We start from the raw sequence: 286,138 nt of genomic DNA on the forward strand, positions 1-286,138 counted from the left end.
GTGGGGGGGCGAGGTGGGGAGGCGCCTTGGGTCCACCGCGAGGAGCTAACCGACAGCGCCAAATAATCTGCGTATGGCCAATAAGCACGTAAAAGATGCTCAACAGCCTTACGAAAATGCAAATCAAAATCGCCATGAAACAGCACTTCACACGCACTGGGGTGGCTATGCAATGCTGGTGGGAATGTAGAGAAAACAGAACCCTCATGCACTGCTAGGGGGGAAGTACAACAGTAGCACATGACCCAGCAATTCCACTCCTTGTCTATGTGCCCAAGGAAATTAAAAACATGTCCACACCAGGAGTGTACGCTTAGAAGCACTAGAGGCCCATGCACGCCCTCCCAGCCCAGCTGCCCCCCCCCCCCCCCCCCCGTCTGCCATCTGGTCTAATTAGCATATTAGCTCTTTTTATATAGGATTATTTGCTGGGGTCCAACCCCAGCAGGTCCAGGGGTCCCCAAAGGTGTAGACGGAGTCGGGGAAGAAGGAATGACACGGAGACAGCGTTCAGTTGATCAGCAGCCTAGCCAGGATCTCTAGCCAGGATCTCCAGCCAAGTTCTGGTCTGGATCTCCAGGGAAGTTCTGGTTCAGGATCTCCAGCCAAGTTCTGAGTCCATGTTCTCTTGCTAGGTTCTCCAGGTTCTCCAGCCAGGTTCTGTAGCCATGTTCCCTCGCTAAATTCTCCAGCCAGGTTCTGTCACCAGGTTCTAGTCAGGTTCTTTTGCCAATTTCTGTAGTCAGGTTCAGTCCAGGATCTTTTGCCATGTTCTCTCTAGCGAAGTTCTTCTGTCTGTAGGTTCTGTGTAGGTTCTGTCTCCTGTTGTCTTGTTACATCTGTATTTATACCAGTTGACTCCAATCCTATCAATCTCTATTCCAAAGGTTAGGGCGTTTCTTATCTCCATTCCAGGGAGTAAAGATTATGTAGCTTAAGCATGATTGTTCGTAGTGAAAGTGATTAATTACCCGCCTGGCACTTAGTTAAGAGGTTTTATTCCCTCCCTAACTTCAGGGGAAAATCCCTACCTGGGGAAACAACCTTTCTCAGAGACCTTGGTTAAAACACATAGTGCCAAGAAGGTGAGAAAACATATTAAGAACAGTATGCCATATATGCCAGGTCCTTTGAAACAGCAAGGATGGACCGGCTCCCGGCAATTATTCATAATAGCCAAAAAGTAGAAACAATCCAAATGTCCATAATAAGTGAATGGATGGCAAAATGTTATCCATGAGCTATTAGTCATAAAAAGGAATAAAGTACTGATGCATTATACAACATGGATGAACCTTAAAAATGTTATGTTAGCCCTGACCGGTTTGGCTCAGTGGATAGAGCATCGGCCTGCGATCTGAAAGGTCCCGGGTTCGATTCCGGCCAAGGGCATGTACCTTGGTTGCAGGCACATCCCCAGTCGGGGGTATGCAAGAGGCAGCTGATCGATGTTTCTCTCTCATCCATGTTTCTAACTCTCTATCCCCTTCCCTTCCTCTCTGTGAAAAATCAATAACATATATATTTTTTAAAATGTTATGTTAGCCCTGGCTGGTGTGGCTTGGTTGGAACGTCATCCCAGCACACGATTGGTGTTTATTTCTCACATTGATGTTTCTCTCTCTCTTTTCTTCCTCTCTCCTTTCCTATTTGTAAAATAGCTTTTTAAAAATGCTTTAAAAAATAAAAAATATATATAACATTAAGTGAAAGAAGCAAGTCACAAAAGATAACATCCTATATGATTCGATTTATATGAAACATCCAGCCGAAACCGGTTTGGCTCAGTGGATAGAGCGTCAGCCTGCGGACTGAAGGGTCCCAGGTTCGATTCCGGTCAAGGGCATGTGCCTGGGTTGCAGGCACATCCCCAGTAGGAGATGTGCAGGAGGCAGCTGATCGATGTTTCTCTCTCATCGATGTTTCTAGCTCTCTGTCTCTCTCCCTTCCTCTCTGTAAAAAATCAATAAAATATATTTAAAAAGAAAAAAAAAGAAAAAAAAAGAAACATCCAGAATAGGCAAATTCATAGAGATAGAATGTAGGGCTGTAAGGGGGTGGGAAAGGGGAGGGAGGAGAGTGAGTTTTGGTTTTTGGAGCGATGAAAATGTTGTTTTGTTTTTGTTTTTTTGTTTGTTTGTTAATATATTTTATCGATTTTTTTACAGAGAGGAAGGGAGAGGGATAGAGAGTTAGTAACGTTGATGAGAGAGAAACATCGATCCGCTGCCTCCTGCACACTCCCTACTGGGTATGTGCCCACAACCAAGGTATGTGCCCTTGACCGGAATGAACCTGGGACCCTTGAGTCCACAGGCCAACACTCTATCCACTGAGCCAAACCGGTTAGGGCAGAATGGGTTTTTTTTGTTTGTTTGTTTTTTGGTTTTTTATTTTAAATATATTTCTTTATTGATTTCAAAGAGGAAGGGAGAAAGAGAGAGATAGAAACATCAATGATGAGAGAGAATCACCGATTGGCTGCCTCCCGCACACCCCACACTGGGGATGGAGCCCGCAACCCAGGCATGTGCCCTTGGCCGGAATCAAACCTGGGACCCTTCAGTCCTCAGGCTGATGCTCTATCCACTGAGCCAAGCCGGCCAGGGAGGGGCAGAATGTTTTTGGAGTGATGAAAATGTTCTGGAGTTGGATAGAGGTGATGATTGCACAACTTTGTGATTTGCAGTACACTTTTATTTATTTATTTTTTTAAATATATTTTATTGAATTTTTTACAGAGAGGAAGGGAAAGGATAGAGAGTTAGAAGCATCGATGAGAGAGAAACATTGATCAGCTGCCTCCTGCACACCCCCCACCGGGGATGTGCCCGCAACCAAGGTACATACATGCCCTTGACCGGGATCGAACCCGGGACCCTTCAGTCCACAGGCCATGCACCATCTGCTGAGCCAAACTGGTCAGGGCTGCAGTACACTTTTAAAAGGTACATTTTTATGGCTTGTAAATCACATCCTTTTTTTTTAAGTGTGCAGGAATCAGGGCAGTTACCGTACATTTTGTAGTTGAAGAAAATTATGACAAGTTTAATACATTTACCCAAAGTTCTAGGCCAGTATATAACAGAAGCAAGGGTCAAATCCACTCTTCTGTTGTGTTGGTAGTAATCCCATGCCAAATGTCATGCTTAGAGCATAAAGGATTTAGCACTTACCCCTATATCATTTATCCCATATCACTGACTAACTCTACAGCACTCATCCATTGCTGCAGTAATGGATAAACAACAAACTCTTGTTGAGTGTTTTTTATAATTATTATTTATTTTTAGAGAGAGAGGAAGGCAAAGAGAGAGAAAAAATACATCAATTTGTTGTTCCACTTAATTATGCATTCACCAGTTGATTTTTTTTTTAATCCTCACCCAAGGAGTGAGGACGTTTTTTCCATTGATTTTTAAAGAGAGAGTGGAAGAGAGGGAGGAGGGGAAAAGAGTGAAAGAGAAACATTGATGTGAGAGAGACACATCGATTGGTTGCCTCCCACTCCCGCAGGAGGTCCATACCTTTGACTAGGAATCGAACCTCAACCCTTTGGTCCAAAGACTGAAGCTCTAACCACTGAGAAAACCAGCCAGGGCTCCAGTTGATTCCTGTATGTGCCTTGACGGAGGAGGATCAAACCCATAACATTGGCCTATGGCCATGGTTGGCAAACTGCAGCTCTCTAGCCACATGCGGCTCTTTGGCCCCTTGAGTGTGGCTCTTCCACAAAATGCCACGTGCAGGCGCGCACGTACAGTGCGACTGAAACTTCGTGGCCCGTGCGCAGAAGTCAGTTTTCGGCCTGGGCGAGTCTATTTTGAAGAAATACTGTTGATATTTGGCTCTGTTGACTAATGAGTTTGCCGACCACTGGCCTATGGGGACGACACTAACCAACTGGGCTACTTGGCCAGGGCATGAATACTTACTTTGTGTCTGGCACTTGACACATATTATCTCTTATCCTTTACAGCAATTCAGATAAGGACACTGAGGATCAAATAAGTTAAGCACTTGTCCAGACTCACAAAGCCAGTAAGGCAGTGGTTCTCAACCTTCCTAATGCCGCGACCCTTTAATACAGTTCTTCATGTTGTGGTGACCCCCAACCATAAAATAATTTTCGTTGCTACTTCATAAATGTAATTTTGCTACTGTTATGAATCATAATGTAAATATCTGATATGCAGGATGTATTTTCATTGTTACAAATTGAACATAATTAAAGCATAGTGATTAATCACAAAAACAATATGTAATTATATATGTGTTTTCCGATGGTCTTAGGCGACCCCTGTGAGAGGGTTGTTAGACCCCCAAAGGGGTCGCAACCCACAGGTTGAGAGCGCCGAATCCTAACCACTAGACCACCAGGGAACCTACAACCCACAGGTTGAGAACCACTGCAGTAAGGGATAGAACCAGGATTCAAACCCAGCTTTTCTCATTATGACACACCTGCCTCTCTATATCTCCTGTGTATTCCTTAATATTTATTAAGCACTTATAGTATACCAAGCATCACCCTAAATTATTCACCTAGATTATCCCATTTAATCCTCACAAGAATTCTTGGAGGTAGAACTATTAACATCTTTATTTTACAGGAGGGAAAACCAAGGTACAAAGAGGAAAACTAATCTACCACAGATCTCAGGGCAAGAAACTAGCAAAGCAGAAAAAAACCAAGATGGCGACATAGGTAAACACCGGAAATTGCTGCCTCCCACAACAAATTCAAAAATACAACTAAAAGACAAAACAGACATCATCCAGAACCACTGGAAGGCTGGCTGAGTGGAAATTCTACAACTAGAAGGAAAGAGAAAAGCACACTGAGACTCAGAGAAGGTGCAGAAGTAAAGTGCAGAGGTACGGAGGCGCACGCTGCAGGGGCTGGCAACTGAGGACATGGCTGTCTTTTTGAATCGGGAGGGAGTCACAAGCCCCCGACAGCTCTGAACTCCAGTTCCAGGTGAGTCTCTGGGGACCCAGACTCATACAGGGAGAAACTGGACTGTCTGGAAGCGGGCAGAACTCGGAACTTGAGGGCAGGGTTCTCTCAAAGGTGCTTGCAACAATTACCGGGACACTGAGATGCGGGGCCCCTTAGGGCAGGGCTGAGGATCAGCCATAGCTGCTTGATTCCCTGAGACCTCGCCCCACCCAAGCTGCGGCAGAGGCTTTTACATATGAATGCCCTGGCCCTTTGCAATCTGAAAATTACCTAACAAACTGCAGCTGGGCCAGACAGACCCAGAACTTCCAAGAGAAGGCCCAAGGCCCCACAGCAGCTTGCATTGCTTCACAGCTGGGCCTCATTTGGGCACCTCCAAACCCCAAACAAGGAAGGGGAATCTGCAGATCTCTTCATAGCTCCTGCTGGGTAGCCTCAGGCAGAAGCTAAATTAGCACCTCCTTAGAGATCCAAGAGCCAGTGTACCCAGTGGTCAGAGTGGGACCATCCAATTACAACTCCTCAGATCCATAAGGGACACACTCAGGGGGCAGACTCAGTGAGCACCAAAGCCCCACTGAAGGAAGTCTTGCCTCATAAGGGTGTCTTCAACACAGAAGTTCTCCCACCGTAGGCACAGGTGATTCTCACTGCCAATTGGCCTGGAGTTCAATTCCTCCCAGTGATAGCTACAACAATCAAGGCTTAACTACAACAAGACTGTGCACAAAGCCCACAAAGGGGTGCACCAAGAGTGTCCACCTCACATAATTGGGGAGGCTGAGCCACTGGGCCCTACAGGACACCTAGCACACAAAGCCACTCTACCAACACAGGGAAGCATAAGAAATGCGGACACAAAGAAACCGGTCACAAATGACAGAAATGGAGGAAAGCAAACAACTGGATATAGAGTTCAAAACCACACTTTTAAGGCTTTTCAAGAACTTTCTAGAAACCGCTGATAAATGTAGTGAGACCCTCAAGAAATCTAGTGAGACCCTTGAGGTTATGATAAAGGATGAACTAGAAATTAAGCATACACTGACTGAAATAAAGGATATTATACCGAGATCCAACAGCAGACTAGAGGATCGCAAGAATCAAGTCAAAGATTTGAAATACGAAGAAGCAAAAAATACCCAACCGAAAAAGCAAAATGAAAAAAGAATCCAAAAATATGAAGATAGTGTAAGGAGCCTCTGGGACAGCTTCAAGCGTACCAAAATCCGAATTGTAGGGGTGCCAGAAGAAGAGAGAGAGCAAGATATTGAAAACCTATTTGAAGAAATAATGACAGAAAACTTCCCCTATCTGGTGAAAGAAATAGACTTACAAATCCAGGAAGCGCAGACCCCAAACAAAAGGAATCCAAAGAGGACGACACCAAGACACATCATAATTAAAATGCCAAGAACAAAAGACAAAGAGAGAATCTTAAAAGCAGCAAGAGAAAGACAGTCAGTTACCTACAAGGGAGCACCCATACGACTGTCAGCTGATTTCTCAAGAGAAACTTTGCAGGCCAGAAGGGAGTGGCAAGAAATATTCATAGTGATGAATGCCAAGAACCTACAACCAAGATTACTTTACCCAGCAAAGCTATCATTCAGAATTGAAGGTCAGATAAAGAGCTTCACAGATAAGGAAAAGCTAAAGGAGTTCATCACCACCAAACCAGTATTATATGAAATGCTGAAAGGTATCCTTTAAGAAGAGGAAGAAGAAGAAAAAGGTAAAGATACAAATTATGAACAACAAATACACATCTATCAACAAGCGAATCTAAAAATCAAGTGAATAAATAATCTGATGAACAGAATAAACTGGTGATTATAATAGAATCAGGGGCATAGAAAGGGAGTGGACTGACTATTCTTGGGGGGGAAAGGGGTGTGGGGGATGAGGGAAGAGACTGGACAAAAATTGTGCATCTATCAATGAGGACGAGGTGGGGGGGGGACCGGGTAGAGGGGAGCTATGGGGGGAATAAAGAGGAACTGTAATAATCTGAACAATAAAGATTTAATTTAAAAAAAAAAAGAAACTAGCAAAGCTAGAATTGGAACAAAGGCTGCTCAACTTCAGAACCTGTGACCTTCACCACTGCACTACAGAATTCTCACTCTTAACTCCTTTCAAATCTATCTCCAGTGGCTTTCCAGTAGCAAAGCTTCCATGTTTTAAAATTTTGCATGTCTGAAAGGATATATGTCAATCTGCATTGTTCCCTTTGTATAAAAAGCACAATTTTTTTTTTCAAAAAGATGAACATGTTCTTAATTCTTTTTAAAAAGTAAAAATCACCCAGCCAGTGTGGCTCAGTTGGTTGAGCTACACCCTGTGCACCAGGGCATTGCTGGTTCAATTCCTGGTCAGGGTACATACCTGGGTTGCAGGTTCGGTCCCCAGTTCAGGCGAGTATGGAAGACAATTTTTTCTCTCTCACATCAATGTCTCTCTCCCTTTTTTTAAAAAAATATATTTTTATTGATTTCAGAGAGAAAGGGAAAGGGTGAGAGAGAAACATCAATGATGAGAGAATCATTGATTTGCTGCCTCCTGCACACCCCCTACTGGGGATCAAGCCCAAAACCCAAGCATGTGCCCTTGACTGAAATTGAACCTGGGACCCTTCAGTCTGCAGGCCAACACTCTTCCACTGAGTCAAACCAGCTAGGGCTCTCTCCCTCCTCCTGTATCTCCCTCCCTTCCTCTCTCTAAAGATGTCCTCAGGCAAGGATTAAAAAAATAATAATAATAATAAATCTATCTATCTATCTATCTATCTATCTATCTATCTATCTATCTAAAAGCCTAAGCGACTGAATGACCGAACTACTAGTAAACTGGTTGTTATGATGCACACTGACCACCAGAGGGCGGGTGCTCAACACAGGAGCTGCCCCCTGATGGTCAGTGCACTCCCACAGCCAACCTTCCATGGCTGGCCAACCTCCCAATCAGCCCCGATCACCGGCCAGGCCAAGGGACCCCACCCGTGCACGAATTCTTGTAGCAGCCTCTAGTAATAATGATAATAATAAGCCCTGGCCAGTGTGGCTCAGTGCATGAATGTGATCCCCTGCACTGAAAGAACACCAATAGGGGGCATGCAGGAGGCAGCCAACTGCTCTTGCATTGATGTTTCTCTCCCTTCATCTCTCTCTAAAAGTCAATAAAGATATTTAAAAAATAATAAGTAAATAAATAAATAAAAGTAAAAATCATGCTTGGAATTATTGTTTTATTGTGAAGACTTTCAGAGCCTGCAATGCAGACCACCAAAGCTCTGAAAGACCAATTGATACCGGTTCTTTGGAAATATGACATTAGCTGAATTAAGTTGTATAAGCAAAGCACCCCTTTGAGCATGCTTTGTGAGGAGTTCCTGGAGGCAGTGTGTCATAATGGTGAGAAGCAGAGACGTGGGAATTAGACTGACCTGTGTTTGACTCCCATTTTCAGCACTTACTAGCTGAGTGCCTTTAGGCAATTCCTTTAATTCTTCTAAGCTTTAATTTCCTAATTTGTAAATTGGCAGCAACATCTACCATAAAGTTGTGAAGAAGATAATCCTATATAATAAAAGCGTAATATACAAATTTTTCCCTTAGGCAGTTGTTTGACCTGGAATTTGACCAGGAGACAGGGAGTTTGACTGCTCGCTATAATGTGTGCTGACCACCAGGGGGTGGTGCAGAATATGGTGGGTGCTGGCAGCGGGAGGCAGTGGAGGTACTGCCGGCCCCAACGGGCCCGGATGAGGGCGAGAGCAGGACCGTGGCGGGATGGTGGAGCAGGTGAGTGGGTGGCACCAGGCCAAGGCAGGTGTGTGAGTGTGGGGGCAGCGGAGGTTGAATGGACCCATCAATTGCCCCGCAGGCAGCGACCAGCAGAGGTGGCGGGGGCAGGGCTGCCGCCCGGCTCTCAAGTACTGAGGGAGAAAGGGCAAATAGCAATATTAAAATATTCTAATTATTTTTCTTTCAATGTGCACAAATCTGTGCACCAGGCCACTAGTATCCTATCTAATAAAAGACAAAAAGGGTAATTAACCATACCTCCACTACGCTTCCCATTGGCTAATCAGGGTGATATGCAAATTAACTGCCAACCAAGATGATGGCCAGCAGCCACACAGTTGAAGTGAACAGGAGGCTTGCTTGCTCCAGTGATGGAGGAAACCAGGGTTCCCCGCCTGCCACGGTCCAGCTCTGAGCCCGCAAGCAACAGAGTTTCAATTATAGTAGCTAAACAAACCCCAGATTCCTGCTTTCAGCTGGCCGCGGCCTCAGAACTGGGAGCGCCAGTGATGGCAACAATGTTTTAATTATAGAAGGTAAGTAAATCCCAGAATAAAAAAAGAAAAGAAAAAAGGAGAGGCTGGGAGTTTCAGTCGCCCGCCAGCCTGAAAACAGCCCTCAGCCCCTCACCCAGACTGGCCAGGCACCCCAGTGGGGACCCCCACCCTGAAGGGGGTGTGGCCAGCTGCAAACAGCCATCAGCCCCTCACCCAGGCTGGCCAGGCACCCAAGCGGGACCCCCACCCTGATCCGGGACACCCTTTAAGGCAAACCAGCTGGTCCCCACCCGTGCACAGGCCTCTATCCTATATAGTAAAAGGGTAATATGTAAACTGACCCTAACAGCAGAAAGACTGGGAATGACTGGTCACTATGACACACATTGACCACCAGGGGGCAGACACTCAATGAAGGAGCTGCCCCCTGGTGGTCAGTGCGCTCCCACATGGGGGAGCTCTGCTCAGCTACAAGCCAGGCTGATGGCTGCCAGTACAGCGGTGGTGGTGGGAGCCTCTCCTGCCTCCTCAGCAGCACTAAGGATGTCTGACTGCAGCTTAGGTCTATCCCCGCTGGCAAGTGGACATCCCCCGAGGACTGCCGGGCTGCCAGAGGGATGTCTGATTGCCATCTTAGGCCCAATCCCCCGGGGAGCAGGCCTAAGCCAGCAGGTGGTCATCCCCGGAGGGGTCCCAGACTGCGAGATGGCACAGGCCGGGCTGAGAGACCTCCCCTTTCAATGTGCACAAATCTGTGCACCAGGCCACTAGTATATTAATACATAAGATTATATAATCTAAGTACTCCTACTTAGAAAGTGCTCAACAATAAATATTCATTATTAGCAGTAATAGATTACAAAAATTTTTAAAATATGTTGCAGCTCCATTTTTAAACAGAAGTCTCAGAAGAGGTGTCCCTCATTTTCCTTTCTTTAACAAAAATATTTTTTAAATTTATTGATGAGAGAGAGAGAGATCGAGAGAGAGATCTGCTGCTCCACTTGTTCAAGCGTTCATTGGTTGTTTCAGACCCAGGACCTTGGGTCTGAGGATGATGTTCTAACCAGTGGTTCTCAAGCTTCTGGCCCTTTAAATACAGTTCCTCATGTTGTGGTGACCCCCAACCATAAAACTATTTTCGTTGCTACTTCATAACTGTAATGTTGCTACTGTTATGAATCGTCATGTAAATATCTGATATACAGGATGGTCTTAGGCGACCCCTGTGAAAGGCTCGTTTGACCGCCAAAGGGATCGCGACCCACAGGTTGAGAACCGCTGAGAGCTACCCAGCCAGGTCTCATTTTCCTTTTAAAACCACTTTGACACTTTCCTCTGGCAGGTATTCAGGGTCAAATTTCCAATCTTCTTTTCTCTCTCTCTCTCTCCCTCCTCCCAAATGGCTGTAGTTTTGAAATATTTGTTCCTTACATCTTCCTTCACTCATTCCTTCACCCGCCCAATGAGTACCTTTAAAGCACCTAATTTATGCAACGCACTGATGCTATGAAGATCTTAAAATTAAGCAGACACAGATCTTGCCCTAAAGAAGCGCAGTCTTCTCTAGCGAATGAACATACGGACACCAGGTTAAACTGGAATCTCAGGTAAACAAGTAATTCGTTAGAAGCGTGTCCCGTGCAATGGGACACCATGCCTGCGAAGGCCTCTAGTGGAACAGAAATGGAAAGAGAACGCACCAAGAGTCGTGGGACTATTCCTTAAAGACGCGGCTTACATTCTGAGCGGACCGATGCATGAGGAAGGAAATGTATGCCCCGTGGTACTGACGTGGGTATCCCAGATGGAGAGCGCCCTCCATGCACCTACCCTCTCGCCTTCCCACCGTGACCGCAGGGTGTCGCCACAGGCGCCCAGAGAGGCTGCTTCCCAGCCGTCTCCGCCTCCGCGCTGGCGCGGGCAGAGCGGGCGCGCCGGGAGGAGAGAAGGTCTCGCGAGAGTGAGAGCACCGCGAGAGCTCAGAGCTGCTTGTGTTCCCCTAGCGACCGGCCGCGGACCACAGGCGGGTCTCTCCGGGCGGAGTCCCTCAAGTGGCCTGGCCAGGGTTGGAGCGAGACCCCAGCCGCAGGCCGGGGTGCCTTCCAGGCAGAGGAGACGGATTCAGCGGGGCTCCAGGTAGGCGGCAGGCGGGGGACCGCTGCCTCTCTCCCGCCCGGGAGGAAGGAGGAGGACGCCTCTTCCCGCCGTCCAGGAGCCCCCGTGTTGCTCGTCTCCGTTACAGCTGCTCCTTGACTCCCTCCCTCCCGCCACTCACCATCATCCTGCTGCGTTTACTGCCCAAGAAACTGAGGGGGATTCGACCTGCAAGACGGAGGTGGGGTGGAGGTGGGGGCGATGCTCCCGGGGTTATTGGACGGGACTGAGACGGGAGTGCCCCCGGCGCCCGGTCGACGAGGGAACCCCAGGGACAGGCCTCTTCTAGAGCCGGTACGGCCTCCCTGGGGAACCTGGCCAGCCTCGGGGGACGCACGGAGCCCGGGAGAGAGCCGCCATCCCCCAGGAAAGCTATGCCCCTGCGGCGGGGCTTGACCGTCTGGGGAGCTGGGGAGACGTCAGCCGCTGTTCCCGCCAGGCGCCGCCTCCTGGCCGCAGGCCCTACCGGGGCTGCCGCAGAGGAACTCCCTGCTGGACCTCGGGCCAGGGGCCTGAAGGAGGGTGTGAAAGGGGGCGAAGTGGGTGTCGTGGGTAAGGACGAGGATCAGTGCCCCTCTCCACGGAGTGCGTAGTGTCCGATCATATGCGCTCTGTAACCATGTCTCCTTTTGCTTAGACCAAGATTGTTGAAAACCAGACATATGATGAGCGCCTAGAGATTAACGACTCCGAAGACGTGGCAAGTATTTATACTCCAACCCCAAGATACAGAGGTAAGAGAGGAATGAAAAGGAAAGAAAGAAAACGGTCCTCAGAACAAAGAGCAGCTGGACCGATGACTGTCTCCAAGAAGTCTGTTTTGTAATAGCAGATGTCCACGTTCAGAGCCAGGTTTCTTCACTTGCCATTGCTCCTGTGTTGCAACTAGTTAAGGGGGAAGAAAACACAGCCCCCAGGTTTCGGGGTCTTCCTCCAGTCTGATCAGTGTTCCCAACTGCCACTTACTTTAGGCTGCTGCTCTGCTCACAGTCTGTCAGGGGCCTGGTGTGTGTGTGTTTTAACTTATTAAAACTGTTTTGCTCATTTTTGAAAATGCTTCAGTAACCTGCCCTTAACCTGCAATCCCAATAAAAATATCAATGGGATAGTTTAAGAGGACCTGACACTGTCATTTATTCAACAATGCATTATATATATACTAGAGGCCCATTGCACGAAGAGATTGGTGCAATAGGCCTTCCCTTCCCCTGGATGCCGGCACCAGTTTTCCTCCGGAACCGGGACCCAGGCCTTCGCTTGGGCTGGAGCCTTCAGTCTTGGCTCTGCCATTTCGCCCCTACTTATGCAAATTAACCACTATCTTTGTTGGGTTAATTTGCATACTCTCCTGATTGGCTGGTGAGCATAGTAGAGGGATGATTAATTTACATGTTTGTCTATTAGGTAAGATATATACACACACACACACACACACACACACACACACATACATATACACACTAGGGGCCCGGTGCATGAAATTCATGCACTGGGTGTGTGTGTGTGGGGGGGGGAGTGTCCCTCAGCCCAGCCTGCCCCCTCTCACATACTGGGAGCCCTCAGGCGTTGACCCCCATCACCCTCCAATCGCAGGATCGGCCCCTTGCCCAGGCCTGACGCCTCTGACAGAGGTGTCAGGCCTGGGCACGGGACCCTCATTTCTCCCCATCACTGGTTCTGCCCCCAGCCCAGGCCTGATGCCTCTGGCCCAAGCGTCAGGCCTGGGCAGGGGACCCCCAGACCCCTCCGATTGCTGGCTCTCCCCCTTGCCCAGGCCTGATGCCTCGGCCAGAGGCGTAGACCCCCATCACCCTCCGATCGCCTGATCGGCCCCTTGCCCAGGCCTGACGCCTCCGCCAGAGGTGTCAGGCTTGGACAGGGGACCCCCATCTCCCCCCGATCACTGGCTCTGACCCCCGCCCAGGCCTGAGGCCTCTGGCCCAGGAATCATGCCTGGGCAGGGGACCCCCATCTCCCTCTGATCGCTTGCTCCACCCCCGACCCAAGCCTGATGCCTCTGACCCAGGCTTCAGGCCTGGGCAAGGGGACCATCATATCCCTCCAATCCCCGGCTCTGCCCCCCACCCAGGCCTGATGCCTCTGGCCCAGGCATCAGGCCTGGGCAGGGGACCCCCAGCCCCCCGCCCAGGCCTGATGCCTCGGCCAGAGGAGTTGACCCTCATTACCCTCCGATCACCAATCACCGGATCGGCCCCTTGACCAGGCCTGAGGCCTCCGGCAGAGGTGTCAGGCCTGGGCAGGGGACCCCCAGCTCCCCGCGGTTGCAGGCTCCGCCCCTGCCCAGGCCTAACGCCTCTGGCTGAGGCATTAGGCCTGGGCAGGGGACTCCCAGCTCCCCGCGATCTCCCGCTCTGCCCCTGCCCAGGCCTAACACCTCTGGCTGAAGCATTAGGCCTGGGCAGGGGACCCCCAGCTCCCCGTGGTTGCAGGCTCCACCCCTGCCCAGGCCTAATGCCTTTGCCCTGCCCCCCACCTCTTAGCTCCCGCCTGGGTTTCCGATCACTGTCAGTGGCAGGGGGCTTCTTCCTGCTTTCCCTTTCGCCTCCCTGCATTGTGCCTACATATGCAAATTAGCCGCCATCTTTGTTGGCATTTAACTGCCATCTCAGTTGGCAGTTAATTTGCATATAGCCCTGATTAGCCAATGAAAAGGGTAGCGCTGTACACCAATTACCATTTTTCTCTTTTATTAGTATATATATATATATATATATATATATATATATATATATTGATTTCAGAGAGGAAGGAAGAGGGAGAGAGAGATAGAAACATCAATGATGAGAGAGAATCATAGATCAGCTGCCTCCTGCAAGTCCCCCACTGGGGATTAAGCCCACAACCCGGCCATGTGCCCTTGACCGGAATCGAACCTGAGACCTTTCAGTTCGCAGGTCGATGCTCTATCCACGGAGCCAAACCAGCTAGGGCCAGCAATGCATTTTTGAATGCATACTGTGCATCAGCCTTATGCTCGGAACTGCACATACAGGTATTAAAAGACATTGCTTCTGCCACCCTGAGGCTTGTAATCATGGGAGACATGACAAATGAATAAATGAACATACAAATGTGGTAAATGCATTGATGGAGGCAAAGAACTTGATGTTAGGAGGAAGAATAATGGTGAGGAGTGGGATCTATTTTTTTTTTTTTTAAATATACTTTATTGATTTTTTACAGAGAGGAAGGGAGAGGGATAGAGAGTTAGAAACATTGATGAGAGAGAAACATCGATCAGCTGCCTCCTGCACACTCCCCACTGGGGATGTGCCGGCAACCAAGGTACATGCCCTTGACCAGAATCGAACCCGGGACCCTTGAGTCTGCAAGCCAATGCTCTATCCACTGAGCCAAACCGGTTAGGGCGAATCTATTTTTTTTAAATATATTTTTTTATTGATTTCAGAGAGGAAAAGAGAGGGAGGGAGAGAGAGAAACATCAATGATGAGAGAAAATCATTGATCAGCTGCCTCCTGCACACCCCCTACTGGGGATTGAGCCTGCAACCTGGGCATGTGCTCTTGACCAGAATTGAACCCAGGACCCTTCAGTCCACAGGCTGATGCTCTATCTACTGAGCCAAACCGGCCAGGGCTGGGATCTACTTTTGATAGATTATCAGGGATGGCCTATGAGGTGACATTTGAGACTGAAAGATGGGGGGATCCAGACAGTGAGGAAAAGTAGGCCAGGAAAAAAGAACAGCAAATGAAATGTGAAAAGGCCCTGATGCCAGAAAGAAATTGAGTTTGAGGACTTGAAAGGGACCAGCATGTGAGGGGAAGGAGTGATATCAGAATAAACATGCAGGAGGGAGGCGGAGAGGGGCAGCAGTGGGCAGCAGAGCCCTGGAGGCTGTGCTACTGCCCTAGAATGGTTGGAAAGGTGAAAGCAGGAAGCAGTTGGAAGGACTGTTGCAATGGTGAGTTGAGTGATAGTGGCTTGTATGTTGTGAGGAAGCTGAGAATAAAGAGAAGAAAAATCACTAAAACTTGTCCAGCCGGTGTGCTCAGTGGTTGAACATCAACCCATGAGCCAGGAGGTCATGGTTTCATTCCCAGTCAGGGCACATGTCTGATTTGCGGGCTTGATCCCCAGTGTGGGGGGATGTGTAGGAGGCAGCTGATCAGTGATTCTCTCTCATCATTGATGTTTCTGTCTCTCTCCCTTTCCCTGCCTCTCTCTGAAATCAATAAAAAATATTTCAAAAATCACTAAGACTTGATTATGGATTGGATTTGGCTTTTGAGTTAGGAACAAAGGGTGACATTTAGGGTTGTTTGTTTTTTGTGGTAAATACCGTATACCTAATATAAAATTTACCATTTGAAACCTATTTTAAGTATATGATTCAGTGACATTAAGTAAATCCATATTGCATAGCTATCTCACTATCTATTTCCAGTTCTTTTGCACCATCCTGAACAGAAACTGTACCCATCCTATCTAATAAAAGAGAAACATGGTAATTGGCGTACGACTGCTACCCTTCCCATTGGCTAATCAGCAAGATATGCAAATTAACTGTCAGCCAAGATGGCGGGCGGCAGCCAGGCAGCTTGAAACTAACATGAGGTTTGCTTGCTTCAGTGACAGAGGACTCCAACGTTCCCCGCCTGCCCCTGCAGGCCTCTGAGCTGCAAGCAACTATGTAACAAACATAGAAGCTAAACAAAACCCTAGAAACCTGCTGGGCTTCAGCCAGCAGGATCGCAACATTGTAAGCAAAGGCCAGAAACCTACTTTCAGCAGCAGAGGCCTAAGAGCTGGAGCCAAGCCTCAGAGCTAAAGCTGGCCCAGAATAAAAAAAAAAAAAAGAAAAGAAAAAAAGGAGCGGTTGGGAGCTTCAGTCACCCCCAGCCTGAAAACAGCCCTCAGCTCCTCACCCAGACTGGCCAGGCACCCCAGTGGGGACCCCCACCCTGAAGGGTGTGTGACCAGCTGCAAACAGCCATCATTCCCTCACCCAGGCTGGCCAGGCACTCCAGTGGGGACCCCCACCCTGAAGGATGTGTGACCAGCTGCAAACAGCCATCATCCCCTCACCCAGGCTGGCCAGGCACCCCAGTGGGGACCCCCACCCTGATCCAGGACACCTTTCAGGGCAAACCAGCCAGCACCCACCCATGCACCAGGCCTCTACCCTATATAGTAAAAGGGTAATATGCCTCCCAGCACCGGGATCAGCGTGACAGGGGGCAGCGCCCAAACCCCCGATCGCCCTGCGGCTCTGTGTGTGACAGGGTGCAGCGCCCCAACCCCCTGATCGGCCCTGCTTTGTGTGTGACAGGGTGCGGCGCCCCAACCACCCACCCCACCCCCCGACCCCTGCCCATGGGCCCTGCTCTGTGTGTGACGGGGTAGAGCCATAACCTCCCAATCGGCCCTGCCCTGAGTGTGAGAGTGGCGGCACCCCAACCCCCTGATTGGCCCTGCTCTGTGGGTGATAGAGGGCGGTGCCCCAACCCCCTGATGGGCCCTGCTCTGTGCATGACAGGGGGTGGCGCCGCAACCTCCCCATTGACCCTGCCTTGAGTGTGACAGGGGATGGTGCTCCAACCCCCCAATCGGCCCTACCCTGAGTGTGACTGAGGTTGGAATCACAACCTCCCAATCGCCCTGCTCTGTGTATGACAGGGGGCGGCACCCCAACTCCCCAATCAGCCCTGCTCTGAGCCCGACCAGGGGCTGCACCTAGGGATTGGGCCTGCCCTCTGCCACCCGGGAGCAGGCCTAAGCCAGCAGGTCGTTATCTCCCGAGGGGTCCTAGACTGCGAGAGGGCACAGTCCAGGCTGAGGGACCCCCCTCCCCCCCAGTGCACAAATTTTTGTGCACCGGGCCTCTAGTTAAATAATAACTCCCCATCTCCCTCTGCCTCCCAGCTCCTGGTAGCCTCTATTCTACATTGTCTCTATGAATTTGCCTACTCTAGGTACACATAAGTGGAATCTTACAATATTTGTTCTTTTGTGTCTGGCTTATTTCACTTAGCATAATGTTTTCAAGATTCATTCATGCTGTAGCATGTGTTAGAATTATTGATTGGCTGCCTCCTGCATACCCCCTATTGGGGATCAAGCCCGCAACCTGGGCATGTGCCCTGACCAGGAATCAAACTGTGACCTCTTGGTTCATGGATCGACACTCAACCACTGAGCCACATGGGCCAGGCTGATTCAGATTTATATTTGTGACTAATATTTGACAGGAGCTGGGTTCGTTTCTTTCATCTAAGTTCTTTCATTTGATCCTTACAACAGTCCTGAGTGAGAGGTATTACGGACCTCGTTCAGAGGTAGGAATACTGAGACCCAGAGAAGGGGTCATTTTGTCCAAGTGATAGAATGTCCTCCAAACTCAGTATTTTGAGTATAAATCCAGTACTCTTTTCACTTTATTAATTACTAACCTCATTTTATCAATGTGTATGTAAACTAATGGCAGATTTTATACTATTTATGTAACAGCAAATAATCAGTTAGTATAATGTCTAACCCAGTGCCTTAAGCACAGAAATGCTTAGTAAATACATGTTTGAATTGAATTGAAAAGCCATGGCTAGGGTTCAGTCTCCTATCTTTTAGCTAGATGCTCATATAAACTGTGGTCAGATTATAAAATATTATAAACTAGAAATTATTTGTCCTTAAAAATTCTTTTAACAATAACCTAAAGGGAAAACTTTTCTTCTAAGGACTTGCTCGTTCTGCCCATCTTCCAAACAAGACTATGGCTGATAACAGCAGTGATGAGTATGAAGAGGAAAATAACAAGGTGCAGTATAGCCCAGCTTCTCCTGCTTTGATTGTTTAGTAGTTACAGTTGACACCAGTTCAGTAGTAAGCATTTCTTGGATGGTCACCTCCAGTGGTCTGGTACCTTTGAGCTCATGGAGGATAATCAGGAAGAAAAAAGCTTAAGATTTTTGAATCTCCTTTGGAATAAAGACTACTATTACAGCTGACTTTTTAAAAAGATTTTTAGAAATTGAGTTTTAGACAGAAAGGAAGGGAGAGAGAGAAACATTAATCGGCTGCCTCCTGCACTCCCCCTACTGGGAATCGAGCAGATAACCCTGGGGATGTGTGTGCCCTGACTGGGAATCGAAACTGCAACTTTTCTATGTAGGGACAGCGCCCAACCAACTGAGCCACATCAGCCAGGGCTACCGCTGACTTTCTGGTGAGGAATTTCATATAATATAGGCCGGTGTTCTGCAAACTTTACTGATCATAAGAATCAACTGGAGACACTTAATTTTTAAAATGCAGATTCCCAGTCCCCATCTAGAAATACCAAATCAGAGTCTTGAAGGTAAAAGCATGGGGGTTTATATTTTTAGCAAGCACTCCAAGTAATTTTCTTTCTTTTCTTTTTTTGAAAATATATTTGTATTGATTTCGGAGAGGAAGGGAGAGGGAGCGAGAGATAGAAACATCAGTGATGAGAGAATCATTGATCGGCTGCCTCCTGTGCCCCACACTGAGGATCAAGCCCAAACCGGGAATGGAACCCTGACCTCCTGGTTCATAGGTCAGTGTCCAACCCCTGAGCCTCGCCAGCCAGGCCCAGGTCATTTTCTTTATTAAACAAGTTTGGAGTCATTGTTTTAGGCATTCGTTTATTGTCAATATTTTGTGAAAGATACTTTAATTTTGAAGTCTTAAGACCCAGATGTTACTTTATTGTTGTTCTATGAACTGTTTCTGAGAGAAAGACAGAAAGATGCCTACAGCTCTAAGCCAGGTGAGGCCTTAAAGTAGTGCGTGTGCTCTTTTAGCACCATTGTGTTCAGCCTTAGCCTGTGGTCCACTGGTCACAGGTTAGCTGTCCGTGAGGAACAGGAGCCTTCACAGCTCTATGAGAGAGAACATTTGAAGCAGCGCAGAAAGCTTTGGTGATATAGACTGATTTCGTAAAAGGCCTGAGAGGTGCCATTTTAATGGAGCCCCACTTTGTGAGTAGTGTGCTGTGTTTTTAATAGTGTGCTGTGTTAACATCTAACCCACAGAGTCATTTTTCAGGTATTTGTATAATGCTATGTTATAAAAAAGTATCCAAGGCCATGTATAATAAATCTGTGTTGTGCTGTGACCAAAAGAAGTTTTTGTGTTTGTGTGTGTTTAAATAATTTTTTATTGATTTCAGAGAGGAAGGGAGAGGGAGAGATAGAAACACCAATGATGAGAGAGAATCATTGATCTGCTGCCTCCTGCATGCCCCACACTGCGGATCGAGCCCACAACCCAGCATGTGCCTTGAGTGGGAATTGAACTGTTACCCCCTGGTTCATAGGTTGATGCTCAATCACTGAGCCATGCCAGCTGGGCCCAAAAGCAGTTTTTGATGTCCTTTAATGTGTCACAATTTTATGTGCCAGTAGCTGCTTTACCATGAAATAAATCTACAATAATAAAAGGATAATATGCTCGTTAGACCCAACGTCCTTCTGGACAAAGCTGGGGGCCAGAGGGAAGCTACCCAGGTCTCAGGTGCCGGAGGGAAGCCGGTGCCAGCAGCCAGGGGAAGGAAGGCCTACTCTTGCACGCATTTTCATGTATCGGGCCTCTAGTGTTATATAATTTAAAAACTAGAACCAAAATCTATTAACCTTAGTATAAGCCATATTGCATTTGGAAACCAAGCTTTCAAAATCTACTTTTTTTTTTCTTCATATATTTTATTGATTTTTTACAGAGAGAAAAGAGAGAGATAGAGAGTCAGAAACATCGATGAGAGAGAAACATCGATCAGCCGCCTCCTGCGCATCTCCCACTGGGGATGTGCCCGCAACCCAGGTACATGCCCCTGACCGGAATCGAACCCGGGACCTCTCAGTCCGCAGGCCGACGCTCCATCCACTGAGCCAAACCGGTTTCGGCTCAAAATCTACTTTTAAAGGGGGCCAATTGGTCATCCTTCAGGTCCTAAGTGAGGGCACTTCTCAGGCTCCAAGCCACAGAGGCAAAGATATGGACCCCATCCCAACTGCCCCTCCAAGCACCATCAGATCCCTTCTCATGGCCTTGAGAGGGTGGGATGGTACATAGAGAACCTGAAGCTCAGAAAGATAGGTTGTAATGCCAGTAACAGAAGAGTCTCTTGAGATACAATGCATAGTCGTTGCATTTTTTGTATTTAAAAAATTATTGATTGATTGATTTTAGAAAGAGAGAGACATTGATTTGCTGCTCCACTTATTAGTTCATTCTTATATGCTCCCTGACTGGCAATTGAACCTGCAGCCTGGGTGTATCAGCACGATACTCTGACAACTGATCCACCCAGCCAGGGCCTAATCCTTGCATCTAACTTAAGGGGGAAGGGAAGGGAAATTTGGATCAGTTAGATACCCTTTAAAGAGAATGGAAACAGAATACCTGTAGTCTCCGGAACTGCTGATCAGAATTCAGGCACAGAGTTGGTCATGAACTTTCTTTTGATAGTTACAAGCAGCCTACTCTGGGCAGTCTTGCAAATTAAATACTAGATTTCCTCCTTAGGACCTCTGAATATTAAGATCCCCTAAAGTTTGTCTTCACACTTCACTTTTCCTCATTTCCTTCCAATATAACAATTTAGAGGTGCCTTTCTCCAAAAGTCCCCAAGTTTTAGGGTTGAATCTACCGGGTAGTTTATGCAGAGGTCTCAGGGTCTCCTAAGTAACAGGTCAGATAGATATATACTGGATAAAATTTATGCCTAAACCTCAAGCAGAGAACGAGAATATGGTTATAGAAAGTGGGGACCAGTGTGTAGTCAGCAGGAGCAGACGGTCTCGAGGCCTTTCGGGGACTGCTGCCTTCTCTCTGATGTGGCGCCAGGAAGGAGGGACGGGTTAGAGTCCTGGGAGAAAATGACATAGGTTCACTCCTGTTTCCTTACCTGGATCTCTCTCGCCTGCTGTGCTCTCTCCCAGGAGAAGAAGAAGACCTTGCAGCTGACGCCTCAACAAGGCTTTAGTGAAAATGACGATGATGATGATGACTCATCAGAAACGGATTCGGATGAAGATGATGATGATGAAGAGCACGGAGCCCCACTAGAAGGGTGAGGAAAGCACCTTCTTCAAAACATGGACTAGGAGAGTATCAGTTAAAAGTGAAGTTCCAGCATCTCCTTTGATCTCTATTTAGGATTTCTATGTGTCTCAGAAACCCATCTGAGTGAGTTTTCATTCTTTTCTGATCCACTGCCTCACTGAGTCTCAATGTCACTTGCACTGTCGGAAACATTTGTGGACTCAGGTCATGTGGATTCGCTGAGTAAATCCAAAAGATGGTCCCTGACTTCGGGGAGTTCACATTCTGGGGCAAAATAAAGTTATGTACATACCAAAGCATTTCTGTTTAGCAAGGAAGCACATGTGCACAGGAGTAGAAAACTCTCAGCTCAGACCCTTTATGGACGGGTTCTTCAGGGCCCACATGAGGCAAAACGTTCCTGAATGATGCTTAAGTACAAAACCTCTCGCCCTGTTCCAAACCCTGTTGTTAGATTAGTCATGACCCATCCCTATAGGTTTTAATCAAAGTGGATTCTAAGACCCATCCATTTAAAATATAATTACCGGTTAAATAAATGATGATATAACCAGTCAGTGGAACTTTATCTAGCCCTGGAAAACAATGAGGTAGCATTCTTTGCACTGGTAAAGAACAGTCTCCAGGCCCTTGCTGGTGTGGCTCAGTGGCTAGAGCGTCGGCCTGCAGACTGAAGGGTCCCAGGTTTGATTCCACCCAAGGGCATGTACCTCGGTTGCAGGCTCAATCCACAGCCCTCATTGGGTGTGTGCGGGAGGCAACCAATTGATGTATGTGTCTCACATCCATGTTTCTCTCTCTCTCTCTCCTCCTCCCTTCCATTCTCTCTAAAAATCATTGGAAAAATATCCTCGGGTGAGGATTAACAACAAAAAAGAGAACAATTTCCAAGTGATACTATTAAATTTTTAAAAGGTATAGAAGTGTTCATGCTTTGCTACCATGTGTATAAAACAGGGGTGGGCAAACTGTTTGACTCGAGGGCCACAATGGGTTCTTAAACTGGACCGGAGGGCCGGAACAAAAGCATGGATGGAATGTTTGTGTGAACTAATATAAATTCAAAGTAAACATCATTACATAAAAGGGTACGGTCTTTTCTTTCAATAGTTTTATTCATTTCAAACGGGCCGAATCCGGCCCGCAGGCCGTAGTTTGCCCACGGCTGGTATAAAACAAACATTACATAGACTATGCATAGGATACACTAGAAATTAATAATAGTGATTATTCTTGGAAGGAGAACTTGGTGGCAAGGGGACAGGTGTGGAAGGGAGACATAACTTTTCATTGTATGCATTTTGTACCTTTTATTTTGTACCATATGCATATATCATTTATTAAAGTACTTAAATAAAAATAAAAATAGTTACCTTACCTTTGCATTATCCACCTGCAGGTTGACATTAATTAAATGAAGCAAATGTTTAATACCATACTGACTTTTCATGCTTCCCAACTTACTTCCCTAATTATAATTAGGGAAATGTAAACTTTAAGTCATTAATCTACTTAATTTTTTATTAAGCAACTCTCCCCAGAACGACTTTATTAATAACTTTCAGTTAATTATATGCTTTGTCAATGTTCATTGCATTTTACTTAATTATAATTAATATATATTCTATTTTTTATTGTATGCATTTCATGTGTCAATACAACTATTTTGTTGTTGTTGTTAATCCTCACCTGAGGATATTTTTCCATTGATATTTAGAGAGAGTGGGAAAGGGCGAGAGACAGAGAAACATGGATCTGAGAGAGACACATTGATTGGTTGCCTCCTGCACGTGCCCCGATTAAGGCCGGGATCCAGTCTGTAACCGAAGTACGTGCCCTTGCGAGGGGGTGGGGGGCGGGGCGGACTGTCCCCAGTGCTCCCCAGGCAAAGTTGCGCGGTCAAAAAAAATAATAATAATAATACTGTGAAAAACATCTTTACAAAAATAACTTATTTTCTTTTTTTAAAAAATATATTTTATTGATTTTTTTACAGAGAGGAAAGGAGAGAGAAAGAGAGTTAGAAACATCGATGAGAGAGAAACATCGATCAGCTGCCTCCTGCACATCTCCTACTGGGGATGTGCCGGCAACCCAGGTACATGCCCTTGACCGGAATCGAACCTGGGACCTTTTAGTCTGCAGGCCAACGCTCTATCCACTGAGCCAAACCGGTTTTGGCTAAAATAACTTATTTTCTTGAGGCAAATTATTTTCATGCCAGAAATTAAAATCTCATTCTACCTTTTCTCTTCATCCCTTTCATTCATAAAAGGGGAGGCCCAGCTGATGTGGCTCAGTGGTTGAGCATTAACCTATGAACCAGGAGTTGACAGTTTGATTCCTGGTCAGGGCACATGCCTAGGTTGCAGGCTCGATTCCCAGTAGGGGGCATGCAGGAGGCAGTTGATCAATGTTTCTCTTTCATCAGTGATGTTTCTGCTATATTCTAAAATGTTTAAAAATTATGTTTTGGATTTTCTGCAGCTCTGTTCTTTATTGTCAGAGATAAAGCTAATTTTAATAAATTTTATTTATTTATTTTTTTCTTCTTTCAAATATATTTTATCGATTTTTTTTTTTACAGAGAGGAAGGGAGAGGAATAGAGAGTTAGAAACATTGATCAGCTGCCTCCTGCACACGCCCCACTGGGGATGTGCCTGCAACCAAGGTACATGCCCTTGACCGGAATCGAACCTGGGACCCTTGAGTCCGCAGGCAGACGCTGAGCCAAACCGGTCAGGGCAGCTAGGGCTAATTTTTTAAAAAAATATATTTTATTGATTTTAGAGAGGATGGGAGAGGGAGATAGTAACATCAATGATGAGAGAGAATCATTGATTGGCTGCCTCCTGCACACCCCCTACTGGAGATCAAGCCCGCAACCCCGGCATGTGCCCTTGGCTGGAATCAAACCTGGGACTCTTCAGTCCGCAGGCTGACGCTCTATCCACCGAGCCAAACCAGCTAGGGCTAATTTTAATAAATTTTAAATTTGCCTTGCAAACCACCCAGGAAAGGCAGATGTGGGTGGAGCATAATCTAGGTTTTGAGTCCAGTGCCCAATGAGTGTAGTAGCCCAGGGGCTGAACCCGGGCTGGGCGGCATCTGCTCCTCTCTGGGTGGAATCATATATTTCTTTCCCCAGGGCCTATGATCCTGCCGATTATGAGCATTTGCCAGTTTCTGCTGAGGTTAAAGAACTCTTCCAATATATAAGTAGGTGAGTATTAGGTCTTCTTACCATAACCCCCTGGCCCTACCTTGCCCTTTCCTGCCTCTAGTCTGAGGCCATTCTCCTTAGATTTTTAAAACCTAAATAGTAAAGTAAGTTTCTGTTTCCATCTTCCCTTGGCATTATCTCCTAGGTATACACCTCAGTTGATTGACCTGGACCACAAACTGAAACCTTTCATTCCTGATTTTATCCCAGCTGTTGGGGATATTGATGCATTCTTAAAGGTACAGTCAGAACATCCTAAACATGAGTCCAGAGGTGTTTCTTCTGACACCTCTATTACTCTACCAGTTCCACTAATTTTCTTGACAAGCATTGGCTACCTTGATATATAACCTTCATTTCATTAGAATTCTTAACCTTGCTCTCTACTCCATGTTATATTCATTGCTAGTCTGTAGTACTTGATTATCTCATTATATGTTAAAAATTGTCATATATTTGCTGCCTAATTATCCATGACTTCAGCTTTCTATTTAAGGTCCTGTAGATCATGTATGTTTTCTTTTTCTTTTTCTTTTTTAAAATATATTTTATTGATTTTTTACAGAGAGGAAGGGAGAGGGATAGAGAGTTAGAAACATCGATGAGAGAGAAACATTGATCAGCTGCCTCCTGCACACTCCCCGCTGGGGATGTGCCCGCAACCAAGGCACATGCCCTTGACTGGAATCGAACCTGGGACCCTTGAATCCGCAGGCTGATGCTCTATACACTGAGCCAAACTGGTCAGGGCTCATGTATGTTTTCTAGGTAGGATTTTAGTGCAGTATGGCAGACAGGCATGCTTTTTGATACTAGTAGCAGTGATGAAGCAGAATAGTTCTTCCTCTTGAGCTTATTGAAAACAAGATGCATGGCCTTTTTATGTCTGTCTCATTTTTTTCTCTGTTTTCTCACTTTTCTCTTACCCAGGTCCCACGTCCTGATGGGAAGCCTGACAACCTTGGCCTCTTGGTATTAGATGAGCCTTCTACAAAGCAGTCAGACCCTACAGTACTCTCACTCTGGTTAACAGAGAATTCCAAACAGCACAACATCACAGTAAGATGCTAGTATAGTACAGGCCCAATGGGAGAGGGCCAGAGTGGAGGCCTTGTTGGTGTGTATATGGTTGATTTACTGCCTACTAGAAGTGATGGCTGTGGTTTCAGGACAGTCCTATTTTTTACGTAACAGTTTTATTGAGATATAATGTACCTACCATAAAATTCATCCTTTAAAATTGTACAGTTTAGTGATTTTTAGTATATTCACAGAACTGTAGAAGCATCATCATCTAAGAACATTTTCATCATTCCAGAAAGAAACTGTGTACCCATTAGTAGTCACTCCTCATTTCCCCCTGCTCCTAGAATCTGGTAACTGCTTCATTTTTTTTTTTTTTTTTTTAATGGCTGAACACAATTCCATTGTATGGAAACTTCACATTTTGTTTATCTACTCACCAGTTGTTTCCACTTTTCTTAATTATGCTGCCGTGAAGATGTACAAGTTTCTGCATGGACACATATTGTTATTTCTCTTGGATATATATGTAGGAATGGGATTACTAGGCCATATGGTATCTGTTTAGTATTTTGAGGAACTGCCAAACTGTTTTCCAAAGTGGCTGAATCATTTTACAATTTGCTACCAGTGATGAATGAAAGTTACAATTTCTCCACATCCTCATCAGCACGTGCTACTCTCTTTTTCACTCTAGCTATCCCAGTAGGTGTGAAATGATGTGTTATTATGGTCAGTCCTATCTTATTGACCTTCTCCTTTCCCAGGGCTCTAGAAAGTTTTATCAGGGTTTCCTATAATCTTCATTTGGCTGCCGTGAAGCCTCCCTTTTCATCAGCTACTTTGTGTATGAAATAGCAGCAGCATATGATGAGTCACTCTGTGAAAACGAGAGCTACTTCAATGCCACGAGTCAGGCTTTCCCCTTGATTTTCTAGCAACACATGAAAGTAAAGAGCCTGGAAGATGCAGAAAAGAATCCCAAAGCCATTGACACATGGATTGAGAGCATCTCTGAGTTGCATCGTTCTAAGCCCCCTGCAACTGTACACTATACCAGGTAAGAAATGCTACCTTCTTCACCACTGTAACCCATGGCAACCTTCACCATGTGGAAACCCATTGCTTTTGAGAAGAGGGCCCAAAAGCTGGGGACATATTTGATCAACCTGAGGTCCTATAGATCATGGCAGCTACTGGCTGAGATTGCAGACATAAAGATTGTGATTTATCTGATATTACTTAGCCAGCTTCTCCAAACCCCAGGTCCAGGGTAGGTTTGAGATGCCCAGTCTGTATTCTCTGGAAATCCTAATGTGCCAGATCGAGGACCTCTCAGAGATTGCTCATGTCACCTGTCCATGTTTCTTGTTCATATTTACCTCTCTACTCTTAGACCCATGCCTGATATTGACACGCTGATGCAGGAATGGTCCCCAGAGTTTGAGGAGCTTTTGGGCAAGGTGAGTGGAAGGTAGCAGGAGCTAAGAAAGTATGGCATTCACTCTAGGGCCCAGTGTTTTCTTCCTATGTCATTATCATTATTAGCTTATTAATTGAGGTAAATTACATAATCAGAAAGGTACACATACTAATTTTCACAGCTGAACACCTATGTGTAAATCAACACATTAGATAAAAAAGCAGAACATTGCTAGCAACCTAGAATTCCCCTCATGCTCAGCTATCCCAACATAACCACTATCCTGACCTTTTCTCTTCCTTTTTTTCTTTTCTGTCTTTTTTCTTCCTAATTTCTAATTCCATAGATTAGGTTTGCCTATTTTGTATTTTATCTAAATGTAATTGAACTCTTTTGTGTCCTATTTCTTTTGCTCATCTATATTGTTCATCCATGTGAAGATGCATCAGTACTGTTTCTTACATTGTTGTCCTTTTTTTCTCATTACTGCATGATACTACATTATTTGAATATGTGACAGTTTACTTATCCATCCTATGGTAGCCATTTGGATAGTTTCCAGTTTTGGGTTATTATAAATGAAATATTATTACAATATTATGTTAATATTTCTAAGAACATTGTAACATATACCTATTGGTAAACATGTATATATATTTCCTGTATTATTACTTTAGACTCTACTTTTCCAGAGATATTTATGCTATTCTTAAGTACCCCAAATTTCAAAAATACAGGAATAGAACAATCAGACTGCAGGCAGAGGCAGCTCTCTGGAGGCTTTGAGTCTTTGCCTGATCTCCTTCTGGGCTCAGGGATAGGAAAAGCAGAGCCTGGTGCATACCTTGGTCCTTTCCAAAAGCACCCAGCCCCAGCAGAGGGAGCCACAAGCTGTGGATTGCTGATAGCTCCAAACAGGGGACTCAGGGCCTATCAGAAACAGTGTCTGACATTGTTCTGGACTAGAGATTGGGCACTGTAGCACATCTACCTAATACACAGATACAAATTCAAACAGACAGCCAAAATGGGGAGACAAAAAAACAATCCTCAAATGAAAGAACAAGAGAATTCTCCAGAAGAAGCTCTAAACGAAATGAAGATAAGAAACTTATCAGATAGAGAGTTCAGAATAATAACGGCAAAGATGCTCAACAGCATGAGAAAAGGTATAGCAATTGTGAAAAAGACCAGAGGTCCTTAATCTGGCACATTAGGGTTTCAGGAGGACACAGACTGGGCACACCAAACTTACACGGGGTCTTGGAAATGAAGAATGAGATAGCACTAATAACATTGGAGCTTGGCCAACATGGCTCAGTGCTTGAGTGTCAACCTATGAACTAGGAGGTTACAATTCAATTCCTGGTCAGGGTGCATGCCCAGGTTGCAGGCTCAATCCTCAGTAGGGAGTGTGCAAGAGGCGGCTGATCAATGACACACTCTCATCGATGTTTCTATCTCCCTCTCTCTCTGAAATCAATAAAAATATATTTTTTTAAAAAGAACACATTGGAAGGAATACACAACAGATTAGGAGAAACTGAGGATTGGATCAGTAAATTAGAAGACAGGGAAGAGGTGGTTAGGGGCAATCAGGCAGGCAGAGGCAGTTAGGGGCGATGAGGCAGGCAGGCAAGCAGGGACTATCAGGCAGGCAGGCAGAGTGGTTAGGGGCGATCAGGCAGCCAGGCAGAGGGGTTAGGGGTGATGAGGCAGGCAGACAGAGTGGTTAGGGGCAATGAGGCAGGCAGGCAGAGTGGTTAGTGGTGAGCAGGCAGGTAGGCAGGCAAGCAGTTAGAGCCAGTGGTCCTGGATTGCAAGGGGGCTGTCCGACTGCCAGTTTGGGTCCTGCGGGATTGGGCCTAAACTGGCAGTCGGACAGCCCCCGAGGGGTCCCAGATTGCGAGAGGGTGCAGGCTGGATTGAGGGACCCCCCCTCCTTCATGCACGAATTTTGTGCACCGGGCCTCTAGTATTCATATAATAGGTATGCCAGGAGGAGAGAAAGTGAGCAAGAGATAAAGAATGTGTTTGAAGAAATAATGGCAGAAAACTTCCCTAACATGGTGAAAGAGAAAGTCACACAAGTTTAGGAGGCACAGAGAGTCCCAAGCAAAAAGAATCCAAACAGGCCCACGCCCAGGCACATCATAATTAAAATTCCAAAAATTAAAGACAGCGAATCTTAAAGGCAGCAAGAGAAAAGTAATTTGTTATCTACAAAGGAACTCCATAAGGCTGTCAGCTGATTTCTCATGAGAAACTCTACAGGCCAGAGGGACTGGCACAATGTACTCAAGATAACGAAAGCAAGGATCTAAAACCAAGACTCCTATATCCAGCAAGGCTGTCATTCAAAAATAGACGGTGAAATAAGAGCTTCCCAGGCAAAAAAAGGCTAAAGGAGTTTATCACAACTAAACCAGCACTGCAAGAAATGCTAAAGGGACTGCTGTAATGAGAAGAAGAAATAGAGCCCTAGCCAGTTTGACTCAGTGGATAGAGCATCGGCCTGTGGACCTACGGGTTCCAGGTTCAATTCTGGTCAAGGGCATGTACCTCAGTTGCAAGCTCCTCCTGGCCCTGGTCCGGGCATGTGCAGGAGGCAACCAGTCGATGTGTTTCTCTCACATTGATATTTTTCTCTTTCCCTCTCTCTTCCACTCTCTTTCTCTAAAAATTAATGGAAAAATATCCTCGGGTGAGGGTTAGCAAAATAAATAAGATAGAATCTTAAAAAAAGAGAGAGATAGACGTAGATATAAACAAGTGGAAGAATATACTGTGTTCATAGATTGGAATAATTAACATAATTAAAATGTCTATACTACCCAAAGCAATCTACAGATTCAACACAATTCCTATTATAATACCAATGGCATACTTCACAGAGCTAGAACAAATATTCCAAAAATTTATATTGAACCATAAAAGACCCCATATAACTGCAGTGATCTTAAAGAAGAATGAAGTAGGAGGGATCACAATACCATAAAGCAAACTATACTACAAAGCCATTATAACCAAAATAGCCTGGTACTGGCACAAGAACAGGCATATAGACAAATAGATCACAACAGCGACCACAGAAATTGGCCCACACCATTACAGTCAATTAATATTTGACAAAGGAGGCAAGAACAAACAATGAAGTAAAGACAGTCTCTTCAAAAAATGGTGCTGGGAAAACTGGACAGACACATTCAAAAAATGAAGCCAGACCATCATCTTGCACCATACACAAAAATAAACTCAAGGTGCATAAAAGACCTAAATGTGAGGCATGAAACCATAAAAGTCTTAGAAGAAAATATAGGCAGTAAAATCTCACATAGCAATATGTTTATGGATATATCTCCTAGGGCAGCAGTTGCCAACCAGTGGTCTGTGAGGTCCAAAAGGTTGGCAACCGCTGGTTTAAGGAAACCTTTGAAGCAGTGGTCACCAAACGGTGGTCTGCACACCACTAGTGGTCTGTGAGATCTGAAAGGTTGGTAACCGCTGTCCTAGGGCAAAGGAAACTAAGGAAAAAATAAACAAATGGGACTACATCAAAATAAGTTTCTGCACAGCAAAAAACCACAAACCATTACATTGAAAAGGGAACCCACTGAATGGGAGAACATATTTGTCAATGATACATTTGATAAAGGATTAATACTCAAAATATATAAAGTATTCATACAACTCAACAAAAAGAAGACAAACAATCCAATTAAACAATGGGCAGAAGACCTTAATAGACATTTCTCCAAAGAGGACATACAAATGCCAAGAGACACATGAAAAAGTGCTAAAAGTCACTAATCAGAGAAATGCAAATTAAAACCACAATGAGATACCACCTCACGCCGGTCAGAATGGCTATCATAAAAAAATTAACAAGTGCTGGTGAGGATGGGGAGAAAAAGGAATACTAGTTCACTGCTGGTGGGAATACAGATTGGTGCAGCCACTATGGAAAACAGTATGGAGTTTCCTCAAAAAATTAAAAATGAAACACCATTTTTAATTTGATCCAGTGATCGCAATTCTGGGAATATATCCTAAAAACCACAAAACACCAAACCGAAAGAATATGTGCACCCCTATGTTCACAGCAGCATTATTTACAATAGCTAAGATTTGGAAACAGCCCAAGTGCCCATCAGCAGATGAGTGGATAAGGAAGCTGTGGGACACTTACCCCATGGAATACTGAGCAGCTGTAAAAAGGAGGGAGCTCTTACCCTTTGGGACAGTGTGGGGGGACCTGGAGACTATCATGCTAAGTGGAATAAGCCAAACTGAGAAAGACAAATGTCACATGATCTCACTTATTTGTGGAAACGAATGAACAAAATGAATTGACCAACAAAATAAGACCTGAAGCAGGGAGGCATGGAGCAGACTGAGACACCTCGATGTGGGGTTGTGGGGATAAGAGATAAACCAAAGAACTTCTGTACTTACATGCACAGCCCATGGACCCGGGCAATAGGGTGGTGAAGACCTGGGGGTGGGTAGGGGCTTGGAGGAGGGGCATAAGGAAGATATCAGTAATACTGTTAACAATTAAAAATATATTTTTAAAAACCCTGCAACCCAGGTACATGCGTTTCACCAGGAATTGAACCCGAGACCCTTTGAGGGCCAGTGCTCCAACTACTGAGTAATGCCAGCCTGGGCTAACACATTGATCTTAAATTTCTAACCTCTAAACTGAGAAGATAAATTTTTCTTTTTGAAGCCACCCAGTTTGTGATATTTCGTAACGGCAACCCTAGCACACTAATAATACATCACCGAGAATTTAAATGACCAAGTATTTTTAAATGACCCACAGCTAAATGCCTACCAATAAGAATAGAAAATAATCACTTCAGGAACCTTGCAAATAATTTACTAGAAAATGATAAACTGATTCTATACATAGTAGCAAATAGAATGACCAGTGGGTCTGGATGCTTTAATGACTACACCATGGTTGAATTGACTGCTTCCAAACTGGACCACATTCACAGTTATCATGCTAATCGCTATCCATGGATTGGGACTAAGCCCAGAAGAGACAGGGAAACCACACTTCCTCTGGGCACCACACTGCCTCTAGTCTTGGCCTGATGGAGCTTTCTGCTTCCGAAGAGATACTTAGGGGCATCTGTTCTATTTCTACTTAAAAAAGAACATACAGTGGAGTCAAGACAGTCTCTTCAATAAATAGTGTTGGGAAAATTGGACAGATACATGCAAAAAAATGAAACTAGACCACCAGCTTACACCATTCACAATAATAAACTCACAATGGATAAAAAAAGACTTAAATGTAAGTCAGGAAACCATAAAAATCCTACACAGCAAAATCTCAGACATCTCCCATGGCAGTATGTGTATGGATACATGTCCTAGGCAGTGGTTGGCAAACCGAGGCTCACGAGCCACATGCAGCTCTTTGGCCCCTTGAGTGTGGCTCTTCCACAAAATACTGGCTCTTCCACAAAATACCGACTTCTGCGCATGGGCCACGAAGTTTCAATCGCACTGTATGTGCGCGCCTGCACATGGTATTTTGTGGAAGAGCCACACTCAAAGGGGCCAAAGAGCCGCATGTGGCTCGCGAGCCGCGGTTTGCCGACCACGGTCCTAGGGCAAAGAAACTAAGGAGAAAACAAGCAAACGGGACCACATCAAAATAAAAGGCTTCTGCACAGCAAAGGAAACCATCTCCAAAACGAAAAGGGAGCCACTGTGTGGGAGAACATTTGGCAATGACACATCTGATAAAGGGCCAATACCCAAAATGTATAAGGAACTCATACAACTTAACAAAAGGAAGACAATCCAATAAAAAATGGATAAAGGACCTAGAGAGACACTTCTCCAAAGTGGACATAAAGAAGGCCAAGAGACATGAAAAATGCTCAAATCACTGATCATCAGAGAGATGCAAATCAAAACAACAATGAGGTATCAGCTCACACCTGTCAGATGGCTACCAGCAACAACAAGTGCTGATGAGGATGCGGAGAAAAGCGAACCCTAGTACACTGCTGGTGGGACTGCAGACTGGTGCAGCCACTATGGAAAACAGTATGGAGTTTCCTCAAAAATTAAATATGGAACTGCCATTTGACCCAGTGATGCCACTTCTAGGAATATATCCTAAGAAACCCAAAACACCATTCAGAAAGAATGTATGCACCCTTATGTTCATAGCAGCACAATTTACAATAGCTAAGATCTGGAAACAGCCCAAGTGCCCATCAGTGGATGAGTGGATAAAAAAGTTGTGGTACATTTACACCATGGAATACTATGCAGTAGTAACAATGAAGGATCTCTTACCCTTTGAGATAGCATGGAGAGACCTGGAGCGTATCATGCTAAGTGAAATAAGCCAGTCAGTGAAAGACAAGTGTTACATGATGTCACTCATATGTGGAATCTAATGAGCAAATAATCTGATGAACAAAATAGATCCAGAGACATAGAAGCATAGAACACATTAGAAATCTCAGAGGGAAGGTGGGGGTGGGTGGGAAGAGATCAACCAAAACTTGTATGCATCTATGCATGACCCACGGACAGACAGTAGGGTGGTGAAGGCCTGGGGCATGGGGCGGGGGTGGGCTAGAAGGGTCAGTGGGGAGGAAAGGGGGACATACGTAATACTTTCAACAATAAAGATTTCACTTAAAAATACAGGCATAAATTTCATAAGAAATTGGTAAAATTAAAAAAAAAATTACAAAATGGTAATGAAAGGCAAACACAAGATCTGGATGGCTGAGGACTCATGACCCTTTCGTCCAAAGGCCAACACTAACCACTGAGATAACTGGTCAGGGATTAAGAAGCTAATGGTTTTTAGATTTACAGTATAACTTGTTTACATCCAGAGCCTGTCACCTGAGATGTCATGTCCAGTTTTTCTGTTCCTTTGGTGGCCAAGGACCATGAGGCCTTTTGATGCCAAGTAATTATTAATATTTGGACATAGCATAGTACCATTTTCTTTTACACAAATACACACAGAAGGGTAGCATGGCAGTGTATTTTACTTATAAATCTTTTGGTTCTGTTAGATTGTGTGCTACTTTGGTGGTTAATGAATAGGCCCAATTCCATTTCACTGATCAGAGAAAAAAACAAGCATATTGTATTATTCCCTGGGGCTGCCATAACGAAGTACCACAGGCTGTGGCTTAAGCAACAGGTATGTATTTTTTTTTCTCACACTTCCAGAGGCTTGACATCTGAAAGCAAGTTGTTGGCACAGTTGGTTTTTCCCAGAACCTTTCTTATTGGCCATCTCCCTGTGTCTTCACGGGGTCTGCCCTCTGTATGTGTCCGTGCCTTTATTTCCTTTTTTAATAAGGACACCAGTCATACTGGCTTTGGGTCCATCCTGATGATTAATTATCTCCTTTAAGACTGTATCTCTAATACAGTCATGTTCTGAGGTGCTGGGAGTTAGGATTTCAACATAGGGATTTGGGCGGGGGGGATGCCATTTAGCCCATAATACATGTGACTATGGTAACAGCTCTTAGAGAGAGTCAGCTTTTGACCTTGGCTCCTCCTTTGCCCCTCCCAGGTGAGCCTGCCTACGGCCGAGATCGACTGTAGCCTGGCTGCGTACATCGACATGATCTGCGGTAAGCTCTCCCAGCCCTTCCTTGTCCCGACCGGGGAGAAATGCATGAAGGGCCGTGTTTGGGCTTGTGCCACTACCTGCTGGGTATTTCACTCCCAAAGCCGTGGTAACACATCCCATCGGAGGGGATCGGCTCTCCTCAGCAGGTGCCCCGTAAGTCCTAGATTTTTGTGTGGTTCTGCTCATGGGAGGTCTTGGTTTCAGCCATCCTAGACATTCCTATCTACAAGAGTCGGATCCAGTCTCTCCACCTGCTCTTTTCCCTCTACTCCGAATTCAAGAACTCGCAGGTGAGTCCAGCACGAGGGATGGACTTGCAGTGAGGGCTGCTGCCGTCTCACTGTTCTGAGTCAGCTCTGATTGTGTCCTGGAACCAGGGAGGCTGTCTCTGCCCCGTCCCCGTTACCCTTCCCCACAGCAGGCCGGCGGGGCTTCTAAGGAAGAGGGAGGGGAGGGGAGGTGGGCCTTCACTGAGGTTACAGAGGGCACTCATTCTTACAGGAGAGCCAAGTCGCCTATTGAACAGAAGCAGGAAGGAAAGGAAAGGGTTTATTTTTATAGGAAGCAGGACAAATTTCTAGCTGTTTTTCAAAGACAACACCAAGGAATTGTTTTGAAAGCACAGTTGGGAGAAAATTGGAGCTTAAAGGGTTGTAAAGAGGTTAGTTCTTGCTAAAATGCAGCAATGAGCATATTCCAAACACTCCATGTTCCCTCTCTTTCCTCACAGCATTTTAAAGCTCTAGCTGAAGGCAAGAAAGCATTCACCCCTCCATCCAAGCCCACCTCCCAAGCTGGAGACGCAGAGACAATAACCTTCAGCTGAGGCACCTCCTCGCACTTTGTCTCCAAGGCCCAGCCCCTCCTCCAGCCCAGCGGAGGGGACGCTGTCGTCGGGCACCTGGCTCCTGGCCTGTGTCCTCTGGACTCGGGCAGTGTATGCCCTGCCACCCTTCCTGCCAGGAAGCCCTGCACACTCGCTTCCTTCCTATGGGAGCTTGTACCTCTACCACCCGAGGGATTTGATCAGCAAACTGGAATTTCTGGGACCCTAGGATGCTCAGGTTAGAAGAAAAGTTAAAAGATGTTCTTACAGCAATGGAATTATTTTCTTTCATTCTTAAGTGAGTTGGCAAAGATTTTACAAATAAAATGCTCTTATCTTTCAGGTTACCCTGCTGTTCTATCTATAATACGAGAAAGAAAAGGCAGACTGAGCATAAAGCAGAGATAAGGAATTTGGCCTAGTGATAGGCTTTCCGTGAATAATAGTTTAAGCAAAACAACTTTGTGGGATAAAATCAGCCACCGGTCCTCCGAGGTTGGCAGTGGCGGGGCCCCATTTTTCTCCCAGAGCTCATTTTCCTGTGGGTCACTCTCCAGGGAATGCTGCTGCCTTAGGCCCTCCTGCCTGACTAGCTCCAGGCCTGCTTGGCTGTGCCTTAGGAGCCCAGCTGTGCAGGAGTCCAGGGGTGAGATCACTGTGCCAGGGTTAGAGTGGGAGTTGTGGCAGTAGTACACGGGTAGATTTGGGAAATATTTGCGGGTTATATGCCCCCAGCTCTAGCCAGGAAGTCAGAAACCATGCTAGTTACTTCCAACAAAGGGTGTTAAGTATGGGAAATTGGTTACAAAAGTATTGGAAGGGCTGAAGAAACAAAAGGGAGGGTAGAGGGTGCTGAAGGGATGCAGGTTAAAGGGGTGGCACCCACTGCAGTGCAGGGAGAGGTGCACAGTGTCGAGTGGCCGTGGAGGGGCCACATGAGCACGGCTGATGCGGAGACCTCGTCCCACTGCTGCAGAGAGCAATGGCTGCCTGTCCTTCCTCCCATCTTCGCACGTCTTGCCAGGGCTCCCATTGCCAGAAATTAACAGCTGGCAGGGAAATCTGGAAAATCCAGCATATGAAGCATAGTATAGAAGGGAGAGGGTCGGGGTTGAGGCAACAGAGAAATAACCAGGAGAGGAAGAACCGACAAAATGTGGTGATAGATTGGATGTGGGAGGTGAAAGGAAAGAATCGAGGATGACTCCCAGGTTTTTGGGCTTGAGGAACTGGATAATAGGGGAAGGTGGGGCAAGAATTGATTGAGGGAAAAATTACATTAAAGTGCTAGACTGTCTGCCTAACATACATGATAAACACATAGAAAGGAGGGGAGTCATTTCTTAGAATCCTAAACCAACTATGAGGCTCACACTATGCTTGAATGTGAGGAGCAGGGCTTTGGAGCTCAGGCCTCCTGACACCGGGTCTGCACCAGGTGCTGTGCTCTCGGTGGATTCCATTAATGCTCACACTTAACTCGGGGAAAAGAGAAGCAAATGTGATGGGAGCTCAGATTCTCCGCTGGATTGGCTTCTTTGGCTGGAGCTGAGTGAGACTCCGCACTGGTAGATACAGTTGCTGTCTGTCATTCATGGTAGTTCTGTTCTGTAAGTCACCATGAACACTGAATTAACAAGTACTGAACCATTGCTCCTGGGGAAATACGGGGTTAGGTTCCTTTGTGCCTCGGGTCGAAACATTTTCATCTGCCAGCCATTGGTTCATTGAGTTCACAGCCACCAGCACTTGTCCAGTGAAACTTGTCTCACACTCTCTCCGCCAGGCACATCACATCCTTACACTTAGGAACACTAGACAGCCACTCGGAACCATGCCCGGGCCGTTTCAAACCGTCAAGTCATGCATTGGCTACCAGGGGTGGGCAAACTTTTTGACTGGAGGGCCACAATGGGTTCTTAAACTGGACCGGAGGGCCAGAACAAAAGCATGGATGGAGTGTTTGTGTGAACTAATATAAATTCAAAGTAAACATCATTACATAAAAGGGTACGGTCTTTTTTTTTTTTTTAGTTTTATTCATTTCAAACGGGCCGGATCCGGCCCGCGGGCCGTAGTTTGCCCACGGCTGGGCTGGGCTAGACCTTGACAAGGGTCCTGCTTACAATGTGAGAGCTGGAGCCCGGGGTCCTGGGGTCCTGGGTAGCCTCTAAGTTTCACTGCTGTGAGCATGTTTGCAGATAATCACGAAAACACACTGCACACATTGGCTTTGAGGTTGCAAATAAAGTATAGCGTGTGTGTGAATTCACAAATATGGAATCTTCAAATTATGAGGATCAACTGTACCTCCTCCCTACCTTACTGGTTAACAGGCAGGCCTTGTAGCTTTTCTCCCTGCTTCAGCACACCCGCCCGCCATAGCTCCCCAGTGACCGTCTTCAGACAATGCTTTCACCATGGGCTCCTTTCTCCCCTTTAACAGTCTGTAGTTACTCCCCTTTGGCTTGCTCTGTGGCCTGGGGAAAATCAATTTAACTTCTATGCCTCAGTTAATCTATCTATGAATCAGTTACAATAAACACTAACAGCCTTAGCCGGTTTGGCTCAGTGGATAGAGCGTCGGCATGCAAACTGAAGGGTCCCAGGTTCGATTCCAGCCAAGGGCACATGCCTGGGTTGTGGGCTCAATCCCAGTAGGGGGCGTGCAGGAAGCAGCCAATCAATGATTCTCTCTTATCATTGATGTTTCTATCTATCTCTCCCTCTCCCTTCCTCTCTGAAATCGATAAAGAAATATATTTTAGCCCTGACCGGTTTGGCTTAGCGGATAGAGCGTCAGCCTGTGGACTCAGGGGTCCCGAGTTCGATTCCCATCAAGGGCATGTACCTTGGTTGCGGGCACATCCCCAGTGGGGGGGGCGTGTAGGGGGCGGCTGATCGATGTTTCTGGCTCTCTGTCCCTCTCCCCTCCTCTCTGTAAAAAATCAATAAAATATATTAAAAAAATAAATATATTTTAAACACTAACAATTCATAGTCTTGTCCTGTGAATAAAAAACATGAAAATAGTATGTGCCACAAAAAGTGAGATATAATAATTCTGTTACTAAGTATACAGTTTCAATTTGGCCTTTTAGACTTTCCACTGGGCTAGTCTCTCCGTACCCCAAAGTCCTCACATCCCATAATTCCCCACTGTGAACTACAATCCCAGGCACTTGCCATCACTCATACATTCCCACCTCTAACCAACTTCTATGCAGGCTCTGTTCCTGGCTTGAAGTGTCCCTCACCTCTGCCAATCCTAGGTTCTCAGCACTTCCAGATAAACAAACGTAAAACAAATATTTACATCTTCATTTCCTCCTTTCACCTTATTAAAATGACAATATAGGAATAAAAAACTCCCAAACAAGGACAAATAGTAAGAAAAAGTTACAGCAGACAAAATAGCAACAATTTTTTAAAGCTTTTTTTTAATGCTCCAATTACAGTTGGTATACATTATTATATTAGTTTCAGGTGTACACTCCAGTGATTAGACATTACATGACTTACTAAGTGATCATCCCAAAAAAACTCACACCCATCTGATACCACACTTAGTAATGAGAATATTATTAACTATATTCCCTAAGCTGTACTTTACTTCCCCATGACTATTCTGTAACAACCAATTTGTACTTCTTCTTTTTTTTTTTTTTTTTTTAATACATTTCATTGATTTTTTACAGAGAGAAAGGGAGAGAGATAGAGAGTTAGAAACATCGATGAGAGAAACATCGATCAGCCGCCTCCTGCACATCTCCCACTGGGGATGTGCCCGCAACCCTTGCACATGCCCTTGACCGGAATCGAACCCAGGACCCCTCAGTCCGCAGGCCGACGCTCCATCCACTGAGCCAAACCGGTTTCGGCTAATTTGTACTTCTTAATCCCGTCACCTTTTTTTTAAAAAAAATATATTTTATTGATTTTTTACAGAGAGGAAGGGAGAGGGATAGAGAGTTAGAAACATCGATGAGAGAGAAACATCGATCAGCCGCCTCCTGCATACCCCCGACTGGGGATGTGCCCGCAACCAAGGTACATGCCCTTGGCCGGAATCAAACCTGGGACCCTTCAGTCCACAGGCCAACGCTCTATCCACTGAGCCAAACCAGTCAGGGCCCTGTCACTTTTTTAACCCAGCCTCCCAACCCCCCCCCCCACCCCCCCCGCATCTCATCTGGCAACCCTCAAAATGTTCTCTGTATCTATGAGTCTGTTTCTGTTTGGTTATTTTGTTTTTTAGATTCAATTGTTAATATGTATTTTTTTGCCATTTTATTGTTCATATTTTTTATCTTTTTCTTCTTAAAGAAGACCCTTTTATACTCTGGTTTCTCTTCAGATCGCATAAATCTTTCGCCTTTTAAAGAAGACCCTTTAGCATTTCTAGTAATACTTGTTTGGTGGTGGTGAATTCCTTTAACTTTTTTTTTCTCTGGGAAGCTCTTTATCTGATCTTTGATTCTAAATGAGAGCTTTGCTGGGTAGAGTCATTTTGGTTGTAGGTCTTTCCTTCTCATCACTTTGAACATTTCTTGCCAATCCCTTTTGGCCTGCAAAGTTTCTGTTGAGAAATCAGCTGACAGTCTGATGGGAGCTCCCTTGTAGGTAATGAACTGTTTTTCTCTTGCTGCTTTTAAGATTCTCTCTTTGTCTGTAATTTTTGACATTTTAATTATGATGTGTCTTGGTGTGGACCTCTTTGGTTTATCCTGTTTGGGACTTTCTATGCTCCCTGGACTTGTATGTCTATTTCCTTCACCAAGTTAGGGAAAATTTTCTGTCATCATTTATTCAAATTGGTTTTCAATTTTTTGCTCACTCTCTTTCTGGCACCCCCATGATGTGAATGTTGGTTTGCTTGAAATTGTCCCAGAGGCTCCTTATACTACCTCATTTTTTTGGATTCTTTTTCTTTTTTCCTTTTTTTTTAAATTAAATCTTTATTGTTCAGATTATTACATTTGTTCCTCTTCCCCCCCCACCCCATAACTCCCCTCCTCCCAGTTCCCACCCCACCCTCGGCCCTCACTCCCCACCCACTGTCCTCATCCATAGGTGCACGATTTTTGTCCAGTCTCTTCCCGCATCTCCCACACCCCTTTCCCCCCCAAGAATAGTCCATTCCCTTTCTATGTCCCTGATTCTATTATGATCACCAGATTATTTATTCACTTGATTCTTAGATTCACTTGTTGATAGATGCATGTTTGTTGTTCATAATTTGTATCTTTACCTTTTTCTTCTTCTTCCTCTTCTTCAAGGATACCTTTCAGCATTTCATATAATACTGTTTTGGTGGTGATGAACTCCTTTAGCTTTTCCTTATCTGTGAAGCTCTTTATCTGACCTTCAATTCTGAATGATAGCTTTGCTGGATAAAGTAATCTTGGTTGTAGGTTCTTGGTATTCATCACTTTGAATATTTTTTGCCATTCCCTCTGGCCTGCAAAGTTTCTGTTGAGAAATCAGCTGACAGTTGTATGGGTATTCCCTTGTAGGTAACTGAGTTTCTTTCTCTTGCTGCTTTTAAGATTCTCTTTGTCTTTTGCTCTTGGCATTTTAATTATGATGTGTCTTGGTGTGGTCCTCTTTGGATTCCTTTTGTTTGGGGTTCTCTGCGCTTCCTGGACCTGTAAGTCTATTTCTTTCACCAGGTGGGGGAAGTTTTCTGTCATTATTTCTTCAAATAGGTTTTCAATATCTTGCTCTCTCTCACCTTTGGCAATTCTGATGTTGGTACGCTTGAAGCTGTCCCAGAGGCTCCTTACACTATCTTTGTATTTTCGGATTCTTTTTTCATTTTGCTTTTCCGGTTGGGTGTTTTTTGCTTCTTCGCATTTCAAATCTTTGACTTGATTCTTGCGCTCCTCTGGTCTGCTGTTGAGAGTCTGTATAGTATTCTTTATTTCAGTCGGTGTATGCTTAATTTCTAGTTGGTTCTTTATCACAACATCGAGGGTCTCATTAGATTTCTCGAGGATCTCATTAAGTTTATCGGCGGCTTCTAGACAGTTCTTGAGAGACCTTAAAAGTGTGGTTCTGAACTCTATATCTTCCATTGACAATTTTGTCCTGTTTCTTTGACTCCGCATTTTGTTATGCTTTCTTGGTGCACCCCCTAGTGGTCTTTGTGCGCAGTCTTGTAGTTAAGCCTTGATTGTTGTAGCTAATACTAGGGGGGATTTGACCTCCAGGCCAAGTGGCTGTGAGAGTCAGCTGTGTCTGCAGTGAGAGAACTTCTGTCCTCTAGGGAGGTGCTAATCTGGCGTTTGCCTGAGGCTATCCGGCAAATGCCTCTGTGCAGGGCTTGGGCGGGGCGGGTGGGTCGCACGGGATCAACAGGGTGGGCCGGAGAGAGCAGTTATGGCTGCTCTCAGTCCTGTCCCCAGGGGCTCTGCCTCTCTGAGTCCCAGCAACCGCTGCAAACCTCGGAGAGAAAGCTGCACTCGCTCCGACCGAAGCCAGACAGTCCCACTTTTCCCATTTGAGTCAGGGTCCCTAAAGACTCGCCCGGATCTGGAGCTCAGAGTCTGCGACTCCCTCCCGATTGAAAACACCAACCGCGCCCTCAGCCACCAGCCCGCTCTGCATGCACTCCGCACCTCAGTATTTGACTTCAGCACTGTGCCTCCTCTGAGTGTCCGTATGCGTTTCTCTTTCCTCCTAGTTGTAGGACTTCCACTCAGCCAGCGTTCCTGTGGTTCTGAATGATGTCCGTTCCGTCTTTTAGTTTCACTTTTGAAGTGGTTGTTCGAGGCAGCAAACTCCGGAGTTAACCTATGCCGCCATCTTGGTTCTCCCCCTTTGGATTCTTTTTCTTTTTGCTGTACTGATTGATTTTTGCTTCCTTATAATCCAAACTAGAGGCCCGGTGCACGAAATTTGTGCATGGGGGAGGGGTGTCCCTCAGCCAAGCCTACACCCTCTCCAATCTGGGACACCCCCCACCAGCATTGGGCCTAAACGAGCAGTCAGATATCCCTCTCACAATCCAGGACTGCTGGCTCCCAACTGCTTGCTTGCCTGCCTTCCTGATTGTCCCTAACTGCTTCTGCCTGCCATCCTGATCACCCCCTAAACACTCCCCTGCCAGCCTGATCAACGCCTAACTGGTCCCCTGCTGCCCCAATTGCCCCTAACTACCCTCCCATGTCAGCCTGGTCCCTCCCAACTGCCCTCCCCTGCAGGCCTTGTCCCTCCCAACTTCCTTCCCCTGCAGACCTGGTCCCCCCCAACTTCCCTCCCCTGCAGGCCTGATCATCCCCAACTGCCCTCCCCTCAGGCCTGGTTGCCCCCAACTGCCCTCTCCTGCCAGTCATCTTGTGGTGGCCATCTTGTGTCTGCATAGGGGCGGCCATCTTGTGTGTTGGAGTGATAGTCAACTTGCATATTGCCTCTTTATTATATAGGATTGCTGATTTGATCCTCAGCTTCATCTACTCTTCTGTTGATACCCTGTAAATTGTCCTTTATTTAAGTTCATGTACTCTTCATTTCTGACTGGTCCTTTTTCATACCATTGAGGTTCTCACTACATTCATTGGACATCTTTATAACCCACTGGAGGCCTGATGCATGAAATTCATGCAAGCATAGGCACTCACAGCCCCAGCGGTCTCGGACCTTGCGGGCCCAGATGCTGCCACCCTCTGCAGAGTGATTGATCATGGAGCCCCCCGCCCCCATCGATAGCCCTGCAAAGGGTGGTAGCAGCCCCGTGGCCACGCCCCCTGCCCACTGGTCATTCCAGAAGGTCATTCTGGGAGGTCATTCTGCTGCCCGGTCTGTTAGTATATTAGCTCTTTATTATATAGGACGTTATGAACTCTACAACTGGTAGATTACCTGTTTCCATTTTGTTTTTCTGGAGTTCTGTTCTTTCATTTGGGACATATTTCTTTGTCTTCTCATTTTGGCATCCATCCTGTGTTTGTTTCTATGGATTAGGTAGAGCTGCTATGTCTCCTGGGCTTGGTAGAGTGGCCTATAGTAGTAGGTGTTCTATAGGGTCCAGTGGCATAGCCTCCCTTATCACCCCAGCTGGGCACTTGAGTGTGCCCCCTGTGTGGCTGTGTACCCCTTCTCTTATAGTTGAACCTTGATTGTTGTTGGCATGTCAGTGGGAGGAATTTACCGTGAGGCTCATCAGCTGCAAGGACTGGCTACAACCACTTACCACCAACTTCCAACCATTGGATTGGATCAGCTGTGCAAAGGTCCACCCCACAGAACAGGACTTACTTCAGTGGGGCTCTGGTGCCTACTTAGTCTGCCATTTGAGTGTATTGTTTATGGAGGTGGTTGGGTGGTGGTGCTTGACATGGTCTGAAGCTGTCTACTGGGTGCATTGGCTCTGGGGCCTCCCTGGAGGTGCAGGCCAAATTCAGTCACTGCTTGTGACTCACCTGGCATGAGCTACAAACAATATGCAGATGGCTGCTACTTGTGCTGGGCTTGGAGGTGCCCAGAAGAGGCCAAGCTGTGAACCAAGGCCAGCTGCTGCTAGTGTCGAGCCTGGGCCACTTAGTGAGAGGGATGGGGCATGGCCAGGCCAAATGCTGCTTGTTTGAGAGATTTTAGGAAAATCTAAAGCATGAGCCAAGACAGGCCATTTGTATGGAAAAGCCATTGGAAACAGCTTGGATGGGCCCGAAAGTTGGGTGTGGTGGGGTCTCAGGAAATCACCAGGACAGGGCTAACAGTGTGAGCCAGGTTGATGGAGTCTCAGATATGACACCTACCTCCAGCTCTTTGGGAGAGGAACAATGGCCTCTGCCAGCACTTGTGTCTGGGAGAAACCTGGCCCCCCAGCTCTCACCCTGATATGGGACAATTTAGTTCCTCCTTGTATGGCTCTGGTGCCTTTCAAGCTGCTGCCCCTGTGCTGTAGCTAGAGGGAGTGAGTCTGAGTAAAGATCATGTGTGTCCCTTTAAGAGAAATGCCTGGGACTTTAGCAGCCTCCATCTCCTTCAGCATCAGTCCCCTCTTTTTTTTACAGCCAGAAGTTATGGGGAGCCTGGTGTGGGGCTGGTATCCCTTTCTCCTTAGGGGAACTCCCCAGCCGAGATATCCATCCCAATTTTTTTTTTCCATCCCAATTTTTTTTTTAAATATATTTTATTGAGTTTTTACAGAGAGGAAAGGAGAGAGATAGAGAGTTAGAAACATCGATGAGAGAGAAACATCGACCAGCTGCCTCCTGCACGCTCCCCACTGGGGATGTGCCTGCAACCAAGGTACATGCCCTTGACCGGAATTGAACCTGGGACCTTTCAGTCCGCAGGCCAACGCTCTAGCCACTGAGCCAAACTGGTTTCGGCATCCCAATTTTTATCTGCCACACAAGGCTGTGGAAGCAGCCTGTTCCTTGTTTCCATCCCTCCTACCAGTCTCAATGTGGCCTCTTTACCTTTAATTTCCTAGTTGTAGGACTTCCATTTGGCTAGATTTCCAGGGTTCTGAATCATGGTTGTAATTTTGACATGGTTGTGGGAGGAGGTAACACATTTACCTATGCTGCCATCTTGACCTTCAGAAGTTGTAGCAACACAATTTTGGAAGACGGACAAGTGATAGCTGATTTTGTAGCAGGATGGGGTAAAGCCTGCAACATGACTGCCTGTGAAGGAGAGGGACAGAGAAACTAAGAAGTAAGCCATCTGACACTACAGAACCCTTGAAAAGATCAGGAATTAAAAGTGGGGAGAGTCTGCCAAGTGATAGTGACCCAGAGACTTGGTCACTGGGTGGAGCTCTGATCCCAACCTGCCACTCTCAAAACAGAACATGCCATCATTGCCACTGGAAACAGTGCAATTAGAGAAATAGTGATTTTTATTTGATCTTAGAGAGGAAAGGGGGTGGGGGGAAAGAGAGACAGAGAGAAACATCAATTTGCTATTCCACTTATCTATTCATTTATCTGTTGATTCTTATATGTGACCAGACTGGAGACTGAACCCACAATCTTGGCGTATCGGGATGACACTCTAACCAACTGAGCTACCCAACCAGGGCAATATTATTTATTTAAAAAATAAAAGATTGGCCGAAACTGGTTTGGCTCAGTGGATGGAGCGTCGGCCTGCGGACTGAAGGGTCCCAGGTTCGATTCCGGTCAAGGGCATGTACCTGGGTTGCGGGCACATCCCTGGTGAGAGATGTGCAGGAGGCGGCTGATCGATGTTTCTCTCTCATCGATGTTTCTGGCTCTCTATCTCTCTCCCTTCCTCTCTGTAAAATATCAATAAAATATATTAAAAAAAAAAAACTTAAAAAAAAAATAAAAGATTGAGCCCTAGCTGGTTTGGCTCAGTGGATAGAGCATTAGTCTGCAGACTGAAGGGTCCTGGGTTCGATTCTGGTCAAGGGCACAGGCCCGTGTTGTGGGCTCCATCCCCAGTAGGGCATGTGCAGGAGGCAACCGATCAATGATTCTCTCTCATCATCGATGTTTCTCTCTCTCTATACTTCTCCCTTCCTCTCTGAAATCAAGAAAAAATACATTTAAAATAAATAAAAAATAAAAATAAAAGATTGGAAGCAAATAAAGTGGAATGTTAAGATTCAACAGTATGGTAGGTACATGTTTTCTCAACTGTGTGATTTAAAGATCTCATTAAGAAATCTACTTGAAAGAATGAAACACATGTAACATTCACTCAGTCAAGGTTATTGAATTTATTGTGTGCTCAGCACTGTTCTAGGCTGTAACATGAGAAAAATTACAAAAGATAACAAGGGAAAAATATACTCCGCACTATATTGATTTGCAGGCATTTCCATGTCGCTTTGTAAAGTGTTCCTAGGTTGTTTTGGGGTATGTGGTCTCCTCCTCCATGTCCCCCGAAAGCTTCCAGCACTGTTGAAGTATGTGCCACAATGGACGTCCCCTGAAGAACAGGGGGTGGGACAGGAAGGGTGGCCTCCTGCTGATGGGTCAGAACTGAGGTCTCCTAAAGGGGAGACATGTTGAGGGAAACCACCAACCCTGAGGGCTCAGGGTCCTCAGTGAATCACAGGAAGGCCAACGTGGGGAAGCCACAGAGAGGCCCTGGGACCCGCACTGCCCCTCCTAGGAGATATGCTTGAAGTGCTCACTTAAGAAAAAGATGCATAGCTACATGCTGTACAGGGTGCCGCCTAGCTCATCTTCTCCCTTCTTCCTGATTGTGCTAACACCAGGCACTAGCACCACCAGAGGCCAGTGGGGAAGTCTAGTGCCCAGTGAAGAAGTGGTAAAGGTCCAACATATAACCTATGATGCTCAAGAGAAGGGGGGACAGTGGGGACAGAGGTACCAGCAGAAGGGACTGGTCTGTGCTTGGCCAACGCCCTGAGCTGGGCTGCTCCCTGTGCACAGGGTATTTTATTTCTATGCAATGAGCAGGGCTCTAAATGTTCAGAGTGAGCAAAGCTACACAGCATGGGAAGGAAATCCAAGACATGCAGGCCTTTCTAGTCCCACACCAGGCATGTCCCTGTGCCTGCTGTGCAAGGTGCTGAGGAATACTGGTGGGAGGCACAGAGCAGGCCCAAGTCACCAGGGCCATGCCACACGTAGATGCCAAATGACATCAGAACACCCAGGCAAAAAGCTCTATCCACTTGGCACAGGCATCTCATGCAGGCCCCCAACCTGAATAAGAACAAGGGCTTGGGTCCAGCCAGCAGCCTTGCCAAGGATACCTGTGCCCTCAGGGTCAGATCCAGTAGAACCCTCCTGTGGATGACAGAAGCACCCCAGCCAGGGATGCAAGCACAAGTGGAAGTGGCATCTCACTGGCAACATGGCCAGGCAGAGGATGCCTTGGAGGGGAGGGTGCCCAAGGGCATGGCACCCTCCGTCTCACCCTCAACTCAGAGCCAGATCTCCTCACTGCTCACACTGGACACTCGGTAGATGTAGCCCAGCATTGGGAGACGGATGAAGCCTGCCGGGTCAGAGATGCCCAGGAGTCTCAGTGACCCTCATCCTTGGAAGTCAGGAAGCTCCTCCCTGCCCCTAGGGACTCAGAGGCATAAGTAAAGGGCGGAGGAGCAGGGGAGGAGGGTACCTCGGCTGGTGAGGAGGCCACCGGGCTCTGAATCCAGGAGCTCTGGCTCTGGCCGGCTGTTATTCCAAGCCGTCTGTCGGTCTGCTGGTTTCCCTGTTGGGTGACAAAGGGGGGGGGTGGTGCCAGGACAAGGAGTGTGCCTGATGGGGCCTTGCCCCTCCGAAGTACCAAGGTCTCTTTTTCTCTTAGAAGCATCTCTGAAGCTCAATTGATTAGAGCATTGTCCCAATACACCAAGGTTGCTGGTTCCATCCCCGGTCAGGGCACATACAAGAATCATCCAATGAATGCATAAATAAGCAACAAATCGATGTTTCTTTCTCTCGCTCCTGCCCCCCCTTCCCCTTCCTCTCTCTCAAATCATTTAAAAAAAAAAAAAAAAAAGGCAGCACCTCTGAAGATAAAACAGGGGCCTCAGAGAGTCCTGGATGTACCTCTGGAGTCTGGAGTGAGGTCGTTGAGCTGAAGGTTGGACGGGAGGGACATGTTCTCCCGGGGCAGGCGCACGTTGTTGAGCTTCAGGTTGTTGGAGTCACTGCAGGGTGGACAAAGCCTGGGATGTGCCCTGGCTCCAGCAGGATGAGTCCTGCTTTGGAGCCAGTTCCAGGACTAGCAATAGCTGCACCTCCATTCAGCCCAGCTCCCCAGCCCAGGGGCAGTTACCTAGAGAGCAGAGATGGGCGCCGGGAGGGGCCTGAGGAGAGAAACCATACCACCACTTCAGTGTGCCCTCCCACACCGGCCTTTGCCCCTGCCCTTCCAGACCCAGGACTCTCAGGCAAGGAGTCTCTCAAACACCAGCCCTGGCTCTGGGACCAGAAATGCCGTTCCCAGTGCCTGGCCCTGCCTCCTGGATTACCCGAGGCCACACCCCGGAGACACCTGTCCTGCCACTTGTCAGATGACTTGTTCTGCCCGCCCCTAGTTTCTGCCCTGCTGCTCACCCTGCCCTCCTCTCCACTCTCCCAGCCACCCATCACCTTGGCCTTACCTTTGGTCGTCTTCTCTTTCCTGCAGACCAGGCAGGCCACTAAGGTGCTGAATGCCACCAGGGTGCCCAGCGATAGCCCTCCGGCTACAATGATGCCCAGCAGTGGCACTTCCACCCACGTGGCCAGGAGTCCTGCAGGTGGTCTTTTGGTTAGGTTCCAGGAAGGCAGGGCCCCCAACTCTCAGATGCCACAGGTCCGACTCTGTCCTCCTTGCCCAAGGTGGCTGGGGACACTCACTCACAAGCCTCATCCCAAGGGCAGCAAGTCCTCCCGTTTCTGTACTGACGCTCATCGCTCACCTTGGGCTGGGAGCGAGGCACTGGTGACCCCCACATCGTTGGCAGCGACCACAGAGAGGTTGTGTGCCAGGTTGCGAAGCTGCAGCTGCACTGTGTGGTTGGTGAGCCAGGGGTAATGCTGGGCATCCAGCACCAGGAAGTCTGAGGTGTTGACAGTCACCGGCCCATCCTGGTCGATCCAGGTCACATTGGCAGGCGGGTTGGCACGGACCAGGGCAAAAAGAACAACCAGGAGGCCCTGGCCCTGAGCTTCCTGGTACTTGGCCCCGACCTGGGCAATCTCCGGTTTAACTGGGGCAAAGCAGAGGCCAACGTGCTCTCACCACAGCTCCTCGTACTCCTGCCCTTTCCTCCCAAACCCAGAGGGACTCCTAAGGGGACACTAGGAACTAGGAGGGCTATGTCCACCTCAGAGGCAGCATTTTGTAGTGATCAAGAGTATAAACACAAGGCCGGTCGGTGTGGCTCAGTGGTTGAGCATCAACCTATGAACCAGGAGGTCAGAGGTTCGATTCCAGGTCAAGGCACAAGCCGGTTTGGAGGGCTCGATTTCCCCAGTGGGAGGCAGCTGATCACTGAGTCTCATCACTGTTTCCATCTCTCCCTCTTTCTTCCTCTCTCTCAAAAATGTCACTAAAAACATTTTTAAAAAAGAGCATAAACCAGCCGTGGCAAGCTACGGCCCGCGGGCCGGATCCGGCCCGTTTGAAATGAATAAAACTAAAAAAAAAAAGACCGTACCCTTTTATGTAATGATGTTTACTTTGAATTTATATTAGTTCACACAAACACTCCATCCATGCTTCTGTTCCGGCCCTCCGGTCCAGTTTAAGAACCCATTGTGGCCCTCGAGTCAAAAAGTTTGCCCACCCCTGGCATAAACACTAGAGCCAAAATGCATGGATCTGAATACTGGCTGTGCTTCTTACCAGCTTGCGGTGTGATCTCGGCCAGATTGCTTAACTTCTCTGTGCTGTGTTCTAATTTGTAAAGTGGGGATAACAACAGGGATTCGCTCATGGGATTACTGTGAGGACTGAAGTTAGTTAATATTTGCAAAGCGCTCAAATGTGTGTTCAATGTCCTGTCAGACCATCTGCTACGTGGGTGCCGGGGTCCCCGGGCAGAGGACCTCGCCCCTGCCCGCCTCGGGGACACTCACATTGCACATTGAGGATGACCGAGGCGTTGGCGGCCGGGCCACGGCCCGGGTCCTGCAGGGAGCAGTTGAGCTCATGCTGGGACCGCTGCGCAGTGACAGTGAGGGTGCTGGTGCCCCCCGAGAAGGCCTCCCCGCCCACACGCAGCAGCCGTGAGGTGCTGGCCTCCTGCAGCTGTCCATCCAGGTACCAGGCCAGTCGGGGGGTGCCGGACACCCCCGCCACTCGGCAGGTGAAGGGGTGGCGTTCATTCTCCCGAAGTGCCCGCTCAGCCCAGGCCTGGCCATCGATTTGTGGCGCCAACTCTCCCCAACCTGGAACACGACAGAACGTTCTGGGTCGGGCTGGCACTGCTCTGTGGCCACGAGGAGGCCCAGTTACCGAGGGGCAGCCGGCGGGGAGGTCTCCCACAGGCCGTGGCTGCACCGTGGGCACGTGGGTCGGGAAACCCAGCGCTGGAGCCGAGGGCCTGAAGGCGCCCCAAACCGAGGTGCAGGCAAGGAGGGGAGAGGAGGCGGCCCGGAAGTGCCTGCAGAGGGGTGTACCTGAGCTCAGGAGGGCTGGCAGGAGCAGCAGTGTGTGCGGGAGGGCGGCTGGGCCTGCGGGCAGCGCCATGGTGGCCGCGGCCGGGCTGCCAAAAGAAGGGGCGGGCCTCGACACTAGCCAGGTGGGAGCGGGCAATGTATTCCTCCAGAACTAGTTCTCCAGAACAAAAATAAACCACGCACGTAAGCCAGTGTAGACCGACCCACCGGGCGAAGGCCGAACTGACTCGCCGGCGAGCAGGCACAGCTCCGAAACGCCCAGCCCCCTGCGGCCCGCCCCAGGCGCAGGCCCCCCCCCCCCCCCGCAACCCTCCCCCGCAGGGGCCGCCGGCTCCAGACCCCGTCTCGCCCGCCCCCCACCCCATCCTTCCGGCTGCGGAGGCGAGGGTGGGCTGAGGAGAAGGTGGTCCCGCCCGCGGAGGTCGCGAAGAGCGCCCACCCCGCCTCCCGGCCCTCACCTCGCCATCGGCCCAGCGCAGCCCAGCGCAGCCGCAGGCAGTGACGGACGCCAGCCGGGCGGTGCCGCGCTGGGCTGGACCAATCAGCGCCGGGGCCGCGGCCGCCTACTTCGCCCCGCCCCGCCCCCGGCCCCTGCCGCGCAGGCGCTTCCGCCCTGGGCGCCCGAAGCCCCGCCCCCGCCCCTGCCGTCTCTTCCCGGCTGCGCAGGCGCCCCCCGCAGCGGCGCAGAAACAAGCGGGAGACTGGCGAGCCCGCAGCTTTATTGGTTCGGGCGCCCCTCCCGCCCGCGGGGCTCAGCGCGGGGTGCGCTCCCCGCGCAGCTGCCCCATCATGTCGGCCAGCATGCGGTTGCACAGCGCGGCATACGGGTTCAACAGCACCAGCTGGCGCCGCGCGAAGGGGCTGCCCAGCCGCGCCGCCCGCTCGAAGTCCCGGCGGGCGTCGTCGTCCCGGCCCTGCAGCCGCGCCAGCAGCCCGCGCTGCACGAAGCTCTGGCGGGCGGCGCGGCCCCGGCCGCCGCTCAGCGCCACGGCGCGCTCCAGGTCCTCCAGGGCCCCTGCGGACAGCGAGGACAGCCCGCGCTCAGGCCTGGGCCTGGGCGCGGGCCGGGCGGCGGCGGCCGCTATTGCATCGCACAGATGGGGAGACCCGAGAGCCGGAGACTCGCCCTGGCTCCTGGCCGCGGCCAGTGGTGGCAGAGCCCTCGCCCCCCACACCCAACACCCAACACCCGCACAGCTGGGGCTTCCGGAAGTCACCGTGTACCTGAATCCAGCCCGTGGCTGGCCTGTGTCTTCCACGTGGGTGGTCGTAGTTCCCCATCTACCACGTGCCGGTGACTGAGTCCCACAGCCCCAAATAGTTACAGTTTCTTACAAACACAGGCAAGTCCTTTTCCCTTTGAAGGCTTTTCGCTCCACTTTCCCGTGGTGTGACTTTTGACAATGAGGAAGGGTTCTGCTTCCTTACTGCCTTTTTAAAAGGCTGCCTCCTGCAGCCCCTGCAGGGGTGGAGCCGCAGCCGAGGCGCGTGCCCGGCGGGGAACTGAACCTCCCGTGCACGGCGCGATGCCCGCCGGCTCAGCTACACCGGCCGGGGCTCCGTTGTGTGATTTTTAAAACAGCGTTTCTCCACTGACCGCCTTTCCTCATTCTTTATTTCCAGCGTCTTCACCATTTTGTATCTAACTTTTTTGAAGGGGCCTTGGAGCCAGAGTTGGCCTGCCGCATTTCACTTTATTGTCCTCATAAAATACTGGGCATGTGAACTCAGCCTGGGGAGCCTGCGGCATCTGCTGCAGGGCCCACCGAGCTGCATTTCTGGCTTCTCATTTCACTCGTGTTCTCTGTAGTCCAGACGAGAGACCCCGCCAGGATGGTTGGGGAGCTCACCGTCCTAGCAAGGCTGAACTGCCTTCTGGCCGTTTTGGTCCCCGGAACCCAGCGGGGGCTCTGGACCTGGGCCTTTGAGCAGCTCCCTGATGGCGGCGTTTCTCGGTTTCCCTCAGAGGAGCTGATCTGGGGGAGTGGCAGGCCTCCAGGCGAATGGCCTCTGGTCCCCTCTGGGGTTTCGGTCAGTAGGCTGTCTCCAGGACCGTTACAGCCCTGCCGGACCCTGCCCTGCCTGGGCCAGGTGACAGACCAGCCTGGAGGAGGGACCCTCGAGGTTCTTCGCTGTTCCCATAATGGAGTCCAGACCCCCAGCCTGGCAGTACTGGTCCCAGGAGCACGCCCACCACCAGGGGTCTTAGCAGTCTACTAGACTTCTGCGGCTCACCACTGGTCGGCCTGCGCTCTGGTTCCTAGCATGGCCCCTTTTGTCCCACTGTCCCCGCTCCGGCTAGAATGACCTAAATGCCACAAGTCTGATCCAGTCACTCCCAGTTAATCCTTTAGTGATTCCTGTTTCCTTCCAGGCCCTGCCCCATCCTTCCACCACTCCCTGGTCCAGTCAGCTTGGAGGTATGACATTCCCTGTACTTTTCTTTCATGCCTTTCTGGACCTCTACAGGCTGTGCCTTCTCCACTTCCTCCCCTCCATCCAGCGAACTCCTACTCATCCTTCAAAACCCACTCATCAGGAGCAGATGCTTCTCAACCTGTTATGGTATTGTAATCATGTCTGTCCTGGCGCCTGGTCTGCAAGCTTGAGAAGCAGTATCACTCTGGAGCCCTGACACCTGGTTCCAGTCCCAGTTCTGCTACGTCTCAGCTGTATGAGAGCAGCATGCTACCTGACCTCCATGCTTCAGTGTCTTCATCGTAAAACGAAGGTAGGACTGCATACCTTCCAGGGTTGTGAGAATTAAATTAGTTACTACAGCTTACATGTAAAGTGCTTAGTGGCTGGCACATAGTAGTAGCTGTATCTTTTATCTTTGTGTCCTCAGCACCTGGCCCATTATTACAATAGTAGATTCTCATGAAATGTTAAATAAATAAATGGAATGCAATCTAATCTGACTTTCACAATAGCCCAAGAGGTTAGCAGGGACCATAATCTCTCTTATAGGTAAGAATGCAGATTCCAGAGGGGTCGAATGACTCCCCACCCCAAACCCCAACCCTACAACCACTTCATCTCAGGTCTGTGCATGGCAGGGCCCCTTCTGTAGAGGCTCCAGGGCACCTCCCCTCACCTGCCACGTCTCCCTGCAGCCGCCGGGCCTGGGCTCGGTTGTTGTAGGCTGACGCCCTCTCGGGCAGCAGGTTGATGGCTTGGCCAAACCTCTCCAGCGCTGTGCTGAGGTCACCAGCCTCTGCTGCGGTCACTCCCTGCAGCTCCAGGGCCTTGGACTGCTCCAGCTGTGCTTGCGGGAAAACTCCACCTGTGCCAGGGAGGGAGCCAGGAGGGCAGGTGTGCAGTCGGGAGCAAGAAGCAAAAGCCACCTCAGGCTCTGGACACGTGAGCCAGAACTGCCTGGGCTGAGGGGTGGTCACAGCTGGAGTGAGATGCGGTATTTGGGACGGGGGAGCCGAGGTCACCCAAGGCTAAGAGCTAGCACTGCCTAAGCCCCAAAGGAACCTGGGAATGAAGCTCAAGCTCCTTAGCCTGCAGCTAAAAGGACTTGCTCAAGGCCACACAGCCTGTGGGTTGCACAGCTTGGATTTGAGCCCAGGTCCTTTCCTGAGTGTGCCCCTGTTTTGCTCGACTGCACTGCCTCCAACACTAAGGCCTCCGTGACACCCCCAGGTCACAAAAATCCCTCCCCACATATCCCCAGCTTTTCCGCCTGAAGTCTCAGTAAGGCTTAGGCGTCACCCCTTTAGAAACAAGGACATAAAAACCTCGATGGGGACCCACGGAAAGCTGGAGTGCATGGTGGGAGGATGGGCTCAGAGCTCTTGTGATGGCACGCGGACTGAAGGCTCGCTTAGCTTGGAACCTGCAACAGAGCCCTGCCCTGCCCTCCTCCGCTCTTTGTGGTGATGTATTGTTAATAGCACCCTCCTACCCCCCAACACAGTGAAGCTTGGATGATGGGGAGCATTGAGTGGTGAGGTACATTCAGAGGTGTGAGGGCTGAAGGACTGAGACAGGCCCTGGCCCTTTCCTCTTGGCAGTGACTCTTGTCAACCCCCCATCAGTGTTCTAGGGATTTTCCGATCTTTAAGGCCAATTTCAATCCCAAGGGTCTGGAGCAAACATGGGGTTTTGTAAGATCACCTACCTTGGCCTCCCCAGGAAGGCCTGCAGACCAGCCAATGTTGAGAGCTATCCTCCAAGGTCAAATACTCACCTTCATCTTCTTCCTCAGCTTCCTCTCCCAGGTCCAACCCAACAACGTCTCCAAATGGGGTGTCGGGGTTGAAGATGGCCTGCAAAACTGCCTGATCGTTTAGCGTCCCCATGGTGCTCAACTCCAAAACTCCAAAAAGGTGACTCAGGATGAGAGGGAGAAACGGTGGGTGGGGCTGAGCTTTGCAGCCAGTGGATCTGAGGGAGGGAGGTTGTTTGAGGACCATCCCCATTTATAGGAGTGTCCTGTTCTTTTGGTTACAGGGTAAACTGGACGTCCTCTGGCCCTGGGCTCGTGACCCTGGCCTGGCAGAACATTTACAGCTATTTCTCAACCGCCTTCTCACCAGCACTCCCGTCCCAGGAGAAACAGTAAATACAATTTCAGGCTTAAGGTGGAGGGGTGAGAGCCCTGCTGTCCAGGTTCTCTTTTTCGTGCTTTTATTCTATTCAGATCAGGAGGAAACCAACAGAAGCCAGGGCTTGACTACCCATGGGTCAGGGAGGGGTATATGCAGGCAGTAAAGGAACCATTTCTTTGTCCTCTTGAGCCTTTCTTCAAGTCCAGAATTAGGTGCCGAGGAGACATCATTGATAAGGAAAGGAAATGCTGTGAAGAGAGCCGGTGTGGGAGGCAGAGGACTGTGGCAGGCATCCTGTTCCCCTCCCCCAACCCTCCGCCCAAGAAGCCAAAAGAAAGGTCCACCACGTGCAGCAATAAACTTGACATGTTTATTAATTAAACTATCACTTAAATAAAAAAAAGTGCATAGAAAATAAACATGTTTAAAAACTCCTTTTTTTTTACAACTATGTACACTTTTTACTTTTACATTCAGTCTTTCGTAGAGAGCTTTCAGCATTATTATTTTTTGAACTATTAAAGTTATTTTCCTTCATCCCTGTCACAGGGAGTTAACACTGATGGACTTTAGACACATTTTTTTCCCTTTTTTTTTTCCTTTTTTTCTCTAACCAGAAGCTTGGAAGAACACAAGGAAAGAAAAAAAAAACAACCGAAAGATCTGTTATACATGATAAAGGTATCAAGAAATGTCATTTTTAGAAGAGAAGCTTGTCATCTGTTGAGCTTTTGAAACAATTATTCAACTACCTGTATTTACTAAAGAGACTGTTAAAAGTTCAATGAAAGAAACACCACGAGTCTATTTTCTTGGTTGAAAGACAGAACTAGAGTACCTGGGAGCAAGATACCAGGAAAGCACAGAACACAATTTTCCCCTAAATGCAGGTGGTAACCCCAACATTCATAACCAAAAATAGAAAAACAAGGAGTACAGATACTGCCTGGCAACATCCACTGGCAGAAGAGCATCCAGGTGGCACCTCCTGCGTCGCTGACCGCTGGGCCCGCTGTCCGCCTCCCCGCTCCCGAGCATCAGAAGGGCCAGCGGCTTTTCCCGCCGCCACTAGCAACTGGAACACACCCCTATCTATAGTGTTAAGAGAATGAAAGCCATGGACTGCACGAGGCTTTGTTACACGGTGCATTACTATATTAGTTCCTATATATATCATATTTATACTTATTTGAAAACCAAAACACAAAAGTTGCAAGTTTAGAGAGTGAGTCTTGACTGGTGTTCGTGATTCGGCATAAAACCATCTGCTCAATCACCTTGTATTGCTTTAAAATGGAGACGAAACAAAATCACACCCAGCCCTTTGCAATGACCCGCTTTTCCTTAAAAAAAAAAAAAAAAAAAAAAAAGGAAAAAATTTTTTTAACCTAACATACCCCAAATCAAACTTAAAAGTTATCATCTGACAAGGTTTGGACCTTTAGTAGTTTCGGATATTTGATTGAACGTCAGTCCTTTAGAAAGATACATTCATTAAAAGATTTGTGTTGTGTTGTTGTGTTTTGTGAAATCCAGGTGCCGCGACGTGGAACTCCGCGTGGCTGGGGATCTGCAGGCAAGCAGGGGGGGCCCGGATCGCGGCGAAGGAGCCTGGGCAGAGCAGACAGCTGCCAGGGCCGCCCCTAACTCGTTACTGGTCTAAACCAGGAGGGTTGTGCTGAAGGTGGCGGACAGGAACAGCGGGACCGAGTTCTGACCAAGGGTCAGCGCCGCAGCTACTCTGGTGACACAGCCGTCTCTGCCGCCAGGAGCGGCGGCCACCGCAGCAAAGCCGGCGGGTGCCCGCGTTCACGGAACCACCCAGGTCGCAGCCTGTCCCTCCTCAGGGACGTGGGGTGCCCTTGGAGACTCAGGAGTGACCCACCGCAGTACCTGTCCACCCTTCTGTGAGGAGACTCCTTAGCTCACTTTCAAAACAAATGTGGGCGTTTTGGAGGCAGCTGTCCCATCTTCTGCCTGCTTAGCTCACTCCCCAAGTCCCTGGCAGGTTGGCTGAAGTTTGGCAATGAACTCAAGGCTGAGCTGTGGGAGGGACTTCTCGTTTCCGTGGTTATAACCAGGGAGGGAAAGGCCAGGCAGACCACCTGCAGCCACAGGAGGAGACAGATTTGGGAGAGGAGGGGCTCACAGTACGCGGCCTAGCAGAGCAGTAACTGGATCTGCTCAGCTGAGTCCCCCACCCCAGGCTGGCCTTTGGTGAAGTCGTGACCCATCAGTGCATTAATCATTCCAGTAACAAATGCAGCTTAAAGTTTTCTTCTAAAAAAAAATTTAAAAAGTAATTAAAGGATTTACAAAAACCTCACACAGTGCAATAATAAAGGAAACCAGACAGTAGTGAACCCTCGGGCCACCATGTCTTGTTCACCGGCAAGAGGAAGGGAGGGAGGTCTGGGTGGAGTGCCTTCTCCACGTCCCAGGGCGGTCTCGGCACCCTGGCCACAGTGCTGGGCCCCAGGCAGGGGAACTGCATCTTTCAGCAGAGCCACCACACGAAGTTCTTAAGGGCATGGGAGCCCGGGAGCCCGGGAGCCCGGGGCGAAGGCACAGCAGAGCTGTGAGCCGGCAGAGCTGGCGGAGTATTGCTTGGCTGGACTTCCCAGGGAGGGCTCCGGGGAAGGGACTACACGCTCTGAACCCTCGTGCGGACGAGGCGGAGAAACAGATCTGCTCCCTCGGGAGCCGTCAGACTGCTTCAGCTTCAGTGGGGTCTCTGCAGGAGTGAGGGCTCAGCGGGCAAGGGGGGAACGAGGTGATCTATGAGGCAGAGGGTGATGGGGATGCCAGGTGCCATCCGCTCGGTCGCTGTGAAGCGGGAAAGGAGAGGAGCAGGGGTCACCGCTCGGGGCCAGAGAGGGGCCAGTGCAGGAAAGAGGAGGAGCGGCCCCAAGGGGCTGGGTCACCTTCCTTTCCTTTTATTGTCGAAGAGCAAACCCAGGAAACGTTTATGTCAACAGGGCACAAACGAACTACACACGGAACAACAGAAACTTCCAGGGGGAGCTGGGCAGGAAAAACCAGACTTTGCATGTACAGCTGAATAGTTTCTTTAACTTCATCCTATGAAAATAAAAACATTTAAAACCGATCTTTTAAATTAGGATAATACCGCGGTTTAAAAAATAGCCTTGTCATAAGTGCTTCTCCCTATGAAGTGCTTCTCATAGAAAAATATACAAAATATATTTACATTTATAAAACCTTAAATAGTAAACTGTAAACAGAACAGAGTAAAATCTGATGACTTAATTTAATAGGTCGGGACACGGTCTCGGGAGGGAGGAAGCAGAGGGTGCGGGTGGCCACATCGGAGGGCGCAGGGCAGTAGTGTCATGAACTCACTTAGCCGTGGAGTTTGCATAGGTGGCAGTCCCCTCAATGCAAGGTGCTCAGTCCCCAAGGTTTGGGCCTTGAAATCTGATTAGTGTTGTGCCTTCAACTGGACATGGACCCTTTAAAGATCAAGTCTTCCTATGTCGTCACAAAGGGAAAATGGTCACCGTGGCCTAGGAATGGGGCCCACAGGCACCCTGGCCCGATGCTCTGGTTGCTGCATGACTCAACTATTGAAACAACCTTTCCCTCGTCTCACATATCAGGCTCCAGACGTTTCTCTAAAACTCTCAGCGGAGTTTTGAGAAAACGCCTCATTCTGTCTGGTTCTGGCCAAGGCCTCCTGTCCACCTCCCACTGGGAGTGCCTCCAGGCTCAGGGGGCGTTCGGAGGCGCACAGTATGCCCACAGGGAGTGTCCTGGAGCAGGAGTCACGGCCTCCTCCACCCAGAGAGAATGGGAAAGCAGTGGAGGCCGAGCAGGGAAAACGAGGGAAGTGGAGTGAAGAGGAGTGAGGAGGAAGCCGCTCCTGCGGTCAGGGAAGGAAACTGGCTGAGATAAGGCTCATGGGGACGGACTCCCACTTACAGCCACAGGCTCGGTGTTTGGTAATTAATTGGCACAACCCCAACACAGCCTTCAACACCAAAGGTGCTGAGAATCCCCTTTCCCAACCCGAAGCGAGTGCTCCCTGGGAAGGCAGGGAGACCACCCGCTTCCTGTTGGTTCCCCGCCGGCTCCAGCTGGGCCTGCCGGCCAGCGGTCAGGGACTAAACCACCCCCACCCAGGGCTCTGCCTGGCCCCTGGCTGCAGGGCCTGGGAAAGGGCCACAGAGAGGACGGCCACTTCTCTCTGAGGAGAGGCTCAGGCCCAACCTCCCAACGCAATGAACCCAGAGCTCCTTCCAGGCAAGTCTACCAGGGACCCCTCTCCCCATTTCTGAACAGCACACAACCAGGGGGCCCCAGCAGAAGGCAGGTCCCGGATCTTCTCCGAGACCTCCTCTCTCCCCAGGACTGTGATCACATGTCTAACGTGAATACGGGACACAGGGCTCAGCCACCTGGGAGGCCCCGCAGGCCCCACTCCCGGCTCTGGCGAAGGTGGCCCCGGTCTCGGTACTGGGGAGAGGAGCAGCTTCAGTTGAGGAACTTCCGGCATTTCTTGGCGCCGCAGTTGCAGGGCAGCTTGTTGCTGGCATCCTCGATGGGAAACTTGTAGTCGTAGGTGAGCTCCTCCCCGCGGTAGATCTTGCGCATCGCGAAGATGACGATGTGCTTCTGCCCGTCGATGTTGATGACCCGGGAGTAGCAGTTGGGCTCGCACGAGTGGTTGATGAAGCGGGCGGCGTTGCCATGCATGGTGGCGTCCACCACCTCGGAGTCGTCGATGCGGAACATGTAGCAGCCGATGCCCTGCATGCGAAGGCGGGCATCCGTTTAGTACAGCTCAGATCTGAGAGCATCTCCCAACCTGTTTCTTTCTTTTAACTGAGAAATACGTGTTTTTAAAATAATTTTTGTGCCGAAACCGGTTTGGCTCAGTGGATAGAGCGTCGGCCTGCGGACTGAAAGGTCCCAGGTTCGATTCCGGTCAAGGGCATGTACCTTGGTTGCGGGCACATCCCCAGTGGGGAGTGTGCAGGAGGCAGCTGGTCGATGTTTCTCTCTCATCGATGTTTCTAACTCTCTGTCTCTCTCCTTTCCTCTCTGTAAAAACTCAATAAAATATATTAAAAAAATAATAATAATAATTTTTGTTAGCCCCCACCGAGGAGATTTTTCCATTGCTTTTTAGGGAGAATGGAAGGGAAGGGGAGAAACATTGGCGTAAGAGAAATACATCAAGTGGTTGCCTTCCACACTTGCCCCGCCCAGGGTCGGGGATCGAGCCTGCAACCAAGATGTGTGCCCCCTGACTGGGATCTAACCGGAGACCTTCCAGCTGGGGGCCGATGCTCTATCCACGGAGTCAAACTGGCCAGGGCCAACCTTTTCCTGATGTGACTTATAGTTGCTGCTGCTGAACATTTCTTCTGGTATAATTTCCAGATTCCTCCCATCTCTCAAGACACTTCCATGATGAATTCCTAGGTTATAGACACTAGATTACTGGTGTCAAAACCACACAGCAACACAATGCCCAGGTTTCCCTTTCCTGTTGGCTGGAACATCAAAAAGAAAAGAAAAAAAGAAACCAGTAATGTTCCAGCCAACAGGAAAGGGAAACCTGGGCATTGTGTTGCTGTGTGGTTCTGACTCCGAGAGCCATTCAGACAAACCTTCAACGAGTATTTTGTACACAAATCCTTAGAGTAGATTATGAACTTTTACTGGTCCCACCACAAATTTCAGAGGATATAGAAATGTTGAAAAAAAAGTGTCTTTGAATCAATAAAGTACTATTTTTAAAAAACTGATCTTTTGAAAGAGAAGAAGGGAGAGGGAGAGAGAAACATTGATGTGAAAGCACATCGATGGGCTGCTTCCTGCATGCCCCCAACCAGGGATCGAGCCCGCATCCTTTCCGTGCATGGGACGATGCCGACCAACTGAGACACATCGGCCCGGGGAATACTATTTATTCTTTGATCTAGAGATAGTTATAGTTGGTGGGCACTTTCTATAACAAAACGAAAGAACAGGAGAGAGAAAGTGTGAGACGCACCTTGCTGTCATAGTACTTCTCTCTCTTGTCAGTCTGGATGGAGCGGATGACATTGCCGGCGTACTCGATTACCATCTCACCCGCATCGATGTTTCTCTTACAAAAGAGACCCCGGCCATGGATAGGAGACCTAGAACAGGAAGATGGACAAGATCACTCACACGTCCTGCAATAAGGTTAATTGTATGAACACATGAACAAATGAGTAACATCCCGTTAGTCCCCCAAGAGGGACCGACACTTGAGGAAAAAAGAACCTGGCCCCACCTGATCTGAGGGCAGGAACTTTCTGAGATGGCCAAGGACAAAAGTGCTCTCCATTCTGCATACAGCCACTGACGCAGCAGCAATGGGAAACTTTGCTGGGTTAAATGCATTGTTCAGTGTAAGAACTGCAGGACCCAGGGCTCAGGTTCAATGGCTGTTACCTACAAACCCAGCTTTCCGAGGGGGGCATGCTCCAGCAGTGGGCCCATTCCGATTTTGGAAAAGATCACTAGTTTCCTAGCAGTCTCTCTAGAACCTGTCATACCTGTAGACACCAACAGCCTCTTTAGATGTCTTCTTCAAGTGCCGGAAGCGCATGGGCATGGGCAGGTCCATGCTAGTCGCCCTCCTAAGGAGACAAGGATGTAGTAATGAACTCCACTCAGTTCTGAGTCTTAGACTGAAGGGTCCTGGAGCAGAGGGCTCAGTGTTCTTTGCTCAGTGCCAAGCAAACAAGTACCTTATAAAATTAGGACTCTTTTAAATACTTTCTTTTTTTTATCCTCACCTGAGGATATTTTCCAATTGATTTTAGAGAGAGTGAAATAGAGAAAGGACAGAGAAATATCGCTGTGTGAGAAACACATCGATTGGTTGCCTCCTCCACACCCCCTCTCCCCTCCGACTAGGGCCCAGGCTGGGAGGAGCCTGCAACCAAGGTATGTGCCCTTGACTGGAATCGAACCCAAGACCCTTCAGTCTCCAGGCTGGCGCTCCAGCCACTGAGCCAAATGGGCTCGGGCTAAACCCTACAGTGTTTGCTGAGCAGGGTGACTCCCGCGTGCAGCCAGAGCTGGCAGAGTGCACTACGGCCGAAGGAAAGGAAACGGACACCCGAGAGTTCCTTCCCTTCTCCGCTAGCACGCTGTCCCTGCAGCAGCCCTGCCACTTCACCACGTGGCCTCGTCCTCTGCGAGCTCCCGGGAGTCTGGTCCGGCCACGCAGCGAGGAGCCAGCAGAGAGAGGCAGGGTCTGCTAGCGCGCACCCTCCCAGACTCACCGGGCCGACTTCAGCTGCACCTCCTCCTCCTCCTCGTCGTTGGGGTTGTACTCAGGCGGCTGCCGGTGCTTGGAAGCCAGGAAGTTAAACATGTCAAACGCCGACTTCCTGGAGCCAAGGGATTAGAATACATTTAGAGAAATAACTCAATCGAAGTAGTAGAAGACGCAAACACTGAACATCTCCCGGTTATGTGGGAAAATAATTACATCGTCGGGTAATAAACTCGGACCCCAAACTGCTTCCAGAAAAGGACGGGACTTGCCTCAGGTGCACCTCGGCCCGGGCTGAGCCGTGAGGGTTCAGGGGCGGCTCATTGGCCTCCTCCGGTTTGTGGAAACGGAACTTGTAATTCCTACAGTGCTTGGCGCCCGACAGCTGCTCGGTCAGGAACACGACCGCGTCGTGCAGAATCCCCAGCATCCGCAAGCCATTCACACCTGCGGGCAGAGGCACGGTGAGGAGCGGAGCAGGTGCGCGGCGGCCACCGGCCCAGCCAGGGGGCACCCGCGAGGCCGCTCACGGGCGAGCTGAAGACCAGCCAGGAGTTCCCATTAGATGGCCACTCGAATGATGCGGACACAGCCCTGGCCAGTGCGGCTCAGTTGGTTGAGCACCGTCCCATGCACTGAGAGGTCACGGGCTCGATTCCCAATCAGGGTGCCTGCCCAGCTGGGGGGCTCAATCCCCAGTAGGGGGTGTGCAGGAGGCAGCTGATCAATGTTTCTCTCTCTCCCTTTCCTATCCCCTCCCTAAATCAATCAAACATTTTTAAAAAATAATTTATTGATTTTCCACAGAGAGGAAGGGAGAGGGATATAGAGTTAGAAACACCGATCAGCTGCCTCCCGCACACCCACCATTGGGGATGTGCCCGAAACCAAGGTACACGCCCTTGACCGGAATCGAACCTGGGACCCTTCAGTCTGCAGGCCAACGCTCTATCCACTGAGCTAAACCAGTCAGGGCCAATCAAACATTTTTAAGTAAAATTATGCGAATACAGATCTATCAATATGGACAACATTCGTGCCAGATAAAGTGAAAACAGCAAATGAAAACTATGGACTCTTATCTCTGCTCTGTGTACACAGAGATGCTATATGCATGACTTCACTTTATGGTCCTAGTGACCACAGGGGCCAGAGTCACTAGCTTCATCTCCAGAGAAGTAAACCGAGGCTCACAGAACGTAAACACCACACCCGGCCACGCAGCTGATGTGGCAGGATCTGAGCCGTGGACGGTAGTAGTCCAGCCAGGCTCCCTTTCTTTCTTTTTTAAAAATATGTTTTTATTGATCTCAGAGAGGAAGGGAGAGGGAGAGAGATAGAAACATAAATGGCAAATAAGCTTCCTATTTAAACCAGTCAGGAGGTGGGGTTTCTATAGGGATAACGGTGACAGTGAGTATAGAGAAGAGTGGTCACAGAAGGCTGAGGTCTGCAAGGACTACCGGAAGGCCATTCCCGGCCGAGGGACCTGCAGGGCCCATGGTGTGCTAATGCGAAAGCACATGCACTGTCAGCAACGAGAAGTCCTTGGGGTACATGCTAACAACTCAGCCTTCACGTTCCCAAGCCCAGAGTTGTGGTTCATGAGCTGGGGGGGGGAGCGGCTGGGGAGAGGTCAATGGGGGGGGGAAAGGAGATTCGTGTAATACTTTAAACAATAAAGAATTTCAGTTAAAAAAAATGCTGCAATCAAAAGACATAGGGTTACCCTAGTCAGTTTGGCTCAGTGGATAGAGTGTTGGCCTGTGGGCTGAAGGGTCCCAGGTTCGATTCCAGGCAAGGGCACATGCCTGGGTTGCGGGCTCGATCCCCAGTAGCGGGTATGCAGGAGCGATCAATGATTCTCTCTCATCATTGATATTTCTCTCTCCCTTCCTCTCTAAAATTAATAATGATGATGATAATAATAATAATAATAATAAAAATATATAATAAGACAGGGTAGCTGAATGGATACAAAAACATGACCCAACTATATGCTCTACACAAGAGATCCATCTCAGAACAAAAGACTCACACAGAACGAGAGTGAAGGGATGGAAACCATGTTCCATGCAAATGGAAAAGAAAAAAAAGCTGGGGTACCAATACTCATACCTGACAAAATAGACTTCAAAATGAAGGCTATCATAAGAGACAACAAAGGTGAATACACAGTACTGAAGGGATCAATCCAACAAGAAGTTATAACGCTGGGAAATATATATGTACCCAATGTAGGATGGAGTTAAGTGACATTTACAGAACATTTCCCCCAAAGCTACAGAATATACATTCTCCTCAAGTGCACATGGGTCATTCTCAAAGATAGACCACATGTTAGGACACAAAACAAGTCTCTAGTTCAGGAAGACTGAAATCATATCAAGCATCTTCTCAGATCACAGTGGAATGAAATTAGAACTCAACTACAGTAAAAACACCCCAAAACATTCAAACACATGGAGGCTAAATAGCATGTTATTAAACAATGAATGGGTTTCCAATGAGATCAAGAAAGAAATAAAAAACCTTCCTTGAAACAAATGAAAATGAACACACAACAACCCAAAATCTTGGACATAGCAAGAGCAGTCCTGAGAGGGAAGTTCATAGCACAGAGGCCCACTTCAAAAAACAAGAAAAATTAACAATAAACTATTTAACCCTACAATTTAAAGAACCAGAAAGAGAACAAGAAAAGCCAAGTAGAAGGAAGGAAATAATAAAGATTAGAGCAGAAATAACTGACAGACTAAAAAAAAAATACAAAAAATATCAATGAAACCAAGCTGGTTCTTTGAAAGGATAAGATTGAGGAGCCATTAGTCAGACTCATAAGAAACAAGGACCCAAATAAATAAGATTAGAAACAAAAGCGGAGAAGTAACCACTGACCCCACAGAAATACAAAGAATTTTAAGAAAATACTATGAACAACTATATGCCAACAAGCTGGACAATGCGGATGAAATGGACAAATTCCTAGAAAAATACAGTCTCCCAAAACTGAATCAGGAAGAATCAGAAAACCTGAATAGGCCAATAACAACTGATGAAATAGAAGCAGTAACCAAAAAACTCCCAGCAAACACAAGTTTCACAGGGGAGTTTTACCAAACATTCAATGAAAAACTAACACCTATCCTCCTCAAACTATTCCAAAAAACTCCAAGAGGAAGGAACACTTCCAAGCTCTTTTTATGAGGCCAGCATTATCCTAATCCCAGAACCAGATAAAGTCACTACAAAGAAGGAGAATTACAGGCCAATATCCCTGATGAACACAGCTCTAAAATCCTCAACAAAATATTAGCAAATTAGATCCAGCAATATATTAAAAAGATTATACACCATGACCAAGTGGGATTCATTCCAGGGATGCAAATCTGGTACAATATTCGCAAATCAATAAACGTGATACACTGCATAAACAAACTGAAAGACAAAAATCACACGATCATATCAATAGATGCAGAAAAGCATTTGACAAAATCCAACACCCATTTTTTAAAAGAAATGTATTTTACTGATTTTTCACAGAGAGGAAGGGAGAGGGATAGTTAGAAACATTGATTAGAGAGAAACATCCATCAGCTGCCTCCTTGACGCCCCCTACTGGGGATGTGCCCGCAACCAAGGTACATGCCCTTAGCCGGGATCGAACCCGGGACCCTTCAGTCCGCAGGCCAACGCTCTATCCACTGAGATAAACCAGTTAGGGTCCAACACCCATTTTTGATAAAAACTCAGCAAAGTCGGAATACAGTGATCATATCTCAACATAATAAAGGCCATAGATGACAAACCTACAGCCAACATCATACTCGATGGGAAAAAATGAAAACCATTTCCCCTAAGAACAGGAACAAGACAGGGATGTCTGCTTTCACCACTCTTATTCAACTGAAAATCCTAGCCACAGTGATCAGACAAGAAGAAATAAAAGGCATCCAAATTGGAAAGGAGGAAGTAAAACTGTCCTTATTCGCAGATGACATGATATTGTAATAGAAAACACTAAAGACTCCACCAAAAAACTACTAGATTTAATAAATGAATTTGGCAATGTAGCAGGATACAAAATCAACATCCAGAAATTGATGTGTTTTTTTTTAATACACCAATAATGAATTCTTAGAAAGAGACACTAAACAAATAATCCCATTTACCATTGCAACAAAAAAAAGTAAGATAATTAGGAATAAACTTAACCAAGGTGGTAAAAGACTTGTACTCGGAAAACTACAGTTAATATTTGATAAAGGAGGCAAGAACATACAATGGAGTCAAGACAGTCTCTTCAATAAATGGTGTGGGGAAAATTGGGCAGATACATGCAAAAAATTGCTAGAGACCACCAACTTACACGATACACAAGAATAAGCTCAAAATGGAAAAAAGACTTAAATGTAAGTCAAGTCGTGAAACCATAGCTATCCTAAGAGAAACCAAAGGCAGCAAAATGTCAGACATCTCTCATAGCAATATGTTTACCAATACACCTAGGGCAAAGGAATCTGAGAAAACAAACAAATGGGACCACATCAAAATGAAAAGCTTCCACACAGCAAAAGAAACAATCGCCAAAACGAAACGGGAGCCCACTGTATGGGAGAACATATTTGGCAATGATACATCTGGTAAAGGGTCAATACCCAAAATATATAAGGAACTCATACAACTTAACAGAAGGAAGATAAACAATCCAATTAAAAAATGGCAAAGGACCCAAACAGACATTTCTCCAAAGTGGACATACAGAAGGCTAAGAGACATATGAAAAAAGCTCAAAGTCACTGATTATCAGAGAGATGCAAATGAAACAATAATGAGGTATCACCTCACACTTGTCAGAATGGCTACCATCAACAAATCAACAAATGACAAGTGCTGGCAAGGATGCGGAGAACAGCGAACCCTCTTGCACTGCTGGTGGGAATGCAGACTGGTGCAGCCACTGTGGAGAACAGTATGGAGCTTCCTCTAAAAATTAAATATGGAACTCCCATTTGACCCAGTAATCCCACTTCTAGAAATATATACTGAGAGACCCGAAGCACCACACAGAAAGAATGTATGCATCCCTGTGTTCATAGCAGCACAATTTACAATATCTAAATGCCCATTAGTAGATGAGTGGGTAAAAAACTGTGGTACATTTACACCATGGAATACTATGCAGCAGCAAAAAAGAAGCATCTCTTACCCTTTGAGACAGCATGGAGGGGCCTGGAGAGTATCATGCTGAGTGACATGTCAGTCAGAGAAAGACAAGTGTCACTGATCTCACTCATATGTGGAATCTAATCAACAAAATATATCCAGAGCCAGTGAACAGAATGTGGAATCTGAGGGAAGGCGGGGAAGAGTGGGTGGGTGGGCGGGAGGTGATCAACCATAGAACTTGCATGCATGTCTGTGTAACCCATGGACACAGACAACATGGTGGTGAGGCCTGGAGCGGGGTGGGCTAGAAGGGCTCAATGGGGGAAATACTTTCAATAATAAAGATTGAATAAAAGAGAAGATGCTATAAAAAGTGCTAATATTCAATAATTTCCCTGAATTCGGTTCCAAATCCCTTTAGTCAGGATAATGCTCTTCACTGGCACATTAGGTACATTCGGGTACATAAATACATAGCTACATGTAAATGAAGAGCTGCCAATAATGCAAGACTCATTATATATTTTTTTAATATTCCTTTATTGAATTTCAGAGAGGAAGGGAGAGGGAGGGGGGGAGAGAGGGAGGGGAGGAGAGAAAGGGAGAGAGAGGGAGAGGGAGAGGGAGAGGGAGAGGGAGAGGGAGAGAGAGAGAGAGAGAGAGAGAGAGAGAGAGAGAGAGAGAGAAACATCAATGATGAGAGAGAATCACTGATCGGCTGCCTCCAGCACGTCCCCTACTGGGGATCAAGCCCACAACCCAGGCATGTGCCCTTGACTGGAATCGAACCTGAGACCCTTCAGTCCGCAGGCCAACGCTCTATCCACTGAACCAAACCAGCTAGGGCAGGTTCATTATTTTAATTAATCCTCACAACAAAGATCAAAAGTTGGATTAATATTATGACCTTATAGATACGGAGATCCAGACTCAGAGAAGTTAGTTAGCTGCAAACAATATAATATCGATAGCAACAGGGCAGAAATAGAGCTTGGACTCAGCTCTATCTGCCTCCAGAGCTCAGGGTTTCTTACACTGCATATTGCAGCACAAGACATGGATAAACCAAAGAAATCTTTGTGCCACTAGAGAAAGAAAGGGCCAGACTATTCAATCTGAGGAGGAGAACACTGAGCCAAACCCTCCAATAGAATTACACATTACCAATAACTAGTTCAGAACAACTAAGGACGCATTTAATTATAGTTCATGCAGTGACAACCAGTTGGTCAGAGCCAGACCCATGAACCCTATTTTCTTGCCCCCAAAATATCTCCCTCACCATCTGCAAAAAATGGGAGGACACTATCCATACAGTAAAAAGTCACAGAATGAGAGCAATTATTTGCAAACATGTATCTAATAAGAGATTAATATTAAGTAAGCCAAGTGTCCATTGACGACCAATGGATAAGCAAAATGTAAAATACGGACACAGTAAAATATTATTCAACCTGAAAAAGTAAATCCTGACAGATGCTACAACATGGATGAACTTTGAGGACATTATGGTAAGTGAAATAAGCAAGTCACAAACCGTATGATTACATAAGGTGCTTAGAGTAATCCAACTCATAAAGCCAAAAAATACAATGGTGGTGGCCAGGGGCCAGGGCAAGGAGAAGACTGAAGAGTGACAGGCGGCCACGGCTGTACAACACTGAGAACGTACTCACCACCGCTGAATTCTACACTTAAGAATGGTTAAGACGGTAAATGTTACGTGTGCTCTGCCAAAATTCATTTGTTAATAATAAAAAAAGATGGGAGTGCTGAGGCCACGTTACAGCAGAGCACGGTATTAAGTGAAGGAAGCCAGCCCCAGAAGGCCACATACTGTACGATTCCTTCTTTGGGCACTGGATGAACTATAATTAAATTTGAACAGTCGTTCTGAACTGGTTACCCCTCTAGTTGGACAGCCTCGCCCTGTCCCACATACGAAATACACAGCAAACCCACCGACACAGAAAGTGGATTCGTGGTCGCCAGGGGCTGGAGCTGAGCAATGACTGCCGATGGGCACGAGGTTGCTCTTGGCGATAATGGAAACGTCCTGGCGTGACACAGACAGGACGGCTGCTCCTTGGTGAGCATACTCAAAGCCACCGAACTGTGTGCTTTAAAGGGTGAACGTACAGTAAAAGAATACTGTCTCAATAAAGTTGTGAAAATTCATTTTTAAAAAAAGAATGTTGCTGTGGTTTTTGTTTTGTTTTTAGAATCAACTCCGTAACGTAGACCCAGCTACCAGCATATTCTGAGACAGGAGCAGAACGAGCACCCGCGCCGTTACCTGCAAACGACAGCTGCTTCAGCCGGGCATTGGATCGCGCTTCCTGGACTTTGTCTGTCAGCGACTTCCAGGCATCTGTGAGGAAAGACAGCGTTCCAGCAGCGGCTGCACCCGCGGCGGCGCCAGCACTGCCCTCAGAATCCCGCGGCGGGAAGCGCATGCCCCTGCGGCGGCAGGTTTTGTTTTGTAGTTTCAATCAGCTCAGTGCATGAGAAGCTGAGAGGGAATGTCTCTTTCTCGAGAAAGGACAGAGGCAGTGAGGGGATCCAGACCGCCTGAAATGACGAGTCCCCAGAGCACTGCCACCCCGCGATGGCACCTGGACCCTAAACCCAAGTGCGGGTGTTAATTCTGTTCCCTACACTCTGACCGATGCAGTAACAGTGAACAGCTGAACCAAGACTGTGGGGACACCGTGACCTCTCAGCGCCTTACAAGGACGAGTTGTAACTGGAAACCTGCACAGTCCCCCTCAGCTCGCCCCTGAGGTCCCATCGTCTCTCACTGTCACAGAAGTGAGTGTGGTGTGGTGGGGAGAAATCCACGTGGATTTCAGACTCAGTCTAGTTCTCTTAACATTTTTCTTTCTTTCTTTCTTTTTTCGTTGTTAATCCTCACTCGAGGATATTTTTCCATTGATCTTTAGGGAGAGTAAATAAGAGAGGGAAAGAGAGAAACATCAATGTAAGAGAAACACAACGATTATTGATTGATTGCCTCCTGTGAGTGCCCTGAACAGAGCAAGGGCCAAGGAGGAGCCTGAAACCAAGGTACGTGCCCTCAAATGGAATCGAACCCAGGACCCTTTGGTCCGCAGGCCAGCACTCTACCCACTGAGCAACACCAGCTCGGGCTTTCATGTTTTTTTTGATAACTCTCGCTGACCCACAGTGACCTTCTTCCCCCTGAAACTCCTCTAGTACCTGTTGCCTACAGCACATTCACTAGTCCTTCAACAGCTAATGAACAGGTACATGTTAGGGGCACAAAAATGTTAAATCTCTATACATGAAAGCCCAGCGACTGTTATGGCACAACCAGAACTGGGCGCTATGACCTGCACTGGCCACCAGGGGGCAGATGCTCAACGCAGGAGCTACCCCCTGGTGGTCAGTGCACTCCCACAGCGGGAGCTCTGCTCAGCCAGAAGCCAGGCTCACGACAGTAAGTGCAGCGGCGGTGGCGGGAGCCTGTCCTGCTTCCGGGGCAGCGCTAAGGAATGGCGAGCCAAGCGGTAAGGAGCGAGCAGGCAAGGAGCGAGCAGGTGGGTGGTTAGGAGCAAGGGGTCCCGGATTGTGAGAGGGCTGGATTGCAAGAGGGTGCAGGACAGGCTGATCCCCACCCCCCCACCCGCATGAATTTTGTGTATCAGGTCTCTAGGAAGAACATAAGCTTCAAGCCCTTACGGGAAGCTGCCTGCTGAGTAAGACATAAAAGTAAACAGATGTTTATAGAGGTGAGGGAGAACAGCATTCAAGATGTACAGGAAGGCCCTGGCCGGCTTGGCTCAGTGGGTAGAGCATTGGCCTGGGGACTACAGGGTCCCAGGTTTGATTCTGGTCAAGGCTCATGCCTGGGTTGGGAGCTCAATCCCAAGTGGGGGGCGTGCAGGAGGCAGCCGGTCAACGATTCTCTTCTCTCATCTTCAATGTTTCTTCTCTCTCTCTCTCCCCCAGCTCCCTTCCTCTCTGAAATCAATTTAAAAAAAAAGAAGAAGAAGGAAACAAAACAGGAAGTGGTAGGAGAAAAGTGAGAGACAAGCAGAGATCTCATGTGCTATGCAGGGTGTGTGTAACGTTCAAAACATAATCTGTATCCCTAACTTTTCCCATAAACCACGGACTGTTTCTCAAGAACACTAACTTCTAAGGACAAACCACATGTGCAAAGCCCCACCACCTCCCAGCACAGCTGCACAGCGCTGCCCTGCAAGTGGCACACACATGGACGGTGCAGCTCAGGCCGGACAGGCCTGTGCCGGGGCAGCCCGAGCAATCCACTCGCCTTCAATGCTCTCCGCACAGATCTGGAAGCCGTCGTCACTGGAAATTTCAAACACCAGGCCTTTCTTGGGCTTTTTCTCAGTGATGTTTTCCTTGCGCTTCTGTTCCTGCTGCAGCCAGAGCATGAGTGGCGAGCTGAAGCCTCCGTCTTCCTCCTCCGCCGCCTTCGGGTCTGCGAGGGAGAGCGCAGAGCGTCAGCAGCTGCAGCAGCAGGCTCGGGGAGCCCAGACTACGCACGCCATCGCGAAGCCAGTGGCATCCAGAACAGGGATTATCCCAGACAGGCAATCAAACGGAGTCTCAAGGAGGTGAGCTCGCTACTCAGGCCTTAGCTACACACGACTGACTACCAGCAAAACTAGAAAGAATGGTTTGAACAGAGTCATGCTCTTTGTGGCAGAGCTTCTAGTATGACAATTTGATAGTTTTTCAGTAAGTGACTGCCCTCTGTAGGTTAAAGTAAAAAATAACACTGCTAATGTGTATGAAGCAGCGTGTGCCAGGCACTCTCCCACTCTCTCAGGTACGGTCCCTTGATCGTAACTCACCAGCCTCACAGAAGGCCGATGGGTAGGTGAGGGAACGGAGGCAGAGAGCTAAGTGGCCCAGCGCCCAGGCTCAGGCAGCCGATAGAGGGCAACGCCGCCCTTGAGCTCCTGCGGCTCAGAGCTGCACGGTTGGCCCCTGCTGGCCTCCCACACAGAGACCGACCCACCTTCTCGAGGATCGGCCAGGCAGCCGTGTTCCGACACCCCAAAGCTGGTGTCCAAGCAGTTTCCCCACCGGGTTCTCCTCTGGGGAAGACAGGCCCTTTAATGGAAACGGGCAAAGCCTGACCCCAGAGCTCCCAATCGGAACAACATGACCTGCTGTTACCGACCAATCAGCAGGACAGACCGTGAGGGCTCTGGAGGCGTGTCTGGTGGCACAGCCGGATCTGGCTAGCTTACAGAGTAAGAATGCTTCCTGGCTTTCTTCAGTGACAACCAGGGGTGAATGAAGTCAGGTTATCACGAGCTATTTATTTACTTTTTATTTTTATTATTATTTTTTAATTCTCACCCAAGGATATTTTTCCATTAATTTTAAAGAAAGGGAAAGACAGAGAGAAATATTGATGTGAAAGAATCACATCGATTGGTTGCTTCCTGCATGAGCCGCGACCATGGCACGGGCTGGGGAGGAGCCCGCAACCGAGGTACGTGCCCTTGATCGGGATCAAACCCGGGCCCCTTTGGTCTGCAGGCCGACGCTCTATCCACTGAGCCACACCGGCCCGGGCACACTAGCTATCTGCACCATACTGCTACTAAAGCAAGTCGAGCAGGAGCATAAAGGTTTCAGTCTTGTGTCCTTTCCTTGACAGACGGCCACAGAATATGTAGTGGACAAGCACGGGACGGAGAGATGCTGTGAGGCTCAGGCTACAGTTTGTTCCCTCACTTCACTCTGTGTGACTGTTTGTGGGGGGGGGCGCGTGGGGGCTGAGGGAGGGTTTAAATCTAGAAAAACCAGTAGGTAACGTAGGTGATTTTTACAGCACGTTTGGCTGTGAAATTCTGATTCGGACCAGTTACCCACCCACATACCTGTGCTTTCTTGTTCATTTGCTGGATTTTGTGTTGTCTGAACCTCAGGAAGAACAGCCATTTGCCTAAAAACACACACACACACAAAAACAACCCAAAACACAAGTGTGAGATTTATCAGTGAGGGCTTCAGTTCAAAGCTAAAGCTGTGTCAGTCCCACAAAGCCCTGCCGGAGACCAGCCCCTGAACGAGGACCACCACCCGCCGCCGTGCGGCACCGACAGCCATCTTCTAGGCCGGCGGTCGGCAAGCTCATCAGTCAACGGAGCCAAACATCAACAGGACAATGACTGACATTTCTTCTGAGCCAAATTTTTTAAACTTAAACTAGGTAGGTACTTTGGTTTTTTTTTTTTTTTAAATATATTTTATTGATTTTTTACAGAGAGGAAGGGAGAGGGATAGTTAGAAACATGGATGAGAGAGAAACATCGATCAGCTGCCTCCTGCACACCCCCTACTGGGGATGTGCCAGCAACCAAGGTACATGCCCTTGACCGGAATCGAACCTGGGACTTTTCAGTCCGCAGGCCGACGCTCTATCCACTGAGCCAAACCGGGTAGGGCAGGTACATTGTTATTAACTTAATTAGGGTGCTCCTAAGCTGGCCTTTGCTAAAAACGTCCTCAATCTGATTGAGGTACGTTTGCTGAGGTCGACCCCTTCCAACTCTCCCATCCACACTCGTCTTGTGTATTTCGTCGATCTCCTTTCTGAAAACCGACTTCTGCGCGTGGACCATGAAGTTTCAATCACACTGTACGTGTGCGCCCGCACGTGCTATTTTGTGGAAGAGCCACACTCAAGGGGCCAAAGAGCCGCATGTGGCTTGCGAGCCGCGGTTTGCCAACCACTGTTCTAGGAGATTCCCCCCCAAATACTGACATTAAATTTTTATTTATTTATTTTGTTAATACTCAACCAAGGATATTTTTCCACTGATTTTTTAGAGTGGAAGGGGGAGAGAGAGAGACTGAGAGAAACATCGATGTGAGAGAGACACATCGATTGGTTGCCTCCTGTACACACACCGACCAGGGCTGAGGAACCTGCAACCGAGGTACATGCCCTTGACCGGAATCGAAGCCGCAGGCCAATGCTCTATCCACTAAGCCAAACTGGCTAGGGCGACATTCAACTTTTACTTTTGGGGTTGTAGATTGTGTCCTTACATTTTTTTCTCACCCTTAGTATTGGGAAAAGGATTAAAGAACACTTGCTAGAAGCAGTTCTGGAATCACTTAAGAGCAGCTTAAGTTGGCTGCTTTCGGTTGCTTCCCACAATGGGCCCCAACCAGGGATTGAACCCGCAACAGTGAAATATATACTAAAGGGGATAGTTAGGTAAATTACTGTAGATCACACATGGGAGCCAGAGGCCGCCATTAAAATATAAAGTGCATCTATAAACACTGTACAGAAATGCCCACACAATTTGGTAAGCGATAAAACCAGGTAAAGAACAGTATGTATAGCATTACTCATTCTATGTAAAAAGAAGTATATACATGTCCTTATGTATGCCACATATATCTGTGTGTGCATACAAAGGTCTCCCAGCCCGGCCGGTGTGGCTCAGTGGTTGAGCGGCAACCTATGAACCAGGAGGTCAGGGTCTGGTTCCCGGTCAGGGCACACGCCCAGGTTGTGGTCTCCATCACCAGTAGGGGGCATGGAAGAGGCAGTCAATGTTTCTCCCATTGATGCTTCAGTCTCTATATCCCTCTTTAATTCAAATCAATAAAAACGTATTTTAAAAAATGTCACCATGGATGAAAACAAATTGTTAGCAATGTTACCTCTAAGGAATAGATTGGGATGGGGTCAGGCAGGATGAACAGGGAACCATTATCCATTATTTAAATAATCCTATACTGTATGACTTTTATTAAAGGAACTTTGGCACCCTGGCCGAGTAGCTCAGTTGGCTGGAGTATCGTCCTGTGCACAAAAGGGTGGCAGGTCTGGTTCCCGGTCAGGGCACATGCCTGGGTTGCGGATTCAATGCCTGGTCGGGTAGCGTGCGAGAGGCACCTGATCGTGTTCCCACATGGATGTCTCTCTCTCTCAAATCAATAAACATTTTCTGTAGTGAGGATCAGAACACACCGGCCACACAGATCCACACGCACAGGCTCTGGTGAGGATCAGAACACACCGGCCACACAGATCCACACGCACAGGCTCTGGTGAGGATCAGAACACACCGGCCACACAGATCCACACGCACAGGCTCTTGTGAGGATCAGAACACACCGGCCACACAGATCCACATGCACAGGCTCTGGTGAGGATCAGAACACACGGGCCACACACGCAGGAAGAAGGGTGTTTGATGAGGACTTGGTCTTGGAGACCTTCCTCTGCTCACCCCGGGGGCTGCCCACACTCCTGTGCCGCCGGCTCCCCATCAGCCGTGTCCTGCTGCTCAGCCTCTGCTGCGGGGGCCCTGAAACAGAACCGTTAGCACATATGCACCAGGGTGGGGGTCAGGCCACAGAAACGACAGTCAGGCTCTGGTAACTTCGTGAGCGGAACCCCAGCCCGTGGCGATGCAGGGGGTGTGGGTGCCCTGCCCACGGCACCAGGAGTCTCTGGAGCACTAGGGAGGTTTTCTATCTCGATCTGAATGGTGGCTCCCTGGGCGCATATATATGTAACATTCACTTGTGCACATCAGACACGTTACACTCTGAGCAGGAATAACCATCCCTCGGCCTCAGCAAAGAGGCAACAGCAGCCAAACAGCAGCCCGCAGCGGCACCGTGTTACATCAGAGCTGAGCAGAGACGTGGTTCTACGCAGGAGACCCACTGCTCACGAAGGCACTGAAGTTTGCTCTATACGTCACCACCGTGAGTGAAAAAACAATCATTTAAAACCCAGAACACACCTGAGCACTGCAAACGTGGCAGAAGGCTGTCCCTCTCACAGACAGCCCCTTCCCCAGCCTCTGCTCGGGCCCCGCCCCCACAGACCCAGCACGGCCGACACTGGCTCTCACCCTGTGGACGAGGTCAGGCAGGACGTGGGGGCCTCCTGGTCTGGAACGTGTGCTTCCGAGGAGCTGGTCCGCAGGTGGGAAACCTTGTGCTTCTTGCCATTCCCTTTGTCCAAAGGCAGCTGGATGCGCTTGCTTTTTGGTTTGGGGTGAGCGCCTGGCACGGAGGGGCTTGCGGACTGGGGTCCAGAGGGGGAGCCCACAGGGGAGCCCACAGGGGAGGCCGCGCGGGCCTGTCCGGCAGAGGAGGCCGCCCTCTTTGGCTCCAGCCCCAGGCTGTTAGGAGCGTCTGCTGTCTGCGCCAAGCCCGGCCCCTGGGTCCCTGGAGCAGCTTCAGGATCCCGCTGGGAAGGGAGAATTCCCGCTTTGCTGGCCAGGAGCTGGCTCACATGCTGAAGCTGATAGTGATCTTCAGCGTCCCTGGAGGGGGAGGCGGCCGCTAGGACCCCTGTCTGCGTCGAGGGGAGGACGCAGACGCCAGATCCAGCCGTCATCGCCGCGGTAGAGGGGGTCTGCAGCGACCCCAGCTGGGGAAATATTCCCGAGCTGGGTGGCAGAGCCCCGGGCTGGTCCTGGATCCCCAGGCCCTGCTGGCTGGCTTTAATCAACAGGTTGCTTATGGGGCCAGTGTCTGGGGCACCCAGCAACCGCGGGTTGGTCAATGCAACATGTCCCGGAACCGATGCACTACTCGTAGGGGTTGTCGTTTGCATGGATACGACATTCAAGACTGAGGAACCGGACGCCAAGCCGGCCACGGGCCCCGAAGCGAGGTGGCCAGTGTCCTGGCTCCCGGTCGACGTGCCCGTCGCTGTGGCAGGTCCGCCCACCGTCTGTGGTAACAGGGGTGCCTGTTCAAAATACATGACGCCCGACTTAGACCTTTTTATGATGTTGGGGACAGTCCGGTGAGATGACGTGTTAAGTGACCCCAAATCTAACAGGTTGGGGTGATTTGGAAGCTGGGAGGGTGTGAAGTTAATCAGTGTCATGTTAGAAACCACATCGGAGGGGGCGATGTTTGAAGGGGTGCTAGAGGGAGCAAGCTTCTTATTCTTTCGGGTCTGTAGGCGAGATATGGGTCTTTTCTTGAGTCCAGAGGACGGAGTGACTACCGTGGTGCTGAGGTCTGTCCTCTGGCTGGCTTCAGACACCAGAAGTTGGGGATCTGGAGGAGGCTGCACCCCAATGAGCAGGCCTGGAGGAGAACTGCTGATGGTGGGCGGGAAACTGCCCTGAGCAGCTGTGGGGAAGGGGTGTAAGTGCTGGTGGTGAGGCACGGGCAGCAAGCCTTTGCCAGCAGGAGGGAAAAGAGGCTGAGGTGCCTGCAAGCCTGGGTTTAGCCCCGTGGTCAGCGCGAGGCCACTGCCCATGGGCCCCAGCACGGAAGGGTTTGCCTCCATCACACTGGGTGCAGAACTAACGGAAGAGGTCAGCTGGATTTTCTGGGTCACGCCGTTCGGCAGAGTCTGGAGCACGTAAAGTGGTTGCATGTTCTGGTTAACGACAATGAGCTTCTCGGTGGGCGGCTTCAGGTGGGGAGGCGTGGTCTGCACCGCCGCATTAGAGATCTGAGACGGGCCGGGGCTCTCGGCAGAACTGGGCCCGTATTTCTGGTTCTGGATGGGCACAGAAGGGGAAGCCGGTACCTGGAGGCCAGGGGTGCTGCTGCTCCGAGTTAAATCCTGACTGCTGCCACGGCTCTGCTCCACTGCGCCGCACGGGGGGCTGGCGAGGTCGGCATCCATGTGTCCCTGGATGAATCGGTCGGGAGTCATGTGGCCTTCGGGCGCGGGGTCGACTCCCGGGCTCAGCAGCGCTGGGTCATCCTCGGAGGCGGCCACGGGCTTCTCCGGGATGGCGACTCTCTTCTCTGCTGCGTCGGCGATGACGGCTAGCCTGCCGGGGTTTTGGCCGGGGACCGTGGGGCTCCGCGTGGTCAGCACCGAGAGGTCGGACGGCAGCTCTAGCGGCAGCTCGAACTGCTCTTCGGCTGAGATGGACGAAGAGACGCTGCTGTCCACAGGCTCCGCGGTCGGCAGCTGCTGAGAAAACACTTCAAACAGACCCATGTCCTTCTCACGGTTGCTGTCGAGGCCCAGGCCCTCGCCCAGGGTCAGGAGTTCTGAGGACGAGGACTCTGGGCTCTCCCCCAAGGCCTGCATGGAGGGCGTGTTCTTCAGGACAAAGTCCATGATGTCTGAGGGCAGGATGTTCCCGCAGTCATCGCTGTTGTTGTTGTCGGAGTCCGACTTCAGGAGCTCGGGGTTGTAGGTGTCCAGCAAGGCCTTGTCCGAGGGGGCGCTGGGGTGGACCCTGCGGCTGGACTCCAAGGAGCTGAGCTGAGCCTCCAGGGAGTCCTGGCCCTGGGTCTTCCCTCGGCTCACCGAGTGGCAGTTCTCCGCCTTGGGCTCGCTTTTGTGGCCCACAGAACTCTTGATGACATGTTCCTTCTCCCCGTCTTCGGGCCGGTCCAGCTTGAGGCTCTCTGTCCCGTTCTCTTTCCCGTTTCTTTTTGGAATCTGGCCGGTCTTCCTCGTGGTGGCCGTGACACTGGTATCGCTCTCTGTCCCGTCGTCAACACCATCCAGCTGTGAGATTCTCGGGAGATCACACTGCTCCTCCTCCCGAAATAGGTTGTGGGCCGCCAGCCGCTCCTCCGCCCCCGCCGCGATCACCGTCCGGGTGAAGTTGTAATAGTACAGGTCGTCCTCGTCGGAAGTGCTCAGGTCATCAGCCCCGTCCACCTGCCCTTCGGCCGACCTCTTGCCTCGTTTCTTCCCCGCCGAGCTGCTGTAGAAGGGAAGGTCTTCCTCCCCGTAGGACCGGACTCCGTAGAGGGGGGTGAGCCCGAAGAACATGTTAGAACGGGCCCGGGCGCTCCGGCGGGGGTACCTCCTTTTGAAGGACCCGTCCTCCTGGGGCTTGGGGCCGTCAGGAAGCATGAGGCTCCGGTCCTGGGCGGGAAGAGTCTGGTAGCTGTTGCTCGGAGGCTCCTGGGAGGCGTTGCTGGGGCTTGGCTGGGCCCCTGGCCCAGCTCCTGGACTCCCGGAGGCTGACGCGGGCTCTGCCGGCGAGGCTGACTCCATGTGCAAAGGGGAAGCAGGGCTGCTTTCCTTCAGGGCATTTCTGGGCTGACTCTCACCTTCCATCTTCAGGGGTGTCAGTGTGACTTTGACCGTGCGTTTTCGGGGTGTCTGTAATTCCGTGGCAGGGCCTTCTCCTTGCACGGACGGAGCTTTGGGGACTCCAGGAGCAGCAAGGACTTTGTCCCCAATCTTATCAGAAGACACGCTGTTACATGGCCGTTGCCCTGGAAACTCAGGAGTCAAACCTTCATCTGCAAACTCCGCCTTGAGGTGCCCTTCCTCACCAGCGGCGACCTGACCAGGCTCCAGGAAGGACTTACTGGAACGCTTTTCTCTGAAGGTTTCTTTACACGACCTTTTCCCTTTCTGTCTCCTGTCTCTGGAGCTAGGTCCCACCTGTTCGCTGATGATAGGCGATCGGTGGCTCACCCCCGACAGCTTCGAGGTTTTGGCGTCCGTGTCGCCCTCGGCGGGGGGACTCCCTGCCTGGGTGGGGTCTGGACGTGGGTCCCAGTCATTCCTCTGCCCTCTCGGATGGAGCTGGGGGAGGGGGAGGGCCTCTCTGGAGGAAAACGGCACCGAAGAGAATTCCACGAACGTGCCCGTTTTACTAACATTTGGTTCGCCAGATGGTGGACTATGGCGCTGCGGAGCCGGTTTAGGGAGGCCGGGGTGGGCCACGTTATGAGCGGAGCCCTCGGAACTCTTGGAACTCAGCATTTTGGTCTTCTCTCCTTTCGAAGAGGAGCTGCTGGAGGCCAGGTCTGAAGCGCTGGGATGCTTCATTTCTGAAGATGGAGAGCCATCCACGTGACTGGCTTTGGTGGCCACCATCACCACTGTCCTCTGCAGACTGGAAGAGGTGGGAGTGTTTTGCCTTAAGTTGGTATTTGAAGTCAGTGGCCCTAAGACATGATCCACTGCTCTGGCACTTGGCTCCAGGTCCGTAGTGGCCCCCGGGGTGGAGACGGAGGAGCCACTATTCTTGGAGTAAGTGCTCCCTGTTCTCACTGGAGACATCATCCGGAGTCTCGACTGCTGGGGTGCTGAGGAAGGAGCGCTGTGCCGCCTGGAGCCGATGCTTCGGAGCCCCGAGGAGAGTAAGGGGTCGCCCACCGTGACGATTTCGTGAGTGGTTGGAGTAGGGCTTCCTAAAGGAGAAAGTGACAAAGTCTATTACAGACAGAACTGTGGGTAGCCACTGGTTTAAGTCTTGGCTATGTATATTTATAGGTAACGAAAAATCAACATTTTCAGTAAGTATAAGTCACTAAAATAAAATGGCCTGAAAAAAATTACAAATTCCCGTCTGAGCTGACCTTGGAGTCAATGAAACCCTTTACCTGCAGAAGGCAGTGGCCGACAGCCAGGGGACCTCTGTGTTGGAGAATAACTGGGTGTTCGAATCCTAGGAACCTTTGAGATGACATGATAAAAACAGGAACCAGAGGTTTGCGTATGAGGAGGTCGGTCTGGTGATGAAGGACTTACAATTTCAGCTGCGTTTTGACTTTCTTTAGATGACATTTCTGTGGTAGGATATAAAAACCCTTACTAAAAACAGTCCAATTAAGGTATCAAACAAATGGCCCAATAAAAAACCAGCTGTTAAGGAAATTTTCAAATGAGACCTCCCAAAGAAGTGACATTCTCCGCATGCTTCAATCCCAGGATTCCCAAAAGTCTCATTCAAGTGACACCTTGGCTAAAGACCAACCTGCAAAAGATGTTGGACTGTGGGCAATGGTCCTGTTTTCGTCATGCTCGACGGTGCTGTTGATGTCTGGCTCCACGGCCGGCGGGCGGCACTCCACGATCTTGCACGTGTACACGCAGCGCTTGCGGGCGTCCGTGGTGCTCCAGTACACTCGGGAGCACCTGCGAAGGTTTGTCGGGACCAGCAGTGGTGAGGGTCCAGAAGCAAAGACTAGCATTTGTCAAAACCTCTTCTTATTCTAGATCCCCTGGTCTCCTTGATTTATAGAATTTAGCTTTCTTTCCTGGACTTTTACAGATTTCCCAAACTAGGATGTTCCAAGCTTTCTATTTTATTAAAAAAATATTTTTATTGATTTCAGAAGGAGAGAGAGGAAGAGCGAGATAGGAATATCAATGATGAGAGAAAATCACTGATCAGCTGCCTCCTACACGGCCCCTCCTGGGGATCGAGGCCCCAACTTGGCATGAACCCTCGACCGGAATGGAACCTGGTCCCACCAGTCTGCAGGCTGACGCTCTACCCACTGAGCCAATGTTCGAAGGCAGAATGTTCCAAGCTTTTGAAAGTCCTTTTTTCCTCGTCCCTCAGAAACCAACATCAAATCTTTTTTAAAAAAAGTGTATTGTAAGCAGGGGATGAAAGCAGTAAAGTGTCCTAAAATGCAGAGAAAAAATACTAACTCCTGCAAGAAACAGTACTGGCCCTCAGGAGGGACCCCTGGCCCACAATATGTACACAGGGAGGAAAGAGCAAACCTGGGATGTTTCCTTTGGGAGAAACACCCCATGAGACAAGGGAAGTGTAACTGCTTCAGACGTGCTGGATGCTCAGGGAGCCTCGTTCACACAAAAAGTTGCCAGCTAAGTATGGAACATAAACTGTCGTCAGAATTGGGATGTAGACTAAGTTGAAGTATATATAGCAAAATAGGACTCTAAAGGGGGAGCGATAGAAAGGGAATTTTGAATTTATATTGTCAGCTTGTTAGAAGTTTAAACAATTTACTGCATATGGGAAAGATTATAAATTCCTACTGGAGAACCTGATTATTTTTGTGGGGGTTGTATTTTTAGAAGGACCTGGAAAATGTAAACCTGAGGACAGAGGCACAAGGTGTGTGTGACCCATGACAACAATCTGGACTTCTGAACCCACATGAATGGAATCTCAAGAGACTGACACCGTGTTTTCTATTTAGATTTTATTTATAAACTAGAAGCCCGGTGCACAGATTTGCGCACTGGTGGGGTCCCTCAGCCTGGCCTGTGCCCTCTCACAATCCGGGACCCCCCCCAACACCAGGGGATGCCAGACTGCCAGTTTCGGCCCGATCCCCGTAGGCCAGGCCGAGGGACCCCACCAGTGCACGAATCCGTGCACCAGGCATCTAGTATGTATATAAGATTTTTGGTTAATCTCTTTCCATCCTCCCTCCCCCCCCCTGAGATTCATCAGTCTGTTCCATGTTTCCATTCCTGTGCATGGAGTGTCTGCCCCCTGGTGTTCAGTGTGCATCATAGCTACTTGTCAAATAGTCGCTTAGGCTTTTATATACATAGATTATTCTGAAAAACAATTTTTTAAAAAAATTTAAATATAGTTAGCTGGTGTACAATAGCATATCAGTAATATTAGTTTCAGGTGTACAATATAGTGATTTAACTTTTTTTAAAAAAAAATATTTAACTTTATTTTATTGATTTTAGAGAAAAACATCGATTTGCTGTCCCACTTATTTATGCATTCACTGGTTGCTCCTGTATGTGCCCTGAGCAGGGACTGACCCTGCACCCTTGGTGTATGGGGACAATGCTCTAAGCAACTGAGCAACCGGACCAGGGCAGTGATTCAACATTTTTATCCCTTACAATGTGACCACCCCATTCGTTCTAGCGATCAACTGCTACTGTGCAAACTTATCATGATATTACTCAATGCTTTTCTTCCATAACTGGATTTAGCTGACATAAAATGATACTTTAGTCCTCATCTATAAGAAGTAGCAAAAAAGTAATTAAATTTTAGTAGCAGTTAGAAGTAACTCCCAAGAGTGGCTCTACACCTAACAACATGACCAGTGCTTCAGGGTGCTAAGGCTGTGGGGCGGCTGTCTTCCCTGTGTGACGGTACTTACTGGTATCCAATTGGAAACAGCTTGTCCTCACAGTCAGACAGATCATTGAGAATTCCCAAGCAGTCGATTGTCATGGAGCCTGGCCAAGGAGAGAACAGTGATTAGAGGAGATAATGGTACATCTATCTATCTATCTATCTATCTATCTATCTATCTATCTATCTATCTCTATATATAACAGTCTAAGTGACCGTTCGACCATCTGACAGGTATCTATGACACGCACTGACTACCTGGGGGCAGACACTCAACGCAGGGGCTGCAGAGCTGTGGTGACTTGGCAGCTGTGGTTCTTGGGTGACGTACCCAGAACCAGAGAAGGGAGCCCGATTCCAAGGTGCGTCACCTGAGAACCACCCTTTCATGATCCAGGACCCCTCGGGGGATGTCGGAGAGCCAGTTTTGGTCCGATCCCTGCAGGCCAAGCCGAGGGACCCCACCAGTGCCCAAATCCATTCACCGGGCCTCTAGTATAAAATAATTTCATAACCAAAGACTAGAAAGTACCCCAATGCTACATCCAGCCTCCCCTACAACCAAGGCCCATGTCCTACCAATCATCATGTGAATATTTTCTGGTTCCAAGCCATTAAGGAACTTCCTCCTCAAGCTGATTCCTTCAAAGTCCACAAACACTCTTCTAAAGACTTCAAATCCATTCTCGGGAACCACCTAAAATGAAACCCCAGAGGAGCTGTTACTTGGCTTTCCCTTTGCAGATTATGCTCACAATACGGCCTCTCTCAGAGGGGCAGCGCACAGTTCTCAGAATCACTTCTTCCACCAGGAGAGCTCCTGCATCCCGCTAAGAGGAGCAGGTGATAGGGACAGCTACAGAAGGTAAAGCCAAGTTACGACTTGCTTGCTATTTTCCATCTCTTCTCCCTGAATTCCCGGAGAATTCAAGAAGCAACGCAAGCTCTCTCACCTCGCCTCTGATCATATCACGGTGCCGCTGGCAGTACACCTTCTTATCGTCCAGGAAGACACAGTTCTTGGCCCGGGAACACATGAAGTGGTAGTTGCTGGTGCAGGAGGTGAGGCAGCAGCCCACAGTGGCGCCCGGCTTTTGGCAGAATTCGCATCGCTGACAATGCAGAACAAACACAGCCCAGGTCAGATGTTCAAATATATTTCAAGCCATTTTCTACCTCCCCATTCCAGAGTTTCCTAGAAGCAATTTTGTTTATTGATAATAATCTGCTGAATCACAGGGAAGGGATAGGAGCCATAAAGTCTTCTCCACAAACCTTCTTTCTCCCACAGTCCATGGGGCCCTGTAACTACTAAAGTTAAATATTATAACTTGATTTAGAATTTGGACCAAAACAGTTTTTCTTCTAGGATGCAAGATGGATTTAGAGAAGAGGAAGCTTTGAAGATCAAGGCTAAAAACATCATCTCTCTAGAGAGCTATTCTATCCGAAAGAACTCCGTTCTAGAAAGAGCGTACGAGCCTGAAACATAATGGTGTTCTAGTCACCAGGCTTAACAGACACACGTATCACGTAGTTAACATTTCCCTGTCACTAGGCTGTGTCACCACCTTATTCTGTCAGTCACAATTGGGGCGCTTCTACAGGGAGGACACTGTCCTTTTTCGCCCATACTCCAAGGGTCAGAATAATCAGCTGCCACAGTGGACACCAGTACTCGGTATGGCTGACCACCCCAAAGGCAGATAGACGGGAAACAGCTGCGAGGCAGCACCTAGCCACAGACAGCACGTCTGGAAACCGAGGAGCCTCTTTGACGGCATTCCCGTGTCCTTACCAGCTGCTTGCCCCGGATCACAGCCATGTGCACGTTCTTCAGTGACCCGTCGTCGTCTTCAAACACTTCTGCCGACCACAGAGCGCAGTTCACATGTGTCCACTCATTCTGGCCAATGTACAGCAAGCGGCCAGCATCCTGGAAAACAAAGAGGTTTCTTTTCTCTTGAAAGATTATGTCAAAGAAAGTTTTCCTTGATATTTGCTTTACCTCAGTCAAGACAACTTCAATAAACTAAAATTCTTTAGGTGAACACACACATTAAAAACAACCACACTTCTTTTTCACTGTTCCTGATTCCACTTCTGTCCTTTCTGATCGCCTCTTCCACAGACAGGAGAATTAGAAATAAGCTATGTGCCAGGCAGGGCACAGGCCTTACACCTCACCTCTTTCGGTCCTCAGAACCACTCCGAGGTAAGGGTTCTTCTTCTTATGCTCATTTTAAAGGTGCAACTGAGGGTCAGAGAGGTTAAGCTCCTTGCCAAGGTCAACAGCACAGAAATGGACCTTAACCATTCTGCTCTACTACATTAAATACATACAAGGCATTTAATGTGCAACTTGTATTGTACTGATTTTCAAAAAGGCTTTTGGAGAAGATAGAAATTATAGACCTCAGCAGGTTAATTTAAGGCAAATCATCTTTCAAATCAGTTATAGAAATAACCCCAAGTTCCAAAACACCCAGGCATCAGGCTTAGACACCAAGGTCACACAGCTCATGCTGGGCATCTAGCAAGCAGGGCCCGTGGCCAGGTACTTACATTGGCACTGTCATCACCGTAAGTCAAACACAACGCACACTGTCTGTTATCTTCTATGCCTGGGGGTGGGTTCAGTTCTGGACTATCTTCTCGACTCCTATCAGTACCTTGGAATCCAAAGACACCCAATTAAAACTGGTGATACTAATTTTGATCTCCAGGAAAAAGAAAACAATTCGGCTCAAATAGCCCATAACCTGTAAAATGAACACTTTCAGAAAGTGTGCAAAGTTATGCGATCCTACCACTTTAAAATTAGAGTATTTCTATAAATTCCTTGTTAACATTCCAAGTGAAGCAAAAAAGAATGATTATTACATTTAAGGATCATGTGAAAATTTCTAATGCGCAAGGACATTGAATTTAGATTCACAAGCCAATCACTGGCATCCTTACTCAAAGCCGGCGGCGTGGGAGGGTGCAGGGGAGTGGGCGAGTCCGGTTCTCCAGGCCCTTTGGGTTTGGGAGCCGGAATGATTTTCTTCATTAAAGGAGGCTGCTCAGTGTGGCCGTTGTCCTCTCGCTCCTGCCACTGAGCATAATTATGGTCAAGTGAAGGTGGAAGCACTGCGTTGGGTAGCATCCCACTGCTGGAAATAATCGATTCGACAGGCTTTACTGACTCCATAGCGCACCCAGAACTGTATACAATAATGACATTCTTGATCTCATCGGGTCTTGGCCCGGGCACGAGCCAGTCACAGAACGTAAGCACAAGTCCCAGTCTGTAAACCGCCTCATCACACAGGACTTTATATTATTTTAAAAACATAACCTCAATGTATGACTCTTGATTACACTTCCAGAAGCAAGTGATAACTTTCTCAAAGGCTCAAAAGGATTCACCTGAATAAAAATGTAAGATTAAACATGGGGACTCAGAAGGTAGAGAACACCATTGGAAGTGAATAATAGGACCCAATTCTAACAATAGACCATGACATACACCGTTGTCTCTAAGCCGGCACTCAGAGCACTTCAACTGACTCAGTTTTTACTGTTACAGCCTACTCTTGAGAAACCTCAATCTAGAAATGGATTATATGAGAAAAAGAGTAATACAGAATTTACTTACTTGCTTAATACTTTATTTGGTTCCCAAAACCTGGACTTTTTGACACTGAACCATGGAAAAACACGTTCCATTTGCTAACAGAAAAACAAACAAACAGCATGTAAACACGTGAACATTCATGTGGAAACCACATAAAAACAACGTCACACAAGCGCCCGCCGGTCCGAGCACGACATGAGGCCGCCGAGGGAGACCACCCACTCCGGGGCCTCAAAACTCCCCGCCAAGGAATCAGGAGTGACTACAACCAGAAGATGCCTTATCCATAGAGCAAAGCACCAGGCAGAAGAGAAAAGGTCTGCTCTATTCCGGGGCAACTCCCCGCAGACAAGCATGGAGAAGGGGGCTATTAAGGTAGTTCACCCGAATGAAGAAGGACTTGACCATGCTGTTGGCTTTTTTAATCTCCGGCTGCCCTCCATCTGAATTAATGGCTGCTTGGATGATCTTCACGATATCATCACTGAACTCCAACTGCAGACAAAAACAAAGCATTAATTATTCAAAGAACGGGGTGCTCTCAAAACCACTTCCTTTCCCTCCTAACCACCCAGCCCAGAGGGCCCACAGGAAGCTAACGCCTTATTTTCATACAGTGCAGTTTCTATTAATATTTTTTCTTTTTAAAAAAATATATTTTTATTGATTTCAGAGAGGAAGGGAGAGGGAGAGAGAGATAGAACATCAGTGATGAGAGAGAGTCATGGATCGGCTGCCTCCTGCACGTCCCTTACTGGGGAGAGCCTGCAACCCGGGCATGTGCCCTGATCGGGATCAAACCCAGGACCCTTCAATCCATAGGCTGATGCTCTATCCACTGAGCAACACCAGCTAGGGCCAGTGTGGTTTCTCTTTAGAGGAGGCATTTGAGATTCAGTTCACGATTAACTTGTGGAAGTCAAGAGATGAAGGCTAATAAAGCAAGAATGCAAACAAATGAGTTGTATCACGGTAAGTTACACCCAGCAGGGCTACGATATTTTATTTAGACTAAAATGAATTAATAACTAAAGAGCAAATATGGACCATGAGTTAACAATCGTTTCCTACATAGTTTAAAAACCGTAAAATTATAATGCATCTACCTACAAATGAATATCCTATACAGAAAGACATTGTTCAGATGTTATCTCAAAAAAGTCAAGCCAGTTAACTTCACACTGTCATTTTTTCCATAAAATTATTTAAAAAGTATCTTTTTACTGGTTTGAGAAAGATAGAAAGGGAGAGAGGGAGAAAGGGGGGCGGGGAGGGGGGGGGGAGAGAAACATAGATGACAGAGAACCACTGATAAGCTGCCTCCTGCACACCTTCCACCAGGGATCAAGTCTGCACCCTGGGCAGCACTGCCCTGAGTGGGAATAGAACCAGCGACCTCTTGGTGCATGGGACAATGCTCAACCAACTGAGCCACACCAGCCAGGGCCATAAACAGTTTTAATACAAAAATGACTTCAATATGAAAGTAATTTTCAGAGAACTCAGATGAAAGCCAAATAAAACGAACCACTTAAGACACTGATCTTCTGAAACAAAGGGCTAAAACAACCCACATCTTTTTAGGTATTTAAAGCCACATGACATTTCTAAATATAAGTCATCTTTTAATGCTTATCCCGCCTCATCTTCCACCAAGAGCCCAGGAAACTGACTTGGCACTGGAAAAGTTGGTAGTTGGCTGCAGACATACCACAGACGTGTAGCTCCCTTGGTCCATCTTCCGCCTGACCCCTTCCAGATCTACAGGCTGCTGGTCCTCCTGCTTGCTGACCTCCGTGAGCACAGGCGGGTCCGGGCCCTCTGGGGAGCTGCGGGAAGGTAGGCTCTCCTCTGTCTCGGGGTTTAAGTCTGGAGGCTTGGCAGCCTGTTGCCAGGAAAGACAGGTTCACTAATCTAACACTGAAAACGAGGCATGTAGGCAAATTCTATAAAAATTAATAATGATGGGACTGATTCATAATATAAAACGTAAAGAACATGGAAATAAGAGATTTCTCCAATTTCAGAAAAGGAGAAGTTAAAATGAGCCAGCTATCTAGGTTAATTTAAGATTTTGCTTGGTAAATTCCAAGCCTAGTATGAAGAAATAGAAACTGCCCGGCCAGCGTGGCTCAGTGGTTGAGCGTTGATCTATGAACCAGGAGGTCAGAGGTTCAATTCCTGGTCAGAGCACATGCCCAGGGCGCGGGCTTGACCCTCAGTAGAGGCCATACAAGAAAAAGCCAATTGATGATTCTCTCATCAGTGATGTTTCTCTCTCTCCCCCTCTCTCTTCCTCCCTGAAATCAATAAAAATATGTTAACCCCCCCCCCACCAAAAAAAAAAAAACAACCAGAAACTCTCCAGTTGCTTTTGAGTAAGTCATAAATGGCAGCTAATTTTCTTTTTTTTAATATACTTTTTTTGTTTGTTTGTTAATCCTCACCTGGGGGTATTTTTCCATTGATTTTTAGAGAGAGTAGAAGAGAGGGGGAGAGACAGAGAGACACATTGATGTGAGAGAGATACATCGACTGGTTCCCTCCCACACAAGCCCCAACCAGGGGCCAGGGATCAAGCCTGCAACCGAGGTGCGTGCCATTATCCACAATCGAACCAGGCCCCTTCGGTCTGAGCCCAACCAGTAGGGCACACCTAATCTTCTTGCTTAAAAAAACTAAGCTCTATTAAGGAGAAAGCAGCAGCCTAAGTCTGAATTAACGCTCCCACGTGGTTCTGCCAGCCATCACACCTGTGTTCCCAGTGGCTAGTGTAGATGTGCAGTCCACAACTTGTATGGCTACACAGTAGCAGTTTTCAAACTGTACCCCGAGGAGCCCCAGGGCTTCCCCAGAGCTAAGGCATCTCTAGCCACCATGCTCTCTCACACCGCGGTTACAGAGCTGCCTCTTAACCACTCTCCTGCTTGGGTTCAGACGTCTCCAACCCTTTCCCTCTCTCCAGTCAGAATCATTTTTTTTTCCTAAAAAGCAACTCTGATCAGGTTACTCTCTTTATTTTAATCCTCAGCACAGGATATGTTTTTATTGATTTCAGAGGGAGGGAGCGAGAGAGAAAGGGAGGGAAGGAGGAACAGCGAGAGGGAGAGAGAGAGAGACACCAATCGGTTGCCTCCTGAACTTACTTCAACTGGGGATCAAGTCTGCAACCTGGGCATGTGCCCTGACCGGGTATATAACCTACAGCCTTTTGGTGTGTGAGATGACGCTCCAGCCACTGAGCCACCCGGCCAGGCTCGGTTACTCTTTTGGGTGAAGGCCTTCATTGACTCCCCATAGCCTTTCGAGTATAAAGTCCAAACTTCTTATAACAGTAAGGCCGTTGAAATATGCCTCCTTCCTATTTCTTACCCCAAAGGAGGACCTGTTCTTTTTAAAATGTTTTTATTTATTTCAGAGAGAGGAAGGGAGAGGGAGAGAATGAGAGAAACATCAATGATGAGAATCATCAATTGGCGGCCTCCTGCACACACCTCACTGAGGATGGAGCCGGAAACCCCAGCATGTGCCCTGACCGGGAATTGAACAGTGACCTCCTAGTTCATAGGTTGGGGCTCAACTACTGAGCAACACTGGCTGGGCTAGAAGGTTCTATTCTTGGCTCTAAAAATATTTTTAATGATTTTAAGGTCAAAACAAATCACCTAAACGACTGAATGAAGCAAAACTTTTTTTAAAAAAGGAAAAACTCCCAACCAACCAAAAACCATTCTGGAAGTAAAAGCCACCTAAGAACAAACTCTCAGCACCCAAACGGAGACGCGGGCCTACCTGTCGGTAGCGTAACAAATGGCTGGTGGTCCGAGAGTTCAACAAGGCCGTCAGCACCTGCTTCAGGGAGCTCTGCAGCGCCTTTTCGAGGGCCAGCCGCCACTCCGCAGGGTGCCGCACGGTACAGTTCACACACGTGTAGGCCACGCTTTCTGGCAGACTAGAGAGAATCTCATACATCTCATCTGGGAAAGCAAACACCTACCATCATAAGGCGCTCTGCAGAGCGGGAGGGAAAGAGGAGGCTAGGCCACTGCACTGCAGAGGAAGCTGTCAGTTAGAAACGGCACTAAGACTAACGTCCCCTGGGAACTCGCACCTATTGCTCTTCAGAGACGTTATCAACACTAAACCAGACTCTGGTTATCGCGGGATCAATAGGTCATGGTACCCGCAAAGGACAGCAAGTAGCTATTTCAGAGGGACATGTTCAAGGTAAATGGGCACAAACTCCACACACTGTTGTTGAGTCTAAAGACCAAGAAATTAATTACAAAAATTCAAACAACACTGCCATGATTTTTACATCGGTAGGACTTTGGGGGCTGTCAGTGTCGCTATCAGAAGAAGGAAACGGTAATAAAAAGACTCCAACCTTCTGTACCTGAAAGGCTCTCACATTTGGAGTGGACCCAGCGATCACATTTCCCACATTGCATCATCTTGCTCTCATAGTCGTCATCGTCGTAACACTTATCGCAGAGCGGGCAGAAGTTTCCTGAAAGGAAAGCAACGTGTTCCGCTGAGTGCTTTGGCTCACACGCCACTGCGTCCCCAGGCCTGGACTTCTGTATGCGAACCTGACCGAACAGGCAGGACCCGCCCGGCCGGCGTGGCTCAGTGGTTGAGTGTCAACCTAGGAACCAGGAGGTCAGTTTGATTCTGGTCAGGGCACATGCCCAGATTGCCGGCTCAATCCCCAATAGGGGGCGTGCAGGAGGCAGACAATCAATGATTCTCTCATCATTGATGTTTCTCTCTCTCTTTCCCCCACTCCCTTCCTCCCTGAAATCAATAAAAATGTATTTTTTAAATGAAATAAATAAATAAAATGCAGGAACTACTTAACACATGTCAGCATGGACCTACCAAGGAATGTGCACATACCTGGAAAGCAGCAAGATTATCCTGAGCTCTTAGAACAGGCCACTAGTTCTCTAGGCTCATTATTACAGGCCATGAGATAGATTTTACAGATAACATAATAGAAAAAGAATGGCAGAGAGAACTTTCTCTTAAACATTCCAAAGAAATGCTTAAATTTTAAAAAGAGATGAGGGTATGGGAGTAATTTACACTTTTCTTTATTCCCAGGGCTTTTATAGAACGCTTCTAAATTTCAGCACAATAAAGTACCTTCACTAATTTGCTTTATCCATGTATCCCCTATTATTTTTTACTTAATAGACTATAGAGAACAAGACTGTCCTTCTCAAACTCCTCCAAAATATTGAGGAAGAGGCAATACCTCCTAACACATTCTATAAAGCCAATGTAATCCTCATACCAAAACCTGGCAAATATAACACACACAAAAAAAAGAAAACCACAGACCAATATCTCTGATGAATACAGATGCAAAAACCCTAAACAAAATACTAGCAAATAAAATACAACAGTACATTAAAAAAATAACACATTATGATCAAGTGGGGTTCATTCTAGGGCAGCCGTGGGCAAACTACGGCCCGCGGGATCCGGCCCGTTTGAAATGAATAAAACTATTGAAAAAAAAAGACCGTACCCTTTTATGTAATGACGTTTACTTTGAATTTATATTAGTTCACACAAACACTCCATCCATGCTTTTGTTCTGGCCCTCGGTCCAGTTTAAGAACCCATTGTGGCCCTCGAGTCAAAAAGTTTGCCCACCCCTGTTCTAGGGGCACAAGGATGGTTCAACGTATACAAATCAATGGAATACACCACATTAACAAAAGAAAGGATAAAAATCTTTTGTATGATCTTATCAACACTTGCAGAAAAAGCATTTGATAAGATACAATATCCATTTATGATTAAAACACTCAATAAAATAGGGATAGAAAGAAAGTACCTCAACATAATAAAGGGCATCTATGATAAACCCTCAGCTAATATCATGCTCAATGGTGAAAACTGCAAGCTTTTCCCCCAAGATCAGGAACAAGACAAGAACGTCCACTCTCACCGCTCTTTCCACACAGAGCTGGAAGGCCAGCCGGAGCAATGAGGCAAGAGAAAGAAATAAAAGGCATCCATCTACATAACAGGGCAGGAAGAAGTCAAACTGTCACTTTTTGTGGATGACATGAGTCTGTATATAGAAAACCATAAAGATTCCACCAAAAAAATACTAGAAACAATAAATAAATACAATCAAGTTGCAGCATACAAAATCAATGTGCAAAAATCCATTGCCTTCCTGTACACTAACAACAAAACTTCAGAAAAAGAAATAAAAAACAAAACCAAAAAACAATTCCTTTTGCAATTGTAACCAAAGGAATAAAATTTCTAGGGATAAACTTAACAAAAAATGTGAAAGACCTATATGCTGAAAATTACAAAGCATTATTGAAAAAGACAAACAAAATGGAAAAATATCCCGTGCTCATGGATTGGGAGAATCAATAGAGTTAAAATGGCCATATTACCCAAAGCAATTTACAGATTTAATGCAATCCCTATCAAAATACCAATGTCATTTTTTAAAGAAATAGAACGAGAAATCATTAGATTTGTATGGAACCACAAAAGACCCCAAATAGCCAAAGCGATCCTGAGAAAAAATAATGAAGCTGGAGGTATCACACTAACTGACTTCAAATTATACTACAGAGCTACGATGATCGAAACAGCATGGCATTGGCAGAGAAAGACACACAGATCAATGGAACAGAATAGAGAACCCAGCTATAAAACCACATGTATATGGACAGATGATTTTCAACAAAGGAGCCAGAAACACACAATGGAGTAAAGATAGTCTCTTCAATAAATGGTGCTGGGAAAACTGGAAAGCCACATGCAAATGAATGAAACTGGATTAATTTGCCCCATGTACAAAAATTAATTCAAAATGGATCAAAGACCTAAATATCAGACCCAAAACAATAAGTTACATAGAAGAAAATATAGGCACCAAACTTAAGGATCTTGGTCACAGAGAGTATTTTATGAACTTGATCCCAAAGGCAAGGGAAGTAATGACAGAAATAAATGAATGGGATCACATCAAACCAAAAAGCTTCTGCACAGCAACAGAACTGACAACAAAACAAAGAGGCAGCCAGCCAGATGGGAGATGGTATTTGCAAACAGTAGTTCCTACAAAGGTTTAATCTCCAAAATATATAAAGAACTCGTAAAACTCAACACCAAACAAACAAACAACTCAATCAAAAAGTGGGCAGAGGACCCGAACATACGCCCCTCCCAAGAAGACATACAAACCAACAGATATGAGAAGATGTTCAAGCTCACTGGCAATGAGGGAAATGCAAATCAAAACCACAGGCAGCTACCACCTCACACCTGTTCGAGTGGCCATTATCAACACGACAAGCAACAACAAGCGCTGGAGAGGCTGTGGGGAAAGGGAACCTCGTTCACTGCTGGTGGAATGTGGACTGGTGCAGCCACTATGCAAAGCAGCCTGGCGATTCCTCAAAAAATTAAGAATTGAGCTACCATATGACCCAGGCATCCCTCTCCTGGGTATATACCTGAACAACTCGAAATCATGTAATCACAAAGATATTTGCACCCCTATGTTCATGGCAGCATTATTCACGGTGGCCAAGACACGGAAGCAGCCACAGTGCCCTGCGACAGAGGACTGGAAAAGACGTGGTCCATGCACGCAGTGGAACAGCCACCAGAAAGGATGAAGTAGCGCCATTTGCAACAGCATGGAGGGACCGTGAGAACATTATGCGAAGTGAAATGTCAGAAAAAGCCAAGAACCATCTGATTTCACTCGTATGTGGGATATAAAACTGAAACCTGTGAACACAAACAGCAGTGTGGTGGTTGCCAGAGAGAAGGGGACAGGGGGAGAAGGGGTCTAATATATGGTGACCGAGGATTTGACTGTGGGTGGTGGGTACACAGTGCAATATACAGATCTTGTAACATAGAAACCCACACCTGAAACCTTTATGTTCATGTTGACCAATGGCACCCCAATTTAATTAAACATAAAAGAAAATAAAGTACAATGGTTGCCTCAGTACCACATAAAATCATTTCTGAAACAATCAAATATCTATGTACCTCACTTTGGGAAATAATGGCTCAGAGAATTTCTTTGTGTTTAGTTAACTTTCATTAAAAAAATTACAACTACTTAATTCTTCCCATAACCTAATAAAACATGCCTCGCTGCTATAATTCTCTGTGTAAAAGAAAGACCAGAAACTTAGTAAATGTGCCTAAAGGGAAACCTTGAAAAGACGTGTAAGACATTTATCTTATGCCACATGAGTGTTCAGTTCGCCTCCAAAACATCAAGAACAACATCCAGGCGCCCCGTGCTCGCCATCGATATTTGGAGTTCTTAACAACATGGCAGACATTGACAACAAAGAACAGTCTGAACTTGATCAAGATTTGGATGATGTTGAAGAAATAGAAGAAGAAGAAACTGGTGAAGAAACAAAAATCAAAGCGCGTCAGCTGACTGTTCAAATGATGCAAAATCCTCAGATTCTTGCAGCCCTCCAAGAAAGACTTGATGGTCTGGTAGAAACACCAACAGGATACATTGAAAGCTTGCCTAAGGTAGTTAAAAGACGAGTGAATGCTCTCAAAAACCTTCAAGTTAAATGTGCACAGATAGAAGCCAAATTCTATGAGGAAGTTCATGATCTTGAAAGAAAGTATGCTGTTCTCTATCAACCTTTATTTGATAAGCGATTTGAGATCATTAATGCAATTTATGAACCTACGGAAGAAGAATGTGAATGGAAACCAGATGAGGAAGATGACATTTCGGAGGAGCTGAAAGAAAAGGTCAAAATTGAAGATGAGAAGAAGGATGAAGAAAAACAAGACCCCAAGGGAATTCCTGAATTTTGGTTGACTTGCTCAGTGATATGGTTCAGGAACATGATGAACCTATTCTGAAGCACTTGAAAGATATTAAAGTGAAGTTCTCAGATGCTGGCCAGCCTATGAGTTTTGTTTTAGAATTTCACTTTGAACCCAATGAATATTTCACAAATGAAGTGTTGACAAAGACATACAGAATGAGGTCAGAACCAGATGATTCTGATCCCTTTTCTTTTGATGGACCAGAAATTATGGGTTGTACAGGGTGCCAGATAGATTGGAAAAAAGGGAAGAATGTCACTTTGAAAACCATTAAAAAGAAACAGAAACACAAGGGACGTGGGACAGTTCGTACTGTGACCAAAACAGTTTCTAATGACTCGTTCTTTAATTTTTTTGCCCCTCCTGAAGTTCCTGAGAGTGGAGATCTGGATGATGACGCTGAAGCTGTCCTTGCTGCAGACTTTGAAATTGGTCACTTTTTACGTGAGCGTATAATCCCAAGATCAGTGTTGTACTTTACTGGAGAAGCCATTGAAGATGATGATGATGATTATGATGAAGAAGGTGAAGAAGCGGATGAGGTAATGTTTACCAAATGAGCAAATAATACTGTTTAAAACATTGAGAAGCATATTGAATGACTTATGTATTCCTTTGCTATAATCATTATTCTGTGATAAAGCATAAAAAACATTTTTGGAAAAATTATGATTTTAGAATCTACAGCCAAACAATGTATGTATAAGGTTTCAATAAATAAATTGTAAAACTCAAAAAAAAAAAAAAAAAAAAAAAAAAAGAACAACATCCAAAATCCAACAGAACTCTTCTGGGAGGTACCTTTAGCAAAGAGTTTGGCACAGTCGTGGCACAGTGAGAAGTCGTGGGACCACTGTGCGTCCCAGCCTTTGCCTGGGGTGGTAGATCCGCAGCTCTTGCAGCGCACACACTTGGTGCAGATCTGGAAAGGAAGGAAAGAAATGCAGTAGAATTTCTTATCTTTAGTAGCTCCTAGAGGTGACTTCTCTACTGGGATGGCTTTTTCTAATAACGAGGGCAAAATAATTGTTACACTGACATCCTCAAGCAAGGACATTCCTGTTATAAGTCACCCAAGCCCACAGGTGCACGACGATCCTCTCTGAAACGGCACACGGTGCGCACTCACCCAAACTTTCTTTTTCTTTGTAGGTTTGGTGGGGTAGTTAGGTCCTAGGCACTCAGGGTGATAGCTGTTTCGGCACTTATTACATTCCAGCAGCTGCTGTAAGAAAAACATCAAGGCAAGAGGATGGGGTCACCTCACCGTCACTAAACACCTGTCGCTGCCCACCTCATGTCATCTTTCTCTCCAAGTAAGTATGGCACGTCCATCTAGCAGGCAAGTTTCCTCATAAATTATTACTCCCCATTAAAGCCCATGAATTTACTTCCTGCCAAAGGCACTCAGCGGTGAATATCCTTATCGGGTAGACTTGCCATATTTGGGGGATTTTATCCAATGCCACGTCTTGTGCAATATCCCCAAAATTAAAACACAAAAATAGGCAACTGATTATACCCAATCAAACAGTCAAAACAGACTAAGCCAAGAGAAAAAAATAGATGCAAAATCCTAAAGGAAAAGGCAGGAATGGAGACAGAGAGCAATCCTCCAGGCAGTTCTATTGCTTAGCCGTGTACCTTTGTGGCTTGATGCTGCCTTCCACACACGTGACAGAACTTGCAGCGACGGCAACACCAGTTTTCCAGCTGGTCCTCCAGGGGGCGCTCGTTCTCCTCTAAACAAAACCTATGGAAGGGCTCACAGCAGACTTGGCAATACACAAACTGGGGAAAGATGGAGAGAAAAGTTATAGAATAGCATGCAGATATGTCAGCCAAATCCTACACACATCCTTTGGGAGTTAGGAGTATAGTGCTCTCTATATTCTATTCAGCATATAGTCATTAAGCAATCAGTATATTTTTCCATAGCACGTACAGGGCATTGCAGGAGAGTCAGGGAACTAATGTGGGAGTAATAAAATTATAAAGTAACAAAATAAATACAATTCAAGACTTCATATGATGTGCTAAGTGACATAAGATAGCTATAAACAAAGAGCTATAGGGATGGTGTCAAAGATTTTCTACAATATTCTAAACAGTTGTAGGTTCTGGCTTATCCTTTCCGTGTCTAATTCTAGAAACAAATTATTTTCATATCAATATTTTTAAAAATTCCAATGAGGGTGACCCAGAATTTTCTTTCTTTTTAAAAAATATTTTTTTATTGATTTTATTGATTTCAGAGAGAAAGGAAGAGGGCGAGAGAGAGAGAAACATCAATGATAAGAGAGAATCATGGATCGGCTGCCTCCTGCACACCCCACACCAGGGACTGAGCCCACAACCCAGGCATATGCCCTGACCGGGAATCGAACTGTGACGTCCTGGTTCATAGGTCGATGCTCAACCACTGAGTCTTGCCGGCCGGGCCAGAATTTTCTTTTGCCTAAAATAATTATTGGGACAACTGGTAAAACCTAAATAAGGTCCATAGATTATCAGGGGTGGGCAAACATTTTGACTCGAGGGCCACAATGGGTTCTTAAACTGGACCGGAGGGCCGGAACAAAAGCATGGATGGAGTGTTTGTGTGAACTTATATAAATTCAAAGTAAACATCATTACATAAAAGGGTACGGTCTTTTTTTTTTAGTTTGATTCGTTTCACGGCCCGCGGGCCGTAGTTTGCCCACGGCTGGGTTAGATAATAATAATGTACCAATGTTACTTCCTGTTTTTTAAAAAATATTTTTATTGATTTCAAAAAGGAAGGGAGAAAGAGAGAGAGACAGAAACATCAATGATGAGAGAGAATCATTGATCGGCTGGGAATTGAGCCCCCAACCCAAGCATGATCCCTGGCCAGGAACTGAACTGTGAGCTCTTGGTTCATAAGACACCAGCCAGGCCTTATTTCCTCATTTTGGTAATTATAATATTTAGAGGTAAAATGGCACATGTCTGGAACTTGCTCTCAATTTTTTAGGAAAAATATGTCTACTTATATAAAAATGGATGCATATTTTATTTATTTTGTAAAATATAAGAAATATTTGTGTAAAAAATACACAGAGAAAAGAAGAAAGGCAATGGAAACTATTAACATCTGGGGACTCCAGGTGAAGGGGAGATGAGGGTTCTTTGTACTACCCTTGTGACATTTCTGAAAATCTGAAATCATGTCAACATAAACATTTTTTACAACGTGCATGGTGGGAGACGCCACCAGGCACTGGTTATATTGTCGGAGGCAATGAGGCCGTGCGCCATCCATCCTCCAGTTCCGGCTTTAGGAATTCTGTGGGATTGCTGCGCGCAGCCGTGCAATTTAAATTAGAGCAACTACACTCTGAAAAAAACATGTTTTATCACAGAAGTTTAAGTCCCAGTGCTTAAGTAATTCCTGTGGGTAGCATATGTGTGAATACAAAGCATTTGATTAGGTAAAAAAAAAAGAGGTACAGTGCCCCTGGGGACTTGCAGACTGAATGTTCTTGGTTTCAATGACATCTAAAGCAGCCCTAGCATAAACAATACTGAAGGAAACCCTTCTATTTATTATGTATATACATATAGAAAGGTTTGTTTTACATATGTACTAGTGGCCCGGTGCACAAAATTTGTGCACAGAGGGTGGGGGTTACCTTAACCCAGCCTGCACCCTCTCCAATTGGAGACCCCTTGCGGGATGTCCGACTGCCAGTTTAGGCCTGATCCTGCAGTCGGACATCCCTCTTACAATCCAGGACCACTGGCTCCTAATCACTCGCCTGCCGGCCTGATCACCCCTAACCACTCTGCCTGCCAGACTGATGGCCCCTAACCACCTCCACCTGCTGGCCTTACCCCTAACCGCCTCTGCCTCAGCCCCGTCACCATGGCTTTGTCTGGAAGGATGTCCGAAAGGTCTCCGGAAGGTCTCCTGGTCTAATTAGCATATTACCCTTTTATTAGTAGAGATAGTATAGATCATACACACACATACATACATATATATATATATGTGTGTGTGTGTGTGTGTGCGCGCATACATTTACATATTTGCCAATTTATCCAGTTACATTCTTGAGATAAATGCCTAGAGCACAACTGCTGGGTTAGAGGGTATACCCATTTAAAATTAAGTACATACATACTTCCAAACAGCCCTCAAGAGAAAGGCTGTACCTAATTCAGCTTTCCACCAAAGAGAGTGCCCATTTCCACAGGATCCTTTTTATATCATGCAGTTCCCCCTTTATATCATGCTTTCATTCCCATCGGAAGGCTCAGCGCCTCCGCCCACAGTTTTTATTTCTCATTTCATGCATTATATACTCGCGTCCTTCAGCCTATTTCTAGCGGGTGTTATTCCTTTTTTTACTAATTGTTAAAGAGCTCTTTAGAGACAAGGGGGTTTGGATATTCAATATAAAATCACCATCAAAAGCATCTCTTTTCTCGAGGAACACTGTATTATTTTTCTCCATGTTTAAGCATCTAGCAGAAAAACCAGGCCTCCAGTCAACAGTAAACTTTTCTCACTCAATATCTTTGTTACTCTACTATGAAGCAGATTCCTTCCTAAAATCTCTAAAACACTTCAAAAATACTAGCATTTCATTAACTGGTTTATTTTTTAATCTTCACCCGAGAATTTTTTATAAAGTTTTAGAGAGTGGGAGAGGGAAAGACAGAGAGAAACATCGATGTGGTAGAAAACACATCGATTTGTTGCCTCCTGCATGGGCCCCAGCCAGGGCCCTGGGCCAGGGAGGAGCCTACAACCGAGGTACAAGCCCTTGACCAGAATTGAACCCGGGATAAGGTCTGCAGGCCGACGCTCTATTACTGAGCCAAACCAGTAATTAACTGGGCTCATTAACTGGGTTAAACAGGGGGTAGTACCTGCTGCCTATCAATAAAACAGAATCCTATCTAACAAAAGGCCAGCGACCATAATGGCATAACAACCAGAACGACTGACTGACCAGTCACCATGAAGTAAACTGACCACCTCTTGGTCCCTCCCCCAGCCCGCAGGCTCCGATTGCTGGATGGCAACGGGGAAACCATGGGGTACCGGGGTGGGTGGTGGCGGGGCAGGACGAGGGACTGGCGAGCAGGCGGAAGGCAGACCTCGTGGTCCCTACCCCTGGCCTGCAGGCTCCAATCAGGGTGAATGGGGAACTGGGGTGGGCGGCGGTGGGGCGGGACTGGGGACTGGCAAGTGGGCAGCAGATGGCCCTGATCCCAGGTTAGGCCTAGGGACCCCACCCAAGCAGTTTCGTGCTCTGGGCCTCCAGTGTGATGATATTTTCATCAAAGAAAACTAATCGACATTACACCTGCTACATTACACGCCAGGCACAAGCAGCAGCCTCTCACCTCCACGTGCCCGCTGCTGGCACAGAGGAAGCACACCACCCTGGGCGTGATGGGGAGCGAGGTCAGGATGCCCAAGCCGCCCATCTCCCACACGGTCTCGGCTTCACAGTCCTCCTGCGGAGAGAGAACAACCATTTATCCAAGTTTTACAACGACACAACTTTGGACTGAAAATAAGGTTAGAAACAGTAAAATGAGAATGCTACAAGAATGTCAAGCATACTTCCTTTAATGAGTTCAAAAACAACTGCTGCTTTAAAAAACTTTACTATCAGATGCAAACTGTTAAAACAGTCACCTCTTTATGGGTTTAACTCACGCTAACAATAGTGCAAAGTAACCCTGGGACTGAATTCCCGTTAGTTTTACTGATCCAAGCTATCATCAGCCTTCGATAATTCCCATGGGAAAGAACAATTTCCTCAGACACCATTCTCGTGTAAATGTACTTTCTCACTCACAAACAGGGGCCAAAGCTCTCACAACACGTGAACCTATCTGCTGGTGGTGGTTCTTACGCATTTCCCCACTGTGTGCTGAATTTCCTTGCTTTCAACCCCTCTGGTATCATCGTTATCTTGATTGAGTCAGGAACACTGGCTTCTGATCAAGGTCCCACGGCCATGTATGGTGGTTACAAATCGGAAGGGAATCTCGGCGGCCAGGGGAGGCCCAGCCCCACACTGGGTGCCCAGCCCAGGGTTCCAGGGCTGGGAAGAGGAGTCCCGTAACTTCTGGCTGTAAAGACCAGTGAGGACTGTGGATGAGTGAGCCCCAGGCTGCTGGAGACCCAGGTGTTCTTCTTAAAGGGCCTGCACACGGACTCATTTCCCTCTGAGCTCCAGCTGTGCGGAGTCCCCCACTGCAGGTGCAGGCGGTACCATATCTGACTCTCCATCAACTTGGCTAACAGGTTTGCCTGCCCCAGTGATTCCGAGACCCTTGCCCATCCAACTTGCAGGCACACCAAGACGAGTCCAGGGCTTTTCCATACCAGCGGCCTGCCCTTGCTCATCTCTCAAAGGGTCCCCCAAACCCCAAACAAGCAGCATCTGACCTCAGCAGGCCCCGTACTTGCTGCTAAGCAGCCCCAACCTCAGCAATAGCAGCAGCTGAACTCAGTTTACAGCTCAGCCTTCTCCCAGGCATCTCCACGCCAGGCACAAGTAGCAGCCATCAGCAGATCATCTTGTTGCTCATGCCGGATGGCTCCAGGCAGGGTAGAGGCAGCAGCTGACCTTGGTCAGCACCTCCCAGGAGACCCCAACACCAGCACATCCAGTGGACAACCTCAGACCACACGGAAGCACCACCCAACCACCAGCACATTCAGGGATAGGCTGGGCAGGCACCAGAGCCCCGCAGAAGGGAGTCCTGTTCCATGGGGTCGGCAACTGCACAGCAGCTCCTCCGCTGTGGTCTCCGCAGCCTACCAGTCAATCAGCCTGGGGGCACCTACCTCCCACTGATGTACCAATAGCCATCAAGGCTCCACTACAACAGGGGCAAACACAGCCCACACAGGGGCACAGCAGAGTGCCTTGCCCTGGTGCCCAGGGAGGCTGCACCACCGAGACACCTAACACACTAGGCCGTTCTACCAAGACCAGGAGACACAGCAGCTCTACCTCATCCACACACACGGGAGGCTGCCGAACGAGGAGACAAAGAAGCATGTCCCAAGTGAAAGAACAGAAAACTCCAGGAAAATAAATTAATAAAATGGAGACAAGGAATCTACCAGATGCAGCGTTCAAAACACTGGTTATAAGGATGCTCAATGAACTTAGGGGAAGAGTAGAGGAACTCAGTGAGAAACAAAGAGATAGTAAACATGAATGAGACAGAAAGTAGAAAAAAAATACCACAGTCAGAAATGTAGGATACACCAACTGAAATGAAGAATACATTATAGGAAATCAATAATAGATAAAGCAAAGCATCAAAACATAGATTTGGAATATAAGGAAGCAGAAAACACCCAACCAGAACAGCAAAAAAAAAAAAAAAAAAAAAAAAAATCCCCCCAAATGAGGATAGTGTAAGGAGCCTCTAGGACAGCGGTTCTTAACCTGTGGGTCGCGACCCCTTTGGGGGTCGAACGACCCTTTCACAGGGGTCGCCTAAGACCATCAGAAAACACACATATATATATATATATAATTACATATTGTTTTTGTGATTAATCACTATGCTTTAATTATGTTCAATTTGTAACAATAAAAATACATCCTGCATATCAGATATTTACATTATGATTCATAAGAGTAGCAAAATTACAGTTATGAAATAGCAACGAAAATAATTTTATGATTGGGAGTCACCACAACATGAGGAGCTGTGTTAAAGGGTCGCGGCGTCAGGAAGGTTGAAAACCACTGCTCTAGGACAACTTCAAGTGAGTCAACAGTCGAATCACAGAGGTGCCAGAAGGAGAAGAGAGAGAATAAGGAATTGAAAAGCTATTTGGAAAAAATGACAGAAATTGGGGGCCATCTGTAACACTGTAACAATAAAAAAGAAAAAATTGACAGAAAAATTTCCTAACCTGGTGAAGACATACAAGTCTGGGACATACAAGTCCCAGAAGCACCGAGAGTCTCAAATTAGTTTAACCCAAGGAGGCCCACACCAAGACACATCATAATTAAAATGACAAAGGTTAAAGACAAAGACAGAATCTTAAAAGCAGCATGAGAAAAGCAGTTAGTTACCTACAAGAAAGCGCCCAAACGACTGTCAGCTGATTTCTCAACAGAAACTTTGCAGGTCAGAAGGGAATGATAAGACACATTCAAAGTGATAAAAAGCAAGAACTCCACAACCAAGATTACTCTATACAGCAAAGCAGAATCGAAGGATAGACAAAGAGCTTTCCAGAAAAGAAAAAGCTAAAGGAATTCATCACCACCAATGAGTATTACAGGAAATGTTAAAGGTCTTCTTTAAGAAAAAGAAGAAAAAGATCAAAGTCTGAATAATAAAATGGCAAGAACTATGTATCTATCAACAATTACTTTAAATACAAAGGGCTTAAATGCTCCAATCAAAAGACACAGGGAAGCTGAATGGATAATAAAACAAGACCCTTACATATGCTGTCAACGCGAGACTCATGTCAAATGGAAAAACACAGAGAAAATAAAGAAATGAAAAAAGATATTTCATGAAAATGAAGCAAACAAAAAAAGCTGTGGTAACAATACTTATACCAGACAAAAGAGACTTTCAAAGATTTTAACAAGAGACAAAGGATTCAGCAATTCCTATTCTGGGTATTTTTCTGAAGAAACCCAAAACATTCAATCAAAAAGACATCCATCCGTATGTTCACTGTGGCATTATTTACAATAGCCAAAGTGTGGAAGCAACTTAAGTGCCCATCAACAGACAAATGGATGAAGAAGAAGTGGTGAATTTACACAATGAAACATGACTCAACCATAAAACAGAATGAAATCTTGCCAATTACAACAACATGGATGGACCTAGAGGGTACTGTGCTGAGTGAAATAAGTCAGACAGAGCCAAATACCAGATGCTTTCACTTGTATGTGGAGTCTAAAGAACAAAATAAACAAACAAAACAGAAACAGACTCATAGATGCAGAGAATATTTTGATGGTTGCCAGAGGAGAAGGGGACTGGGGGGATTAGTAAAAAAAGTGAAGGCATTAAGAAGCACAAATTGGTAGTTACAGAATTGACACAGGAATAATACTGTAATAACTATATGGTGCCAGATGGATACTAGATTAATCAGGGTGATCACTTCCTAAGTTACAGAAATGTCTAATCACATGGTCGTACACCTGAAGCTAACATAATATTCAAAGTCAACTGTAAATGAAACATAAAAAAACTATTTTAAAAATATAAAGTCCATGACTCGATATAAGTATGTGGTCACTCAACACTTTTACCTTGAAGTCCACTCTGATCCTGTGGACTCCATCTGCTGGGACCTTCTGCTTAGAGCTGCTGCCGTTGGAGAGAGCGCTGAGGATGTTCAAAGTGCCTGCGCTCTCCTGCTTGCTCACGGGAGGTGGTTTTTCCTACAGGGATAGAAAACAAATAAAAAACAAAACCACACTCTATTTGCCTTCACTTTTTAAAAAATATTTTTTAAAATTGATTTTTAGAGAGAGAGGATGGGAGAGAAACATCGATATGAGAGCGAAACATCGGTTGGCTGCCTCCTGCACGCCCCACACCAGGCATGGAGCCTGCAACCTTTTGTGCACAGGCCCACGCTCAATCAAGTAAGCCACGGCGGACAGGGCTTGCCTTCACTTTCTTTGCAATAGAAAATAATGCAAATGACAAATCTAATTAATAGAAGGGAAAACGTTTCCAACACAAGTATCCTATAGAAATAGTAAAGTACTTTTCAAAATTTTTTTTTCATTAAGGCATTTTATTTGCATGTACGTAATTACATTCCCAGAAAGAGAATCCAGTATTTTTTCTCCTGTGTGTTTTCATCTTGCTTCTCTGTGGTCCATGATGCCAGATGAAGTGGTCAGCACAATGAAACCAAACTTATGGGACAGGAGCGGGTTATTCTGCAATTTTTCTGGATCTCCCAGTTATACATCAAATTTGGGCTGATCACTCCACATTTGTTCAACTTGCCCATGAGGTTCACAGCAATTTTCCCAGCTCTGTGATCATCGATGATTTCAAATTTGCCAGTGGAATCATGCTTCATCATCACAGGCAGAAACCGGACGACGACTCTGGAGCGTGGCCTAATAAAAACCTAGCATTCGGCCCTGGCGGGTTTGGCTCGGTGGATAGAGCGTCGGCCTGCGGACGGAGGGTCCCAGGTTCGATTCTGGACAGGGGCACATGCCTGGGTTCCGGGCTCAGTCCCCAGTGGGGGGTGTGCAGGATGATTCTCTCTCATCATTGATGTTTCTATCTCTCTCTCCCTCTCCCTTCCTCTCGAAATCAATAAAAAATATTTTAAAAAAATAAAAACAAAAAACCTAGCGTTTGCCTCCCTTCTTGACATCATGGATGCTCTTTAGAGCATCAGACAGAACAAACATGTGTACCATTGTGATGGCATGGAAAGAACCAGAAGATTCTTAAAGATCTCTATCCACATCATAAAAATAGTGCACACAGGGAAGGATGGTGATTACAGACAAATATTGCTAAAGGATGGCAAAACACTATTCCACTAAGCAACCTATAGCATTCACTTGTAGGGTCACAAGGGACAGAAAACAAGGGGAAAGAGACAAAAAAAGGGTACGAGCTAAAGCCTAAATTCCACTGCCACCTACGAAGAAGCAAAAACGCGGGTTCATCCACTGAATTACGTCAAGAATAAGGCTCTTTTCCTAAAGAACAGAACATACCCCTGAGAAATGGCAAAGAAACACAGCTCTCACCTTTTCTTTTGGTTTTTGTTTTACAGGAATGCTTGGGCGAGGAGCCACTTTTTTCTGCTTGCTTTGCTCTGGACCTAAAAAATTCAAAGTAAATCGCAGTCAGAGGCTACTGCACTCACAGTTAATGTTAGAGCAATGACTACTTTAGGACTGATTGGCCTGGAAGAAGAGGCTATTGGAAAAAAGAAAATGACTTAAACTCTAGGCCAGACGTCCTCAAACTTTTTAAACAGGGGCCAGTTCACTGTCCCTCAGGCATTCCACACATGCGCACTGCGGGCCGGGGACGAGTCGGCTGCTAAGCAGGACGGGCAGCGGCGGCAGAAACACCCGGCGGGCCGGATAAATGTTTTCGGCGGGCCGCCTGTGGCCCGCGGGCCATAGTTTGAGGACCCCTGCTCTAGGCATTGAAGAGGAAATTAAGACAGTATCTCCAACTTAACTGTTTTTTGGCTTCTACTTCTTTATTACTATGCAATGGTTAAAGCTAATTTTCTTACACTGAAGATGTACACATATCTATTTCAGGTTTTGCAGGTTTCCAAATGCTGTTTAAGACATCGGTGCTTTTTGTTAGTCCTTCTGGCTCGGCGGCTCCCTGCCGGCCTCACTCACCTGAGTCCGGCGGTGGGGGCTGCTTCTTCTTGGGCTCGCTAGGAGCTGCCTTGGGGACGTCTTTCCTGGGTGGCGCTGTGCTGGGTGACGGTGGGGGGGGCGCTGGCGCTGGCTGGGAGGCCTGCTTGCTGGACTTCCTGGAGGCTGGAGTGGTAGCTTGTTTGGGCTCAGGCCCCGGAGCAGAGGCGGACCCGTCCTCGCTCTTCTCGTCTCCGTGCTTCCGCGGGGGAGGCTCACTGCTGCTCTTCTTGGGGACAGGGTCCTCGCGTGCTGATGGGGGGGGCTTCTGATTGGCGTCCACTACGCTCTTCACAACACTGTTCTCTTTACTGCCCTCTTTCTTTTCAGTGGTCTTGGACTTTTTCTCTTTCTTTTTCACAGCTAGGGGAAAAACATGATTATCTATAAGCAAGAAAAATTTTATTTAAAATAGAAGTATAGGAATGTAACCATCTTATTCTCAATTTCCCGCAGCTAATGTTAACACTGAAGAGGCTCAAGAAAGTTAAGCTGGTCAGGTAAAATAGCTATACTTTCATTGCTCTAGGAAATGGAAGAAACTGTAATCTTTATATGAATTTTAAAAATGCTTTTTTTTTTTTTAATGGAAAATTTCAAACAAACTCCAAGGTAAAGGGACAGTAAAATGAACTCCCAAGTACTCATCACCCGGCTTCAACAACCTCGACTCTCTGGGAAAGAGTACTTAACCCGACTGGTGTGGCTCAGTGGTTGAGCACCAACCTATGAACCAGAAGATCTTGGTTCAATCCCCAGTGTGGGGTGTGCAGGAGGCAGCCGATCCATGATTCTCTCTCATCACTGATATGTCTGTCTCTCTCTCCCTCTCCTTTCCTCTCTGAAATCAATTATATGTATATATATATATATATATATATATATATATATATATATTTTTTTTTTTTTTTTTTAAATAGTAGTACTTAAAAAGAAACCAAACCAGTCTTCCCTTTACACTAGATGTGCACAACTATATGGCATTAGAGCAAGAAGCATGCTGGGGAAGAGCTCTTGAGATCACCTTTTGCTTGCTTCTGAAGATAGGCTTTGGAAGGCATCCACTGTAGATTCTGACACTTCCTCATCCTAGGAGAACAAGGGGATCATAAAGTGAGTGGCGCTCAGAAGAGAAGCAACTCGGACAAGTGTTAATTTGTCTGCAAGAACCAGGGAATCTTATCCGGGGCCCATCTGAGAGCTGAAAAAAGGATGGCTCATCACACACATGAAACCGGAGCCTTCGACGCCTTCAATCAGTGACGGGGCCTATCTTTAAGTCCTAAAAGGAGCAAATACCAAATTATGTTTTAAATGAGACTCAAATTTCTTAAAAGCTAGTACAAAACCATCGGTTGATATTTCTTATACGCAAATCAGTTCTGTTCCCTTATGACAGCGGTTCTCAACCTGTGGGTCGTGACCCCTTTGGCGGTCGAATGACCCTTTCACAGGGGTCGCCTAAGACCATCCTGCATATCAGATATTTACATGACGATTCATAACAGTAGCAACATTACAGTGATGAAGTAGCAACGAAAATAATTTTAAGGTTGGGTCACAACATGAGGAACTATATTTAAAGGGCTAGAAGGTTGAGAACCACTGCCTTATGAGATTAATATTCATTTAGAATAACCTGATTACAAAATGGACTAAAGTTATCCAGCAAGTCCTCTCTGCCACCACAATGCTATATCAGGTCTATATCAGGGCAATGCACTAAATTCATGCAAGAGTAGATCTTCCTTCCCCTGGCTGCCAGCACCGGCTTCCCTCTGGCACCCAGGATCCAGGCTTCCCTCACAGCCCTGGCTTTGTACGGAAGGCTGTCTGATCTAATTAGCATATTACCCTTTTATTATTTTTCACACACACACACACACACACACACACACACACACACACACACATTCTACCCCTCAATTTAATGAAATTCAAACTTAATCTGAAGTATAAAATGTAACAGTCCATTTCACCCCCAAAATTCGGTGTGATTTTACCTTTGGCTGATCTGTGAATTCTCGCTCCTTTACGTGAATGAGGCGGAGACAAGACTCCTGCTTACAGCCAGACTGACTAGACCAAAGCACAGAACTACCCGCTGTCTCCTGGAGACTGCCTCCCGGAAGTGAGGGCGCAGCACTGCTCCCATCGGTGTTACAGAAGTCACTTCCACGTTATTCATTCAGAAAATGTCTACTGATAAAATCTACTCCTGATTCCACGTACTTTGAGATGCTCAATTCCCAAAAAGTCTGTCTGTGCAACTCTTCCGATCCACTTTAGACCAACTGCCCAGAGGGTGAAAGTGCACCCACAGACTGACCCAGAAAGGGAGAAAAGATCATCACAACGTCCATATCACAAATCCCACAGGCGTGAAGCTACCCCGAGAGACAGCAGAGACATGGGCAGATAGCACGAACACTTCCCGAAAGCCATAAAGATAAAGGGAATTTTGGTTAACCTGACAAATATGCCTAAATTTGTCAGTTTCCAAGTAGAAAGCCCCTTGGGCTGCACTGAGATGGCAGCCCGAAGCACGCGTGGCTGTGTGAATTAATTAAAATAAAATTTGATAAAAAATGTAGTTCCTCGGTCATTCACATTTCAGTCGCTCCCCAGCCAATGGCGCTAATGGCCAGCACAGTGCACTGGACAGCTCAGAGCACTCCCAGCGCTGCAGAGCATTCTACTCGTCAGCCTGCCCCAGAGAGCTTCTTATTTAAAGCACAGCTCGGCCTGGCCGGTGTGGCTCAGTGAATAGAGCGTCGGTCTGCGGGTTGAAGGGTCCCAGGTTCCATTCCGGTCAGAGCACATGCCCAGGTTGCGGGCTTGATCCCCAGTGTGTGGCGTGCAGTAGGCAGCCGATCAATGATTCTCTCTCATCGTTGATGTTTCTAGCTCTCTCCCTTTTCCTTCCTCTCTGAAATCAATAAAAATGTATTTTTTTTAAAAAAAATAAAGCACAACTCACACCTAGCCACACTGCCCAATCCAACTGTGCACCTAACCTTGAAACCCAAGAACTGAGTACAACCACGTTCAGTTTTTGGATTCATCTTTGCAATGAATCGAGCACACGCAAACCCCTTCCCGGAGGGGACGCCGACCCTCCAAGCAGAGCCCACTCACTTGCAGCATTGCTTCTTTATGTTGCGGCCACCGAACTTGGGCTTGTCCAAGCAGTTAGTACAGACACCGCAGTCCTCGGGCACCTGGCAGCCGGGACACTGCCCACACCGCCTGGAGCGCCGGCCCTTCTTCACAGGGGGCTCCTGGGGCGCCTTGTTTCTGGTGACGGGTTTGATTGGTTTGATGGGCGGAGCCAGAGGTTCGGCATCTTCTGAGCCAGCGATTGAGGACTTGTCTGTTAAAGAAACGCATCATTAGTTCTGAGGGAGGATCTGATTCCTTCTTGGGAGCAGAGGTGGAGATCTTCAAAATCAATTTTTATCATTAGATACATTCAAACTTTGTTTTCACTGGGACTCCAAAAGTGAAATGGAATACATTAAAAAGCGTCATATGCAGAACTCAAAGCCTGTTTAAATAATGATTTAAATGTTATTAAATGCCTATAAACTTGTAGCTTAAAGAAAGCAGAAATCCAAATACTGAAAACAAAACATAGTCTAATCCGAAGTTCAAGAAAATGAACTGACTGCTTCAGAGGACTGCCTACACCTCTACGTTTTAATGAGCAGTTACCCATCATCTAGGAGCTATAGGGGACCATGAGAATGAGCCTCACTAACTCCCAAACACATGACTGACCCCGGGCCCCAGCTGCTGAGCCCTGAAAGCCATGGCACCGAGTCCTTCACCACGGGAGGCCTCCCAGGCAGTGAGCATGGCAGGAATGCTCAGACAGACCTGTTCCTGAGACACATTCCTCTAGTGGTGAGCTTTTGCTCAAGGACTGTCTTGCCAAACCTTTTTACACTGCATGGCCGTCTAGGAAGGTTGTGCCCTAAGATTCCCTCCCTCCTTCATTGACTGACAGCTCCCCCAGCCTTCCCTGGCTCCCTCCCCATTGTGCCTCACAGGCAGTTCCTCATAGAATCCTTGTTCATTGAACCCCACCCCTTGCCATCTGTTTTTAGAGGATCCAGACGAATACATGATGCTATTGCCAGCCTACAAGGCACCCCAAGAATGATCAGCAGCAGATCACCTGGGTGCTAGGACTTCAAGGCTGACATCTGGACCTACCATCATTCCCCATGGAAGACAAGATCTTTTCTCGTTCTTCCCACGGTAAGGCACTCAGGGTGGGCATGTCGTCAGGAAACACAGCGCGTTTCCGGCCAAGGGCAACGGCAGCTCTTCTGCAGACGTGTTTAATGCGGGGTCCTCGCACAGACGTCTCTGATGAATCACTTTCTTGACCCTAAATAGTAGGTGAGGCAAAACAACCACACATGTTGACAATATAACTAAATGAAGCCAGGGTATTTTGGGCTAACTTATTATACTCTGGACTCACTCTAGTTATTTCCAGCTGATAAGCCATATCAATTTGCAGGAATCAACTACCTCTGCATCCTAACATTGGCAGGAAAAAGACAGAAATCAACTAAGTTCCTATTCCCAATTATACTACTTCTTGAATATTCCCCTCAAAATTCAAGTTGCCCATATATTATCAAGAAGTTCAGCCTAACCACAATTTCCTGTATTTCCCTGATCAATAGGGAAGTAGGAGGAATAACCTATGAATGAAGTATAAAAGACTCCACATGGAAAGGTCTCCCATCTTAAAGAGCCACTCAGAGGCTAACCAAAAAACACCCACAATGGTGTCAAAGGAAGTCCCTGCTTGAACTATCAACTGGCAGAATTCGTAGAATATGCCCCAGGTTGAGTAACATTAAAAACCTAGGTCTGTGTTCACTGCAACCTAACTTGAGATGTTGGCATAAATATGCATCTACTACATGACAATTTTTTAAAAAGAACCTAAAGATCGGTATGCTTTCTCAGAAAAGACCAGTGCCTAGTTTACTGTGTAAAAAGAAAAAAAAACCCCACAATGCTGTTCTTTGTAAAAATATGTTTGTCTTCATTTTAGTGAACTCAATTCGACAGCTTTTCTGTCCCACAGCCTAAGGCCAAAGGCTTCTCAGGTGTATTCTGCACACACCCTCTATTCATGTATTTATTTATTGCTCTAAACACCCCACCCCTTAGAGCAGCGGTTCTCAACCTGTGGGTCGCGACCCCTTTGTGTGTGTGTGTGTGTGTGGGGGGGGGGTCGAACGACCCTTTCACAGGGGTCACCTAAGACTATCGGAAAATACATATATAATTACATATTGTTTTTGTGATTAATCACTATGCTTTAATTATGTTCAATTTGTAACAATGAAATTGTCACCACAACATGAGGAACTGTATTAAAGGGTCGCGGCGTTAGGAAGGTTGAGAACCACTGCCTTAGAGAATGAGACTCCTCCCCATCCTGTTTTCTACCGTAAACAACAGTGAAACAACTGGACTACAGAAAAGCACCTTTGAAACTGCCACAGGTTCTAATCCACCAAATCCATTAAGTACAAACTCGCATTCTCTGTCCCGTGGCCCCAACCTACCTGCGGGCCTCGGCTCACCGCTCTCCTGCCTGTACAGCCTCGCTACCCACCGCCCCTCAAGTGTGTCCCTACCTCCCCTGCTCCTCTCCTTGCAACGCCCTCCCCACCGCTGTCTACCTATCAGAACCCCGCCTGTCCTTACGGGGTCACTGCAGATGTCACCCCTTCCCCTGCCCTTCCCTGGCTCCCGCGACTGGACAGACCGGGCCCCTCAGCCTGAAGCTCGCTCCTAGCAGGGCTGGACACGACGGAGGTCACCAGGCAACACGGAAAAGAGTACCTGTGCTCTGGGCTGGTCGGTTTGTTTAAGACTCTTGCTCTTCTCGATCTTGCAGAGCTGGGCCTTGGCCTTTTTGAGGAGGCTGGCGACCCTCTTGTCGGTCATGGGGAGCTTGTCCGCCTGCGCCAGCATGGAGCCGATGGAGGACGCCGCATGCTTCACGCCGGGCGCGGGCGCGGGCGGGCAGGGCGCCTTCTCCTTGTCCAGCGCGGCGGCGGGGCCGAGGTCCAGGGCGGCCTTGTCCAGGCTCCCGCGCCCTTTCTTGATCAGTATTTTGGTTTTGACAGCGGTTGTGTCCCCAAGGGTCACGGCGGCCACCTCGGGCCCAGAATCGAGGGACGAAGACTTCTTCCGCCCCGTGACCTTCTTGGCAGACGACGGCGCGGCCCCCTCCTCCGCGCCCACCTTCTCTTTGGAAACCCTGCCCGCGGGGTACAAGGCGGAGCTGCCCTGGGGCTCGGACCCCTTCTTCCGCTTCTCTTTGCGGGACTCCCGCTTGTTCTCCTTCTCCCGCTCGCGGTCCCGCTCTCGGCTCTTGTCCTTCTCCGCGCTCTTGTCGGCGTCCCGCTCCCGGGCCGGCTCCTCGGGGGCCCGGTCCCTGGTCCGGCCCCGGTCGGGCTGCGCGCCGGGGGTGAACCAGGGGAAGAGCGGCGTCGGGCTGCCGGCGGCGAAGGGCTCCGCGGGGGCGCCGGGCGGCTTCCGCGGCCTCGGGGTCTTCTCGGCGGCCTCCCCGGGGGCCAGCGGGTGCGCGGGGAAGGTGAAGGCGGGGTTTAAGGCACTGGCGGCGTGAGGGCTCACGGAGAGGCTCAGGGAGGAGGCCACGGAGGGCGGCGGCGTGAGCGGCGACAGCTCTGCGGTGCTCAGCCGGCCGCTGCGCGTCCTCATGGAGTGCGAGGGCGACCGGGGCTCGGCGCGCAGCGGGCTGAACACCCTCCTCTTCCTCTTGCGGCTGGACGCGCCGGGCGCGGCCGCGGGGGCCCGGCCGCCGGGCAGGGTGACGGACTCGAAGATGCGGGAGTGCGCCTCGCTGGGCGTGAAGCGCGGCGCCCGCAGCAGCGGGCTCCTCTTGTGCACGTCGAACCGGGGCCCCGCGTGCAGCGGCGAGAAGAGCCGCGCGGCCGCGCCCGGCGCCGCGAAGCCCGAGGCGAAGCCCACGTCCTCGGGCGTGAGCGGCGGCGGCCGGAAGTTGTCGAAGACCGGCTTGCGGATGAGCCCCTCCTTGGCGTACTTGGCGGAGGAGAAGAACTGCGGCTCGGCGCGCGAGTGCTTCAGCGACGTCCAGCGGAACGTGGGCTCCCGCAGGATGGACTTGCGCTTGCCCGGCATGGGCGCGGCGGGCGCGGGCAGGAAGGGCGACGCCAGCGGGATGGTGGGGGGCAGCAGCCAGGGCGTGGGGTCCGAGAGGCCGGCGGCCGGCTGCAGGGGCGGCGGCGGCGACAGCAGCGGCGGGGGCGGCGAGGCGGAGGCCGGCGGCGGGGGCGCGCTGGGCAGCTTCTTCGTTGTCGCCGTCCTTGAGCTTGACCCAAAACTCCTCTCGGACACCGAGTACCTCCTGCCTCTCCGGTCGTTCCGGTCGCTTTCCGGGGACTGGGCAACGGGCAGCGGGGCGTGCGCTTCGGGGGCGTCGCTCTGCTCCTCGGGGAGCCCCTGGATCTCCTCGGAGGCCTGGGAGTCGGTGGAGGTGTCCACGCTGGGGCTGCTGGAGCGCGACGAGTCGGAGGACAGCTGCGAGGAGTGCTGCGAGGCGGCGCTCGACTTCTCGGAGGACCCGCAGGAGGCGGCGCCGAAGCGGCTGCTGGGCGCGGGCTCCAGGCGCGCGATCTTGATGGGCGGGTCGTAGTCCTCGTCCTCGATGAAGCGGCGGGGGGTTTTGATGATCCGCGAGGAGATGGCGCTGACCACGGGCATGATGAACTGCCGGATGTTCTTGACCTGCGTCTTCACCTTCCGGCCCTGCAGCTGGGCCGCCTCCTTCTCGATCTTCTTCTGCGCCCCCTTCTTCGCCCGCTGCAGGAGCTGCTTGGCGATGGTGGCGTCCGTCCTTTTGGAGGAAGGGATGATCCTGACGGGCTTCACCCGCCGCGGGCTCTGTCTGACCACCGCCTTGTCTTCCTTGGCCAGGGCCGGGGCCGCGTCCGCGTCCCTGCGCACCTTCTGGGGCTTGTCCAGGTGCGAGTTGAGGAGGAGGCCGGCCGGGGCCTTGACCCTCTCGGCGGAGGGCGGCCTCCCGCGCCGCCGGACGATCTGCACCCCCTTCCTTCCGATCTGCAGCTTCCCCGCCTTAAACTTGGACTTGAGCGGGGAGAGCTTGCCGGCTCTTAACTTTTTGATCTTGGTGGCTTGCTGAAACGTGGCGGACGGGGTCCGTTTGAGCTTTTTCAGGCTGTCGTCTTTGCTGCCCTTCGGTAACTCGGCAATGTCCTTTCCATGCGTGATTTTGATTTTTACTCCAGGGAAGGTGGGAGGTCTTCCTCGCTTCTTTTCTAAGCTTTTAGAGTCTTTCTTCTTGATCTTATCCCCAGGTCTGGTCTCTGGTTTACTGAGAGGGGGGAAGGCGGGCGGGTCTGGGAGGAGCGGGGTCCGGTCGGAGCCGCTGCGAGGCCGGCCGCGAGGTTTCCGAGGGCTACTCTTAGCTGCGTGTGGAATCAGACAATGGAGAGCGGTTTAGCGATGCCGTTCAGGCTCACGACGCTGAATATAATTTAGCACAAGCCGCCTGGTACCGAACTCTAGTTGCGCCTAATGAGTCAATATCACATTTTAATTGTGCTTAGTCTCTTCCCCCCAAAACTTGCTTCAGAAAATCAGCTAAATGACATTCCACTTAAAAGAACATTAAGTACTTTTTTGATTAAAAAAAACCCAACATAATAAAAGGTTTTCAACTGAGCAAGTTATAACATCCAAAACTGGCTTTACTACTTTAGGTGAGCAAGGTTTATCTTCTGAATACAAAAAAATGGTTAAAAAGAAATCTGTGCTACCTTTTTCCAGATCTTCACCATCAAGATTAATACTTGAGAACATGTTCATAGCAACTCATCTTTTCAATGCAGAACTTCGGCTTTAATAGATTTGGACAAAGTGCTCTTCTATCAATGGCACACCAACTTCTACAGGAAGTGGCCCCCGGAAGCTCGAGCTGATTGTCGGCTGGTTTTGCCATAGTAAACTGAATGCTCACTGAACTCAGCAGCATGTAAACTAATCACAGAAGTGACCTGGTGATGTGCCCATTAATGAACCCCCCACATACAGGTTCTTGAACTAACTAGTCTCAAATTACAAAAAAAAAAAATTTAACCTTAATTGACTGAAGAGCAAATTAACAATTTATTGAATCAGATTTCTTCTAAATAAAAGGAAGTTGCCAATTTATAAATCAGCTCAATCTGCTATTTATCAAGAGACTCAAGAAAACAAAATTCTTTTCCTAAAATTCTTTGTATAAACCTGTATTTTCTAAATGTCTTGAGTTCCCTAGTCTATCATGTCTTCTCTTCCCACATGAATTTTTAATGTTTTATATGACTCAATATTCTTCTAACACTAACACCTCTCCTAATAGGCACCCAAAGAGATGTATGCCATGGTGATGAACGTTTTAGACCATGGAACCAACTTTCTATCAGAACAGACATCAACAAAGAGCTTACTGTTGTGCTTTTGAAATAGAGAGGTTTCCCTTAATAGAAGCAGGAGTCACAAATCCATTCTCAATATGTGTACCAATGGCAACAAGAGTGAAGAATATCCATATGGCTTTAAACAACCAAGACAACATTCCAAGCACACGGACCGCCAAGAACACTTCCGAGGAAACTATTAAAAAGTGGGCTCCTACCAGAGAAGGGCCTCCCCAGACTCCTGATCCACCTGCTGGAGCTGAACCTGGCCACCACAGGCCTGGGTTAATTCTGAAGGCCTCTTCTACCCAACTTTTAAAAGAAGCTTTTGGTGAAGCAGAAAAGGCAGAGCCTTGCCCTGCCGCCAGCTCCCACATCCACAGTCGCAGAACTCACAGACCACCTGCAATAATTGCTCATGTATCTTCTGGGCCTCACTTTGTCATTTACTAATGAAGGGCTAGACCACATGATCTGTAAAATCACTTTATGACCCCTAGTTGGCTTGGCTCAGCAGACAGAGCGTCGGCCTGCGGACTAAAGGGTCCCAGGTTCAATTCAAGGGCACATGCCTGGGTTGCAGGCTTGAACCCCAGCAGGGGGCATGCAGAAGGCAGCCAATCAATGATTCTTTCTCACCATTCATGTTTCTATCTCTCTGCCTCTCCCCTCTTCTAAAATCAATAAAAGTATTTTTGAAAATAAAATAAAAAATCACTTTATGATATGAAGGTTTAAGATTTCACCACATATTAATGAGAACAATGCCACTGTCTGAATGGCACAGATACTGGGTTCTTACTGGCTGATTCCCCACTATAATAGCAATACCACCCCCACCTGGGAAAGGAAAAAATGTCCACTTATGTGTCTGAATCAGATTACTGTATAGCACATGACTCTTAAGTAACCCAACTGCTAACAAACCTCACAAACTGAGTCAATGTCAACGAGCAAAAACACCGCCCATTGTCTATCCACATAAAGTCAGAGAATCTTGCAAGAATGCAGAATAGCAGCAGAGACAGGGAATGTTTTCTCCAGCAAAAGATCGATAGCCACCCTGCCTGATGTTGCTCTGCAAACCAAAGGGTCGAGGGTTCGCTTCCCGGTCAAGGGCATACACCTCGGTTGTGGGTTTGCTCCCCACATGCGGGAGGCAACCAATAATGATGTGTCTCTCTCACATTGATGTTTCTCTCTCTCTCCTTCTCCTTCCTCCTTCCCTCCCTCTCTAAAAATCAATGGAAAAAATATCCTCAGGTGAAGATTAAAAAAAAAATCTATAGCCCTCTCCTATTAGAATGGCATTCTGCAAGGCATTAAATGTTATTTCCACTGATAACTGTCTATCAGAAAACTACTGTAAGTCTAGAACCTGAAGACAGTCTAGATATTTTCTTGGTGAAAACAATGACAAAAATATTGCTTATAAATGGAGATATACCATATCATTTTTGTTTTATTTTAATACAGCCTTTCAAGAATCAGGCAAAACATTCACATTCACACAGTGCTAATATTTTGTTGTTAGTTCTTTGACAATAATAGACCAAACTTCATCTGTAAAAAACAATGGCCAAGTTATTCCCAAAGTCATAGATAGGGTGGGGCAAAAGTAGGTTTACAGTGTTCATATGGAAAATAATATATTACCAAAGAATAATATAAGAATAAACTGTTTCATGTACTCACAACTGTAAACCTACCCTGTATACTACCATATCATCCCAAATATATAAATCTGAGGTGCTGTATCAGGTTCCCTCACGCCATGGAAATCGACCTCCCAGGCCTCATGGGTTCCCACAGAGAAGCCTGGTGGAGAAGTCCCAGAAAGAGGTCTGTTCCATAAGCCTTGTGTTACTTAGTGTGAGGGAAAAGGAAGGGTGTACCCCAAAACCCCTCGTATTTAAGACCATCCTTTCCATGCAAAGAAGGAAAGGGGAAGCCACAGTCTCTTCACAAACAAAAAGTAAAGGCGCCATGCGCATGCTCAGCCGTACCTGAAGGAGACCTGGTGGGACTTCGTACTCTGACTTCTTCATCTGAGCCAAAACCTAAGAACTGCTCATCCTACAACAAAGGAAAATCATTTTAAAGTCAGAAACCAAAGCATGAACATGAACAAACCCTAAAGAAATGCCCAGAGGAGACAAAAATAATTTTGAAAATTAGCTTTTATATATTAATCATCATCATTCACATGGATATTTAAAATAACTGTTGTTGAAATGAATGGACCCAGGCATTACAGCTTCATCACAGACCAATGGGAGCTGCGTGTCACTGAGCAATGCATGGACATAGCATCTCTGATGCCCAGGACCCAAGAGACAATCCTACATTTCAATCTAGAGATGCAGCCCAAAGCAATTGAAGTCATCAAATCAGCACAAAGTCAATAAAACAAATCTCTTCAACAGGTAGTTATATCTACAAACATATAAAGAGTAACATAAACAATATCATAATCTCTGGTTTACTCAATATTAATAGAGACTGAAGTGGCCATGATCGTCAGTTCCTTAACTCAGGAACAGACATCTAGATGTGATTTCTGTTCATTTGAGATCCAATGATTCTCAACATGCATTTTGTAGCATCATTTTAAAATGTCCTGTGATGAGAGACGTAATGGTGGGCAGCAGCATCTATGAGAGCGATCATGAACTGACCACAGGGCGGTGAAATTCATTCAAAAAGAAGGCAGGAAAGCACCTTACTTTCAGTTCTACTTCGGGCAAAAACTTCTCCTTACTTCTCAGTTTTAACCTGCCCTTTAACAAATAAATACCAAGGAATGAACCTATTTTGAACAAGTTCTCACAAAGGATGGTCTATTTAGACAAACTGATGAATAGAAATTCACTGAGTCCGAGAGTAAGAGTTCCTTCTAGAGAGAGATGAGAAAGAATTTCAAATTCCAGAAACAAAATCCACACAAAACAAGAACAAAATAAGGAAGGAAAGGCAGATATTCTTGAACCTCCAATGTCTACCGATAAGCCCCAAACTAAGTTCCAACAATGAAAGCCCCAAACTTTCCTCTCGGGAGTGAAGACCGCGGGGTGCGGACCCGGTGCACGTCCTGAAGCTGCTGCCTGGGAGCGTAAAGCCCGAGGCGGGTGCAGCCTGTTCACCCTGATTAACCAGGAACAGATGAAAAGATACACACAACCTTCTGGGCAAATTAGCAGGTTCAGTTCTTAAATTTAAATGCTTTTAAAGAGCAAATGTTTGGGGTCAAGACTTGAGATAAAATGCAACAGAGATCATTCGCATTAGAATCTAAAAAGGTTCTTGCTCTTAGACTGTTAAAATTCTTGAAGTATTTAAGGAAAAACGATAATTATCCTCTTCAAAGATATTTCTTTGTACAGTACAGTGGGGCCTTGACTTAAGAGTGTCCCGACTAACGAGTTTTTCGAGATACGAGCCATCTCTCGGCCGATTTTTTGCTTTGAGTTGCGAGCTAAAATTTGGGTTACGAGCCAGCTTCAGATACCCCACCGCTAGTTGGTGCAGCGAACGTCACAGTGAACGCCACAACATCAGCCCAGCATCGCGTGTCTCACTCATTCACTGTTGATTTGACATACGAGCAATTTGAGTTACGAGCTCCGTCACAGAACGAATTAAACTCGTAAGTCAAGGCCCCACTGTATTATAATTCTAAGAATTAAACCTAAATTTAAGGCATGCTAAAGTACTTTTTACACAATCTCTTCTTTAATCATTAAATAAAATTTAAAGTAAACTCTATTTGAACATCATTTGTGAATAAGAAAAAACCCTCTGTCTTCATCCTAAAACAAGTTAGGGCAATCTAGGACAAATGGGGCTTCACCCCAAATGCATTTCTTGAATGATTTTAAGAGTTACCCTTGTCAGATACAACATTATAAAAAAAAAAGTCCAAACTCAAAAAAAATGAAATAATCCAAAAATATTTTCACAATTGTGGAAGTCCCATCTTGTTAATTTTTAAAAGTACTTCTGGGCCTCCGCCCAGTGTGGCTCAGTTGGCTGGACATCATCTCATGCCGTGAAGGTTGCCGGTTCGATTCCTTGTCAGGGCACACGCCAGGGTGACAGGCTTTATTCTGGGTGTTGGGTATGCAGGAGGCAGTCAATCCAAGTTTCCATCTCTCACATCCATGTTTCTCTCTCCTCTCCCTCTAAAAAAAAATCAATAAAAATATATTTTTTAAAAAGTACTTTTATTTATTTCTTTAAATATATTTTATTGATTTTTTACAGAGAGGAAGGGAGAGGGATAGAGAGTTAGAAACATCGATTAGAGAGAAGCATGGATCAGCCGCCTCCTGCACACTCCCTAGTGGGGGTGTGCCTGCAACCAAGGTACATGCCCTTGACCGGAATCGAACCAGGGACTCTTCAGTCCCCAGGCCGACGCTCCATCCAGTGAGCCAAACCGGCTAGGGCTAAAAAAGTACTTTTAAAAAAGAGATTTAAGTCCTAAAACTAAAAAAAAAAAAAAGAAAAAAAAAAAAGACCGTACCCTTTTATGTAATGATGTTTACTTTGAATTTATATTAGTTCACACAAACACTCCATCCATGCTTTTGTTCCGGCCCTCCAGTCCAGTTTAAGAACCCATTGTGGCCCTCGAGTCAAAAAGTTTGCCCACCCCTGGTATAGAGCATCGACCTGCAGACTCAAGGGTCCCAGGTTCGATTCCAGTCGAGGGCGTGTGCCCAGGTTGTGGGCTCAATCCCCAGTGGGGAGCGTTCAGGAGGCAGACAATCAATGATTTTCTCTTATCAGTGATGTTTCTAACTCTCTCTCCCTCTTCCTTCCTCCCTGAAATTAATAAAAATATTTTTTTAAAAAAAATATATATTTTATTGATTTTTTACAGAGAGGGAGAGGGATGGAGAACTAGAAACATTGATGAGAGAGAAACATTGACCAGCTGCCCCCTGCACACCTCCCACTGGGGATGTGCCCGCAACCAAGACACATGCCCTTGACAGGAATCTAACCTGGGACCCTTCAGTCCGCAGGCCGACGCTCCATTCACTGAGCCAAACCGGTTAGGGCAATAAAAATATATTTTAAAAAAACACATTTAAAATAGTAATCCTAACAGGTACTTTGAGAAAAAAGCAGACAAATAAAATAGGCCATGATAAATTGCCTCAGATGCAGTAAAAACACACACACACAAAACAACAACGGCAATATGTTAGAATTTTCCGGGGGCAGTCCCGTCTGCCATCTACTGCACGTGACACCCTGAGAGTGAAGACCTGTCTGCGGTCTCAGCTCTAGCACATGCAGGTTCAGTGATATTAGTCACGTCACTCACTACTTCCATATCTTAATTTCATTATTGGAGTGCTGTCCCGAGTAAATAAAATGAATTAGGTAAGTTACGTAATTTATGTAGTCCTAATTACTGAAGTTTTGAGGGACCAAATGACTTGCCTAAGATCAGGTACAATGGACTTCCTACCATAATAGTTATAATTTAAAACTATAAATATTTAAAAGAATCAAATAAACCAGCTGCAGTACAAAATTTGCTATTCTTTCAGCTGTTAAAGTAAGGTGATGCCCATTTTCAGACCCTTACATTTCTGCTTTTGTTCATGCTTCTCCCGCATTATCCTATCCTCATGGAACAGCCTGCTAATGTGTGCATTTCGAAGACATCTGCGGACTTCCCAACACTTACCAGGGGACTGCAGTGCTAAGTGCATGAATTTCATGCTCCAAGTGCTGCCAGGGGAGACAGTCCTATCAACTATATTCATGACAGCCAACAGGCGAGGCAATAAAAGACGACTAATCTGGCTCAGCGGGTTGGAGTGGGGTCCCGTACACCAAAAAGTCGCGGGTTTGATCCCCGGTTGGGCACATGTGGGAGACGACTGGTGGATGTTTTCTCTCTCACATCAATGTTCCTCTCTCTCCCTCTCTCTCTAAAGTCAATGAAAACCCATCCCTAGGTGAGAATTTGAAGAAAAAAACTGTAATCTACAAAGGGAATATCAGAGATCCATACTGCTACGTTTATTACCAGCAACCGCAGTGAGCACACTTTCTACAGTTCACTTTCACTAAATGTAAGAAACTCTGATCCTAATTGCAATGTGCTCCAAGGCAGAGTATTGCCGCGCTGCCCAGCAGTAACGTAACTGACGCTGCCAACGGTTAAAGTTTGCAAGTGCTCTACTTTCCAAAATGGCAAACCAGTAACTCGTTCCCTATGGTCGTTAATTAAATAAGAAAAGAGTAGGCAGTCCAAAAAGACGGTATTTCCACCCAAGAACTTTCTTTTCACTTTAAACATTACCAGTTGACTTATTGAAACATGCTTAAAATATTAAGTGCCTCTTGCTCACATAAACCAGACGGGTTAGCCACATTCAAAAGCCTCACAGAGCTGAAGAACCCCCTCCCTCTCTCTCCTAACTCAGAACTCCCAATGCCAGATATAAGAGCCCTGAAAACTGTTAAGGAAAGCCAAAGCGAGACAGCGCTGGGAACGCATGGCTGCAAGAGGTGCTGAAGCAAGGCCTTCCCCGCTCTCCTCTAGATCCCATCACCCACTTTACTACCTTTTTTTTTATATATATATTTTATTGATTTTTTACAGAGAGGAAGGGAGAGAGATAGAGAGTTAGAAACATCGATGAGAGAGAAACATCGATCAGCTGCCTCCTGCAAATCTCCCACCGGGGACATGCCCGCAACCCAGGCACATGCCCCTGACCGGAATCGAACCTGGGACCTTTCAGTCCGCAGGCCGACGCTCTATCCACTGAGCCAAACCGGTTTCGGCCCATCACCCCCTTTAAACACTGGGTTCCAGAAAGACTTAGTAACAAGACAACAGTTCTGGATTCCAGAGGATTTAGACTTTCCTAGAAATTAAAGACGACTGCAAAATATCTACAAAAATATCTACAAAAAACAGCAACAGAAAGAACCCCGATTAAATCCATGTTTGGTTCTGTGGCAAACACCATGGCCCTGGGCACCCTGAGGAGGCAGGCTGCAGGAGAGACCCATGCTGCACATAACGAAATCTTCCTAAGAACTGGGCCTGAACAGCCACTGATCACACACATTCCCTTCTAACATTGCTTCCTCTGATGAGCATAGCATTCCACGAGAGAGCATAAGCAAGAGCCATCCAACCTCAGAAACACCAATCAGAAAGGATATATGCACCCCTCTGTTCATAGCAGCACAATTCACCATAGCTGAGATCTGGAAACAGCCTAAGTGCCCATCAGCAGATGAGTGAATAGAAAACTGTGGTACATCTACACAATGGAATACTACACTGCTGTAAAAAAGAAGGAATTCTTACCATTTGCAGCAGCATGGATGGACCTGAAGCGCATTATGCTAAGTGAAATAAGCCAGTCAGAGAAAGATAAGTATCACATGATCTCACTCATTTGTGGAATATATGAACAACAAAAACTGATAAACAAAAACAGATCCAGAGACACAGAAGCATCAATCAGACCATTAAACCTCAGAGGGAAGGTAGGGGAGGGCGGGGGTAAGGGGGAGAGATCAACCAAAGGACTTGTATGCATGCATATAAGCCTAACCAATGGACACAGACACTGGGGGGGTTGGGGGGGGGGCATACGTTGAGGGGTAGGAACGGCTGAGGGAAATAAGAGACATATGTAATACTTTAAACAATAAATTTTTTTTTTCAAAAGCCATTCAACCTCTTTCTTCTAAACAATGATGGCCCTGGAGACTAGATCTCCCAGATTATAACACTTTCCCATCTCCTTGTCAAGCGGAGCACGTAAAACGCCGTTAAATCGTATCTAGCTTCCAGAGATTAAGATGCAATGGAGGAGTGCCCCGTCCAGATGGCGGTGCAGGTAGACATGGTACTCCAAACCTCCACGACCACATCAAAATCACAACTAAACAACAGAACAATCATCTTTCAGAGCCTCCTGAAATCTGGCTAAACTGAAGTCCTATAACTAGGACACAAAGAAGCCACATTAAGACTGGTAGGGGGGTGGAGAGGCACAATGGGCTAGTACCCATGTGTGACAGTTAAAAATCAGAAGGGATGCCTTGGCTAGGTAGCTCAATTGGTTAGACTCTAACCGTTAGAGCATCATTCCAAAACACTAAGGTTGTGGATCAGATCCATAGTCAGAACACACACAAGAATCAACCAACAAATGCATAAATAAGTGGAACAACAAATCAATGCTTCTCTCTCTCTCAAATCAATCCATCAATCAATCAATTGATCAATTTTTTTAAATTAAAAGGGATATTTTGGCTGTAGAGCCCCACAACAGGGCCAGGGTTCCAGTGCTGGGAATTGAAGTCCCGGTAAATTTTGGCAATAAAAACCAGCAGGGATTGAGGCTGAGGGAGACTCAGGCTGCTGGAGTCCCAGGCAGTTCCTCTTAAAGGATCCATGCACGGACTTATTTGGATTCACTCCCTCTGAGTTCCAGCACTGGGGCAGCAACTTGAAAGGATCAGGGACATACAGGGAGGAACTAAATTGTCTGGCGTTAGGGTGAGGTTTAAAGGGGCAGCTTTTTCCCAGACAGAAGTGATGGCAGAGGCCACTGTTCCTGTCTGAGCCCTCCCCACCACAGAGCCAATAGGCAGTGCAATATCTAAGTCTTCAGGAATCTGGCTCACTATTTGCCCAGCCCTGGTGATTCCCTAAGACCCAGTCCTCCCCACCCCCACCTGCAGGTCCACTGAAGCCCCCTCCAGTGGCTTTTCCATAGAACCGGCCTGTCTTGACTTACGCTGCCAACTTTCCTAAAAATCTCTCATGCAAGCCACATCTGTCTTCAGCATGTCCCATACCTCTCTGGCTAAGTGGCCCCAGGCTCGCCACTAGCAGCCGTCCGTCTTGGTTCGAAGCTGGGCCTCTTCCAGGCACCTCCAAGCCCAGCGCAAGTAGCTATGCCAAGTGGCCCTTGGCAAGGCACAGGCAGCAGCTGACCTTGGCCTGCACCTCCCGGCAGGCCCCAGAGCCAGCGCACCCAGTGGACAGCTTCAGACCATGTCAGAGCACCACCTAACCACCTCCACGAGTGACACACTCCAGGGGCGGACTCAGCAGGTACTGAACCCACTAACGTGAGTCCTGCTCCATGGAGTGACCTGCACAGCTGACCCTCTAAAGTGGCGGCAGCCAGTCCCTGCAGCCGATCAGCCTGGGGGTAAATCCCTCCCATTGATGTGCCAACAGCGATAAAGGCTCAACTACAACAGGAGTTGCAACTACACAGGGTGCACCTGGAGCAACCCGCTCAGGTGACCTGGGAGGCTGTGCCACTGGGCCCCGCAGATCACCTGCTACATAAAGTCACTCTACCAAGACTGGAATACATAGCAGTTCTCCCTCACACATAGAAACAAGCACAGGGAGGCTGCCAAAAAGTGGAGACAAAGAAGCATGTCCCAAATGAAAGAACAGAACAAAACTCCAGAAAAAGAACCAAACAAAATAGAGACAAGCCATCTGCCAGAGCAGAGTCCAAAACACTGGTCATAAGGATGCTCAATGAACTTAGGGGAAGAGTAGAGGAACTCAGAACTTCAACAAAGAGATAGAAAACATAAAATAGAACTAGAAAACATGAAAAAGAACCAGTCAGGAATGAAAAATACACTGACTGAAATGAATAATCTACAGGGAATCCACAGTGGAGCAGATGAAGCAGAGGGTCAAATCAGCATTTGGAATATAAGCAAGCAGAAAACACCCAATCAGAACAGCCAAAAGAAAAAAAATCCCCCGAATGAGGATCGTTTACCATACTCGGCTAGCTCAGTTGGTGAGACCATTGTCCCAATACCCAAGGTTGTAGATCTGATCCCCAGCCAGGGTGCGTACAAGAATCAACCAATGAATGCTTAAGTAAGTGGAACAACAGCGCTGGCCAGTGTGGATCAGTTGGTTGGGTGTCATCCCATGCACCGAAAGGTCAGGACATATCTGGGTTGCACACTTGATTCCTGGTTGGGTTGCATGTGAAAAACAACCAATCGATGTTTCTCTCTCAGATTAGTGTTTCTCTCTAAAATCAATAAAAATATATATTAAAAAAATAAGTGGAATAACAAAATCAATGTTTCTCTCTCCCCCTCTCTACCTATATCTCTCTAAAATCAATTTTTTAAAAATGAGGATAGTTTAAGGGACCTCTGGGTCAACATCAGGTGTACCAATATTGGCATTACAGAGGTACTAGAAGAAGAAGAGAGAGCAAGAGATTGAAAATGTATTTGGAAAAAATGACAGAAAACTTCCCTAACTCAGTGAAGGAAAGACACACAGAAGTCCAGGAAGTGCAGAGTACCAAATAAGATAAACTGAAAGAGACCCCAAATCAAGACACATCAAAATTAAAATTCCAAAGGTTAAAGACAAAGAAAGAATCTTAAAAACAGCAAGAGAAAAGCAGTTAGTTACCTGCAAGGGAGCTCCCATAAGACTGCCAGTTGATTTCTCTAAAAAAACATTTCAGGCCAGAAGGGAGTCCCAAGAAATATTCAAAGTGAAGAAAAGCAAGGACTTACAACCAAGATTACTCTGCCTAGTAAAGCTATCATTCTAAAATCAAAGAACAGATAAAGAACTTCCCAGACAAGAAAAAGCTAAAGAAATTCATCACCACCAAACCAGCATTACAGAAAATGCTAAAGGGACTTCTTTAAAAAGAAGCGGGGAGTGGGGGGGGGGGGGGGATAGATTTAAAAATGTGAATAATAATATGGCAATAACTACATACCTATTAACAATTACTTTAAGTGCAAATGGCTTAAATGCTCCAAAGACATATGGTGGCTCCCTAACTGGTTTGGCTCGGTGGATAAAGATGGGTAAAACGTTGGCCTGAGGTCTGAAGGGTCCTGGGTTCGATTCTGGTAAAAGGGCACATGCCCAGGTTGTGGGATCGATCCCCAGTAGGGGGTATGCAGGAGGCAGCCGATCAATGATTCTCTCTCATCATTGATGTTTCTCTCTCTCTCTCCCTCCCATCCTCTCTGAAATCAATAAAAAAATATATTTTTTCAAAAAGACATATGGTGGTTATGTGGATAACAAAACAAGACCCTTACATATGCCATCTACAACAGACCTGCTTCAGATAGAAAGGCACAAACAGACTGAAAGAAAGGGATGGGGAAAAAATATTTCATGAAAATGGAAACAAACAAACAAATGCTGGGGTAGCAGTACTTATACCAGACAAAATAGACTTTAAAACAAAGGCTATAACAGGAGACAAAGGATCCAGCAATTCTACTTTTGGGTATTTATCCGAAGAAACCAAAACACTCAATTGAAAAGACATGTCCATCCATATGTTCACTGCAGCATTATTTACAATAGGGACTTCAGTGCCCACCAATCGATGGGTGGGTAAAGAAGTGGTGCATATATACAATGGAATATGACTCAGGCATGAAAAAGAATGAATCTTGCCATCTGCAACAATATAGCTGGACCAACAGGGTATAGTGCTGACTGAACTAAGAGAAAGACAAATGCCAGATGAGTTCGCTGATATGCGGCATCTAAAAAAAACAAAAACAAAAGAAATGAACAAGTAGAACAGAAACAGACTCACAGACACAAAGAACATTTTGATGGCTGCCAGACAGGAGAGGGTTGAGGGAGTGTGGGGGAAAAGTGAAGGAATTGAGAAGTACAAGTCGGTAGTGCCAGAACAGTCATGGGGTGGTACGTTTACACAATGGAATACTACTTGGCCGTAAAAAAAGGGAATCTTACCCTTTCTGACAGTGTTGATGGATCTGGAGAATATTATGCTAAGAGAAATAAGCCAGTCAGAGAAAGACAAATACCATAGAATTTCACTTATATGTGGAATCTAAGGAACAAAAACAAAGCAAAACAGAAACAGACTCATAAAGAGAAAGGACTGACTGCTGTCACAGGGGAGGCACGCTGAGTGGAAAAGGTGAAGGGATTAAGCAAAAAAACCCGCAAGCAAACAAACAAACAAACACACAACCTCATAGACAGACAACAGTCTGGTAACGGGGGTGGGGGAAGATAGGAGAGACTAACAGGTGGATAAATGGTGATGGAAGGAGATTTGACTTGAGATGGTGGGCACACAATATACAGAAGATATATTATAGAATTGTATCCCTGAAACCTACATAATTTTATTAACCAATGTCATCCCACCCCCAAAAATACGAACAGTCACAGGGATCTAAACCACAGCACAGAGAACATAGCTAATAATATGGTGATAACTATACGGTGTCAGATGGGAACCAGATTTGGCGGGGTGACCGCTTTGTAAGTTATATAAATGTCTAATCACACAGTGGTATACCTGAAACTAATATAATATTGTACAGCAACTGCAATTTAAAAATAAAAAATTTTAAAGAACACAATTAATGTCACTTCCTAAGTGAAATCTAATTATATAAACAATAAATGTATAGAATTTCTTTATTACTCCTATCTCTAACTCTAGGGCAACCAGTTATTTGAGAGTTTCTAAACATACCTTTATTTGTAAATTCTACTTTATTCATAAGTATCTTAAAATTGGATAACTTATATTTTAATGCAGAATTTTAATTCTTTAATAGCTGGTTATATTTGTAAGTGATGAAGCAATAGGAATATTTTTTCCATTAAACATAAGTGAACCCAAAATAATTATTAAAGATAATGTTTACATATAAAATATAATGAAGACATTTTATGTTATTTTTATTTTTTAAAAATATATTTTTATTAATTTCAGAGAAGAAGGGAGGAGAGCAAGAAACATCAATGATGAGAAAGAATCATCGATCAGCTCCTCCTGCATGCCCCACACTGGGGATGGAGCCTGCAACCCAGGCAGGTGCCCTGACCGGGAATCGAACTGGTGACCTCTTGGTTCATAGGTTGATGCCAGCCGGGCAATATAATGAATATAATGAAGGTGTTTTAGAAAAATACATAAAATTCTGTGTTTAAAAAAAATTATGTACCACTAGTCAACTTTTCAAATAAGCGCTATTTCTTTTACTTGTTCATTCACTCAAAAACCATTCAGAATCTGTCAGTGGGACAGTGATGCTATCCGCACCACATGCAGAGATCAGTAAGACATGGCTCCTGCTCCCAATAAGCACAGAAGGCAAGCAGGCCTGGGACCGTCTCGGCCTCCGTTCACAACCAAGTGGCAGTAGAATGTCGGTGAAAATGCCCTGGCCCGTGTGGCTCAGGGGGTTGGGTGATATCCTGTGCACTGACAGGTGGCAGGCTGGATTCCTGTTGGGTCAGGGCACATGCCAGGGGTTTCGAGCTTGATCCCCTGTAGGGGGGGCATGCAGAAGGCAGCCGACTGATGTTCGGCTCTCACATCAATGTTTTTTTCCTCTCTAAAAATTAATACAAAAAATTTTTTTTAAATGTCAGTGAAAAATAAAGTACTATGTTATTCATATTCTGGAATTTAAAATTTGTTTAAATCTTGGAAGAGTTCATTCTTCCTCCTATGGTTTGTGGAGAAATATTCAACAAATTTCAAAATTCTTCCTAAGAATGGCACTATCTCCATCGCTCAGTCTGTCAAGTAGGCACCTCTCCAGCATTAGAAAGCAGAGTTTAGGTCATCACGATCTAAATCAAAGGCAGTGATCAGGTGTGACACCGTTTCTAAGAATACCGGTGACCTGCTAGACCTCAATGCCTTTTTCTCCCTACACCCAACCACATCGATTTTAGTTCTTTCCAAACATTCTCCCCAATGTACCGCAGTGAGAGCAGAACTCACTCACCTCGAGCTCCTCGCCTGTCGGGTGAGGGCGGAGCCCAGAGCTACTTGGAAACTCTTCTGCTCAATGAGCGCCACTGCTCTGGCCTCAGGGCTGAAAGGCCCGGGACACCTGCTCACACCCTTCCTTCTGTTTTAACAAGAGACGCGGCAGGCAGCTCTCAGAGCCTGGAGTCGCGGGCAGCTCAACCACGCCCCGTGGCACCCTCTCGGCACCCTTATGTCTCTACATTGTTCCGTCTTAAGAGTTTGAAAAAATCAAATTTCTTCAACTATAAAGGTTTATTGATCAATCAACTGAAAGTAACATCAATAACCACACAGTGAAGTATCAAAACCACCCTGATACCGTTTAAAACTCTTTGTTCTGGAGACTTCTAGTTTTGCTATCATCATACATGGTGTCACCACAGGAGGAGGTCACAGGAGAACTGAGGTGACTGTGGACAACCAAAGACGAAGAAACATGAAGACGTAGTGTCATCTCAGCAGCTCCAATTAAGAAAGAGGGCGTGGCGGCGAGGCTCAGCGATTGACGGTCGACCTATGAACCAGGAGGTCAGGGTTCGATTCTCCTCAAGGGCTCGATCCCCAGCAAGGGGCGTGCAGGAGGCAGCCAATCAATGATTCTCATTATTGATGTTTCTCTCTCCCTCTCCTTCCTCTCTGAAATCAATAGATATTTTTTTAAAAAGAAAAAGGAACCCCTCTGCTTTGGGAATTTACTCCAGTTCATCTCTGCTGGCATATTTCCCTTTGTGTCTTGCTACAAGCTCTAAAGGACCATGGTCTTGAGGTTGCATTTTAAAGACATAATAGTACACACACAATTACTAATACTTAATTAGCACAGGGGACTAAAAATGTGGTCACGTTTGTGTCCTCTAGAATGTCCCCTCTCCGAGGCACGCAGTTCCACTTACTCATCCTTGTATTCCTAGCATTCAGCACAAAGTTGGCACTCAATAGAAGTTTGTAAAATGAAAATAAAGGAAAAGCAATCCATAACTTTAAAAAACATTAAGTACCTACTGTGGTAACAGCACTGTAAGATATACTATGGGCTCCAAAGAATTAGACAATGTGACTGTCCTTTTAAGAATGCATACAGAGCACGCTCAGGCTTGGAGGACAGACCCATTCATTCATTGACAGTGTATGTGCTCCCTCTCAGGGTGAAGGGATAAACAGATAAAAGGCAATTTCTGCCTTTAAGGACCTGGTAGTCTATCAACAACAGGTGAATAAATTATATCTGTTACACAGTGTGATGCCCGCGATGCCAGAGGGACGGATCCAGATGCACAGCAGAGAGCTACCTACCCTGGTTAAGGAAAAAGGGCCAGGAAACCCACTGCAGGAAAAATAAAACCTCAGCTGACTTTCGAAGGATGGCAACGTGGGGCGGTTCACGCTTGGCGCACAAAGCTGTTGTGTGAAGAACAGCCGTTAGTGAGGTGAGAACACAAGCGAGGAGATGCCCAAGGAGCCAAAAGACTGTAATGGCTAAGTGTGGGGGTTGGGGGCAGAACTGACGAGAGGTTGCGTTTATGGTATTCTGGAGGTCATGTAGAAACACTCTGCTGATGGGTTATTCGGAATATGAATAAAAGAGAAATCAGGGATAACTCTTACATTTCCTGCCTGAGCAACTGGGTAAGTAGCAAAGTCATTCCAAAGTGAGGAAGGAGAGAGCCGAAAACAAGACTCGGTGAGCATGCGAAGTCTAAGACGCCTATTGGATCTTCAGGTGCTTCGCTGCATACCTGTCCCCTTGCCGGGGAGACAGTGGCCACCTCAGAGGGCGGTCAAGATCAGGTGAATAACCCATGTGAAGTACTCGAAATACTGCTGGCCCACAATAAATATGAATAAATGCTGACCATCGCCATTATTAGCCAAACGGAAATGTCAAGCAGGCAGATGGTTACACACGCCTGCGCCTAGAGACAGACAGAGTGACGATCCTCGGCCCGGAGATGAGACCCGGAGACCACGCAGCAGGAGCGTGCCTCCGCCCTCTGGACAAGCAAGCCGAGGGAGCCACACCGAACACTGGGAACTAGGAACCGCGAGGTGAGAAGAAAAGCAGGTTAAGCGCAGTGTTGCAGAACCCAAGAAAAGACGCAAGAAGCCAGTGGTCAGCCGGTCCGAACGCTACCCAGGGGTTCGCTAGGACGAGAACTGAGAGTGATGTACTCAGTGTGGCCAGAGAGAGGCCCTGCGGGCTTTGGTGAGAGATTTCTCAGTGGTCACGGGGGTAAAAGCCCAGCTGGAGTGATTGAGGACAGGATACACGGTGAGAGAGTGGAGACCGCATTTTCAAGAAGTTTTGCTGTGAAAAGCTGCAGAAAATTGGGTATAAGCTAGAGGAGGACATGGGGTCAGGTTGTTTAAAAAGGATTAGAGCCTGGCCGGCGAGCCTCAGTGGCCGAGCGTCGACCTATGAACCAGGAGGTCAGGGTTGGATTCCCGGGCAGGGCACACGCCCGCACTGCGGGCTCCATCCCCAGTGTGGGGCGTGCAGGAGGCGGCCGACCAATGATTCTCTGTCATCACTGATGTTTGGATCTCTCACTCCCTCTCCCTTCCTCTCTGAAATCAATAAAAGTACTTATTTTTAAAATGTACTTTAAAAAAGGATTATATTAGGATAGTTTTATATGTTGATGAGACCAAGCCAGTGGTGAGAAAGCCGATGCGGGAGAGAGGAGGTAAGTGCAGAGACGAGCCCGAGTAGCTGAGCAGGGATGGGACGCAGACACAGTGGCGAGTGCAGAAGGCAGCAGAGGACACGATGGCACCTAAGATCCCTTGTGAAGGAAGGGACAGCTACCACCTTAAGAACAGAAATCTATCTTGACTCCCGTTACACTTGGTGTCACTGCCCCAAGAATCAGTAAAGCAGTCGACGAGAGCACTACCTGAAATACTCCCAACACTGACTGTTACATGCGATTCCCAAAGAATCTTGCAAAGCATCATACATAATCTTAGGACCAACAGTCGTGCTGTTTTAAGATGAGCTTGGTGAGAAGAAATTACACAGTAATTTCCATACGGGAAGGGACTTGTGCAATGCCAATGCCCTGGCACTTGGTCCTCTATGAATGCCACTTAGGGGGAAGAGCAACTTCTTTGCAAACACTCTTTCATCATTTGTTTTAAAATATATTTTTATTGATTTCAGAGATGGAGAGGGAGGAGATAGAAACATCAGTGATGAGAGAGAATCATGGATCGGCTGCCTCCTGCATGCCCCACACTGGGGATCAAGCCTTCAACCGGCATGTGCCCTGACCGGGAATTGAACAGTGACCTTCTGGTTCATAGATTAATGCTCAACCATTGAGCCACACGGCTGGAAAATATAGTAGCATCTGTATCATTTCCAAAAAGTGGAATATAACAATAATGCGGTTAAATCTATAAGAAGGGAACAGTATAATATAGCCAAGCACTGTCAAATATACAGGCACCAAGAGATAAACTTCGTAAGCCAAGATAGTTTTGAAACCCAAATGCTCAAGAAAGTTATGCAGTTACTGAACTAACGTCTGTCTTGTCAACAGATTGGCAGGGGTAGGGCAAATCCAAATTCTCTGCTCTTGGTGCACGAAAAAGAACAATGGTTGCTTGAATGCATAACAGATAGGAAGAGATTTAAACTGTTTTATTATTTTTTAAATATATTTTTATTGATTTCAGAGAGGAAGAGATAGAAACATCAATGATGAGAGAGAAGCATTGACCAGCTGCCTCCTGCACGCCCCTAACGGAGATCGAGTCTGCAACCTGGGCGTGTGCCCTTGACTGGAACTGAACCTGGGACACTTCAGTCTGCAAGCCGACGTTCTATCCACTGAGCCACACCAGGTAGGACTAGACTGTTTTCAATATAATTCCTGCCTGATATTGAGAAATGATAACCCCAAAAGTCACCTAGGATTGAACAGTACAAAGTCAAAACACGGTTCTTCAGTAACAGTTGGTAAAATTTCCACCCACACAAGAATGATGTGTTTTCAAATATGTAACTGAATTCTACCTAGCAACTCTCACGTGCCCCTCACCCTCACTTCAGCTCAACAAGAACAAGAAGCAAAGACGCTCAAACAGGTAAGCAAATGGCAGGTGTACTCTGCCCACCCTGCTTCAGAAGGGGGAGCTGGAAGCTGCTCATTTGTCTTGGGAAAAAGAAACAGCAAAATAAACTCATTACATCAGATAGTAAGCTATACAGGTTCTTGGCAATGCCCCAAATTACTTGCCAGGATCCTGAAAAACCAAAATGAAATAGCAAGAAAGGTGTATGTGCAGACTCCTAGGCTCCAAGCCTACGCTGGTCTACCTGCTGGCATCACCTTCACAGGCTTTCTCCTCGGTGTAATAGGAAAGGAGCAGAAATGCCCAGATCCACCTGAACAGGCGGGAAAATTAAACACCAGCACTGTTCTCAGGGACGGCTTTTATTATAAGAGGCTGTAATCCCCCGGATGCCAACTGTAAGGAGCTAACTTCATTTTGCACTATATGTTCATTCAACTACAAAGTCCGACTATAGATTTCTAATTTTCCTCCCAGCTTGCTGTTCTTATCCTGGAGCAAACTTAGATCGCATCTTTCCTTCTGGGAAGATGAGCTGCTGAATGAGCAACAGCAACAAGAGTAACCCTGAGGAATTCACTCTCCTCTGCAGGTGAACAGTTCTCTGTCAGGAGTCGGTTTTCTGAAGCCATGGTAAGTTAGATGACAGAAGTAAACATTCCCTTTGCCAACAAAACAAAGCTACCAAGTCAGCCAACACAATTTTGACCTAATATTCTTTAGGAATTAATGTTCAATGTATGAATTGGGAAATTTTATGTTCTTTTTAAAATTCATTGTTACTATGTTTTATATTAGAGAGGAAGGAGGAGAGAGAAAGAGATAGAAACATCAATGATGAGAGAGAATCATTGATTGGCTGCTTCCTGCACGTCCCCCACTGGGGATTGAGCCCGCAACCTGGGCATGTGCCCTTGACCGGAATTGAAGCCGGGACCCTTCAGTCTGCAGGCGGACACTCAATCCACTGAGCCACACCAGCCAGGGCTATGTTCTTAATATCTCGAAAAACCAACAGACTTCCTCTGACTACCAAATCATAGCTGGAAGTTCGCCGTCACGTTCTGAGGAGCTTGCATCATGGGCATTAACCTGTTTTTTCCAAGTCCCTGATATTTCTTTTTTTACTCCAACACTAGTCGGTCAAATAGAATAAAGAATCATAAGAGTTATCCTCTGCTTTCTGAATTACACCTGTATGAGCCATTAAGTTATAGAAAAAGTATGAATCTTCCATATTCCCAATTCCAGGAGTTTCCCAAAGGACACCCAATTTTACAATTAGGGCATCAGCCGCCCTTCACTCTGCCACCACTTGCAGAATTCCTGTGCCAGTCCAGCTTTGCCTTCGAACTCCATTTTATGAGGTTATCTGGTTAAGAGTGAGCAGCATTTCCTATCATGAAACTTAGAAAATATTCATTATATGTAAGTAACCTTAAGTAAATGAAGTATCAATTCACCAATAGAAGGAATTTATGCACAATTCCAGTACTAAATTAAAAGGTCCTAAAGCTTCAATAACCCAATCAAGGTTTCAGAACTAAGAGTTGGTAAGAAACAAGTTGGTGTTTAACAGCCGTCTGCCCAGACCTTTGGTAATCTACATGAATAATCCCAACTCCGTTTTCAGTCTGACTGTACAGGAAATGCGCTCTGCAACCCTACCTCTCCTCAAGGTTTCATTCTGAGTGACGCAGCCCTCCACACAGCCTCGGAGCTAAGGGTCAGAGGCCTTGGCAATCCTCACTCACAGGAGGCAAATTCACTTCGGATGGGAAAGGGTTTACAAAGCGCTGGCTAATAATGCATCCCCGAGCAGCGAGGGCCTTACCAGCACATCTCTCTAAACTACACCTGAAAATGGGCATAAAAGCTACAGGTGCTTACTCGTTTCCGATACTGAAACCACACCGACTGTTCGCCCTGGCTTCTCCTAATGCTTAGGATTTCTCTCCTAGCCCCATTTACTAAAACCTATAAAACCACTATAAAATCATCCCATAGCATTTCTCCGGCATTTACTACTGAAAGCTCATTATGCCATAAATGGACAATTCGAACAAATACTTCTTAGGGAGCCAATGAGGCCCAAGGACCCTTGGGTCGACATCAGTAAGTACAAAACCTGATCCATGCCCTCCAGGATCAGAATAAAAATATACTTACTGACTCACAGAATGAGAAGTTAGCTTGAAAGGGCATTTTATATCATACATACATAGGCAGGACTGTACTTGAAAAATTCACCTCCAGAGAAGATCGTAAAATCTGGGAACCTTACAGCTACCACGGTTACTATTCCTAATAATGGATCCATTCATGTTTTTTGAAGAGTTATGAAGCTGCCTCTCAACCTTCCATTCTCCCAACCGATCCTCCCAGGACTGACGTCCAATTACGTAGCCGTCTTTGGGCGTCTCCTCAGAACCGTCTCCGAGGTGTCCTCCCCATGTAAGCTGAGGAGCCTAGAGATGGAAGCAGCACTCCAGGAGGCTCAGGGCCCGGTTACCTGTGGGCGATGGTGCCAGCCCATTCGGGCAGCACGACATCACTTTTAAACCCAATCAGTACAATGGCTCTAAAGACTCTCCTCTGATACCTGTCAGTTTACTATTGTTTAAAACTTTCCCGCCTTGGCCTGGCAGCTCAGTTGGTTAGAGCACTGTGCTGATACGCCAAGGTTACGGGTTTGATCCCCGGTCAGGGAACAAGAAGCAACCAGTGAGTGCATTACTAACTGGAACAACAAACTGATTCTCTTTAGCTCTCTCTAAAATAAAAAAACAAAAACATTTTTTTTCTCAAAATTGCGCTGCTGCCCGGCCGTGTGGCTCAGCTATTAGGTGAAGACCCAGGAACCAGGAGGTCACCAGTTCAGTTCCCGGCCAGGGCACATGCCAGGGTTGCAGGCTCGATCCCCAGAAGGGGGCATGCAGGAGGCAGCCAATTGATGATGTTCCTCTCTCATTAATGTTTCTGTCTCTCTATCTCTCTCCCTTCCTGTCTCTCTAAAAACACACTAAAAAAATTATCCTGCTAATAGACTTGTACATTACAGCTTATGTTAATATGTCCTTGCAACGTACTCTTAAAAGTTGTTAACGACATCAACTTCCAATTCAATAAACATTCACTGATAAACTATATGAAATGTCACCATTGTAAACAATATACAACATAAATGACTTAGAAATGGCCCGTCTTCAAGAAGTCACAACCTAATGGAGGAACGACAGATATAAAAAACCCACCAGACGCTGTGGTTTGAGTGGGATCGATCCCCTCGGGCAACTGATCGATGTCTCTCATATCAATCAATGTCTCTCACACCGATGTCCCTCTCTCTTTTCCTTCCTCCCTCTCTAAAAATCAACTTAAAAAAAAAAAATATCCTGAAGTAAATACTTTAAGGGTACGTGTAAAGTACCAAAAACAAACAAGCAAATAAAACAGGAAATAAGAAGTTGAGTTTCAACCAGCAGTGGTATCTGTAAAAACTCCATGGAGCTGGGATCTGGATCTGAGCTGAGTCATGAAAGCTAAATGAAATGAGCCAGAGGGAGGGCATGATGGGAAAGGCTTAGGGCCCAGAAGAGGCATCAGCAGGTGTAAAGCAGGTACACACAGGTGTGGAGGCCATACAACCGACTGGTAGTCCAATATGATGGAAGCACATAAATGTGAATGTGTGTTCAAAAGATAATGTTCAAAATGTACAACTGCAGGGCTGATCATTTTAAATCTTACTTTATATTCAGTGAGAAGTCAAAGGATTTTAAGAGGGAAGTGACATAATCAGAAGTGAATTTAAGAAAACCATGAGTAACACTGTGTACAGTGAAAAGGGAGGCAGCCAGATTATGGTAACAATCCATGCAAAAGCCATGGAAATTTAAAGTAGGCAGTAAAAACAGAAAAGCATGGCCAGATTACATAAACACTCGCAAACAGCAGGGACAAGCTCAGAAGCTGACTGTACGGTGTGAGAAGAGGAGTTGAAGACAGCACAGTACAGAGAAGATGAGTGAGCGTTCAGATAAACACAAGGTTGGATTTGAAGCCTAGCTCTGCCGCTTACTGGCCGCATGACTGAAGGAAAACTGTTCACTTGTCTGTGCCTCCGTTTCTGCCTCTGTAAGAGAGTACATTAAGTGTTTCAGCAAACCTTTTTTTTGAGAGATAAAGCAGAACTGTGTTTTTCCTTCTTAAGCATACTATCCGCTACTAGTTATTCTTAAACTTTAATCTGTGGGGATGTAAAGCACAGCATACGGAATATCGTGAATAATAACTATTTATGGTGTCAGAGGGGGTACTAGATTTATTGTGGGGATCACTTCTTAAGTTACACAAATGTCTAACCACTACGCTATATACCTGAAATTAATATAATAGTGAATATTGCCCTAGCTGGTTTGGCTGAGTGGATAGAGCATCAGCCTGTGGACAGAAGGGTCCCAGTTTTGATTCCCGTTCAAGGGCACATGCCCAGGTTTCGGCCCGATCCCCAGTGTGGGGCATGCAGGAGTTAGCCGATCAATGATTCTCTCTCATCATTGATGTTTCTCTCTATCTCTCCCTCTCCCTTCCTCTCTGAAATCAATAAAAATATATTTTAAAAAATAATAATAATATAATAGTGAATATTAACTGTAATTGAAAAATCAAAAACTTTAATGCTTTCGACTCTTCTATTTGTGGTTATTTTTCTCCAATTAAGTTCCAACCCCCAGAAATTGTAACTGACAGCTTAGCATTTCCTCTGTAATTACACTGTTAATTGCACGGCTCTCTGTAGACTTACTCCCCGCAAGCAGAAATCTGAGAACAAATGTCAAATAGTTCCCAAGTATAGACTAATGGGTCTAAACCTGGGGACCAGAAACCCTGAAGAGCCTCAGAGTTGCTGCAGAGGGTTGTCAAGTACTCACAACCGTAAAACATAAGGACACTATGAACATAGGGGTGCATATATCCTTTCTGATTGGTGTTTCTGGCTTCTTGGGATATATTCCTAGAAGTGGGATCACTGGGTCAAATGGCAGTTCCATTTTTAGTTTTTTGAGGAAGCTCCATACTGTTCTCCACAGTGGCTGCACCAGTCTGCATTCCCACCAGCAGTGCAGAAGGGTTCCTTTTTCTCCACATCCTCTCCAGCACTTGTTGTTTGTTGATCTGTTGATGATAGCCATTCTGACAGGTGTGAGGTGATACCGCATTGTCATTTTGATTTGCATCTCTCGTATAATTAGTGACTTTGAGCATGTTCCTATGTACATAGCAGCACAATTTACAATAGCTAAGATTTGGAAACAGCCTAAGTGCCCATCAGCAGATGAGTGGATTAGAAAACTGTGGTACATGTACACAATGGAATACTACGCTGCGGAAAAAAAGAAGGAATTATTGCCATTTGCAACAGCATGGATGGAACTGGAGAGCATTATGCTAAGTAAAATTAGCCAGTCAGAGAAAGATAAATACCACATGATCTCACTCATTTGTGGAATATAGAGAACAACATAGACTGATGAACAGGGACAGATCCAAAGACAGAGGAAACAGCAATCAGACTATCAATCCCCAGAGGGAAAGTAAGGGAGGGCGGGGGTAAGGGGAAGAGATCAACCAAAGGACTTGTATGCATGCATATAAGGCAAACCAATGGACATGGACAACAGGGGGATGAGAGCATGAGTGGGGGGGGGGGGGGGTGGGGGTTAATGGGGGGATGAGGACACATTTGTAATACCTTAACCAATAAGGAAATTAAAAAATATATACATTAAAAAAACACACAACAAAACAAAACATAAGGACACTGGTTACAGCGACCAAAGCAGCACTCCCACACAGCTGTCCTGACGGACAACTCTGTACCTCGTGGAGGCTCTGTATTCGCAGGGTTCCACCTTCCTATTTACTGTCCCGTTCCTGCTCCTCCCTTTCGGCCTTAGCTCTAATTATGCTCTAGGTGGGCGCCAATGTACACAGTTACCAAGATGAATGGCTGGCCTTCAGTGTGGTTCTAGCTTACTGATGAACTTAATAATCAGACTAAAATCAAGAACATTCTAAGCCCGACCAGAGTGCTCAGTGGTTGAGTGTCAACCTATGAACCAGGAGGTCACGGTTCGATTCTGGGTCAGGGCACATGCCCGGGCGATCCCCAGTGTGGGGTGTGCAGGAGGCAGCTGATCCGGGATTCTCTCATCATTGATGTTTCTATCTCTCTTTCCCTCTCCCTCCTCTCCGAAATCAATAAAAATATATTTTAAAAAAAGAAAGAACATTTTAGCCCTAGCTGGTTTGTCTCAGTAGTTAAAGCGTCAGCCTGCGGGCAGAAGGGTCCTGGGCTCATTTCCTGTTCAAGGGCACGTATCTCGGTTGCCGGTCCAGCAGGGGCATGTGCAGGAGGCAACCAATTCATTCGTTGGATGTCCTTCCGTCCTTCCTTCCTTCCTTCCTTCCTTCCTTCCTTCCTTCCTTCCTTCCTTCCTTCTTCCTCCCTCCCTCCCTCCCTCCCTCCCTCCCTTCTCTCTCTCTCTCTCCCTCTCTCTCTCTCCCTCTCTCTCTCCCCCACCTCCCTGCCTTCCACTCTCTAGAAATCAATGGGGGGGGGAATCCTCCAGATCCTCAGGTGGATTTTTTTTAAAAAAAAGAAGATTCGAAAGTCATGATTATAGCACTCAAGTAGGTATACTAGTATCTGTACACCTCAAAGTCATGAAAACCAGTTATCTTGGTGAAAAAAAGATTGTAGCATTCATGTCATTTAAATCTCTGAATCCTAATAATAATGAGGGGTTTCTACCACCAGGCAAAATGCTAAGTACTTTGCATGCATAATTTCAACTGATTTTCACAATAATCTTATTAAGCATGATTGCTGGTAATTTACAAATGAGGAAACCGAAGCAGGGAGAGGCTTAGAAATTTTCCGAAGGTCATTCAACTAATCAATGGCGGAGTCAGGATCTGAACCTAGGCCGCCTAAATGCAGAGCCCAGGATTTTAACAGATCTCAATGAGACCACAGTGTCATATTATCTCATACTATTGCAGCTTAGATAATGAGTCTCCCCCTTTGCACAGGTATTTATATATGCATAAATAAAAAATCCTAGCTGGAGAGATTACAAAAGGATTTCCTCATTAACTAAACTTGAAGAGATGCTATCCACATGGTTTTACTGCTTATAATTAAAGGCAATAATCTAGGGACAATGTTGCACGTTTGTGTTTGATCTAAAAATTCGTTAATACTCATGGAGGACAGAATTTGAATATAGGCGCAAGTAAATATTCATTCCTCTCAGTATAGATATTACAGATATTTGTGATTAATTTCTCCCCAGTTTTAAGAAATGAGATAGTACAAAGGAGAGCTTAATGAAAAAATTTTCTCCAAAAACATTCCTCACAAGTAACATTACTCTCCTAGTTTAAGACAGAAAGCCCCAATTCCTGTAATGCCATAAAATAAGAAAGCATGGGTGCCAAGGGTGGCTCTCTAAAACAGCTCGCATGTTAGAGGTTCACATTTCTTAGCTAAAAGACATCAACAAGTCCATGCCCAAACATTCCCACCAAATACAAAAACAGAAATGCAAGGAAACAGAGATAATATATGGGAGAACCCGCAACTCCAGAAATAAATGTCTGTAGGATAAATCCTACCCCAGTACCACACAAGGCACTGCTGCAGCAGTATGAAAGGCAAGCTATCTGGGGAAATCCCTTCCGTTTATTTGTCAAATAGAAAAACAACTACTCATTTCAAAGAAAGGGGAATTTTCATACAGAGCACAGAAAACTGTCAACTAACTCTTACATTTCTGTCTTTAACTGTTAAAACTCATTAGGGTAGTACATTCACCATCTAACAAGTTAAACCAAGTCTGGCCTCTGACAAGTTCTGTACTAACCCTACGAGGGAGTTTAGGTCACCCAACACAACGTCAAGTCACACACCAAAATCCTCCTTTCAATGTCTTCAAAACGTCGTGAAAAGTCAATGTCTGGCAGAGTCTACCGCCGGTGGCTTCCCCTGCCGTGTAACCTGACAAGGTACAAAGCTCCTTGAAATATTTAACAGTGGTAGTATGGATTTCTTTGGATAGGTCAAGAAAAGCAGCTCATCCTTTTTAAAAACATAAAGAACCATTTTATGGGATGTCATTCCCTGGTCCAAGAGTCTGTGCCTTTCCTCGGGGCTTTCTAAGAGACCTGATTGAGGGGGAAATGAAAAGAGTAACAAAAGACCCCTTTTCCCTCTCCGTTCCCAACGTAATCCACCTCAGCCACAGGGCCAGGGGCATCCGCCGGTCATAAATGCCAGCAATCAGAGGCGGCCATGAAGCCACCCGCTCAGGTGAAGGGGCAGCCAGCTCTCTGTAAGGCATGCCATAAAGCTCCTGTTCTTCACTCTCCCGGCCTTCTTCACAGCCAGCGAATGACAAGAACAAAAAAGTAGCCCTTTGTCTGCCTGCCTCACCTCTCATCTAGATGTGATCGATGAATCTTCTGGGCCCAGGTGAAGGCGCTAAGACCCCTTTTTCCGAATAAGAGTGCGTTTCCTCCAGCCGGCCGCACATCGACCCACCAAAGGACAGGCTGTGTTTTGAGCACTGACATAACAGAAACTAAAGTGAAGCTCCATTTTCCAGAAAATGTTTTTTGCCTATTCTGAACCTACGCTAGAAGCCTCTCCAGTTCCTGAACTTCCCAAGAAATATTGGAGCCTACAAGAGTATTAACAACTCAGTAATTTCTAGAACTTCCCAAAGAATTTTCTAATCAAAAAGTTCATTCAGCCGAAACCGGTTTGGCTCAGTGGATAGAGCGTCGGCCTGCGGACTGAAAGGTCCCAGGTTCGATTCCGGTCAGGGGCATGTGCCTGGGTTGCGGGCATGTCCCCGGTGGGAGATTTGCAGGAGGCAGCTGATCGATGTTTCTCTCTTGTCGATGTTTCTGACTCTGTCTCTCTCCCTTCCCCTCTGTAAAAAACCAATAAAATATATTTAAAAAAAGAAAAAGTTCATTCAAATCTCAGTTAACTTTCATTCAGTCTATGTTTTAAAACCTGATACAATTTATTTTTAGGAGCAAGTAATATTGCATTGATTGATTGTCTTCACAACCTACCGGTCCATAAAAATCACCAGCCTGGGATTTACTCCAGATAAGTTTTTACTTATCAAGCTTTAAAAACAAACTGGTTAAGACCCAAACAAATACTTTTTTTTTTTAATATATTTTATTGATTTTTTACAGAGAGGAAGGGAGAGAGAGAGATAGAGAGTTAGAAACATCGATGAGAGAGAAACATCGATCAGCTGCCTCCTGGACATCTCCCACTGGGGATATGCCCGCAACCCAGGTACATGCCCTTGACCGGAATCGAACCTGGGACCTTTCAGTCCGCAAGCCGACGCTCTATCCACTGAGCCAAACCGGTTTCGGCCAAACAAATACTTTTTAACGTGAACTCTTTAGCCCCCTCTTTCCTCCTAGTGCCTACAGGGTTCAGAATCCTATTAAAATGTAGATGCCACATGTCAGAGTAATTGAACTTTCTTAATACCGGAAAGCAACATATGCATAAAAAAGGTTCCCCCCCAGCAACCCTAGAACAACTCCTCCCCAAACTAGTGACAGGCCCAAGCTTCCCCCTCCTCAAAGTCTGTGCCCTGGACTCTCCACCGAGGCAGAAGGACGGGAAGTGACAAGAAGGCTTCAGTTAAATCTAGAAAAAGTTCCCTGCCAACACTAGGGGAAGGTGGGCAGGCACAGAGAGCTCCTAATTAGGAGACCTACAATTAAACACAGTCTCAAAGAGAGGCATGGAGTGAGGATGTGGTGCCTGGGAGCAAGCAAAGACCGAGGCACCCCTTCCAGGGCACCCCCCAGCCTCGGGCCTGGAAGGGGTGCGAGTGGAGTCCGCACAGCTCGATGCACAGGGCTCCACGGTGAGTGGGCAGGCGAGAACTGAGTCGGGGCCAGGGTATTTTCTTTTCCCAACTTCCAGGCAGAAGATGAATCATGATTTTGTGAATAATGACTTCCTACAGGAGCCTGTGCCTTCAGGTAATTAGATGGAAGGTAAACTACCTCGCGCGGTGCTCAGTGAGAGGGATGTTCTAAAGACCACCTTCTGATGCTCGGTACCTACCAAAGCACCGCCTCTCAGAGCACAATCACAGCCACCCCCTGGTGGCCATCACGTTGGATTCACAAATACATCCGTTTCGGGATTCTTCTTTTCATTGAGAAGCTCACACGTCTAGACTCTAGGACACAACACCGAGTCTGAAAATAGCTTCCCCTTCGAACCATGAATCCACAACACTGAACCATGAAGACAGATTTAACCAAACAAGAGGGACTCTAAACACCAGATGAATTGTTTTTAAAATTTGATCTTCGTTTTTCTTATACTTAAAATCAGTCAACTTCAGCAAAGAACTTTTCCCAACAGGTAAGTCCTTATATTTTGTTCACTCAAAGAAAACTTTCCTACCATTGATAGTTCCCCTCCCAATGATGCCAGTTAAACGGGCAAATGTACAATCTGACATTAAAAATAACCAAAGACCTAGCCGGTGTTGCTCAGTGGGTAGAACGTTGGCCTGCAGACTGAAGAGTCCCGGGTTCGATTCCCATCAAGGTCACATGCCCGAGTTGCAGGCTCAATGCCCAGTAGGGGGCATGCAGGAGGCAGCCGGTCAATGATTCTCATCATTGATGTTTCTCTCTCTCTCTGTCTCTCTCCCTTCCTGTCTGAAATCAATAAAAATATATTTAAAAACAAGAAAAAAATAGAGGCTCCCTGACTCTGACTCTAAATAAACTCAGAATAAGAAATTCTGACTTCACCAAAAAATTAAGATAACAGAAAGCAATCAGAGCACTGGGGTAGAAAAGGACTGATGAGCTGATAGGTGAAGCTCACCTTTTCATTTCACAGGTCAGAAGTTCGAGGGTAAAAATCAGTGAACTGCCTGAGGCCCCACGACTGCACGAGATGAGTGAGGAGGGCCGTGCCCACTGGCTCCCACTGCGGCCGAGCGTCCTCGCCGCCTTTTCCTTCTCCCTGCGTAGCGGTTGCTGCGCGGGCAATGGAGGAGCAACGCCCACTCTTGCCCATGTGCCCGATAAACAGGGAAAGAACTGCAGAATTCTCCATCTTTCCGAAGCACAACCCAAGCGCGCACCTCAGTCTCCCTCAAATGAAAGCAAACACACACAACGCGCGCACTGCACTTCAGCTTCCCTTCTCTGAGTGCGTGCGGATCAGGCACAACTGCAATTCGGAGTCCGCTAATTTCTAATTAAGCTTTGCCAAATTTTATGAGCAGGGTGGAAAGTTTGCTTTTAATGTTTTGTGAGGTGGTAGGGGAAGTAATTCAATTATGAAGTTACTAAACAGAGACTCATTGTTGATAAACCATTTCTGGGGTTTATATCAAAACAGCTCCAATTCCAGCTGGCGGAGATGTGTCCTATGTATTAAGATGGCAGAGTAGTGACATTAACACCACCTGAGACAACCCTCAGTGCCGCGGGGCGCTGACTCTGGGCAGGCGACAAGAAAGGCCCAAAAACACGGCTCTGGGATTCCTGCATGACAGCGCTCAACAAACACCAAACTTTATGCCCGGCCTGTATGGCTCAGTGGTTGAGCATCGACTTATGAACCAGGAGGCCACGGTTCGAATCCTGTCAGGGCACATGCCCAGGTTGTGGGCTCGATCCCCAGTGTGGGGGAGGGGAGAGGTGTGAAGGAGACAGCCGATCAATGATTCTTTTTTTAAAAAATATATTTTATTGATTTTTTACAGAGAGGAAAGGAGAGGGATAGAGAGTTAGAAACATCGATGAGTGAGAAACATCAATCAGCTGCCTCCTGCACACTCCCCACTGGGGATGTGCCCACAACCAAGGTACATGCCCTTGACCGGAATCGAACCTGGGACCCTTGAGTCCGCAGGCTTACGCTCTATCCACTGAGCCAAACCGGTTAGGGCGCGATCAATGATTCTTATTGATGTTTCTATCTCTCTCTTCCCTTCTCTGAAATCAATAAAAATACATTTTTAAGAAAATCAAACTTTAATGCTACTTCCTAGCTGTCACACAGAAAGCCAGAGCAGATCAGCAACACCTGTGTTTTTGTAAATAATCCCATTCTGACAGAATGTGGCCCTCAAGAGCTCATGTGCAGCTGCCACCGAGAGCGCGACCGGAGGCGGGGCGTTAGGAACGCGCATCAACGCAGGACGAGCCTCCGGGGCTGAAGGAGTTTAAACAGGGAGGCGGCCTGGAAGTTCTGTTCCCCGTCACCCACCTCCGCTCACTCGTCCTCTTAGTATTAAGTCAGGTTTTGTTGTGACCAAGTTACAATCCTGATTCATGGGTCACAAGCCACGTGTTCATGAATCCAAGTGAGAGGACAGAGCTGCGCACGAATCCGGAAACAACCGTGGGTTTCTGCGGGGGTGCTGCCCAGGGAGCTCCCAGCACCCCCTGTCGGCCTCACCATCGATCTGTGAGACCCTGTAACAAAATGCTTGGTTTCTACACTGAAGACGACGCGGTCAGAGGGCATCAGCATGGTGGGTTAGCAATAAGCCAGACTCTGGGTTAGCGCTAATCCAAACCACCAACCCATGCGCGGGCGCCTCAGCCATCACGTGAAAAGCGTACCCACGAAACAACAGCGCACTTCAGCCCAAGGCAGAAAAAGGACGGGCGTCTGAGTAAGCAGCTGGCCACTCTGCTCAGAATGAAGTAGCAACTACTGTTCAGGCAAAACCTTACTAATATGAAATAACTTATGTGGAACAACTGCAATTCCTGACAAGGCTTCCCTCGCTGGATACCGCAGCGGCGCACAATGCCGTAGGTGAGAAGATGTGAGCTCGGACGGAAACTTGAAAGGTGGTACATCGAAGACCAAAGATGGAATATCCTGGTGCCCAGACATTAGGTCCCTGAATCCAGGTGGCTCTTTCTCGACAGTCTCTTAAGATGCTGTCTTTGGGAACTGTGGAAACCCTGTTTTTGAATATGTGATAACATTTGGGATGTGAACCTGATCCTTCTGTACAAAACACATAATCATGCTAACCCAGAGGAAACCACTTCTCAGGGCCCCTTACAATAGACTAACTTCTCCTAGTAGGGACTTTCTTATCATACGCAAATATACATGGGGCTAAAATTCCACATATAGCCAGGCAAGTCTCCATTTTAAAAATAAGCAGGTAAATGATATGTTTTTTTTTTTTTTTTTGCTGCTGTATCTTTTAGAAAAGCAAAATCAACTCACATTTAAGCACCAACTCCATGCAAGTAACCTGAACGGTTCAGTCTTTTTGTCATGTATGAGGCCTTTGGTTCTCCAACTACATGGGATCTGTGTTGTTAGCTTAAAAAATACAGAATTGGCCTTTCAAAAAAAATAGTCATCTACAGCATCCAACATAGTCTCAAGCAACCCTGCTGACTACAGCTGCCTTCTGGAGGCTGGGAAAGGAGGTGGAGAGAGAGCAGAGAGGCAGGGAGAGGGAGCCGCAGCCAGCCACACAGCAAGGAACACGCCCCCATCATGTCCTCCTCGCTCCATCACCAGGCGGGCTGCAGTCAGCCTCCGGATCGGATCGAGCTGCCTTAGAAACGACTTTTAAAAGGAGGCAGGAAGGCTAACAGCTGGGAAAGGCCAGCTCCTTGGAGGGAGGGGCCGGGAGATCTGGGATCTCCTCCCCAGGGTCTGTGCGAAATCTAAGGGGTGCGGGGCACAGCCGTGGCCAGGGGTTTGCCCAGGATCCTCTGTGCGCCCCAACGGCAGGCACGCAGGAAATGCCTGGTTATCTTTCCCTTTCTGTTTCAATCAAAAACACTCGGAGCAGAACCCCATGCCCTCCTTCGTGTGAGCCCCTAGCAACTGCTCTTCTTCCTAGCCCCCCTCATCCTCTCCTCCCGCCCAACTCAGACTCCCCCCTCCTGCATCCAACGGAAAATAAATGCCTAAGGCCCTGGCTGAACCTGAACTCAACTTCCCCTCCCAGGGCAACTTTCTATTTTGCTGAAGGAGGCTGAGCAGCGCTCATCAAAGCTCCCCTCTCCTCACCCCCGTCCTAATGGGAAGGGCAAGGGTCTCGACTGGGAGGGAGAACCCTAAGTCTTCCTAAGGAATAACTGTGCTTCCCAGCCCCGCTTTTCCCAGCGAAAGCCAACCACCACCACACACTGAAGGAAACCTGTCCCTTATCTCCTCTCCTCACGCCGACCCCGCTCCCCCCACCCCTGCCATGCCCAGGGCTGGCCGGGGAAAAGGGGGGTCAATAAAGAAATGTCGGAGAGGAGCAGGCCCGGAGGGAGCCAGGTCGGAGGCTGCGCGCTCCCAGCGCAGCGCCGGGGGTGGGGCAGGAGCAGCTGCGTCCCCTGGGAAGGGGCTGCGGAGCCCCCCAAACACCTCCCCGCACGGGGCCTCCTCTCGGGGGGCTGGTGAGGAGCTGCTCCTCTGAGCCTGGGGACAGTGGACTATCTCCCCGCCAAGATGCCACCAAGCCTTCATTCTAGGGGAGGACAGCGTGGGGCGGAGGCAGAGAAGCCCCTGCTGCCACCGGCTGGCGCTGAGCTCTGCGAGGCGGGCAAGCGGGCTGCTGTGCAAGGCGGCACCGAGCAGAGGGAGGGGAGGGGAGGGGCGGGGAGGGGGGCCGGGAGCAGGAGGCAAGGGCATGGATGGTCCCTGCTGGCGGGTGGGGGCGGGAGAAGGGTGAGGGGTGGAGGTGAGGGAAGGGGGAGTGGCTGGGAGCGCAGGACCTGGGCCGGGATGGAGCGAGGGGTCGGCAGGGGGGGGTCGGCAGGGAGGGTTCGGCACGGGGGGTTCGGCAGGCTTTGGGAAGCGAGGTGTGGGGAGGGACGTGGGCCCCCCGGGGTAGAAGAGCGTGGCCCGGATGAGGCCAGCGCCGGAGAGATGCCCAAGAGAAGCGCTGCCCCGAGAGCAGAACATCTGCCCCAGAGGGAGGCGGGCGGAGGAGCAGGTCCCGGGGAGGGAGGGAGGAGGGAGGATCTGGCTGGATGAGGTAATCTGGGGAGGGGAGGAGGGGTTCAGCCCCGGGATGGGGAGCCCGGCGAGGGGTCCGTGCCAGGCATGCGGGCCCGGGTCAGGGGAAGGCGGGTGGGGGCGCGCGCCCTCGGCCAGATGGCTTCAGACCCCGGGCGGGCGCCGGGGAACCCACGTTCGGGCTCCCGAGACGGGAGGCCATGGGCCGGGTCAGGGTGGTCCCCGAGTCAGGATGCTCCCCGGCCCGGGTGGGGGAGGGGAGGCCCCGCAGAGGGTCGGGACCCCGGGCCGGGGTTCCTCGCCGCCTTACCTCTCCGCTGCCGCCTCCCCCGCCGCTCTCCCCGAACACCGCCCGGAACCGGCGCAGGTTGGTGCCGATGGCGGCCGAGACCTGCAGCGCCGCGTCGAAGCCGGGGCCGACCCGCAGCAGGGCCGGCCCGGCGGGGGCCGCGGACGATGACGGCGCCGAGGACGAGGCGGGCGCCGAGGGGGCTGCCGAGGCGGCGGCCGCTCCCACTGCAGCCGCGGCCCCGCCGCTTCCCGCCGCCACGGCCGAGGGGGAGGGGGGCGCCCCGGGAGCGCCGCCGCCCGCGGGCCCGGGGGGAAGCAGCAGGGCCGGCACACGCTGGCGCGGGGCGCCCCCCAGGCCCCGGCGCCCCCCGCCGCCGCCGCCCCCGGTGGTCCCGGGCCGGGCGGGGAAGCGCCACCGACAGCTGTGCGCCATGTTCGCCCCGTGAAGTGCAGCCGCGAGAGGGAGAGGCGACAACACAGGGGGCGGGGAGGGGGGCCGGGGCCCCGGAACCTGCCTACGCCGCCCGGCGCCGCCCCGCCGCCTGCGCGCTGCCGCCCGCCATGCCGAGCGCAGGGCCCGCGCGCCGCCCCGCAACCTGGATGCCCGGCCCCGGCCTCCGCTCCCGACGCGCCGCCGCTGCGCCACCCGAGGCCCGGGCCGCCTCCCGCCTGCCCGCAGCCCCGCAACCTGGATAACCGCGGCCCCGCCCTCCGGAGCGCCGGCCGGGAGGGGGGAGGAAGCGAGGCCCCGGCGGGAGCGCGGGTTCCGGGGGGGAGGGGTCGCGGGGATGGGGGCGGAGGGAGCCGGGCCGCCTCAGCCTGCGAGCCCCAGGCCGGTTACACTCGTTCCCGGGAGGCGCTGGGGACCGACCCGCCCCAGCCGCTTCCAGGAGAGCGCGGCCGACGGGCCGGGCGCGGGCGCGGGCACAGGCTGGGCCGGCCTCCTCTTACGCCCGCGGGACAAGGGCCCCCGATTGTACTGCGTGCAAAACAGAAGCGCTTCCCAGTCCCTGGAGCGCGGGGCCGACAGGCCTTCAGTGCACGCGTTTTACAAACATCATGCGAGGAGCCCCTCCCCTTGCCGCCGCTCTCCCAAATGCGCGAGCCAGCGGCCGGGCTCCCGCCGCCTCCCCCTGCTGGGCTCCCGCCGCCTCCCCCTGCTGGGCGCTCGGGGCTGGGGACCCCCGTCTCCCGCGCCCCCTGCAGTGAGCGGGGCCATTCCCCGTGCCGGTGGCGGGCCCGGCCACCGAGGCGGTGTGACGACGTAGTGAAGTTGGGGAGCTAACGGGGCCCGGAGCGAAGGGCGGGCAGCAGCGCCCCGCCCCTTCCTCGGCTCCGCCGCCGCCGCGTGCATAGCGGACCCTGTGTGCACGCGGAGCGCGGGGGCCCGCGAGCACGTTTCTGATTAAGAGGGGGGAGGGCCGGGCATTTTGATCCCTGGGGCGGAGGGGAGCTCCGAGTGGGGCTTGGAGAGGGAGGAGGAGGGGGTCAGGGCGGGGGTGGATCTCCACCCGGTGTGCTTATTGCGGGCAGGCGGGGAGGGCGCCTCCAGCTGGGCGTTAAAAGCCTGCGAGGCTGGGGAAGCAGAGCCGGGAGGGAGGGGTCGGCGCCGCGAGAACCTGAGTAGGTTGAGCTGGGGATCGATCCCCAGCCTGCAGGCCCCGGGGCCGCCTCCACCCCCCCAGCTGAGATGGAGTTCGCGGGAAGGTCACGCAGCCTCCCTGGACTCCCGCACAGGCACAGCGCACAGCTTGTAACATTGCAGCCCGGGCGGCGGATTCGGGGAGGAGAGGGAGGGCCGGGGAGCAGGTTGCAGTCAGCTCGCGTCCTCTGGAGGGTGCCCCGCGCGTCTCCAGAGAAGGTCCAGGCCTCCTGGTGCTGAAAGCCGGCGTCCCTCCACCACGGAAACGTTCGTGCGGAGCGACCGGTGGGGTGGGGGGCAGAGAAAGGGCAGGCGACCGGCCAGCTCCGACTCCCCCCAACTCTTCCCGCATCGATCGTCGTTGCAACCGCGCAGGATGGAGCCCAGATGGTTTGCAAAGCGCGCGCACAGAACCAGAGTCCCTGGTTACGTCGCTGGTTGACTAGGTGCAAAAAGGGTGGGGGTCGTGGCAGAGAATCTTGAACGGCAGCCCCCAGACGCCGCTAAGGGGGACAGAAGCACCCTGTTGTGGAAGGTTTCGCCATTGCGATCGTTTGGCGTGCGGCGCTGGGGGTCTTGCCTCAGGGTAGCTGCCCTGATCACTTACAGACCGATGACCACGTGGATTCCCTCCCGCGTCCGGATTGTTCGCTCTCTCGCTGATTTTTCTTTTGTATTTGCCTCCCCCCACCCCCTTTAATATGTAAAACGGTCTGCAGAGGTAACAGGAGGGGGCTGAGTGGCAGGATTTATATAACTATGTCCACAGGGTTTCTCTCGGTCCTGCACCGCTGAGAAAACACGCCAGCGAGGCTCTGAGCAGCCTTCCTCCCAGCACACCTCCGCCGGCCAGGGCGGGGCTCTGCGGGTCTGGGGGCAGCAGGGAGAAAGCCTGAGATTGTGTGAATCTCCAGACTCAGTCCTCTAAGCATAAAAACTTGAGAAGTCATCTAGTTTGTCTCTTTGCCTCTAGACTAGTCCAAAAGGAGCCAGAGCAAGTCAGGATTGGGTTTATGGTTGCTGCTTTTAAGGCAGAAAAAATAACATTTGTTGAGTTCTGCCAGCATAAGTGGTTTATAGGCATTCAGTGCTCACCAACCCTCTGAGATAATTCTGATTTTATGAATAGGGAATCTGAGGCTTAGAGTAACACCCAGGGTCACACAATAAGCAGCAGGACCAAAACTCATTGGGTCTAGCACAGCCGTGGGCAAACTACGGCCCGTGGGCCGTATCCGGCCCGTTTGAAATGAAAAAAAAGACCGTACCCTTTTATGTAATGACGTTTACTTTGAATTTATATTAGTTCACACAAACACTCCATCCATGCTTTTGTTCCGGCCCTCCGGTCCAGTTTAAGAATCCATTGTGGCCCTCGAGTCAAAAAGTTTGCCCACCCCTGGCCTAGCACCAATATCCCCTCACCATACTGCTGACCCCAAAGAGGCCTACTATGCTGCCACACCGACTAGGATTACTACCATCACAAAAGCAAAGCAAGCCGGCCGGGTGCTCAGGGATTGAGCGTTGACCTATGAACCAGGAGGTCACAGTTTGATTCTGGTCAGGGCACATGCCAGCGATGTGGGCTCCATTCCCAGGGTGGAGCCAATAGGAGGCAGCCAATCAATGATTCTCTTTCATCATCGATGTTTCTCTCTCTCTCCCTTCCTCTCTGAAATCAATAAAAATATTTTTATTTTAAAAAAAAAAGCAAAACAAGAACTGGTGAAGATGTGGAGAAATCGGAATGCTTGGGCAGTGTTGATGGAGATGGAAAATGGTACAGCTGCTATGGAAAACAAACAGTAATGCAGGGCCTCAGAAAATTTAAAATGAAGTTACCATGTGATCTAGGAATCCCACTTCTGAGTATATGCCCAGCAGAACTGAGAGCAGGCTCTCAAAGAGGCATTTGTACAACCATGCTCATGGCAGCAGGATTCACACCAGTTAAAACAGAGGAGCGACCCAGGGGCCCATTGACCAATGGATGGCTTAGTGAAATGTGTTATATTACACAATGGACAATTCAGCCTTAAAAAGGAAAGAAATTCTTTCACCACATGGGTGAACTTGAGAACATTATGCTAAGTGAGATCAACCAGTCACAAAAAGACAAATACTGGCTGATTTCACTTACAGGAGGTCCTTAGAGTGGTCAAAGTCACGGAGGCAGAAACCGTAATGTGGCTGCCAGGGGCTAGGGCAAGTTTGGAGAGTTATTGTTTAATGGGTATAGAGTTTCAGATTTACAAAATGAAAAGAGTTATAGAGACAGCCCTAGTCAGTGTGGCTCAGTGGATAGCGTGTTGGCCTGCAGACTGAAGGGTCCAGGGTTCAATTCCAGTTAAGGGCACATGCCCAGGTTGTGGGCTCGCTCTCATCACTGATGTTTCTATCTCTCCCTCTCCCTTCCTCTCTGAAAGAAATTTTTTAAAATGTATATTTTAAAAACCTGTTAGTTAAAAAAAATGTATAGATGGTTGTGATGGCTACACAATAATGTGAATACCTTTTTAAAAAAGACATTCTGTGCCTTACTCATAAGGTACCTTAAACTACATGTGCTTTATTTTTTAATTTTCATTCCATTTCTTTTTCTTGAATACCTAATATAGTCTATTCCAGTGATGGCGAACCTATGACACGCGAACTAATTTTTTGGTTGATTTTTCTTTGTTAAATGGCATTTAAATATATAAAATAAATATCAAAAATATAAGTCTTTGTTTTACTATGGTTGCAAATATCAAAAAATTTCTCTATGTGACACGGCACCAGCGTTAAGTTAGGGTTTTTCAAAATGCTGACACGCCGAGCTCAAAAGGCTCACCATCAATGGACTCTATTCGGTTAAAAATGTAAAGGAATTAAAGTTTGACTCCAATCTTGTTCTGAATGACCCTCCCCTCCCCCAGCCATATTTTACCCTTCCTTGGGGGCAACTAATGTTATCAGCCTCCTGTATATTCTTCTAGAGATAGCCGGTGCCTATTCAAGCAAAGACATACAGAAGTTTTTCCATAAATGAAATAATATTGAGCCTACTTCCGGGATCTTTCTTGGAAATCATTCTTACCGGTGCTCAGCATTTCCTGCGTGGGACGGACAGCGGCAGAGTCTGTGGAACCAGCCCTCGATTGGTAGGCACTTAAGTAGTTTCCAAACATTTGCTGTTTTAAACAATGGTGGCCCTAGCCGGTTTGCCCAGTGGATAGAGCTTTGGCCTGCGGGCTAGAGTCCCAGGTTTGATTCTGGTCTAAGGCACATGTGCAGATTGCGGTGTGCAGGAGGCAGCCAATCCATGATTCTCTCTCATCACTGGTGTTTCTTTCTTTCTTTTTAATTCTCACCTGAAAATATTTTTTCCATTGATTTTTAGGGGTGTGGAAGAGAGAGGGAGAGTCAGAGAGAAACATTGATGTGAGAGAAACACATCAATTGGTTGCCACCTGCATGAGTCCTGACCAGGCTTTGGGCCTGAGGAGGAGCCTGCAACCAAGGTACGTGCCCTTGACCGCAATCGAACCCAGGACCCTTTGGTCTGCAGGCCGGCGCTCTATCCACTGAGCCAAACTGGCTAGGTCTCATCATTGATGTTTCCATCTCTCTCTCCCTCTCTTAAATTAATAGAAATATTTTTTAAAATAAAATAAATATTAAACAATGCTGCAGTGCATAACCTTGAATATATATAATTTAGCAAACTCATCTGTAGTACACATTTCCGGAGTGGAATTGTGAGGGATGCACATTTGAGTTTTGATGGACGTTGACTAGCTGTTCCCTGTAAAGCTTGTACGACTTCAGACCCCAGCAGTGTTTCAGTGCCTCTTTCCCCAAACTTCCCCCAAAAAGATTTTTTTAGCTCCTTGAGCTTTGCCAGCCATATTTTAATTTTTTTCAAAATGACAAGAGGAGACATTTAAGAAGGGAACCCCAAATTTTGCCCCTTTCTGCAAACTCATGAATTACTTCTGGTTTGAAGGGACCTCTATATGTTCATTCCTTCTTCCCCTCCCTGGAAAGACATCTCATGGCAAACCGGTACTGTGGTGGCATTAACGTGGGCGCAAAGTCACAGATCTGGGCATGAATCGCAGGGCCGATAATTGTAGCTACGTAGTCTTCAACTAAGCACCTTGGCTCCTCCTGCTCCTCATTTGCAAAAATAAGGGTATTAATAGCAACTTCATAGGATCATTATGAAGATTGAATGACATAATCTAAGCAGAATGTCTTCTCACTCAGATAGAAACACTTACCACCCAGGGATTTCCATAGTCACTGGCCAAGATACCCGCTCTCAAACCATCCATTTCCTTTTTCCAAACAGGCCTCCAGGGGAAAACATAACGTTAGGAATCCCAAACGTCCCCCTGCTGAGGAAATGCGGTGGCTGTCACTTCAACTTCCCCATAGGAAGGCGCGGTCGCCCCTGAAGAGAGTGCTGCTCCAGTTCTTCGGTGCTGCTTTTTCGCGGGGAGGGAAGGGCCTCTCCGCTATTCTTCTCCAAAGGCACCCCTTCAGTTAGGTAAGCACTGGCTGCATTTGCTACTGCCCTGAACCCAGGAGCGTGTGCTTCTGCCCTCCCACGGAATTAGGTGTAGCTCTACCTGTGACTAAAAGGACTGTAAATACTCATCCCAGCGTGGACAGGTGGGGGCAGTCCTGGCCAAAGGCAAAGACGCGATGGTTTGGGGCCATGAGCTTCTGCAGAGCAGGCCCTGGGTGTCACTGACCCCTGGGCCCCCGGTGCCCGGTAGCATCTGTTCCAGCGCAGGGAATGTCTGCAGGGTAAATGACCCTCCCAGCTGCACGCTGGGACTTTGAGATTCATACCCAAGGGGTCTTGTTTTGTCAGAGGACTTGGCAATCACATAGGCTGGGCTGGTTTGTTTTTGTTTGTTTGTTTTGTTTTCACACTTTATTTAAAATCAGTTAAATTGTCGCAATGAAATTATACCAATGAGCAAAATTCACATCTCTCAAAGAGAAAAATGACAGGAATAATTATTATTTGATTATTATTGTTTCACCTGGTACAAGCTTGAAGGAAATGTTGCACTAAAACATTTCCTTTCTCTTTCTTTCTAGTTGTCTGTAAATTGGACTCTTAGCCCAGCTGGTGTGGCTCAGTGGTTGCGTGTCGAACCATGAACCATAAACCAGGAGATCATGTTTTGATCCTGGTCAGGGCACATGCCCGGGTTTCCCACTTAATCCCCCATAGAGGACGTGTAGGAGGCAGCCAATCGAGATGTTGATGTTTCTCTCTCTCTCTCCCTCTCCCTTCCTCTCTCTAAAATCAATAAGAAACATATTAAATTGTACTCTTAGAGTAGTCCTTGTCATCCACCTCTGTGCCTGGTGGTTTTCTGTCCTTTTACTTATTGAACATTAACTCTGTGCCAGTTATTATGTTAGAGCTGGAGATGCCAAGATGCTGTCACAAACGTTCACAGAAACGTGAGAAAGAGAAGGGCTTTGAGAAACAGTGTACAGTGGGGCCTTGACTTACGAGTGTCCCGGCTAACGAGTTTTTTGAGATACCAGCTGTCTCTTGGCCGATTTTTTGCATTGAGTTGATAGAGCAATTTGAGTTAACGAGCTCCTTAACGAGCTCGGTCTTGGAAAGAATTAAACTCGTAAGTCAAGGCCCCACCCACTGTACTTCATTGTGGCTTGAACATAAGGTGCATGTGGGAAAGTGTCAAACAATGTGGCCAGGCCCTGACCGGTTTGGCTCAGTGGATAGCGTGTCGGACTGTGGACTGAAGGGTCCCAGGTTCGATTCCAGTCAAGGGCATGTACCTCGGTGGCGGGCACATCCCCAGTAGGGGGTGTGCAGGAAGCAGCTGATTGATGTTTCTCTCTCATTGTTGTTTCTAGCTCTCTATCCCTCTCCCTTCCTCTCTGTAAAAAAAAAAAATCAATAAAACATATTGAAAAAAGAAAAAAGGATGTGGCCAGATTATTAAGGAATTTGAATTTTATCCTAGAAAGGCAGGGAAAAAACTGAAAGATTTCAAAGAGGGATTGATGATGGAATTTGTGCCACATCACCGTGGCCGCTAAGCGTAAGAAAGCAGGCTGATGGTAAGACCAGAGGCAGAAAAGGCAGGCAGGATATGTCTGACCACTCCCGTATGCAGCGGTCCCAATGCTGGGTGCAGGGGCCTGAAGACGTAGGGATGAAGACGGCTTTCAGAGATACTTAGCAGCTGGAATGACTTTTGGTGTCCATTTAGATGTGGGACTTTTCTCAGGTTGCCAGCTGGGGTCGATCAAGCAGTTGGTGATATCACCAACTACAAAAAGGACAACAGGAAGATGTTTTCCTTGGGGAATGATGAGTTAGGTTTTGAAACAGTTGAGTTTGAGGTGCCTGTGAGGTCTGCAAGTGGAACTGTCTAATGGGCACCTGTATAGATTGGACTGGCGCCCAGAAGAAAAGGCTTAAAATATAGATCTGGGACTTGGAAACAGAGATATGGTAGTTGAAACTCTTACCAGTGTTGGGGTTCTTGGGTTCCCCAATAGAGAAATCAAGAGGGCCCTAGCTAGTTTGGCTCAGTGGGTAGAGCGTCAGCCTGAGGACTGAAGGGTCCCAGGTTTGATTCTGGCCAAGGGCATATGCCCAGGTTACGGGCTCGATCCCCAGTAGGGGGTGTGCAGGAGGCAGCCAATCAATGATTCTCTCTCATCATTGATGTTTCTATCTCTCTCCCTCTCCCTTCCTCTCTGAAATCAATAAAGATGTATTTAAAAAAAAAAAAAGAAATCAAGAGGAACCCCCAGAGAATTTTCCAGATAGATTTTATTGAGCTATACTCGAGCACCAGGGAGGCAGCACAGAGGGATGAAAGGTCCTCCGAACTGGCTCCTGGGCTGGCTTTGCTTGGCTGCTTTTATAAGCTGGGATGAAGCAGGCTTGCACAAAACAAGCAGGCTTGTGAAGGGTTCAGGGAGTGGAATTTTCTATGTCAGGGTGGGGTTACTTCCTCCTTCTGTCAGGTTGCTTGGCAACTAAATGCATACTGGTGCTGTTGGGGCAAGATGGCAGTGTTGCTTATTATCGAAAACCCAGGAAAGTCTAACAGGGGCTAAATCTTGACCAACTGTGCATGCAAAACTGTGGTTTCCACATCTACTGGCCACCTGGTCTTAACTTGGCTTCCTGGCCACCCAGTATTTTTCCATTCCCTGACCCACGTCCCTATACTGTCTCAAAACCATGGGCATGAATAAGGCCACAGAGAAAGAGTGTGTGTAGTACACAGAACCAGTAGAAACCCAGGTCTATTGGGTGGGCTAACAAAAAGGAGCCAATGAAGGGACAAGAAATGGGGCAAGAGGGAAACCAAAGGAGAGAGAGTTTCAGACAGAGGAGCTGTCAGCAATGTCAAATGTAACAGGGAGGTTGAGAAGCAGAAGGACTGAAGAGTGTTCCTCATAGTCCTGGGGAGTCACAGAAGGTCTCAGCAAGAGAAGTTGCTGGGAAAGGTGGTCGGAAGTCAGAATGTACTTGGCTGAGGGGAAATGGAGAGGGCAAGGGAAGAAAGTGGAGTCAACTCTTTGAGAAGCTCAGCTGTAAAGGGGGAGAGAAGGACTTTAGCTGGAGCCCCAACATATGGTTAAGACTTTTCATTTTTAAGCTATGTTTTGATTATTATAAAAATAATAGCCTGACTGGCATGGCTCAATAGTTGAGTGTCGACCTATGAACCAGGAGGTCATGGTTCGATTCCCAGTCAGGGCACATGCCTAGGTTGCGGGCTCAATCCCCAGTAGAGATTGTGCAGGAGGCAGCTGATTAATGATTCTCTCTCATCATTGATGTTTCTATCTCTCCCTCTCCCTTCCTCTCTGAACTCAATAAAAACACATTTTAAAAAATAATAAATGCAAGGTAAAAATTTTCAAGAATGGAAGAATATAAAATAAAAAGTTTATCACCGGAAAATCTGTTATCTAATGTTTCAGAAGATAAACAAGCACATATATAGACATATATAAAATATCTGTCCATATATAGACACACATAACATAGACATATATGTTATGTGTGTCTATATATAGATGTAGGCACACATGTTTTCTTTACTCAATGTGATGGTACCTGGCCCTCCCATCTTTTTTCACTTAAATCATGTCCTGGAAGGCTTTCCATGTCTTTCTGACCTTGTCTCTTGCCTCTCTCTCTCCCCTTCATTGTGTTCTACTGCTTGGAGCTCCTTTCAGTTCCTGGAACACACCAGGCACGTGCACCCCTTAAGGCTTTTGCACTTGCTGTTTCCTCTGCCTGGAAAGTTCTTGCCACCCCCACCCCCCGTCCCCTGCCATGTCCTCTTGGCTTCTCTCTCCCTTCAGATCTCTACTTAAATGGTCGCCTCCTCTGAGAGGCTGCCCTGTGGTTCATGAGGCCTTACCTTGCTCCATTCTCCTCCACAGCCCGATCATCCTCCACCTGCTGACCTGCTCCATGAGGGAAGGACTCTGCTTCTCTGCGCCACATCAGAGCCTAGGACAGCACCGGGCCCTCACAGTATTCAGGCCTCTAGAGCTGGCACAGAATCAGGCCTCTAGAGCTGGCACAGAATCAGGCCTCTAGAGCTGGCACAGAATCAGGCCTCTAGAGCTGGCACAGAATCAGGCCTCTAGAGCTGGCACAGAATCAGGCCTCTAGAGCTGGCACAGAATCAGGCCTCTAGAGCTGGCACAGAATCAGGCCTCTAGAGCTGGCACAGAATCAGGCCTCTAGAGCTGGCACACTTAGTGTAGTATTATGATCAACAACATGGTGAGTAAGAGTACAAGCTCATGCCCTGACGGTTTAGCTCAGTGGATAGAGCGTCGGCCTGCGGACTGAGGGGTACCAGGTTCCATTCTGGTCAAGGGAATGTACCTTGGTTGTGGGCACATCCCCAGTAGGGAGTGTGCAGAAGGCAGCTGATTGATGTTTCTCTCTCATCGATGTTTCTAACTCTCTATCCTTCTCCCTTCCTTTCTGTAAAAAATCAATAAAATATATTTTTTTAAAAAAGAGTACAAGCTCAGCCTGGCCAGTGTGGCTCGGTGGATAGAGTGTTGGCCTGCTGACTGAAGGGTCCTGGGTTCAATTCCAGTCAAGACACATGCCCAGGTTGTGGGCTCCATCCCCAGTGTGGGGTATGCAGGAGGCAGCTGATAAATGATTCTCTTTCATCATTGATGTTTCTATCTCTCCCTCTCCCTTCCTCTTTGAAATTAATAATAAAAATTACACACACACACACACACACACACACACACACACACACACACACACACACACATATACTAGAGGCCTGGTGCACAAAATTTGTGCATGGGGGAGGATGTCCCGCACCCTCTCTAATCTAGGACCCCACTCGGGATGTCTGACTGCCGGTTTAGGGATCAGGCCTAAACCGGCAGTCAGACATCCCTCTCACAATCCAGGACCACTGGCTCCTAACCACTCACCTGCCTGCCTGCCTAATGCCCCCAACAGCCCTCCCCTGCTGGCCTGGTCGCCCCTAATCCCCTGCCAGCCTGATCTTGCCCCTAGCTGTTCTCCCCTGCCAGCCTAATCGCTCCTAACTGCCTCTGCCTTGGCCTCCACCGCCATGGCTTTGTCCGGAAGGAAGTCAGATGTCCAGAAGATGGCCGGTTGACCCGGTCTAATTAGCATATTACCTTTTCATTAGTATAGATAAACAAAGAGTGCGAGCTCAAACTGCTTGGGTTCTAGTCTTTATTTCTCTGTAGGTGTGTTTACTGGGGTACGTGAATCGTTTTCTCTCTGTAAAACAGGGTCATACTAGGGCCTAACTCCCTAGGTTGCTGTGAGGTTTGTGTGATGTGTGGACATATGGAACATGGTTAACTGTAACAAGTGCTCTTTGCCACCGTATTAGCAGTATTCTAGAAAAGCGTCCTCCAACATGAGTGATGCCACCCTCCCAGGTCCTCTTCCCTCCTTTGATTACTTCTCGGCCTCCTTTCCCTGCCCTTCACCCCATAACCCTGGTTGCCTTCTCCTAGAGCAGTGGTCGGCAAACTGCGGCTCGCGAGCCACATGCGGCTCTTTGGCCCCTTGAGTGTGGCCACGAAGTTTCAATCGCACTGTCCGTGCGCCCCCACACGTGGCATTTTGTGGAAGAGCCACACTCAAGGGGCCGCAGTTTGCTGACCACTGTCCTAGAGTGAACTCTTGGTTTTCACTGCCCCTGGGCTAAAGAGGCCGCAACTGCTGCCCCAAAAAGCACCACCCCTGGGGCCCCGGACTCTCACATCCTTGTCAGGTTATCTGACGCCCTGAATGGTGGCTAGGCTTCCTCGAGGGCAAGGAGAGTTTCTTGTTCACCGTTATCTCTGCTTCTTAGGGATCATGCTCTTGGTAGTTACACTTTGTAGGTGCTCACAGTCTGGCGAAGGGAAGCAGGCAGTGCGTGCGTTGCTGTAATAAGGCAGCTGGTGGCAAGTGCTCTGTCAGTAGGATAAAGACAGCAGGGAGCTGGGAAAGGCTGAGTGCGTATTTCCCTGCAGGGTGGGGGTGTCCGGCCCGGGACGTATAAGGCCCAAGAAATCATTGGGGGTGACTTAATTACTAGTAAATGCTTGACCAAATGTAGCAGGCAAATTTTTTTAATATCTATTTTTATTGATTTCAGAGAGGAAGAGAGAGGGAGAGAGGGATGGAAACATTAATGATGACAGAGAATCATTGATCAGCTGCCTTCTGCACGCCCCCTCTTGGGGATCAAACCCACAACCTGGGCATGAGCTCGGACGGGGAATTGAACGGTAACCTCCTGGTTCATGGGTTGACGCTCAATCACTGAGTCACACAGGCTGGGCTTTATTCTTCTTAAGCAATCTCATCTAATACTCAAGGTCCCAGTCACCCTCTATGTGCTTGTGACTTCCATATTTACGTCTCTGGCACTAACCACTCTTTTTAATTTTAGACACATAAAATCAATACTCTGCTGGGCATCCTCACTTGTATATCTTTAAACTGAATTCCTCTTTTTTTTAAAAAAAATTTTTTTTATTGATTTCAGAGAGGAAGGGAGAGGGAGAGAGAGAGAAACATCAATGATGAGAGAGAATCATTAATTGGCTGCCTCCTGCATGCCCCACATTGGGGATTGTGTCCGCAACCTGGGCATGTATCCTTGACTGGAATCAAACCTGGGACCCTTCAGTCCACAGTCAAACGCTCTATCCACTGAGCCAAACTAGTTAGGGCACCCGATTATATTTTTGCATTGATTTTTAGAGATAGTGGAGGGGAGGGGGAGAGACACAGAGAGAGAAACATCGATGTGAGATACACATCGATTGGTTGCCTTCTGCCTGTGCTCTGACCAGGGCTAGGATAGAGCCTGCAACCTCGAATTACGTGCCCTTGACCTGAACTGGATCTGAGACCTTTCAGTCTGCAGGTCGATGCACTATCCACTGAGCCAAACCAGCCAGGGCTAAAAGCTACATTTATTAATGTCTCTCATTTGTGAAGTTATATGAGCTCCTGATATCAAGTTTAAGAACTGAGAACTTGAGTGGGGAAAGGCTAGAGGGTAAAGGATGCTCAAATATGTAGCAGCAAAAGGAGCCTAGATGTGAGTAGTAAGCACACACAGCATAGAGATATTGTATTCTACAGTTGTACACCTGAAATTTATATAATGTTATTATCCAATGTCACCCCCAATAAATTTTTTGTTGCTGTTGTTAATCCTCACCCAAATATATTTTTCCCATTGATCTTTAGACAGAGTGGAAGGGAGGGGAAGAGACAGAGAGAAACATCAATGTGAGAGACACATCGATTGGTTGCCTCCCGCACGCACACCAGGGATTGAGCCCGCAACCAAGGTACATGCCCTTGACTGGAATTGAACCTGGGACCCTTCAGTCGGCAGGCCGATGCCCCAACCACTGAGCCAAACCGGCTAGGGCACCACTAGTATATTTAATTTTTAAAAATTGAGAATTCCTTTTGAAACATTATAGATAGAGACTGGGTAGTTAAATGGTCACCGATTAAGGTGCCTTTTAAGATGTTTAGGATTAGGCGTCAGCCTCTCCTCTTTAGCCTTATGCTCTCTCCATTCTGAGCCATCTCTGTTAGCATCTAACCAATCCTATTGCTTAAAAACAAGGAGATATCAGGGTTCTGATGTAGCTTATACCTTAGGAACCGCTTGGTTCTGCTAAAGTTGAAATGTTGTGTCTTACAGGTGGGTTAGAGCTCAGTTTCTGAATAAAAGCGTAAAAAACAAACTGTCTCCCCCCCCCCATCCCTCACAGTGCAGTGCCACCCTAAACAGCTGAGATTAGAGAACCTAGTTAGGGAGGAAATGGGAATAAGTCCCACAGGCCAGTCCTCCACCTGACTCACTGGTTTTATTTCATTTCATTTTGCACTGAAAAGTGAGGAAAGTAACATTTTTTAAAATCCTCACCTGAGGACATGCCTAGAGAGAGGGGAAGATAGAGAGAGAGAGAGAGAGAGAGAGAGAGAGAGAGAGAGAGAGAGAGAGATATCAGTTACCTCCCGCATGCATCTAGACCAGGGATCAAACCCTGCAACCCAGTATGTGCCCTGACTGAGAATCGAACCCACAACCTTTTGGTGCGCAGGACACTGCTCAATCAGCTGGGCCACTCTGGCTGGGCTACATCTATACTAATAAAAGAGTAATATGCTAATTAGACTGGATGTCTTCCAGATGTCCATCCAGACAAAGCCACCGTGGCTGCCAAGGCCAAGGGCCGGCAGCAGGGAGAGGGAGAAGAGCTGCCCGCCCCGTGCATGAGTTTCATGCACCAGGCCTCTAGTATTGTGTTAAAAGAGAAAAATACTGGGCTTTGTTGCTGATCTGTGCTCTTGAGACTGCTGCACATAACGTTGCAAGGTTATCCATGTTTGTAGGCAGCTTTCTTCTGGAATGGGTGGATGGGGGTCGGATGGTGATGGTAAAGCCGACAAACTCAAGAGTCCCAAACCCAGGGCCACTGGGCATCAGTTTTTACCTTCAGTGCAGTGCGGGTGAAATTTGGAGACTTGCGTAAGGTGGAAATTAGTACCCTAATATAGTAGTAACATAGGTATCATATAATAATGCATATTTCTACTAGCACATTCAAGACAGATGAAACCATAACAGGGTTCAAGTAATGATCAAAATATCACTCCTGCCCATCTGGTGTGGCTCAGTGGTTGAGTGTCGACCTATGAACCAGGAGGTCATGGTTCAATCCTGGTCAGGGCACATGCTCAGGTTGTGGGCTTCATCCCAGTAGGAGACATGCAGGAGGCAGCTGATCAATGATCCTCTGTCATTATTATTATTTTTTTTTTAGCAGAGAAGTAATATGATCTTAGTTATATTTTAAAAAAATCTTTATTGTTACCCTAGCCCAGTGGTTGGCAAACTGCGGCTCGCGAGCCACATGCGGCTCTTTGGCCCCTTGAGTGTGGCCACAAAGTTTCAATCGCACTGTCCGTGCGCGCCCGCACGTGGTATTTTGTGGAAGAGACACACGCAATGGGCCGCAGTTTGCCCACCACTGCCCTAGCCAATTGGGCTCAGTGGATAGAGTGTTAAGTCAGCAAACTGAAGAGTCCCAGGTTCGATTCCGGTCAAGGGCACATACCTTGGTTGCAGGCTTCTCTCATATCAATGTTTCTCTATCTCTGTCTCTCTCTTTTCTCTTGCATTCTGTCTAAAAATCAATGGAAAAATATCCTCGGTTAACAACAACAACAACAACAAAAAGAACAACAGAATCTTTATTGTTGAAAGTATTGCATATGTCTCCTTTTTTCCCACATTGACCCCGTCTAACCCACCCCTGCCCCCAGAGGGAAGATGGGGAAGGGTTGGTGGGTGGGAAGTGATCAACCAAAGAACTTGTAAGCATCTATGAGGTTCTGCATTCTGTTCTATGCTTTTATGTCTCCGGATCTATTTTATTCATCAGTTTATTTTGTTCATTAGATTCCACATATGAGTGAGATCATGTGATATTTGTCTTTCTCCAACTGGCTTATTTTCCTTCCTTCATTTTGAAGTCTGTTTTGTCAGATATGAGTATTGCTACCCCAGCTTTTTTTTCCTTTCTATTTGCATGGAATTTTTTCCCCCATCTCTTCACTTTCATCCTGTGTGTGTCTTTTGTTCTGAGGTGGGTCTCTGGTAGACAGAATATAGTTGGGTCATGTTTTTGTATCCATTCAGCCACTTTATGTCTTTGGACCAATAATAACCTATGTTTACATTTAAGTTTATTATTGACTAGAGGCCGGTGCATGGATTTGTGCGTGAGTGGGGCCTCTCAGCCTGGCCTGCGCCCTCTCGCAATCTGGGAGCCCTCGGGGGTGTCGGACTGTCAGGCTTTGGCCCAATCAGGGCCTGTGGGGATCGGGCCGAAACCCAACAGTATAACATCCCTCCCGGGGATGTAGCAGTCTGAAGCAGCAGGTGGCTGGGGAGGAGCCACAGCGGGACCGGGAGCAGCTCCATTGCTGCTCATCCTGTCCCACTGCACCTGCCGTCACTTGTTGCTTGGTAGTGCTGTCATGGAGGCTGGAGAGGCTCCCGCCATCGCAGCTGTGCTCTCCAGCTGTGAGACCAGCTTCTGGCTGAGCAGTGCTCCCACTGTGGGAGTGCACTGACCACCAGGGGACAGCTTCTGCATTGAGCGTCTGCCCCCTGGTGGTCAGTGCGTGTCATAGCGACCGGTTGACCAGTCGTTCTGGTCATTCAGTCATAATGGTCGCTTAGGCTTATATATATATATATATATATATATATATATATATATAGAGAGAGAGAGAGAGAGAGAGAGAGAGAGAGAGAGAGAGAGAGAGATTGATTAGGGGCCCAGTGCATGAATTTGTGTACCTTGAAAGGAACTGTGGGCCATGAGGCTGCGGTGGGCACAGGGGCAGGTCTTGGCCCATACTCTGTGCCCCCGCCTGGCCTCTCCTGCTGTGGCCCCCAGTCCCTTGTCGGCCAGCAGCCCCACTCCCACTGCCACCGCTCCCACACACTGACAGCGCCGGCCCCACTTGCACCCGCTGATGGTGCAGAGCGATTGGGGCTGGCGCCAGCAGTGGGTGCGAGCAGCAGCTGCTGCCCTGATAGCCCCTCAGGAGAAGGGGGAGGTGGAAAAGCCCTCAGGGGCAATTGGGGCTGGCAGCCGCCGCTCGCATCCACTGAGAATACTGAGCATTTGGGGCTGGCGCCGGGTGCCAGCAGTGAGTGTGAGTGGTGGCTCTGGTGCCCCACCTTGGTCTGGCACCCCTACTCACCTGCTCCACCATCCCGATGTGGGACACCCTTTGCACTCTGCCACCTGCTGCTGATGGCCACCATGTTCTGCGTGCACCCCCTGGTGGTCAGCGCACATTATAGTGACCGGTTGTTCTGTTGTTCTGCCGTTTGGTCTACTTGCATATTAGGGTTTTATATATATAGATAGGTATTTATTGCCATGTAAAAAATATTTTTTTTTTATTGATTTCAGGGAAAAAGAGAAAGCGAGAGAGAGACAGAGAGAGAGAAACATTAATGACTAGAGAGAATCATTGATCAGCTATCTCCTACACAGCAACCTGGGCATGTGCCCTAACCAGGAATTGAACCATGACCTTCTGGTTCCTAAGTTGACACTCAACCACTGAGCCACTCCTGCTGGGCTTTATTGCCATTTTAATTCTGTATACCTATGTTTTACTATTTCTTCTTTTCATTGCAGCAGTCCCTTTAGCATTTCTTGTAGTGCTAGTTTTGTGATGATAAACTCCTTTAGCCTTTTATTATTTGGGAAGCCCTTTATTTCACCATCTATTTTGAATGATAGCCTTGCCTGATATAGTAATCTTGGTTTCAGATCTTTGCTTTTCATTACCTTGAATAATTCATGCCATTCCCTTCTGGCCTGTAGAGTTTCTGATGAGAAATTAGCTAACAGCCTTATGGGAGCTCCTTTGTAGGTAACAGTTTGCTTTTCTCTTGCTGCCTGTAAGATTCTCTCTGTCTTTAATTTTTGTCAATTTAATTATGATGTGTCTGGGTGTGGGCCTGTTTGGGTTCTTCTTGCTTGGGACTTTCTGTGCTTTCTGAACTTGTGTAACTTTTTCCTTCACCAGGTTTGGGAAGTTTTCTGCCATTATTTCTTCAAACACATTCTCTATCCTTTGTCAGTTTCTTCTCCTTTTGGCACTCCAATTATACAAATATTGTTACATTTCATGTTGTCCCACAGCTCCCTTAAGCTGTCTTGTTTTTTAATTGTTTTTTTTCTTTTCTTTTTGGCTCTCTGATTGAGTGATTCTTTCAACCTTGTCTTCTAATTCACTGATCTGATCCTCAGCTTCCCCTAATCTGCTGTATATTCCTTCCAATGTGTTCTTTATTAGTGCTATGTCATTCTTCATAATTACTATATTTTGTCTCATGCTATTGAGCATCTTTGCCATCATTATTCTAAATTCTATGTTTGACTCATTTCTCTCCATTTCATTTAGTTCTTCTTCTGGAGAATTCTCTTGTTCTTTCATTTGGGGGTTGCTCTTTTGTCTCCCCATTTTGGCTGCCTGTTTGGGTTTGTGACTATGTATTAGGTAAATCTGCTACACCTCTCAATCTCTAGTGCAGGAGGGTGTCAAATGTTGTTTCTAACTAATTAGAACAGGCAAAGACTCAAAGCCTCCAGAGACCCGCCTCTGCCTGCAGACTCATTGATTTCAGTCTTTTTTTTTTTAAAAAAAAATACGTTTCTTGATTGATATCAGAGAGAAAGTGAGAGAGGGGGGAGAGATAGAAGCATCAATGATGAGAATCATTGATTGGCTGCCTCCAGCAGGTCCCCCACTGGGGATGGAGCCCACAACCCAGGCATGTGCCCGTGACCGGAATCGAACCTGGGACCCCCCAGTCCACAGGCCAACGCTCTATCCACTGAGCCAAAAAAACCAGGGCAGTCTTTTTTTTTAAAATATACTTTATTGTTGAAAGTATTACATATGTCTCCCTATTACCTCCATTGACCCCCTCCAGCCTGCCTCCACCTCACCCCAGGTCCTCACTGCCTCATTGTCTGTGTCCATGGGCCATGCATATACGCATACAAGGTCTTTTGTTGATTAGCTCCCACCCACCCACCCTCCCCTGCCTTCCCTCTGAGATTCCACACTCTTCTATGCTTCCATGTCTCTGGATCCACTTCATTCACCGGCTTATTTTGTTACTTAGATTCCACATATGAATGAATCATGTGATACTTGTCTTTCTCTGACTGTCTTATTTCACTTAGCATGATACTCTACAGGTCCCTCTATGCTGTATCAAATGGTAAGAGATCCTTCTTTTTTACTGCTGCATAGTATTCCATGAGATAAATGTACCACAGCTTTTTATTTTTTTGCTGCCAGTGTGAACTTCGGCCTGGAGGTGGGCTATATCTCCCAGCTGGAAGGTGGGGGACCTCTTCTTAGAACTCCAGTTATCCTCCATCAGGTACAGGGAGAAAACCAGCTTCTCCTCCGAAACACTGTGGTCCTGAAGGGCACCCAGGTGGGCAGGATGGCATGGCTGCTCACATTGCCCTGCCTGGGGAAGCGGCATTCTATGGGCACCTCCACGCGGTTAGTCCTCACGATGGACAGATTTCCAACAGGGCGGGGGTTGCGGAGCAGGAAGGTGCTGTACACAAAGGCATCCTCTGTCACCTGCAGGCTGTTGCCACACTCATGTAGCCCAACCTCAAACCTGACCACATCATCAGTGTCCATAGAGACCAGGGGCTCACAGTCCTCGGGGCCCAGGATGAGGTCTGCAGGCCTGATGAGCTTCCCGGTGCCAAAAAGGTCTTTGCTGACAGCGACCACAAGCTGGGCCTCCAGACACTTCACCACAATGCGGGGGGTCCCTCTCTGCCATATGGACTGGGAGTAGCACAGCTCCATGCCTCCCCAGAGCAGAAAGCAGATGAAGAGCCCATAGCTCAGCGCCATTACACCTACAGACACTCCCTCTACAACTCACCACAGCTTTTTTATCCACTCATGTGCTGATGGGCACTTGGGCTCTTTCCAGATCTTAGCTATTGTAAATTGTGCTGCTATGAACATAGGGATACAATCATTCTTTCTGATTGGTGTTTTGGGTTTCTTAGAATATATTCCTAGAAGTGTCATCACTGGGTCAAATGGCAGTTCCATATTTAATTTTTTTTAGGAAACTCCATACTGTTTTCCATAATGGCTGCACCAGTCTGCATTCCCACCAGCAGTGTACTAGGGTTCCCTTTTCTCAATATCCTCACCAGCACTTATTTGTTGAGTTTTTGATGGTAGCCATTCTGATAGGTGTGAGGTATTAGCTCATTGTTGTTTTAATTGACATCTCTCTGATGATCAGGGACTTTGAGTATTTTTTCATGTCTCTTGGCCTTCTGTATGTCCTCTTTGGAGAAGTGTCTATTTAGGTCCTGTGCCCATTTTTGTTTTTTAAAGTTGTGAACTAGGATTATTTTTATTTCTTTATGGTACCAATGTCCCTACTGAATAGAGAATGTTTCTTGAACAAATAAATTATTTATTTATTTTTTTACATTCCACCTATTTCTTTTATTTTTTGTTTTGTTTTTAAATTAAATCTTTATTGTTCATATTATTACAGTTGTTCTTCTCCCCCCACCCCATAACTCCCCTCCACCCGGTTCCCATCCCACCCACTGCCCTTACCCACCCCCCCACTGTCCTCATCCATAGGAGTACGATTTTTGTCCAGTCTCTTTCCGCACCCCCCAAACCCTTTTCCCCCCTGAGAATAGTCAGTCCACTCCCATTCTATGCCCCTGATTCTATTCTATTCACCAGTTTATTCTGTTCATCAGATTATTTATTCACTTGATTTTTAGATTCACTTGTTGATAGATGTGTATTTGTTGTTCATAATTTGTATCTTTACCTTTTTCTTCTTCTTCCTCTTCTTAAAGGATACCTTTCAGCATTTCATATAATATTAGTTTGGTGGTGATGAACTCCTTTAGTTTTTTCTTATCTGTGAAGCTCTTTATCTGACCTTCAATTCTGAATGATAGCTTTGCTGGGTAGAGTAATCTTGGTTGTAGGTTCTTGCTATTCATCACATTGAATATTTCTTGCCACTCCCTTCTGGCCTGCATATTTTCTGTTGAGAAATCAGCTGACAATCTTATGGGTACTCCCTTGTAGGTAACTGACTTTTTTTCTCTTACTGCTTTTAAGATTCTCTCTTTGTCTTTTGCTCTTGGCATTTTAATTATGATGTGTCTTGGTGTGGTCCTCTTTGGATTCCTTTTGTTTGGGGTTCTCTGCACTTCCTGGACTTGTAAGTCTATTTCTTTCACCAGGTAGGGGAAGTTTTCTGTTATTATTTCTTCAAATAGGTTTTCTTTTTTTTTTCCTTTCTTTTTTTATTTCTTAAAATATTATAAAGAGTATTACACATGTCTCCTTCCCCCCCCCTTGACATTCCCCCAACCTCCCCCACCCCCCAGTGTCTTGTGTCCATTGGTTATTCTCATATGCATGCATACAAGTCCTTCGGTTGATCTCCTACCCCCACCCCTCCCCAGGCTTCCCACAGTAGTTTGACAGTCTGCTCAATACTGCTCTGCCTCTGTATCCATTTTTATTCATCAGTCTATAATGGTCCTTATTTTCCATAAATGAGTGAGTGAGTTCATGTGGTATTTTTCTCAGCTTTCCAGGGGCTGTCTCAGGCTCACAGGGGCCATCTCAGCTCACAGAGGCCGTCACAGCCTCACAGGGGCCGTCACAACCTCACAGGGGACGTCTCAAGCTCACTGGGGCCGTTTCAACCTCACCAAGGCAGATTCGACCTCACCAGGGCGGTCTCGACCTCACCGGGGCTGATTCAACCTCACCGGGGCCGTCTCAACCTCCCCAGGGCCGTCCCAGCCTCACCAGTACCGTCTCAGCCTCACAGGGGCCATCTCAACCTCACATGAGCCATCTCAACCTCACCGGGGCCATTGCAACCTCACCGGGGCTGTCTCAACCTCGCCAGGGCTGATTCAACCTCGCCGGGGCCGTCTCAACCCCACCGGGGCCATCTCAGCCTCACCAGGGATGTCCCAGCCACACCAGGGTCGTCCAAGCCTCTCCGGGGCCGTCCCGACCTCACTGGGGCCGTCTCGACCTCACCGGGGCCGATTCAACCTCACCGGGGCCGATTCAACCTCACCGGGGCCATCTCAGCCTCACTGGGGCCGTCTCAGCATCGCCGGGGCCATCTCAGCATTGCTGGGGTCGTCTCAGCCTCACCAGGGCCGTCTCAGCCTCGCCAGGGCCGATTCAACCTCACCGGGGCCGATTCAACCTCACCGGGGCCGTCCCAGCCTCATGGGGGCCGCCTCAGCCTCACAGCGGCCGCCTCAGCAACACGAAGTTTGGCATTCTGTCCTTTGTTGGGCGGCTCCTAACTGGACAAAATCTCCAGGCGTTACTGGTGGCTGAATATCTGTTATGCTTTCTTGGATTTCATTTTCTACCAAGTGCACAGACTGCCTGTCTGCCGTCTTCCAGCGTCCCATGTGAGACTGGTTCTAGTGGACCTGCCTGTGTGTTTGCTGTTGCAGTGGTTCCACGTCACCGGCCTAGCCGGGTCCGGCTCTGGCTTCCTCCGAACCTGATTCTGCTTCTTGAGTGTGTCCCTTATGTATGCAAGGAGTTGAAATCTGCATTCTGTTGTGCTGGGCTGCAAAAGTGCCGGTGATTCCTTTGGGTGGAGATGTAAATTGAGTAGGGCAGGGTCCCCGGGAATCACCAGGGAAGAGCAAGGGGCAATGGCGTCTCCACGACTCCTCGCCTCTCAGCGACTCAGCATCTCGCATCCCCGAGTGCTAGCTAGCAGCTCCATGAGACAGCCACTCTCACTCTCTGGCCCATTGCAGGGCTGTCCTGCCCCTCCCTGTAGGGGTCTGGGACCTCAGGATCCTGCCCCAAACAAGCTCAGTGGATTTGAGAGTCTGCATCCCCTTCCGATTGAAAAAAACCGTGCATCCAGTTGCAGCTCGCTTGGCGCACAACTCCACACCTCTGTTCTTGGCGAATCACCAGGGTGGGGCATAGGGCAATGGCATCTCCATGACTCCTCACCTCTCCGTGACTCCATGTCCCCGCGTCCCTGAGCACCGGTGGGCAGCTCCGCGAGACAGCCACTCTCGCTCTCCGGCCCGTTGCAAGGCCATCCCGCCTCTCCCCAAAGGGGTCTGGGACCTCAGAATCCTGCTAAACAAACTAGCTCAGTGGACTCGAGAGACTGCGGCCCCTTCTGATTGAAAAAAACCGCACATCCAGTTGCAGCCCGCCTGACACGTGACTCCATACCTCCGTTCTTGGAGCCTCTGCACAACCTACTCAGTCTCAATGCTCTTCTTTCTTTCCTTCCAGTTGTAGAGCTTCCACTGGGCCAGCTTTCCCATGGTTCTGAATGACAACTGTTTGTTTTATAGTTGGTAGTCTCGATGTTGTTGTGGGAGGCAGCACACACAGGTCTGTACCTTATACCACCATCTTGGTTCTCTCTCCAAATAGATTTTCAATATCTTGCTCTCTCTCTTCTTCTGGCACCCCCATAATTTGGATGTTGGTACGTTTGAAGTTGTCCCAGAGGCTCCTTACACTATCTTCATATTTTCGGATTCTTTTTTCTTTTTGTTTTTCCAGTTGGGTGGTTTTTGCTTCTTCGTATTTCAAATCTTTGACTTGATTCTTGCGATCTTCTAGTCTGCTGTTAGAAGTCTGTATAATATTCTCTATTTCAGTCAGTGTATGCTTAATTTCTAGTTGGTCCTTTTTTATAACCTCGAGGGTCTCACTAGATTTATTGAGGGTCTCATTAAGTTTATCGGCGGTTTCTAGAGAATTCTTGAAAAACCTTAAAAGTGTGGTTTTGAACTCTATATCCAGTAGTTTGCTTTCCTCCATTTCTGTCATTTGTGACCTGTATCTTTGTCTCCGCATTTTGGCTGCGTCCCTGTGTTGATAGAGTGGCTTTGTGTGCTAGGGTCCTATAGGGCCCAGTGGCTCAGCCTCCCCAATTACCTGAGGTAGACACTCTTCCTGGACCCTTTTGTGGGCTTTGTGCACAGTCTTGTAGTTAAGCCTTGATTGTTGTAAGTTTCACTGGGAGGAATTGACCTCCAGGCCGATTGGCTGTGAGAATCAGCTGTGTCTGCAGTGGGAGAACTTCTGTGCGGGAGACACCCTTCTGGGGCAAGACTTGCTTCAGTGGTGCTTTGGTGCTCACTGAGTCTGCCCCCTGAGTGTGTCCCTTATGGATCTGAGGAGTTGTAATCTGGATGGTCCCACTCTGACCACTGGGTACACTGGCTCTTGGATCTCTAAGGAGGTGCTAATTTAGCTTCTGCCTGAGGCTACCCAGCAGGAGCCCAGCTATGAAGCAATGCAAGCTGCTGTGGGGCCTTGGGTCTTCTTTTGGAAGTTCTGTGTTTCTTTGACCTAGGTGCAGTTTGTTAGGTAATTTTCAGATTGCAAAGGGCCAGGCCTTTCATATGCAAAAGCCTCTGAGCACAGCTTGGGTGGGGCAGAGTCTCTGGGGATCAACAGGGTGGAGCAAGCAACTATGGCTGCTCCTCAGTCCTACCCTAAGAGGCCCCGCTTCTCAGTGTCCCCGTAATCGCTGCAAGTACCTCTGAGAGAAAGCCACCCTCACGTTCCAACCAATGCCAGACAGTCCAGTTTCTCCTCATATGAGTCTGGGTCCCCAGAGACTCATCCGGAACTGGAGTTCAGAGCAGTCGGGAGCTTGAGCCTCCCTCCCGATTGAAAAAGACAACTGTGTCTTCAGTTTCCAGCCCTTTCCACGTGCGCCGCATCCTCGGCTGCCAGCCCTTTCCACGTGCGCTGCATCCTCAGCTGCCAGCCCTTTCCGAGTGCCTCTCTGTACCTCTGCACTTTACTTTCACACCTCCTCTGAGTCTCAGTGTGCTTTTCTCTTTCCTTGTAGTTGTAGAATTTCCACTCAACCAGCCTTCCTGTGGTTCTGGAGGATGTCCGTTTTGTCTTTTAGTTGTATTTTTCCTTTGCCCATTTTTTAATTGGATTGCCTTCCTTTTGTTAAGTTGTATGAGTTCCTTATATATTTGGATATTAACCCTTTATCAGATGTATCATTGCCAAATATGTTCTCCCATACAGTGGGCTCCCTTTTGGTTTTGGTGATGGTTTTTTTGCTGTGCAGAAGCCTTTTATTTTGATGTAGTCTCATTTGTTTATTTTCTCCTTAGTTTTCTTTACCCTAGGAGATTATCCATAAACATATTGCCTGGAGAGATTTCTGAGTTTTTGCTACCTATAGTTTCTTGTAGGATTTTTATGGTTTCACTACTTACATTTAAGTCTTTTATGCATTTTGAGTTTATTCTTGTGTATGCTGTAAATTGGTGGTCTAGTTTCATTTTTTTGCATGTGTCTCCTCTAGTTTTCTCAACACCATTTATTGAAGAGACTCTCTTGACTCCATTGTATGCTCTGGCCTCCTTTGTCAAATATTAATTGATCATAATGTCTTGGGTTGATTTCTGGGGTCTGTGTTCTGTTCCATTATTCTATATGCCTGTTCTTGTGCCAGTACTAGGCTGTTTTGATTACAGTGGCCTTGTAATGTAAATTGAAATCTGTTTTGTGATTCCTCCATCTTTGTTCTTCTTTTTCAAGATTGCTGCAGCTATTTGGTGTCTTTTTTGGTTCCATATAAATTTTTGGAGTATTTCTTCTAGATCTGTGAAATATGTTGTTATTTTAATAGAGATTGTATTGAATTTGTAGATTGCCTTGGGTAGTATGGACATTTTAATGATGTTGATTCTACCAACCCATGAACATGGTATATTCTTCCACTTGTTTATATCTTCTATCTCTTTTTTCAACATCCTATAATTTTCCAAATACAGATCTTTTGCCTTCTTGGTTAAGTTTATTCCTAACTATTTGAATTTTTTTGTTGCAATGGTAAATGGAATTGTCTGTTTAGTTTCTTTTTCTGAAAATTAATATTGGTGTACAAAAAAGCCATTGATTGCTGGGTGTTGACTTTGTATCCTGCTACATTGCCAAATTCATTTATTAAATCTAGTATTTTTTTGGTGGAGTCTTTAGGGTTTTCTATGTATAATATCATGTCATCTGCAAACAATGAGAGATTTACTTCCTCCTTTCCAATCTGGAGGCCTTTTATTTTTTCTTCTTGCCTGATCACTGTGGCTAGAATTTCCTGTACTATGTTGAATAAGAGTGGTGAAAGTGCACATCCCTGTCTTGTCCTTGTTTTTAGGGGGAATGGTTTTAGTTTCTGCCCATTGAGTATGATGTTCGCTGTAGGTTTGTCATCCATGGCTTTTATCATGTTGAGATATGCTCCCTCTATTCCCACTTTGCTGAGAGTTTTTATCAAAATTGGGTGTGGGATTTTGTGAAATGCTTTTTCTGCATCTATTGACATGATCATGTGATTTTTTTTTTAAAATATATTTTATTGATTTTTTACAGAGAGGAAGGGAGAGAGATAGTTAGATACATCGATGAGAGAGAAACATCAATTAGCTGCCTCCTGCACATCTCCTACTGGGGATGTGCCCGCAACCCAGGTACATGCCCTTGACCGGAATCGAACCTGGGACCTTTCAGTCCGCAGGCTGACGCTCTATCCACTGAGCCAAACCGGTTTTGGCGATCATGTGATTTTTGACTTTCAGTTTGTTTATGTGATGTATCATGTTTATTGATTTGCGAATATTGTACCAGGCTTGCATCCCTGGAATGAATCCCACTTGGTCATGATGTATGATCTTTTTAATATATTGCTGGATCCGATTTGCTAAAGTTTTGTTGAGGATTTTAGCAGCTATGTTCATCAGGGATATTGGCCAATAATTTTCTTTCTTTGTAGTGTCTTTATCTGGTTCTGGAATTAGGATAATGCTGGCCTCATAAAAAGAGTTTGGAAGTTTTTCTTCTTCTTGGATTTTTTGGAATAGTTTGAGGACTATAAGTGTTCTTTGTATGCTTGGTAAAATTCCTCTGTGAAGCCATCCAGACCTAGGCCTTTGTTTGCTGGGAGTTTTTTGATTACTGCTTCTATTTCACCAGTTGTTATTGGCCTATTCAGATTTTCTGATTCTTCCTGATTCAGTTTTGGGAGATTGTATTTTTGTAGGAATTTGTCCATTTTGTCCTCATTGTCCAGCTTGTTGGCATATATAGTTCATATTATTTTCTTATAATCCTTTGTCTTTCTGTGGTGTCGGTGGTTACTTATCTGCTTTAATTTCTGATTTTATTTATTTGGTTCCTCTCTGTTTCTTGATGAGTCTGGCTAACGGTTCATCAGTTTTGTTTATTCCTTCAAAGAACCAGCTCTTAGTTTTTATTGATTTTTCAAAAATTTTTTAGTCGCCCTGACCGGTTTGGCTCAGCGGATAGAGCGTCGGCCTGCGGACTCAAGGGTCCCAGGTTTGATTCCGGTCAAGGGCATGTACCTTGGTTGCGGGCACATCCCCAGTGGGGAGTGTGCAGGAGGCAGCTGATCAATGTTTCTCTCTCATTGATGTTTCTAACTCTCTATCCCTCTCTCTTCCTCTCTGTAAAATCAATAAAATATATTTAAAAAAAAAAAATTTTTTAGTCTCTATGTTATTTATTTTTGCTCTAATGTTCTTTATTATTTCCTTCCATCTACTTACTCTGGGCTTTTCTCACTGTTCTCTTTGTAGTGCTATGAACTTCCTTGTCAGGACTGCTTTTGCTGTGTTACAGAGATTTGGGGTTGTTGTGTGTTCATTTTCATTTGTTTCCAGGCAGTTTTCTCTCTCTCTCTCTCTCTCTCTCTCTCTTTTGCAATTGGCCTTCCTTTAGTCCCACTGCCCCCTCCATGACCCCACCCTACCTTCAGTCTTCAGGAACTGCCCCAAGACCCACATTTCTGTAGAGTTTAAAGTTCTGTGAGGTAGAGCATTCCTTTCAATGGGATCTAGAATTTGTGGGGTTGCAGAATTTTACTGACTAGACACTGGAAATCTGAAGAAGTCAGTTGCTTGGAGCTTGTCTCAAAACCCCAAGGGAATTCTGAGCTCTATAAGGCCCAGAGATCTGGAACTGTTGGAAGCCTGAGATAGGTTTAAGGCAGAAGGTGACCACGATGATGTCGTTATAGCTTGAAGGTGTATGCAATAAAGTCACTACACTGGAGCAGTGCATACTGGTTGGAGTCTGCAGCTGCAACACATAGAAGTTGGCCACGTTCATGATGGTGGCTCTGAAGTGGGTGGTCACATGCACACCCTCATGCGAGGTGAAGCTAACCTGGCGACCCACGATGGCCAGCAGGCTGCGGAGGTAGCGTTCCTGGAGGATGGCTTTGGCCTGCTGTTCATAGGATTCCTGACATTCACGAACTACAGGAGACTCTGGGTGCCCTATGTCCATCAGGGGCAAAGCCTCTGCTCAAGCCCTCGGGGCCCCAGGAGAGCTGGCACACAGGCACCGGACTAGTCAGTGGAGTCTGCGTTGTCCAGGCTGATGATGGACCAAAGAACTACTGGCTCTGGATTTGGTGGTAGACCCTGAGAGACGACCAGTTGATGTCTTTCAGGCCAGGAGAGATGGTGCTAGGAAGGTTCAGACCATCCAAGGACTGTATGCTGGCGCCCCGACTTCTGCTGGTGTCCCTCCTCCCTGCGGCAGAGGCTGGGGTGGACCATGAGCTGCCCAGCCTGCGTTCTGCCATGGACGCAGCCACCCCATATTTTATTTCCTTCTTAATCTTGTTGGCAACCCATTCATTGTTTAATAACAGGTTATTTACCCTCCATGTGTTTGAATGTTTGGGTGTTTTTACTGTAGTTGAGTTCTAATTTCATTCCACTGTGATCTGAGAAGATGCTTGATATGATTTCAATCTTCTTGAACTTGTAGAGACTTGTTTTGTGTCCTAACATGTGGTCTATCTTTGTGAATGATCTATGGGATCTTGAGAAGAATGTATATTCTGTAGCTTTGGAGTGAAATGTTCTATAAATGTCAAATAAATCGATCTGACCCAGTGTATCCTTTAGAGTCACTGTTTCCTTGTTAATGTTTTGTTTGGAAGATCTATCCATTGAAGTCAGCGGGGTGTTAAAGTCCCCTATTTTGACTGTATTCTTGTCAATATCTCCCTTAAAATCCTCTAGAAGTTTTTTTTTTTTTTAAATATATTTTATTGATTTTTTACAGAGAGGAAGGGAGAGGGATAGAGAGTTCAAAACATCGATGAGAGAGAAACATCTATCAGCTGCCTCCTGCATACTCCCCACTGGGTATGTGCCTGCAACCAAGGTACATGCCCTTGACCAGAGTCGAACCTGGGACCCTTGAGTCCGCAGACCGACGCTCTATCCACTGAGCTAAACTGGTTAGGGCTAGAAGGTTCTTTGTTGTTGTTGTTGTTGTTTGTTTTTAATATATTTAGGTCAGCGGTTCTCAGCCTGTGGGTTGTGACCCCTTTGGCGGTCAAACGACCCTTTCACAGGGGTCATCTGAGACCATCCTGCATATCAGATATTTACATTACGCTTCATAACAGTAGCAACATTACAGTTATGAAGTAGCAATGAAAATAATTTTATGGTTGGGTCACAACATGAGGAACTGTATTTAAAGGGCCAGAAGGTTGAGAACCACTGATTTAGGCGCTCCTATATTGGGTGCATATATGTTTACTAGGGTTATATCCTCTTGTTGGATCAATTCCTTTAGTATTATGTAGTGACCTTTGTTGTCTCTTGTCATGGCCTTCATTTTGAAGTCTATTTTGTTGGATATGAATATTGCTACTCCAATTTCTTCTCTTTTCCATTAGCATGAAAATTTTCTTTCTATCCCTTCACTCTCATCCTGTGTGTGTCTTTTGTTCTGAGGTGGGTCGCTGTAGATAGTATATATTTGGGTCATGTTTTTGTATTCATTCAACTACACTAGGCCTTTTGATTGGAACATAAAATCCATTTACATTTAGAGTTATTATTATTGTTATTATTATTTAAAATCTTTATTGTTCAGATTATTACAGATGTTCCTCTTTTTCCCCCCCATAACTCCCCTCCACCCGGTTCCCACCCCACTCCAGGCCTACCGCACCCCCTGCCCCACTGACCTCGTCCATAGGTGTAAGCTATTTGTCCAATCTCTTCCTGCATCCCCTTCAACCCCTTCCTCCCAAGAATTGTCAGTCTGCTCCCTTTCCATCCCCCTGATTCTATTATATTCACCAGTCTGTTCTGTTCATCAGGTTTTTTATTCATTTGATTTTCAGGTTGATAGATATGTATTTGTTGTCACTTTGTTGTTCATAATTTTTTATCTTTACCTTTTTCTTCTTCTTCCTCTTCTTAAAGGATACCTTTCAGCATTTCATATAGTACTGGTTTGGTGTTAATGAACTCCTTTAGCTTTTTCTTTTTGTCTGTGAAGCTCTTTATCTGACCTTCAATTCTAAATGATAGCTTTGCTGGGTAGAGTAATCTTGGTTGTAAGTTCTTGCTATTCATCACTTTGTATATTTCTTACCACTCCCTTCTGGCCTGTATAGTTTTTGTTGAGAAATCCACTGACAGTCGTATGAATACTCCCTTGTAGGTAACTAACTGTTTTTCTCTTACTTCTTTTAAGATTCGCTCTTTGTCTTTTGCCCTTGGCATTTAAATTATGATGTGTCTTGGTGTGGTCTTCTTTGGATTCCTCTTGTTTGGCGTTCTCTGTGCTTCCTGGACTTGTAAGTCTATTTCTTTCACCAGGTAGGGGAAGTTTTCTGTCATTATTTCTTCAAATAGGTTTTCAATATCTTGCTCTCTTCTTCTGGCACCCCCATAATTCGGATGTTGGTACACTTGAAGCTGTCCCAGAGGCTCCTTACACTATCTTCATATTTTTGGATTCTTTTTTCTTTTCTGGTTGGGTGTTTTTTGCTTTTTCATATTTCAAATCTTTGACTTGATTCTTGGGATCCTCTAGTGTGCTGTTGGATCCCTGTATAATATTTTTTATTTCAGTCAGTGTATGCTTAATTTCTGATTGTTCCTTTTTAATACCCTTGAGGGTCTCACTAAATTTCTCGGAGGTTTCTAGAAGATTCTTGAATAATTTTATAACCGTGGTTTTGAACTCTATATCCAGTATTTTGCTTTCATTCATCTCTTTCATTTGTGACTTGTTTCTTTGCCTCTGCATTTTGGCTGCTTCGCTGTGTTTGTTTCTATGCATTGGGTAGCTGCTAAGTCTCCTTGAGTTGATAGAGTATCCTTTTGTGGTAGGTGTCCTATAGGGCCCAGTGGCTCAGCCTCCCCAGTTATCTGAGGTGGACGCTCTTGGTGCACCCCTTTGTAGGCTGTTTGCACAGTCTTGTTGTAATTAACCCTTGATTGCTGTTGGTATCACTGTGAGGAATTGACCTCCAGGCCAATTGGCTGTGATGTCCAGCTGTGTCTACACTGGAAGATCTGTTGTGCAGGAGACACCCTTATGGGGCAGGACTTGCTTCAGTGGGGCTTTGGCGCTCACTGAGTCTGCCCCTTGAGTGTGTCTCTTATGGATGTGAAGAGTTGCAATCTGGTATGGTCTCACTCTGACCACTGGGTACACTGGCTCTTGGATCTCCAAGGAGGTGCAAGGTCAGCCACTGTCTGGGCTGTCCAGCAGGAGCTACAGAGATATCTGCAGATTCCTCCTCTTTGTATGGGGTTTGGAGGTGCCCAGATGAGGCCCAGCTATGAAGCAAGGGAGGCTGCGGCTGCTGGGCCTTGGGCCTTCTTTTGGAAGCTTTAGGGCTCTCGGACCCAGTTTCAGTTTGACAGGTTTTATATGGAGAAAAGACAGGCCATTCATATGCAAAAGCCGATGCACACAGCTTGGGTGGGGTTGTAAATTGGGTGGGGCGGGGTCTCTGGGAATCACCAGGGCAGAGCAAAGAGCAATGGCTCCCAGTCAGCCCTGCCCTGTGTCTCAGTGTCTTGAGCCCTGGTGCAGGAACAATGATCTCTGCGAGCACCTCTGAGAGAAAGCCGCCCTTGCATTCCTGTCCCAATGCCAGACACTCCAGTTTCTCCCCATTTGTGTCTGGGTCCCCCAAAGTCTCACCCAGAACTGGAGTTTAGAGCAATTTGGAGCTTGTATCTCCTTCTCAATTAAAAGAGCAGCACATCCAGGTGCCAGCACTTTCTGTGTCTCCCCACCTCTTACCAGTCTCAATGAGCATTCTTCACCTCTCTAGTTGTGAAACTTCCACTCAGCCAGCTTTTCTGTGGTTCTGGGTGGTCGTTGTTCTGTCTTTTAGTTGTAATTTTGATGTGGTTGTGAGAGGCAGCAAATATAGGTGTTTACCTATGCTGCCATTTTGGTTCTTCTTCTCTAGGGTTATTATTGATAGGTACTTATTTATAGTCATTTTTATTCTGTATGCCTAGGTTTCTGTTTCATCTTCTCATTACAGCAGTCCCTTTAGCATTTTTTAAAATATATTTTATTGATTTTTTACAGAGAGGAAGGGAGAGGGATAGAGAGTTAGAAACATCGATGAGATTGAAACATCGATCAGCTGCCTCCTGCACACTCCCTACTGGGGATGTGCCCGCAACCCAGGCACATGCCCTTGACCGGAATCGAACCTGGGGCCCTTGAGTCGGCAGGCTGACGCTCTATCCACTGAGCCACACTGGTTGGGCGGTTTAGCATTTCTTGTAATGCTGACTTGGTGGTGATGAACTCCGTTAGCCTTTTGTTGTTGTTGTTCATGAAGCTCTTTATTTGACTGCCTATTTTGAATGATAGCCTTGCTGGATACAGTAATCTTGGTTTCAGATCCTTGCTTTTCATTACCTTGAGAACTTCACTCCTTCTGGCCTATAGAGTTTCTGATGAGAAATCAGCTAACAGCCTTATGGGAGTTCCTTTGTAGGTAACAGTTTGCTTTTCTCTTGCTGCCTTTAAGATTCTCTCTTTGTCTTTTATTTTTGGCATTTTAATTATGTGTCTGGGTGTGGGCCTGCTTGGATTCTTCTTTGTTGAGTTTTCTATGCCTCCTAAACTTGTGTGACTTTTTCTCTCACCATGTTTGGGAAGTTTTCTGCCATTATTTCTTCAACACATTCTCTATCCCTTTCTATCTTTCTGCCTCTTCTGACACACCTGTTCTAATATTTTTATGTTTCACATTGTCCTACAGCTCCCTTAAGCTGTCCTCCTGTTTTTTAATTGTTTTTCTTTTTTTTTTCTTTTTGGCTCTCTGATTGAGTGATTCTTTCAATCCTGTCTTCTAATTCACCGATCTGATCCTCAGCTTCTCCTAATCTGCTGTGTATTTCTTCCAATGTGCTCTTTATTGTTGTTATGTCATTCTTTATTTCTGTTTTCATAGTTACTATATCTTTTCTCATGCTGTTGAGCATCTTTACCATCATTACTCTAAACTCTGTTTCAGATAAGTTTCTTATCTCTTTCATTTATCTCTTCTTCTGGAGAATTCTCTTGTTCTTTCATTTGGGGGTTGTTTCTTTAGCTCCTCATTTTACATGCCTGTTTGGGTTTGTGACTATGTATTAGGTAGATCTGCTATGCCTCTCAATCTCTAGAGCAGGACAGTATTAAACACTGTTTCTGACTAATTAGATCAGGCAAAGACTCAAAGCCTCCAGAGACCACCTCTGCCTACAGACTGATAGGGTTCTGATTTGAATTGCTCTCAGGCCATCATCTTCAGTTGTGATGAGAGTTTTTTTCAACAGGGTGGGGCAGTTGCTTCTGCTTGGAGGCTAATTGTTAGTTTTAGGAACTCCGCAGCATGGGGCAAAGTGTTTTCCAATAGAGTGGGTCAGCTATCTTTTCCCCAGGCAAGGTCTTCTGTATAGCAAATGTCTGTATGGGAAAGATGTCCTCTGCTGTGTGAGGGAATGACTCAGCACAGGAAACCAGTGGTGTCTGCCTTCTGAGCTCTAACCCCTGAGTTCCTAATCTTGGCTTCTGCTCACACAGCTCCAGTCCACTCTGCTCTCCCTCTGCTGGTGCACAAGTTGAGTGGCTCCCCAGGGAATTTTTAGAGTTGGCCCTTTTAGAGGGTACCTGAATTTCCAGCCGTCTCTCCCTGGCAGACAGCAACCCCACTGCTTTTCACAGCCAGATGTTATGTGGGTACCCTTCTCATTTCTGGTGCTCTCTGCTGGGAGGCCCAGCTTGGGAATTAGATCCTAGAGTTCTCAGTGGAAACTCCCCACAGCTGAGATATCTCTCCTGAACTTTGTTGCTGTCTTTGGGAGCCCTGCAAGCCCTTTCTTTCCTCTGCCCTCCTACCAGTCTCTGTGCAGTCTCCACTTTAGGTCCTCTGTTATTACGGTTCTCTCCAGCGAGTTTGCCTTTGATTATTCAAGAAGTTTTTCTGTATTTTAGTTGTAATTCCAGTTTTCCTTGGAGCATGTCTGTGTAGCATCCACTTACTCTGCTACCATTTTTAATCTCTGGTTTTAGTCTTGAGTAGGCTCAGGCAATGGTCCACAGGTGGGATGAGAGGTTTTCCAAAAGGGTGGGGCAATTGCTTCTACCGGGAGACTAATTGTTATTCTCAGAAATGGGCCTCAGAAACTCAACTGGGTGGAGTAAGGAGTAAGGGTGAGTCAACTGCCTGCCTCCCCAACCCCCAGGCAAAAACTGCCTGAATAACAAAGTTCTGCCTGAGAAAGATGACCTCCTCAGCATGAAGGAACAACTTAGTACAGGCAAGTAGGGTGTCTGCCTTCTGAGTTCTAACCCCAGAGCCCCCAACCCTGACTTCTGCTCACACAGCTCTAGTCCACTCTGCCCTCCTTCTGCTGGAACCCAAGGTGAATGGCTGCACACGAAATGTTGTGCATTGGCCCTTTAAGAGGATGCCTGCATTTCAAGTTGTCTCTTCTTGGCAGACAGTAACCCTGCTGCTTTTCTTTTATTAAAATACTTTAAAAATATGTTTTTATTGATTTCAGAGAAGAAGGGCGAGGAGGAGAGAGATAGAAACATCAATGATGAGAGAGAATCATTGATCGGCTGCCTTCTGCATGTCTCCCACTGAGGATGGAGCCCACAGCCTGGGCATATGCCTTGACTGGGAATCGCACTGTGACCTCTTGGCTCATAGGTTGATGTTCAACCACTGACCCAGGCTGGCCAGGCACCCTGATGCTTTTCACAGCCAGATGTTATGTGACACTTTTCTCAGTTCTGGAGCACTCTGCTGGAGGGCCCAGCTTGGGGTTTATACACCAGAGTTCTCAGTGGCAGACCCCCCAGCTGAGATACATCTCCAGAACTTCCGCTACTGTCTGTGGGAGCCTCCCCAGTCTTTTCGTGCCTCCATCCTTCCTACCTGTCTCTATGAGGCCTCCACTTTCCATCCTTGGTTATCAGGGTTCTCTTCAACTAGTCTTCAGTTGATTATTCAGGATATTTTTTGTATTTTAGTTGTAATTCCAGTTTGGTCTTGGGAGCATATCTGTGTATCATGCACTTACTCCATCGACCTCTCTCATCATTGATGTTTCTATCTCTCTCCTTCTCCCTCCCTCTCTGAAATCAATAAAATATATATATTTTAAAAATATCACTCATGACTTAATATTTTTTTGACTAACATTACTTCCCCCACCCTTTTTTTAAAACTGATCTTGGGTTAAAATGGCTTTCTTTCTTTTTTGAAAAATTAAATTTTTATTGTTCAGATTATTACAGTTGTTCCTCTTTTTCCCCCCCATAGCTCCCCTCCACCCAGTTCCCACCCCACCCTCTGTCCTTACCCCCCCCCCCCCCACTGTCCTCATCCTTAGGTGTACGATTTTGTCCAGTCTCTTCCCGCACCCCCCCACACCCCTTTCCTCCCCAGAATTGTCAGTCCACTCCCTTTCTATGCCCCTGATTCTATTCTATTCACCAGTTTATTCTGTTCATCAGATTATTTATTCACTTGATTTTTAGATTCACTTGTTGATAGATGTGTATTTGTTGTTCATAATTTGTATCTTTACCTTTTTCTTCTTCTTCCTCTTCTTAAAGGATACCCTTCAGCATTTCATATAATACTGGTTTGGTGGTGATGAACTCCTTTAGCTTTTTCTTATCTGTGAAGCTCTTTATCTGACCTTCAATTCTGAATGATAGCTTTGCTGGGTAGAGTAATCTTGGTTGTAGGTTCTTGCTATTCATCACTTTGGATATTTCTTGCCACTCCCTTCTGGCCTGCATAGTTTCTGTTGAGAAATCAGCCGACAATCTTATGGGTACTCCCTTGTAGGTAACTGACTTTTTTTCTCTTGCTGCTTTTAAGATTCTCTCTTTGTCTTTTGCCCTTGGCATTTAAATTATGATGTGTCTTGGTGTGGTCTTCTTTGGATTCCTTTTGTTTGGGGTTCTCTGTGCTTCCTGGACTTGTAAGTCTATTTCTTTCACCAGGTAGGGGAAGTTTTCTGTCATTATTTCTGCAAATAGGTTTTCAATATCTTGCTCTCTCTCTTCTTCTGGCACCCCCATAATTTGGATGTTGGTATGCTTGAAGTTGTCCCAGAGGCTCCTTACACTATCTTCATATTTTTGATTCTTTTTTCTTTTTTCTTTTCTGGTTGGGTGTTTTTTGCTTCTTCGTATTTCATATCTTTGACTTGATTCTTGGGATCCTCTAGTCTGCTGTTGGATCTCTGTATAATATTCTTTATTCTTTATTAAGTGTATGCTTTATTTCTAGTTGGTTCTTTTTCATAACCTCGAGGGTCTCACTAGATTTATTGAGGTCTCACTAAATTTATCTGTGGTTTCTAGAGAATTCTTGAAAAACCTTAAAAGTGTGGTTTTGAACTCTATATCCAGTAGTTTGCTTTCCTCCATTTCTGTCATTTGTGACCTGTATCTTTGTCTCTGCATTTTGGCTGCGTCCCTGTGTTGATAGAGTGGCTTTGTGTGCTAGGGTCCTATAGGGCCCAGTGGCTCAGCCTCCCCAATTACCTGAGGTAGACACTCTTCCTGGACCCTTTTGTGGGCTTTGTGCACAGTCTTGTAGTTAAGCCTTGATTGTTGTAAGTTTCACTGGGAGGAATTGACCTCCAGGCCGATTGGCTGTGAGAATCAGCTGTGTCTGCAGTGGGAGAACTTCTGTGCGGGAGACACCCTTCTGGGGCAAGACTTGCTTCAGTGGTGCTTTGGTGCTCACTGAGTCTGCCCCCTGAGTGTGTCCCTTATGGATCTGAGGAGTTGTAATCTGGATGGTCCCCACTCTGACCACTGGGTACACTGGCTCTTGGATCTCTAAGGAGGTGCTAATTTAGCTTCTGCCTGAGGCTACCCAGCAAGAGCTACAGAGAGATCTGCAGATTCCTCTTCTTTGTTTGGGGTTTGGAGGTGCCCAGATGAGGCCCAGCTGTGAAGCAATGCAGGCTGCTGTGGGGCCTTGGCCTTCTTTTAGATGTTCTGGGTCTCTCTGACCCAGCTGCAGTTTGTTAGGTAATTTTAGATTGCAAAGGGCCAGGCCATTCATATCCAAAAGCCTCTGAGCACAGCTTGGGTGGGGCGGGGTCTCAGGGAATCAACAGGGCGGAGCAAACAACTATGGCTGATCCTTAGCCCTGCCCTAAGAGGCCCCGGGTCTCAGTGTCCCAAGGTAATTGCTACAAGCACATCTGAGAGAAAGCTGCCTTTAAGTTCCTTCCAATGTCCGATAGTCCAGTTTCACCCTGTATGAGTCTGGGACCCCCGAGACTCACCCGGAACTGGACTTCAGAGCAGTTGGGAGCTTGTGTCTCCCTCCCGATTGAAAAAGACAACCGCGTTCTTATTTGCCAGCCCTTTCTGCTTGTGCCTCCGTACCTCTGCACTTTAGTTCCGCACCTCCTCTGAGTCTCAGTGTACTTTTTTCTTTCCTTCTAGTTGTAGAATTTTCACTCAGCCAGCCTTCCTGTGGTTCTGGATGATGCCCGTTTTGTCTTTTAGTTGCATTTTTTTTTTAAACTGGTAGTTTTTTTTTTTTTTAAACATATTTTATTGATTTTTTACAGAGAGGAAGGGAGAGAGACAGAGAGTCAGAAACATCGATGAGAGAGAAACATCGATCAGCTGCCTCCTGCACACCCCCCACTGGGGATGTGCCCACAACCCTGGTACATGCCCTTGACCGGAATCGAACCTGGGACCCTTCAGTCTGCAGGCCGACGCTCTATCCACTGAGCCAAACCGGTTTTGGCTTTTAGTTGCATTTTTTAAGTGGTTCTGCCAGGCAGCAATTTCAGGTGTCTACCTATGCTGCCATCTTGGTTTTTCCGCCAAAATGGCTTTCTTTCTAATGTTCCATCTGAAAATCATTAAAAATTGGTAATCACTTTTCTACCATTGCCTTTCAATTCACTGTTATTTGAAAAATATATTTATTCAATCATTCTATTATGTTCTCCATCCTCTTGAGACCCAGAGTGAGAGGACACCAAGGTGAAAATGCCGCTGTCCTTAGGGGAAAAAATAGCTATTCTAAAAAAGAGACTTTTATTGATTTCAGAGAGGAAGGGAGAAAGAGAGCAAGATAGAAACATCAATGATGAGAGGGAATCATTGCTAGGCTGCCTCCTACACACCCCACACTTGGGATGGAGACCACAACCCAGGCATGTGCCCTCACTGGGAATGGAACCGTGACCTCCTGGTTCATAGGTTGATGCTCAACCACTGAGCCATGCCGGCCAGGAGAAACAATAGCTATTTTAACAAGTAGGCTATAATTCAAAACCACATAAATATATTTTAATTGTTTTTTAATTTGACAATACCAGAATGCTTTAAAACCTTTCTTACTTTGTGCAAGAAGTCCAATATGTAATTCTTATAAAAACCCATCCAAAGGTTGCATGGGTAAATCCTATAAGGAAAAGTGTGGTGCTACATACCTACAGGTGATATGCTTCTTTCAGCTCCGCTCAGGATGTAAATCCTGAAGCCCAGGTAGGTGAAGAAAGAAGGAGCTAAGATGATCAATTCCTAAGGAATTTCTGCGATTTCAGGCGAGGTCTTCTATGAAGGATCTTCTACTGCCTACCCTCTCATTCTTCCTTCCTCGGCCTGATGCAAAGGCAACCTGCATGAACTTTACAAAGTAGAGAAGGGCTGCCCATCGAGGACCAAAATCACCATTTCAGAGTTAGAGGCTGAGATGTAGGAGTGACTCAGCTGGCATCAGCTTTGTAGCAGCCTCAACCTACAGGACTTCAGAAAAGGAGTCCCAGACACGCAGCTCCCTCTGTGGCCACCTGCCACTAAATTCTGTTTATCAGTCCAGCACCAAGCACAGTAAGTAGCGTTTTCTGTTTCATTGTTGATAACCTGCTATATGCAAGTGAGATAAGGTGATAGGCTAGGATTACAAAGGTGAATTAGATACTCTACCTCCTTTTCAGTTTAGCAAGGGAAGTAAACACATGTAAACATATCATTAGTGTACAATGGTGTGTGCTATAAGAGGCCCAACAGGAGGGCAAGGGGAAACAGTTTGGGAAGATCAGAAAAGGCTTTTCAGAAGTTATTAGCTGGTTTTGAAAGTGGAACAGAGGTGTGCCACGTAGAAAGGGCCGGATGAAGGCAGCATTTACAAAGGTATGGATTCATTGATGGGTAAATTAATTTATTCACACATCTGTATTGAGTAAACTCTATGTGCTTGGAGCTTGGGATTTATCAGTGAACAAAATAGATTTTAAAAAATGTCTGCCTTTGTGGGACTTGTATTTATTTTAGCAAGGTAAAACAATTTAAAATATTCATAATAAACCAATAAATAATCTAGAGTGCGAGATGTTGAAATTTTTTTGGGAAAAAGATAGGGTAAGGGAAAAGAGTATTTGGAGAGAGGTTTCTTGCGATTATACTGAGGGTGGCTGGGGAAGCTCACATTGAAAACATTGAGTTGAAGTGAGGCAGCTCGCCCCAGGCGTATCTTGGGGAAGGAAGGGCATTTGAGCTGAGGAACCAGGAGCTGCCTGGTTGCGTGAGGAGGAGCACATGGACAGTGAGGCAGCGTGGGGGAGGGGAAGAGTGGCAGGAGGTGAGTGAGGTCAGAGACAGGAGAGAAAGGCAGATCTTGGGGGTCCTGCAGGCCACGGTAAGAATTGTAGTTTGAATCTGAACGAGGTGGGAGCCGTTGAAAGGTTGTGAGCAGGGGAGTGACATGATCTGACTTACATTTGATAGCATCACTCTGACTGTGGACAGCCCAGCTTGAAGTCAGAGGCCCTTTTAACAATCCTAGTGAGAGATGCCAGTGCCTTGATGTTAGCAGGGAAGGTGGGAAGAAATGGTCTGATTCTGGATATATTTTGAAGGTAGAACCAACAGAACTTCTTCATGGATGGATGTGATGAGAGATAGTAGTCAAGTTCGACTCCAGAGATTTTTAGCCTGAGCAATGGGAAGGATGGAGTTGCCATCAGTGAAGAGGGAGAAAAATGTTGAACAAGGTTGGGGGGCGGGGGGGATGTGGAAGAAAATCAGTTCCATTTTGGACATGTTAAGTTTGAGATGTCTATTGAGATATCAAATAGGCCGTGGAATATATTTCTGGAGTTCAGAGGAGAGGTATGGACTAGAGCAGTGGTCGGCAAACTCATTAGCCAACAGAGCCAAATATCAACAGTACAACGACTGAAATTTCTTTTGAGAGCCAAATTTTTTAAACTTAAACTATATAGGTAGGTACATTGTTATTTAACTTAATTAGGGTACTCCTAAGGCTTAGGAAGAGCCACACTCAAGGGGCCAAAAAGCCACATGTGGCTCGAGAGCTGCAGTTTGCCGACCACGGGACTAGAGCCATAAATTGGTGAGTCATCAGTATACAGATGTTATTTAAAACCACGAGATTATCCTATATAATAAAACCTTAATATGCAAATCAACCAAACAGTGGAATGACCGTTCGCTGTGATGCGCACTGACCACCCGGGGGCAGACGCTCAATGCAGGAGCTGCACCTTGGTGGACAATGCACTCCCACAGAGGAGCGCTGATCAGCCAGAAGCTGGGCTCACAGCTGGTGAGTGGCGGGAGCCTCCCCTGCCTCTGTGGCACCACTAAGGACCCCTCGAGGGATGTCCTACGCTGGCAGGCGGACATCCCCTGAGGGGTCCCAGACTGCGAGAGGGTGCAGGGACCCCCTCCGCATTCATGCACGGGCCTCTAGTTTCAACAATAAAGATTTTAAAATACAAACAAACAAAGAAACAAACAAAAAACCCCTAAGAGATTAGATGAGATCACTAATGAATGAGTCCAGAGGAAGTACTGAGCCTTACCTTTGGGATATTCCAAAGACAGAATCCAGGAAAAGGGGGAACTGGGAAAGGAAACTGAAATGTGAACAAAAAATAAGGACTAAGAAAGGCCAAAGGAAAGCTCTGGAGGTCAAGGGTATCAGAAAGGGCAACAAGCACGAGGAAATACCTCGGTCAAATACTGTTGAAAGCTCAAAGTGCCTCTTGCATTTAATATGTGAAAAGAGCAGTCGGTGGTGTGGTGGGCACGAATACTAACTAGAGTAAATCAAGAGAGAACAGGGGTCCGAGGCAGTGAGTAAATACTCTAAATTCTGAGGTGTTTTGCTGCAAAAAATGATTTTGTAAAAGATGGTCTAGCACAGCCGTGGGCACACTACGGCCCGCGGGCCGGATCCGGCCGTTTGAAATGAATCAAACTAAAAAAAAAAAAAAAGACCGTACCCTTTTATGTAATGATGTTTACTTTGAATTTATATTAGTTCACACAAATACTCCATCCATGCTTTTGTTCCGGCCCTCCGGTCCAGTTTAAGAACCCATTGTGGCCCTCGAGTCAAAACGTTTTCCCACCCCTGGCCTAGAATCTCGATAATAGCAGGTGTATGCATTCATAGAAACCCTAGAATAGAGGGAAAAGCTGATAATGTAGGAAAGGGGGGAAAGACATTGAGGGGAGGGACTGGCTTTGAAAAGGAGCGTGAACAACCTAGTTAATGCAGAGTAGAGTATACAGGGTGGCCCCTAAAATGTATATGCACTTTGAATAATTATCAATTACAATGGGTTAAATCTTAAAAGAAACGTTAATTGAGCTATCAGCTGTAGAAATGTGTATACTTTTTTTTTTTTTGCAATTGGAGCCTTTTATTGCCCTTGGAGTTCCCTGCTTTTGGAGGTCGCCTTCTGTTGCCACAGGGTCCTGGGGCCAGGTGCCAAGCAGCAGCAGCAGTAACAGCTGGTTTAGTTGGTGGATGGCTTAGCCCACTCAACGTTGAGGATGAGGTGGTCATAGCCAAAGCCGGACACTCTGGCAATGGTGCGGGCAGCGTCCTCACGGCGGTGGAAGCTGATGAAGGCAAAGCCCTTGGACTGGCCGGTGGTCTTGTCCTTCGCCAAGTAGATGCGGGAGCTGGAGCCAAAGGGTCTAAAGAGCTCTTGCAGGTCTGTCTCACGGGTGTCCTCTGACAGGTTGGTGACGCGGATGGTGGCATTGTCATCAGCTCTGCGGTTGGGCTGCATGGACTCCCCACGGCAGCTGGCCCCATCCCGCAGGCTCGGTGGCACGTACTTCCCTGTCTTGTTCTGGGCCGCCTGCACGGGCTCCAGCTCTCCAGGCAGTTTCTCCTTCTCACCGGTGGACAGGCCCAGTTCTCAGCCAGCTCCTTCTGCATGGGCCCCAGCGTGTCCTTGTAGGGACAGCGGGTGGTCCAGTGGTTGACCTTGCAGATACGGCAGGACACGATCTTCTGGCCCTTGAGCTTGTTCATTGGGTCCTCCTCCTCCTGGCAGTTCAGATCCTCCTTGCTGGTGATAAAAATGGACACATCATCGTTGACCATAGTGGTGGCCACATTGGGTCCTGGTGGGTCAAACTCCGAGTTCCCAAACCTCTTCCCGTTCTTCCTCCTTGCAACTGCCTTTGAGGCCTTCCGGGTCTCGATTCTGAAGGTGCGGACAATCTTGAACTTCTTGCCATCTTCATCTATCTTGTACTCGGTTACTGTCTTGATGTTCCCATTGATGACCTCCTTGGGAACCAGAAGTGGAGCTCCTGGCAGCAGCTCGGGCTCTGGGCTCGTGTCGCCAGTGGCCAAAGGAGGAGCTTGCTGGAGACGCATTTGTCATCCTCTACCTCCCCTACCTGGTCGGCCCAGCTGGGCTTCGAGTCAAAGTCTCCGGTGGGCATTGCAGAACTCCTCCACGCAGCCCAAGCCTGGGCCAGAGACCAGAGTTATACTTTTTTTTTTTTTTTTAACCATAAAGTTTAATTATGTCTCAGAAAAAAGTGAGTAAATAACTTTCTTTGAAAAAATTATGGGGGCGGCTGGTAAGTTAAATTACCCTATTTTCTATTCTGAAAATGACAGAAAGTCCCATTTCCAGTCTGATTATAGAGATGCATGTGCCCAAAATGACTGAGAATAAATATCATAAGAGAGGCAAAAGCTGTAGCCCTAGCTGGTTTGGCTCAGTGGATAGACCATCATCGACCTGTGGAGTAAAGGGTCCCAGGTTTGATGGCAGTCAAGGGCACATGCCTGGGTTGCGGGCTCAATCCCCAGTAGGGGATGTGCAGGAGGCAGCCAACTGATGATTCTCTCTCATCATTGATGCTTCTATCTCTCTCATCTCCCTTCCTCTTTGAAATCAATAAAAATATATTTATTTTTTTTAAAAAGGAAGGCAAAAACTGTAAATCTATGGCATGCTATAGACTCCAAGAAAAAGTCTTAGAAATACCCAAAGTGGTGACAAGAAACATTTGGCTGGAATTTGGAGTTCTTTTCAGTCATCTTTGCCTTTTGCTCCATGTTTAAAGATGCCTGTGTAATTTCAGTGTAATTGAAATTTCCCATTTTGTCAATAGACGTTTGTCTGTACAGCTCCTCCACTTCCTCCATACACTTACCTCCCATTGCTGTCAGCAGCTCTCAGGTAATTTCCCTGAATGGTGCCAGTCACTTCTTCATCAAAGCAAGTGAAAGCATTTCTTTTTTTTTTTTTTTATTTTATTTTATTTTATTTTTTTTAAATTAAATCTTTATTGTTCAGATTATTACATTTGTTGCTCTTTTTTTCCCCCCATAACTCCCCTCCTCCCAGTTCCCGCCCCACCCTCTGCCCTCACTCCCCACCCACTGTCCTCATCCATAGGTGCACGATTTTTGTCCAGTCTCTTCCCGCATCTCCCACACCCCTTTCCCCCCCAGGAATAGTCAGTCCATTCCCTTTCTATGTCCCTGATTCTATTATAATCAACAGTTCATTCTGTTCATCAGATTATTTATTCACTTGATTCTTAGATTCACTTGTTGATAGACGCATATTTGTTGTTCATAATTTGTATCTTTACCTTTTTCTTCCTCTTCCTCTTCTTAAAGGATACCTTTCAGCATTTCATATAATCCTGGTTTGGTGGTGATGAACTCCTTTAGCTTTTCCTTATCCGTGAAGCTCTTTATCTGACCTTCAATTCTGAATGATAGCTTTGCTGGATAAAGTAATCTTGGTTGTAGGTTCTTGGTATTCATCACTTTGAATATTTCTTGCCACTCCCTTCTGGCCTGCAAAGTTTCTGTTGAGAAATCAGCTGACAGTCGTATGGGTATTCCCTTGTAGGTAACTGAGTTTCTTCCTCTTGCTGTTTTTAAGATTCTCTCTTTATCTTTTGCTCTTGGCATTTTAATGATGATGTGTCTTGGTGTGGTCCTCTTTGGATTCCTTTTGTTTGGGGTTCTCCGCGCTTCTTGGACCTGTAAGTCCATTTCTTTCACCAGGTGGGGGAAGTTTTCTGTCATTATTTCTTCAAATAGGTTTTCAATATCTTGCTCTCTCTCATCTTCTGGCACCCCTATAATTCTGATGTTGGTACGCTTGAAGCTGTCCCAGAGGCTCCTTACACTATCCTCGCATTTTTGGATTCTTTTTTCATTTTGCTTTTCCGGTTGGGTGTTTTTTGCTTCCTCGCATTTCAAATCATTGACTTGATTCTTGCGCTCCTCTGGTCTGCTGTCGGGAGTCTGTATAATATTCGTTATTTCAGTCCGTGTATGCTTAATTTCTAGTTGGTTCCCCAATATAAGATCGAGGGTCTCATTAGATTTCTTGAGGATCTCACTACATTTATCGGCGGCTTCTAGACAGTTCTTAAGAGACCTTAAAAGTGTGGTTCTGAACTCTATATCTTCCATTGACAATTTTGTCCTGTTTCTTTGTCTCCGCATTTTGTTATGCTTCCTTGGTGCACCTCCTAGTGGTCTTTGTTTGCAGTCTTATAGTTAAATCTTGATTGTTGTAGCTAATTCCAGGGAGGGTTTGACCTCTAGGCCAAGTGGCTATGAGAATCAGCTGTGTCAGTAGTGAGAGAACTTCTGTCCTCTAGGGAGGTGCTAATCTAGCCTTTGCCTGAGGCTATCCGGCAAATGCCTCTGTGCAGGGCTTGGGCGGGGCGGGTAGAACAGGATCAACAGGGTGGGCCGGAGAGAGCAGTTATGGCGGCTCTCAGTCCTGTCCCCAGGGGCTCTGCCTCTCTGAGTCCCAGCACCCGCTGCAAAGCTCAGAGAGAAAGCTGCACTCACTCTGACCAAAGCCAGACAGTCCCGCTTCTCCCGTTTGAGTCTGGGTCCCTAAAGACTCGCCTGTATCTGGAGCTCAGAGTCTGCGACTCCCTCCCGATTGAAAACGCCAACCGCGCCCTCCGCCGCCAGCCCGCTCCGCGCACTCCGCACCTCAGAATTTGACTTCAGCACTGCGCCTCCTCTGAGTGTCCGTATGCGTTTCTCTTTCCTCCTAGTTGTAGGACTTCCACTCAGCCAGCGTTCCTGTGGTTCTGGGTGATGTCCCTTCCGTTTTTTGGTTTCACTTTTGAAGTAGTTGTTCAAAGCAGCAAACTCCGGCGTTAACCTATGCCGCCATCTTGGTTCTCCCCAAGTGAAAGCATTTCTGATGATATCTTCTGGATCTGTGCTGTTTAATTCTCACCAAACATCCTGAGGAACATGGTGAGATGTATGGGACCTGGAGCCTCATTCATCATGGCATCTAGGTACTCATCGGTTGGATCTTTCCCCATGGGGGCAAGCATATCATGTAAATCTTCCTAGTCAATGAAACCATCTCTGTTCTGATCAGTCATGTTAAACTCCTGAACCTGTGATTGATCAAACATGGCTAACAAATTGGATGTTTCCCACTGCGGGTGCTTCTTGGTGGTCTTGGTCTGTGCCCTTTTGCTCAACATGGTGGTGGTTAGATCCCTGCACTGCCACTTCAGTGACCCTTCTATGCCCAGAGTTGCTAAAATACAATGCTTCCCGCCTCCCCTTAGCAAACTAGAAAAAAGCTCAGTCACCATTCTCAGCCAACAGAGTGGGCCTGACTTGATGGAAAGGTGATGGGGGCACAATTTTGACCCAGTGCACAGGAAGGAATATACAGCAGTGACTTAGAACATATGGTAACGTGTGGTGACTCGTTGGGTCTGATGTCTGAGTCAAGTGTGTATACATTTTGGGGGGCCACCCTATCCTATATAATAAAGAAGTAATATGCAAATGGACCATCACACCCTCGCACAAGATGGCCAACCCCATGTGGTCACAAGATGGCTGCCACAAGGGAGGGCAGTTAGGGGCAACCAGGCTGGCAGGGAGGGCAGTTGGGGGCAACTGGGTAGGCAGGGGAGGGCAGTTGGGGAGACCGGGCCGGCAGGGGAGGGCAGTTGGGGCAATCGGGCTGGCAGGGGAGTAGTTAGGGGGTGATCAGGCTGGCAGGGGAGTGGTTAGGGGGTGATCCGGCTGGCAGGCAGAAGTGGTTAGGGGCAATCAGGGAGGCAGACAGGCGAGTGGTTGGTAGCCAGCAGTCCTGGATTGTGAGAGGGATGTCCGACTGCTGGTTTAGGTCTGGGGCATGTTGTCACCAGCTGCAGCTTGTTTGAGAGAATTTTAGCAAAGTTTAAAGCCTAAGCCAGGACAGTATATTTACATGGAAACGCTGCTGCAAATAGCTTGTGTGGGGCTGCAAATTGGATGGGAAGGGGCCTCAGGGAATCCCCAGGGTGGAGCAAACAGTGTGCACCGGTCAGATGTAGACTCATATAAAGCCCTGTGACAGGGGAGGTCCCAGCACAGGAACAATGACCCCTGTGAGCACTCTCATCTGGGAGAAAGCTGCTTCTGAGTTCCTCCTCCAATGCCAGACAATCCAGTTCTTCCCCATAAGTGTCTGGGTCCCCCAAAGCCATTTGCTGCTGGGAGTCCAAGTAAGTTCATGCACTGGCCCTTTAAGAGGGACACCTGGGTCTCTAGCAGCCTCCGTGTCCCTCAGCCACAATCCCCATTGATCTTTACAGCCTGTAGTGGGGACTTCTCTTCCCAGCTTTGGGACCCTGGGCTGGGGGTCTGATGTGGGGCCGGGACCCCTTGCTCTTCACGGGTGGCCTCTCAAGGATGTAGTTTTGGCAAATGAGTACAACAGTGAGTGAGAGGCAAAGAAGTGGAGGGTATATTGGAGAGTGGTCATGATTGATCATGGTATACAAAGAAGTTGGTTAAGGAAGAAAAAGAGGACATCCAGGTGGTGAAGGAGATGGTAGTATCAGCTTATGAATGGTCACGATGACTCCAAATTGATGTGGTTCCCATATCAGAGGGAACAGGCTGGAAATATAATAGGTGGTCAGATAGAGGGATGCATGGCAGAGTCCAGAGTAGTTAATGATTGGTGATGACATGGGAATGAATGCTCAAGGAAGGTGGGACGTTATCATTGGACCTTAAAAAATAGATTTTTTAATTGATTTCAGAGAGGAAGAGAGAGGGAGATAGAAACATCAATGATGAGAGAGAATCATTGATTGGCTGCTCCTACATGCCTCACTCTGGGGATTGAGCCCACAACCTGAGCATGTGCCCTGTCCGGAAATGAACCCAGGACCCTTCATTCCACAGGCCAACGCCAAACCAGCTAGGGTGTCATTGGACCTTTTAAGGGAACTGAGAAGCCAGTCTATTGGATCATTTATGTCAATGTTCCTTAATCTTTAGTATTAATCAGCATTACATGAAAAACTAATTAAAACAGGTTGCCAGATGCCATCCCCAGAGTTTCTAGGTAGAATGTGATTGCTTTTATTTCTAAGTTTTCTAGTGATGCTGCTGCTGCTGCAGTCCAGGGACCATATTTTGAAATCCACTGACCCATATGTATGTTGAAATTGCCAATAATTAAGATAGCAGTTTAGATTTGCAGTGAATAGGAGAAAAAAAATTGTCAAGAAATAAAGAAGAGTGGTTGGTAGAAAACTACCAACAATCAGGGACAGAGGGTATACAGGGGTGGGCAAAAGTAGGTACATTATCAGCCATCATTACTTAAGCTGTTTCGTGAACTCACAACTGTAAACCTACTTTTGCCCCTCAGTATAACCAGATAATGACAGTTAACCTGGGAATATTTATGGAGTGGTTAGCTGTGTGGTTGAAACAGTGGTTGGTAGCAAAAGAGATTAAGGCAACACCAAAGGCAGATTGTTGAGGCCTTGCAGGTCAGTATTTCATTAGTATCAGGGTCTTTTATTTGGTGAGCAGGTCTAGTGTAAATATCTGTTAAGGGAATCTCTGCAGGAATTGCAACTTTATTCATCTCAAGAATGATCACAACTTTAGCAATTTATATTCTGCTAATTAGGAAATATTAAGTCATACAAAGCTAGATATCACTTTACATTAAGATTAGGTAAGCTGAGACAACCAAGATGGCGGCATAGGTAAACACCTGAATTTGCTGCCGTGCACAACCACATTAAAACTACAACTAAAAGACAAAATGAATATCATCTAGAACCACGGGAAGGCTGGCTGAGTGGAAATTCTACAACTAGAGGGAAAGAGAAAAGCACACGGAGTCTGGTAGGAGGTGCAGAGGTGTGGAAGTGTGGAGGTACAGAGGTGTGCGTGAAAGGGGCTGGCAGCTGAGTACGCTGTTGTCTTTTTCAATTGGGCAGGAGATACAAGTGCCCGACTGCTTGAACTCCAGTTTCGGGCAAGAATTTGGGGACCCAGACTCATATGGAGAGAAACTGGACAGTCTGGCATTGGGCTGGAACGTGAGGGCGGCTTTCTCGCAGAGGTGCTTGCAGTGGTCCTTGTTCCTGCATGGGGCTGCGGGACACAGACCCCAGGACTGCTCCGAGGCAGAGCAGACTGGCAGCCATTGTGGTTTGCTCCACCCTGGTGATTCCCTGAGACCCTGCCCCACCCAATTTACAACCCCACCCAAGCTGTACACAGAGGCTTTTGCATATGAATGGCCTGGCCTTTCTCTGCCTAAAAACCTGTCAAACTGTAGCTGAGTCAGAGAACCCCAGAGCTTCTGAAAGAAGGCATAAGGTCTGTCAGCAGCCTGCATTACTTCACAGCTGTGCCTCATCTGGGCACCTCCAAACCCCAAACAAAGAGGAGGAATCTGCAGATCTCTCTGTAGCTCCTGCTGGGTGGCTTCAGGCAGTGGCTGACTTTGCACCTCCTTGGAGATCCAAGAGGCAGTCTACCCAGTGGTCAGAGTGAGGCCATCCAGATTACAACTCTTCACATTCATGAGAGACACACTCAGGGGGCAGACTCAGTGAGCGCCAAAGCCCCACTGAAGCAAGTCCTGCCCCATAAGGGTGTCTCCTGCACAGCAGCTCTTCCATTGTAGACACAGCTGGTCCTCACAGCCAATTGGCCTGGAGGTCAATTCCTCCCAGTGATGCCAACAGCAATCAAGGTTTAACTACAACAAGACTGTGTACACAGCCCACAAAAGGGTGCACCAAGAGTGTCCACCTCTCACATAATTGGGGAGGCTGAGCCACTGGGCCCTATAGGACACCTAGCACACAAAGCCACTCTATCAACACAGGGAAACAGCCAAAATGCAGAGATGAAGAAACAGGTCACAAATGAAAGAAATGGAGGAAAGCAAACTACTGGATATAGAGTTCAAAGCCAGTTATAAAGTTACTCAAGAATTTTCTAGAAACCTCCGAGAAATTTAGTGAGACCTTCAAGGATATGAAAAAGGACCAATTAGAAATTAAGCATACACTGACTAAAATAAAGAATAATATACAGAAATCCAAGAGCAGACTAGAGGATCCCAAGAATCAAGCCAAAGATTTAAAATACGAAGAAGCAAAAAACACCCAACCGGAAAAGAAAAAAGAAAAAAGAATCCAAAAATATGAAGATAGTGCAAGGAGCCTCTGGGACAACTTCAAGCATACCAACATCCGAATTATAGGGGTGCCAGAAGAAGAGAGTAAGATATTGAAAACCTATTTGAAGAAATAATGACAGAAAACTTTCCCTACCTGGTGAAAGAAACAGACTTACAAGTCCAGGAAGCGCAGAGAACCCCAAACAAAAGGAATCCAAAGAGGACCACACCAAGACACATCATAATGAAAATACCAAGGGCAAAAGACAAAGAGAGAATCTTAAAAGCAGCAAGAGAAAAACAGTTAGTTACTTACAAGGGAGTACCCATACGATTTATCAACAGAAACCATGCAGGCCAGAAGGGAGTGGCAAGAAATATTCAAAGTGATGAATAGCAAGAACCTACAACCAAGATTACCCAGCAGAGCTATCATTCAGAATTGAAGGTCAGATAAAGAGCTTCACAGATAAGAAAAAGCTAAAGGAGTTCATCACCACCAAACCAGTATTATATGAAATGCTGAAGGGTATTCTTTAAGAAGAGGAAGAAGAAAAAGGTTAAGATAAAAATTATGAACAACAAAGTGACAACAAATACATATCTATCAACAAGTGAATCTAAAAGTCAAGTGAATAAAAAATCTGACGCACAGAATAAATTGGTAAATAGAATCGAATCAGGGGCATAGAAAACGAGTGGGCTGACAATTCTCGGGGGGAAAGGGGTGTAGGGGGTGCGGGAAAAGACTGGACAAAATCGTACACCTATGGACGAGGACAGTGGTGGGGGGTAAGGGCATGGGGTGGGGTGGGAACCGGGTGGAGGGGAGCTATGGGGGGAAAAAAGAGGAACAACTGTAATAATCTGAACAATAAAGATTTATTTAAAAAAAATTAGGTAAGCTGACATCTGTTGGGACAATAAAACTTAACTGGCTTGATAGTAGGGCAAGACAGGACTGAGAGTATACAGGAATACAGAGTGAACTGTGAAGATATCAGGAGTAGTCAGGGGAACTACAACATGGGATCATCACCTGGCCGTTAGTGGTTCCAGTGCTTAAAACTCACAGGATCCTAGTTAAATCATGTTTCTGTGCTTGTTTCCTAACTTGTTAAATGGGTCTGTCATTTAGCCCTCAAGCTTCAGAGGATGTCTGAAGGCTAAATGAGTCAGTGCAAGTGCTTTGAAAAGGTAAAGTACTATACAAATTGAAATATTAAAAAAGTAAATAGTATTGCCCTGGCCAGTATGGTTAAATGGTTAGAGTGTAGCTTGTACACCAAAGGGGTGCAGGTTCAATTCCTGGTCAAGTGCACGTACCTGGGTTGCAGGTTCCATCCCTGATCCTATTGAGTTGCATGTGGGAGGCAACCCATCCATGTGCCTCCCTCACATAGATGTTTCTTTCTCTCTTTGCCTCCCTCCCACTATCTCTGAAAAATCAATGGAAAGAATATCCTCGGGTGAGGATTAACAAGGTAAATAGTATTGAGCTATCCTTAGAAATCATGGCAGAACCAATACTTAGGCATGGAAGAAATGAGTGGAAACGTATCCAAGGAGAATAATGCTGAGAATAATCTTGCATGCACAAGATTAAGCATGCAATGTGGACAGTTTCACATTCAATGTGGCCTTATAAATGAAAACCTCATAAAAGAGCTTTGCTGATCGATGTCTTTCTCACATCAATGTTTCTCTCTCTCCCCCTTTCAAAATCAATGGAAAAAATGTATCCTTGGGTGAGGATTAACAATAAAGAAATAAACAGAAAAGTCTTCACTGTTGAAATATTGTTAAAAAATTTATTTTTCTATAGTGATTTCCGTAGGAATTATACCTTTGGACCATAGTGACTATTTGCCTAACTGGCTTGAACTTGAGCAACTACACTCTCTCTCATGATGTCTACTACGGAGTATCTGTTTCTATACAGTGAGGAAAACGCAGGCCACTTCATGTACCCCAAGCAGGTTTCTATCCAGTTTGTGACCTGGATTGAATCGCCAGTTGCTGTTAAGACTACAGAAACAGGTAGGGATTGTGCTTTGTCAGTCCTCCGATGGCATTCCAGTCACTGTCCTTATTTTAAAAATCCACTCTTTCATATAGCACGTGTACTTCATGCCCTGGTCTCCAGCATCTCTGGTCTCACTACTCTCTTCTGTACCTGGCATTCAGCCATGCTTGCCTTCTTTCAGAACCTCCATGTGCAGACTTCCACACAGGCTGCTCCGCCTGCCGGTGTCATGCTTCTGACTAATCTTCCTTTCCTGGGGTCCTTCCATGATCAGTTCTTTTAACAGTCTCTTGAGCACCCTTCTCAAGTCTGGGTTAGCCCCTTTCAAGCACTCGCCTGAGGACAGCATGTCATGTGACTAACTGCACACTTAATCATGTCCCAGCTGACCACTCTTGTGAAATAGTTACATGTATAGTTTTGGTCACGAATGCCTCCACCACTTAGCACAGTACCAGGGCTTTGAGGTGCACAATGCATTTCTGAGGCCTGAGCCATTGCTGTGAACTCTTGGCACACACCAGTTCAGTGAGACAGCCTTCACTTCTCCACTAGAAGACAGTACCCTTGGGGCTTAGGAAGCCAAAAAGGAACCGGCTGTGAAATGGCCACCTGGAAGAGCCACTGCCATCTTAACCTATGAAAATTCTGTACCTGCAGGATTCGCCACCGTACATCAGAGGAGAGCTGTTAGGGCAAAGGAGGAGGAAGCCAACAGTGGAGTGAGTAGTAAATGTTCATTCTGAAAACTTTCTGGGGTGACCATGTGGTTTAAAAACACACAGCCCTGGCCAGCTTAGCTCAGTGGATGGAGCGTTGGCCTGCAGACTGCAGGGTCCCAGGTTGATTTCAGTCAAGGGCACATGCCCGGGTTACGGGCTCGATCCTCATTAGGGGGTGGGCAGGAGGCAGCCAATCAGTGATTCTTCGTGATCACTGATGTTTCTTTCTCTCCCTACCTCTCTGAAATCAATAAAAACATTTTTTTAAAAATAAAAATATCACATCTCTGTATATAAAAGGCTAAGTGACTGACGGCTGGTACATATGACATGCACAATTTAAAAATAGATGTTGACTCGCGCATGTGCGATACATATAAAGCTCTTGCTGGCGCCAATCGCATATGTTTCAATCTGTCATTGTTAATCGTGAATTTGGTTGATACTTCTATTATAAAGGGCGAATAGCGATATTAAAATATTTCTTCTAGTTAATTTCCTTTCAATGTGCACAAGTCCATGCACTGGGCCACTTAGTTACATATAAAATCAAGTTTTTTAGTTAATTTTAATATTACATGAAATAGAGAAACTCATAAAGATCACCACTACTGTAGTAGTCAATGTCTTTTTAGTCTTCTGCTATGAATGTTTAAGATATTGAATGTGCTCTGCCAGTGTGGCTCAGTTGGTTGGAGCATCATCCCATACACCAAAAGGTCACAGGTTTGATTCTCAGTCAGGGCACATACCTAGGTTGCAGGTTGGATCCCTGATCAGAGATTTCCAACTGACATGTCTCTCTTATATCAATGTTACTCTCTTCCACTCTCAAAATCAATGGAGGCTGGCCAGTGTGGTTCAGTGGTTGAGCGTCAACCCATGCATGAACCAAAAGGTCATGGGTTTGATTTCCAGTAAGGGCACATGCCCGGGTATGGGCTTGATCCCCAGTAGAGGTTTGCAGGAGGAAGCCAACCAATGTTCCCCTCTCATCGATGTTTCTATCTCTATATCTTTCTCCCTTCCTCTCTTGCTAAAATCAAGTTAAAAAAAAAAAAGTCAATGGAAAAAATATCCCATATCCTCAGGTGAGGATAAAAAGTTATGGAGTGCTTTTTGAAAAGAGGTAGTTTCAATTTGGACCATCTGCTATCTATTGTACAAGTAGTGTTAGACATTGCTTTATATCCCAGCAATGGACAATTTATCTATATAAAGCCTAAGTGACTGTTACAACCGGTTGACCAGTTGCCATGACACACACTGACCACCAGGGGGTTCAGAAGCTCAATGTAGGAGCTGCCCCCTGGTGGTCAGTGCGCTCCCCCAGCCAACCTCCCAAGGCCCTTCCTCCTGGCTGGCCAACCTCCTGCAGCTTCCCTCCCACCCCCAAAATGGCCAGCCAACCTCCTGCGGTCCCTCCCAGCGGCTGCCCCCCCCTCCCCACATAGGCCTTGATTGCCAGCCAGGCCGAGGGACCCCACCCATGCATGAATTTGTGCACCGGGCCTCTAGTCACTTATAAAGCTAAAGCAGCAGTGTTCTAATTGCAGTGGGTACATTTGGGGCTGACAGGATAAACATGAATACTAGTAAGGGGTGAATGCTACATTGTGAGCGTGATGCTTTGGTTATCAGCAGCTGGTACTGCATGTTTTGCAGGGGCTGCAGGAGTTATAATGGATTCAGAAGGTACCAGTGAGCCATTCAAAGACCCCCCCCCCCCCCCAAAAAAAAAGCCAATGAATGATTATAATGTCTCTCCTATATCCTCAATACTATGGCTTAAGATGATAGACTGATAACTATTCACTTCTAGTTATTTTAGGACATAACATACTTTTCAGATCCATGGATGATACTAAATTATAAACTTGTTTAAATATCCATAGAGTATTTTAGCAAAGACAGGTTCTAAAAATCATAAAATGAGATAGATTAATAATGATATAGATATCAAGATTAGATTACAAATGTTGGTCATGGTTCTTACCCACTGTCTTAGTGTTAAAGATGTCATAAAGAAAAAAAATACCCCATCAAATACCCCAATATTTATAGACATAGGGGTTGTCAAAAGGTCTTCCTCTGACTTCAGCAAAGAGAAACAATCCAAATTTTATCCTTTAACTACTGGTTTAACTCTAATACAAGTTAACTATTTCTCCTACTGCAGCAAATTCTCATTTTCTCAAGGCCTTTTCTTCAACTTTTCTGGAAGTAAAATGTCGTATTTGCCACCTTCAAATTAAAATGTTATCCTCATAAATATTATGTACCAGGTTGGTATATTCACTTGGATGCTTTCCATATTTCAGGGTAAACAAAGACATGTATTTAGAGCTGTATTAATTATTATTAAAGCAAAACACAATCCAACCAAATATCAAGAGAAATTATGACCTTCCCATGCAGTTGTCTGATACAGAAAACACTGATTTTGACATCTCTTTTTATTCAAATACCGTTCTGATCACTCATGGTCCAAGAATATTCAAATAATAAACCAAAAAAAATCCCAGACGGTAAAGACTGGTTTTCAAACATTATAGCCAATGATGCTGCGCTTGCCGATGATCTCGCCGACATAAAACCACATCCACACCTCAGTGGCCACCAACCCATTCAGCAGAGCTTCCTGGGGGGGGGGGGGGGGGGGGAGACAAAAAAGGAAGCATAAACTTTAATGTACATCTTTTTGTTACACATTTAAAACTATTATTTTATAGGATTAAGTGGCAGAGAACATAAGGATGACATAAAATCAGAGCAGTTTTAGTCAAAGTCAAGAATGACTGATGTTGTTCAACTGCTGAGAAGCCCTGAAATCAGTTATGTAAGGTAAGTAGTTCAGAGCTTATAAATTCTTTTAAGCAGCCTTTAAAGATCTCAACTGACTTAACACTTTCATTATTAGTTTATGAGACACTTTATGAGCTCCACAACAACCCACATCCTGGAAATAGCTGACACATTAAGACAGGGCATTCATGAAAGGATGGCTATGGGAAGAAGGCAAGTCTCTGAACAGACATTTCTGATAGAGAAAAATCTGCTGAAAAATAAAAGACTCGGTTCTTCTCCTTTAGACATCATTTTTATGCACTTATTATTTGCCTTAACTCTTGTATTTAGTAATTATTCAGTTTCACAAATCAGTGTTTTACTGCCTTGAAGAGAAAAATAGATAGTTCCAGAAAGCACTATTATATGTAAGTGCAAATATGGATCTTGAAACTCTAATTGAAAAAAATACCCTTCCCCTTCAAATTAGATCAGAAATACTGGAAATTTCCTGAAAAAAATATCCGTATTTTCCAGGATGTAGTTTCTTAAGTCAGCAATAATTTAGTTATTTAGGGTTTTTTGTCCTATGCTTCAATCACGCAAGCAAACATAAAACACAAGTTCCAGCCTGGCTGGCCTGGCTCAGTGGTTGAGCGTCCACCTATGAACTAGGAGGTCATGGATCAATTCCCCAACCTGGGTTAGGGTTCGATCCCCAGTGTGGGGCATGCAGGAGGCAGCCAATCAATGGTTTTTTGTCATCATTAATGTTTCTGTCTCTCTTTCCCTTTCCCTTCCTCACTGAAATAAAAATATACTAGAAAAAAATAAAACACAAGTTTCAAATTCTTATAATTTTTAATTTTATCTTCACACAATTCAATAATCCTTTATAGCATATTATATGCTTGTTAGGTTTTGATATTTTTATCCTTCATGTGAATGTTAGCTACCTGCTTGTGATATATTCTAAGAGATCTTTTCACCAAATTGAGAATAGTTCCGACTACAGATGAAGACAAGTAGAGCGAGCAAAGTAAGCCCTTCTATGTTAGCGCACTCACCAAAACAGGAAGAGAAAAATGCTGCCCAGAAAAACACTCACTTCTTTGTTACAGCAATAGAAAAGTAAGATACAGAACAGCCCAATCAATCAGCAGTCAAGAGATTATCTCTCATTATGTTACTTTCAGCCTTACTGGGAAATACATGTATTAATCAAAACAATCAGAAAAATCCCAAGGGAAGACATTTTCTGTTATGCATATGCTATTAGTTAATTAATTAACCCTCACCTGAGGATATTTAAAAAAAAAAATTGATTGCAGAGAGAGAAATATCGATTGGCTGCCTCCTGTTTGCACCCCAACTGAAGATGGCACCCGCATCTCTTTGGTGTACTGGATGACGCACCAACCAACTGAGCCACCTGGCCAGGGCCAGACGTTTTCATTTAGCACAGAGTTACCTTAACGGTGAGCTGTTTGAAGCTACCCGTCTGAGCACTCCGGACTATTTTTTTGAAGCTCTGAATAGCTGTAGGGATCTCAGCAGGGGTTGGAGGAATCAGCTCAACCTTGGCATAGTGCCAAAATGTGGCCAATCGAGGCTTCGAGTAAGTCACAGCAGCTGGAAAACAGAACAAACACAACAGGATGAACTCACCAGAGACCGAAAGCAGCAGATGTACGGGCTGGACACACGTTTATTCAGGCATCACAGCCACTCACGGCTGCATCAAATGTGCGCCGGCGTGAAGGTCAAGGCGGCTCCCTGGTCATAAGGGCCTTTTAAAGATGCAGAACACCTTTGTCACAAGGAAGTTCAATCAGGCAGGAAGCATTCAATTTTGCCAGACTTCACCAGTGGGCAGCAAGTACTGTTACTTTATTTATTTATGAATTAGAGGCCTGGTGCACAAATTTGTGCACAGGCAGGGAGGGGACATGGGAGGTTGGCTGGCCAACCCTGCCCCTGATCGGGGTTGGTGGGGAGCCGATCAGGGGGGGGGCTGCAAGCAATTGGCTGACCAGCCCCGCTCCCTAGTCGAACTTCCAGGTTGAAGGGACAATTTACATATAATAAAATGTAGGATGGCAAATCTAGTTATCTGTAAAGTTATTAGAAGTTGGACTGAAAAACAAGAGAACAGCAGTAATGTAACACTTTCTTGGTAGAGAGAACAGAAAATGTGGAGGGAAGAGGTACAGTTGGGGAGGAAAGGAGCTATGCAGAATGGCATCCTTCAGAATAAGATTAAAACTTGTGCCCTGGCCAGCTTGGCTCAGTGGATAGAGCGTCAGCCTGTGGACTGAAGGGTCCCAGGTTTGATTCCGGCCAAGGGCACATGCCTGGGTTGCGGGCTCGATCCCCAGTGGGGGGTGTGCAGGAGGCAGCCCTTCAATGATTCTCTCATCATTGATGTTTCTCTCTCTCTCTCCTTCTCCCTTTCTCTCTGAAATCAATAAAGAAATATATTAAAAAAAAAACACAAAACTTGTCACAATACTGGCCATAAATCCAGATGGAATTGTACATTAGCATCCATTTTTGGTATCCTTATCAATACGTGATGGACTAAATCTATTACAAAAGCACAGTTGATCCTCCTTTGAAACATTACAAATAATAAAAATAAAACCTACTTGTATTGTTAAGAGCTGCCAAAACTCAAATCTATTACCAATTCCTCAAAGTATTTATTATTTCAGGAAAAGAAGATTTTTAACAACCAGTGTGTAGATATAAGACTATGGTAGTGATTTCATCAAGAGGAAGGCAACTTATTAAAAAAAAAAAATTACAAGACAAATGTAATAAAAGCACAAATGCATGAACATCCACAGAGTGTCTATTGTTCAAAGATAGACTCAAAGCTTCTAGTACTTTTTCTATTATTAATTGCCTGTGTTTAGTATTTCACTACTCTTAGAATTACTATTTCCTTCATCCTCTGTGCTTAAGGCTATGGGCAAATATTTTTTAAAACTGATTTTATGGAGCAAGGGAGAGAAGGAGGGAAAGGGAGAGGGAGGGGGAAGAGAGAGAGGAAACACCGATTTGTTGCTCCACTATTTATGCATTCGTTGGTTGATTCCTGCATGTGCCCTGACCGTGATGAAACCTGCAACCTTGGTGTGTTGGGACAATGCTCCAAACAACTAGCAGCCAGGACAATGGGAACTTTAAGGAGACACAAAGTTCTTGGTGATGGCTCTGAATACAACGATAAACGCCCGAAGATGGGGCTGTCAGAATGTGCAGAGTCCGTCCTGGCCAGTGTGGCAGTTGGTGGGCATCGTCCTGTGCACCGATAGGTGGCTGGTTTGATTCCCAGTCAGCGCACATCCCCACTAGGGGGTGTGAAGCAGCTGATTATGTTTCTCTCCCTCTCCCTCCCTCTCTCTTTAAAAATCAATAAAAACATTTTTTAAAAAAGTACAAAGTCTGTGTAACTCTTTAAAATTTAATCTTTAATTTCATCCTTAAAAAAAAAAATCAGTACACTGTACACAAACAGTGTTCTTTAGGAGAAAAGTTACAGCTAGAAAAGCAAAGCAAGAATAAATCCCACGTTACTGGATGAGAGTTGGAGACATTCATATGAATTTATGTTTAACATATGCATACAGAAACAATCCTATATAATAAAACCCTAATATGCAAATCGACCAAACTGCGGAAAGACTGCTTGCTATGACAAGCACTGACCACCAGGGGGCAGACGCTCAATGCAGAAGCTGCCCCCAGGTTGGGGCCGGTGAGAGGGTGGTGCCAGTCAAGACAGGTGCCAGCAGGAGGTCCCCCAATCACCCCACCGATTGGCCCTGATCACTGGCCAGGCCTAGGGACCCTACCCGTGCACTGGGCCTCTAGTTATATACATGCATGTGTACACAAGGTTTAGTGTGTACACACATACCCTTGTTCACCAAGAGGGCCTAGAACAATGATATAATTTAATAGCAAGGAATATATCTAGTGCCTAGCTTTTAGTTTCAAAAAAACATTGTCCAATAAAAAGGAACTAGGGGCTCCTTGGAGAAATGGCTGATTCTAAGGCTCGGGCAAGGAAAGTAAAAAATGAGCCTGAGGCATCTTTTAGTACCAGGAAGTAAAGGGGGCAGTCAGGACAGAGGTGCCAACCTGAAGAGTTCTCAACGGTCACAGCTGCAACAACCTGAGCACAACATAAAGAACATACTTCTGGAGGTATGGAGTATGAAGTAAATGCAGAGTCCATACAATAAGCGATTGAGCAGGTAAATGAACGGGAAAGAGACAAATCTTTCTCAGAATTCCATTTACATGTATGTAGGTACTTCCTCATCCAGGAGATGGACTCCCTGCTGATGGCACAGCTACCCCCAGCCCCTACTCCAGGGGTGGGAACGTCTGACCCAGACCATATAGGCCCTCAAAATCATTTGTTTTGGCCCTGCCAATGCATTAGGGGTGAGTTAATGACATGTTTGATCTAATAAAGCAGTTTATAAGTATTCCAATGGCCCTCGGCAGAAACAAGGTTGCCCACCCCTGCCTTAGACCATGGGCTAGACTGTTACTTGCTTGTGAACAATAGCGTATGGACAGGGAAAAGTACCTACAGTGAAGAGACCTAGGGAACATCACCTTCTCCAAGCGAGGAAACCTCATTTCTCCATGGACGTGACGTGGGTATCACATGCATCCTGTGATCAGATGCACTTCACTTCTGTGGGATTCTTTCTCAAAACCCATAGCTCCAGACTGACCATGAGAAAAACATTAGACACCTCTAGATAGGAGACCATCCTTACAGGATACACACACATACTTACAGATACCTTAACACTGTCAAAGTCATGAAAGGTAAGGAAAGACTGGAAAACTGTCACACCACAGGAGGTAGGGAGATTGACAAAATGCAATGCGGCACCCTGGATTGGCTCTTGTAACAAAAAGATTAATAAAAAAAAGAAAGAATGGGTGAGCCCTGGCCGGTGTGGCTCAGTGGATAGAGCATCGGCCTGCAGACTGAAGGGTCCAGGGTTCGATTCCAGGTCAGGGCACACGCCTGGGTTGCGGACTCAATCCCAGTGTGCGGTGTGCAGGAGGCAGCGGATCAATGCTTCTCTCTCATTGATGTTGCTATCTCTCCCTCTCCCTTCCTCTCTGAAGTGAATAAAAATATATTTAAAGTAGAAAAGGGTGAAATCCAAATAAAGTATCAAGCTTAGTAAAAAGGGAAAAAAAGGATACTCTGAACTTTGTGGGGGAAAGTTAATGCTAACATTAATTTGTAAGATTCTTTGTCCTCCAAGAGAATTAACAGATACAGTAATTTTAATTAGACATTTAACATTCACATTTAATAAGCTGAGCCATATTATAAAGCAAATATATTTTCACGTTCACATTCTGACCCCATTTGACTTCTCCTTTCTGAGTACTTTTGCAAGAATAGCCACCATTATCTTCCAATTATTCAAAATAGTAAAAAATTTACCTATTTCATGATAAAGTTATTTTTGTACTGCCTTTATTTTTAGATTTTATTAAAATTCGTTTGCATTTCACCAACACACACAATCTAAATGATCTGAAAGCCACTTGAAACTTAAAAAATTTTGCCTCATATCATCCGAAGTCCAAAGAATGAAACCCTTGCTCCTTCTTTCACTTATGTAAACCTGTAGCGCTTTGGGAGATGTGTGGACTGTGTACATAACGAGCAGAACTGCTGCTACTGACAGTGCCTGCCGCCGGAAGGCCTTCCATCCCTCACGGCTTGTCTGCCGATGGAGGAGAGGCAAGGGAGAAGAGCAGAAAATACCAATAACAGTGTATTTTAAAAACCTATTCGCATTTCATAATCCAGTGTGCGCGCCAGCTCCTCAGATCCGCGCTCAGCGCGGACGGGACACGCGCATCCGAGAAGCGGCCTCGCCCCGGGGACAGCGCGCCGCTGGCCGCCAGCGCGCGGCGGGAGCGCAGACCCCGCGCGGGGCCCCGGGTGCCGCCGCTTCTTCAAACAGGAACACCCGTGAGTGCGACGCTGCGGGAGTCAGCCTGGCTTACAGCCGTTTGTATGCTCACTGGGGCAGGGATCCTCGTCCCTGAAACCAATGCCACCTAAAAATCCTCCCAGAGCTGGCGTGGCTCCGCGGCTGAGCACCGACCTACGAACCAGGAGGGCATCCCGGTCAGGCACAGGCAGGGCTGCAGGTCCGACCGCGGTGCGGGGCGTGCGGGAAGCAGCCAGTCAATGAGCCTCTCATCACCGATGTCTCTCTCTCTGGAACCATTAAAAATATGCATTTAAAAAACCCTCCCAGAAGCTGGCCAGTACAGAAAGCAAAGCCAACGTTCAATAACTCACGCAGCCTGAAGGACTTCTGCAGACGCCAAGCGGACAGGCTGACGAGGCCCCTTCGTCCTTTCCCACACCGCGGCCCCCTTTCCCCGATGTCCCCACAGAGCCACGCTCCCCATATCCGACCCCAGGGCAGCGGCGGCCCGCGGGCCCTCGGCGCCCACCGCCAGGGCAGGCTCCGCTGCGCTCACCGTTCACCAGCGCGGGGGCCTTCTCCGCGAGGTTCCGGACAAACTGGGCCATGGCGCCGGGAGGGACACTGCAGCCCGAACCTCCGGCTGAATGTCACCCTTGCAAGGACCCGCCGAAGGACCCCGCTCCGCGTCCAAGGTCAGGCCGTCCTCCTCGCGCCGGCCCACGATATTTAGATGTCCCACGGCCCTTCTGGAATCCAGCTGGTGAATGTAGCTTCTTCAGCCACAGAGGAGAGTGGGCACGAAAGGGCGAGAGTCTTCGAGGAGAACCCAGGATTCCCGGGGGAGCAGGCACTTCTTGGGGCAGTCGCTCGGAGCCGGAATGCAGCGCATGCGCCCTGAGGCTCTCTGGACCCACCCCCACTCTCCGCCCCGCCGCCCGGAGCCGGAAGACGGCAAAGGGAGAGGAGGCGCATGCGTCCTGCGGCTCTCTGGACCCGTCGTCCTCCACGCTTCCGCCCCGCCGCCCGGAGCCGGAAGACGGCGAAGGGAGAGGAGGCGCATGCGTCCTGCGGCTCTCTGGACCCGTCCTCCACGCTTCCGCCCCGCCGCCCGGAGCCGGAAGACGGCGAAGGGAGAGGAGGCGCATGCGTCCTGCGGCTCTCTGGACCCGTCCTCCACGCTTCCGCCCCGCCGCCCGGAGCCGGAAGACGGCGAGCGGAGGAGAGGTGCGTGCGCCGAGCGGCACCCCGGACCCGCCTCCACTCTCCCGCCCAAGGTGCTAGCGCTTTGGAGAACTTAGGGAATGAGGGCTTGCGCTGACCCTTTCAGGCCAACTCGAACGCTCTACAAAGCCAGAGAGGCTCCTGGCCAAACATGTCAAGTCCGGGGCAGAGCCTTTCTTTAGCTGGAATTCCGGTTCCCCCTCGTCCTCTTAACAGGATTGGAATCCTATTCCCCCAACTCCCTAACCAGCCGCGGGAAACTATGCAGATAGGAGGAACAAAACCACGTTTACTGAGGATTCCCGGTGTGCCAGGCATTTTGATATAAAGAAAGCTGTAAATTGGGTGGTGTCCTCATCTGATAAATGGCCGCGTAGCGATGAATGGCAGAGCCGGGATCTGAAGAGGTTGCAGTGCAGACAGCAGTATCGGATTCGGCGTGCTGCTGCCCTGGAGAAGGTTGAATGGATGTCTACCTGGACGACTGCCTACGACAGAGTTGAAACTTTATAAGCTGAGCATGACGGGAAGAAAACATGTAGTAGGGACGTGGCGCTTGAAAAACTGTCTAAGGTGCCCGGGGAGGCCTGAGAAGTAAAACTTCTGGACTGATGGAATAGAGGTGGGAAGAAAAACCAGGAGCCCAGGGCAGGATTTCGGGGGGGTGGTTCAGCTGCCTTACACTAAAGAGAAGTCAGTTAAGGATGGGGACGTTAAGTCGGCAATATGGAAACATTAGCTGGGGCAGTTTCAAAAGATTAGAAGTCAGAGTGAATGAATGAAGAGACATGGCTGTAAAGGAAAACAAGTCAGAAAGCCACACAGGGATGTGGAAGTCAAGGGAGAGACGGGAGATAGAGAAGGGGCTGACGTCCTGATGAGGCACGAAAGCAGGCTGGAGGGATCAGCCTTGGGAAGGCGGGCCTTCCCCTCAGGGGGATGATTGGAGAGAATGTTTTAAAGTGAAAAAATTAAAAAAAAAAAAAATATATATTTTAAATATATTTTATTGATTTTTTTACAGAGAGGAAGGGAGAGGGATAGAGAGTTAGAAACATCGACCAGCTGCCTCTTGCACACTCCCTACTGGGGATGTGCCCGCAACCAAGGTACATGCCCTTGACCGGAATCGAACCTGGGACCCTTGAGTCCACAGGCTGACGCTCTATCCACCGAGCCAAACTGGTCAGGGCGAGAGTGAAAATCTAAGTGTATTTTTCTAGTGAATTAGAAGGCAAGGTCATCTGAGTGTGAAGGGTGAGAATTTGAGAAAAGAGGTTGGAGTTTGGAAAAGCTGTTGAAGTTACGGACACAAAAGGGTTTTGGGCAATGTTAGAAACCACAAGTTGATGGTAAAGATGGTGTCATTTTTCTCCAACAATGGTCTGTACTTTGGATACTGGAACAGGGGAATGGTTGGGTTAACCTAGGCTGAGTCTTGCACGGCAGAGGGTACAGAAACACGGGGCAAAGGAACATGACAGTAAATCAGGGGTCCTCAAACTTTTAAACAGGGGGCCAGTTCACTGTCCCTCAGACCGTTGGAGGGCCGGAGTATAGTTTAAAAAAAAACTATGAACAAATTCCTATGCACACAGCGGCGGCAAAAACACCCAGCGGGCCGGATAAACGTTTTCGGCGGGCTGCATGTGGCCCGCGGGCCGTAGTTTGAGGACCCCTGCAGTGAATGATTGAAAGACGTGGGGTGTAGGCCAGATAAAGAGTGAGCCCAAAGCGAACTGATTAGGAGACTCCCCTTCCAAGATGACTACAGGATCCAGAGGCTAACTGCTCAGGCAGATTAGGTCAGCCAGGTCACAGTCTGAAACTGCTGCGAGCTTTTAATACTGTCATAAACGAAGTGATGACAAAGGTTGTAAGTTAGGAATTCATTTATTACATACAAGCTTTGAACAAATACCCCCAGGTGAGTTTGACAAGAAATAACCTTCCTGGAATGTTTCAGAACACAGTTATGTCCATCAAGTTTTATTTCAGTCAACCTTTTTGTTCTTTTTTTTTTTGTCTTTAAGTTCGTTTCCTGTGTAGCAGGTAGAGCATGTGCATTATGTACTCATGTCATCAACAGTGCAGCATCTGCCCCGGCTGGTAAAGGCACCCAGTACACTTACGCTCTGTGCAATGGCTGCTTCACAACCAGCATCAAATAAAGTAATAAAGCTTTTGTAGAGTGTGAAACCTTTAAAGTTTCTTTCAGGTTTTACATATCCATTTAAAAAAACCAGATTATTTGATGAAACCTATTAAATTTCCTAAGTTCAGTATTACCCTCTTAGTAAGCTCTGTTAGAGCTGATTAGAGTCTCCACTTTCCTATCATACTCCAGCAAAGCCAACACATCAAACTAGGTATGTCAGAGAGTCTGCTCTCATAGATTTTGAGCTGGTTTTTAGTTCCAGATAACAAAATACCTCTTCAAGCTTCCAAGTGCATATATGCACTGCGTTGTACCAAAATGATAATTTTTAGTCTCATTTTTGGATGTTCTTAAATTACATGGTTTCTTACCAGTAGTGGCTATGCACTTGCCTATGTAATGAGTTTAAGACATTCAGCAGCATTAATGGTGCTATAGCGATTCATAAATTTCAGGAAAAGGGCTTTAATAATTAAAAAAAAGCTTGCCAGAAAAGGCTTACAATCTGAAGACACGTGGAATACATATACAGATACAAACATACAGGTTGTTGACTAGAAAGCTGCTGGGAACGCTGCCTTTTGAGGTTCTGTGCCCATTTTCCCTCTAAATTCCCCCTATAAAAACCTGGTCTTTTAAAGAAAACATCCTATGTGATTGGGCTGGGAAGATAATGCAAGCTGGTAGAAGCTTCTTGTATACACAGTTCATTCTCAGTAAAGGAGGCTAATAAATATGACATGAAGCTTATTTTAAGGAAATAAACAAATTCTGTCAACCCATGCCTTCAAGGCCCAGGAGGCCACACTGAGTTCCTGTCTGACGTTCTGGCATTTGCACAGCAATAGGCAACATCTTTAATCTAGTGTGGGATGCCCCCTCATTGTTTTTTTCCAGTTGATAACCATCAAAAACGTATCAAGGGCTGGTGACAGAAACTTGTAATATCATGAAATTGACATCTTATTTGAAAGACGCCATGGTTAACAATGTCCTCTAAATGAAGCAATGACCGTTTCCAGATCACACCCTTCTTCTTTTCACTTAGGTTATCTTTGGGCTTAGAGGGACAGTGGTACAGACAGTCCAGAGGGGAATGTGCCTCACTTAGCATGTAAGCTGCACAGCTGAGTAGGGAGCTCAAGCTCAACTTGTAAAAGTGGGGGCCCACCCAACTATTAACTATACGGGGCTAAGTTGCTATTTAAAATGGTTTGTGGGCAAAGCTGTCCTCAAATTCCTTTGTTAACTGCTGACCTAGGCTGAGTTAGAAGCAGTTCTTGGGATTCAGGTCACAAGCTCAAACATTAACTATATACATTTCACAGTCTCGGAATTTTATCTAGAAAGTGTGTGAGTGGCCACATACTGTAAATACCTTACCATGGAAGAGACGATTTAAAGTGGAACTCAGTTTACACTAAGCCAATATAAAAAAACACATGGTGTATATATATACTGAGATATACTGTTGATATTAGTGTCTTAAAATGACATTTTTCTTGCTTACAATATTTGTTAACCAACTTCTCTACTTAGCAACAGATTTCCATAAGCTAAATTGGGTCCAACAGCCTCTTTTATTGTTTCACCTCAATTTTCTGGATAGTATCAAAACTGCAAGTTTATCCTGTCAGTCCTCCCCAAACTATTGTAGGGGTTCTGTGGTAATGACAACCCCATGGGACAGTGTTTGTCCTCTACCATGTCTCTGAGTTATGGAGATAATACAAAATTAAGAGCTATCAACAGAATTGCATAAGATTCCTTTCTTTTTTCATCTCATCTATCATCTCACAGTGTACTCAAGCGTAGCTACCTGCTTTGATGTGGAAGGTTATCCTTAATACTGCAGACCTGTACAAAAGAAGAGCTGAAGTCGGGGCCTCGAAGACTAGTCAATACCTTGAGAACACAGGGCTTTTTGACGATATCAGCTGTCACTGAAATATGTGACATCATATACTTAAAAGCAGTGCTCACCAAAGATGTCTGAGCAGTTCTTGGAAGAAAAATGGTAAGGTGGCAGGAAGTTTTAGCAGTGGGAATTAATATAATTTAAGGTAGGAAAGGGGAGAAGAGAGAACAAAGGGTAAAAATTAGTGATGATTTCCAGACTTGGTGGGGGTATAATTATAATATCCTGTAAGCGAGGAGAGCCTTGTCAAGTTCTTAGGAATCTTAATTATCATAATCTGAGCAAGAGCAGTTCTCCAATTTAGCAAAAAAAGAAGAAAAAAAAAGAAAGAAAGAAAGAAAGGAACAGAACCGAAGAGAAGTCACCAACAACTGTTTATCTTCACTCTGGGGTTGGTGTTGGAGGCTTAGGCCGCAGCATTTATTCAAGTTGCTCCTTCTGTTGTTTCCTCTCGGCGAGCCACCGCTGGATTTTTTCTTTTAGTTCCGTGTTTGGCCGGATCTGGTCCATGGTGAGGGGGCTCCGGTTAAAGGGATCTGTTTGGTCACTGGGACAAAGAGAGAAAGGAAAATGGGGTTATTTTCATCAGTTCTAACATCCTAAGCCAAAACTAGGATACCTGGGATCTTACTTGGAGACTGAAGCTAGACTGCATTTGAATGAAGTGCTGAATTGAGTTAGAAAGAATGATTCAGGAGGTTTTTTTCCTTTTCAGATTATTTAGCTACTTTGTCTTTCTGCTTCTAAACAAACTTTATTTCAACATTGTTCAGATATCCGATTCAGTTTCCCTCTCTGGAGACCCTGCACGCTCACGTCAGCAGGAAGAGCTTAGTTTTAGTGACAGGCTCTCAAAACAGAAGGAGATGTCAGGGGATAAAGCCTTGTGAACGGACACCTGACCCAGTCAGCTGACTGCTATCCAAGTAGATGCAGATCATGGCTTCCTGACAGGTAGGAAGGTTTATAACATACTTTAAGGGCTGGTATATCCTCTCCTTTTTATTCTGAGGCCCCAATAAAATGTAAATTTTCACTCACACTTTGAAAAGGTGTCCCACCTAGCACAGCATCATGCATATAGTGAATACTTAATACCAAATACCATGAAATAGGAAATCCTTTTCCCCCAATATTTAAAAATTGTATTTCCTTAAATTTGGGTCAACTTCCATAACTTCATTTTAAACAGGCAAGTCTCTCAGACCCTTTCTAGGCAATGCTGCCCTGAGAGAGGCAGCCGAGAGCCCCCTGGACACCACGACCGACAGCAGCAGCAGCAGGAGATGTGAGTTAACCCGTGGGATGAATACAGTTTAAAGCCTGAATAATAAAAAGACACCCCTACCTTTTATATTTTTATAACATTAAAGCAATTTAAATCCACTCAGACTCCAGGTTAAAATATTTTATAGCATGTTAACAAATTATTTCCTTAAGGAAGGAATAGATAAGGTTAGACCAGTATTTCACAACAAGGTTTCTTGTTTTGAATGTTTAAATCCTTAACAATCAAGTGAAACACCTCCACCAATGCCTCCCCATCACATTAACAGTCAGTCATCTCTGGCACCTACGGGGCGCACTACACCGTGATCAGAAAGCTGGGAGAAAAGGTGCAGCAGCGGCCGTCCGCCTGCCCCGAGGCTGCCTGCCGGGCGGGCGTACCTGAGCAGATGCCTGGCGATGGTGGACCTGTCCACGGTGACTCTGGAGGACGGCAGCACCACAGGGTCAGACATCAAGGTGCTCATGATGGGGTCCAGGAACTCATCGCAGGCGTCCGCGTAGGTCTCCTCTTCCTGCTGCTGCAGGTCTGCGAGGGACTGAGCACAAACAGCCAGCACTGAGCTGGGTTCACAGTGACTGTTCAGATGCCCAATGACTGCACCTTAAAGGGTGGCGAACCTGAAAGGCTTGTTTTCAAGGTAATGACCCTTTACAGTGACAGTGACAATTCTTTGCTTTCTAAACAAGCCAAGATAGATATTATGGGGTCAAATTTAGCATCCAGCCTCAATTCGGAAACTTCCATTGGCTCAGCTGTTAGTAGTTAAGAATGGGTTAAAGTGTTAGCAGGAAAAGAAGCACATCACATACATCTTTCTGGCAACAGTCCTGTTGTAAATGTCAGAATCTAAAATGGGAGGAGCTGGAGGGTTATTATTTGCATAATCACAGCCACTCATGAAGTTTCCGGGGTTAGGCACAATCAGGTGTAAGAATTTAAAAGCGCCTTCAACCTTTGATTCTTTCATGACTCAGGGCCCCATCTGGCTAAACTGGAGGCAAAGATGAAGCCCAACTCAAGAAATAAGTAACTCGATGAAGGGAGGACTGACATCAATAAAGAAAGTTTTCTACCGGACACTGTGCCATGATTTTTCTGTTTTCATAACTGCTAATGAAGCTCTGTCATACCCCAAAGGGATTATTAGCTAAATACAACGCAGTATTTTAATCTTTAAAATGTATGGCTATTCCCACATAAGCCAACTACCAATCACAAATATAGAGAACAGAGAAAACCAATAAAAATAACTAAAACAACTCATCTTGAATTCTATTCTAAGAAGTTCTGCTTTTTAGCATTAATATAGATTTTCAAATTTATTAGTAACACTGCACAAACATTTTCATAAAAACAGCCTACAAAACTCTGTATACTCTTCTAGTAGAAGCTTCTTAAATCAATTTTTCTATTCTCACTCTCACACTAGAGAAAGTAGTAGTAGTAGTAGTAGTGCCTGGCCAGTGTGGCTCAGTGGTTGAGCATGTACCAAAGAGTTGCTGGTTCGATTCCTGGTCAGGGCACATGCCTGGGTTGTGGGCTTGATTTCCAGTAGGGGGTGTGCAGGAGGCAGCCATGTTTCTCTCTCATCAATGTTTCTATCTCTCTCTCCAGAAATTAACAAAAAAGCATATTTAAAAAAAACCCCACAATAAATTGAAACAACAACAAAAAAAATAAGAATAGTAGTATTGCCTTGGTTAGAGCGTCGTCCCCGTAGGCCAAGGTTGCAGGTTCGATCCCCGGTCAGGGCACATAGAAGAACCAACCAATGAATGCACAGATAAGAGCAACAAGCATCAATGTTTCTCTCTGTACCTTGCTCTCTCTCTCAAATCAGTAATAAAAAAATAGCAGTATTAAGAATTCAGTAGTTCTAGTTATTGACTAGTCATGTTTATATTTTCTCAAGGCAATGTTTCTGCCTACCCTCCAAAACAGGGTAGAGCAGTACAGCTGAGTCAATAATGTAATTTTAAAAAAAAGTTTTTCTTGATCTTTAGAGAGACAGAGGAAGGGGGAGAGAAACTTCTACCTGTTGCCTCCTGTACATACCCTGACCAGGGATCGAGCCTGCAACGTGGGTATGTGTCCTGGCAGGGAATTAAACCAGCGGCCTTTCGGTACACGGGACAATGTTCAACAAACTGAGCCACACTGGCCAGGGCAACCATGGGATTTTTATAGAACATGTTAATAAACAAACCCTCCTCCTTCTCACCTTGATTCTCTCTGCTAAGTTGGTGAAAGCCACAATCATATCTCCAGGCTTATTTATTTTCTTCAGAACTCGGATGGTCTGTGCAAGAAGAGTCGGGGAATAGGAACGTCCATCTTTGGGCACGGTGGCACAGAAATTCTCCTCATTCCTGGAAGGCCAGCATGGGAAGGAAATGGAGCATCAGAGGAGGTAGTCAGTGGGTTGAGGAACAAGGGTCCCACCACTTAAATGCCATGAATGCTCTCTGGATAAACATTTCTAATTCTTAGGAAGGAGGTCTATCAAGTATTCTGAGGCTTTAAAGGAACACTGCTTTTCCAAACAACAGTACAACCAGCAAAGTTTATCTTTGCACAAATCAAGGCAGAATGTTGGAAATTCTGAACAATGTCTGTCCCACAGGTAACACAAAAATCTCATTTAAAACTACAGAAGATTCTTTCACCAACCAACTTGAAATGAACCATTTCTTTTCTACTTCCACATTATTCTATTATCAAAGCCCCCAATTAAAACATTAGCATCCCCCTTGGGCTTGCCCAATTGAAATCTCAAGTACCCAAGATTTAAGTAGATCGTGCAGATATCTGATACGAGCTGCTGGGGCTTGAAGTCAAATTCACTGAAGTCCTTGACTTTCAAGGCCCCCATCTTGGGGCCAACCAGGTGCTGCAGGAAGTAGTTCAGCATGGAGATGATGCGCTCAGCCAGGAAAGGGTGCACGAAGAGTGACTTGATCTCTGGAAGGAAAGCCAGACTGAAAACTCAATCCATTAGCAATCTTTTACTTATGTCTTAGAGTTTCGCTGGGAGACCTCTGGAGACTACTACTTTTTAAAATTACATAAGTAATTTTAATACATGTTCATTGCGGTAATATTAGAAAATATAGACAAGCAAAAGCAAACGAACAAAATGCAAAAACTGCCATCCAGAAATAAAGTCTGTTAACACCTTGTTTATACAGTTGACCCTTGAACAATATAAATATAGGCTGGAACTGCATGGGTCCACTTTATGCAGCTGTTTTTTTCAATAAATACTGTAAATGTATTTTTCTTTCCTTATGATTTTCTTTTTTTATATTTTTATTGATTTTAGAGAGAGGAAGGGAGAGGGATAGAAACATCAATGATGAGAGAGAATCATTGGTCAGCTGCCTCCTGCACACCTTCCACTGGGAACTGAGCCTGCAACCCGGGTATGTGCTCTGATCTAGAATCAAACCGTGACCTCCTCGTTCATGGGTCCACACTCAACCACTGAGCCACACTGGCTGGGCTTCCTTAGGATTTTCTTAATAATATTTCTTTTCCCTATCTTACTTTATTCTAAGAATATAGTATAAAATACATAAGACATACATATGTGTTAATCGACTATATATTGTCAGTAAGGCTTGCAGTTAATAGTAGGCCATTAGTAGTTAACTTCTGGGGAGTCAGAAGTTACACGTGGGTTTTCCACTGTGCCAGGGTGGGGGGTCAGTGTCACTAACCCCTGCATTGTACAAGTGTGAACTACATTTTAGTATAACTCTGGGGTTTTTGTTTGCTTATTTTCAGAGAACCTATCATTAAATCTTCCTAAAACTCTTCACCAGAGGGGAGAGATTAACCAAAGGACTTGTATGCAAGCATATAAGCACAACCAATGGACACAGACACCAGGGGGTGTGGGCATGAACGGAGTGGGGTGGGGCGGCAATGAGGGAATAAGGACACATATGTAATACCTTAATCAATAAAGAAAAAAACAAAACAACTCTTTATCAGAAATGTAAAACTCCCAATAGGATAATTTCTAGCAGTTCTGCATTTTGGGAAATGTTCTTTCTGGAAGTTTCCATCTGTCACTCCAATCTGGACTCCTTGCTCTGTAGGCCTGTTGTGTGGTGGTTATACGAGCTCCTTCTACCATCATCCTGGGAACGTCCTTTGTGTCTCTTACAGGGTTCCATCTAGCTCCTTCTGGGTTTATTCTCTTATTTTGATAGTGTATCTTTTTTTTTTTTTTTAATGTTTTTATTGATTTTTACAGAGAAAGAGAGAGCCTCCTACTGGGGATTGAGCCTGTAACCTGGGCATCTGCCCTGACTGGGAATCAAACCATGACCTCTTGGTTCCTGGGTCAATGCTCAAACGCTGAGCCACACCAGCTGGGTGAGTATATATTATTGTAGCTTTTTAAGAAAGGGCACACTGAAAGTAAATTTGATGCCTTCATGTCTGAAAATGCCCTTATACTTTACCCGCTAATAGAATTGATAGTTTGGCTGGGTATAGGATTCTAGGCTGGAAAAAATATTTCCCATCAGGAATGTGTTCCAGCTTCAGATGTTACTGTTGTGAATTTCAAAGACATTTTGGTACTTAAACAATTGTATATGACCTGACTTTCTCTCTGGGACCCTGTAGAATCATTTTTTTACTCTGATTTTCTGAACTGTCACAATGATAAATCTTAGTATGGGGTTTTAAAAAATTCTCTGTGCTAGCCACTTGATGGCTCATTTCAATTTAGAGCAAGCATGTCAAACTCAAAGGCTAACACGGGCCAAATAAACAAGGTTTAAGTTTATGTGGACCACAAAAAAACAAAAGCTTCAATTTTCATAGAGACGTAGGTTTATTTTGAAAAGTATAGTATATAAAAAAAAGAACAAGAGCAATGATAAAATTAATGTTTTCTTCCTGACACTTGGCATCTCTTCTCTGCTATTATCATTCTTACTTCTGGGGAAATCTTGTTCTCAGTGATTACGTTCAAAACTGCCCCAAGGTGAATGTCACTAATTCTGGATCTGACAGGAGACTTATTTCCTCTCATAATTGTAATAACTACTTACACCGATAAGTACTTCCAAACATGGAAATAATTTCATGTGAATTTTCAAAGCTGGCAGGTAAATATTTGTAAAATTTAGGCATGCCAATGTCACTGAATTTTGCCTTTAAATCTGAATCGCACTGAATCTCAATTACCTGCATTTGCATTTGATTAGGTACTGATTCTATATTTATTGAAAAAATTAAAGAAAACAAAGAAAACTTGTCTTCCAAAAATTTAAAATCTGCAAACCTTGTTTCAAATTCAGTTCTAAGGCTTACAATTTTTTGATATGATGCAGTTTCACTTAAACTTGATTTGTTCATGTTGCATGTCAGAAAGTACATTAAATCTTCATTTTTCAACTGCTTTTCCCAAAGAACTAGCTTACATGTGAATGCTTTGACTTGGTCACACATATTTATAACAATCTGATCTTTTCCTTGCAGTTTTAAGTCATATAAGTGTTTTGTTATGTCAACCATGAAGGATAAATCCTGCAACCATATTGTGTCAAAAAACAGGCTTATGTCTTGATTCTTAGTTATTAAGAACTGACATATTTCTTCTTTCAAGTCCCAGAATTGTTTAGGACCTTGGAGCAGAGAGCCAGCGCACCTCGATATAGTAGCACAAGCCGGAATATTTACTAAGTCACTTAAGAAAGCAGAGAACTGTTGCTGATTAAAGCTTTGAGAGCTTATGAAATTGATAATTTTTTTTGATAGATGTCAACACATTTTCCATGTTTATTGCCTCTGTGCACAATACTTCTTGATATAATGCAATGTGTAAGATGAATCTTGGCTCTGCCATAAATTTCACTTTTTATTTTTGCAGTAATGCCGTGAAACCACTGTTTTTTCCAGTCATTGAAGAAGCGCCATCTGTAGCTACAGAAGTTAATTTTGAGAGAGGTAGACTGTACTTTTGCAGAAGTTTAAAAACAAAATTAAATATATTTTGTCCTGTACTAGTGTTACGCATTAGTACTAGTTCCAATAATTCCTCAAAAATGTTGAAATCCGTGTCGCAAGCACAAAGAAACACAGCTACCTGAGCTACGCCTCCAATGTCCATACTCTCGTCACAGGCAATGGAAAAAGCTTAGAAACTAGATCATTTTGCTTTGATCTGAATACTTAAATTGTCGGCCAAATCAGTAACTCTTTCCGCAACTGTATTTCGAGACGAAGAGATTGTTTGAAAAGACTTCACATTTACAGGACTAACAATTTCTTCTGCTTTAGACATTCCTTGATGAACCACCTTCAGTAAAAGGTTTTGAGTGTTTAGCTATCAACTCTGACAAGATGTACCTTGCATGCACCACTGCTTCACTTTCTTGTGATACTTTAGTAAACATGAACTGCTGTTTTTTTAGTCCCAGCTTGAGCTCTTTTAACTTTTCTTGCCTCATTAATCCCTCATAATTATCATATTTTGATTTATGTTGTTCATAGTGACAATGAATGTGGAATAACTTTGGTACACTAACAGCATTAATACATATCAAACAGATTATTTTAGTCTTTACTTCACAGCAAAAATGCTCCAATTCCCCCTTTTCTTGGAAATTTTGATGTTTGTCAGCAATTTTTCATTTATTTTTACTACCACTTGATTTTGATAGACATGAATACAAAGGGCTGAAATAAATGAGTAATCGTTAACATAAAATAGAACATTTTAATAAAAATTAATATTTTTACTTGAACATTAATTACCAGACACTGAATAACTACACAAATTAATAAGTGTAACACAAATAAACCTATTTTTCTTGTTCTCCAAAAGCAAAGTATTTCCTGTTGTGCACACCAAACAAGTCAGTACAAGACTAATGATGTAGCAATCGGCTGCTAAAATATCTGCTGCTAGTGTTAGTGGAGAGAAATGGTGCGCCTGCACGTAAGGGAAATGAATGCAACATGATTACAGTAATCAGTCGTTAGCGAATGTTGTAGTTTGTTATTGATAATTGTATAAAATAATTGTAAAAATTAAGTTACAAAATTTGTATGAAAACGTTTCTTACATACCGTTGTGTTAGCTGGGCCGCACAAATATTCACTGTTGGCCACATGCGGCCTGCGGGCCGTGAGTTTGACATGCTTGATTTAGAGGCTTTCACTCTTGGGGATTTTTTTGGATATTATTTCTTTGATAATCCCTCCCTAACAGTTTTCTTGTTTGAGACTTTTTAGATAGATCCTTTATTTTCTTGCCCTTTTCTTATTTCCATCTCTTTCTGTTCTGCTTCCTTTTTTTGAATTCATTTTAAATTTTTTATTTTTCAATTACAGTTGATATACAATATTATATTAGTTTCAGGTATACACCCAATGATTACTAATAGACATTACATAACATACTAAGTGGTCACCCTGATAAATCTAATACCCATCTGACACCATGCAGTTATAAGGATACTAGAGGACTGGTGCACGAATTCACGCACAGGTGGGGTCCCTCGGCCTGCCCGGCGATCGGGGCCGATTGGGGCTGTCTCACCTAGTCCTGATTGGGTCAGCTGGCCGGGGGGGAGGGACTACGGGATGATGGTTGACCACGGGAGGTTGGCTGTGGGAGTGCAATGACCATCAGGGGGCAACACCTGCATTGAACGTCTGCCCCCTGGTGGTCAGTGTGCATCATAGCTACTGGCCGGTCATCTGGTTGTCTGGTTGTAATGGTTGCGTAGGCTTTTATATATAGACTAGAGGCCCGGTGCATGAAAATTCTTGCACTGGAGGGGGGGGTCCCTCAGCCCGGCCTGCCCCCTCTCACAGTCCAGGAGCCCCCAGGGCGGGAGGCGACCTGGTGATCAGGGGAAGGCGACGCTCCATCACACCCCTGCTGCTGCCACTACTGGCAGCGCAAGCCTCAGGTGGCCCTGGTTACCTGAGCCTCAGGCCAGCCCTGGGTGGCTGGGGGGCTGAGGAGACTGGGGGACTCTGGAGGCAGGTGGGTGAAGCAGCCAGGCCTGTCATCCCGTGTGCCTGCCACCCTGGCAGGGCTGAGGGGACTGGGCGCTGCCATCTTGTGGCTGTGGGTGCTGCCATCTTTGAGGGCGGGGCAGTCAATTAGCATATTCCCTCCTTATTGGCTGTGGGTGCCACCATCTCTGTGACGGTGTGAGGGTCAATTAGCATATTCCCTCCTTATTAGATAGGATTGACTATGTTCCCTGTGCTGTACTTTACATCCCATGACTATTTTGTTACTATCAATTTGTACTTCTCCATCTTTTTCACCCGAGCCTGCACCCCTTCCATTAGGCAACCATCAATATTTTCTCTGTATCTATGAGTCTATTTCTGTTCTGTTTATTTATTTTGTTTTTTAGATTTAATTGCTGGCAGATATATATTTATTCACATTATTCATATTTTTTATCTTTTGTCTTTTCATTTTTCCTTCTTTTTAAAGAAACTTATCTATATTGTTAAAGTATTATAGATGCCCCCACCCCCCCCATTTATTTCCCCATTGACCCCCTCCACCCGACAGCCACTCCTCCCAGGCCTTCACCACACTTTTATCTGTGTCCATGGGCTATGCTATTTGCATATAAGTTCCCTGGTTAATCTCTCCCCACCCAACCCACATCCCCTCTGAAATGCATCAGTCTGTTTCATGCTTCTCTGTCTCTGGATCTATTTTGTTCATTTGTTTATTTTGTTCATTAGATTCCACATATGAGTGAGATCATGTGATACTTATCTTTCTCTGACTGGCTTATTTCACTCAGCATAATACTCTCCAGGTCCATCCATGCTGTTGCAAATGGTAAAAGTTCCTTCTTTTTAACCACCACTTAGTATTACACTGAGTAAATGTACCAAAGCCTTTTTATCCACTCATCTATTGATGGGCACTTGTTTCCAGATCTCAGCTTTGTAAGTTGTTCTGCTATGAACATAGGGGTGCATATATCCTTTCTGATTGGCGTTTCGCGTTTCTTAGGTTAAGAAACTTCTAGTCTTAGAAATGGGATCACTGGGTCAAAAGAGAGTTCTATTTCTAATTTTTTGAGGAAACTCCATACTGTTCTCAACAGTGGCTATACCAGTTTGCATTCCCACCAGCAGTGGACTAGGATTCCTTTTTCTCCACATCCTCTCCAGCACTTGTCATTTATTGATTTATTGATGGTAGCCATTCTGACAGGTGTCAGGTGATACCTCATTGTCTTTTTAATCTGCATCTCTCAGATGATTAGTGACTTTGAGCATTTTTTTCATGTCTCTTGGCCTTCTGTATGTCCACTTTTCAGAAATTTCTATCAAGGTCCTTTGCCCATTATTTAATTGGATTGTTTGTCTTCCTTTTGTTAAGTTGTATGAGTTCTTCACGTATTTTGGAAATTAACCCCTTATCAGCTGTAACATTAGCAAATATGTTCTCCCATACAGTGGGCTCCCCTTTCATTTTGTTGATGGTTTCTTTTGCTGTGCAGCTTTTTATTTTGATGTAGTCCCATTTGTTTATTTCCTTCTTAGTTTCCTTTGCCCTAAGACCGTGGGGGGCAAACTGCAGCTTGCAAGCCACATGCGGCTCTTTGGCCCCTTGAGTGTGGCTCTTCCTAAGCCTTAGGAGTACCCTAATTAAGTTAATAACAATGTACCTACCTATATAGTTTAAGTTTAAAAAATTTGGCTCTCAAAAAAATTTCAATCGTTGTACTGTTGATATTTGGCTCTGTTGACTAATGAGTTTGCTGACCACTGCCCTGAGATGTGAACAGATTGCTGCAAGAGATGTCTGAGATCTTTTTTTCCTTCTTAAAGAAGACCCTTGCCCGGCCGGTGTGGTTCAGTGGTTGAGCATTGACCTATGAACCAGGAAATCATGGTTTGATTCCCAGTCAGGGCACATGCCTGGGTTGTGGGCTCAATCCCCAGTAGGCGGTGTGCAAGAGGCATCTGGTCAGATTCTCTCTCAGCATTGATGTTTCTCTCTTTCCCTCCCTTCTCTCTTCCTCTCTAAAACCAATAAAAATATATATTTAAAAAAAAGAAGATCCTTTAACACAGGGGTCCTCAAACTTTTAAACAGGAGGCCAGCTCACTGTCCCTCAGACCGTTGGAGGGCCGGACTATAGTTTAAAAAAAAACTATGAACAAATTCCTGTGCACACTGCACAGATCTTATTTTGAAGTAAAAAAACAAAACAGAACAAATACAATATTTGTATTTGCACGTGGCCCGCGGGCCGTAGTGTGAGGACCCCTGCTCTAACATTTCATGTAATATAGGTTTGGTGGTGATGAACTCCTTTAGCTTTTCCTTCTCTGGGAAGCTCTTTATATGTCCTTTGATATTAAATGATAGTTTTGTTTTTTAAAAAATATTTTTATTGATTTCAGAGAGGAAGGGAGAAGAGATAAAAACATCAATGATGAGAGAGAATCATCAATCAGCTGCCTCCTGTAGGCCTCTTACTGGGGATTGAGCTCACAACTTGGGCATGTGCCCTGACAGGATATCGAACCATCGCTCAACCACTAAGTCATGCCGGCCAAACTCCGTCATTATTATTATTTTTTAAATACATTTTTTATTGATTTCAGAGAGGAAGGAAGAGGGAGAGATAGAAACATCAATGAGAGAGAATCATTGATTGGCTACCTCCTGCATGCTCCACACCGGGGATTGAGCCTGCAACCCAGGCATGTGCCCTGACTGGGAATTGAACTGTGACCTCCTGCTTCATAGGTTGACAATCAACCAGAGTCACGTCAGCCAGGCTCTGTCATTATTTTTTAAAATAGGTATTCAATTTCTTGCTCTCTCTCCTACTTCTGGCACCCCCCATGATGCGAATATTGGTACACTTGAAGTTGTCCCAAAAGTTCCTTATACTATTGTAATTTTTTTCTTTTTGCTGTTCTGGTTGGGTGATTTTTTGCTTCCTTATTTTTATTTTTTTTAAAAAATATATTTTATTGATTCTTTACAGAGAGGAAGGGAGAGGGATAGAGAGTCAGAAACATCGATGAGAGAGAAACATTGATCAGCTGCCTCCTGCACACCCCACACTGGGGATGTGCCTGCAACCAAGGTACATGCCCTTGACTGGAATTGAACCTGGGACCCTTAAGTCCGCAGGCCTATGCTCTATCCATCGAGCCAAACCGGTTAGGGCTTTTGCTTCTTTATTTTCCAAATTACTGTTTTGATTCTCAGCTTCATCTACTCTACTGTTGATTCCCTGTAAATGAGTCTTCATTTCAGTTAGTATATCCTTCATTTCTGACTAGTTTATGGCTCCCATGTCCTTTTTTATGCTGTTGAAGTCCTCACTAAGTTCATCTACTCTTCCTCTAATTTCGCTGAACAGCCTTTTAACTGTGTTTTGAACTCTGCATCTAGTAGATTGCTTGTCTCCGTTTTTTTTTTTACTTCTTTTTCTGGAGTTTTGTTCCGTTTTTTCACTTGGGACATGTCTCCTTGTCTCCTCATTTTGGCTGTCTCCCTGTGTTTGTTTATATGTATTAGGTAGAGCTGCTCCGTCTCTCAGGCTTGGTAGAGTGACCTTATATAGTAGATGTCCTTAGGGTCCAGTGGCACAGCCTCCCTATTCACCTGAGCTGGGTGCTCCATGTGTGCCACCATGTGGGCTGTGTACACCCTCCTGTTGTAGGTGAGCCTTAATTGCTGTTGGGATGTTAATGGGAGGGATTTACCCCCAGGCTGACCAGTTGCAAGGACTGGCTGCCACCACTGTGCAGGGGCCCACCTCACAAAGCAGGACTTACTTCAGCAAGTCTCTGGTACCTGCTGAGTCTGCCCCTTCTGTGTGTCACTTATGAGGTGGTTGGGTGTTGCTCTGATGTGGTCTGAAGCTGTCCACCAAGTATACAGGCTCTGGGGCCTACCAGGAGGTCCAGGCAATGGACAGCCATTGCCTGTGTACTGCCTGTGGCCACCTAGCATGAGCTACAAAGTGATGTGCAGATAGCTGCTACCTGTGCTGGCTTGGAGGTGCCCAGGAAAGGCCAAGTTGCGAACCAGGGCCAGCTGCTACTTGTTTGAGAGATTTTAGGTAAATTTGAAGGCCATTTATATGGAAAAGCCACTGGAATCAGCTTGGGTTGATTGGCAAGTTGGTGGGGTGGGGTCTCAGGGAATTCCCAGGTGTGTTGAACAATAACAGCCAGTTGATGGAGACTCAATATGGCCACTACCTGTTGGCCCTGTGTAGGGGGATGGCTCAGCAAAGGAACTATGGCCTCTGGGAGAAAGCTGCCCCTCCAGCTCTCACCCTGATGCCAGACAATTTAGTTCCTTCCAGGATGTCCCTAGTGCCTTTTAAGGTGCTGCCCCATAGCTGGAACTAGGAGGGAGTCTGAGTAAATGCATGTGTGGCTCCTTTAAGAGGAACTCCCTGGGACTCCAGCAGTCTTAATCTCCATCAGCCTCAATCCCCACTGGTTTTTCAGGCAGAAGTTATGTGGACATCTCATCCTGGCTCTGGAACCCTGGGATGGAGGGGCCTCGTGTGGGGCTGGGATCCCTCGCTCCTCAGGGAAGATTCTCTGCAGCAGAGATATCCTTCCTGATTTTTTTTTTCAAGATTTAAAATAATTGATTTTTAGAGAGAGAGGGGGAGAGGTAGACAGAAAGAGAAACATCCATGTGAAAGCAAAAAATTGCTGCCTCCTGCATGTCCTCCCTAATCCCCCCTCTGGGGATGGAGCTTGAAACCCAGGCATGTGCTCTGGCTGGGAATTGAACTGGCAACCTTTTAGTGCACGGGACAATGCCCAACCAACTAAGCCACAATGGCCAGGGCTTCCTCTCATATTTTGTCTGTTACACGATGATGTGGAACTAACCCATTCAGCATCTCCACCCCATGTGGCTTCTTTAAATTCTTAGTTATATGACTTTCATTCAGCTAGATTTTAGGAGGTTCTCAATGATGGTTATTCTGTAGTTTAGTTTTTTGTTTTTAAATGCAGTGCCCCCCCCCCCCCAAATTTTTTTTATTGTTTTCAGAGAGGAGAGGAGAGACAGAAACATCAATGATGAGAGTGAATCATTGATTGGCTGCCTCCTGCAGGCCCCACACTGAGGATCGAGCCTGCAACCTGGGCATGTGCCCTGACCGGGAATGGAACCATGACCTCCTGGTTCATAGTTTGACCACTCCATCATAGAGTCACGCAGGCCAGGCTGTATAATTTTAATTCTAATGTGCTTATGGGAGTCCTTTCTGTGCTTCTCTCAAGAGTTCCTTGAATTTATCTTTGACCCTTCTACTGATATGCTGTATCTTCTCTTATCCCTCTGAGATTATGAAAATTTTTATGAAAGTGTTCATGTATTACCTTGGCTGGTGTGGCTTAGTTGGTTGGGCGTTGTCCTGTGCACCTTAAGGTTGCCAGTTTAATTCCTGGTTAAGGGCACATGCCTGAGTTGTGGGCTCGATCCCCAGTGGGACATAAGCAGGAGGCAGCTGACTGACATTTGGCCCTCATATTGATTTTTTTTAAAAAAATATGTTTTTTATTAGAGTGAGAGGAAGGGAGAAGGACAGAGAGATAGAAACATTGATGAGAGATAGAAACATTGATGAGAAATAAACATCATCAATTGGCTGCCTCCTGCACACCCTCTACTGCAGTCTGAGCCAGCAACCCAGGCATGTGCCATGACTGTGAATCAAACCAGTGACCTCTTGGTTCCTGAGTCAACGCTCAACTGCTGAGCCACACTGGCCAGGTGCACTTACTTTCTCTCCCTTTCTCCCTCTCCCTTCCTCTCTCTAAAAATCAATAAACTGAAAGGAAAAAAAGTTTTCACATATTATCTGTTTCATGCTAGATTTCCTCAAATGTCTGGTGATTCTTGGTTGTCATTTTGCGTGAAATCAATATAAAAATTATTAATATTTGTTTTTTAATACTAAGTATTGCAGTATATATTTCCTTATAGCACATCTCAATTCAAACTGGCCACATTTTAAATGTTTGATAGCCATATGTGGCAAGAGGCTACTGCACTGGACAGTGTAGCTGAGGAGGGGTGGAGATAATGTCTTTGTTCGATCTACATTTAATCAGAGTTCCAGACTATTTTTCAGGTTGATTTTCCTCCTCTCCACCCGATATATCCATATTGCTAACTTGTCCGTAAGAAAATGATACCCATTTGCGCTCTCTGGCAGCAGCGTGCGGTGGCCGTGTCCTCATTCCCTGCCAACAAGGCTTCCTCATGTTTCCTGAAGCCCCGAGTGACTCATTTCTCTCCCACACTGTGGAGGCTAATGCCACCAGAGTCTGAATACTCAGTCTCAGCTGCGCTGGGACCTCAAATGAAGCAGGTCTTGACCACTGCATTTTGGGGAAAGCGGTGCTCTGTGTACTTACCTGATGTGAGAAAGGCAAGGGTACCAATTGTTTCGTTGGACATGATGTTATGGAAACGTGCCAGCTGTCCAAACATCTGCAGGCCAGCTTCCTTCTCTCGGCGGGCTTCTGGAGTCAGACTGTCCCATTCACCTCGGTCCTTTTCAATCTGCTGGATCTTTATCTTGCTCAGATACTATGGGAACCAGAGGCAGAATGTATCATCGAAGAAGTTCAGTTGAAGGGAGGATCAGACTTGAGGTCCCATTTACAATCTAGGCCACTATGCTGGGAAAACCAGGGACGGCCACAGAGACATGAGGCTTTATTTCTCAGCAGAGGGCTGAAGCTAAAAGAGAAATTCTGGGGAAAAAGAAAAACTGTGGCCCCGTACAGTTTTGTTTCAGCCTAGGTAGACTTATTGGTAATTCCTCTAGAAATATTATAGAGACTAAGTGGTGTAATGTGTGAAACCCAAGCAAAAACAAATAGGACGAAAAAGAGGATGAACCCTTCCTGAATGATGGAAAAAATAAAATGAAATCCCCCAAAGCTGTATTAAAAACCAAAGCTTTATCAAACACACAAGACGCCAGGAAGGAGAACCATAGTTAAAACCCCCCTTTGCTGTTACAGCAAACATGTTAAAATTACAGTCCCATGAAAATACCATTTGGGTCATTGTTTGTATCACACAGCTCTTACTAGAAGGGGCTGTTTACTGTTTTCTAAGAAAATCTATCTAAAATCTTACAGGATTACTAGAGGCCTGGTGCATGGATTTGTGCATCAGAGGGGTCCTTCGGCCCGGCCTGCACCCTTTCACAATCCAGGACCCCTCAGGGATGTCAGACTGCCAGTTTGGCCTGATCCCGCAGGCCAGGCTGAGGGACCCCACCGGTGCACGAACTGGTGCACTGGGCCTCTACTATGCATATAAGATCTTTGGTTAACCTCTTCCCACCCACCCTCCTCCCCCCTTCCCTCTTCGATTCATCAGTCTGTTCCATGTTTCCATGCCTGTAAGTTGAGCGTCTGCCCCCTGGTGGTCAGTGCATGTCATAGCTACCGGCCGAACAGTCAGGCGGTCGCTTAGGCTTTTATATATATAGATGCAAAACGCAGGAAAAGTTTCTCACAAGTTGCTGGGAGACTGCTAATCAATAGGAGGAGCTCATGGCTCTCCAACAGGCTACCCTCATGATGTTCCTGCCTCCTCTCCAGCTGGTCACTGCTTATCCCTTTGCAGGCACGGGAAGTTTTTACATGAGCAACAGCCAGCTCCATAGGGATGGTTCAGGATACAAAACCCCAAAGGGGCTGAGAGGCACCAGCTGTCCATGTTGTGAAACCCATGTTTCTATACAGCTAAAGATTTGGGGGGTTGTGGAGAGATGGAGAGTATTGGCAAGTCTTTACATGAAAAAACAAGCCAAGCTAGTTTTTTTCCAAGCAGTGGTGTAAAAATCACATCTTTCAGGAGAGGGATAAGAAGCGTTGCCTCAGTGAGCCACTGTTACTAACGTGTTGGGATGGAAAAGGTTGAAGAGAAAGTCACTGACCATATGTGAGGTTCTGGCTTCTGTGGGGCTAGTTAGTTCTGGCAGTCTACCTCAGTTTGGCCTCATCATATATTCTTTTCCACCCTCTGCCAAGGCATCATCCCAGCTAGAGGCTTCAATGAGCCTTGCTTTTGGTCTTTAATGGAACCACGCTTCTCGAGCTCTGTAAGGGGAAGGCTGGTAGTACACTGCTACTTGCAGATTTCTAGTGTCTAAAACTGGTACTAAAAGCATGAAGATTGCTCTATTGTGATGAAAAGTTTAAAAGTATGTACTGGCCATGATTTGAAGGTGTAGGAGCAGTTAATCTGTTTGGGTTTTTTACCTGTATGGCTTCATCCAAAAGGAATATGGCATCATTCATTAGCAGGTTAAGAAAGCGGAGAAAAAGTGGGGGATTCATGGCTTCTAAATTCTTAGAGGCATAGTCAGCCAAATCCTGTAAGTCCCAGCCCAAGAGAAAACCATTTTAGTACTGAACCGCAACTTATGGGGTTTATCTGAAACAAAAACTCTGATAACTTAGTCTGGTTTCACCGAAAACTCTTACCTTAATGCTCTCTCGATAGGTATCTGTTCCCCACATGTACCTTAGAATGGGATACATGGGACGGCGGTAATTGAACTTCTGTTCAAACTGATGGGGGTCTCCTGGAGTAAGGCAAGAGCAGAACCCAGCAAAGGTGTTAAAGGTGCCATCAGAGAAAGAGTAAGAGCTTATGTCTATGTGTGGCCATTTTCCTTGACTCTGAATGTGTCAAGGCTGACAAAATCTGCCTTGAGAGCTCATAGGCCTAGAGCTGTAGGCAAGCATTTGCTTACTTCCTCACTGACAGAGCAGAAGAATACCTTGTCCTACAGAAGAGGACAAGGACTGACCTACACAATAAAAGCCAAGGGAAACAAATGCTTCCACATGAAATGTAGAGTATTTATCAGACTCTAAATGAGCCTCTGCCTGCCACTATGGCAGACAGCCATGTGCAGATGGGAAATCAAATAATCCCCACAATCTTCACAGATAATATGCCAGATGTGTGGCCAACTCTTCCTTCCTTCCTTCCTTCCTTCCTTCCTTCCTTCCTTCCTTCCTTCCTTCCTTCCTCCTCCCTCCCTCCTCCCTCCCTCCCTTCCTCCCTCCCTCCCTCCCTTTCCTTTCTCATTTCCTTCTTTCAAAGTATTTTTATTGATTTCAGATAGGAAGGGAAAGGGAGAGATAGAAACATCAATGATGAGAGAGAATCACTGATTGGCTGCCTCCTGCATGACCCCCACTGGGGATCGAGCCCACAACCTGGGCATGTGCTCTGATCAGGAATCAAACCCGGGGCCTTCAGTCCACAGGCCAACACTCTATCCACTGAGCCACACCAGCCAGGGCCGTTTCTTAATTACTCTGAAAAATCAGGGCAGAAGCTGAAAACCTGTGGCTTATATTGCATTTGACCACTAGAGCATACAGGTCAGGTCACATAATAAAGGAAGAGCATGGGGTATGGAGTTAGAAGACCTAGGTTTTCCTTCCGCTCCACATCATGCAAGTCTCTTAACCTTTTGCAACTTTCACTTCCTCTGATATAAGACAGGGATTATAACATATCCTGAGATAATTGCAGGAAACTAAAGAACTGTGTTATGAGATAATGAGGAAACTGCAGCAATTTATTGCTCAACTGCATTTACCTACGAACCAAGAGGCTGCCTATTTGATTCCCAGTTAGGGCACATGCCTGGGTTTTGGGCTCGATCCCCAGTAGGGGGCATACAGGAGGCAGCCAATTGATGGTTTTTATCCATGTTTCTATCTCTCGTTCTAAAAAAGAGCAAGAAAAAGATATTAAAAAAATTAAATGTCTCTTTTTAATTGTCCAACAACTATGCGATATACCTCAAACTAGTAAAAAATAATATTGAATGTAAACTGTGATGGAAAAATAAAATTAAAAAAATAATAAATGTTGTATTTGTCATTGGATACTAGGACATCCCCTTTAAGAGGGGTCTGGCCCTGGCCAGTGTGACTCACTGGTTGGAGTGCCATTCCACTCCGAAAGGTTGTGAGTTCGATTCCTGATCAGGGCACACACCTAGGGTGTGGGTTTGGTCCCCAATTGGGGCATATACAAGAGGCAACCAATTGGTGTTTCTCACATCGATGTTTCTCTCTCTCTCTCTCTCTCCCCCTCTCCCTCTCTTTCTCTCTCTAAAAAAAACCCCAAAAACCCTCGGTGAAGATCAAAAAAATAATTAATAAAAAGTAAAAAGGGTCTTAAGTAACTGCTTAACATCCTGTTTACTGGTTGCGATGGGGTATTGTTTACTCAAACACAGCATCTCAGGGTTAGATCTCAAAAGGCCGAGAGAGAAAGGGAGTGTCGCCTGCTGTTCTTTTTTTGTTAATCCTCACCGGAGGATACTTTTTTCCATTGTTTCCAGAGAAAGTGGGAGGGAGGGAGAAAAGAAGGGGTGGGGGGGAAGGAGAAAGAGAAAGATCAAGGTTGATTGGTTGCCTCTGGAATGCACCCCAACCAGGAGCGGGGAGCAAACCTCAACCTAGGTATATGCCCTTGACCTGGAATCAAACCCTTGACCCTTTGGTGTGCAGGCTGACACTCTAACCATTGAGCAACACTGGCCAGGGAGCCTGCTGCTATTCTTAATCTAACAATTAGACTATTAGACAGTTTGGATAAAAGAATATTTCAATCAGCACACTGTCTCATTATCCACTATTCTGCAATTCTGAGGCAGAGAAAATAAAGTCTCGGGTTTTAATCAGACAGCCTAATTTATTTGAGTATGGTTTGATCAATCAGTAAATAATAAAGTTGGTAAGAGTATGTGTTGTTTTTTTTGAGGAGAAAGACCTAAGCCTACCACTCAGTTGTATGACAGACAAATAATTTATTTTTTTGAGGATCCATGTCCTTATATGTAAAATGAGGATAATACAGTAAAACTTTCCAATGGTGACAAATTCATGAAACAATGTAAAAAAAAAAGCACTTAGCATCAAGGTGGCACACAGTAGGTGGCACACAGTAGGAATTCAACAAATGATGACATTTTTCTGATATTCAAATACTGACAAGAACTCAAACTAGTAAAAAATATCAGCTATGAAACTGCACAAGTATCAGCTTTTTAGTTCTTGTCTCCTTTACCTGTGAACTCAATGTCCACAAAGACCTTGATCAGAGCTTCCGCAAGGTGGGCTGCGTAGGGAAAGTTGCAGAATACACGTTTCCGGTGGAACACACTCGACACCAGGGGACTTGGGGTCTGATCCAGGTGGGGCATCACTGCTTCCAGCACCTCAGCCAGCTTGGCCCTCAGGTGGGGATTCTTCATCCTGCAAACAGGGCAGAAAGCAAGTTGAGTGGGTAGATTTTAAAAAACGTTTTATTTTCTTTATTTGATGGTGACAACAAAGACTTTACTACTTAAACCTGAAGTTACTGGTGACCCTTCTCTCCAGGCAGAGTAACTAAAGACACAAATCTGTAAAGAAACTAGAAGAGGCGTGAGCCAGGCTGCTGTGAGCCGGAGCGCATACCTGCACTTCAGCTGGGCAGGTGAGCCAAAGCCACGGGCTGCTTCCTAGGACTTGAACCTACAGTTTTTCTGACAACCCTTTCAACAACTGCATTCCACTGTATCTTCTTAAATACAAAAAAGCAGTCCTTGTAATAAAATCACATTTTCCAGAATTATACACAATACATTCAGAACCACTGACTGCTTTTTCTTTCCCTTTTCCCCTTGAACGTGTAGGTGTTTGTCTCTTGTGCTTTCTCCTTCTATGTCAGATAAGGGCTGTTTGAAAACTATTTCATTATCTTCATCAACATTCATTTCAGCCGCTTCAGGTTTTTATTTCTCCGAAAATACTGGTGTACACTGGTGCAGGGCCTGGCTAGCCAGTCTTCTCAGGAGTATGAAGAGTAACTGAAACCTCTTTCTTCTTCTTCTTCTTAGGGAAAGGGCTTGGCCGTGCCCTCTACGATCACCATGCCAAAACCGTCCAAGCCAAGGAGTCAAATTGTCTCCAGAGGAGCAAACATCCCATACCAGCACTGTGGGAAACAGGGCTCTGCGGCTTTAAGTCTGTCAATTTCTGGGGGGTAATATAGGGAATACCATTCAACTTTGAGGTCACAGCTTACCAAGTGTGAGGGTGAGTACTTGGGTTTGTATTTACTGCTTAGCCATTCTGTGTACTTCTCTATAATGCATTCTTTCCTGCTTACTATTCTGACTGTTTCATCAGGGATACACTTGCCTTTCCAAGCGTTCTGAAAGCAAAGGCCAGGATAATTATTCTGTTACCGACAGTGCATACCAGGTGCACCTAATAAATACTTGCTGACTTATGTTTCCTCATTAGATCTGCTCAGCTCAGTGAAGGATCGCTTTTACCTACTTCTCACTGACATGGCTCCAAGGACTGTGGCTCATTCTCTTCTCCGTGGAGCAATCCTCACTACGTACACACTGTTTGTTTCCTTGGGCCGAGGCACCAGAAACATCAGAGAGGCATCTCTACCGTCAGTGAGAATCGTCCTTTGGCAAAAAGGACTAGAAGCGATGAACGAGAAAGACTTGAAATCAGAAAGCATTTACCTAAGTTTACTGCTCACCCAACTCAGGACTTCAAGAGCAACCAGTATCATACGGTTATTAAAAGATCATTAGCACCTGGCTGCCACGGGTCAGGTTTCTGCATTAAGGTAAGTTTCACTAGGGGCTGGCAGTGGCATGCCTATCAGGTACCTTATAGGAAAGTTCAAATTCCCTGTGGGCAAGAGTGGGGTTTCTGGCTACCCATAGGATGGTCAGGTGATCGACAATGTAACACAGCTTCTGGCTTGTCCTCGGTGAGAAGTCTCTGAACGCTCTGCAGCTCTAACCAGGGAAGCTGAGCCCCAGCGCTTCACCTTTCTATGCTTCCCGTGAAGACAGTGACGAAGTGAAGCACGTGCTCCAGGGCGTCTGCGGACGTCTCCAACATGTCATCCGCAAAGCGGCGGAGGAAGATGAGGAAATCACCCAGGTTATCTGCAAAAAATTCTGGGAAAAAAGTCACTGGAATTAGCCAAATGCCTGACTTTCTGTACATACAAATTCTACACTGTATTCAGTGAAGGTTAACAGAACCCAAATGTCTTATAGATACTAGGAATGGTGACAAGTTAATAAATGTAGAGTCTCCTTTAAATGTGTCAATTTTTATTTTTATCCAATAAATATAAGAGCAGTAGGGACACAAAAATACTGTTAACACATCAGTGCAGTTTCAGAGAGTACACCAATTTCCCACACTCAACCTTAACTGGGCACTAAACAACCCTTTAGATGTACGAAGGATCTGAAAGACTCATTAGGTGACCATGCTCGCCAGTCTCCAGGATGGTCCTAACCTCCTGCTACTCACGCCCTTGGGTGTCCCGTCCTGCACTCCTCCGGGTAGAAGATACACCCTGAGGCATGCACAGCTGGTGCATGTCAGCTCCATGATCAGTTGTAAGAGCAGCTCCCATTGGGCCCCTTGCTCCGAGGGGAGCCAGCCGCCCTATCAGGAGTGGCACTGAGCAGGGACCTGTGTGGTGTAGAAAAGAGGCCAGTAGGCAACCACGGGACAGGCTTGTGAGCAGATCCTTCAGCAATGGCCGAGTCCTCAGATTCCTATGGCCCTGGCTGACAGCTTGGCCAAACCTCACGCAAGACCAAGAATCAGAACCATGCAGCTAGGCCACTCCTGGGTGCCTGACACCACAGACACAGTGTGAAACAATGTTTGCTGTCTTACAGTTTCTGTGTTTTGGGATAATTTATTACTCAGTAATGGATGGCCAATACAGTTATCCAGAACATATACTCTAATTTTGATGGATATGTCAACCACATACATATACAGTTTCCCTTCCTGGTTAACCAACAGGAGATGATTTCCCCCTACAGACTAGCACAGGCAGAGTTAGGTAAATTTCCAAGTTGAGCAACAAACAATATCAATGATGGAAACTGACAGCGCTGGAACCCGACTCTGAAAGGCCTCTGTCTTCTGAAGCCTGTCTTCTGATGTGCGCAGCGGGAGGCCACAAGGCTGAGGACAAGGCTGCTGGCCCCACACGTGCACCAGGAGGTGGCACTGCAAGTAGGAGCAGTTTGTCCAAAAACAGCTGGATGATGACTAAGGAAGGGTTTACCTTCCAAGATGACCCAGGTAAACCTCAGTGGCTACAGACAGGAAGCTCCCAAGCAGGCCCGCTTACCTGGCACGTAGGCCAAGGAGCTATAGCCGTCGGGCAGAGGGAAGGTCAGCTCTACGGGCTGGGAGCCCTCATTGCCTATGGCCAGTTGAACGAGGAGAACGGCCATGGACACCTGCAAGTTGAGGCAGTTTTGCAGCATCTGCGGCTCAGTCATGGCGGTCTTGGTAGAGAGATAGATGGTCATAAGTCGCTCAAACTGCTCACGCAGGTTGTCAGCCGCGGGGCTAGAGCTTTGCTGAGCATCTCGCCAGGCGACCTGCAGCCGGTGCAGATTTTGGTTGATTTTTACCATCTGATCATGCAACCTGCCTCCAAGAAAGCAGAAGAAACTGGGTCAGGAGGCTCATATAGGGATAGTTGAGTACTTTCCATTCCAGAAATACAAATCCTCATTTTATTTTTATAATAGTTTTTTGTATCTTTTAAAAAATATACATTTCTTATTGATTTCAGAGAAGAACGGAGAGGGAGACAGAGATAGAAACATCAATGATGAGAGAGAATCATTGACTGGCTGCGTCCTGCATGCTCCCTACTTGGGATCGAGCCTGCAACCTGGGCATGTGCCCTTGACCAGAATCGAATCTGGGACCTTTCAGTCCACAGGCCGACGCTCTATCCACTAAGGCAAACTGGCTAGGGTCAAATCCTCATTAATTTATTCTAGTATCTCTTTTAGGATGTAGGAAGTTGCAATTATGACAATACAGAAGGCACTCATGAAAGTTATTGACAAAGAGGCAGGGGGCACAGCACTGGAAAATGTTACCAAGTCTTCAACATAATTATAGGTAATTACAAATAGTAGGCATGGTATAGATTGGGATATTACTATGTCAAATAAATAACTATTAAGCAAAGTATAAGAAGGCCAGCAGGAGAATTCGACAACCCACAAGTGCAATGACTGTACCTAGATATAGTTGTATGGGCAGTCTTCCCATGGTTAGAAGAGAACTAAAGCCCTGGTTGGTGTGACTAAGTGGCTAGAGCATCGGCTGCTGTAGGTTCAGTTCCTGGTCAAGGGCAGGGGAGGTTCGATTTCTGCTCCGGTCCAGGTGCGTATGAGAGGCAACCAATTTGTCTCTCTCTCCTCCCCACCTTTCTTCCACTCTCTCTAAAAATCAATGGGAAAAATATCCTCACTCCTTGGGTGAGGATAAAAAAGAGGTTCTACAGTAATAGAGACCACCTGTAAGCGAGCAGCCACCGGGCGGCGATGAAAAAGCCTTCTGTTCAGTATTCATTATCTTTCACAAAGGGCCAGCCAAATGTTCTCTAAGGAAAGAAGACCCACAATTCAATGTTATGGGTAGTTTCTCTACGTGTATAGCACCAAATCATCTTCTCTGGCCCTGAAGGTGATGTCTGTGGGGGGAGGTAGCCTTACTGGGAAACTAGATGACATTCACTTTTGTGTTTGAATGTAGGTGGTTGAACAGGCCAAAAAATATGCTGAATGAATTGTTATCTATTGTCTCATTTAAATTGTCAATGAGAGGGATAGAAAATCTCTAATAAAGATGTAATTTCATTTTTTAAGAGATTTGCTAAGTTTTGAACAATGCCCTGTCAATTGAAGTACCCTGATAAGGTATTAAAAAACTGCTACCCTCAATATCCCATCCTCTAGACCAGAGGTGGGGAACGTCCGGCCCATGAAATCATTTGGTCTGGGCCTGCCACGGCATTAGGGGTGAATTAATTAAATGTTTGACCACATAGAGCAGGCTAATTTTTAAACTGATAATTTTGTGTGGTCTGTGAATGATGTTATAAATAAGCAACCAGCCCTTGGCAGAAAAACGGTTCCCCACCCCTGATGTAGACTACAACTATGAGTGAGTAGTTTTTTCTCTTCTTATTTATACTTGTAGTCATAATCAGCTGAACCAGAGGGAAACAAAATTCTAGAGTAACTATAGCTAGCTAGAACCAGAACCATTTTTTAAAGTTATACCCTCTAGTTCTAGAACCTTCACACTTCTAGAATCCCCTTTATCTTTGAAACGTGAATCTTTTGCAGTCTTACGGACCTGATTGGAATCCCTTATAAACATTTCTTTAATCTTGTCTCTACACCATAGAGTACAGCTTGGTCTTTTCTCATCAGGAGTAGTAAGTAATGAATATTCAAGAGCAGAGAGTGAAATATTAAATGAAAACAATTCCACTTTGACAGATAACAATAGAAGACAGTGATTTTAAAATTTGCAAGTTTAGAGAAAAATACTAGTGTATCTTTAATTTTAGTAAGTTTAACACAGCGATAATTAAACATAAATTCAAGTTATTTGGACAAAACCAATTCATGTAAACACAAATAAATGCAAATAATGCCTTTTCCTACCAGACCCTAATGCGAGCCTTCCTTCTGGAGGAAGTGAGGTTGCAAGACGCCTCTGAGCTTCCTGCCCATCAGCACGATTTATGGGTCTTTCCTAGCACCATCAGGAGAGTTACCTGTGAAATCCCAAGTGTAAGGTGTACTCTGTCAGCACAAGGTTCTCCGTTACGAGGTTGTAGTTCTGGGGAAACTTTGGCTCCTGCACAGCTGGGATAAGACAGGTTTCTTTGTCCAAACCTCAAAGAAGTCAGAAGACACAGTAAACGGCTTGCCACAGGCATCTCTCCTGGTCTCCTGGGTCCCCTGATTCTAGTTCCACTTCCTTACTGCTACCAGTGATATCTTTCTTTTTAAAGTAATATCTTCTTAAAAACAAATCTTATCACATCACCACTCCTTTGTCTAAAAACATCTTTTGGCTCTCACTATTCACAGAAATGCAGTTAAATTTCTTTAGCTTGAGGAGAAACCAAGATGGCGACATAGGTAAACACCGGAAATTGCTGCCTCCCACAACAAATTCAAAAATACAACTAAAAGACAAAATGGACATCATCCAGAACCATAGGAAGGCTGGCTGAGTGGAAATTCTACAACTAGAAGGAAGAGAAAAGCACACTGAGACTCAGAGGAGCTGCAGAAGTAAAGTGCAGAGGTACGGAGGCGCACACTGCAGGGGCTGGTGACTGAGGACACGGCTGTCTTTTTGAATCGGGAGGGAGTCACAAGCCCCCGACTGCTCTGAACTCCAGTTCTGGGTGAGTCTCTGGGGACCCAGACTCATACGAGGAGAAACTGGACTGTCTGGCAGTGGGCAGAACTCGGAACTCGAGGGCGGCTTTCTCTTAGAGGTGCCTGCAGCGATTACTGGGACACTGAGACTCAGGGCCTCTTAGGGCAGGGCTAAGGATCAGCCATAGCTGCTTGCTCCACCCTTTGATTCCCTGAGACCCCGCCCCACCCAAGCTGAGGCAGAGGCTTTTGCATATGAATGCCCTGGCCCTTTGCAATCTGAAAATTACCTAACAAACTGCAGCTGGGCCAGACAGACCCAGAACTTCCAAGAGAAGGCCCAAGGCCCCACAGCAGCTTGCATTGCTTCACAGCTGGGCCTCATTTGGGCACCTCCAAACCCCAAATAAAGAAGAGGAATCTGCAGATCTCTTCATAGCTCCTGCTGGGTAGCCTCAGGCAGAGGCTAAATTAGCACCTCCTTAGATCCAAGAGCCAGTGTACCCAGAGGTCAGAGTGGGACCATCCAATTACAACTCCTCAGATCCATAAGGGACACACTGAGGGGGTAGACTCAGTGAGCACCAAAGCCCCACTGAAGCAAGTCTTGCCTCATAAGGGTGTCTTCAGCACAGAAGTTCTCCCACCGTAGACACAGCTGGCTCTCACAGCCAATTGGCCTGGAGGTCAATTCCTCCCAGTGATAGCTACAACAATCAAGGCTTAACTACAACAAGACTGTGCACAAAGCCCACAAAGGGGGTGCACCAAGAGTGTCCACTTCAGGTAATTGGGGAGGCTGAGCCACTGGGCCCTATAGGACACCTAGCACACAAAGCCACTCTACCAACACAGGGAAGCAGCCAGAATGCGGAGACAAAGAAACAGGTCACAAATGACAGAAATGGAGGAAAGCAAACGACTGGATATAGAGTTCAAAACCACACTTTTAAGGTTTTTCAAGAACTTTCTAGAAACCGCTGATAAATTTAGTAAGACCCTCAAAAAGTCTGGTGAGACCGCCGATAAATGTAGTGCGACCCTCAAGAAATCTAGTGAGACCCTCGAGGTTATGAAAAAGGACCAACTAGAAATTAAGCATACACTGACTGAAATAAAGGGTATTATGCAGAGTTCCAACAGCAGACTAGAGGATCGCAAGAATCAAGTCAAAGATTTGAAATACGAAGAAGCAAAAAACACCCAACCGGAAAAGCAAAATGAAAAAAGAATCCGAAAATACGAAGATAGTGTAAGGAGCCTCTGGGACAGCTTCACGCGTACCAACATCCGAATTATAGGGGTGCCAGACGAAGAGAGAGAGCAAGATATTGAAAACCTATTTGAAGAAATAATGACAGAAAACTTCCCCTACCTGGTGAAAGAAACAGACTTACAAGTCCAGGAAGCGCAGAGAACCCCAAACAAAAGGAATCCAAAGAGGACCACATCAAGACACATCATAATTAAAATACCAAGAGCCAAAGACAAAGAGAGAATCTTAAAAGCAGCAAGAGAAAGACAGTCAGTTACCTACAAGGGAGTACCCATATGACTGTCAGCTGATTTCTCAACAGAAAATATGCAGGCCAGAAGGGAGTGGCAAGAAATATTCAAAGTGATGAACAGCAAGAACCTACAACCAAGATTACTTTATCCAGCAAAGCTATCATTCAGAATTGAAGGTCAGATAAAGAGCTTCACAGATAAGAAAAAGCTAAAGGAGTTCATCACCACCAAACCAGCATTATATGAAATGCTGAAAGGTATTCTTTAAGAAGAGGAAGAAGAAGAAAAAGATATAAATTATGAACAACAAATACATATCTATCAACAAATGAATCTAAAAATCAAGTGAATAAAAAATCTGATGAACAGAATAAACTGGTGATTATAATAGAATCAGGGGCATAGAAAGGGAGTGGACTGACTATTCTTTGGGGGGAAAGGGGTGTGGGAGATGCAGGAAGAGACTGGACAAAAATCGTGCACCTATGGATGAGGACAGTGGGGGAGGGGGGGAGGGCGGAGGGTGCGGTGGGAACTGGGTGGAGGGGAGCTATGGGGGGAAAAAAGAGGAACAACTGTAATAATCTAAACAATAAAGATTTAATTGAAAAAAAAAATTTCTTTAGCTTGATCATGAAATACCAAAAACTAAAAGGAATGATAGATAACTAGATTTTTCAGATGCTACAGAATGGATCACTATAGCTACCAGGTATTTTGTGTTTTTCTGTATTTAAGATTATTTGCCTTTGAACATGTCTTACTTTTACAACTCTAATAAGAGTTATAAAACTGGGAGGAATTACATTCACTGAAATTAAGCATGATTCATTCTGAGTGGTAGAATTATGAATGATTTCTTTCTACTTCTCTGTAATTGTTGTTTTCTCTAATCTGGTCTCAATCTTCTGCCTCCCCAGACTCATTTCCTGCTGTTCCCATACCCTACCCTCCTCCTACCTACCCCTTGCTTTAGCCACAATGACCTTCTCACTATTCCTTAGTCAAGCCTCTCCATAGCTTTGTGCCTTTATACTTGTTAGTCCCTCTTATAAAGGGATTCTTTTGCTGCTTTCCTCTCTCAAAGATCAGCTATGAAGACCTCCAACTTCTGTAGAATTTCTTACTCCTTCCTCTGTGTTTCCATAGCTCAGCTCTACACCATATTATGGTTACCTATCAATCTATCTGCCTTCTCCTGGAATTTCTGAATTCATAAAGGATAAGGACTGTGCTTCATTCATTTTTAAAGAAATAATGAATGAATACCCAAGGTTACCAAATTCAGAGAGAAGGTCTCACTAAAGCACAACAACTGAAAGCCACCAGTGTTATTCTGAAAAGCCTGTCCTTGTAAGATTTATAATAGCTCTTCTCTCTGCCTCATGTTCTACGAGGCACCTTTGTGAGAAAGGATAAGGTTGCGAGTGCCTGACACACACAGACACACGTTGTGGGAAGCCCAGTACTCCCCTACCTCTCATGTGTACATTTTTTATTTTTCGTTCTTCATCATTCAACTCCTTCAGCGCACAGTACGTGGGGTTAAAGGTGAGGAGCCGAGAGGACCTGGGTTTGCAAAACGGCTGGCACAGCTTCAGGAGAGCAGCACCCAGGTTGAGAAAGAAGGCATCCGAGGCATACATCTGGAAGAAGATTTCTGGCATCTGGTTGGCCCAGATCTTGGTGCGGCCTGCATTTGCATGCAAACAGTTTCCCAGCCAGGACAGGACGCAATGTCTGGTTTCTGGGGAGAGCTGGAGTAAGTTCTTCAGCATCTGGTAGATCTTTTCATGGAACTGAGCCATGAACTGTTTAACCAGAAAACATAACCACAGAACATTCCAGTTTCACAATCCTAATATTTGTTGCTCCCAAACCTTAGCCACTGTCAATTTCTAAAAATATGCCAATCCTAATCTTTTCCGTACTCTTCCTGTGCCTTATCCCCAGTTCTAATTTAAGCAATTTTCTGGGCACTTACGAGAGATTTCCTGACAAGCTGCCCAACTGCAGGGGGCACTGATGGAGCTTTAGAGTAGGGTCAGTAACCTGTTTCTGCAGAGGGTCAAATGATAAATATTTTTGGCTTTTCATGCTGTATGGTCGCTGTAGTAACTATTCCACTCTACCATTATGGCATGAAATCAAACCATAACCACACATACACAAATGGGCATGGCTGTGTTCAATCAAACTATTTACGAACTATTTACAAAAGCAGGCAGGATTTGGCTGCTGCTGTAATTTGCAAATCTGGGCTTTAGAGAGTTGTGAGGATGGGAGATGCAAACTACCCCCAATTCAACCATTTACTGCCTCATGTTGGCCAGACTTCTACTATAATGAATGCTAAGAAGCCCAAATAGAGAGGACACAGGAAGGAGGGACAGGAAAAAAATTAGTTTATAGGCTGGAGGTCAGTCAGAAGATTTAGGAGCTAAAGTTATAAGAAATGGGTTGACGAGGAAAACCAGGGCCAAGAGGAAGAGGAGCAGCAGGTTAGTCTTTAACCCACTGAAGGTTTTTCCTCGACTCTCAGCACACACTAGGAGGGCTTTTCTTTACACGGTTATAGTAGAAAGCCACCCCCATCAACCTGTTTGCAGCGAGCTCAAGCAGCCTCATCTGGCCCTGCTTCCCGAGGAAATGACTTAACCTAAGACAGGGGCTGGGATACACATAAACAGTCCACCTGATGGATGTTGGCCTCCTGTACTTTGATCTCCTGGGGGCTGGAGCGAGATGGATTCAAGAAATAGCCATGATTTTCCACGACACCCGGAGTCTTTAATAAGCAAGAGATATTTAGGATTACTCCCAGCAAGGTCTTCTGGTACATCTGCCCATTGCTAAGGTCCTTGGGCTGAATGTATTCCACAAAAACCTGTAGGAGAAGAGAAGTCCTACTTACTTGTTTGTATGATGAGATAAATGTGATGGATGAGAGGGCCTGAAGAAGTTAAGTCTACACAACAACAGCACATCTTTCTCTCATTCAGCAGGTAATGTCCTAGTGCCCTCGGGACAGGGAAGCACACAGTACTGAATCTCCAGCTCAGTGCTTACACCTCCGTTACCTTGGCCATGTCCTTCTGCCTGGTGAGATAGAGCAGGATGTCCAGGTACGCGTACAGCAGCATCTGGCAGAGCTCCAGGTCTTTTATTCGGCCCAACAAAATATCAAACACTGGGGTCATGACCTCTGGAAATGTTCGGACTTCCTCATCCAATAGCAAGGCTTCAATGACCTCTTCCAGAAATTCAGTCACATCTTCAAAATCTAACAGAAGGCAAAGGAGAAAGGAAAGAGACCATAGGAACTTCATGTGCTTTACACCCCGCTTTTTACTATGCTACTGTCGGTAACTATACTGATATTCAAGGTGTGAACTCGCATCCTTAATTTTTCTGGAACCGCAGTGGCTCTGAGGCTTTCCAATGCACCAGGAAGAGTTTTATAGTTGATTCCCCACCGGTATGTGCCCGCAACCAAGGTACATGTCCCCGACCAGAATCGAACCTGGACCCCTGAGTCTGCAGGCCGACGCTCTATCCACTGAGCCAAACCGGTTAGGGCTGGAAATCAGAATGTAGAGGAGCACAGCTCTTGCTTATGTACTCACGGGCTCCTTGGATGGCCTCCAGCATCAAATCTACCAGCTGCTCATGGACGTTCTGGTCCACATAGATCTCCGGGGTGAGGAGGACCGTCCGTGTGTTGGACACAGTGAGGTTCCTGCACTGCACCGCGAAAGGCAGCAGGTTCTCTGGAACCTTGGTAATCTGGGAACAGCATAGAGAAGAGAGGGAAGAGCCTGGTTAACGACCTGGAATAGGGGTGCACACAGCAAAGACCGCGTGTTCCAAACAAGGTTGTTCTTGAACATTCATGTGAGTTCATTCTTTAGGGAATCACCCACCTGCTAGAATTCCAATCCTGGAAGTGACACGCACGGCCTACTCTGTTACCACCCCTCTGTGAAAAGGATTTATCAGACCCTCCTTAAAGGTGTGATGTGTGCGAGGTTTGTAGGAAGAATCAGAGGCACTGGTTCATTGGGAAAGGGTGGGTCCCCAGCACAGAAACACTAAAACTTTAGAACACAAAACTAATGGTGCCTCATTCAGCATCCATTACAGGTATACTGCGATGCATATACACTGACATAAAAGACATGATCCAACTCTTTGGCTTACATGTTAAAGTCATAGCCAAGAGAACAAAGCCTGCTCAGCGGGAATTATTATCATTGTTACCTCTTCCTTGGCTCTCTGGAAGCAGGAATAAAGGTAACAAAAGGCGTGCTTCTCCCCTGCATCTCGATCGGCAGAGAGATTGATGGTCGCAGAAGAGGTCATGTTGATCAAGTGGTTGCCGGGATCTTGAAGCAGTAAGCGAGCAAAGACAGCCTATTAAGAAAACACCCAAAAAACAAAAATACTAAACCACCGCAAAGTCAACCCTAGAACATCAAGATGTAAAAGGTAATTCTGACACAGGTTATTGTGAGAATCACAGGATGTAGTGTAAAGGGGAAAACAGTACCCAGTGTGTTATTACTATAGAAGATATTATATATACACCATAATTGTGTATATATAAAGTTATCCTAAATCAAGCTCAAATGTTTAGTATTGCCCCAAGCACAGAGTAAGCATTAAAAGAATAGTTGTTGAATGGTATAGAGAATCAGCAATTAAACTCACGTGAAAGCTACTACACTGTGATTGCTGACCTTACTCAAACTTATATAAAGATAATTTAAATGTACAAAGTTGTCAATGTCTTCCCTATCCGACTCTTATTCCTTTAATGTTAATTAGGCACCTATAAGGTAAAATGCCTGTTTTGATTTTGGTAAAGATAAAAAGAAGAAAGAGATGACATTTTAACTGGTCTTAAAGAGTGGGTAGATTTGGACATGTGGCCATGGCTGGTAAGAAGATACCAACAGAGGAACACCCCAAACCACGAAGAGATGGAGGAGAGCAAAACCGTGGCTGGAGAAAGGTAAGCAGAGCTCAGCTGCACGGCTAGCTTCTGCTGACGGCACACATAAGGAACATGTGAACGCTACCTGCTCAATGTTGTTCATATCAAGCCAGTCTTGATCTTCGAGGTCTACTGCCATTTCTTCCAAATACACACAGCGGCTGGGGATACCATTCCCACTTTTCATGCTCGGGTCACCTGGGAAATGGTTTTAATCTGGTAGGTTAAGGATAATGCTTCTGTTTTATAGACAACCCATCTAGACAGCACTTCTCTTGAACTCCAAGTTTGATCGGGTGATATTAGAATAACCTTGACCTATAAAGCAGCATCTGAAGATTTAAGTTCCCCCGCCTCCCAATTACTGAGCACGGACTTGGTATAAACCTAACACCATGACATTTAAAGAGTAAAACCCAGACATTCGACTAACTTTGGGTTTAACTGCAGAGAAGGCACAGAGTGGAAACATTGTCTCATACCGCTGGAGGACTTCCATCTAAATGCTGAGGTCACCCCTGAGGTAGTAAAGGCAAGCAGCCATATAGCACAGTCAGTATCAAGCTTAGAATGAAAGTTCCATCTGTGTCTAAACACTGATTTTAGGTTACGTCAAAGTTTCACTGAAATCCAAGCCCCATGTTCCAGGGAGTACAGCAAGTCTGTTTAACCAGTAGATACAACAGATTTCTGAGAGCAAGTCCCTAGCCTGAGAGGGAGGAGCAGAGCAACGAACAGACCGGTTGCAAGTGTGTAACTCACTGTTGTCCAGAGTAATGAGGAAGATCCTCTGGATCATGTGATTGATGTTGAGTTGCTCACATATTTCCTGCTGTGAGCGGAATGAGCGGCTAATTTCAGCCACAGAGTAATCAAATTCATCCAGGCTCTCCGACACGCTATTATCCGAGTCATCCGGGCTAGGCTGGAGTTCATCTGCCAAAAACGGAAGCCATAGCAGTCACACTCCTCTCTCTTAAGAGAACCAAGCATAGTTCCCAAAATGATAAGTATAACCAAGAGAAGGATAATTCTGCAGGTAAAACAAGTTAATCAGCTAATCAGTGAACATCTCAAGTCAGTCAATATTTTAAAAAAATTGCGATATAACATTTAGTTCCAGGTATATAAGATTTGATATTTGTATGTATTGTGAAATGTTCACCAAAATAAGTCTAGTTAACATATTTCACAATACGTAGTTGGAATTTTTTTTTCTTGTGATGAGAACTTTTAAGATCTACTCTGTTAGCAACTTTCAAATATGGAATATAGTATTATTAATTATAGTCACCTGCTATGTAATTACAAACTCATGGACTTATTTATAACTGAAAGTTCCCATCTTTGGATACCTTCACTCATTTTGCTCACTTCCCACCCCGCCTGTTCTCTATCTGTGAGCTCTTTTTTATTTCACATACTAGAGGCCCGGTGCACGGATTCATTTGTCCACTGGTGGGGTCCCTCAGCCTGGCAGTTTCGGCCTGGTCCCTGCAGGCCAGGCTGAGGGACCACACTGGTACATGAATCTGTGCACCAGGCCTCTAATATGCATATAAGACCTTTGGTTAATCTCTTCCCGCCCTTCCCCATTCCCCCTTCTTGCTGAGATTCATCAGTCTGTTCCATATTTCCATGCCTGCGCATCGAGCATCTGCCACCTGGTGGTCAGTGTGCATCATAGCTACCAAACGGCAGTCACTTACACTTTTATATATATACACTAGAGGCCTGTGCACAAAATTCGTGCACTCGGGGGGTCCCTCAGCCCAGCCTGCAGCCTCACAAAGTCTGGGAGCCCTCAGGGGGATGTTCTACAGACAGCTTATGCCCACTCCTTAGCACTGCCGCAGAGGCGGCAGAGGCTCCTGCCACCGCTGCTGCGCTTGCCAGCCGTGAGCTCGGCTTCTGGCTCAGCAGCGCTTCCCCTGTGGGAGCACAGTGACCATGAGGGGGCAGCTCCTGCATTGAGCATCTGCCCCCTGGTGGTCAGTGCTTGTCATAGCAACTGATCGTTCCACCATTCGGTCGATTTGCATATTAGCCTTTTATTATATAGGATACTAGTGGCCTGGTGCATGAAATTCATGCACGGGGGGCGGGGGTGTCCCTCAGCCCAGCCTGCACCCTCTCCAATCTTGGACCCTTCGGGGGATGTCCGACTGCCTGTGGGATCAGGCCTAAACCGGCAGTCGGACATCCTAACCGCTTCTGCCTGCCAGCCTGATCACCCCCAAGGCTTTTATTAGTATAGATAGATATAACCCTTCACAGAAAATTTCACTAACCCTGCTTTACAATAAGGGCTTGACAACTGAATCATTGGGGCCAGACACCAAGATTTCCTTTCTTTGAATAGTAGAGGGAATAATGATCTTGTCTTTAAGTTGCCCTGAACTTCAAATGAGATAATGACCTAGAAAAGTATAAAAGCATCACATAAAGACAACTGTCTTTTTCATGTACTGAAAAGACAATAAAGTGGTAAAATGAAAAACACTATTTTTCATTTATAGCCTTTATTTAAACTTTGAAATTGAGAAAAATTTCACTCCTAGTTTCATTTCTTTACATTCAATATTTATTTTGTATTAGTTTCAGGTTTTATATTAGTTACAGAATAGTGGTTAGACAATCATATACTTTACAAAGTGTTCCCCGATATTTCCAGTACCACCTGGCATCATACTGTCATTACAACACTGTTGACTATATTCCCTATTTAAGTGTCAATAGGTCTACAGGTTCCTACCAATCTTTCTTTTGTGTTGCTTGACCTTCCTTTTCTTTCTCACCTCTCCCCTCATTTTCTTTATATAGGATTTCAATTGGCCCTCATAGCTCAGTGAAGGCACTGGGAAACGCTTAATCCATTTTACAGAGCAGGAAACTGAGGCCAATTCCAGTTGGCTGTGGAACTGGACTCCTCGCGCAGGGAGCCCTCACAGCCAGCTCTCCACCTTTCCTAAGGGACAGCCGCAGGGCAAACAGAACAAACCTCTCCGTGAGGCTCCCAAGCCTCCTTCTCCAGCACCTCTTCATCATGGATGCTCCACAGTCTTTCCCCCTCCCCCCCGCCCTCATTCTTTACTGCCCCCCCGCCCCTCCGGGGAGCAGGTGGTAGGTGTTGCACTCACCGTGCAGGTGCATGCTGCCGTGGGGGCCGGCGGAGCCGGTTGGGGCGGGTGCGGGCTTGCTTTTGGGCCATGGTGGGAGCAGGAGTCTAAGCCTCTCAAGTGCGCAGGCCATGGCGAGGCCCGGCTAGCGCTGGGAGCTTGGCCGAACCGCCACAGTGGGGTGCCACACTGCTCCACTGAGGTGGCACTGCCCCTCAACCCCCGCCTCAGGGCTGCGGGTCCGTGCCCCTCTGCCCGGGGGTCCTTCCATGTCGTCAGTCATTGCCTCGTTTCCTGCTGGGCCGTGCCGCATCTTGGGGCCACTGCAGAACCTCGCTCTTCACGGGTGAGGCAGATCCTCCCCACCAGCCCTGTCTGGTGCACCCTGCCTCGGCGCCACTCTGCACTCCTTGGGCCACCCGCCTCCTGGCCAGCTGCTTCGCCAAAGCTTCCTCTTCCTTCAGCCGCTCTCCTCAGACCCCCTGGCGGCCCCACCCTTCCATGGCTCCCTGTAGCTCCCGTCCCACTCGGCTCTCCCGGACTGCCCACCTGTCAGGATACTGGCAGGGTGCCCTGCTGAGGGCAGCGTGGTCCTGAGGCACGGGGTGTGGGTGTGAGGGGCAGCTCCAGGAAAGTTTAGTAAACCCCAGGTCGGTGTTGGGATTTGGCTGTGGGCCATGGGGGAGTCTGCCTGGGTGGGACGAAATCGTGCTTAGACCTGGAGTGCCGCCCTGAAGCCACGCCGACCCTGTGAACGGTCGTGATGTGACACTGTCCTAGACAAATTTGCATATTCCTTCATTTGATATATATATATATATATATATATATATATATATATGACTAGAGGCCCAGTGCACAAAAATTTGTGCACTCAGGGGGGGTCCCTCAGCCCAGCCTGTGCCCTCTCACAGTCTGGGACCTCTTGGGGGATGACCACCTGCTGGCTTAGGCCCGCTCCCCGGGGGATTGGGCCTAAACTGGCAGTCAGACATCCCTCTGGCAGCCTGGGAGCCCTCGGGGGATGTCCACTTCCCAGGGGGAGCAGGCCTAGGTTGCAGTCGGACATCCTTAGCTCTGCTGAGGAGGTGGGAGAGGCTCCCACCACCACCGCTGTACTGGCAGCCATCAGCCTGGCTTGTGGCTGAGCAGAGCTCCCCCTGTGGGAGTGCACTGACCACCAGGGGCCAGCTCCTGCATTGAGCGTCTGGCCACTGGTGGTCAGTGTGTGTCATAATGACCAGTCATTCTGCTGTTAGGGTCAATTTGCATATTACCCTTTTATTATATAGGATAGAAGCCTGGTGCACAGGTGGGGGCTGGCTGGTTTTCCTGAAGGGTGTCCTGGATCAGGGTGCCTGGCCAGACTGGGTGAGAGGCTGATGGCTGTCTGCAGCAGGTCACATCCCCTTCAGGGTGGGGGTCCCCACTGGGGTGCCTGGCCAGCCTGGGTGAGGGGCTGATGGCTGTTTGCAGCTGGCCATAGCCCCTTCAGGGTGGAGGTCCCCACTGGGGTGCCTGGCCAGCCTGGGTGAGGGGCTGATGGCTGTTTGCAGGCTGGTCACACCCCCTTCAGGGTGGGGGTCCCCACTGGGGTGCCTGGACAGTCTGGGTGAGGGACTGATGGCTGTTTGCAGGCTGGTCAAGCCCCGCCCAGTGGGGAACCTCACCCCATGGAGGTTTGGCCAGCCTGGGTGAGGGGCTGATGGCTGTTTTCAGGCTGGCCACACCCCCTTTAGGGTGGGGGGGGGCCCCACTGGGGTGCCTGGCCAGTCTGGGTGAGGGGCTGAGGGCCATTTTCAGGCTGGCCAAGAGCCTCCAGCGACAGAAGTTCCCAGCCTCTCCTTTTTTTCTTTTTTTCCCCTTTTATTCTGGGATTTATTTACCTTCTATAATTGAAACTTTGTAGCCTTGAGAGGAGCTCAGAGCCAGCCAGGGCAGGCGGGAGGGAAGCTTAGCTTCCTCCATCGCCAGGGGCAACCCAAGCCTCCTGCTCGCTCCAGCTACGTGGCCATGGCCTGCTGAAAGCAGGTATCTGGGGCTTATTTACCTTCTATAATTGAAACTTTGTTGCCTTGAGTGGAGCTCAGAGCGGGCCACGGCAGGCAGGAAGCTTGGCTTCCTCCATCATTGGGGCAACCAAGCCTCCTGCTTGCTCCAGCTCAGTGGCTGCCGGCTGTTATCTTGGTTGGGTTAATTTGCATATAATCGCTCTGATTGGCTGGTGGACGTGGCTCAAGGCATAGCAAAGGTATGGTCAATTTGCATGTTTGTCTTTTATTAGTGCAGATAGACTAGAAGCCCAGTGCATGAAATTCATGCATGGGGGGTGGGTCCCTCACCCTGGCCTGGGCCCTCCTGCCACTGCCGCTGTGCTCACCAGCCATGAGCCTGGCTTCTGGCTGAGCAGTGCTCCCCCTGTGGGAGTGCACTGACCACCAGGGGGTAGCTCCTGCATTGAGTATCTGCCCCCTGGTGGTCAGTGTGTGTCACAGCGACCAGTCGTTCTGCTGACAGGCCGAAACCGGCTCTCTGAAATCCCCTGAGGGGTCCCAGATTGTGAGAGGGTGCAGGCCAGGCTGAGGGACCCACTCGTGCATGATTGGAGCCAGGGAGGGATGTGGGTGGTTGGCCAGCTGGGGAGGGACTGCAGCAGGGCTCCAGGGTGTGTCTGGCCTGTCTTGCTCAGTCCCAATCAGCCAGACCCCAGCAGCAAGCTAACCTACTGGTCAGAGCGTCTGCCCCCTGGTGGTCAGTACACATCATAGCGACTGGCCGACCAGTCAACTGTCTGCCCCCTGGTGGTCAGTGAACATCATAGTGAGCAGTTGAGCAGCCTTAGCATATCATTAGCATATTACTCTTTGATTGGTTTAACGGCCAATTGATGACCAGACACTTAGCATACTAGGCTTTTATTATATAGGACGACTAGAGGCCTGGTGCATTAAAATTCATGCACTGGAGGAGGGGTCCCTCTTCCCAGCCTGCCTCCTCTCACAGTCCAAGAGCCCTCAGGGGCAGGAGGTGACCCAGCGATCAGGGGAAGGTGATGCTCCATCACACCTCTGCTGCTGCCACTGGTGGCAGAGCAAACCTCAGCCGGTCCTGGTTACCTGAGCCTAGGGTGGCCCTGGATGGCTGGGCAGCCGTCATCTGAGGCTTGTCTGTGCCTTGGGCCGACCCTGGGCGGCTGGGGGGCTGAGAGGACTGTGGGACTCTGGAGGCAGGCGTGTGGAGTGGCCGGGTCTGCCTGGGGGTGGGCCCAGCCTTGCCACATGCCTGCCACCCCGGTTGGGCTGAGGGGACTGGGCGCCGCCATCTTTGAGGGCGGGTCAGTCAATTAGCATATTCCCTCCTTATTGGCTGTGGATGCCGCCATCTTTGCGACGGCGTGAGGGTCAATTAGTACATTCCCTCTTTATTAGATAGGATAAGTGAGATCACACAGAATTTGTCTTTCTCTGTCTGATGTATTTCACTTAACATAATACCCTCAAGGTCCATCCATGTTGTCACAAATGGCAAGGTTTTCTTTTCTTTCTTTTTTAAAAAATATTTATTGATTTTTTTACAGAGAAGAAGGGAGAGGAATAGAGAGTTAGAAACATCGATGAGAGAGAAACACCAATCAGCTGCCTCTTGCACACCCTCTACTGGGGATGTGCCCGCAACCAAGGTACATGCCCTTGACCGGAATTGAACCTGGGACCCTTCATAGGCCGACGCTCTATCTACTGAGCCAAAGCGGTTAGGGCAAGATTTTATTCTTTCTATTGCTGAAGAATATTCCATTATATGTATATGTCACGTTGTTTTATCTGTACTCTGTGACAGTTCTAGTTTTAATTTTTTTTGAGGAACCTTCATACTGTTTTCCATAGTGGCTGTACCAATTTACATTCCCACCAACAGTGCACCAGGGCTCCCTTTTCTCCACAGCTTCACAACACTTGTTATTTCTTGTCTTTTTGATAATGGCCATTCTAGCAAATGTGAGGTGGTGTCTCACTGTGGTTTTAATGTCATTTCCGGTGATTAGTGATACTGACTGCCTTTTCACGTGCCTGCTGGTCACCTGTACGTCCTTTTTGGAAGATGGTCTCTTCAGACCATCTGCCTATTTTTAAATTGGATTGTTTGTTGCTTTGTTTTATTTTTTGTTTTGCTGTTAAGTTGTATTAGGCAATATCTTAAGTTCAGATTCTGAAATCCTGGCTAAGTCCTACCACCTTTTGCAAATCAAAAGTTTCATTCTTTCTACTCATAATTAATTGCACACCACAGTGCTAAAATTAGCAACATGATTTTCCCTACAGAATCCCAGGGAAAATTTTTTATCCTAGGGATAAAAAAATTACCTACTAGATCAATGTGCCTTTAATTATTTTAAATGTTTGTTTTTTTTTCTGGATTTTAAGAGAACATATATTTTTCATTTTTTAGTAATACATTTTATTAAATATCTACATGCCACAAAATTATTTCATTGTAAATTACTCAGGAAATGCAAAACCACTTAACTGGCTCTCTCCACCTAAGTTTGGTTGAGGAACTCTTATAGGGAAACAGAAGGAATATAATAAGTACTCACAGCAGGACTCACTACACGGAACAGGTTTGAGAACGAGAATCTCTCTCACTCTGAAGACTGTTTTAGACCTTGTTCATAGATGTCTTCAAGATGAATACTTTAAAAAGAAATTCATGTAATTCATATAATTATTCAGACTTGTTTGGTGATGCCCGTTTCAGAAGGCTTGTGAGGAAATCATGGAGAAGCAACCACTTCAATGCTGAGTGCCTTTTCTTTAAGGTGCCCTCCCACACCGTGGTTCTCACAGTTCCCGGGCGCAGGGGAGGCTTGCTGGCCCACTTGCAGAGTTTCTGACAAATTTCTAGGTGATGTTGGTGTTGGTTTGGACAAAACACTTTAAGAATCACTGCTTTAAGATATATTTTCAGAATTCAAACTAATAAGCAATGCCCATAGGCCTTTGCTTTTACTAATAGTAAATAAATAAAAGAACATTTATATTTGGCTCCATCAAACTTTACATTTTCAGACTTTTGGCATATCCTACTTGAACTACATAGATAATTTTTTCATCTTGGCTCATAATAATTCCCATGAGTTCAAAAGACAGAACCACAGGATAGTCCAGTATTGGATAACCTGTGACTGCGTGAAAACATTTACTTACAAAATATACAGTAACTTCAGGGTACAGGGCTCTTGCTCCTGTCTCGTCCACATCTCTTTCCTTTAGGAAACCCAGTACAAAATAATGACAATGAGAACACGACCTATCATGCATGTAGACACAAATGTCACAGTGCACAGCCATACTGATGGCAGACTCAGGAACTTTGCCAAGCAGCAGTAATTCTCTACAAAACATACCTGTCTGTCCTCATCTCTAATCACTACTGTAATGAGAGGAACCCTTGGTGACCTGTTGGAATGAACACCTTAACAACAGGACCAAAGCCTGTGCAGAAGGCTTCAGTAAGGAAATCTTGTGTCTGTTGACTTGGGTGATTACAGTTTAATGATTTCATCAGATCAGAATCTTTGGGATAGTCACGGTGGGAGCTTCCTGCATCCCCAAAAGCAAATAACTAGGAGACAGGGCGACCTGTAGGCCCTCCTTTGTCATATCCGACTTGGAAAACGCTTCACGGAGCCCCAGACTGAGGATAATTTTATTACTGACACTGGTGCTGCAGAAATCAAGCCCCTTTGGCCTCAGGCTCCTGAGTACTGATTTCACGAACTGTCACCACTCTTCTTCCAGAAATAGTAGCAGCAAAGGGTGACCAGACCTTGGTACACATCCGAAATGCAGTTAAATTCCTGGCACAGGACTTGACTCAAATACAGGTAAGCCGTCTAACAGGGCGGCTAATTTGAAAAGTAACAGGCTCCTCCTGAACCTTAAACTCTTGAAATGTTCCAGCCCGAATGAAAGCATTTGTTTGCAGGCATTTGGCGTTTTTCACTGCGACCTTGATTCCATTTTCAGTAGTGAAGTGCTTGGCATGTTCTTGGACATGTGGCCTCAGGACTGTGGCGGTCCCGCACGTTGTCGAGGCTGGCCACCGGGCTGTAGTCACTCACCTGGAAACTGCTGGTTTGTGAGGGGCCCCGTCCACCACGTGAGGGATGCCCCTGGGGCAACACCTGTTCCCGGGGACCACAGGCACCTTTGTGTGGAGACGGAGGCCTGAGAGCCTTTCCCAGCCAGCGCACGTTTGTTTTAACAATTCCAAACTGTACAGGAAAATATACTGTAAATATGGCCAAACTACAGTTCTTTATTTTTTTAAATATATTTTTATTGATTTCAGAGAGGAAGGGAAAGGGAGAGAGAGAGAGATAGAAACATCAATGATGAGAGAGAATCATTGATCGGCTGCCTCCTGCACATCCCCCACTGGGGATCGAGCCCGCAACCCAGGCATGTGCCCTTGACTGGAATCGAACCTGGGACCCTTCAGTCTGACACTCCATGCACTGAGCCAAATTGGCTGCAGTGGTCGGCAAACATTAGTCAACAGAGCCAAATATTAATAGTACGACGATTGAAATTGCTTTTGAAAGCCAAATTTTTAAAATTTAAACTATATAGGTAGGTACATTGTTATTAACTTAATTAGGGTCCTCCTAAGTCTTAGGAAGAGCCACACTCAAGGGGCCAAAGAGCTGCAGTTTGCCGACCATGGGGCTAGGGCAGGGGTGGGCAAACTTTTTGACTCGAGGGCCACAATGGGTTCTTAAACTGGACCAGAGGGCCGGAACAAAAGCATGGATGGAGTGTTTGTGTGAACTAATATAAATTCAAAGTAAACATCATTACATAAAAGGGTACGGTCTTTTTTTTTTTTTTTAGTTTTATTCATTTCAAACTGGCCGGATCCGGCCCGTGGGCCGTAGTTTGCCCACGGCTGGGCTAGGGCCATACCTCTGTTCTTGAACATTTCTCATTGCCAACAATTCAGTTCTCGACCAAGTTCACAGAAAATATGTCTCAGCTGAGGAACAGAACTTTGATTCTCTACCTGACAACCCTTTCCTGCCGATACCTCAGCATGACATGGTTTCTCAGGCTGCAGACAAAGGAGAGCAGGCAGTTTCCCCGCTAAATCGCATTGTTAACATCACAGGAGATTGTGCTTGCATTTTTTTTTTTTTTTTTTTGCTTTTGTTGCTGGTGCAATGGATTAGGACAATTTTAAAACATAAAGAGGCCATCAAGAATGTTAATGGGGGGGTGGGGAGCAAAGGGGGGTTAAAGACACATATGTAATACCTTAATCAACAAAGAAAAAAAAAGAATGCTAATGTTGCTAAGAGTGTGAAAGAAACAATGACCACAGGCAACGGAAGAGGTAGAAAACTGTTGCTGATTTGGATAAATGAAAAGCAGTGAGCCGTGACTGCGCTCTGGAAGCAGCGATACATGAAAAAGCGCAGATGTGAAGATGCCGTGTGCTGACTTCCTGAAAGAAACCCCTGGACCGAGTGCTGAAAGTGATTTGTTTAAGGCTGGGAAGGGGTGGCTCAATACATTTAAGAAGTTTTTGTTCACAGATTAAATAGTACATTAGACATGTACTGTCTATAAAAAAGGTTAAAACAGGGAATCATTTGGGGGTCTGGAACGGATTAATTCAATTTACATTATTTCTAATGGGAAAGAAATGATTCGGTTTTTGAGCAAATCGCTTCTTGAACAGCTTTCCAGAACGAATTAAGGAGAACCAAGGTTCCACTGTAATATTTTCTGAACCAGTTCCCTATGGACAACCCTTTAACTCAGCAAAGTTTTCCATATTTTCCCCTATTCTGGTGCTATCATTTATTAGTGTGATTTTTAGTTTTTATAAAAAATGGAATCATATTGTATACATTGCTTTTCACACATAATCAGCACCAACACCTTTCTCTGTTAAATTACTTATAGGCCAACCTCCTTCATTGTATTGCATTGTATGTACAACTGTGATTTATTTATTTATTTATTTATTTTAAAAAATATTTTATTGATTTTTTACAGAGAGGAAGGGAGAGAGATAGAGAGTTAGAAACATTGATGAGAGAGAAACATCGATCAGCTGCCTCCTGCACATCTCCTACTGGGGATGTGCCCGCAACCCAGGCACATGCCCTTGACCGGAATCGAACCTGGGACCCTTCAGTCTGCAGGCCGATGCTCTATCCACTGAGCCAAACCGGTTTCGGCAACAACTGTGATTTATGTAGCTACTTCTCAACTGATGAAAATTGTTACCAATTTTGCATGATTTCAAACAATACTACACAGAATATAACTTACTCTTTTTGTGCACTTGTATTTCTGCAGGCTAAATTTGTAGAAGTAGAATTGCTGGGTTAAGGAACTTGAACATTTAAAACTTAACATATACTACTAAATTACCTCAGAAATACTGCTCTGATTTACATGCTCAACAAGAATATTTTCATAAATGTCACAGGTAAAAAGAAACTATAACCATCTAATTGTTTTTAATGGGCATTTCTCTAAATACTAGTGAGACTGATTTTTTAAAATCTTCGTTATTGTATCTATATTGCTTGCTCATATCTTTTGTTCTTTCTAATTTGTTACCTTTTTCTTATTGATTAATCTGTTTACTTCTTTTTTAAAAAAATATATTTCTTTATTGATTTCAGAGAGGAAGGGAGAGGGAGACAGAAACATCAATGATGAGAGAGAGTCATTGATCAGCTGCCTCCTGCACACCCCCTACTGGGGATCGAGCTCACAACCCTGGGCATGTGCCCTTGGCCAGAATCGAACCTGGGACCCTTTAGTCCGCAGGCTGACGCTCTATCCACTGAGCCAAACCAGTTAGGGCTGTTTACTTCTTTATAAAGCAACTTAAAAGACTGCCTCGAGAATGGCACTGGCGGTCAATGAATTTAAAAGTAGCATTGTTCACTCAACGCCACCCAGGATTCTGCATGTCACTGACAAAATGGTTACTTAGAAAGTCCATGGAAAAGTCTCAGAAGAGTGCCTTCACTGTGGTGAGTTTAGTAAAAGTGAAGCTCAGCTGGGCCGGCGTGGTTCAGTTGAGTGTCGACCTATGAACCGGGAGGTTATGGTTCAATTCTTGGTCAGGGCACACACCTGGGTTGCAGGCTTGATCCCCAGAATGGGGCATGCAGGAGGCAGCCGATCAATGATTCTCTCTCATCATTGATGTTTCTATCTCTCTCTCCCTCTCTCTTCCTCTCTGAATCAAAAATAAATAAATGATGAATAAATAAATCCTATATAAGAAAAGCCTATTATGCTAAGGGTCTGGTCGTCTGTTCAACCAAAGTGTAATATGCTAATGATATGTTAAGGCCGTTAAACCACTCGCTATGATGTGCACTGACCAGCAGGGGGCAGATGCTCTGACTGCTAGGTTAGCTTGCTGCTGGGGTCCGGCCGATCGGGACTGAGTAAGACAGGCCAGACATGCCCTGGAGCCCTCCCGTGGTCCCTCTCCAGCTGGCCAACCTCCCGCGTCCCTCCCTGACCCTGATTGTGCACCAGTGGAGTCTCTCGGCCTGGCCAGCGCCCTCTCACAATCTAGGACCCCTAGGGGGATGTCGGAGAGCCAGTTTCGGCCCAATCCCACAGGCCAGGCCGAGGGACCCCACTGGTGCACGAATATGTGCTCTGGGCCTCTAGTAAATAAATAAAAGTGAAGCTCAATATATGAGGCAAAGGTTTGGGCAGAGTGCTCACGGGGCTGGTGGAACAGGTTAGATGTGGTGGCCTGATAAACTCAGCGCAAACAAACTAAGACAATGACGTGCCAGAATAGTAACAAAAGGGCATGCACCTGATTTGTCCCACTGCCTGGTGCCCACAATGCTCCCCGCTCAAGCCAGCCTATGTCCGTTTACAGTCAGAGGACACGCCCATCCCCCTGCTCATATACTGTTAAGTTCTCTGAACTCCCAAGAGTGACAGGAGCTAAGACTTAGCAAAATTTTTTTCTCATTTCCTTATTTTTTCCTGTTCCTCACTCTCCTTTCTCACCTACTACCTCCTAATGAAGGTTTCTCATTCTAAGCCCATATCCTACGATTCTGGGAGAGGTTTGAGAGGCTGAGACCCAGACCGGCCTCTTTCTAGCACATGAAATGTCAGCAGTTAAGACGCACTGCCTGCTGTTTCTCTCCTGGTCTCTGGCAGCAAGTGGTTATAAACACACACACAGGTCACCATTACAGTTATATCTCCCTTGCTTTGGCCACCCTCTCCCTCCTGTCTACCATGCATCCGTCTTCCCTTACCTCTTTCCTATTCAATCCTAATCACAGAGCACGGCTACAACCCAGCTACATATCCAAACACTTCTGAAGTAAGCAAAATAAAGGGAAATATAAACATTTCTCCTTTCCTAAAAAGAAAAACACTGTAATTCTGTGGTAAGAGGGGAGCAATTTCTGGCTTGAAAGACTGACACTCTCTGAAGACTGATAAGTCTGGAAACACATCCTGATTCTTCTGGACTGTCTCCTTACAAGCAGAAGCGAGGCTTCATCTTAATTTTGGTTCCAGATGAGCAAACTGCTTTTCTGCCCAAGTGAGCTACTATCCTGATTTTTCTCCCATGAAGGCTACGGATCCTGTTTTCTGGGGATCTGTTCTCACAGCAGGAAGCTACAACAGTGACCACTCCATGGTGTGGAAGAAGCACTTCACTGGAGACAGACTCTGAAGTACTGGGCTTGAGAACAAATCTCATTTACTTGTCGGGAGGCCAAAACTTTTGTAATATTTCCGTTTACACATCTGCTTTCTATAGTTGCGATTTGCTTTCCATATCTCTACCTAAAAGTTCAGTTTCTATGTTAAAGAGATTTATTTAACTATCTTTTACCAGACGACTTAAAAAATAAAACAACTTGACGTCTGCGGTCCTGATTGGCATCTGTTAACACAAAATCATCTTTTTCTGCAGGGGCAGGACAGGGAGGAAAGGACCCCATCACAAAACAAATAAAAGTGAACAATCCTGCGGACCCCAGCTTATGCCCTAAACATACAAACAAAAGCAACTTCGCCCCAAACTTAACTTCCAATGGCAACGAAGGACCCACAGACACTGAATGTGGGAAGACCCGCCCCAGGTCACCTCAGCTGCTGCTGTCGGCTCCTCCACTTACCAGACTGCTGCTTCAGCTGCTCCTTTTGGATCGCTGCAAACTGCTTGGCATCAGCCAGAGAGCCAAAAAGAGCAGCAAAGGGGTTACTTGAGATGCTGTTGTTATTCTCCTGGTCTGTCATTTCACTTTAAAGTGTCCTCCATGCAGACCTGGGGGGATGGGCTACAGAAAGGAGAGGTGTTAGACACAGAAGGTCAGATAACAGTTGTGATATGCCCACAGCTGTTTCTTTTCCCATTTCTCAAATACAACACAGTTCAAAAGGTTTTGGATAAGACTATAAAACTACTGTTTCAAGATTCAAGATATTTTGGCAAAAACGGTTACAAAGCTACCAATTAGACAAGTTGGCTTCCTTTAGGTGTAGCTAAAATAAACAAACAAACACACGCCTTGCAAAATGTTCAGCTGGAATGCATTTATCTAATGACATGCTTCCATTTGTTTTCAAAAATAGGTAAAGTAGAAAGAAAAAGAGGGCACCCACCTATTAATTGTAAACAATAATGTGAGATTTAAAAGTAATTCCACAAAGCCAATGTAGCACAGTGGACAGAGCGCCAGCCCTCGCACTGACGGGTCTCGGGTTCAATTTGCATTCACCGCACATACCTGGGTTGCAGGTTCGATCCCCAGCCTGGGTAGGGGCGCCTTAGGGAGGCAACCAATTGATGTGTCTCTCTCACATTGATCCTCTCTCTCTCTCTCTCTCTCTCCCCCGCATCCCTTCCTCCCTTCCACTTTCTCTGAAAATCAATGGAAAAATATCCTCAGGTGAGGATTAAAAAGAAAAGAAAAGAAAAAATAATATCACAAAAACTACAGATTAAATCTCTAGGCTGGCCAACCAGTTTTCAGTTACCATGAGCATAAGGTGGCACTTGCTCAGGCTACTGTGACTTTAGTGGAGCTGGAATTCCTCAGCTACATATAAACTACATGTAAGGCTATCTAAATTAAGACATGGAAATCAGGATAGAAACCAGATTAGCAGCATGTTGTGGGTTTTAAAACACACACACACACACACACACTTATCTCTACCCCTAGGCTTAAAACTACTGATATTTCTTCCACTAAAAACTAAATGATCTTTGATAAATCATACAGTGGGGCCCTGACTTATGAGTTTAATTCGTTCCGTGACGGAGCTCGCAACTCAAATTACTCGTATGTCAAATCAAAAAGTGAACGAGTGAGACACGTGATGCTGGGCTGATGTTGTGGCGTTCACTATGATGATCGCTGCGCCAACTAGCGGTGGGGTATCTGAAGCTGGCTCGTAACCCGAATTTTAGCTCGCAACTCAAAGCAAAAAATCGGCCGAGAGACGGCTCGTATCTCGAAAAACTCGTTAGTCGGGACACTTGTAAGTCAAGGCCCCACTGTGTGTGTGTGTGTGTATGTGTGTGTGTGTGTGTGTGTGTGTGTGTATATACATACACACACACACACACACACACACACACACACATATATAGTTAATCCTCATGGAGGATATTTTTCCATTCATTTTTAGAGTGAGTGGAAGGGAAGGAGGGAGGGGGAGGGGGAGAAACATCGACTGATTGCCTCCTGAAGGTGCCCTACCGTGGCTGGGAATTGAACCTGCAACCCAGGTATGTGCCCTTGAATGGGAATCGAACCCAAGACCCTTTGGTGACGCTCTATCCACTGAGAACACTGGCCAGGGCTGATTAATTCTATCTTTAACTTTTACTGTTTGTCCAATGGTTTATAATACCGAAGGCACACAAATTCCTAAGGTGTGTAAGTAGCAGGAGGAGGCCTCACGGGTATTCGTGGCCCCGAGTCTGCACTTGCACTCACTCTTCCGATGACATTTCTGCCTCAAGCCCCAGGGCACTTAGAGGCACAGCAGGGTGAGCAGAGCCCCCTGAGGGGCTTTCTCCTGTTTCTGACAATATGAGGCCACAGCACAGATACAACCCAAAGCGCGGAAGAGACGAGTCTCCTGTGTGGAAGGAAGCGCAACTGCTGTACGAAAAGAGGCCTCAGCAGAAGTGAGGGGAGGGGTATGAGGAAGGAGAAGAAAAGAACACTTAGTCTACCTTTAATTTATTGAGTGAAGACTCCTTACTGAATCTTATCAACAACAGCTAATGCAAATCGGAGAAATTACCCTTGTTTTTTGGAGGAAGAGAGACTATAATAACACTTGCATCTCATCAGTTGCTTCATGTTCCTCTGTGGAGTTTTCTGCACAAGAGCTAATGGCTAATTAGCTGTAATGACTTGGGCAGGCAGTCTGGTCTCCTCCCAGCATGGTACTATGCTTTCGTGCTTCCAGGGACTGTTAGACGTTGCTGTATTTTATTTTTTTGCTACATATAGTTTAGTTGAGCTTAATAATGCAAAAAATTAGCATATGTAGTGTTAAAATGAACAACGATGCTGGAGAGCACCTTCCCCCATTTAACCACTGCATACACTTAATTATTACCCTAATTCATGTAGAGGACCAAGAACTGTCTCATTGCTTCCCGCCTGCCAGCCGCCTGCTACCCTGAGGCACACCGACGTCCTGAGCAGTGCAGAGAGCATGCTGAGCGCTTGTTCCTTTCTGTCTCCAAACATCCGCCTCCTTTTCCAACACAGCATCACTCTCCCCCGGGCTCCGTCCCACGCCCAGTCCACATATTAAAAGGGGATGGCCTCACCCACTAGCCTCCAGAAGGGGCACATGAATCTGGCCTGGCCAAAAAGAATACAGTCTTCTTTGGCCAAAGCGATGATTCAGGAGTGGGAATGAGACCCCAGCAAGTCCTATCAGATTCAATAAACATTAGCTTCAGGCCTTTGGCTGAATCTACAGAAAAGGAAACTCTTTTTCCTGTTTAAGTTGCAAGGCCGGTTAAGATATAAACATGGAATTGCAATCTTTACACCATCTAGAATGACCCAACCTAAAACTAAGCCAACATACCGGAAAACAGAAGTGAGAGATGGAGTTTGTCTTTTGTTTTGTTTTCCAGTCATAAAAGCCAATAGAGCCCTGGCAGGTTGCTCAGTGGTTAGAGCGTTGGCCTGTGGACCAAAGGGTAGTGGGTTTGATTCCTGGTCAAGGACACATATCTTGGTTGCAGATTACCCAGCCCCGGTAGGCGTGTGTGTGTGTGTGTGTGCAGGAGGCAACCAACCAGTGTGTCTCTCTGGCGTTGATGTTTCTTCTCCCTACCTCCCACACCTTCCCTTCTACTCTCTAGAAATCAATGGAAAAAATATCCTCCGGTTAGGATTAAAAAAACCAAAAAACCAATAGATTCCCCTCTATTGAACGGGTTTTTGGAAACACAACTGAAAAGGGCAGGGTGGTACAAAGGAGATGCACCATCTGTACCATCTGTAGAAAGAAGTGCAGTTGACCCTTAAGAATGTGAGGTTGGGACAGCAATCCCCATGCAATAGAAAACCACTTTATTATAACTTTTCACTTAACTAATAGCCTACTGCTGACCCATAACATAAAAAGTCAATTAACATATATTTTCTATGTGGTATGTACTATATACTGTATTCCTACAATAAAGTAAGTTAGAGAGACGAAAACGTTACTAAGAAAATCATAAGAAAGTACATTTATAGCACTGCATGTATTTACTGGGAAAATCCACGTGTAGGTGAACCAGCAAGTTCAAACCCATGTTGTTCAAGGTTAGCTGGAAGTTGAAAGGAATATAGAACATATGACAGACAGGTTCTTAAGACTATCAAGAGAGATAAAGAGAATAAAAGGAATTATTTCTTCCTTTTTCAATATTATACAGGCATTATTTAAAGAAGCTAGCTTCTCATTACATTTCATCTATCTATATATTTTTAAAGAATAGTTAATTGATTTTTAGAGAGAGAAAGGGAGAAAGGAAAACATCAATGTGAGAGCACATGGAATGGCTGCCTTCTGCATGCCCCCTACTGAGGGGTGAACCTGCAACCTGCGCATGTGCCCATGATCAGGAATCAAATCAGCCACTTCCTGGTGCACTGAACGATGCCCATCCAACTGAGCCACACCAGTCAGAGCACATCTATATATACATATAAAAGGCTAATAAGTTAAGTGTCCCTCCACCTGTCTGACCAGTCACTATGACGTGCACTGACTACTGGGGGCAGATGCTCAACGCAGCAGCTGCCGAGCTACAGTGACTTGGCAGTGGTGGTTCTTGGGTGATGCACCCCGAAACCAGAGAGGAGGGAGCCCAATTCCTTGCAGGGCTGCGCAATTCCACCTTCAGCCATGGGTTATGTTGTTGCTGGGCACTGTGGGCCCCGGATCTGGTTTACTGCACACTTGTGCTTGCGTTCCACACCCTGTACGACAGCAACTTTGCAGTGTGCCCTCTCGCATGCCGGGTCTCCTCAGGGGATGTCGGAGCCGGGTTTGGCCTGATCCCCACAGGCTAGGGCCCAGGGTGGGCAAACTTTTTGACTCGAGGGCCACAATGGGTTCTTAAACTGGACCAGAGGGCCGGAACAAAAGCATGGATGGAGTGTTTGTGTGAACTAATATAAATTCAAAGTAAACATCATTACATAAAAGGGTACGGTCTTTTTTTTTTTTTTTTTTAGTTTTATTCATTTCAAACGGGCTGGATCTGGCCCACGGGCCGTAGTTTGCCTACGGCTGGGCTAGGCCAAGGGACCCCACCTGCCAGAGGGACCCCCCGCTCACTCCACAGACGTCGGCTCCAGGGCATGTCTGGCCCTTGTCACCCAGTCCTGCCCTGCCAGCCACCTTCTAATTAATTTCTTTTCAATGTGCATGAATCCATGTACCAGGTCACTAGTTTTATCTATATTTTAAATAGGATTTATAACTTTCGACATTGTGTTCCTAATGCAGATTATCTACTGTGTTAGATTGTAAGCAACTGGAATAGAGGTTCGTATGTGATTATTTTTTCTTGTGTCTGGCATTATATATTACAATCACAAAATCCCAAATAAATTCTTATTGACTGGTTCAATCTTACACGTTATCAACAGCAGCATCACAAACCTACTTTCAGGTAAGGGTTTTACTATCTGCCTTGGATCGCAGTGGAAGGTCAAGCCAGACACATGGCTCTATGGTATCTCAGCGTGTGTAGCACAGAGGATGGAAATAAAGCTGCTGTCATCTCTGCTGTTTGTCTTTTTTTTAATAAAATATATTTTATTGATGTTTTACAGAGAAGAAGGGAGAGGGATAAAGAGTTAGAAACATCGATGAGAGAGAAACATCGATCAGCTGCCTCCTGCACACCTCCTACTGGGAATGTGCCTGCAACCAAGGTACATGCCCTTGACTGGAATCGAACCCAGGATCCTTAAGTCTGCAGGCCAATGCTCTATCCACTGAGCCAAACCGGTCAGGGCCTCTGCTGTTTGTCTTTTTGAAAAACAAAACAAAAAAGGTTTTTGCCTACCCCACTAACCTCATCTTTTTCACGTGTACCTCAAGTCTGTGCATAAACTATTTTCATAGAAAAAGGGTTAATACCATGTAACCACTTACAGAATTTTACAGGAAAAAGGAGGACTGATCACTTGCTGAGAACCTTTGTGGAGATGACCGTTGAGATATGTTCAGTGGTCTCACAAATGTAAAGAGAGTACCTAGACATCACCCACTCCCAGGAAAAGGTCTGATAAAACGGAACCATGATATTTTGTTTTGAATTCAACACTGGTAATTTATTGTCTGCTATTTTCAACTGCCATAGAGATATAGCACTATCCTGTTGTTAGCTGTAGGGATAGCACAACCACCAATCTTTAGAGCTTTTGGATTTGATTATTGTTTAATGTAGTCCTTAAAAGTATGTTTCACTCTGATATACTCACTACAAGGGTCTACATCTGTAATAGCTGCCTACCTCCATCCTACAAAATCCTCTCACAGTCCCCTGATTCAATTTCTTGTTTAAAACAGTACTGCTAGCCTTCCTGTACACTAACAATGAAACTTCAGAAAAAGAAATGAAAAAATTCCTTTTGCAATTGTAACCAAAATAATAAAATACCTAGAAATAAACTTAACAAAGAACATGAAAGACCTATATACTGAGAACTACAAAGCAAAATTAAGAGATTGAAAAAGACAACAAAATGGAAAAAATATCCCATGTTCATGGATTGGGAGAATCAAGACAGTTAAAATGGCCTTGCCCTAACCGGTTTGGCTCAGTGGATAGAGCATCGGCCTGTGGACTCAAGGGTGCCGGGTTCGATTCTGGTCAAGGGCATGTACCTTGGTTGTGGGCACATCCCCAGTGGGGAGTGTGCAGGAGGCAGCTGATCGATGTTTCTCTCTCATCGATGTTTCTAACTCTCTATCCCTCTCCCTTCCTCTCTGTAAAAAATCAATAAAATATATATATATTTTTAAAAATGGCCTTATTACCCAAAGCCACATACAGATTTAATGCATTCCCCATCAAAACCCCAATGCCACTTTTAAAAGATAGAGAATAACAAAATCATCAGATTTGTATGGAACACAAAGGACCCCAAATAGCCAAAGTAATCCTGAGAAAAAAAGAACGAAGCTGGAAGTATCACACTACCTGACTTCAAATTATACTACAGAGCTCTAATAAAAACAGCACAGTATTGGCAGAAAACAGACACACAGATCAATGGAACATAATTGAGATATAAAACCACATGTATATGGGCAGATAATTTTCAACTAAGGAGCCAAAAACACACAATAGAGTAAAGAAAACCTCTTCAATAAATGGCGCTGGGAAAACTGGAAAGCCATATGCAAAAGAAAAACTGGATTAGAGTTTGTTTCCATTAATTTTTGCACAAAAATTAATTCAAAATGGATCAAAGACCTAAATATAAGATCTGAAACAATAAATTACATAGAAGAAAGCACAGATACTAAATTTATGGACCTTGGTCATAGAGAACATTTTATGAACTTGACTCCAAAGGCAAAAATAAATGAATGGGGCTATATCAAACTAAAAGCTCTGCCCGCCAAAAAAACCAACAACAAAACAAAGACACAGCCAGCCAAATGGGAGATGGTATTTGCAAACAATAGCTCCAACAAGTTCAATCTCCAAAATATATAAAGAACTCGTAAAACTCAACACCAAACAAACAAACAACTCAATCAAAAAGTGGGCAGAGGACGTGAACATACTCCCCTCTCAAGAAGACATACAAACCAACAGATATGAGAAGATGTTCAAGCTCACTGGCAATGAGGGAAATGCAAATCAAAACCACAGGGAGCTACCACCTCACACCTGTTCGAGTGGCCATTATCAACACGACAAGCAACAACAAGCGCTGGAGAGGCTGTGGGGAAAGGGAACCTCGTTCACTGCTGGTGGAATGTGGACTGGTGCAGCCACTATGCAAAGCAGCCTGGCGATTCCTCAAAAAATTAAGAATTGAGCTACCATATGACCCAGGCATCCCTCTCCTGGGTATATACCTGAACAACTCGAAATCATGTAATCACAAAGATATTTGCACCCCTATGTTCATGGCAGCATTATTCACGGTGGCCAAGACACGGAAGCAGCCACAGTGCCCTGCGATAGAGGACTGGAAAAGACGTGGTCCATGCACGCAGTGGAACAGCCACCAGAAAGGATGAAGTAGCGCCATTTGCAACAGCATGGAGGGACCGTGAGAACATTATGCGAAGTGAAATGTCAGAAAAAGCCAAGAACCATCTGATTTCACTCATGTGTGAGATATAAAACAAATTCGTGAACACAAACAGCAGTGTGGTGACTGCCAGAGGGAAAGGGGTGGGGGTGAAAGGGACGTAATATATGGGATGGAAGATGATTTGACTTTGGGTGGTGGGCACAGTGCAATATACAGATCTTGTCACACAGAAACCCACACCTGAAACCTGTATGATCCTACTAACCAATGTCACCTCAATAAATTAAAAAAGAATCATAAGAAAAAAAGAAACAAAACTAGTACCGCTAATCTCTTAAGGGAGATTATCAGCTTTCAAGGGGGAGGGTACACAAATGTCTTAACATCAGACATTGTATTGCGCTTAAACAAAAATGTCTGGAGCACTTTGTGAAACTGGGGTGATCAAAATCAAGCTCCATTAAACCATAATCTGTAGGTTTCTGTCCTGATGGGTAATACACATCAAACAAAAAGGAATTAAAAAACGTTTTCATTGTTGTATGTTCCACCCTCCCAACACATCAGCACGCTAGAACATCAGGTCAAAAAGCCGACAGCCCTCCTAACCTGGCCCCACGTCCTCGCAGGGGACCCCATGGGAGACCTACAGTCCCCGGCAACGAGCCCGAACACATCCTTGCTCTGGGAGTGAAACTGGTCCCACAGAGAGGGCCCATCAAACGGAAGCGCCCGAGCTGCAGTTCCTCACTCTTAGAAGTGGCTCCGAAACCTGCGCCCGAGGGAGCGCAGTCGAGTGGCGACTGACACTTTGCTTACGAAACGTCACCACTCCCCACGTTTTCAGGTGGTTTGGGCAACAGGACTCCGTCTAATGCTGTCTCCCTGGCATCTGGCTGGCTGCGGTCCACTCCGTATACTGCTATCCCTCCGGGTTCCATAAGGACTTGGCGGCAAGGGAGCCCCACCCACTCGGTGCACGTTCCAGAGAAAGGAAGTCACGGGTAATGCAAGGCCGGCACCCCGGCCTTTCCCAGGGAGGAACGGCCAAGAGTGGGAGCCGTGCCAGAAGCTGGAGCACAGAAGGGTTCCCAAACCAGACAGGGTCCAAGTTCCCGGAGCGGGTCGGTGGTCAGGAGAGCGCAGGGCAGGGAAACGGGAGGAGGCGGGAGTGCAGAGGCCGGAACTGGCGCTCGGCTGGGAGAACACACCCGGTGCAGACCCCACGACTCCCTCCCCGCAAGCGATGTGCTCTCTTACCGGAGCCTGAAGGGCCAGCAGCGACGACACGCGACAATCTCACTAGCCAGAGGGTTCCCACTTCCGACTCAGTCGGGAAACCGGAAATTACGTCACCACTAGGCGCCGGACCTGCGGACGCCGCCTGCGCCGGAAGCAGGGTGTGCCACCACCGCGGGCTCCGGCGCGCAAACACGCCCAGGGCGCAGGCGCCACCTGCCCGGGAGGGGCGGAGCCTGGGAGTGGGGCGGGGCTTGGCAGCGGGGCGGTGAGCCTGGGAGGGGCTGTTTGGGACTCGGTGAAACCGGTGTGTGGCTCGCAGATATGACGTCCGTCCTGATCCCGGAACTGCCGCAATTTCTTTGGGCTTCTGCTTTCTATTTTTCCTACCGGTCTTATTATTTTTTGAAGCTGTTTCTGCTACTCCTCACTAATTATTATTTGCTATGAAGCAACAACAGTAATAACAACGGAAAAATTTGAGCTCGGACTGGTTGTCAAGGCAGTGTGCTAAAATATGCTATCTAAATTAAAAAAAACTATTTCTCAATCCCAGCCCTGGCTGGTGTGACCTGGTTGATTGGAGCGCCCTCCCGTACACCCAGGGTTCTAGGCTCGCAGTGATGGTGAACCTGTGACATGCGTGTCAGAGGTGACACGCGGACTCATTTTTTTGGCTAATTTTTCTTTGTTAAATGGCATTTAAATATCCTATATAATAAAAGGGTGCCTAACCGGTTTGGCTCAGTGGATAGAGCGTCGGCCTGCGAACTGAAGGGTCCCAGGTTCCATTCTGGTCAAGGGCATGTACCTTGGTTGCGGGCACATCCCTAGTGGGGGGCGTGCAGGAGGCAGCTGATCGATTTCTCACATCGATGTTTCTAACTCTCTATCCCTCTCCCTTCTTCTCTGTAAAAAATCAATAAAATATATATTTTTTAAAAAGGGTAATATGCAAATCGACTGAAATTCAGAACTACCAGTCACTATGATGCATACTGACCACCAGGGGGCAGACGCTCAATGCAGCAGCTGCCCCCTGGTGGTCAGTGCACTCCCCCAGGGGGAGCGTCACTCAGCCACAAGCCTAGCTGGTGGCTGGCAAATGCAGTGGCCCACCTCCACAGCAGCGCTAAGGATGCCCAACTGTGGCTTAGGCCATCACTCAGACATCCCTTGAGGGCTCCCAGATTGTGAAAGAGGGCAGGCCAGGCTGATGGCATCACCCCACCCCACCCCCGCAGTGCATGAATGTCATGCACCCAGCCTCTAGTATAAAATAAATATCAAAAATATGTCTTTGTTTTACTATGGTTGCAAATATCAAAAAATTTCTATATGTGACACGGCACCAGAGTTAAGTTAGGGTTTTTCAAAATGCTGACACGACGAGCTCAAAAGGTTCGCCATCACTAGAGTCTAGGGTTTGATTCCTGGTCAGGGCACATAACCAGGTTTGGTTCCATCCCTGGTAGGACGTGTAAGGGAAGCAACTCATATACGTCTCCATTTCTCTTTGTCTCTCTTTCTAGTTCTCTCTCTCTCCCTCTCCTCTCCTGCTGGGGTCCAACCCCAGCAGGTCCAGGGGTCCCCAAAGGTGTGGACGGAGTTGGTGAAGAAGGAATGACATGGAGACAGCGTTCAGTTGATCAGCAGCCTAGCCAGGATCTCTAGCCAGGATCTCCAGCCAAGTTCTGGTCAGGATCTCCAACGAAGTTCTGGTTAGGATCTCCAGCCAGGTTCTGTGTCCATGTTCTCTTGCTAGGTTCTCTAGCCAGGTTCTCCAGGTTCTCCAGCCAGGTTCTGTAGCCATGTTCCCTCGCTAGGTTCTCCAGCCAGGTTCTGTAGCCATGTTCCCTCGCTAGGTTCTCCAGCCACGTTCTGTCACCAGGTTCTAGTCAGGTTCTCTTGCCATGTTCTATCCAGGTTCTGTCTCTAGGTTCTTCAGCCAGGTTCTCTCGCTAGGTTCTGTCTCTAGGTTCTGTCTCTAGGTTCTGTGGCCAGTTTCTGTCCAGGATCTTTTGCCATGTTCTCTCCAGCGAAGTTCTTCTGTCTCTAGGTTCTGTCTCTAGGTTCTGTGGCCAGTTTCTGTCCAGGATCTTTTGCCATGTTCTCTCCAGCGAAGTTCTTCTGTCTCTAGGTTCTGTCTCTAGGTTCTGTGGCCAGTTTCTGTCCAGGATCTTTTGCCATGTTCTCTCCAGCGAAGTTCTTCTGTCTCTAGGTTCTGTGTAAGTTCTGTGTCTAGGTTCTGTGTCTAGGTTCTGTGTCTAGGTTCTGTGTCCTGTTGTCTCGTTACATCTGTATTTATACCAGTTGATTCCAATCCTATCAATCTCTATTCCAAAGGTTAGGGCGTTTCTTATCTCCATTCCAGGGAGTAAAGATTATGTAGCTTAAGCATGATTTTTTCGTAGTTAAAGTGATTAATTACCCGCCTGGCACTTAGTTAAGGGGTTTTATTCCCTCCCTAACTTCAGGGGAAAATTCCTACCTGGGGAAACAACCTTTTTCAGAGAGGTGGCCTTGGTTAAAACACATAGTGCCAAGAAGGTGAGCAAACATATTAAGAACAGTATGCCATATATGCCAGGTCCCTTGAAACAGCAAGGATGGACCAGCTCCCGGCACTCTCCCTCTCCCTTCCTCTCTCTAAAATAAAACAAATAAAAACATATACTCAGGTGAGAATTAAAAAGCATTTTTTAAAAAAAAATATTTTTATTGATTTCAGAGAGGAAGGGAGAGGGAGAGATAGAAACATCAATGATGAGAGAGAATCACTGATCGGTAGCCTCCTGCAGGCCCCCTACTGGGGACCGAGCTGCAACCCAGGCATGTGCTCTTGACCAGAATTGAGCCCCGGGACCCTTCAGTCTGCAGGCTGACGCTCTGTCCACTGAGTCAAACCGGCCAGGGCAGGATTAAAACGTTTCTTAAAGTTATTTTTCAATTTCAGTTGACATACATTATATTAGTTTCAGGTGTACAGCACAGTTCACTTTGGAAAAACTTTAGCAGTTCCTTAAGACGTCAAACATAGAATTACCATGTGATGCAGTAATTCCATTTCTGGGTATATACCCAAAAGAATTGAAAGCAGGGACTCAAACAGATACTTGTACACCACTGTTCATAGTAACGTTATTCATAATAGCCAAAAGGTAGAAACAACCCAAATGTCCATTGGCAGGTGAGTGGATAAACAGAATGTGGTCTATACATACAACTGACTATTTTTCAGCCTTAAAATGCCTGAAATTCTGTTACATGCTACAACATAGGTGGACCTTGAAAACATTAGTGAAAGATACCAGACAAAAAATAACAAATATTGTATGCTTCCATTTACATGTGGTGCCTAGAAAAGACAAATCATAGAGACAGAAAGATAGAGCAGAGAGTACCAGGGTTGGGGGGAGCGGGAGGAAATGGGAGCTATTGTTTAATGGGATATGGAGTTTAGGATAATGAAAAAGTTCTGGAAATGTATAGTGGCAAAGGTTGCACAACATTGTGAATGAACTTAATGCCACTGAATAGTATATTTAAAAATGATTAAAATGGTAAATTCTATGTTATGTATATTTTACACACACACACACACACACACACACACACACACAGTACTATGCAATCTTGGAGTGCCTATCTTGTTCTAGCATTATTCTGGTGCCTAAAGATACAGTACTGAAAATACACAAGTCCCTTTCTTCGTGGAGTTCACAACGTGGTAAGAGTTAGAGTGGTAACATAGCATTTAAAATAGTCAAGGGGATATAAAGCACAGCATAAGGAATATAGTCAATAATCCTATATAATAAAGAGGTAATATGGAAATTGACTGTCATGCCCTCACACAAGATGGCCACATGCATGTGGTCACAAGATGGCCGCCAAAAGATGGCCAGCAAGGGAGGGCAGTTGGGGGCGATCGGCATGGCAAGGGAGCAGTTAGGCGTCAATCAGGCTGGCAGGGGAGTGGTTAGGGGGTGATCAGGCTGGCAGGCAGAAGTGGTTATCTTGCTCTCTCTCTTCTTCTGGCACCCCTATAACAGCCAAACCGGTTAGGGCTCTTTGTCTTTAATCTTTTGCATTTTAATTATGATGTGTCTTGGTGAGGGCCTCTTTGGGTTCATCTTGTTTGGGGCTCTGCACTTTCTGGACTTGTGAGTCTGTTTCTTTCATCAGGTTAGGAAAGTTTTTCATCATTATTTTTTCAAATAGGTTTTAAATTTCTTTCTCTCTTTCCTTCCTGCACTCCCATAATGCCAATGTTGGTACTCTTGAAGTTATCCTAGATCAGCTGTGGGCAAACTACAGCCCGCGGGCCGGATCCAGCCCGTTTGAAATGAATAAAACTAAAAAAAAAAAAAAAAAGACCATACCCTTTTATGTAATGATGTTTACTTTGAATTTATATTAGTTCACACAAACACTCCATCCATTCTTTTGTTCCAGCCCTCCAGTCCAGTTTAAGAACCCACTGTGGCCCTCGAGTCAAAAAGTTTGCCCACCCCTGTCCTAGATGTTGCTTACACTGTCCTCATTTTTTGGCTTTTTTTTCTTTTTGCAGTTCTGATTGGGTGTTTTCTGTTACTTATCTTCCAAATCACTGATTTGATCCTCTTCTCCACATACTCTACTGTTGATTCCCTGTAATGTATTCTTCATTTCAATTCATGTATTTTTCATTTCTGACTGGTTATTTTTTATGTTTTCTCATTCTGTTTTTATGTTTCTCATCTCTTTGTTGAAGTTCTAAGTTCCTCTACTCTTCCCCTAAGTTCATTGAGCATCCTTATAACCAGTGTTTTGAACTTTGCATCTGGTAGATTGCTTGTCTCCATTTTGTTCAGTTGTTTTCCTGGAGTTTTTCTCTGTTCTTTCATTTGGGACATGTTTTTTTGTCTCCACCTTTTGGCAGCCTCCCTGTGCTTGCTCCTGTGTATCAGGTAGAGCTGCTCCATCTCCTGGGCTTGGTACAGTGGCCTTGTGTAGTAGGTGTTCTAGAGGGTCCAGTGGCACAGCCTCCCTGGTCACCTGAGCTGGGTGCTCCAGGTGCACCCTGTGTGGGCTGTGTGCATCCTCCTGTGGTAGTTGAGCCTTAATTGCTGTTGGTATGTTAATGGGAGGGATTTGCCCCTAGGCCTGTGGTCAACAGACTGCGGCTCGGCTCTCGAGCCACATGCAGCTCTTTGGCCCCTTGAGTGTTGCTCTTCCTAAGCCTTAGGAGTACCCTAATTAAGTTAATAACAATGTACCTACCTATATAGTTTAAGTTTAAAAAATTTGGCTCTCAAAGGAAATTTCAATCATTGTACTGTTGATATTTGGCTCTGTTGGCTAATGAGAACTGGCTGGCTGTGTGGACTGGCCACTAGGAGGACTGGCCAGGACCACTGTGGAGGATCTGCTATGCAAGGGCCAACCCCATAGTTCAGGGCTCAGGTACCCGCCAAGTCCACACCTGAGTGTGTTGCTTGTGGAGGTGTTGATTGGTGCTTCAGCGTGCTCTGAGGCTATCCACCAGGTGCGCTAGCTCTGGAGTCACACAGCAAGTGCATGCTAAAGTCAGCCACTACTTTTACCCTCCTGGGGCCTGAGCCACAAAGCCATCAGCAGATGACTGCTATTTATGCTGGGCTTGGAGGTGCCCAGGAGAAGCCAAGCCATGAACCAAGGCCTGCTGTTGCTAGTACGGGGCCCGGGGCTACTTATCAAGAGGTATGGGTCACACTGAGCCAGATGCTGTTCATATGGAAAAGCCACTGGAAAGGGCCTGGGTGGGTCTGAAAGTTGGGTGGGGTTTCAGGGAATCACCAGGGCAGGGAGAACAGAGTAGCCAGGTTGAGGGCGTCTCAGATATGGTGCCTGCCAGCCTGCTCTGTTGGGGGAGGGCTCAGCAAAGGAACAATGGCCTCGGCCAGCACTTCTGTCTGGGAAAAAGCTGACCCTCCAGCCCTGGCCCTGATGTCAGACACTTTAGTCCTCCCCATGTGTCCCTGGGGCCTTTCCAGCTGCTGCCCCACTGTCGGAATTCTGAGCAAGTGAGTCTGTGTAAGTCGGTGCATGGGCCCTTCAGCAGCACTCCATCTCATTCAGCCACAATCCTTGCTAGTTTTTACAGGCAGAAGTTATGGGAAGTTCTCTTCCTGGCACTGGAACTCTGGGCTGGGGGGCCTGGTGTGGGGCCGAGACCCCTCACTCCTCAAGGCGGAGCTCTGTAGCCCATATATCCCTCCCCATTTTTAACTACCACACGTGGGTGTGAGACCAGCCAGTTCTACCTCTCTGCCTCTCCTACCAGACTCTCTGCGTCTTCTTCGTTATATCCTTAGTTATATTACTTCTGTTCAGATAGACTTTAGGTGGTCTGAATGATGGTTGTTCTGTAGTTTTGTTATAATTATGATGTGGTTATAATTTTGATGTGAAACAGTAATTTTAAAGTCTTACCCAAACCTTGTAAACTGTGATGGAAATTTCAGTTAGTTTCAATCTCCTGCTCATACAATGAATGGTGCAATGACTAATGTTGTAAAAATGTCTTTTAAAAAAATAAGTGTATTGAGGTATAATTTGCTATATAATGCATTCATTTTAAGTGACCTCACCTGTTCTTAGTAATTTTTATCAAATTTATCCACTTAAGAATATCTGGATTAAAAAAAATTAGTTGGTTCAGAAAACAAAATAATGCTTGGGCTCTGTTTTCCTGATTGAAACTTCTGATTGATTGATTGATTGGTTGATTGAAAAGCTAATATAGATCAGTGGTTCTTAACTAAGAGTGATTTTGCCCCTAAGGGGACACTTGCAATATCTGGAGATAATTTTGGTTGTCAAAATGGGGGTACTGCTAACCTCTGGTGTCTAGAGGCCAGGGAGGCTGTTAAAAACCCTACAAAGCACAGGTCAGTACTCTCACCATAAGAATTACCTAGACCAAATGTTGTTGTTTTTTTTTAAAATATATTTTATTGATTTTTTACAGAGAGGAAGGGAAAGGGTTAGAGAGTTAGAAACATCAATGAGAAACATCAATCAGCTGCCTCCTGCACACCCCCCACTGGGGATGTGCCCGCAACCAAGGCACATGCCCTTGACCGGAATCGAACCTGGGACCCTTCAGTCCGCAAGCCGACGCTCCATCCACTGAGCCAAACCGGTTAGGGCTAGACCAAATGTTTTTGTCTTTTTAAATCATTATGGTTGAAAGTATTACATATGTCCCCCTCTCCCCCCCATCTATCCCCTCCAAGATCCCCACCCCCTCGCCGCCCACCCCAAGTCCTCACCACCCCACTGTCTGCATCCATGGGCTATGCATTTATGTATACAAGTAGACCAAAATGTTAATAGTGTGGATGTTGAGAAACAGTTATATAGAAATCCTATATAATAAAAAGGTAATATACAAATTGACCATCACACCCTTGCACAAGATGGCCACCCCCATGTGGTCAAAGATGGCTGCCCCATGTGGTCACAAGATGGCCACCACAAGATGGCCAGCAGGGGAGGGCAGTTGCGGGCAATCAGGCCAGCAGGGGAGGGCAGTTGGGGGCGACCGGGCCTGCAGGGGAGGGAGGACAGTTGGGGGCGACTGGGCCGGCAGGGGAGGGCAGTTGGGAGCAATTGGGCCAGCAGGGGAGCAGTTAGGTGTTGATCAGGCTGGCAGGGGAGTGGTTAGGGTGTGATCAGGCTGGCAGGCAGAAGCAGTTAGGGGCAATCAGGCAGGCAGGCAGGCAAGCGGTTGGGAGCCAGCAGTCCCAGATTGTGAGAGGGATGTCTGACTGCCCCTGTGGGATCGGGCATAAACTGGCAGTTGGACATCCCCTGCGGGGTCCCAGATTGGAGAGGGTGCAGGCTGGGCTGAGGGACACCCTCCCCCCAGTGCATGAAATTCATGCACTGGGCCTCTAGTAAGATTAATATTCAGCATTCCTCTTCTGAAAGGATTTAAAGATATACACAGCTTTCATATTTTTTTAGGTCAAGAAAATTTGCACTAGCCCTTGTGTTTTTAGAAATGGGCTTCCACAATCAGCCTGCACCCCACCCCTGGTCTTCACAGCTGCTTAGGGAAAGGAGACAGACTTGGCACAGTGGGAGGGCAGGGAATGCGAAGGCACTGCCTTGGAAGTGGTGTAGGACACAGCTCCTCGGAGTCCTGAGCTCAATTTCTCCTCAGCTGGTTTCCTTGAAGGTGGCTGTATTGGTCATCTTCCCGATCCTTGAGGGGCTAAAAGGACAGCATAGTCATAAGCGCAATTCCCCTATCCTTCATGAATTAGTAAGGTGCAGATGTACTGAGTGCTTTTTATGTGCAAGGCTTTGAAGTGGGTGCTTTGTGATCCTGGGGGCAGAAAGAGGACGAGCAGATGGAGGCTTTTCCTCTCGGTGTCTTCTTTGGTTTTGCTGACTAGATCCTGAGCTCAGCCTCTCTCAATCCTCCTCCTTATTTCATCCTTTCCACCCAGAGGGATAACTGTGCGATCATCTGGCAGGTCCTAAGCAGTTTCTTATCTGTCTAGTATCTTCCAAATAACTTGCCCCCACCCCCATTTCAAAATGTTAAACCACCACTAATTGTAGCAATGTTTGTCATTCCTTATTCCCTTACCTGGTAGAGCTGGTCATTGGACAACAGGGTCTGCTTGTCTGAAGCTGCACAAAAGATAAACAAAACAAAACACACACACACACACACACAGTAGAGAGGATGATAAATCGGGTTATAGTCACACAATGGAATACTAAATAGCAATAAGAATTAGTGAAATACACCTACATACAAGAATATGTATGAGTGGATGCCCAGCTGGTGTGGCTCAGTGGTTGAGCATCAACCTATGAACCAGAAGGTCACGGTTCGATTCTTGGTCAGGGTACATGCCCAGGTTGTGGGCTCCATCCCCATGAAGGGTGTGCAGGAGGCAGCCAATCAATGATTCTCTCTCATCATTAATGTTTCTCTCTCTCTCTCCCTCTCCCTTCCTCTCTGAAGTCAATAAAAACATATATATATGAATATTAGTGGATATCACAAGCACATTATTGAGTAAAAGAAGTCACACACAGTAGTACTTACTGTATGAGTCCATTTACATAAGGCACAAGAACAGACAAAATTAATCAATGTTGTAAGTCTGCATAGTGCTCACTTTTGGGGATAGGGAGAGTCTGCAAGTGACCACAAGGGGGACTTCTAAGATGTTGGTGATATTCTTTCTTAAACCGGGTGCTGGATTCATGGATGTGCTTACTTTATTTTTTATTTATTTATTTATTTATTTTTTAAATATATATTTTATTGATTTTTTACAGAGAGGAAGAGAGAGAGATAGAGAGTTAGAAACATCAATCAGCTGCCTCCTGCACACCCCCTACTGGGGATGTGCCCGCAACCCAGGTACATGCCCTTGACCGGAATCGAACCTGGGACCTTTCAGTCCGCAGGCCGATGCTCTATCCACTGAGCCAAACCGGTTTCGGCAGATGTGCTTACTTTATTAAATCTTATTGAGCTGTTTGCTTGTGATTCATGCCCTTTTCTGTATGTAGGTTTTACTTCAATAAAGAGTTTTCTAAAAACCATAGAGGATGAATCAGGGAGTTGGACCTTGAGACAGGTAAATATGCTGTGAAAACACTAGCGCCCCTTCTGGCCACAGAGAGAGCCTCACCAGCAGGTGCCAACAACGTCGGCGCTTCTCTTGGGGCTATTTTGGTTGGAAGAAAGTTGAGGGCCCCAGGTGGTCTCATATTTCATCTAAAAACATTCTTTTACCTCTTGATTGGCGAACTCCATCCTGCCCAGCAATGAAGTACACCCCAACAGCAAGGAAGAAAATGCTGAAGATCTCGGCGAAGACAAAGCCAGACACAGTGGATGCATTCAGCTCAATGCAGTTCTGACACACTGTGAGGAAAGGAGAGATGAGTCTGCTTCAGGGTGTGAAAGTTGTTTTTCTGGATCTTTCTCTCCTGTCTACCAACAATATGCCTTTGTCTAGCTAAGGCACCAGACTGCTCCCTCTGTGGGCTGTGTGGCAAGGGAATGGCCCGGGAAGATCCTTGGACTAAGAATGCAATGCTTCTTGATGTTCCTCTCTCTTCCCAAAGTCCTGGAGAAGCCCGTGTAGTCTTACCGCTGGGCACTATGTGGAACAGGACAAAGACCAGATGTGCTTCTCTGTGCTCAGTTCCTTCTACATCTTACTGCTGCGCACTGTGTCATCTCTCGTCTCCCCTGCCCACCCTAACTTAGTTTATGCAGATTGCTAACTGCTCCAATCCAGGGGACCCACACAAAGGTAAGCCAGTCTTTGGGGACTGGCTGTGTTTTACCAAGAAGATGGTGGAGCTCTCCCTGGTTTGGCTCAGTGGATAGAGTGTCGACCTGCAGACTGAAGCATCCTGGGTTCAATTCTGGTCAAGGGCCCATGCCTGGGTTGAGAGCTTGGTCCCCAGCAGGGGGCATGTAGGAGGTAGTAGATCAATGATTTTTCTCTCACCATTGCTGTTTCTATCTCTCTCTCCCGCTCCCTTCCTCTCTAAAATCAATAAAAATATATTTTAAGAAAAGAAGCTGGGGGAACTGTCTTGTTATTTTCAAAGAGAGGCAAGCTGAGATGAAGAGAACTGGATGTTTAGCATCCATTTTATCACTCTTCAGTGTCTACTTTTCACTCATTCCGTACAGAAAATCACCAACAGCAAGTACAGCTTAATTTCACAGCAAGCAAACCGAGGGGGGGTCACGTACTTCTATAATACACGTGGAGTGATTGCGAGTTGTTTGTTGATCCTCGACACCAATATGTCCCTTGAGGGTCCTTCAAACTGCTTCCCAGGTTCCATGTTTTTCCATTTGTAGTAACTATTTCCTTCCCATCTTTAAACCACTTGATATCTTTGCCTTCCAAGTTACAAGTCAGAAGTACTGAACCATCTTCTTGATTGTCATCCACTGTTATCAAATGGTTTCCTGAAAAGGGAAAAGCCGTGGTCTGTTAAAGATCTTGCCTCTCCTATCCAAGTACTAAGTGAAATACGCCAGTCAATGAAGGAAAAATACCACATGATCTCACTCATTCGTGGATAATGGAGACCATTATAAACTGTTGAACAATAATAGATACAGAGGCAGAGCAGCCTCAAACAGATTGTCAAACTGTAGCGGGAAGGCCGGGGAGGGGTGGGGGATAGGAGGGAGGGGTGTAAGAGATCACCCAAAGGACTTGTATGCATGATATAAGCATAACCAATGGACATAAGACACTGGGGGGTAGGGGAGGCCAGGGGATTGTCAAGGGCAGGGGAAAAAAGGGACACATATGTAATACCCTATGTAAGACTGTAAGCAATAAAATTAAAAAAATAAGTAAATAAGTGCCGAAACCGGTTTGGCTCAGTGGATAGAGCGTCGGCCTGCGGACTGAAGGGTCCCAGGTTCGATTCCGGTCGGGGGCATGTACCTGGGTTGTGGGCACATCCCCAGTGGGAGATGTGCAGGAGGCAGCTGATCGATGTTTCTCTCTCATCGATGTTTCTGACTCTCTATCTCTCTCCCTTCCTCTCTGTGAAAAATCAATAAAATATATTTAAAAAAAAATAAAAATAAAAATAAAAACTAAAAAAAGTAAAAAAAAAAAAAAAAAAAAGACCTTGCCTCTGACATTCTTTCTACCCCAGGGTAACAGAAGAAGACCGCGTTATCGCAGTCTTCTCAAACATCAATTTGTACATGAAGCACATGGGGATCTAGTTAGAACTTCAGGTTCTAAGTGAGTAGTTCTGGGGAGGGGCTGAGATGCTACAGTTCTCCCAGACGATGTCTATGCAGTTGGTTCATGGGTAACATTTTGAGTAGCGCCTACCTCCTCCAAGAATCAGACAATTAATTGCTGGTCATGACTGGCCACTGATTTGGTTGACAATGGAGAAGTTTGTTACTCATCACTATGTCATCTAGAGCTACTGTTTTAGGAAGGCATATTTCCATGAATTTCCTCAGAGTTTCAGCAGAGAAAGAAGCCATTTCCTTACCTTTTTTCGACTGGGCAATTGTACCTGTAGGGACAGAAGAGAGACAGAGGATCAGCTGGGCATGGAGTTATTCAGATGCCCTGTGGTGTCATTTAGGTGGTCATTGCGGCCAAAATGAAGAGAGATGCTAGTCTACAGGAGTAACATATCTATACCTATGTCCCGGGGTTGTTAACCCGAGCCACCAAACTGAATCCCGGGTGTTGTGTAATGAAGAATTTATCAGGTCACTGTCATGAATTCCTGGGGAGAGTTTCTAAGCCCTTGGAATTTAAGGAGTGCCTTTGTTATTCTTGGTGTGCCCTTGGGCAATAGGTGAGTTTACCACTTTATGAATGAGATGATTCAGGAAAGGGTTGGTCAAGACCAAGGAGGTGATTTGAGAATTGGAACTTTGAGCTCTAGGAGGGGAGGGGCACTGGAGATTGAGTTTAGTCCCTGGCCAATTATTTAATTATTCATGCCCGCGTAATGAAACCCCAAGAAAAACTCAGTGGCGCTTCCTGGTTGAACACATCAATGTGCCAGGAGGGGGATGTCTCCTGATTTCCCAGGAGAGGCACGGAGGCTCTGTGCTCAGGAACCTCCCGGATCCCATCCTATGTGTCTCTTCATGTAGCTGGTCCTGATCTCATTTTTTAGAATAAAACTGTAATAGTGAGTATAGTGTTTTTCTGAGTTCTATGAACTGTTACAGCAAATTGATAAACCTGAGGGGGTGGGGGGAACCCAGTTTGCCAGAAGTGTGGGTGTCC

At 46.4% G+C, this 286,138-nt stretch overlaps 7 protein-coding genes, 1 long non-coding RNA gene and 6 pseudogenes across 36 annotated transcripts in view; 3 read left to right on the forward strand and 11 right to left on the reverse strand.

The window, feature by feature from the left end:
- Positions 1–11,248: 11,248 nt before the first annotated feature.
- Positions 11,249–35,974, forward strand: IFT46 (intraflagellar transport 46). 8 transcript variants are annotated; one of them, XM_036324112.1, is made up of 12 exons: positions 11,249–11,405; positions 12,061–12,157; positions 18,144–18,223; positions 21,369–21,499; positions 24,642–24,716; positions 24,862–24,955; positions 25,647–25,775; positions 26,678–26,799; positions 27,136–27,202; positions 34,742–34,802; positions 35,006–35,091; positions 35,532–35,974. In XM_036324112.1, exons 3-12 carry the CDS (start codon positions 18,179–18,181, stop codon positions 35,625–35,627), a joined length of 906 nt encoding a protein of 301 aa, XP_036180005.1. In that variant the 5' UTR covers positions 11,249–11,405; positions 12,061–12,157; positions 18,144–18,178; the 3' UTR covers positions 35,628–35,974. The 8 variants fall into 8 exon arrangements, 7 of the variants coding, with proteins under 7 accessions (XP_036180005.1, XP_036180009.1, XP_036180002.1 ...); XM_036324116.1 differs by having other exon boundaries at positions 12,061–12,123; XM_036324109.1 differs by lacking the exon at positions 11,249–11,405 and adding an exon at positions 11,412–11,717.
- Positions 35,975–44,945: 8,971 nt separating this feature from the next.
- Positions 44,946–51,249, reverse strand: TMEM25 (transmembrane protein 25). Of its 7 annotated transcripts, none has more exons than XM_036324121.1 (9): positions 51,157–51,219; positions 50,699–50,784; positions 50,156–50,467; positions 48,994–49,284; positions 48,694–48,825; positions 48,366–48,396; positions 48,137–48,237; positions 47,703–47,795; positions 44,946–45,265 (listed from the first exon to the last, which is right to left on the reverse strand). In XM_036324121.1, exons 1-9 carry the CDS (start codon positions 51,162–51,164, stop codon positions 45,066–45,068), a joined length of 1,254 nt encoding a protein of 417 aa, XP_036180014.1. In that variant the 5' UTR covers positions 51,165–51,219; the 3' UTR covers positions 44,946–45,065. The 7 variants fall into 7 exon arrangements, with proteins under 7 accessions (XP_036180014.1, XP_036180011.1, XP_036180013.1 ...); XM_036324118.1 differs by lacking the exon at positions 44,946–45,265 and adding an exon at positions 46,303–46,601 and having other exon boundaries at positions 50,699–50,855; positions 51,157–51,249; XM_036324120.1 differs by lacking the exon at positions 44,946–45,265 and adding an exon at positions 46,303–46,538.
- A 151-nt stretch (positions 51,250–51,400) lies between these two features.
- TTC36 (tetratricopeptide repeat domain 36) lies at positions 51,401–55,101 on the reverse strand. The gene is made up of 3 exons (XM_036324138.1): positions 54,897–55,101; positions 53,796–53,984; positions 51,401–51,713 (listed from the first exon to the last, which is right to left on the reverse strand). The coding sequence occupies exons 1-3, from the start codon at positions 55,006–55,008 to the stop codon at positions 51,451–51,453; spliced, it is 564 nt and encodes a 187-aa protein (XP_036180031.1). The 5' UTR covers positions 55,009–55,101; the 3' UTR covers positions 51,401–51,450.
- A 504-nt stretch (positions 55,102–55,605) lies between these two features.
- Positions 55,606–150,704, reverse strand: KMT2A (lysine methyltransferase 2A). Of its 14 annotated transcripts, none has more exons than XM_036324125.1 (37): positions 150,229–150,701; positions 148,179–148,277; positions 118,928–118,997; positions 113,296–115,928; positions 111,637–111,814; positions 110,557–110,791; positions 108,443–108,507; positions 107,401–107,802; positions 106,786–106,859; positions 105,307–105,438; positions 101,384–101,497; positions 97,649–97,795; positions 97,134–97,226; positions 96,806–96,926; positions 91,524–91,646; positions 90,929–91,113; positions 88,848–89,021; positions 87,521–87,631; positions 87,158–87,231; positions 86,479–86,672; positions 86,083–86,189; positions 85,316–85,453; positions 84,471–84,629; positions 84,097–84,214; positions 83,543–83,621; positions 81,406–81,566; positions 81,032–81,217; positions 76,603–80,839; positions 75,970–76,047; positions 73,597–73,661; positions 72,009–72,179; positions 70,005–70,079; positions 62,812–62,986; positions 62,547–62,654; positions 61,812–61,895; positions 61,280–61,409; positions 55,606–60,027 (listed from the first exon to the last, which is right to left on the reverse strand). In XM_036324125.1, the coding sequence occupies exons 1-37, from the start codon at positions 150,640–150,642 to the stop codon at positions 59,752–59,754; spliced, it is 11,985 nt and encodes a 3,994-aa protein (XP_036180018.1). In that variant the 5' UTR covers positions 150,643–150,701; the 3' UTR covers positions 55,606–59,751. The 14 variants fall into 14 exon arrangements, 13 of the variants coding, with proteins under 13 accessions (XP_036180018.1, XP_036180019.1, XP_036180017.1 ...); XM_036324126.1 differs by having other exon boundaries at positions 91,533–91,646; positions 97,134–97,229; positions 150,229–150,700; XM_036324124.1 differs by having other exon boundaries at positions 97,134–97,229; positions 150,229–150,700.
- Positions 95,436–96,600, forward strand: LOC118664231 (annotated as a pseudogene).
- Positions 150,705–159,234: 8,530 nt separating the features above from the next.
- LOC118664097 lies at positions 159,235–169,969 on the reverse strand (annotated as a pseudogene).
- An 8,146-nt stretch (positions 169,970–178,115) lies between these two features.
- LOC118664098 lies at positions 178,116–182,198 on the reverse strand (annotated as a pseudogene).
- Positions 182,199–191,784: 9,586 nt separating this feature from the next.
- LOC118662599 lies at positions 191,785–193,183 on the reverse strand (annotated as a pseudogene).
- A 427-nt stretch (positions 193,184–193,610) lies between these two features.
- Positions 193,611–196,516, reverse strand: LOC118662602 (annotated as a pseudogene).
- An 8,850-nt stretch (positions 196,517–205,366) lies between these two features.
- On the reverse strand, positions 205,367–212,567 carry ATP5MG (ATP synthase membrane subunit g). Its single transcript, XM_036324142.1, has 3 exons — positions 212,266–212,567; positions 207,188–207,348; positions 205,367–205,570 (listed from the first exon to the last, which is right to left on the reverse strand). Exons 1-3 carry the CDS (start codon positions 212,315–212,317, stop codon positions 205,472–205,474), a joined length of 312 nt encoding a protein of 103 aa, XP_036180035.1. The 5' UTR covers positions 212,318–212,567; the 3' UTR covers positions 205,367–205,471.
- Positions 212,568–214,807: 2,240 nt separating this feature from the next.
- UBE4A (ubiquitination factor E4A) lies at positions 214,808–273,444 on the reverse strand. 3 transcript variants are annotated; one of them, XM_036324140.1, is made up of 20 exons: positions 273,351–273,444; positions 264,447–264,608; positions 250,893–251,066; positions 250,216–250,328; positions 249,395–249,547; positions 248,761–248,920; positions 248,215–248,417; positions 247,830–248,021; positions 246,612–246,945; positions 243,010–243,130; positions 240,547–240,851; positions 239,209–239,341; positions 237,436–237,623; positions 234,822–234,922; positions 234,597–234,710; positions 232,731–232,905; positions 221,081–221,261; positions 220,522–220,669; positions 218,678–218,835; positions 214,808–217,556 (listed from the first exon to the last, which is right to left on the reverse strand). In XM_036324140.1, the coding sequence occupies exons 2-20, from the start codon at positions 264,565–264,567 to the stop codon at positions 217,430–217,432; spliced, it is 3,201 nt and encodes a 1,066-aa protein (XP_036180033.1). In that variant the 5' UTR covers positions 264,568–264,608; positions 273,351–273,444; the 3' UTR covers positions 214,808–217,429. The 3 variants fall into 3 exon arrangements, 1 of the variants encoding a protein (XP_036180033.1); XR_004970268.1 differs by having other exon boundaries at positions 217,419–217,556; positions 218,678–218,855; XR_004970269.1 differs by having other exon boundaries at positions 217,419–217,556; positions 218,678–218,860.
- LOC118664237 lies at positions 237,621–239,486 on the forward strand. Its single transcript, XR_004970270.1, has 2 exons — positions 237,621–237,846; positions 238,250–239,486. It is a non-coding gene; the product is annotated as an uncharacterized LOC118664237 (long non-coding RNA).
- On the reverse strand, positions 256,961–260,230 carry LOC118662588 (annotated as a pseudogene).
- Positions 273,445–281,143: 7,699 nt separating the features above from the next.
- The window catches only part of CD3G (CD3g molecule), an 8,819-nt gene continuing 3,824 nt past the window's right edge, over positions 281,144–286,138 (reverse strand). Inside the window, exons 2-6 of the mRNA XM_036324143.1 lie at positions 285,384–285,407; positions 284,101–284,322; positions 283,123–283,254; positions 281,956–281,999; positions 281,144–281,574 (exon numbers count right to left, since the gene is read on the reverse strand). Coding sequence (XP_036180036.1) covers positions 281,509–281,574; positions 281,956–281,999; positions 283,123–283,254; positions 284,101–284,322; positions 285,384–285,407 — 488 coding nt within the window. The 3' untranslated portion in view covers positions 281,144–281,508. The remainder of the gene's footprint in view (positions 281,575–281,955; positions 282,000–283,122; positions 283,255–284,100; positions 284,323–285,383; positions 285,408–286,138) is intronic.

The sequence above is a fragment of the Myotis myotis genome, unplaced genomic scaffold, assembly GCF_014108235.1.
Source record: "Myotis myotis isolate mMyoMyo1 unplaced genomic scaffold, mMyoMyo1.p scaffold_m19_p_10, whole genome shotgun sequence".
Classification (NCBI taxonomy): Eukaryota; Metazoa; Chordata; class Mammalia; order Chiroptera; family Vespertilionidae; genus Myotis; species Myotis myotis.

Excerpts from the sequence above, each read along its gene's own strand:
- TMEM25 (XM_036324117.1), bottom strand. Across the intron at positions 49,285-50,155 it reads GGTCATCCTCAATGTGCAAT|TTAAACCGGAGATTGCCCAG; the intron begins GTGAGTGTCCCC and ends GCTTTGCCCCAG. Across the intron at positions 46,602-47,702 it reads TGGCCTCCTCACCAGCCGAG|GAGACCTCAGTTCTGACCCA; the intron begins GTACCCTCCTCC and ends TCTCCCCTTTAG.
- TTC36 (XM_036324138.1), bottom strand. The coding sequence starts at position 55,008 with ATGGGGACGCTAAACGATCAGGCAGTTTTGCAGGCCATCTTCAACCCC. Across the intron at positions 53,985-54,896 it reads AGCTGAGGAAGAAGATGAAG|GTGGAGTTTTCCCGCAAGCA; the intron begins GTGAGTATTTGA and ends TCCCTGGCACAG. Across the intron at positions 51,714-53,795 it reads GCTGCAGGGAGACGTGGCAG|GGGCCCTGGAGGACCTGGAG; the intron begins GTGAGGGGAGGT and ends CGCTGTCCGCAG.
- UBE4A (XM_036324140.1), bottom strand. The coding sequence starts at position 264,567 with ATGACAGACCAGGAGAATAACAACAGCATCTCAAGTAACCCCTTTGCT. Across the intron at positions 240,852-243,009 it reads TTACACTTGGGATTTCACAG|GTTGCATGATCAGATGGTAA; the intron begins GTAACTCTCCTG and ends TCTTGGAGGCAG. Across the intron at positions 239,342-240,546 it reads CTCCTTGGCCTACGTGCCAG|AATTTTTTGCAGATAACCTG; the intron begins GTAAGCGGGCCT and ends CTTTTTTCCCAG.
- ATP5MG (XM_036324142.1), bottom strand. The coding sequence starts at position 212,317 with ATGGCCCAGTTTGTCCGGAACCTCGCGGAGAAGGCCCCCGCGCTGGTG. Across the intron at positions 207,349-212,265 it reads GGCCCCCGCGCTGGTGAACG|CTGCTGTGACTTACTCGAAG; the intron begins GTGAGCGCAGCG and ends TCTGTTTTCCAG. Across the intron at positions 205,571-207,187 it reads TCAAACAGCTCACCGTTAAG|GAAGCTCTGCTGAATGGGTT; the intron begins GTAACTCTGTGC and ends CCCCCCCCCCAG.
- IFT46 (XM_036324109.1), top strand. The coding sequence starts at position 11,625 with ATGCTCCCGGGGTTATTGGACGGGACTGAGACGGGAGTGCCCCCGGCG. Across the intron at positions 18,224-21,368 it reads ATGAAGAGGAAAATAACAAG|GAGAAGAAGAAGACCTTGCA; the intron begins GTGCAGTATAGC and ends GCTCTCTCCCAG. Across the intron at positions 21,500-24,641 it reads CACGGAGCCCCACTAGAAGG|GGCCTATGATCCTGCCGATT; the intron begins GTGAGGAAAGCA and ends TTCTTTCCCCAG.
- KMT2A (XM_036324124.1), bottom strand. The coding sequence starts at position 150,642 with ATGGCGCACAGCTGTCGGTGGCGCTTCCCCGCCCGGCCCGGGACCACC. Across the intron at positions 86,673-87,157 it reads CCAAATAAAGTATTAAGCAA|CAGTGGGATGCTACCCAACG; the intron begins GTAAGTAAATTC and ends GATTATTTCCAG. Across the intron at positions 62,987-70,004 it reads GAAGCAGCTGTCGTTTGCAG|GTGTGAATGGCTTGCGGATG; the intron begins GTAACGGCGCGG and ends CTCTGCCCGCAG.